Genomic DNA, 288,358 nt, shown 5'->3' with positions numbered 1-288,358 from the left:
CCTCGAGATGAGTAATAATTTGTTCATGGCTAGCAATTTAAAGGCTCGGTTGTTTAAAACAATATTCGATCTTTACTTTACCCCGGCCAAACTCTTTGCGTGGGGTAAAAGAGAGACCGATCGATGCCCACGATGTTCACAGGGTCCAGCGACCTTAATTCATATGTTTAGCAACTGCTCTGAACTTCTTGTCATAAAAAGTATGATTGCCTCATTTTGGGAGAAAATCTTTTTCCACAAACTTCTAGAGTCCGACACCCTATTTGTCTTAGGCTTCGATGATTCTTTGAAATGATCTAATTCTGAACAAAGATTATTATTCATTGGTACAGCTGTATTGAGATTAATTTTGTCTGCCCGTTGGAAGGAAGACTCACCTCCTAGTTTTCAAATGTGGCTAGCTCGCTTTCTTGCTGTTTATAGTTATGAATCAGCAATATTTGCCACTAGAGGAACTAAAGCAAAGCTTCGAGGCGAAGTGATATGGCGCCCAGTCTCTACTTGGAAAGCAGGTTTAATTCCTAGTGGAATTGGCTGAGACTAATGAAACTATTTGATTGAATTTATTGTTGTCATTTTTTCTCCACAACTATATAATGTATTTATAAGGTATCTTATTCATTTTGGTGTTAACTTGCTTTTAGTGTCTTTTACCTTATCTTGTGTTATCCATTTTTTCACATTACTGCTTCTAAGTTTCTTTCACCATATCATTTGTTCCCCTTGTACATACTTTACTTAATGTGTCAAATTTTAATTGGATTGTCTTATGCTGATACTGGTTCTTTAATAAAAAATAATAATAAAAAAAAAAGGAATAGACCATCCGGAGACTCATCGGCTAAAAGGTCAAACACCTCAGCGTGATGTTTCGCAAGTGAGCGACAATTCAAACTGAGGAACCTATACTCCGTATGGCCTTGTCATATAGCTAATTCTTTTCTATATACTGTGTTAAGTTAGCATGAGCTTATTAAATGTTTAAACACCATTTTTCCTTTTGCTTTATTTTGAACACGACACAAAATTGTTGTCTTAGCTTTCAACCCAGAAGAGCTTCGTGATTTACTTGAGAAATAATATGTTATTACTCTGATATCAGTTTTGCTTGGTACACTGTCTGCACAGTGAGTGCTGACGGCTCCAAGGATAACTCGACACAGTGTTGTTGTGAGGTCTGATCTCCGCACCTCCATAGACATAACACATATGCTGCTGCCAAAATCTGGCTCTAAGCGGGTTTTATATTGTTGTGCTGAACACACACGTAACACACTTGATGGTGCTTCGCATGCAGAGAGCTGGTGGAAGATGATGTGATCCTCTGCCACTGAGATTTTGAAGTATGGGCCTGCCTTGCTAAAAACCCAAATGAGACCTTCATAGATATAAAATACTATGCTAAATAGGGAGGGTGAGAATTAGGTGTTTTAAATTCCTATTCATTTCAGCATCTTAGTATGCTGTCACCATTCGCCTTTTATGGACTAGTAACTATGCTGTTACTTTGTTGCTTATAATATGTTTGCTAGTATTGTATAAGATACTGCGTTTGAGAACCCTGCATTAGTAAATAAATATTTCAAATATGCACGTGTCCTCATTTACTCCACGTTCTGGTTTGAAATGATTATATAGCGAAAGAGTGTTCATGTGTTCCACGATACCTGAGGTAATCTAAGTTCATGTTCTGGTTTGTCTAAACATTGGGAGTTTGTTATGACCAATGAGACACTGTAGCTAGCTCGGTAAGGGGATTTTGGGTACTGAGGTGAGTTTTGGGCCATCCTAATTCACTGAGGTTCCCGGTCTCTATGCACAGTTCTGTAGGAGAACGGAATTCCCGCTACAGCCTGATGGACATAGGATCCGCTCCTCTGGTGACAGCTTGAATGCACAGAGTTCACAATTAAAAGAGCAATCCTGTGGGGCCCAAGGTAAAGAAGGGCAATTGGTTTCCAAGGCCAGAAGCTCTTCACGTGAATACCTGATAGGATCCGCGGTATTCCTTCACTCCCCACAAGATGGCGGAATTGCTCCTGCCGCCCCGGGAGAGCTATAGCCTTTTACCTCGCCCACCATCCAGTAGCAGCTCAATTCCTCCCCGCAATCAACAGAAATGCAGAGACAAGTAAGTTTTTAATAGCCTGACGAATGCGGTGCAAGTGATAAAAACTAATTTAAAAGATGCCAAAATGCGCAACAACCACGTTAAAGCTCCCGGCTCACACCTCAGGAGTCTGGGGCATCATCGTCGACAGCGAACTGACTATGAAACGACAAGTCAACATAGTCCCCTCCTCCTGCTTTCACACCCTCTGCAAAATCCTCAGATGGGTCCCAGTCAACACCAGAAAGACCATCATTCAGGCCCTCGTCTTCAGCCACCTTGACTACGGCAACACACTCTGCGCCGGCATCTCCACCCAGCTCCTCAGAAGAGTTAACACCATACAGAATGCTGGGTCCAGAGTCATCCTGGTCCTCCCCAAATGGACCCACATCCCCCAACCCCACCTCAGAAACCTCTACTGGCTCACAATCCAGAAGAGATTCCATTTCAAGATCCTCATGCATGCCTACAAATCTCTACATGATCAAGGACGGAGCTACATTACCCACCGACTCTACTTCCATTTATCTGCAAAACACCTGCTCTCCTGCTCACTAGCTCCCTGCACACACCCCAGCATCCGTCTCAGCAGGGGTCCCTCCTTCTCCTACATCACTGCCAAGACATGAAAAGACTTGCCCCTCCACCCTCGAACAACACCCTCCCTGGTGGAATTCCTAAAGAAACTCAATATTTGGCTTTTCAACACAGATCTTGCAACCCCAGCGGCCAGATACCCCATAGGGGTGCCAGTTCTGGGCTCTATAAATGCTGATTGATTGATTAAGTTATGGGTTATCTGGAGCCTCTATTCACATACAACTGGGGGGGGGGGCATCATTTTTCGTTACGCCACTGGTGCAATAAATTGTGTAATGAAATTCTGGAAATACGTATTACCAGTACTACACCAAAAATATAGATGGCTGTTGTCACTGTGTTATAATAATAATAAAAAAGGTTTTGGTGAGAAATATTCTTCCTCGTATGGTTTTTCAACGTCTATAGTCACTGACAGTATTTTGCTTCTGCATAAAAGCTGGAGCTGTGGTGGTTTGGAATCTTATTAATCATAGTAGGAGTTAAATGTGTGAGTGATTCTTAATGATAGTTTGTTTTTATTGTTGCATTTTTAGATTAATTTGGATTGTTCTTTTGTTTAATGAATTTAGTGCCACATGGTATATTTCTTTTATGCTATTTGTTTTAAGATGCTGTAGCTGCTGGGATTTATCAAGCACTGACAAAGCCAATAGGTCTCACCTATGCAGAGCTATTCACTTTATCAATTACATTTAACCATGTTGTACAGCAGTGTGGCTGCTGAGCAGCATGGTTGGAAGTTAGAAAAAAATCACTATGATGCAGTCACTGCTGACAATTCGGGGTAGTGATCTGTTTTCTTATTATGGGATTGTTCTCTTATATCACCACAAAAAAACGTTTTCAGGAACAAATGACAGTAACACCTTGTTAGCACATGTGAATCAACACAAAATGGAAATATATATGTTCATTCATCAATCTTTTTTTAATGGGAGTAGGAAATGTTAGCCAAATGATGAGGGTGCTGGGCAAAACACAAATTAAGCAAAGAACATAAATATTAGCTGCCATTCATAAACCTGTGGAAGGGATGCAATCTACATAAAGCAGTCTGAAGTTGTCGAAAGCAAGAAGGATCATGGCATACCTACGATGTCTGAAATTCTTAAATGCATAAAAGGCATTCAAGGAAAAAAATCACTTGTTTAATTATCTTGTCTCTGAGCTGAAAGTCACTGTGTTGGCCCCACATGAAGACAGTGCCAAAAAGGTCATGCAGAAAGAACAATTGATGGACAGAATGTTGAACAATGTCAAAACATTCGCCCCAGTACAGAGATTTAGGCCTAAATCCATTGTTTTATTGCTCCTCATGGCATTGCAGTTTAAATATAGCCATATGCAAATCAGTCTTTACCCTACTTCTCAAAGTCAAAGTCAAAGATTTGCTTTATTCAGTTAAAATTTAAAACCATCAAAGCACAGGACAATATTTCATGATGTAAACAATCACATTACAAACAACATATAATATTAATAACATATTACAAGTACAAAAGTACTGTCAATAAAACATAAGCCAAATAAATAGCATAGCACCATCAAAAAGAAACATTTGGCATACAAATATGCAAGGTAAAAAGTTTGTCACCTTTTGGGAACGCCATTTAAAATCCAATAATTCATCAAGTAAATCGCAACACCACAAGTTTCCATTTAAAAATCACAACGATTAAAAAGGTAGAAGACGGTTACAATTATAGCTGTACTTTGTTTCTTCCCTAATGGCCCCTGTAATATAACTGGCTACCCCAAAGCACACCACTGAGGACCCAAGCTTTTGCAGGTAGGCCATCGCTGGTCTAACTTGCTCTAAATTACAGCCCCTTAACAATGGCAAAATAAATTTCTTACGTAAGGAAACATAAAAGTCACAGAAAAAGACCATATGTAAAGTATTCTGCTCAGAAAAGTTATCACAGGGGCAGGGCCCCAAAGCCCTTCTTTAGAAAAACCTTTCGGGAGTGATAATAACCATGGGAGCATGTTATACTTGAACCTCAATAAAACAAACAGATGGAATGGTTTGTTTATATAGGTCAGGTATGGCTGGATTTCTCTCCCTATACTCAGCATTACAAAACTCCTAACCGAGGGTTTTACCAATTCCCCTTCCTCCCTCATTAACATTACCATGTTCAGGAACTGAGACTTTACGGCCTTAATAGTCGTCTTACCTAATGCACTGGGGTTCGTGAACAGATCAGGGTTACCTAGTGAATCCATTTGAGTCTTAATATAACGGATCCACGGGATAGCAAGGGCACTGTCTAAGGACATACAATCTTGAATAATTAATTGGTTTAGATGTGGTGGCTGCTGTGCCCAGATTCTCAACCAACCTATTAAAGGGGCAATAGCGATCTGATCTGAAATATAGCCAGTCCCAAGGTCCTCATGAATATTAAAAGTAACAGCAGAAGAAGGGAGCGACAACACTTTTCTTAAGAAAACATTTTCTGCTGTTTGGATTTCACTGGTGTCTGTGTAACCCCATACCTCGCTCCCATATAGCATCATTGGGACACACTTTGCATTATAAATTTTCATGAGTGGTTTCCAACCTAAATGCTTTGCAAACCCTAACAAAGCCCCTGACGCCCTAGCAAGAGTATTCTTTTTATGGGCGCACAGCATGACCCATGACCTTCTATCATCACAAAGAATCCCTAAGTATAGGAAGGCTGGGACTTTAATGAGCTACTGCCCTTTGCAGATAAATTTTGCCTTTTTTGCCCGCCCCCCTCCTATTGACATACAGTGTGACTTTTTAAAACTAGTTACAAATTCTAGAGAATCCATAAAATTAATAAAACAATCTAAAAGCAATTGTAACCCTCTTGCCGTTCGTGCCACTAAAACTGCATCGTCTGCATATAACAATGCGGGGATCATTTTTGAGCCAGCTCTTGGGATATCTTTACAGGATGAAATTAATTGATCTCCCAAGTTATTAATGTAAAGCGTAAACAACACGGGTGCAAGGATACATCCTTGCCTTACTCCTCGCTTAACTGGCCAGGCATCTGTCAGACTCCCGTTCTCATTATATCGGACCGCTGCCGTAGTATTCTTATGAAGATCAGCCAGAATAGATATCAATACAGGGTCCAGCCCCATGCCATATAGGGAAACCCAGAGCTTATCCCTGTTCACAAGGTCGAAAGCAGTGGACAAATCCATAAAAGCTAGATGTATAACCCCCTGCTTTGCGACCGTGTACTTCCCTATAACCAGATGTAAATTAAGGCATTGGCCCGTTGTACCCCTTCCCTGTCTGAACCCATACTGTAGGTCCGAGACAATGGAGTTTTTGTCCAGCCAATCTGTCAAGCGGGCTAATCTGGCTTTTCCCATAATCTTCGCAGCTGAATCCAAGAGCGAGATGGGCCTATAACAGGCCGGATCTTCCCTTGAGCCCTTTTTAAATATTGGGACTATACCTGCTTTACCCCAGGATGTTGGTAGGCCGGCTTTAGAGGCTGTATTAAAAACAGAAGTTAAAATCTTTGCTCATAAACTAGGGTCAGCCCTATATAAATCAGCAGGTAACCCATCTGGGCCCGGTGCTTTCCCCTTTGACGTGCACACAATTGCCTCCAATACTTCTTCCTCAGTAAAAATAATTTTTCGGACCTGTAAACATTCCCCGTGAGGACTGATCGGTGATTGACTGGACTCAGAGTACAGGCCGATAAAGTGTTCCACCCACCTTTCTGGGAGGATGAGACAGTCTTTATTTGTGTTATCTGTCTCATTATCTGTAACATCCCCCGCTGGCAGTCAGCTAAGAAAGCTCTAAAGGAACTTCACTGGCTCCCAGTAGCGGCCAGAGTGCAGTTCAAGGCCATGTGCATTTTGCACAAATCTTTTCACCGCACTGGCCCGGCAATCCTACACCCCATAGCTACGCCCAACGCCCCGTCCAGAGCCCTCCGTTCTAGCTCTTTACAGCTAGCAACTACAACTAAAATCAACAAAGCTCGTTGGGGCGGTCGCTCCTTTTCCCACACTGCGGCCAAGCTCTGGAACTCCCTCCCGCTCTCCCTTCGAGAGAACAATAACCGTTTGTCCTTCAGAAAGGCCTTGAAAACTCACTTGTTCGCAAAAACTTGTTGATATACCTTGAGCTCGCCACAAGCATTCAGTCAAAAGCGCTGCGAGGCCTCCGGGTAGTTATGCGCTATACAAGTGTAATTTTTCATTTCATTTCATTTCATCAAATAGAGGGGTATTGATCACTTTCCAGAAATGGGTACTACTTGTCAGAACACTCGCTTGGCTCAATTCATCCCAAGACATTTCTTTTAACTGTGTTTTTCTTACTTTTGTTGCTTTTTTATAATCCCTTCTCGCCTCTACAATCTTCCTTGTGCCCCTGCCAGACTCTTTGAACGCCTCCAAAAGTGCCTTGTGTGCAGTAATACAAGCTTGGTCAAACACATTTTTAAATATCCTGGGCCTTGGTTTACCTTGCCGAGTCAAATTTACCGCTACCTGTTTTGTAATACGGTCAAAAGCACCAAGGATTACCAATGGCTCAGAGTCCGCGTTGAGACATAAGCTCAAATCCTCATAATTACTATTATACAGGTTATCTAAGAAGTCAGCTGGGGTAATTGCCTCCCAGCTCACCCTACGCCCCAGACATATGGTGGCAATGTTAGAATTTGAAATAAGCGCCAATGGCGTCTCATATTTAAGGGCCTTAATTTTAATGTCCATCCTGAGGGGATTATGGTCGCTCCGACCATTCTGTGAGACACAAAAAGAGCCTATTAAATCCATCAAAGGGCATGATACTAAGATGTAATCAATAATACTTTGGTGACCTTGGCCTATATAAGTTGGGACAGGACACAGGATTTCTACTTGTGATGGGCAAAACAAATTATGAGCAGATAAAAGACTCTCCAGACATGTCCCGCACTTCGTATGCTCAAAATGGGTAACCCCCTGCGGTCCATATTCGTGCTCAATACCTTGTAAGCAATTAAGATGACAAACATGAATATTAAAATCGCCAAGAATTAAAAGATGGTAGGACATTTCAATATTTACATCATAATCATCCAAAAAACAGATAATGCTCTTATATGGTCCAGTTCATCTCTCCTGGTAAAAGAATTATAAAAATTTACCACCAACATTACAGGTAGGTTTTCACCAACAAGTTGAACAGCTAATATATTTGGGAACTGGTCGCTACCAGCTCAGGTCTGTACAATAATTTGAGGCAAAATAATAACAAAAGACCCCCCTCGACCTCCCCATTACAGATGGTTCAGCATTTTTGCTAAAAGAGTGGTACCCATCCAAATAGTAATGATCTCTGGCGTCCCAAGTTTCCTGTAAAGCAATAATATGGTGCTTTGATAGAAATGCCTCATAGTTTAAATCCCTTCTTTTCGACCGCAGCCCGGCAATATTCCATGATAGAATCTCTATCTTATTCTCAATGTTCTATTTCCAAGGCTACTATATACACCAGGTTTGGTGGTCCTAACTGGCATACGACCTCTTCTTCATTTTCAGGCACCATGTCCAGGGACTTCCCCTCTATCAACAGCCGCTGGCCGCCGTGCCACAAAGAGGTCCCTATCCTGCAGTCAACCCTGATCATCTAAATTTGACAGAGCCTCAAAACTGTTAAAAAGTGGGATAGAGGGAATAATCCCCCCTGGTAGTCTCGCAGCGGGCCTGTAAAAGTAGCCCAAAGGTAAAGTTGCGATACAGGTAGTAATTGAGGAATAATGTTGTGCTTCAAGGGTTGTTTGGGCAAATTCTGGTCTTCTAAAATTAACAATAACACAGTCCCCTCTTATCGTTTTCTGAGAATTGCCAAGCCATGCCACTCTATGTACCATCAGAATATTATTCAATAGAAATGGACTAAAGCCTTTATGTTTAGTGAGCCAATCCACAGATGTATCTTTTAGCTGAGACCAAGTTTCAACTTGGTCTGGTCTCAATGGAGGAACACCTGCCAGGACTACAACCAGGGGACCTGCAGCTGGTGGTAGATCGATAATGTCATGGGCTGGCTTCAAACTAGTCTTGTGGGCTTGTCTGACCTGTAAAATACCTTGCCCTAATGTGGGGACATTCACCGTCCCAGGCAGGCTGCTTGGGGTTTGCAGAAGTTGTACACTCGGAGGATATTGGTGAGTTTGCTGTACTAGGTCTTGCTGTAATTTACCGGCTAGCAGTGTCTGACCACCAGAGTGTGAGCTCCCATCCACCTCTGGATGATTGGGAGCAGATTTTCTTGCGATCAGATTGTTAGTAGCTATGATAGTTTTTTGCTTACCCCGAATCTCACCTGTCACTATACTCCCTGGCTGGATAATGGGTACATTGGCTCCCCCTACAACCTGTTGGTCAGTGCTATTTCTTACTTTAATTTCCCTTGCCAAACTCGTGTCTTTATCATCAATGGCCTCAAGCTTGACCCAAAATGGGGCGATGATAGATGATATCAATGACTCCATGCGCTTCCAGAAGGCCTGGTTATCCCCTGGGTTACATGAATCATTAGCATCGACATTTGCGACCTGGTCCTGGTCCCGGTCCTCCCCAACATCGGCAGTACCTGAAGTTTTAGCCTTCTCAATTTTACTTTTCCCTTTGGGATTATTCTCAGAACGTGTTGCTAGGCCACCCCTTGTCCGCTTTTTTATTTATTTAATTTGTATAGCGCTACAGCTACCCACCAAGGGGTTTCCCGGCGCTAGTAGTTCAGAAATGCGTATTTTGCCAGTCAATATCAGATGTTAAAAAGCCACGTTTTTAATGCTTTCCTAAACTTCACATGGCTGACTTCCGAACGTAAGGAATGAGGCATCTTGTTCCAGAGGGATGGGCCTAAGAAGGCAAAGGATCTTCCCCCCATCCGTGATAATTTGATTTTAGGAATAATGAAATTGTTAGCGGTTGCTGATCTAAGGACTCTCGAAGGTAAGTAAGGATGCACAAGGTTCCGCAGATATTTAGGAGCAGTTCCAGTTGAAATTTTGTGCATAAAGCATAAGGATTTGAACCTAATCCTATTTTCAATTTTCAACCAATGGAGGTCACGGATGTATTTAGTAGTGGGGCAGGACATAGGGATTTTGAAAAGAAGTCTCGCCGCTGCATTTTGTACTAATTGCAGCCTTCTGATTGTAGCTTTCTTTGCCCCTAGGTACAGCACATTACTATAATCTAGCCTTGAAGTAATCAAGGCATTGATGACAGTTTTTTTGGTGCCATCAGGGAGCATCCAGCAGATCTTCTGTAGCCATTTTAAGACTGCAAAACATGTAGCAGAAGTCTTAACGGCTTGCTGGTGCATATCTAAAGATTCGTCAATGATGACTCCCAAGTTACGTGCCTGTGAAACAGGTATAGGAAGAGGGCCCATTTCAGATGGCCAGTGTTGTGGTCCCCAGGCCTCTCTATTTTTTCCAAGAATAATTAGCTCAGTTTTCTCGCCGTTAAGTTTAAGAAAATTATCCTGCATCCATCAGCGATCTTACCTAACCCTAATTTTAGCATGGAAGGATGGTTACTTTCGGCTGAAGAAAGAGAGAAAAGGAGCTGTGAGTCGTCAGCATATGAAAACATATTCAAACCTGTCTCCTCAACTAATCTCGCAAGAGGACTCATATACAAATTAAAAAGCAGTGGACTTAAAATTGAGCCCTGTGGTACTCCATGTTTAAGAAGTAAAGTCTCAGAGCAGGCAGACTGAGAAAAAACTTGAAACGTACGATTGCTTAACAGTGACTCAATCCAATTTATGGCTGCGCCATGAATACCTATGGAGGAGAGTGTTCGTAACAGCACCACATGTGAAACAGTGTCGAACGCGGCACTCAGGTCTAATAATATGAGTGCCACAGTTTCTCCTCTATCTATCATGGCGCAGATGTTTTCTGTCACTCCAAGCAACGTCGTTTCCGTAGAAAAACCTACACGGAATCCAGATTGTTGTAAAGGAAGGAGATCGTGTGTTTTTATGAATTCCGACAGCACCTGATGCACGTGCTTTTCCAAGATTTTTGAAAAGATAGGCAGAAGAGATATTGGTCTAAAGTTGGAGGGCATATTTGGATCTGCTCCAGCCTTCTTCAACAATGGGTGGACCATAGCATGCTTCCATTCTGCTGGAACGTATGCTTCCTGAAGAGAGGCATTAAGTAGATCTGTAATGGACGTCAATACATTTCTATTCAATTGTTTTAGGACAGAGCAGGGTAAGGGGTCCTTTGGTGAGCCGGATTTGATCGTATTTAGTAAATTGACAACCATGTCGGCATTTAGCGGTGGCCAACATTCTAAGGTTGCATGTCTTTTGTCAATGGCACAAGAGTCCAACTCTTTGGAAGCATCGCCAACTTCCATAATTGGATCACCAGGAATGATCGTATTAAGCTGGTGTTGATCTTTTTGTGCGAGCTCTATGCCCTTATGAATTTTGTCCACTTTGTTGACAAAGAAGCAAGCTAACTGATCACACTGTTTTTTGTTTAAATCGGGTGGTTTTTGAACAGTGTTAGATCCTGCAAGCTCTTTTACAACATTAAACAATGTTTTTGATTTGTTTAACGCCTCCGTAATTGTCATACAGACATAGTTTGTTTTTGCTCTTCTATATAACATCTGATAGTGCGTCAATTTAGATTTATAAGTTTGTTTGGCTTCCAGGGAATAGGTTTTCCGCCAATTGCGCTCCGCACTTTTGCATTTAGTTTTTTCTTCCTTTAGAGTGTCATTAAACCAAGGGGCAGGAGGATGACGGGTATGGCCTCTTAATTTTGTTTTAGGTAGGCAAGAATCAATGGCTGTCATGAGCCAATTCTGTACTGAAAAAGAAAGGCTTTTAATGTCTGATTTTGTACATGGGCCATTAGTTTCAAGAAAGGCATTTAAAGTATTAATGTCCAGCTTTTTCCACTTCCTAATATATTGAGCAATAGTTGATATATTTTCGTTTTTACCTAAATTAGTTCGAATGGAAAATTTTACTAGGAAGTGATCAGACCATGGGATGGGAAGGGCAGGGAATGTAATCATATCCAGGATATTGGAGAAAATGGGATCCAATAAGTGCCCTGCACTATGCGTGGGTCCAGTATTTTTCAAGATTAAATTGAGGGCTTTGCTAAGGGCTCACCCAATCCTCCACTGCCAAAATACCTTTTCGGCCTGGTTGACCTGGTATCACAAGCTTCCCCTTTATCTGTGAGGGGAAGGATTTTGGCAATGGCTGATGTTGAGGTTTGAACCTGGGGGCTAACCAGATTCTGTAGGGTAGAGGGTACTAAATTCCTATCTTCTAATTTGTCGGTTACAATACCTTCCTAGGGAGTGGGTGACTCCGGTGACCGAGAGTTATGACCAAATCTTGAGTCCATTATTGGACTTGGGCTACTTCCCCCATATCCCCCTGTAAATGCTCAGTGGGATCGGTACTTAAGAGGCTTATGAGTTGAGCCGCTATCACTGGTGATTTGGCTAATTGAATGCTACCCATTGAAGATCTTTTCTGTGCTGCGTAGACTCCTAGCGACAGCCTTTTTTCTGTTAGCATTATTTCATGCTGAAGCACCAAACCAGCTCCAACTAAAAAGGCGTCCAAGGTGCCTACCACACTCCCTCCCCTCCCTGCCTTCTGCCCTACACTGCTCAGGTTGAACGTCATAGCCCTGATACAATATTGCAGATAATAAGACAATAGCTGACACAAACACTCCCATCAATTGTAATATACCCTCTAAGCAATCTAGGGGTATCCCCCTCAGAACTTAAAAGTGACGCGGCCAACAAGGTCTATAGTTCAAAGTCATATGTGAAACACTCAGCATACTTTATGTCCGAGTTTGTGGATTAGAGGGGTAGCCCAGCCCAGCATCCTCTGGCCTCTGACTGCCACAGACGGTCCCGCCCTTGTCCCGGGCTTAACCCGGCCCAACCCGCCCGCGATCCCGCGACGCGGGGGCTCTCCTCGTTTTTAAGCGCCTCCGGGTGCAATGTAGGCAGCGGCGGCTTCTGCCGCAAAGGCTCACAGGAATTGCAGTCCCCCTGGGCGAGCGCGCTGCGCTGATGTCCAAGTGCAGCCGCGGTGATGGCACCAAACAGCAGGATACACTATGCGCCAAATACTGTGTCCAGGTAATGCCCCCAATATCTTTTGGTACAGAGCCCGCTCCACCGGACCTCTCCTCGTTTTTAAGCGCCTCCGGGCGCGATGTAGGAGGGGGTGGCTTCTGCCGCAAGTTCTCGCGGGAATTGCAATCCCCCTGGGCGAGCGCGTTGCGCTGATGTCCAAGTGCAGCCGCGGTGATGGGACCAAACAGCGGGATACTCTATGCGCCAAATACTGTGTCCAGGAAATGCCCCAAATATCTTTTGGTACAGAGCCCCGCTCCACCGGGGCTCTACTCGTTTTTAAGCGCCTCCGGGCGCGATGTAGGCGGCGGCGGCTTCCCGCACAAAGGCTCACGGGAATTGCAGTCCCCCTGGGCGAGCGTGGTGCGCTGATGTCCAAGTGCAGCCGCGGTGATGGGACCAAACAGCGGGATACACTATGCGCCAATTCCTGTTTCCAGGTAATGCCCCCAATATCTTTTGGTACAGAGCCCCGCTCCACCGGGGCTCTCCTTGTTTTTAAGCGCCTCCGGGCGCATTGTAGGCGGCGGCGGCTTCCGCCGCAAAGGCTCACGGGAATTGCAGTCCCCCTTGGGCGAGCGCGCTGCGCTGATGTCTAAGTGCAGCCGCGGTGATGGGACCAAACAGCGGGATACACTATGCGCCAAATCCTGTGTCCAGGTAATGCCTCCAATATCTTTTGGTACAGAGCCCCTACTTCTCCACGGGAACAGTCCAGCCTGCACTGCCAAGCCAGGTCCTCCTGGACCGGAAACAAGCATCCTGGAACCGGTTTCAGGGTATCACCTCGCATCAGCCAGGCTAGTTTGACTAAAGTGACACGGAGAGCACGGGACCCGCATCTGGGCCTACCATTCCCACTTAGGGTGACAAATGCAAAAAGAACAATTGATGGACAGAATTTTGAACAATGTCAAGCATTCACCCCAGTACAGAGATCTGGGCCCAAATCTACAATGTTTTGCTTCCCATCTCATTCCAGTTTAAACCCAGCCATATGCAAATAAGTCTTCACTCTGCTCCACATGGGAACAGTCCAGCCCGAACTGCCAAGCCAGGTCCTCCCTGGACCGGAAACAAACATCATGGGATTGGTTTCGGGGAATCTGCCCTCATCAGCCAGGCTAGCTTGACTCCAGTGGCAGGGAGTGCAGCACCATTTACATCATTGTAGTGTTTTGAAACCCATTGGCATGACTTCTGGGAGATTCGTTTTTGGCAGGACAGGATGGGCAAGCAACGAAGGAGAGGGGCTGTGACTAACAGGGCATGCAGCAACGTTGGAGGGGCAGAGGGTCGACTAGGCACACAACAACGTAGGAGGGCGTTGGGAGGAAAGGGGGGAAAGTAAATGGAAAAAAGTATCTCTAAAAGCAGCCAGCAGTTAGAGAACACTGGACAAGAGTAGCAGTATTCCACCATGCTCAAACTTAGGAAATAGGAGTGACTATGAAGCCAATAAATGGTAAGCAATGGGTGGGCTCTAAGCCTCCTGTAAGTAAACAAAATGTCTCACAAAGAACAGCACAGGCAAGACCTAAAGTCCACATGCGTCATAGAAATAGCAGGATCCTGTGTCATGGCTTTGATCGACACTGGCACGTCTGTCAATGTGCTGGGCAGCCAACAATAAAAACAATTACACCCCCGGCCCCAGCTAGCCTCGACCAACGTCAAGATATTCACATACGGAAGACAAACACCGCTACCTCTGAAAGGCAAACTTACTGTGCAGGTGAAAGCAGAGGACTAAGAGATCACAACAATGTTCCATGTAGTCGATAGGGAGGCTGACATCCTGGTATCGAGCCACACCATGGAAGACCTCGGCCTGGGCACTTTCGCCGGCTCGGTCAAGGCACTCCAGACAGATTAAGAACTTGAACTATTCCTGCACCTCTTCACTTGGCTAGGGTTTATGACGAGAACGCCCGTTAAGCTCCACAATGACAAATCGATTAAACCAGTGACGCTCTGCCATAGGCACATGCTGTTCCATCAACGGCCCCATGTCAAATAAGAGCTTCGTGACCTGGAACGAGAAAATGTGATTGAAAAGGTCACTGGCCCGACACCCTGGGTCTCGCACCCATGGTGATCGGGAAAAGCCAAAACAACCAGGAAAAATACGGTTGTGCATAGATACGCGCCTACCCAATCAGGCAATCAAAAGAGAGAGACAGATAACGCCCATGATGGGCGATATTTTAGCCGACATAAACAGCTCCCAATGGTTCTCCAAGCTAGACCTTAATGGGGGGTACCATCAGCTAAGGCTATCAGAAGAGAGACGTCCATAACAACCCTTTTGACACAGACAGGGCTGCGCTGTTACAAACGGCTGAACTTTGGCATTTCATCTGCCGCTGAAATTTTCCAAGAAGCAGTTCGAGTGACTCTTCCCGGCATACAAGTGGTGCTGAATGTCAGTGACAACATCCTAATCCACTCTTCACCATCGAGGTGCACCACAAACACCTCAGAGCAGCACTGCAACGACTTTAAGACCACAGCATAACACTTCACAAAGACAAGTGTTCTTTTTTTCAGAACTACATTGACTTTGATGATAACGTCTTTAACCAGGAGGGGGTACAGGTAGGCCCACTGAAGTCCCATGCCATACGACAAGCATCAGCACCAACCACGGTATAAAAAGTGCAGAGCTGCTTGGGGAATGCCACGTATTGTGGCCGGTTCATCCCCAACCTGGCCACAATAGTCGAACCCCTCCGGGCATTAACCAAGAAAGGAGCATGAAAGTGGGGCCACAAAGAAAAAGATGCATTTCGGGACATCAAAGAAGCATTGCTTAGCAAGACTACCATGGCACACTTCAGAGCTCATTCCAGTTTAAACCCAGCCATATGCAAATCAGTCTTCACTCGGCTCCACATGGGAACAGTCCAGCCCAAAATGCTAAAACAGGTCCTACCTGGACCGGAAACAAACATCATGGGATTGGTTTCGGGGTATCAGCCCTCATCAGCCAGGCTAGCTTGACTTCAGTGGCAGGGAGCGCAGCACCATTTACATCATTGTAGTGTTTTGAAACCCATTGGCATGACTTCTGGGAGATTCGTTTTTGGCAGGACAGGATGGGCAAGCAACGAAGGGGAGGGGCTGTGACTAACAGGGCACGCAGCAACGTTGGAGGGGCAGGGGGTCGACTAGACACACAACAACGTAGGAGGGCGTTGGGAGGAAAGGGGTGAAAGTAAATGGAAAAAAGTATCTCTAAAAGCAGCGAGCAGTTAGAGGACACTGGACAAGAGTAGCAGTATTCCACCACACTCAAACTTAGCAAGGAAATAAGAGTGACTATGAAGCCAATAAATGGTAAGCAATGGGTGGGCTCTAAGCCTCCTGTAAGTAAACAAAATGTCTCACAAACAAAAGCACAGGCAAGACCTAAAGTATAGGGTATCAGGGGAGCAGGAAACTGTCAAAGAGGCATACAAAGGTACCTGCCAAGTATATTGAAGATCAAAAAACAACTGACGCATTTAGAGGCGCTAGGTTGATGGCATGAGAGTTTCCAATAAGGGGGCAGGGTGAGTCTTGCCTGAGGAGAAACAGCTTTTACCACGCAGTCGTTACCATACAGGTATGTACCACACAGGTATTTGTGCCTTTTCCACACAGTACTTTACCATGCAGGTAAGTATTTGTTTTTAAATAATATACCTTTCATGTTAGTTTAAAAAAGGGATTTTAGGGTTTAGGGATGGGTAGTGTAATGACCTTAGTCCAGCGAGAGCAGGACCAGGGGCTTGACCGGAAGGGTCTGCAAACATTGTATCACACTTTGGCCAGGTGTGGCCAGAGGATATAAATAAAGGGGTGAGGACCAATCAGGGTCTTCCTCGTACCAGCATACCAGTGTGAGAATCTCATTCATTTGGGCCCATAGGCCTCCATCATTGCCTATGTAGCCCCTCACTATGCTGGCGACGAGGGTGCTAGCCTCCCCGCAGCACCTCCCCCTGTGTCTTTCATGACTGCCATCTCAGACCTACCCTCAGCGCATAGATTGCTGCATGATAGGCCCACCAGAAACGCGGCAATCGGATGCTGCCTGCCTCCACCACGGGTACCTAATGTTGCCTCCTTGCCTGCAAACACGTGAGAAGAATCTCGGCCAAAGTACCTGCCCCACTGCTGGTGCCAGACGCTGCCTCCTCACCTGAGGCCGCCTGACGAGAACAGACTGCTGTGGTGCAGCTGCCCAGAAGACCAATGAGTACTGTGGCCCGATCAAGCCGACACGTGACCAAGCATGCTCCTCCAGGCCCCGAGCACAGGGTGCTCCCAGGCGGACAACGCCCATTCGCTATGCCAGGGCTGAATATATCACGTGTGGAGCCCGGAGAATTAAACATTGGCTGCAAGACCCCGCAAGAAGAAAACAGGAAAAAAAGGAAAACTAAACCATTTCACCCCCAAGACCTAAGCAGGCCAACCAAAAGAAAGCAAATGGAGGAAGAGAAAGGGGGACACCGAAGAGGAAAGGCAGGAAGTGTGGCACAGAAGGGAGCAAGGTGCAGCGCCGCTGTGTTCGCAAAACAACACACAGCCCTGTGCTACCAAAACCTAAAAGACTTGCACCACTGTAAGACAGCTCAGTGGCAATGACAGACAATGCTGAGCACGCTGGCCCACAACAGGCACAACCGTTGGGGCAACCCCCTGTCGTACTAGCCGTACAGCACGCACAAGTCAGCGCGCTACCACTGTTCAGCGAGCTGGCTGACCCCGCCAATGCCTTTCCCATGTGGAAAATATGAATAAGCCACCTAAACAATTATTTCATCGCAACAAGGGAGACGGACAACACCATCAAGAGGTCACTGCTGCTACACTTCGCAGGGGAAGAAATATATAAACTCTTCGCGCACCTGCCGAACACGAGAGCTGCCAAGAACTTCGATGCAGTGGTCAGAGCTCTGGATGCACACTTTGACCCACTACTTAATCCGGACTATGAACGATTCAAGCTCCGCCATGCCCACCAAAGAGAAGGAGAATCCATGGATGCCTTCCACGCATGCCTGAGAGAACTAGCCAACACATGCACGGCTGATGACCAGGCCAAAGAAGTGAGAGCAGAGGTGATTCAAGAGTGCGGAAACAAAACCCTTAGGAGTCAAGTCAAGAAATACTTTATTCGGTTCAAGTTACAAAAACCATAAAAGTACAAAACACATGAAAAATGGTCCATGAGTCACCAGGCAGCATAACAAATGATGAAATACAATGTAAAAAGGGAGGGAGTGCCCATTAAAATATGCAATACATGGTGGCAAGGTTTAAAAACAGCAATATATACATCAAAAAAAGACAACATGAGAAAATAGCAGAATAAAAAACTTGATTCAAGTTACAGTAGTCAATATTTATGGTAAACCATCTAGGACCAGTTAATCTTTTTGCTGAGTCTCACTGCTATAGTTAGAAATTTAGCCACGTTATACATTTCCCATATTTCTGCTAATAATTGAAGATGCAGTAAAGCTGGCTTAACTTGCCTAAACCCTTTCCCCTTTAACAAGGGTATAATAAACTTTTTCCTGATGTCTTTAAAGTAGTTACAAAAAAACAAGAAGTGGGCAGTGTCCATGATCGAGCAACCATCACATTTGCACAGATCTAGATCCAAAGCCTTGGTCCAGCCAGGGCGGCCTGAAATTAATAAATGAATTTTGTTCAGTCGGAACTTGGTTAAAAGATGCCTATGATTTACGTTGTTAACAACCTTTAGGTAAAGTTCCAAATCAAGGCCAGGGGAAACAATCAATTGATGAGTCCTAACAGAGGGCTTTAACAACTCCCTGCTTTCTCTGTCCATTCCTTTGTTCAACAAAAAAGTGATTTTGGCCCACTTCAGATCGCCTTTCACTAGGTTAGATGGTTTGTTGAACAATTCAGGCCGACCCAACATTACACACAATTGTTGTACGTACTTCAACCAAGGGATTTTGTCCCAGTGATCTAGCATTAGGCAATCCTTCAAAATTTCATGGTTGACTTCAAGCTCTTGATTAAGCCAGACTGATATCCATTTTAAAAGGGGGGCCATGGCGATTCGATCCTCCAAATAGTCCACACCGCATTCCTGATGGACTATGAAGCTGGCCGTGGATTTTGGCAAGGAAAGAATCGTTTTTAGGAAGTTGTCTTCCGTTACCTGGAGCGTTTTGGTTGGCCTAAAGCCCCACAGGTCTGCGCCATACATAGCGATGGCAATACATTTAGCAGTATATACTTTTAAAACTGCCTCGATAGGCTTCACCCCTAATTTACGTGAAAAGGCCAGCACCGCAGAAATAGAGCGTGCCAGGACTTTTTTTTTCTCCTGCATTTGAGGGTGCCACGTGGAACAATCATCAAAAACAACCCCCAGATAGGGAAATCTAGAGACTCTTATCAACTTGTGTCCATTACAGTGCAGCGTCATTACATTTTTTTTAACTTTCGCTTTATGGCCCACCACCATAACATGAGATTTACCAAAATTAATACTTAAGTCAAGATTTGTCATAAAAACATAAAAAGAATTCAACAGGCTTTGAAGACCCACTGCAGTTCTGGCCAGGAGGGCGGCATCATCCGCATATAGTAATGCGGGCAATAGATATTTCCCTGCCCTCGGGATGTCCTTACATGCTGCACCCAGAACTCCACCCAATTCATTTATATATAGTGTAAAGAGCAGGGGAGCAAGAATGCATCCCTGCCTTACACCATTGGAGATGCTGATCTTTCCCGTACAATTCCCTTTTCTATCAAAGCGTACCGTGGCTGTAAGGTCCCTGTGGAGGTCTGCTAGAAAGTACACGATGTTTGGATCTAGTCCAATACTAAGAATCTGGCCCCACAACTTGGATCTGTTTACTCGGTCAAATGCCGAGGACAGATCCATGAAGGCGATGTACAGGGATCCTTGCTTCGCTAGTGTGTACTTCCCTATGAGCAGTTGTAAATTTAAGCTTTGGTCAATGGTGCTACGCCCCTTTCTAAAACCGTACTGTAAGGGGGAAAGAGTGTTAGTCTCCTCTAGCCATTCGGTAAGTTTGCAAAGGACCACTCTCCCTAGGACCTTGACTGCGGAATCGATAAGGGATATGGGGCGATAATTGCCAGGGTCACCCCTATCCCCTTTTTTATAGACAGGGACAATTACTGACTGGGTCCATGATTCTGGGATTCCTGTTTTAGAGATTCTGTTAAAAACATTAGCTAAGACTTTGGACCAAAATAAAATATCAACTTTAAAAAGGTCGGAGGGGACACCATCCGGCCCGGGAGCCTTGTTACCAGTCATTTTGCCAATGGCCACGGCCACCTCTTCCTCATCCACAGTCAGGGTATAAGGCAGTTGGGAAAAGATGGTCGTGCCCTCAACCCCCAGGGTCTCCTGCTCGTAAACAGACTTAAAGTGCGAGTGCCATTTATCTTCTTGGATTCCACAATCCAGTTCATTGTTGCTAGAATCAGTAAAATAGGGCTGATTGACCACGGCCCAGAACTTGGTGCTACTTTTCAATACATCAGTTGAGGTCAAGTCAGCCCAGGCATCTTCTCTGATCTCGCGCCGCCTTCTTTCAATGGCTGTCTTATATTCTTTCCTGAGGGTGGCCACAAGCATTCTATCTACTGGTTTGGATTTAAGTGCTACTTTAAGTTTATGGTTGGCAGCAGAGCATTTCTTATCAAACCAGCCTGTCTTCCCTTGTGTTTTACCTTTACCCTGTCGCGTCAGGTTGGAGAGAATATCGAGGCAAACCTTTTTATATGCCTCTGCTACTTCACTATCCCCCGCCTGATCGTCCATACAGAGTTTTAAGTCCCCCCGGCTACTATTGCGGAGGTTACAAAAAAACTCCTCTGGAATGATCTTGCACCACTTAATTCTACAGGCTTGGTCAGTCGGCCGCAAATCACATTTATCTACCAGATTTAGGCTACTTTCCTTGGTAACAATTACGTTCTTGATTTTTAATACAACTGGGTTGTGGTCACTAAAATGGGACCGCACAACTGTATAACTGGTAATTTGGTTTCCACAACTACTACTTAAAAAAATGTAATCGATTACAGACCCTCTACCATGACCTATAAAGGTGGGAATGTCCTCATCGCACCCATTTGGTAGTATTAACCCATTTTCAGCCAACAGGGATTCCAGGAAGATGCCCTGTTCTGAGTGTTCAAAATGAGTATTTTCCTCATCCGGGGGACCAAATAAGACGTTAGGGGGGCATTTATCCGGACAGCCATGGACATTAAAATCTCCCATTAGAAAGATGGTACATTCAGACTCGATAGAATCTTTGAAGTCAGACAGAAAGGAGTTCAACATCATCAGATTACCAACTGGCTGATCCCTGTCAAAAGAATTATAAAAGTTCACTACCAGTACGGTGTGAAAACCTCTGTGGGTGATTAGAACCACAAGAGAGTAAGGGCAATCAGTTGCTATTTCCGTGTATATACCCGGGATTTTAGCGGATATCAGGGTGACCAGGCCCCCTCTAGCCCTCCCCCGCGTTGAGCTCACAGCAGGTAGGGAGAAAGTGTGAAACCATCAACTGTGAGTGTATTTCGAGTATCCCAGGTCTCCTGCATAGCTATTATGTCCATGGTGCCTATGAAATCCCTCCAGAAGGGGTCATCCACTTTACTCTTGAGACCCGCAATATTCCATGTAGCCAAGATTATCTCCCGCCTTCCTGATACTTTATCCGTTTTTTTGCCCAGTGAGGCCCCGCCTTCAGCACCCAGGTCAGTGGTTAAGATTGGGTTAGTATTTAACTCCTGCGTAGCCTGGATACTTTGTTCATTTTGCGAAATGATGGGAGAGGTATTTTGTATTTGTCCGGGTGGTGCACTCTGTTTTTGTCAATCGACCCAGTCCATGCTTGGCAGACACTCATATCGGTTAACAATTGGAATGTTGAAATGGTTTTCATACCCATTCGCAATCTGATGGTGGTAATATGGATGACCATTTTGTGGCCCTATGGGGAACCCTCCTTGAAAAGGTCTGCCTCTTCTTCTTCTAACCAGGTTCCATCCATCATCACTGCCCTCCTCCCACCCGTAGGGTTGCACCTCCCATGGGGAATGTGGTCTCTGTCTGGGTTTTTGTTCGTGTGGTCCTCTTAGCCAGCTCCATCTTTTGTCCACTTGATTCCCAGGTAAGTAGAAATAAGATAGAGGCCTGGCAGTGACAGTACTTGCATGATAACGGGAGGTACCTCTACAGATGTGCTCTACCACCTGTGGGTTATCAAAAGTGACCACAATGCAATCCCCTTTCAAGCTTTTCCAGTTCCCGCCCACCCATGGGGTTCTCTCCACCATTAAGATGTTGCTAGGGGTGTTCGGCGGTAAGGGGTGGTTTTTGGACAGCCAGTGGCATACTTTATTTTTCAAAGCCTGGTAAGATTCTACTTCAGATGGTAAAATTTCCGTAACCCCAGTCAGGATCACAACATATGGGCATGCATCAGGAGGGAGATGGATATTTCTTCGGACCTCTGCCTTGTCACTTGGGGCCGAGTCCAGATTTGGAGTCAAGGGTGTGAGATCTTTAAATTTAACTTGGGGAGTTATCTTAGGCTTGGCTGGGTTCGGTGTTTGTTTGGGGTCAGGGGTCTTTGTTTTAACACCTCCTGGGTTTGGAGTATTACTAGGGTTCTTTGGCGCATTATTTTTAACCACAGTGACGTTTTTATCAGCCAAGGGTGGCTTGTTTACTGTAATTGCCACATGGGGAGCCTTGTTGTTCAAGTTAAAACTAGGGGCACTTATGTCCTTATGGATATTTTTCAATACTTTTTCTAAACAACGTAGCCTGACCTCTATGGGTTCAAAGAGGGCTTTTAACATTTCAAAGATATTATTTACCATACTTAACCCGCTTCCCTCCTGGCCACTCTTGACTGAAATATTGGCCTCACCACTTAGTTCCAAGATTTCCTCCAAACTACTGTCTACAATAGTATCATCCGGGAGGCTAAGTGGTAGGCCAACATTCGCCGAGTGCGCCCCCCCAGTGTCATTAGCACAGACTGCCAAGTTGCTGTTCACAATCACCGGGTCTAAGATGGTTGTGTCCCGGTTATGGGTAGTGTGTGCTTTCTTCCCTTTATGAGTAGTGGGTTTGTTGGTCTTTTGTTTAGGAATTGCCCCCTCTTTCAAACCCCTTTGATTTGTGGCGCTAGCCATGGAAGGGTTATCTAACTCATCGCTAACTGAACCACCGTCCATCAACAAATTGAGGTTAGGGGTAGCCTCCAGTCCCTCTTGGGAACTTATGTCGTCGTGATCCACAGCATTGTGTACCATGGCAAGAGTATTGGAGCCGGTCACAGTGTTAGGCGTGCATGCCTGGGCAATAAGGCCTAAGGAGGATCTCTTAGCCATATCTAAGTCTTGAGACACCCTTCTATCCATTAAAACAATCCCCTCATCGTTTAAAGCATGAGTGCGAACAATGAAATCGTCAAGGGTGCCAGTCAGCTTTTTCGCACCCGCAGCAGCCATGCTTCTAGTCTCTCGGTGGTTCATAACGGACCTTGCTACTACTCACTGGTTAAACAATTAGAAAATAGAAACAAGAACCAATTATTAACAAGCCCTGAAGATTAGAGAGCCTATGCAGCAATAACGGGGATAATCAAAGTGCAACCCCAATGGTTAAAGTAACAATATATATAGGGGCTTACAGTTTAGGTGTCCAATAGTCAGTGGGCAGGTGATGATCGAGCAGGATGTGTGGCCCAGGCCAGGCTCTGCAGGCCTCTGAGGGCCACAGAGGGCCCGCCCTTTGCCCGGGCTTAGCCCCGCGCTTGGTCCCGCTCGCGTCCCGCTACGCTGAGGGGTTGTTGTTGTTGTTTTAAGCGCCTCCGGGCGCCTTTCCAGTCGTCACAGGGAGCGCCCCCGCTAAGGCACTTGGGGGTTGTAGTCCCCCCGCTCAGCGGCCGCTCTGGTGTAGGAAGGCGGCGGCGGGGGGGACTCGGCTCCAAGCTCCCACGTCTCCCGGTCCTCGTTCCTGGTCCCGGCTGCACAGGCACGGCAGCAAACTCCTCTGGCAGGTCAGTTAAGGTCTGTTTAGGGCTCCCGCAGTGCTCCGGGGCCGCTGTTGTTTTAAGCGCCTCCGGGCGCCTTTCCAGTCGTCACAGGGAGCGCCCCCGCTAAGGCTCTTGGGGGTTGTAGTCCCCCCGCTCAGCGGCCGCTCTGGTGTAGGAAGGCGGCGGCGGGGGGGACTCGGCCCCTTAGGAGTCTCATCTTCTGCCAGCCTGGGATTTCACTGGAAGATATCCTCATCATGGCGCAGTCCCATGACCTGTCGGATGCCAGGGTGACGGAGATGGACATAGCCATCACTCAGCAACCAGAAAGGCCTGCCACAATAAAAGTAGAGCAAGCAGACTCGATTTGAACTCAAGGAAGAGGCAGCAGAGGAAGGTAACCAGAGAAGGCTGCACCTGGTTCTCGGTGTGGGTACTGTGGATGAGAAGAGCACCCCCTGGAGGAATACCCCGCACAAGGCCAAACCTGCTGAAATTACGGCACCCAGACCCATTTTGCCACTGCGTGCAGAGGTGGATGCAGGAACAGAGGCGCTCTAGGAAGGAGGCCACCATCAAAGTCCATGAGGCAGTTATACCTCGAGGACCCAGATAACCCAAAAGCAGCCAAAGGTCAACAGCGGCAGTGATACCGCCTGGAAGACTCATTCACCGAAGATGAGGACGAATGCTTCCTCATATCATTTGCTAACGACTTGAAGCACAGGAGGCGCCCGCAGCCCACATGCGTCATAGAAATAGCAGGATACTGTGTCATGGCTTTGATCGGCACTGGCACAAATGTGATGGGCAGCCAACAATAAAAACTATTACACCCACGGCCCCAGCTAGCCTCAACCAACGTCAAGATATTCACATACGGAAGCCAAACACTGCTACCTCTGAAAGGCAAAATTACTGTGCAGGTGGAAGCAGAGGACTAAGAGATCACAACAATGTTCCATGTAGTCGATAGGGAAGCTGACATCCTGGTAACGGGCCACACCGTGGGAGACCTCGGCCTTGTCACTTTCGCCAGCTCGGTGAAGGCACTCCAGACAGATTAAGTACTTGAACTATTCCTGAACCGCTTCACTTGGCTAGGGTGTATGACGAGAACGCCCTTCAAGCTCCACAATGACAAATCGATTAAACCAGTGACGCTCTGCCATAGGCACATGCTGTTCCATCTACGGCCCCATGTCAAATAAGAGCTATGTGACCTTAAACGAGAAGATGTGATTGAAAGGGTCACTGGCCCGACACCCTGGGTCTTGCACCCATGGTGATCGGGAAAAGCCAAAACAACCAGGAAAAATACTGTTGTGCATAGATATGCGCCTGCCCAATCAGGCAATCAAAAGAAAGAGACAGATAACGCCCATGATGGGCTATATTATAGCCGACATAAACAGCTCCCGATGGTTCTCTAAGCTAGACCTTAATGCGGGGTACCATCAGCTAAGGCTAGGAGAAGAGAGACGTCCATAACAACCCTTTTGACACACACAGGGCTGCGCCGTTACAAACGGCTGAAATTTGGCATTTCATCTGCCGCTGAAATTTTCCGAGAAGCAGTTCGAGAGACTCTTTCCGGCATACAAGTGGTGCTGAATGTCAGTGACAACATCCTAATCCACTCTTCATCCATCGATGTGCACCACAAACACCTCAGCGCAGCCCTGCAACGACTATAAGACCACAGCATAACACTTCACAAAAACAAGTGTTCTATTTTTCAGAACTACATTGACATTGATGATAACGTCTTTAACCAGGAGGGGGTACAGGTAGACCCACTGAAGTCCCACGCCATACGACAAGCATCAGCACCAACCACGGTATCAAAAGTGCAGAGCTGCCTGGGGATGGCCACGCATTGCGGGCTGTTTATCCCCAACCTGGCCACAATAGCTGAACCCCTCCGGCATTAACCAAGAAAGGCGCATGAAAGTGGGGCCACAAAGAAAAAGATGCATTTCGGGACATCAAAGAAGCATTGCTTAGTAAGACTACCATGGCATACTTCAGAGCTGCTAGTGGATGCCAGTTCCATGGGCTTAAGGCTGTGATCACGCAAGAATTAGAACCTGGCAAATGGGTGACCCTTGCTTTTGTGAGTGTGAGAAGTTAGCCTGGCATATGATGTTCACTAGTTCTAGTGGACACCTTGCACCAGTCTAATCGACCCTTATTGATGGTGGTTGTAAAGTCAACCTTATAGAAAGCTATCCTAGGCGTAGCAGTGGCAATCAGTCTTCAGGCTAAGACTTCAGAGAGCGAATTAAGCCAGTTGTTTTACAAATTATAATCCCTTGAGTACCAAATGAAAGCACACCACATAAGGTATATATCAAATATGTATGTATTTATTCTAAACACTACCCCTCTGCACTCTTTATGAGGTCGGAGGTAAAAGTACAATACAAGTTACTTAATTAGCATACGATAAGTTGCACAGTATACGTTTTGCCCTAGGGGCCTCACAAACCATATACTAAAATAGTGGTATAAGAACCACATGAGAATTAGAAAGCAGGCCTGGGGCCTGTGGATTTGCTGGGGCTACTCTAAACAACCAAAGGTTAGGATGTAGGAGGCCCACGGGAGACGCATGCAGTGTCTAAACACAGCCGCAGGTTACCATTGACTGTCTATTGGAAACGAACAAGTTACAAATTTACAATTTAAGGACACTTCTAAATGAACTTCGATGGAACACTTTTAGACTTAGACACTAAGAGGGCCAATACCCTCGAGACTACCAGAGTACTCGTGTTACCTCACCCACGGAAGACGGGTGCATAGGTCTCTTTTGGTGTTTCGTCGTCGATTTCAATGGAGATCTGCAAAGAAGTGCTGCAGGCGACCAGAGGAAAAGTGTCCTGGTGGATCCAAGGGTGGATCGAAGATCTGTAGAACCTGAAAGCGGAAGGGACAGAGTCTGGGCCACTTGCCAGTGACCAGGGCGGCGATAGGAAGATGCCACCAGATGTCGGGTGATTTCAGGAGAAAAGGTGAAGTTTTTCTCTTCAGCCACGAGGCCTAGGAGGCATCGACGACAACCAGGAGCTGGATTCAAGCTGTTCCACAAAGGATCTAGTTGACTGCGGTGTCGGTATCCAGATTGGACCCAATAAGCCTTGGCAAATGCAACCCACGCAGGATGGCAAGATCTGTGGAACTTCTCCTTTGCAGGGAAGTTGGAGCAAGCCTGGAGCAACCAGGAAAGCAAGATAGATTAAAGGATTGACTTCTTGGGGGCTCACTAGCCAACGGACTAGGAACCGCGAAGACGTGTCAAGCAGAAATGCACAAAGCGAGCCCACGGGCCACTTCTGGAGTGTGGAGCTCTGTGCTTTGTGCAAAAGGTGCTTGGGTCTGGGGCTTCAAGCACCCCAATGCACAACTTCGGGATACCTCGAGAAGTTGATGCAGGTAGCAAAATGCAGGATGTCCAGGAGTTCTGGTCCCGGCCCGCCACGGGTCTTAGCTTTGCTGTGAGCGAAGGTCGGTCAGAGATGTCTGGAAGTCTGTTTCTTGTGTCGCAGAGTCTTCGGGATCTGGAAGGAGCCTCGAAAATGCAGACTGGAAAAGATGCTTTTGGTGCCTGTTTGAACAGGGTGGTCACTCCTTGACCACAAGGGAGATATCTTCCGTCTTCCAGTCGAAATGGAATGTCGAAGGTCCAGGATATATGTTTCAGAGTTTCGTCCATGGTAATCTAAAGTCCTAGGGACTGGGATCCTATACTTACTAAGTTTTGTGGTTGGACTAACTTTAAGGTCCCTCCTATGGGTGGACCTGGGGTGGGGGTGGTTACACCCCTTCCCCTTTGTCCAGTTTTGCGCCAGTGCTGGGGCTGAGTGCCCCAGCAACTGGTTTGAACTGGGAAATGCATGGAGCACCTAGTGTGCCCCATGAGTGTCTGGAAAGCGTTCACTGAATGCAGCCCTCCCTGCCCCAATACACAAAGAGCCTGTCTGGGGAGGTGCCAGCACCTCCCTGGGCAGAAAACCTATTGTCCAGGCCTCCCCTGCTGGAGTTTCGTCCAGTAGCAGGAGGGCAGACTCATGTCTGTGGCAGCAGCATCCATTTTGTGATGCTGAGGCTCTGTTTAACTTTAACTGGGTAAACCAGTAACTACATGTCTTCTCCCTCTAGAAGGGTGGAATGCTACCCCCGTATTACAAAGTGTTTGACATCTTTCACGACATGTTTTGATAATGCCAAAGACTGGCGGGGGGGTAGTATTCCAAAGTGTTTGACACCTTTCACAACATGTTTTGATAATGCCAAACCAAAGTTAGCATTAACCTCGAGGATTATAATGCACTTAAGAGTATATGGTTTGGCTATATCATAGAACAGCTATAAGGAGATGGTTCCGAAAGCTGCAGAGGTGCTCAGCTCATGCTAGGGCACCCTCTCACATAAAGCCAAACACTCTGCCTCCAGGATTGTTAAGGCCTGCCATAGGAGTGACTTATAGGTATATATGTGTCTATATGTATATATAGCTATAGGTATACTATATTTAAGTCAGGGGTGATTACACCACCTTACCCAGGCTATGTGAACAGACCTGTAGTGTCAGTTTGGAAGGCAAACCAGGGGTGGCACAATACATGCTGCAGCCCCTGGTAGGCCTAGGGTGCACCTATGCCCTGGGTACCTATACAGGGGCTCACAAGTGTGACCCAGTAACCAATCTGGTATGTACCTAAAGTACATGGTATCAATTTAGAGAGAGAACAGCTGGGCTGTGGGCCTCATTAGCAGGTCCACAGCCACACTAAAGTCGAAAAACCAGAGAATCACAGCAAAAAGTGGGGGTAACCATAGGAAGCAGACCCTACCCTCCTACAGTGAGCAAGGACCTCACGCCCACAGAAGCATGGTACTCCCAAATCAAAAGGGATGCGCTAGCAAGCATGTGGGCATGTGGCCACTTTCACCTCTATATCAGCGGACACCCCTTCCGAGTAGTCACCGACCACCAGCCACTTGTTACACTTTTCCCAGGCACAGCCCCACACCCGCTACCATGAATCGAACGGTGGGCAATTCAGCTGCAGCACTACCAGATGGATGTAGTGTATTGCCCCCGTTCGAAGAACCCGGCAGATTTTCTCTACCACAACCCGCCAGACCCAAGGAAAGAAGACAAGGACAATGACGCAAGGACAGAAGAGTATGTAGACATGGTGTCCCAAGGATCATACCCCCGTGCCCTCACCATCGAGGAGATCAGCTCAGCAACCAAGAACGACCCAGTCCTAGCCAAAGTCGTAGATTCACTACTCCGAGGATCATGGGAGAACCTTTTGCGCGATGCAAACAACTGGTGCGGGCCAGACAAAGACCGACCTCCAAGACTACGGAGGATGCCGGACGATTTGAGCACATCAGTACAAGGCCTGGTATTAAGAGGATCTCGTATCGTGATCCTGGAGAGCCTCCAAGAGAGAGTGGCACCCCTTGCATATGGAGGCAACCAAGGAACCGTTTGAATGAACTCACGGATGAGGGAGAAGATCTGGTTCCCAGAGTTAGAGGCTGTGGTTGAGAACCTGGTACAAAATTGCCATTCCTGCCAGATCACCAGCAGCCAGGAACCCCCGGCTTCAGTGATCACTGAGGAACCCGCCTCAGCTCCGTGGTCACGAATTAGCCTCGACTTTGGGAGCTTCCCAGATGGAAGGATGACAGCAGTACTGATCGACCGCTACTTCAGATACCCAATATATATATTTTTTTTAATCTGCTTTTCAAAAACAAACATCGCATGGCTTGTAGTGCATATTTCCAGCCCATCCTCCTCATGCACAGATAAGGCTTTAGGCTTTACACTGGAATAGTATATTGTGGACTGGTGATTAGTCCGAGCCACCAGCCTGGTCATGCTGGTCTTTTTGTCTTAGGTAGTCCATAAGTGACGCCCATATGTCCTTGAGGCGTGAAGTCGCCAGAAGTTCTTCCGCGTATGTTGCCAAGTTCTCTTTGCAGTACACTAGGTCTTGGATCATAAGGTCTGGACAAGGAGGCAAGATGGTGTCAGTGTGATCCATGTCGTAGGGCCGCGCACGCCAGGCATTTCGACGATCTGCTACGTTGACTGACCTGATGGTGAATTTGCGAGGGAGAGGGACGCAAGGGCAGCAGCTCCGCTCTCAAGCCTGGGGAGACCACGCAATAGATTGGAAATGTGCCACGCCAGATCGAGCGCTACATTTCCCTTTCTTCTGTAGGACAGGGTGCAACATTGTATCATCAGCTCTGAATCTGGGACCGTCAAAGACAGCAATAAAATTGAGTGGAAGAAGCAGGACGCGACGCATCTACTTTGCCTACAACCTCGAAGAAGCCAGAGAGTTAATCTTCCTGCTGTAAGACACACTACACGAGGAATAGGAAGACGTTTCTTTGCCTACCTCTGGACAGTGTGCTGCGGTGTTTCTGTGGAGCTTCTGTGTATTCTGGATTTTCTGGTGGCAACACTGAGCCCAAGAAAGTGCTGACCACGGAGGCAATCTTTCTGCTCTCAAGTCCTGGAAGACACAAGGGTCGCCGTTGCTGTGGGAAGTGTTTCGCGCTGGAGAGCGCGCAAGGAAAATCGCTGCATCTCCTCTCCTATCTTTTTATACTGTGCCATTTTGACCCCTTGGTGCTCGTGCTCACTCAGGGACCCTTTCCTTCAACACAAGAACAGTGTCTGCATTTGAGGATGTCGACCAGGGGCTCAAGGACTGGGAAAATCAACAAACCAAATGCTGCCCAGCCAACGCCAAGTAATGTCTCTTCAGGGGAAACAGATATGCCGGACGAGGTAAGCATGAGTCCAATTGTCTTAAACGTAGCAAGGGGGAAATTGAAGGGGGGGGCACAGGGGGAGCTAAGGAGGGCTCTCAACCAACTATTGTAGAATTGCTTACTGGCCCAAAGGCACTGTCTTGCAATCCTGACACTGCTATGGGTAGTATTCCAAGCCTCACCCCTCCGGTTGTGCCAGAACTAGCTCATTTGCCTGGAGAGTCCCGGGAGAGTCTGAACCCTGAATCTGAACTTAACCCGGGTGGGCCCCAAGAAAATGGCACAATTACAGAAAAGGAGAATCCTCATCCACTCAGTGAGTAGTCAGCAGATCAATGTAGCACAGAGGCACTAGCGGCCTAGGCAAGTTAATTTAACAATCTGACCACTACCACTCCTCTTCCTGAAGAGGCTGCCAGACATACATTAGGCTCAGGCACAATGTCCCTTTTGGACTCTGCCTCATCGACCATCCCACACCTAAGCTCCACCAAGTTGCCGGGTAAAAGTGTGATTGAACCAAAACATCTGGTAACAGGCATCATGGATTACATACTCAGAGCTGAACCCAATCCCGGGCTTAGAGCCCCCTGGACCCCAGAGATCAGTGGGGAACATTTCTACTCTGTTTCAGACGGCTCTCTATCATCCTCTGATGGAGATCAAACCAGCTCTAGCGAAGATTTGAGCAATGATCTCTCTAAAAATACAGGGACGTACAACGCCAGAAGAAAAATAGAAACCCTCCTAAAAGACGCAGCCAACCAATCAATCAATCAATGACACTTATAGAGCGCGCTACAAACCCAAGGGGTCTCAAGGCGCACAGCCAGCTAAAATGTGACTATTCAGACTCACAAATCTCCTTTCCTCATTGCGACGAAGATGAGCAGGCGTCTATCTGGGAAAATGCCAAATCAACAATGTTAGAAATGGGATCTCTGGCTGGCCAAGGCTTGCGCCAAAGTCAGTCAGAGACCACCACTCTAAGTCAGGGCAAGGGAGTTACATGTCAAGATAACCCCATCTCACCCCCTTGGTACGTGACACGAGCAGTAAGGCTAAACTCGGAGGCTATGTAATTTAAACGTTTGCGCGCGCACCGAGCAAAAACACCCAAGGCCCACCACAAAGGAAACTCCACACAAGGTTATGTATAAAAATAGCCTTTGTATTACACCAAACACATTAGATAAAAACACACACTTTACAATGTGCCAACAGGCACGGGCAGAATTTACAGGGGATATATGTACAGGACAGGGCCACATGGACCACTGTCAGGAATATGCACTTGTAGATTTAGAATACTTGTTAGAACAATGAATAATAATCACTTTAGCACAAAATAGAAAATAGAGCACACAACCAGTAACTACTGGTAACAGGTAAGTACCACCTACGCAACCCTAACCACCTTAGGAGAATATTACGCAGGGAACCAGGACCTCACTAGCAACACCTGTACTAGGAAAAACAACTACCTAAGTATCACCATACATTTAAGGGTATAAGCATGAACACATTACACATGATGCATCACAACATTCAGAGGTGTAGGGAAAAGCACATGACGCATAAAAACACATTCAGAGGTGCAGGGAAAACACAATTGCGCAGAAATCACATTAGGCAGGAACACATTCATGCACAAATCACATAAGCCACAACCTGTGACTGTCCCAAATGTCAGGGGGGCCACTCATTGGAGCCTCGTGGGCTCAAGAACCAACACTGGGGCCTTAAGAGCGGCTGGGGCTCTAGAAACAAATTAGCGCCTTCAGGGGAGACCCTCTTGGGGGACTCAACATAGACAAAATGCCCCCTTGGATGGCGGAGTCCCTCTCGTGGGACTAGAAAACAAAGATATGCCCCCGGGGGCCCTCGTGGGCCGACTCACCCACGCACCTGTTGGTGGAGTCCTGCTCGGGGGACTCTAAATCATGAAATGCACCCTGACCCCTCGGGGGCTCGAGAAGAAGGCTGCCCAACTCCGTTGGAGTCCCGCTCGGGGGACTCGAAATGCCGAAATGCCCTCAAGAGCTTTGAGGCTCAAAAACAAAGCAATGCCATGCGATAGATGCACAGGCACAGGGGGGCGCGACCTCACTCCACCCACCCAGCCGACTTCCACTGACCGGCTCTCCTTGTAATGCGGCTGGCAGCAGGGCTCTCCCTCACGCTGGGGATCTCCGCTTCTCTACAGACACGGCCCCTGCCCGGGTGCCTCCCGCCCGGGCGGGACTGGCTCCCAAGGAGCTTCCTGGTTGTTACGGCCCGCCCACGTCACGCCACAGTTTGCCTGGCTTCCGGGGTCGCGGCTGCGGTCAATAGCAGCACGGCCCTTGGGTGGGGAGGCGGGACAGCGCCTCACAGAGGATCCCCGGGCCGGCGGCGCTGATTTTGAGGGGTGGGCTCCCTCGGTACTTTAGCACCAGGTTCCTGGCATGGTGGGTACCTGCCAGGGGCCTACAGACACAGCCAAATCATGGCAATGAGCGGGGTGGGCACCTGCGTCGATCCTTAGCGCAAAAGGCTGGCAAAATGCAGGGTGGGCACCTGTGCCAACAAACAAGGACAAGGGGATCCCCATGCAGGGGAATCCCTCGTGAGAGGCGGGAGCAGCTCCGGGCTGCATACACAAGTAGGAGTGCTCCCAGCACTCAGCAAATAGCTAAGCACTTTTTAGAGGCAGAGTCCCAGCCAAAGGCCTTCAGGATGTGGGGGGGGCAAGGCCGGGCCCAGAGCCAGCTCACAGGGTCCTCCTATGCAGGGAGGCAATCCCGAGTGGCGGTCCTCCTGGCGCCCAGCAGCAGCCCCCTTCAGGAAAAAGGATCCAGGAAGAGAACAACTTGTAAGGGGACACAGCCCCTTTTTAGGTCTCGCCTTTTCCATTCCGAAGGAATGGGAAATGGCGAGAATTCAAGTGCTCAAAATACTCGTGAAACCACGGGTTTTTTCGTGCGGTTTTCTTCGAGTTCACGTGGCCACAGGCACGCGCTTTTGGGCCATAAACTTTCACGGCCATCTGTTCCCCAGCTCCAGCACCTCCCCTCTCTCTCCCCGCACACAGCCTTACTTGCATTTCTCCTCCCCCTCCCCAGCCAGCTTCCCCCAGGCCGTGTTCTCTCCCACCTTTCCTCCTTTCTGTCCCTTCTTTTTTCGTGATGTTCTCCACTAGCATTTTACCTCTTTGCTCCATTTCTTGCTACCTTTGCCCGTTTTCTTTCTCTTCTCTTTTTCCTTTCCCTTCTAATAAAATGTAATCTTTTTATGTATTATTTTTACTCACTGTATAATATCCTTTTAAACCCAAAAAACGCTGAAAACGTCAAATTAAAATATATCTTTAGCCTATTGTTCATTTTCTTACTTTTATTCTGCTGATTTTAAAATATCTTTAAAAGACCTTCCAAAATGTCCGCTTTTAACACTCACTGTACAGTTACGTTTCCCTGTGGCTAAAACACTCGTCCTTCTTCTGTGTCCATGGCTTGCATGGTGAATGACAGTGGCCAGTGTCAGTATCCGGAAGGAGCCGGCACCGGGGCACGAGGATAGAGCAGGGTTCGGAGGTTGCTCTGTCAGCTGTAGTAGCACCTGCAGGCGAAGATGTGGTGCCTGAAGCTACTGCTCCTCACGGCAGTCTTCTGTTCTTTTTATTGGCATCCTGTCCTGGGCGCAGATGACATCGTAGTGGGCTACGGAGGATTTGTTAAGTCTGACGTGGAGATCAATTATTCTCTGATAGAGGTGAGTGCTGCCTGTATAGAGCATTATGCAAGTCAGCTGTCGTGCTGACGGTGTAGACGAGCTACACCACATCTCAACACATTCCATGCTAGGTCAGAAGGCAGCCTTCCGCCTACCACCACTGTACACTTACTATCATAAACACTTCTACGAGTCGTGTGCACAGCCAGCAATGCAGCTGACAGTGCCATATGCTAGTATCGGCCCCCTGCTAACCCTGGTTACTATTGGCAGAGAAGGGAGCCTTACACTGCCACACAAAAGCTAAATTCTGGAATATAGAAAACCCTACGCCATTTAAGTAGAAATTAGAAGAAGAGATGGCGTGCCCTTAATCTGTCTTTAGGGGAAAGATAGTAAGTACATAGGAAGATTCTTATTATGCCACTGCTGAGGGTGTCTGAGAAGAATTGGTGTTATTACAAAATGAGGAGAGGGTAGCCTCACATCACTCAGGGACACCACTACATCACTCAGGGACACCACCACATCATCACTCAGGGACACCACCACAGCACTCAGGGACACCATCACAGCCCTCAGGGACACCAACACGGCACTCAGGGACACCACCACAGCCCTTAGGGACACCAACACAGCACTCAGGGACATCACCACATCACTGATGTACACCACAAAATCAATCAGGGACACCACCACATCACTCAGGGACACCACCACACCACTCAGGGACACCCCCACACCACTCAGGGACACCACCACATCACTCTGGGACACCACCACATCACTCTGGGACACCACCACATCACCCTGGAACACCACCACATCACTCTGGGACTCCACCACATCACTCTAATACACCACCACATCACTCAGCACCATAACAGCATCACTCAGCACCACAACAGCACTGTCCTTGCTGGCTAACAACAAGCATTCCCATAGCCAATAGGACTCGCATTAGGAAAGTGTAAGCTATTGGCTTTGTAAATAACAATGCTATTAATTTATATATTTTCAGTGCCAACACATATTAAAAAAATAATTGTCATTTACAATACCAATAGCCCACACTTTCCTAATGCGAGACCTATTGGCAACGCCAGTGCTTGTTATACAGTGAAAACCTTTGTCCTGGGTGTAGGGTGGGGGAGAAACCAGTCGCACCTGGTTTTGGAGCACTCTTGATGTGCTCAGCCACCCTTCCTATTCACTAGGGAGGCTAGGGTCATCAGTAGCACCACAGGGGGCGGAGCCAGCATTGTGTGGGGAAAGCCCAGCCCTATTCAGGTCCCAGGTGCACCCCTCCCTCACATCAGAATGCTAACCTCTCCACTCACCACCGGGGCAGACCCATCCAGACTCCTGGAGCCAGGCTCACCAGCCAGCTCCAGCCAATCACACGCCAGCACCCTTACTGCACACGCACACCAATGTCTAGAAGTGGCACTTCCACACTAGACACAATCACGCCACATACATAATTGCGTAGCATTTAATCACACGAGTCCGCACATACCAAACTCGCACCTGCACACCTTACGCATCAGGAACTACCAGGGACACGGACATTCCCCATGCATTCCTATGGGAGGGCAGGCCAATGTCACCTCACACACTCAGAGTGCGCACGCACTTTCCACTGGGACACAGTTAAAGTGCGCCAAAGCCAAAAATCACTATCACCAGGTCACATACCAAAAGCAAAAAGTTCAGGGGTGAGCCTGCCAGAAGGGCCAAGTCCAACAAACAACAACAATAGATCCCATGACAGAACCCTCCTTATTCTCAATCCTGGCCTCGATCAAAGGACTCCAAGAAGAGGTTCACTTCGACAACCGGCCTGCAAAGGGAGCTGCTAAAAAGCTACAAGGGAGTCTGCGAAAACTAAATTAGATATGCACTGACATCTACGACTGGGTCAGCATAGTGGAAGGTCATACAGAGAGTCTTGAAACAGAGGTAACCACCTTAAAGAGCCAGTGGTATTCTCACGAAGCATGCCTAGGAGACGTCAGGATGAAAATGGAGGAACAAGAAAATTTAACAGCGCAGGAACAACCTACGACTTCTAGGTATTCCGTTTGGAGTTGAAGGTGATGACTCAAGGCGCTACATTGTACCACTACTATGTAAAGCTTTCCCGACTCCAACGAATTGGAACTGGGACTATGAAATCCAGCGAGCACACCGATTCCCCTTCAATATTAACCCAAATCGAAGTGGCAGCAACCCTTCCGATGGAAAGCCTAGGGCTTTTATAGTGTTCCAAGGACATCTTGGGTGAGGGCTAAGGATTGGTGCGGTCTAGTCGTCAGAAGGACGCTAGACCGGTACTTAAGGCAGCCATGCTGACGCGCAGCGGGCACGAGCGGCGGGCTCGCCAGAGCATCGCCGGAGTCACGCCAGAGTCCAGCCCGTCTGCGCCCGTCCGAGCACGGACGGGCCCGGGGGCGGGGACCTCTGGCCAACGGCGTACTTACTCCTCGGAGGAGTTGCGCTGGCTGGATAAAGGTGAGGCACGCTTGGATTGCGTAACCCTGCTGAAACTTAGAAAGTACGCGATATCTGTCCCCCATAATGTGACCCCCTCAGGGCCGTACTCTTCACTGAAAATAGCTAGCTTAAACACCCGCTCACTCCACTGTCACCATGCAGAAGTCTATAATCTGTTGCAGGACAACGAGATAGATATACTGACCCTATCAGAGACCTGGATGGGCGATAGTTCGATGCCGGACATCATTGCCGCTCTCCCTAGCGGCTATGATGCTATATGGCATAACCGCCCAGGAAATGCAAGGGGGAGGGGTTGCGGTTCTTTTTAAAAAGGCTTTGTCAGTGGAAAGACTGCTGTCAGAGACAGTCGATCTGGCTGATTTGCTTGGGGTGAAAGTCACCGTGAATAACTCATGTTGGGTGGTGCTAGCTATCTATCGCCCACCCAATGCAACCCCACTGTTCCATGATTTATTTGGTCCCATTATGTCGGACTTATGTACCCGTTATACGAAAATCCTAGTAACAGGAGATTTTAACTTACATTGGGATAAGCCCCATTGGGATCTGTCTATGCGCCAATTGGACACCATGATGTCAGCTCTAAGTTTCAAACAACTTGTGAAGGCTCCCACACACATTAAAGGTCATGTTCTTGACCTGGTGTGGACCACAGACCCAAATGTGGCACTTAAAGATGTTGCCCCATGTATATGGTCTGACCATCATCTAGTATCCTGTGAGATACGCATTAATGGCCAAATAAATAACTTGCCACCGGAAGTCAGGAGAATCCGTAAATGGGCAGAGGTTGATTTGATAACCCTGACCAAGGTGCTCTTGCCAAGGGATCGGTCTCCGAGCCCAGGTCATAGCCTGGACCGGGAATACGCGGATTTAACGCGGAGCCTGATTCTAGCTATTGACCAGATAGCACCTAGAAGAACGAAGCTAATAAAAGGACCCGGTAAAGAGGCTCCATGGTTTACGCCATCGTTGAGGGACCATAAAAGGAAGCTTAGAGCGTTGGAAAGAGGATTGAGGAAAACTAAACAGGACTCAGCTAGGAACCTCTACCGAACCTCTCTTAACTTATACAAAAAGTCTATTGCTCTAGCTAAAGCCGACTACTATGAGTCCCGCCTAAGTAAGGCAGCTAATGTTCAGAAAGAGACCTTTAAGATCCTGTCGGAGCTGAGTAAAAAACCCGATAGCTTTCAGTCTCCCATAAATTGCAATGCCTTTCAGAGATACTTCTTGGAGAAAGTGAGAACTATTATCCAGGAGATAAAAAGTGGCATGGCAAATGGGATGGCTATGCCTACAGCCCCTCATAAACCGGTTGACTGCACTATCACACTGTTTCCAGAGATTGACACACTGAGTCTGGAGCAGCTGATGGGTACAATCAAATCCGGATCTCCAGCGGACCCGTGTCCACCTAGAGTCTTTCAGGTAGCCCGTCCCTTATTGGAGGAACGTATTATCTCCCTCCTAAATAGATCTTTGGAGACAGGGCATATATACCAGCTGAACTTAAGGAAGCACGTGTAAGACCCCTGCTGAAGAAACCAGGCGCAGACCCCGCTGTGCTAAAGAACTACAGGCCTATCTCTCAGTTACCATTCCTCTCAAAAATACTGGAACAACATGTATTAAAATCCTTGTCCATGTACCTGAAGTCTCACCACCTACTTCATGAACGACAGGCAGGGTTCCGAGCTCATCACAGCACCGAGTTGGTGATGCTCTCGGTGCTGGATGAATTGAGAGGCCTGGCTGACGGTAAGAAACCGAGCGCCCTGATTTTGCTAGACCTTTCAGCGGCGTTCGATACCGTCAGCCATGCTCTGCTTCTGGAAAGAGTGAGTGATTTCGGTATCAAAGGCCTGGCCCTCAGATGGTTGCAATCCTTCCTCTTGGGAAGGACCCAAAGGATACAACTTGGGGACGAAATCTCCGAGGTGGGGACGCTAGAATGTGCCTCAGGGCTCGGCCCTGTCCCCACTTCTATTTAATCTCTACCTGCAACCTCTGATTGCTTCTTTGGCATGCATGGGCTGTACAGTATTTAACTATGCGGACGACACGCAGCTGTTGCTGAGTGTCGATAACACAAGTGCCGCACAACTCCAAACCCAGAACATCTTGAGGTACACGGTCCAATGGATGACGGAAAATCTCTTGAAAATCAACCCAGACAAGACCGAGGTATTGGTGATTCCATTTGCCACCTCACCATGGTGTGACCGCTATTGGCCCGCGGAGTTAGGCCCGGCTCCAAAACCTAGCCTGATTGTAAAGAGCCTGGGGATCAAACTGGATTGCGATCTATCAATGGTCAGTCAGATCTCTTCCGTGGTGGGAAGCTGCACCAACATCATCCGACAGCTACGGAAGCTAGTCCCCGTTCTTTCCAAATCCATGATGCGCTCAATCGTCGCAGCCACCGTGATCTCGAGGATAGATTACGGAAATGCCCTCTACCTTGGCCTGCCGAAAACCCTGACAAATAGGTTACAGGTTGTCATGAACGATGCTGCACGTCTCATCTTTAGGCTACCAAGACGATCCAAAGCATCTCCCCTGTTACAGAGCCTGCACTGGCTCCCTATCAAAGAGCGAGTGGATTTTAAGAATCTGTGTATAGCTCATAAGGCAATCTACGGTCTGGCACCCGCCTACATCAAAGATCGCTTGGTGGTGTACAGTCCAATGAGAACTCTTAGATCTTCAGATTCTCAATTATTGGTCTGTCCCCGGTACAAACTTGTAACCAAGGGAGGTAGAGCCTTCTCTGTGTTAGTTCCTCAGTTATGGAACACACTACCTGAGTCGCTGCGCAGGGAAGAGAATCTCCTACGCTTTAGAAAGGTGCTAAAAACATTGCTGTTTAGAAGGTCCATGAGTGCTATATAGGCAAGTGGATGCCTCTTCTGTGATTGCTAAGTTATTGTTCGTACCATTGATTTCCGAGCGCCTAGAGACCTGCAGGTGATTGGGAGCGTTACAAATCAAAAATAACAATAACAATAACAATAACAATCTTTGGGAACTTCGGGGCATATTATCAAGGAGGGCGATAAGAGATTATCGCCGCTTTAGCGGCCGTTTTCGGCCGCTAAGCGGCCATAATTCTATCGCCCTATTAGCAAGCAGTCGCTAACAGTAGTTAGCGACAGCCTGTAGGCGATAGCGAGCGGTGTGGGGGCCCGCTTTGCATGTCAGCGATATTTATCGCTAATGACATGCAAAGTAGGTGTACCCAACCTGTTAGCGACTAAAAGCAGTCGCTAACATCAATATCGCCTATTATCAACGCAGGCGTAGCAATGGAAACGCCTGCTCAGACCAGTTCTTAGCCATTATATCCAATGGGAGGTGGATATTATGGCTAAGACCCTAATGGCGTTAATGCATGAATATCGCTGTATTCTCAGCGATATTCACCCATTTCGCCGCTATCGCAGGATATTTTATCGCTTTAGAGATAAACGTTGCTAATAGCACGGTATCTCTGCGATAATATCCGGCGATGCTTGGCGATAAAAAAAAAATTGCTAAGCCCATTTAGCGATAAATATCGCTAGTTGTTGGTAATATGCCCCCTCCTCCTCAGACAATTTGTGTATGATCAGGCCCATCTGAACTCTCTAAAGGGGGCTAATGGGGTGATGTTTTTTGCCAAATCTGATTTTTGCCATTCAACGGTAGAGCGCAGGTGGCACCTGCGCCAGTAAATCACCCTATTTCAACATTTAGGTGCCCAAGTGTTTTTAATGAATCCTGCCAGACTGAAAGTTATTCTGAATGGGTCCACACAGTTGTTCATCTCTCAGGGCAAGGCAGGGGAATTCGCGGGAGAGATTAAGTAAAAAAAAGGATAATAAGTAAAAGTCTAGAGGAGAAAAACTATCAGGAAAAGTGTAATTTTATAAGTCAGGAAAATAACTCTAGTTATATGGTGGTGGAATTTGATTGTTTTTTTTAACTTGGGTGGTCGTCCCTTGGGGCTCAGAAATTTGAAGTACAAGGCTGATAATACCTTCTGTTTAATTCAAGGCGTAGCCTAGCTGTGATGCATCTGCCAACCATCATTGAGGGTCACCCTGATTGCTCTAATTGTGGGGGGGTGGAGGAGGATGGGGGTTATGAATTGGTGGTGATGGGGTTGACGACACTGGCAAGTTTGATTTTGGCTAGCGAAATTAAAATACAAAAAAAGAAGGGTAAGACACAAAACAAAACAAAAGAAAATATGAAAGGAGAAAAAAACGCACAGACAAGTAAAATATTAGTATATTGTGGGATACACCAAATGCATGACGGCACAAGATATACACCTAGGAGAAAAACAGTAAACAAATGTCAAACAATATGAATAATCAATGTTCCTTAAAAATTGGGTCCGTTAACATTTGTGGGTTAAACAATGCCTTGAAAAGGCAGAGAGTAGCTCAGGGTCTACGTTTTTTAGGAGCTGAACTTATCACCCTGCAAGAAACACATGTGGAGGCATCCCAGAAGCACCTATTAAACTCACTGGGATATAGGGTCATCGGGGGAACCTCCCAGGGGGCAAAGACGAGAGGGGTTGGAGTAGTGGCTCAAAATAGACATCCATTGACTTCCAACAGGGGAAAATCTGATCCTCTGGTAGATGGGTTATAGCAGAATGTCATCTCCCCCCTAACTCAGTCTTTATATTCTGCTCCCTATATGGGAGCAATACTGATGACCCTGGGGTCCTAAAATGGATTTTGGGAGAGCTCGCTCACTGGCCTTTACCACTGGTAATCTCTGGGGACCTAAAAATCAATTTACCCATTAACTGGAAAGCAACCGATCATTGGGCTTATACAGGCAGGAAGCCTAAAGTATATCAGGCCCTACTTAACCTAATACAAACACATGGGCTCAGTGATTTCTGGGCCACTTTAAAATCAACTCAACCGGGGTACACTTACTTTCAGCTCCACACCTCTCACTTGATTATATTCTTGTGTCTTCATCAATAATTAAAAACTGTTCTATCGAGATAGCCCCACAATTTATGTCCGATCACAATCCCCTCATTTTAAATATCAGTTGGTTAGGGCTTAGGAGGGTACCTCGAATTGGAGCTTTGAAAAAGCCTTATTGTATGATGAGGGTTACCGATTACATATGCTGGGGTGGATCATAGAGTTTTTGGAAATCAATATAGGATCAGCAGCAGTGAGAACCATATGGGACGCAATGAAGGCGGGCATTCGAGGTGGGACCTTGCGGTATTCCATAAAAAAGAAAAAAAAAGACAAAGTACAGCTAGCAAGGGCACACGACAAGATGAAAAAAGCAGAGGAAAAACTAATCCTAGCAGTCAATCTGGGGACTGAAATCGAAAACGTTCAGGTAAAACTGATAGCTAGTAAGGCAGAAATATGGTCCATATTTGCTGAGAAAACTGCCAAGAAATGGGCTTCTGCTAGAGAAAAAATATATGAATGTGGTGATAACATTGGCCATCAGCTTGCTCTCCGAAATAGACAACAGGTGTCTGCTAGCAAAATTCAGTCAATTCTGCTTAGTTCTGGTGAGATCACAAAGGATACAATTAAGATCCGCACTGCATTTTGCGAGTTTTACCAGAATCTCTATTCTGAAGACAACATAGGGTCATTAAAACAGAGAGGATGAAAGTCTGGAATATCTAGACCAGATCACCCTGGCAGTACTTAGTCCCGATGATCATGACCGACTTGAGGAATCTCCCGGATGGGATGAGATAGCCAAAGCCCTAGGAAGTCTTCTGGATGGGAAAGCAACAAGTGCAGACTACATACCGGTGGAGTTCTATAAAATATTTGCCCCTCAGATAAAAAACATCCTTACTATACTTGTAGATTCTATCTTTAGTGGTGCACCCCCCCGTACTCTTGGTCGAATGCCAAGATAGTAATATTTCCAAAAAAAGATAAATCTCCTCTAGAAATGGAATTGTATCGACCAATAACCCTAATTAACTGTGACTCTAAGATATATGCCAAAATATTCGCATCAAGATTATCTTTGAGAATAGAGTCTCTGGTTTCGCAGTGGCAGCACAAATTTATCCCTAAAAAAAGTATGAAGGAGCATATCTGCAGAGCTATCACCCTACTAGACGCAGCTCAAGGAACGGGAGACACAATCTCATTCATTCTACTCAATGCTGAGAAAGCGTTTGATCGGGTCTCCTGGTCATTTCTTTGGGCTGGCAAAATTCAGATAATTAATAATAACCAAATTGACTGGGCAAATGCTCGGGTGGTACAGTCTGAGAAACATCTGGGGGTCACTCTAACTGCTGATACCGACCTAATGGTAGAGAGGAATATGACCCTGCTAGCTACTAAAACCAAACTGGCACTGAAATGGCTAAACAACTTGCATCTTATCTTTGTAGGGAGATGCAGTGTCATTAAAATGACTTAATTTCCTAAACTGCTGTAGTTCTTTAGAGCCATCCCCTTGGAGATAAGCAAAGCAATGCTACAGAAATTCGATCATATTTTTTTCCCAATTTATCTGGGCATATTCTCGGCCAAGGTGAGCTTTTAAACTGCTTTCTCTTCCCCGAGAGACGGGCGGCTGGGCGCTACCTAATTTGTGATTTTATTACTGGGCTGGGGCTTTGCAATATAGCGCAGAGCTGCTACAAGAACATTTACACACCCCAAATACAGGCCTACCATCACCCTATCAATTGCTTCTGAGGGAAGAGACCTGTGGGTGCCTCTGGAGGCAGCTCTCCTTTAGCTACAACAAACGGGTAAAATATAAGACCTTAATGAACGCCTACAAAATCTTTTCCAACATACGGAAAACTTTTGGGTTGGGTAGCCTAAATTATTACACCCCTCGTAATAACAACCCCAATTTACCATCGATATTCAGCGCTCCCTATATACCTGAATGGCATCAAGCAGGTATACTGAAAATGGGAGACTTGATTACCACTGATGGTATTAAATCCTTTTGTGCTTTAAAAACTAAATTTCATTTGGGGGAACATCATTATTTTAAATATATGGCTATAAGAGACTTTCTGACCCGCAAGACCGGGGGGACAACTGGCTTCTCTAGAGTAGCCCTTATTGATAAATTAAAAAACTCCACCCTGCCCAGGATCAGATATATATATATACTAAATTAGTTAGTTTGATGCCTGATGATATGCTTGTCACTGCAAATAAGTGGCAAATGAAACTAAATATCTCTTTTAACACATTTAACCAGACTGTATAATCTGCCAGGAGTGATCTGCTATCAGCTAAACTACAGGCACAATTTTTTAGAACCGCCTTCTTCCTATATGTTACACCGGGCAGAGTTGCGTAAAGGGGAACAGGGGCAGGAACGTTCTGACCCGGGTGCGCAGAGATCAGTGCAGAATCGATTCATATGTTCGCCACTTGTCCACAACTTACACCTCTATTGGGTCAGATACAAGACTTTTTTAGTAAAGTCCTATCGCAGGAACTCCAACTACCCCCGACTGTTTTATTAAGCACGCAAGACAAGTTCAGTAGAAAGAACGGAGGTGCACTTATCTTTGTGGCTATGACCATTCTATGTCTCTGTATAACTTCATCATGAAAGGACCCCAACCCTCCATTATTCTCTCACGGGCTAGCTCGATTGATCGCTATTTGTAATATGGAAAAGGCTATATTCTCCAGAATGGGCAACAGGGGAAAAAAAGGACCTTGCTATTTGGTAACCCTTATCCGCTTGGCTTAGATAGATGGACTCAACAGGGGCTTTAGCCATATAAGAAATAGATCTTGCTTTTCTTTTTAGACAGGATAGGTCTATCCGTTGAAATTAGAAATACAGGAGATATTCAAATCTAGGAAAGCCTTGGCAGGGGAAACTTCAGGGTAGCAACAATAATGTCTGATCTTGTCTGATCCTAGATGAGACATCCTCATATACATACTGTTGATGCCATAAACAAGCTTTAACATTATAAGCCATATTGTACTGTTATGTCTACTTTTATCCGTTATTCTTCCCTTCCTTCATCCACTGTTTTATCAATTCCTGAAACATTAGACATTGAATACCTGTAATAGGTCACTCATCACCCAATGCCTATTCTGATGTTTTAAGAGTCGGGGAGTGGGGGTTGAGGGAGGGCAGGGGGAAGGCACGTATTTGAAATGGTTTCTTATCTTTGTATTTGTCTTTTGTACTTTCAATAAAAAAAGTTTTTAAAAAAGCAATACACTAGGGGCCAGATGTAGGTGGCCAAATAGCGAGCACTTACTTTTTTAATTTGCAGAATTTGAGTGTTTGCGATCGCTAATAAACCATGTGAAATGTAGAGGCAGAAACACCAAATCGCTAAATAAGGAATCGCTAAAAACAACGGAAAACAACTAGCATTTCCTTATGTAGTGAAAATTCCACACAGACTCACTAGTTAGCGATTAGCAAAATAAGGAATCGCTAAAAAAATTTGCTACGCAATGTACATAAACTCGCTATTATCGAATCCTTTAAAAATCGCAAATTAAGAGTAGCAAATCACCACGAACTCAAAGCAGGTGGTAACTAGGTGCACAGTATATAAACAGCCCCAGAATGCATCTGCCTGAACACAATGGCAGCCCTCTATGTCATTGCAAGGCGGTTACGGATACGAGCTGCAGCACAAAGGATCTGGAGACGACAGGAATGCGTATACAGATTGCGCATCACCTTATTCCAACTCACAGAGGCTGAAATCCATGAGAGGTACAGGCTTCACCCAAACACCATCCTGGACCTGATACTGGACCTGCATCCAATCCTGGAGCACCAGACACCAAGGCCGCACGCAATACCTCCAAATGTACAGGTACTCTGTTGCCTGCACCTACTGGCATCCGGCAGTTACCAGTGGGTAATAGCTGTGGCAGGTGGAGTCTCACAGAGTTGCCTGTCACGTTTCTTCAATACATTCCTGGATGCCGTGTTGCAAAGGATGCCACACTATATCCAATTCCCCAGCACACAGGCAGAACTGCATAAGACAAAGATGGACTTTTATCAGAAGGCCCAGTTCCCACATGTCAAAGGGTGCCTTGACGGGACACATATACCAATCTGCCCCCTCTGCGACTGAGTATATCTACCGCAACCGCAAATCCACACACTCAATCAATGTACAGGTTATATGTGATGCGTCTCACATCATCACTGACATAGTTGCAAAATTCCCAGGGAGCACGCATGATTTCTACATCTTCATCTTCAGATTTTTACACTTAGGTGATAGCGCATATGCGGTGCGTACTTTCATCCTGACTCCATACCTCAACCCATCTACCCCAAGTGAAAGGAGATATAATGCGGCACAGAAATCTACAATGTGGTGGAGCGTACATTTGGGCTCCTCAAAAGTAGGTTCCGCTGCCTCCCCAAAAGTGGAGATGCACGGCAGTACCGGCCCCTGATCTCCTGCAAGATAATAGCTACATGTGCCATGCTGCATAACCTTGCCACAAAGAGGGGGACACGCGTGGAAATCAGTGAATCAGAGGATGAGGATGAGGAATGTCCCCAGCCACAGCACAGCGCTGCAGGTGTCGCAGCTGCACCAGATGGGAGACAGAGACGGGCAGAGATTACACGAAACTATTTCTGAGTAAGTAATGAGACAAAGCTAGTAACTGCAATTGTGTGATGGTGTTTAATTGACCTTCAGTCAGGCAATTGGACTGCAACACTATGATGGCCTCACAGTGCCTGGTCAAGCCAAACATGGCATAGTCACTCCACCATGCAACATCCCTAGTCCCATCATTGTGACAATGGAATGTGATGGCAGTGCTTATTTTCTGTGCCCACATGCAGCACTGCTGCGTTCAGCAGGAACACTGTCTTCCCCAGTGCTGTGTCCTGCGGCTGATCCGTGCCTACCACTGCGCCTACTGGTCTCCTGTAATGGGGGCTGCGACTTGTTGCCTCCTCACTCTCAGCCCCATCCCCCGATCCTGTGGCAGCAATTTGGTTTGTCTGAAGCACCTCCAAAGCACTGGTGACTGTTACCAACCCCTGAGTGACATCACAGCTGCACTTGGCCATCTCCAAATACATGGCCACCGAGCGCCTGCTGAGGACATGGGTTGCATTGCACAGCCTGTTAACTGCCTTAGTGTAACCTTCCTGTCTCTGTCCCTACAACGCCCATGATGCATTGCTGATTTTAGGCAAAACATGGTCTGGAGTGGTATTCAATACAGGGGGATTGGGGTTAGGGAGGGGGGCACAGCATGCTGTGCATGCATCTTACCCTGTCTGTTGGACCCTGTGGCTCAACTGTCCATGTCTCCAATGCCAATGACGCTCTCCGGCTGGAGGGTGAACTCCACCGTTTGTTCCAATGCATTTGGTGCAGGCGCTGCTGATGTCCCCCACCTGTCTTTCTGGCTTGTTTGAGCCATTCGGCCACCCTCTCCTTGACACGTTTCCGGAGATCGCACCAGCGCTTCTTGAGGTCCTCTGTTGAGCATTGGGTGACGCCAATGGCATTGATTTTCTGCTGGATCACTAACCAAATCTTCTGTTTTTGTGACTCAGGGACATGCAGGGATTTTTTTTACCAACGAGCAGGTCGTGATCATTCACCACCTCCTCTATTAGGACCTCCAACTCCCTCTCACTGAACTTGTGTTTACGCTTTCTTTCTCCAGCATCCTTCCCCTTCTCCTGTGAGTCCATGATTCTGTTTTGGTGTATCATATAGATGGTAGCTGTGCAGCTCCTGTGCTTTTGCTCCTCCTCCCTGCCTCTCCAACAGCTTCAGGATCAGTGTAGCTGCATGGGTGTGGCCACTTCCTGATTGTGAGGTCATCAGAAAGCACAGGATTGGCTGATTCACAGCTTTGCGATTTTTTGAAATACAGGATTCGCTAATTACCGATTCTGTCATATTGAATCGGTAATACTGATTCAGTAATGAGAATTCGTTTTTTTAATTGCGGATTTTACCGAAACGCTAACTTTTAGTGATTTTTTATCTACATCGCTTTTAATGAGTTCTTAATAGCAAATCGGTAAAATTCGCTATTAAGAACTCGCTATTTCGGTTTTACCTACATCGGGCCCTAGGTCTTTGATTCAGTGCTCCAGCAGCGGAGAAGTCCTAACCCCCAAGTGCATTGACACTTCGTTTCGCAAGCAGCAACTCAATTTTTACAAATGTACTCACTGTACCTTTCAAATGGGGAGTCAGGCCCAACAGACATACATGGGGTATGCATTGTACAGTGACAGCAGTCATTTCCTGCAGAAGTTATATAATCTGAGTCCAGAACTTGTAAATGCGTGGGCAGTCCCATGCTAAATGTATGAAGTCTGCCCCTCGTGCCCTACATCTTTTACAAGAATCAGGGTCCCTGATTCCATATTTGTGTAGCCAAGCAGGTGTGTGATAGACCTAGTGCAGGGATTTAATGTGGATAATGCGTAGGTTGCTGTTTGAGGTGATCGGCAGCAATGTTCTCAGTCTACTTCAGTAAGGAGAGTGTCAATCCTGTCATTCTAGCGATCAAGTCTTTTATTAGTGTCCAAAAGGATTTCAACCTGGGCCGCACTGTATACTTTAGTAATGAGCTTATGGCGAGTGGGGCTGGTTAAGAGCAGTTGTAGTGTGTGCAGTGATGGTGGTTCATCAGGGAAGGTGTGATACCAGGCCTGGACCGCCATCAGTAGCCTGTAATATAAACATGAACAGTGGGGTTTTGTTTTGTATATTCAATACATCCTCTGTGGTTATACATTTACTATTGGGGGTTAAATCTTGCATTTTGGTGAGACCAGCATGCTTTAGTGTGGACACAGCACCTGTTTCTTGCGTGACAGATAAGGCTGCATGATGCACTAGTGGGAGCAGCAGAGGGTATAGGGGAGCTTAGCTGCTTTGCGGCCTAGAGTCTGCCAAGCGGTGATCATCAATTGGGTTTATTTCGGCTCTGGGCGTTCCACGTCTAGAGTGAGTCAGGATGCTGTGTAGTGGAATTGGGTGCGCATCCTCATCTTCTACCTCTATATGCGGGATACATTTGTGATGGCCATACCAGTAGTGTGCATATTATGCCTGGGCACGTAGATAATATAGATGCAGATCTGGCACACTAAACCCTCTCCTCTTATAGTCCAGAGTGAGTGTATCCCACGCTAATCTGGGTTGCCTGCCACCCCACACAAGTCGTACCAATTGAGAGTGGATATCTTTAAAGAACTGGTTGGACAGAGTTATGGGAACATTGCAGAACAAGTATTAAAAAACGCGGCAGTATAATCATTTTGATCAGAGCAATTCGATCAGCAGGGGACAATGGCAGTTTTATCCACCTCATTACTAAATGTTCCAGTTTCATATAAGCTTTACCATAGTTTTCTGTCATTACCAGCTCTGGATCCCTGTGTACTCATATTCCCAGATATTTCACTGGGTGCGTGGACCAGATGAGGGGGAATTCCAAGTCATGCGGGTCGTGCGCTCAGTTAAGGATATTATGAGAGATTTACCCCAATTTATTGTGAGCCCAGAAAAACACCTGAACCTGGTGTGTTCGCAGATTAATGGTGCCAGGTGGCACTGAGGTTCTCTGACGAATAGCACCATATCATCGGCATACAGAGAAATGCCTATGGGTCGCAATGCGAAACGCAGTGCCAACTCTCTATGTCACTGTCTAATGATGCAAGCCAATGGTTAGAGTACCAGGGAGAACAAAAAGGGGAGAGGGGGCAGCCCTGTCTCGTCCCACTACAGATCCGTATAGGCTCGAGTGTCAAGCCGTTTACACGTGGCCTCGCCGTTGGGTCTGTATACAGCAGCCAAATCCATCAGCAAAAGAACTCAGGTATCCCCATTCTCCGTAATATACTGAACATGTAGCCCCACTCAATAGAATCAAATGCTTTGGCAGCATCCATCATGACAGCAACAGCCTGGAGGTCTGGGTACAGAAGATGGTACATGGCAAATATTGAGCGCAGGTTATGCGACGTGGGCCTGTTTTGCATAAACCCAGATTGGTCTGGGAGAACCATTTTAGTCAGCAAGGGTTGAAGTCTGGTAGCCAGAATCTTGGCCAGTATTTTGGCGTCAATATTTATTAGGGAGAGCGGTCAATATGACTTGCAGCGTGATGGCGGTTTGTCTTTTTTTAGAAGGGTGATTATTCAGGCTTCCCTGAGCGTGGGTGGCAGTCTGCCCTTTTCATAGGCTTCCTCATACATGTCCAGTTGGTATGATATGAGCTCATCGACATATTCTTTGTAGAACTCGCACATGAGCCCATCCGGACCCAGGGATTTCCTATTCGGGAGGGTGCGAATCGCTTCGCGTAGATCTGCTGCAGTGATTGGTTGGCATAAGTATTCGCGCTGTCCGTTCGACAACCAAGTGATTGCGATGTCGTCCAGGTAGTCATCGAGCTCCCCGTGGTCTGTCTCACCTTTTTGAGGCATACAGGTCCGCATAGAACACCTGAACTTGTGTGGCTACGTCTTGCGGATCTACTCCTGTGTTGTCAGTAATTTTTAATATGGACTGTTGATATCGTTCCTACCCCTAATTTTTGTAGCTAGATTGTGACTGGGTCTCCCGCCTTTGCTATATGCCCCGGCGGTATGTCTTTTAGAAAAATATTGCACCTCATCTGCAGCCAGTTCGTTATGCTCCAGCAGCAATTCTTCAATCCTCGTTGAGGAACCTCCTTGTGAATTTGCCTCCTGTTCTTTCTCGAGGCGTTTCAATTCCAGCTCCACCCTAGTGATCAGCCCCCTAATGTCCTACAGTATGCCTGCTGCTGTACTTATGTAAGTTCCTCTTATGGTGGCCTTGAAGGTCTCCAATAGTGTGGCCGCTTCACTGACTGAGCCTTTGTTGGTAGTGAAGTATTGCGAGATGACGTCCCTGACCGTTTCTTCATAAATCGGGTCCAGTAGGGCCTCTGATTTGAATCTCAAGGTGAACTGGTGAGGGATACTCCCCGGTATCTGTAATGTGAGCTTGACTGGGTTGTGATCTGATAGCATTCTAGGTAATCTGCCAATGTTTGTCACCCAGGAGTTCGCCCCTCTTCCTAATAATCTAGACTTGACTAGCTATGTATGCGGTGGATGTGTGTGTACCTTCTAGGCCATCTATATTGCGCACTCTCTATGCATCCATAGGGTCAAATTCAAGAATCCCACCTTTTATAACATGTGCCACCTTAGGGGAGTGTCCGTCTTTTTAACTAGATTTGTCTTTGCAGAGGTCTAGATGTGTGTTTAGGTCTCCACCCTGTATGATTTCTGAGTCCGGCCAATCTCTCAGCACCTTGAGTATGCCTGCGAAGAACCCAGTTTCGTCTGTATTAGGACCATATACATTGACTAGAGTGACAAGTGTCCCATGCAATTTCCCAGGACCAGGGTGTAGCGGCCATTTTCATCAACAGTGGATTGTATCTCTGTAAACAGGATGCCGCTTTTTATCAGTGTGAGTACCCCTATTGCATTTGAGGAGTAGGAGGATGCAAGTCTGAACCCTGCCGAGTGGGAGCCCACCCTGGAGTCAGTGTGGTGTGTCAAGTGGGTTTGCGACTGCAATATTGTGCCTATCTAAGTGAGCAATTACCAGCCTGATTTTCTTGGGGGAGTTCAGCCCACGCACATTCCAGGTCAGAAATGAAAGCTTCACGTTCAGATGCCCTCCCATGTCACCTAGCTAAACATCCCAGTGCAGCATCATGAGGTGGATTCGGATGACAACAAAAAAGGAGAAACATGAGCCAATCCAACCGTCCCAGTACCCAGCCCCACCCCATCCCTTCCCACCCACAAAAGCATCCCAAACATGCTGAGGACATAAACCCCAAAACCCCACAATCCCAATAGTCAACGGTACTCATCGAGGCAGATCGGGCTCTCCCGTTGGGGGGTCGTCAAGAGCCCGGACATCCTCCTAACGGAGGTGGCCAGGCAAGTCAAACAGCAGTGTCCATGTATTTTACTTTATTCCTTCAAGTTCATGCTGACGAGGAGTTCAAACAGCTCCCTTGTAGCACAGATTGACATTGCCAAAGTGTTGGCGCAGATTCCATAAAACTGGTTAGTCCAAGTCCCCTGCATTCTGGGACCACTGTGCACGCTTTGCCTTTGCAATCCTTTTTAGAAATTCCTGTGCTGCTTTCGGGATGTTATATATTTCCTTGCGTCCTTTACAGTCGATGCGAAGTTTGGCCGGATATAGCATGGCTCCGGTGATGTTCACTTTTGCAGCTGCTTCTTCACCGTCGCATATTCCCTCCTGGCCGCCTGTACTATCCCCGTGAAATCAGGGTAAAAGACGAGCTGAAAGCCCTGCTAGTTGAGCTCTGGTTTGTCACGGACCATGCGAAGCATCGCGTCGCAGTAATAGTTTGGCAATGACGGTACGTGGCGGCGCACCCGGGGAGGCCTCGCCACCAGTGACCGATGGGCGCGCTCCACCACCAGAAGGGAAGATAGATTTTTCTGTCCAAAGAGGTCAGCGAGCATCTATTCTACATATATCTCCATTCTACCACTATTTGTAGTTTCTGTGATGCCCATTATTCGCACGTTACTGTGCAGTGAACGCGCTACCAAGTCCTCCTTCTTGACTTGGATAATGTTGAGTAGATTTTCCATCTCAGAGAACTTACTTGATGTGGCTTGAATGTCATCTTCTGCCGCAGAAATACGCTGCTCCACTTCATAGATTCTAGAGGCTTGCTTATCTAATCTCGCCGCCATCATGTCCACGCGCTGATTTATGGTGCCTATTTTACAGTCAATGGAGTTCAGACTCTGCTGCATGGCCTGTAGCGTTGCCGTGAGCTGCGAGGAGCCCCTGGGTTCAGGCTCAGGTTCGGAATCACGTTGGTCCTTCTGCGTCGATCTCAACGCTTTCTTGGATTCAAATGTGAGGCGTGGTGCCAAGGTATTATGTGTTATTGTCAGAGAATTCACTGAGGCCGGTCCACAATGATTACGTACTCCTCAGCTCAAAGGACTGCGGGGTAACAGCAAGGGAAAGGCCGAGGTGGGCATGTACACAATCCTCAGCTTCACCAGTGACAGTTATGGCTGTTCACACTGTTGGGCCTGCACACTTAAGCGCGCAGTCGCTGCACACTACCAGTCTCGGCAGCACTCGAGTATTCTGTACAGCTGGGGCTATGCCGTGAGCAAGATGTTTATTGGGGGGAGGTGTTTCAGACTGGTTCTTTGAAGTTATTCTTGCGGGCCAAGTGAGCAGGCCCCCACTCCCTGGTCGCAGCATGTGGTCCGTTATAGCCCCGCTATCGTATATGCAGCTCTAAGCCGGAGTCCTCACCTCTCAGCTGCCACATTGTACATGCCCACGCGAAATGTCACCAGGCCCTGCAGGACACTGTCAGCAGTTTGGCGCCCCCGTTCGTGCCTCTATCCAGAATACCGCACCCGGCGAGGTAAGCCAGGCGCTGTGTTTGGTACCCGGCGAGGTAAGCCAGGCGCTGTGTTTGTACCCGGCAATGGTATGCAAGGCAGCAGGCCCACTCGTGCTCGTTGTGGCAGCATCCACAGGTGCACAGCACCGCCAGAAGCCGGCCACCAGGCCGCATGGCCCAGCGGCCCGCACATCGGCCTCACTCCAATCCAGGCCCTGCAGAACGCAGTCAGCAGTCAGGCACCCATTAGCACCTCTATCCAAATCCCAGCTCCCGGCAAGGTAAGGCAGGTGCCGCGCTTGTGTCAGATAGTAATATGGGGAGCAGGAGGCCCGCTTGTTTACATTGCAACAGCATCTTCAGTCGCGCAGCCCCGCCATCAGCCAGCACCAGCGACCTGCACTGCGTACCCGATCTACACCAGAGCCGGGATTCACCACAAGCCAGGTGTCTACGGCGTCCGCGCCGCCAGGATCACACCATGGGCAGGACCCCCCGGATCGCTCACCTCAAGGGGGACGTGCAGCCACATCAGCACTCCCACAGCTCCACAGTGATATTTCAGCCAGAGGCCCAGCGCCGCACGGCCTTCTCCGGAGCCGCTGCGGGTTAAATTTCTCATGAAGGAACAGCCAAATCTCCAAACTTCACAGCAGGAGAGTCAGTATAGCGATTCAAAGCATCATCAAAGGCTCAGTATAAATGTTTGGACACTGGATGGGCAGATTTAAGGTGGATATTGCACGACTGACCTGCGGAGCTGCACTAATATGCAGCCATCTTACTTCGGGCTCACTAGCCCCTCAGATACCAAATTGTAGAAGTGGTGGACTCCAAAGAATATGCCCACATTACGCCAGTCCTAGAGAAGACATTGCTTAGTTCAGTCTGCCCCAAGAACTGAAAACCGATAAGGTCCTCCATTCCAAGGAGGAGAATTTAAAGACCTACTCACATCACTGGGCATACAAAACCACCGCATCACCCTTCAATGGCCGCAGGCCAATGGCAAGGAAGAACAATTCATGCGCACGCTGAATAAAGTCCTTTGCATCGCCGTGGCTGAACAGACCAACCCGGAAGTAGCACTACAGTGGTTCCTATAGGAATACCGCAGCACACCACATTGCATGACACAAAGATCTCCTCGGTCCTTTTTTTCTTTTTTTAAATTTGTTTTTATTGCAGAATTAGAAACCACAGAATTCAAAGGCTCAACCAGTCCACTCGTAATGTTCCCCCGGTCCAGCACCAAAACGTATTACATACACAGCCATTCAGCCCGCATCCCGGAGGCCGGGCGGCGTAGTACCTTAAATAGCAGGAAGGCATCACGGTGGGTGTCCCTGAGGGACAATGGTCGAAAGGTCATTTTACGTATCCGCATTTTACCCCCCCGCCCACAACAAAGAAGACCGTCAGCCATCCCACATATGCAGGTCAATGCTACCAGCCGCTTCCTGACCCGCCCCGTGCACTGCAGGGCCCCCCATAACTGGCCCGTTCTCCCGCACCACCTCCCTCTCATCACCCACGTTCCGCAGGTCCTCTCAGCTCAGTGTCATCATCTCAATCAACCAATCTCCTGGCTTCCGATCCACCCCGAACTCCCACTAAACAACCCCCCAGTGTCCCCCCCCCCGGCAACTGCTAATGGTGTGTGTCCCGTCCGTAAGTGTAGTATGGATCCCGCTACAGTGTCAATGACGACTCCGAGTTAGTACGCCTCGCGGTGTCCACAGGTCTCTTTCACTCAGTCCTCATCCTCCACTAAAGAATCACGCAAGGCTTGCACCACCAATTCCCACGTGCGCGCTGCATCCAAGGCTTTCTCATTACCAAGCTTGACAGCCTGTTTCATTCGGAGCACACTCTCACAATCAGACCACCGCAACAATTCATTCTTCCACCTCCTCACCGACGGCCCGCTCCTGGACTTCCAATGCCATGAGATCTCCCTTTGCGCCAGTATCAGGCCCAAATCAATAAATTTGCTCGTCACCTTAGTGTGTTTGGTATGCGGGAACCAGAGTAGCAGACACGCCGCCATGTCGAAGTCCACCTCCCTGTCGGTTACTTCGTTTAAAAGATCCCCCACCTCTGCCCAGTAGGCCTCCAAATGCGGACAACCCCAGAACAAATGATCCATGTCCGCTTCCGGAGACGAACACCTCGGGCACCGTGCGTCCTGCACCTGAAAGTACCGCCGTATTTTCTCCGGAGTCAGATAGGCTCTATGTAGCACAAAGAAATGCACTTGTTGGAAACGCGCATTCCTCGTGCCTTTCCATGTGCACCGTAGAATGTGGCTCCACACCGTGTCTGGAATGGGTCTGCCCACACTCTCCTCCCATTTAGCTTTGAGCCCCTGGAGCGGTTCAAGTCCCTCGTTCAGCATCCTGTTATGGAGGCAGGTGACAGCCTTAAAGGTGCCCGCTGCCATCACCACATACTGGCAAGCCATAGTGGTATCCGGTTCTATGAGCCCTCCCTTCCAGTGCTTCTGTATAGCCGCTACCACCGCCGCATGCAACAGAAACCCCCCGTCTGACAGCCCGAACTGCTCCTGAAGCACTCCGAAGGGCACCAAGGTACCGTCGACATACAGGTCTCCCACCACCTGAAGTCCAGCCTCCTCCCATTCCAACAATGGGGACCAATCGCCCCCATGTGGCAGGGCCGTTAGCATGCCTATCGGAATTTCCGGCGCATAAGGTCGACTTGCCCTCGCTCTCCTGAGACTCCTCTGCCAGCATAGCCTGAGCGTCCTTTCCTCCATAGTGAGGCCCCGCAGCTCCAGCTTTTGCTGCATGACAATATAAGACAGTACATGGCGTTGTATCCCCAGCTCTCGGTCACCTTCCGGTCCCCTAAACACCCGGGCCACATGTTGCGTGAGGATCTGAAGCTGCGCCGCCAAGTAATATAGTTCAAAATCAGGAACAGCCATCCCCCCCTCAATCTTGGGGCGCAGCAACGTGGTCAGAGCCACTCTTCGGCGGCCATGTCCCCACAAGAAACCAATAATCATCGTCCTCAGATCCCTAAAGATCCTCTGAGAAATCCAGATGGGTAACGTCCGGAAGTAGTACAGGAGGCGGGGGAGTGCCACCATTTTCAAGAGAGCAATCCTGCCCAGTACCGTCAGCGGGAGGGTCGACCAAAAGGACATACTGCCCCTCAGCGCCCGAATGCACCGACCAATGTTGCCTTCCAATAGGTCCGCAGTCACGTGGTAGATGTGGACTCCCAGATAAGTAAAACAAGATGGCTCCCAGATTACCCCTAAGTCACGAGCAGGGCTGGGCGTCTCCGCTCTCAGCGGGAACACGCAGGTCTTCGCCCAGTTGACCCTGAGGCCCGACAACCGGCCGAATTCTGATAACAAATCCATCGCTCCTTCCAGGGCCCGCTTCGTGTCGTCTAGGTATAGCAACAGGTCGTCCGCATATAGCGAGATGTGATGTAGCCGCCCACCGCTATTTATCCCCGCGTATCTGTCACCCGACCTAGCGTGGACCGCCAAGGGTTCCATCGCCAGGGCGAACAGGAGGGGGGAAAGGGAGCACCCCTGTCTCGTGCCCCTACCCACCGGGTATGCCGCCAACACCAAACCACCCAAACGTACTCGCGCCGTCGCTGAGGAGTACAAGACCTTCGTCCAGCGGCGGAACCCGTCACCTATGCCAAACCTCTCCAGCACTCCATCCAGAAAAACCCATTCCAAACTATCAAACGCCTTCTCTATGTCCACGGACAAGACCGCTTGGGTCCCATCCTCGTCCAAAATGGCGTCCATAATCCCAACCAGACGACGGATATTCATCGCTGTGCTCCTCGTGGGGATAAACCCCGCCTGATCTCTATGTACCAGGCCCGTCATATGTGGGGCCAGCCTGGCGGCCAGAATCCGGCTTAGGATTTTGTAGTCCACCGTCAGCATGGACAACGGGCGATAGGACCTCACATCTGTTGCATCCCTGACGGGCTTTAAGAGCGGCACAATCAAAGCTTCCCTCATGGACCCAGGCAAACCCCCTGACTCATAAGCCTCCGTGTAAACCACCAGCAGTCTGGGCGCCAAGCTGTCTACAAACTGCTGGTAGAATTCTACTGGCAACCCGTCCACCCCTGGCGTTTTGTTCCTAGCCATATTTTTAATGGCCACCCGTATTTCCGTAAGCGTGATCGGGCCGCCCAACTCTTTCGCGTCCTCCTCATCAAGGACCGGAAGCTGCCTCGCCTCTAGGTACTCCGCAATTTCCTGAGCCTCCACTCCCAACTGACTCTGGTACAATTCCTCGTAATACACCCGAAAGCACTCCAACACCGCCGCCTGAGAATACACCGTCTCCCCCAGTGCGTTGTTAATGCTGAGGACCGGGCAGCCCCTAAGTTCGGGGTTAGCGAGTCTGGCCAAGAGCGTGCCTACCTTATCCCGTTCAGCATGCGCTCTGATGGCGTATTGCCTGTAATCGTAACACCTCAACCGTTCCGTCTCGGTGGCAACCACCTCCTTCGCTTCCAACAACCGGGCCTGTAAGTCTGGCCTGGCTGGCCTGCGCCGCTCCAAGTCTCTCAGAGTCTCCTCCGCTTTCGCAAGAGCATTCAACACAGTCGTACGAACATTCGAAAACCGACCCAGACATACCCCTCTCACCACCACTTTCATCGCATCCCATTCAGTGGACCTGCACGTGGCCGTACCCTCGTTCTCGCCAAAGTAATTATCAACTCCCTGCTGTATAGCGTCACTAAACACTGAGTCCTCCAGCGTGTCTGGCCGGAGCCGCCATGTTGGAATGTTCCCGCTGCCACTGGATATGTACCAATAGGGGATTATGATCCGAGATGGTCCTAGCCAAGTACTCTGTGTGTGAAATCAATGGGGCCAGGGATCCGCCACAGAGCATTGAGTCTATCCTCACATGTAGTGCATGGAGAGCTGAGTAAAAGGAATAGTCCCTGGTGTCCCTGTGCTGTTCCCGCCACACATCCAGCAACCCCCACCTGTCCTGCCAGTCCTTCCTGTGCAAGGCCAACTTACGTACCAGAGAATCGACAAGGGGGGGTGAGACCTATCCAATACCACATCCGTAATCGAGTTAAAATCCCCCCCAGTACCACCGGGCCCGCTAGGAAAGAGGCCAAGGACCCAGAAAGGCCATCGAAGAATCGGGCCTGGTCAGTATTCGGCGCATACACACAACAGAGAACCACATCTCTACCATACAGCCTCCCCTCCACCGCCACAAACCTGCCATCAGGGTCCACCACTTGGTTCAGCACCTGGAACGGTATCCCTGCTCTCACCCAAATCAATACCCCCCTGGCATACGCTGAGTAAGTGGTGCCGAACACCTGGCCCCGCCATCTTTTCTGCAACGCCGCACATTCCTTTTTTGTCAGATGGGTCTCTTGTAGCATAGCAATCTGCACCCCCCTCACCAGATATGCGTGCACCTTGTGGCGCTTGACCATGGTACGAAGCCCCCGGACATTCCACGTTAGGCATTTTAAGCTAGGTAACGTCCCCATACCAGCTGCAATTAGTCCAGATCAAGCCACGCCAGTTCACATCCCCCCAGAAGCAGTTGCCCCCCCAAAACAAACTCTGGAAAGAAAAACACCCCAAACCCCACTCCCCAGGACAGAGCCCACAAACCCAGTGTCAGCCCCAATCCAAACCTCAGTCCAACCACACATTCCCCTAACCTGTGGTCTCCACCACAGAAGGCCTTAAGGACCCAGGGGGGTGAGTTATCGCCGACCCCAGCTAGCGGAGCCCACGCCCCGCGCTCCCATCCCATCCTGCCGACGTGGCACCCTACCCGGCAACCCACCCATCGCTAACAGGATACCGCCCTACCATCAGTTCTTGTCTAAGTCCCAGCACAGTCTCAACCATGAAATATCCCATCAGAAGTCTGGGGGGTCACCACCGGCCCCTTCGAGCTTTCCGCTTCCGAAAGATCCTCTCCTGTCCTGCTGCCTTCTCCGCCGGAGTCCGTCTCCACCAGTTCACTGCCCTGCTGCGACCCCGTGATGGCCGCCGTCGCTGCAAGCGCATCTCTCTTTTCCGCGGCCATTTGAGCCTCCCGTTTCTCCCGCTGGCGCCTATTACGGGACCGGATGCGTTGCGATTTTCTGACCTGAGGCTGTGTGGACCGATCTCGCCTACTTTTGTGGGACCGATCCGTCCCCGCTCTATACGACTCCAGCCACTGCCAGGCCTCGTCCGGGGTCTGAAAGAAGTGCGTAGTCTCATCCATGATAACCCGCAGCTTGGCCGGGAAGAGCAGGGAGTATTGAATGCCCTCCTCTCGCAGTTCCTTCTTCACCACCAGGAACGATGCTCTGCTTTTCTGGACCGCTTGGGTGTAGTCCGGAAAGATTGTAGCCCTACTGTTCTCCACCTCAAATGGGCCCGACATCCGAGCCTTCTGAATGAGGAGGTCCCGGTCCTTATAATGGAGGAGCCGCACCACCATCGGTCGGGGGGGGGCGGCCAAGCCCTGGCGGGCGAGCAGGCACCCTGTGGGCTCGTTCCAACGTAAAGAAAGGAGTAAGCCCCTCCGACGCCACCACAGTTCGAAACCAGTCCTCCATGTAGGCCACCGCATCCTCCCCCTCAATTCGTTCCGGCAGGCCTACGACCCGCACGTTGTTCCTCCTATTGCGGCCTTCGGCATCCTCCGCACGCCGTTCCAGCGAATCCAGCCGGGCCAGGATGTCCGTGATTTTATGCTCCGCGGTCACTACCGACGGTTTCAGGTCCAATAGCATCTGATCATGGTCCTTGACCTTATCCGCCAGCTTCGCATGGTCCGCTCGCAAGAGCCCCAGCCCCGTGGCTACTTGCGCAATGTCCTGCTGCAACGCCTCCTTGGTCGAGGTAATTGCATCTAGTATGGCATCCAGGCGCCGATTCAGTCGCTGCTCCTGGTCCAACTCCTTCGGGGGGGTCTCGCCCATCTGGGACGGCGCCGCCAGGTCCCCCTGTCCGCGCTCTCCGGCCACCAGTCCTCCCTTGGCCGCCATCTTAGGGTACTGCGTCACAGGCCAGAAAACCCGTCCGGTCCCGGCACTCGTGAGCCGGTGCAATCCTCCCAATATTGAACAGGATCAAATGCCACCGCCGGTGCCCGTAGTCCCAAGGGCCAAGCGGGTGAGCTCCGTCAGACCCGCCCCTCGTGAGCCCGGAGGGGAAGGGGAAAGGGAAGGGTAGCGGCCGGCAAGCGTCCTCGAAGCCCGAGCTGGGTCGGGTCCTTGTCCCCCGATCTTCAGGACTGTCGCCGCAGTCCCTACCGCCTCGATTTCTCAGCCACAAAGCCTTCCACCAGTGGGCACCAAGTCAGCTCAATGTCGATGTCCGGAGTTGCCCGGCCGCTCCGCCGCCATTTTCTTCTCACTCTCGGCGACACCTCAGCCGTCGCCCAACTGGGTCTCCACGGGGCCAGCAGTCCCCCGACCACTCTCTATCAACGCCCAGTGGGCCCCCTACACTTCGTAGGGAAGGAGCGTCAACCACGGGTCGCCCAGGGTGCTGAAATCAGGAGAATTAGCGGGATTCCGCGCGGAGCTGCGAGCTCACGCCGCCATCCCGATCGGCGTCCAAGCCACGCCCCCCATCTCCTCGGTCCTTGATGCTCGCCGGACACAGACAGGAAGGACACCATCCCCGTATCTGACTGCTGGACTTCGCCACCCTATGAGCCAGCCAACACTCAATCAATCAATCAATCAAGAGTATTTGTAAAGCGCGCTACTCACCCGCTAGGGTCTCAAGGCGCTGGGGAGGCTGCTACTGCTCGAAAAGCCAGGTCTTGAGTTGCTTCCTAAAGGAGAGACGGTCCTGGGTGAGTCATAGGTGGGTGAGGAGGGTGTTCCAGGTCTTGGCCGCCAGGTAGGTGAAGGATCTTCCTCCGGTGGTGGTTCTGCGGATCGGTGGGACGGTGGCGAGGGCGAGGCTGGCGGAGCGGAGCTGGCGGGTTGGCATGTAGAACGTGAGGCGGTTGTTGAGGTATTCAGGGCCCAAGTCGTGGAGAGCATTGTATGCGTGGGTGAGGAGTCTGAACGTGATCCTTTTGCTGACAGGGAGCCAGTGCAGGTCCCTCAGGTGGGCGGAGATGTGGCTGTTTCGGGTGATGTCCAAGACGAGTCGTGCTGAGGCGTTCTGGATGCACTGGAGTCTTTTCATTAGTTTGGCAGTGGTCCCAGCGTAGAGGGCGTTCCCGTAGTCCAGACGGCTGGTGACGAGGGCCTGGGTGACCGTTTTCCTGGTTCCAGTGGGGATCCAGCGGAAGATCTTATGGAGCATGCGGAGTGTGTTGAAGCAGGAGGAGGTAACGGCGTTAACTTGCCTGGCCATCGTGAGGGAGGAGTCAAGGATGAAGCCCAGGTTGCGTGCATGGTCCGTGGGCTTGGGTGGGGGGGCCAGAGCAGGGGGCCACCAGGAGTCGTCCCAGGCGGAGATGGATGAGCAGAGGATGAGGACTTCTGTCTTGTCTGAGTTCAGTTTCAGGTGGCTGAGCTTCATCCAGTCTGCGATGTCTTTCATTCCGTCCTGGAAGCAGGCTCTGGCGGAGGTGGGGTCGTTGGTGAGGGAGAGGATCAGTTGGGTATTGTCAGCGTAGGAGATGACTCAAACTAGACGAGCCCAAACCAACGAGCAGGCCAGCAAGAGACAAGCCTCGGCTCCTCATGCCAGGGAGGTAATTTGAAACCACCCAGGGGGATGGAAATTCAAGACGCCTTACGAACTAGGGACCTGGACCGTACTGCGGGGGAACGGAACAGCCATCACCACCAAGCATGAGGACAAAGTAGTCGCCAGCAACATGTCATGGTGAGTAGAACGCCCGAATCAAGGAAGCGTCAATCTGGGAAAACACAGAAGCGGGAACCGACTGGGTCGAAGGAAACTCACAGCCCAGCCCTGGAGGGGCAGACTTGGCCAGTCCTCCTAGCCCTCTGACAGTCCCACCTACGGAGAGCGAAGAGTTGAATGTTGACTTCCAGCCAGATCTAAACACCCAGAGTGCAGGCTATCAGTCCAACTTGCAGCGCTACAACCTAAGACCGAATCCACCGCCCAGTAAGAGACAGTTTAATACCAAGTTGGAAAGGGATGTAATGAGCTAAGTCCCGCAAGAGCGGGGCCAGGGGCTTGACCCTGAAGGGTCTGCTTACCTAGTCCTCTCTCTCTTTTTTGATTTGGCAATATTTGGCAGAGCACAGCTGCGAGAGATATACATACCCACTATCAAACATGGCAGAAAACCCTGGCCTTACATTCACTGAAGATGACGTCAGCGAAATCCTAGCTGACCCCACTCTCTTGGCAGATTTTAATATCTCCACCACCATAGCGCAAACCACAGACTGAGACACACTCTCCGAGAAGAAACGGATCAGAATACGGACTATCTTACATGGGGTAATCCTCGCACAGTACCTATGTACCAACACAGCACCCAAGGGACTTCTAGTTACGAATGCGCCCAGAATCTTCATAGACGATGCCACCTTCCGCAAAGACTGGGCCCAGATTGCTTGGCACTGTACCAGGGACTGGCTCATACTGATCATAAAAACTGCCAAACGGCTCTCTGAGGCCGTATTGATTGAGATCCAAGCATCGGAAACCCACTTCAAAACAACAATAACGGGTTTCAAGACAAAACTAGATGACCAAAACCATGAAATGGCTGAATATAAGGATTACTTAACCCAAGCCAAAATTAAGAAATTTGAGAAGGATCTAAAAAGATTCAGCTATTCTCAAACTTACCCCTACGCAGATGATAACTACACTGCCCCCACCAAAGGCTCAGACAGCTCAGAAGACAGCAGCTCCGTCTCTAGCAACTCCAGCACAGGCTCCAATAAACCAAGGGGAAGAGGACGTAGAGGCCAACATTGGCACCAACCATGGCATGGACACCCACAAAACCACACCTTCGAGCCACCACAGTTTGGCCCAATGTCACCACCATATTTCGGATATCCACCACTATATGGGCCAGGACAATTACCTTTCTTCCAAGGCAACCAGAACCAGAGGTACCCTTTTTTAGGGCAAGGCCACAGACCACGCGGCAAGAGATGAAACGCCCAACATGTACCAGTGGCGTCACTAGGGGGGTGCGGGGGGTGCGGACCGCACCGGGTGACACCAGCACTAGGGATGACACCAATGAGCGGTGACCGACGCAGACCGCAGTGAAGCTCTAATTGTTTTATTTACCGATGCAGACTGTAACGCATAGTTTACTTTCAATAATTCTTCCTGCTGGCAATCATTTTATAGTTAAAAACGGGTTCTGTCATTAATATCATTATAGCAGACTCTGACTGCCCCTTGTGAACGCTGGAGTGACGCCTTGAGTGCATGCATGGTCTGATTGGCCAGAGGCAGACACAGGCGGGCGGCAATTTTGTTTCTCCTTTCCACGCTCGCAGGAGTCAAAACGGCGCCATTCTTCCATGTCTGATCGTATGCGCGCAGGCCGGGGCCTGTGGATGTCCCTCCCTGTTTGGAGCCAGTGCTTGACCCGGCCACCTCCTCCTTCCACGCACCGATCACCAGGTCACTAGGCATCGGAAGATTCATGCCGTGTGTGTGTGTGTTGCTAACATGGACTCCTATCGCTGATTCAAGGCAGTGATTCATCACGGAACATGCTGTGTGGTAAGTACAGTGCTGTTGCTACTAGAAAAGTTAAAGTTTCATGTGCTGATAAAAAGAGCACAAGTACGAGTTAATGTTTGTGCAAATAAATCTGCTGAATGTGCTCCTTCTTTTGGAAGCACTAATCTGTTAACACTTCTCCGGACACAGGGACCTTCCGTGACGAGTCTGCTGCTTTGATTCCCATACTGAGTGTGTAAAATGTGTCAGAAACTTATAAGGCGCACGTGTGCGTTGCTCTGTCTGACGCCACTTGGACTGAGACATCTGCTCTACTGTATCATGAGCATCTAACACAGAAGTTAATGGCTAGCTGCGCCTTTCGATTTGTATAGCTGGCAAGATGATTCAGAGTTAACACACATTGCTGACATCAGATTACTGGTTCCAGTTGTCGGTCTCATCCCATATTATTTAAAGTGCTTACAGACCACTGTATGATGCACTATGCAAAATGTTATAATGAGGAGCCACACATTGGATGGGCGAGACACTGGCCTGAAATGAAATACAAGGTATGTGTAGGCAGGTCAAAGTTGGGAAAACAAAGGGTGAGAGCGACAGGAAGAGGAGACAAGCTCTGAAGAGATGCAACACAACTTTACCACAGGGTTAGGGAATAAGCCAGGGACAGCAGGGTATATAGGGCAGGTAAAATAAGCTCCTCTTTCTGCGTCAAACACTGACAGGGGATATGCTTAATTTGTGCTGCTGGTGGGCACCGGCGCTCATTTTTAGCGACTGGAACTTATTTTTCAATATTAGACTTTAAGCAAGAGAGAGAAAGGTAGAAACAAGCGAAATAATGGGAAGATAAAGATGGGAAAAAGTAACAAAGGGAGAAAAGACATGAAAAGGAACCAGCGAGAGATAAGATAAAGGAAGGCAGGGTGTGGTGGGAAAAGGGTAAAGGCTTTGGTATTTGAAAACACCAGCATTCGGCCACCCCAGCCGTCAGGGTTGCCAGCAGCAGGCTCCCAAAGAAAACTTTGAACCCCTGCACTTTTTTTTATATAATGTAATCTGTAAACCGGACTTTAGCCACAAAACATTTGTGATCTTCGTGAGGAGGTTGTGTACCTTCATCTCCAGGTTCCCTGACAATGACTGTTCATCACCAGCTTCTTCCTAGTGTTTATACCCACCAGTCCCACATCATGTTTGGTGCATCTGTAACCTCCCAAAACATGCAAAAAGTGTTATGTTTTGTGTGCTGAACTATTTGGTTGGTTTTGTTTCTTAAAAATCAAGACTTGGATAATACAAAATGTAGTATGTATGTGGACTCGCAATGCTAAAATAAGCATTGGTCCTGTACTCTTGTCAATTTCATTTTCTCTAAAGAAAAGCTCTAGGTGAGTGTCTTCTAGCAATGCGAAACTTTCATTCCTTAAATAAATTGCGTGGTAATCTTTGACAATATTCTTTTTCAATATAATTTGTGATGTATGGTGTCTATTCCAATATTTTTAAATGAGGCCTGAATAAAGTTGTGTATTGTGGTAGCATGATTCCTCTTAACATACATTGTATATAGCATTTAAAACCAGGGTTTAATTTGAGCTGGTGGTTTCCGGTGCTCGGCACTGGCACTTAATTGTCAGCACCAGCACTTGAAACTGTATTCCACAAGTTAGCACTGTCTGGCTAATTTAGAGATGACAACAACAACAGTTAATTATTTATTCAATATACATTAAATTAACTGCTATCCCCCCTTACCCTCCCACCAAGCCATTCTTATAACTTAGGGGGCCTGGAATATTCGAAATTGTCACACTTGTAGGGTTGTGGGGTGATGGCTAGTAAGTGTGTTGTCACTATCATTGGTAGCACTGGCATGGGCAATGTGTGGTGCAAGCTGAAGTGGCCTCCTGATGAGAGCCCTGGCACCAGGCGCGTAGCTAGGCGCTCTGCCTGCCACCCTTGGCGGACCCTGCCTTTTGCCACCACACGCCGCGTTGAGGAGCTGGGGGGGGGTGCTAGAGAATATTTTTGCCGCTGCCCCCAAAACTCGTGCCGCCGGGTTACGCGTCTTTGTTCTTTCTCGCCTCGAGGAATAGGAAGCACAGCCAGGCCCCACTGACCAATGTTGTGATTGGTTGGCACACAGGCACCCCAGACCAATCGCAACACTACAATGCAGCATTGTGATTGGTTTTCAGCATCCTGGTTCGACTCTCAAACAGGGAATGGGGGCCTGAGAATGTTCTCCATGCAGGCTGTAATGCAGCCTGCATGAAGCACAGGGAAAGAGTGCATGACTTGTGTGGGCGGCCCGACAGTCATGACCAAACAGTCATTGTGCACTTAGGAGTGGACAGACCACTCCTCCCTTGCTCCAAGAGCAGAGCAGCAACCTGTAAAGCAGCAGGAATCATCAAATGATAATAACTGAAAGTCTGTTTTTACCATGTTATGTTTCTATTTCTTGCACTGCTTGAAAGCAATGGGGCGATGCTCTGGAGAAGACGCCAGTTCACCAACTGCAACTCGACAAATCTGGTATACCATATTACATGCAGATGCGGCCTGAGGTACATAGGCATGACCACCAGAAAGGTCAAAACCAGAATGAACGAACATAGGAGCACTATCCGCTGTGGCAAGAATATAAGTAGATTAACTGAACATTTCCTGTCGCACAACCACACCCCAAACGACTTCACCTGGACTGTCATTGAACTGTATGACGTGACTCAGTCCAATGAGTAGACCCTCCTCATGAAGGAACAACGTTGGATACACCGCCTATCCACACACACAGAGGGCCTAAACAACTATATTCCGTGGAACTCACTTAGTACCTGAGCCATGGCCCCCTTAAAACAATTCCCGATGTGTTCTCTGTCCTACCCAGACCTCTCCAGAACTGTGTTCCCATCTGTCATAGCGCTATCCCTGTCAATTTCAGGCTACCTTTGGTACCATGCGCGATATCTGCGCATGCGTCTGCACCCCACACCTCTTGGAGTGCCCCCTGCGCATGCGCACTAATACCGCATTCCCTCGCTCAGACAGCGCCTGAACGGCAGCAATGCTACTCCCACGCGCATGCGCGGATGAATGACTCAGCTCCTCGAGCGAGTCGGCACCTACTTCTATTTCCACTGATGCTCCAGGTGCAGATCATTAACCGGGCTATTTAAACCCTGAGAACGGCCTCGTCCAGTCACTCGGGGCACCGCAGAAGGACGATAGGTCCAAGGAAGATCCAGACCGGCAAATCCGTGAGTAGAAAGCGATCGACCGCCACGATTCTGGTAAGCAGAAATCTTTCTCTCCTAACAGGTTGAATCCTAACCCATCCCTCTCTCAAACCACCATAGGGTCTTTTTCTCTGCCAAGTGACCCAAGGAGGCTTTAACAGCAAGTAGCAAGTGTGAGGATAAAATCACATTACTTATCTGAAACTCACCATGCTATGTACAGCTGTTTTAGCCCACCACCAAACAACTGGCTTCTCATTAAGATAATTTACGCCACTCAAGCAGTTGGCGCAACCACTCTCTAGCCATCCCTAGGCCGTGCACACACCTTAGCAGCCGGCAATATGTTGTGCATAACTAGCAAATTATGCTAACTGACTCTACCTTGTACGTCTGTCTATGTCTTTAAATGTTATTTGTACAGTAAAGCAAGAGGGAATCCCCCTCTGTCACATAAATGCACCTTAGCGAGTGCAACACATTGAACAAAACACAATCACTTAAAAATTAAGTATTTATTTGCACCGTTCACATACTCTTTGGTCCTGAGGAAAGCCAGTTTAAATTTAAAGGCCTGGATGAAACATGTAGACCACACAGGACGCAGGAGGTCATAATCCGCACTCCAACACGTCCGTCTGCCTTTTAGCTGCTAACAGGGGCCTGGTGATTAAAGTCTATCCATTTACCCTTGGGTACCAGGCACCTCTGTATAGCTTTTTAATCTTCACAAACTCACTCACTACACTGCACACTCAGAAAATATACCAGCTCCACAGTAATCTGGTGTTGAAGCACACCCGGGACACATTCGGTGTCACTGTGGTGGGCCCGATGATGAAGCATGCCACCAACTAGGTTGGTGGGTGAGGGCTTCATGACCAAACCCAATGGTTTACAGGCACGCGTACACATTCTTTGAGTCCCTGAAAACATAGCTAGTCCTTACTGATTATGATCTGCAAACATTGTATCACCCTCTTGCCAGGCGTGGGCAGAGGATATAAATAAAGGGGCGAGGACCGCTCAGGGTCTTCCGCCCGTATCATTATACCAGTGTTTGTGTGTCTCATTCATTAGGACTCATAGGCCTCCGTCATTGCCTTCATAGCCCCTCACTACAGGTAGCGGTAATGAGAGGCAAGTGTGATTGTTTAGGGATGGGTAAAGGTAAATGGAGATAAGGGTGATTTTCAGATTCAGGGGTGGTAAGAGGTAAAGGTGATTTTAGGGTTTAGGGATAGGTAGAAGTAAAGGGCGGTAAGGGTGACTTTAGAGTTTTGGGATGGATAGAGGTAAGGGGGTTCAGAGATGAGTTGAGGTGAAGGGATGGAAGGGTGACTTTGGGATACAGAGGTGTGTATAGGTAAAGGGGGGTAAGGGTGATTTTAGTGTTCTTGGGGGAGCTGAAGGATGGTAAGGGTGATTTTTAGGTTGAGTGATCGATAGAGGTAAGGGAGGAAAGGGTGACTTTAGGGTTTAGGGGTGGGTACAGGTAAATGGAGTTAAGGGTAATTTTAGTGTGCAGAAATGGGTAGGAGTAAAGGGAGGTAAGGTGATTTTAGGGTTCAGAGGTGGGCAGTGGTATAGAAAGGTAAGGGTGCTTTTAGGGTTCAGGGGTGAGCAGAGCTAACCGCTTCGCCTGCGGCGGAATTTAACACATGTGCAGATCGAATGGTCCCCCAGCCGTCTGACGCACACGCCCACCGTGACGTCGGATGGCCAGGGGCCGTCCGACGCATGGAAGGGGTTAAAGAGAGGTAAGGGTGATATTAGGGTTCAGGGGTGGGCAGAGGTAAAGGGAGGGAAAGGTAAATTTGGGGTTTAGTGATGGGTAGTGGTAAAGTGAGGTGAGGTGAGGGTGATTTTCAGGTTTAGGGATAGTATAGGAAGAGGCAGGTAACCGTCAATTTGGGTTTCAGGGATGGGCAGACATAAAGGGATATAAGGGTGATTTAAGAATTTGGGGCTGGTTCTAGATTCACAAACATAAATGTGATTTTAGGGATTACTGTGGATGGAGGTAAAGGGGTTAGGGTGATTTTAGGATTTGGGCTGGGTAGCGGTAAAGGGGTAAGGTTGATTTTAGGTTTTAGGGGTGGGTGGAGGTAAAGGGAGGTAACAGTGATTTTAGGGTTTAGGGGTGGGTAGAAGTAAAGGGAGGTAAGGGTGAATTTAGGGTTTAGTGCTAGCTAGAGGTAAAGGGAGGTGAGGGGAATTTAGGGTTCAGAGATGCTAGATGCAAATAGAAGTAAAGGTAATTATAGGGTTTAGAGTGGGAAGAAGTGACAAGAGGTAAGGGTACATTTAGGGTTTCATGGGTGGTGTAGAAGGAAGGTAGGGGTGAATTGGGGTTCAAGGATTGGTAAGGGTAAAGGGTGTTTTTTGGGGTGGGTCGAGGTAACGGGAGCAATAGTGGTTTTAGGGTTCAGGATGAATGGAGCTGAAGAGAGGTAACCCTGATTTTAGCATTGAGGGGTGGGTATGGATAAAAGGAGGCAAGGATTATTTAGAGGTGCAGGGATGGGGAGAGGTAAAGGGGGTAAGGGAATTTTAGTGTTCAGGGATGGGTTGAGGTAAGGGGAGATAAGGGTAACTTCAGGCTTTAACATTGGGTAGGAGTTAAGGGAAGCAAGGATGGTTTCAGGGTTCGGGAATTGGAAGAGGTAGCGGGGTAAGGGTGATTTGGGGGTTCAGAAGTGGGAAGTGGTATAGAAAGGTAAGGGTTATTTTAGGGTTCAGGAGTGGCTAGAGGTAAAGAAAAGTAAGGGTTATTTTAGGGTTTTGGGTGGGTATAGGTAAAGGGAGATAACGGTAGGTCTACAAAGTTCTCACCAACCCATAATCAGGAGAAGTGTGGCTCAAGTGGTTGGAGCGGCAGACCCTGATGCAGAGGTCTGGCCCGGACCAGGGTTCAATTCCCCGCCTCGGCGGGTCTTGGGCTCAAATTTCCCCGGACCTGACAATTCTCGCCTCGGTGCCTATTCCAATCATGGAGTCCCACTTTGTAACTCTGGGCAATAGCTTGCTTAATCTCCACAACGGCCCGTCGCAGCGGGATGCCTGGCTTTCACCTTGGGGATGCCCAGTAATGGGTTATCTTGCAGGGGAATACCAGGACGGGTTCCCTAAGCAAGCGCTGGGACGCTTTCGGGCAGCCATGCGCTCTACAAATCAAATTTCATTTCATCAAGTGTGCGGAGTTATATTGGAATGTAGAAGGGCTATTATCATCTATGTACACCTGATGATGTTTATGGAATGGAAATGGAGGGAATGTTCCAAACACAGCAGTTGTCTTTTGCATCTCTGTTGAGAGTTACCTACTTGTCAACTTCTTATGAGAAATAAATATTTTTTCAGAAATTGCGTGGATTACTACATATATTTGGTGACGAGTGTGCAGGGGGGTAGACAGTATATAGCGGTTGTTTTTTTTTATATCAACAAGAGAGGTAGGGCTCGAGTCAACACTCCTGTGCCCCCTAGGTTTATTGAAAACAACAAAGGAGTGCTTTTGTGTAACTAAAAACCCAAATACCAAAGAAAAATGAAAAATAAAGTGACAGTTTATTCCCGGACCTCTAACTTGGTCAGGTAGTTCTGTGTTTTAGCATGTCTGCTCCTAATAGTCAGGAGGCGTCCACCCTGTGGACAGGGATGACTATGTCCAACAAGGCTAAGCAAGCAGCCTTTTGTTTAGAAGGACCCTCACTCACCACTAGTTGGTGACATGCTTCATCATTGGGTCCCCGCTGGGGTGACCGAATGCCGCCCCAGCGTGCTACAACGCCTGAGTTACAGCGGAGCGGGTTTTGTGGTGAGTGTACTAGTGATTAAACTCAAATATGTGTGCAAAATAAGTGAGTGCAAAGTTAAAAAATACAGGGTTAGAGCCCAAACAAAATATTTAATGCAGGCCAACCCGTATTAAGGTTAAAAACGTGAAGGTCGGACAACCAATGGTACTATATTAGGAGACCTGTGTCCTTAATTACAACAACTGGTCAACATGTTTCTGCTGTCAAAAAAGCGGGATCGCGCAGCATTCGTCAGGACCACACCTAAATGGCGCGTCCTGGCTCTCTTGGGGATATCCGGATACACGAGCAGCTGGTTGGGAAAACCACCCTCTTCAGTGTTGCTCCTCTGTCATCGGGACTCCGCGGGGTCTCTTCATTGGACGCTTCCTCCGGTTGTTCTCCTCTTGCGTTCTGCACTCCTCCCGTTGTTGGTCCTCCTCCTTGGCATCCTTCTCGCTCGTCCTTGTGGTCCTTCTCGCTCTTTGTTTTCCGGTTCTCCCCTTTCACGTTGCTCTCGCTCGTCCAGCCTTTTTTCCCCTCTGCCGATTTCTCCGGGGACATCATCACCGGGGCGGCAGCCGCTTCTAGACCACTGACCTTATCCCCTGGCTGCAAAAACCTGGGCGCCATCTTGCAATTCCCTGATGTCCCGGCCATCCAGCGGTCTATATCACACTGCGTTTCTTCCCAGGATGGAAGATTGGCCATTCGATACCGGAAAACGGGAGAGGTAATCAACGTTTCCTTGCAGCTTTCCTGGGACATGCATAGTCTGAAAGGAAAAGGGCTGGAAGGCTAAGAGCCATCCAAGTACTTTGGCATTGGTATCCTTGTGTGTGGCTAGCCACGTCAGGGGAGCATGATCCGTTAACAGAAAGAAGGGACGCCCCAGTGATTAATACTGTAATGACTTCATGGCCCATTTTATGGCAGAATAATACCGGGCGAAGCAGACCCTGTGAATCTGGTTGGGACAAAACTTCTCCTAACCCTCTATCGGTGGCATCCGTTTGTAACACAAACGACTTTCTGTAGTCTGGACAGGTCAGAACAGGGGCATTACACAGTAAGTGTTTTAAGAACAAAAGCTCTTTTCCTGGATGGCACTCCAGTCTATCCTTGCCCTAGTGTGTTTTGGTCTAAGTAAATCCGTGAGAAGACTAGCTACCTTGGAAAATTGAGGGATGAATCTGCGGTATCCAAGAAAGGCTTGTACCTCCTTCCAGGTGGTGGGTTGGGGAATGGTCTGAATGGCCTCTAGTTTATTGTGTTGTGGTTGTATGCTCCCTTTGCTTATGGTGTACCCCAGATGTTCTATCTGGTGTGTGCCTAGGGTGGTTTTCTTCGGGTTCAGGGTAAGACCAGCTTGTGTCAAGGTGTCAAAAATGTTCCTACGGTGATCTTAATGAGTCTCCTAGACCGGGCTATACACCACTATATCATCTAAGTATACTTGCATTTTTTTGTTGGGCTCATAATATGACATCCATAAGCCTCTGAAATGTTGTCGTGGCTCCGTGAAGGCCAAATGGCATCTCCTTGAATTGATATAACCCTGAGGGCGTGAAAAAGGCAGTCTTTTCTCAGGCTGACTAAGTCAGTGGGATTTGCCAATAACCTTTGGTTAGATCAATGGTGGACATGACCTTGGCTTCACCTAGTCTTTTGATCAGTTCGTCCACTTGGGGCATGGGATAGTTGTTGAATTTGGAGTGGGCATTTACCTGGCGGAAATCTATGCAAAAACGGAGACTTCCATCCGGCTTGGGTACCAACACAATTGGAGAGTGGCAATTACTTTGAGATGCTTTGATTATGTCTGCTCTAGGCATGGCCTCTATCTCCTGTTCTTCTGCTGCCCTTCTAGCTTCTGGTATCCTATAGGGTTTCAGGTTCACCACTTGTCTTTCTTGGGTGATAATATCGTGAGCCACTAAGGTTGTATGCCCCGGGTTGCCTGAACTTAGTCCTGGGTATTGGTCCAATAGCTTACCCAATTGCTGTTGTTGATCTAGAGAGAGCTTGATCCCATTTGGGGTCGCTCTTTTTTGCCCTTTTCCCCTAAGTCTACAGGGATGTCCAAGGTTTTATTGAGAGTGAACTGGCACACAGCTTGTACTTTGTTCCTGTCTTCGGATGGTGTAGCAGACTCCTCCCATTTCTTAAGGAGGATGATGTAATAGGTTTGCCCTATTTTCTTAGTATGAGGAACAGTGACTCTGTAGGTAACAGGAGTCACTTTCTGAGTAACAGCATATGGTCCTTACCAAGTGGCCAACAACTTCTTTTCTTTAGAAGGTAGGAAGATCAGTACTTTATCCCTATTGCTAGTTCCCTCATTTGACTGGTATGGTCATATTGTTCCTTCTGTTTAGCTTGGACTTTGTCCATATTCTTGTGGACTGTGTCCCATAGTGTGGCTAACGTTTCTTTCAAAATTTGCATATATCCTAGGAGGGGTTTGTCCATTGCTCGGCGGCCATTTCTAACAGAGTACGAGGATTACGTCCAAACAAGAGTTCAAAGGGACTAAACCCCGTTGTCTTTTGCTTGTGCATTCTAATAGCAAAGAGGACAAGAGGTCGTTTTTGATCCCAATCTGTGCCTGTGTCCCCTATTAGTTTCCTAAGTATGGTTTTGATGGCCCTATTGTACCTTTCAACCAGACCGTCCATCTGGGGGTGGTTCACAGCCAGCCAAATCTGGTGTACCCCGAGGAGTTTACAAATCTCCTTCATTAGTTTGGCCATGAAAGGAGTCCCCTGGTGGGTTAGGATTTCTAAGGGAAAACCCACCCGGGAGAAAAAGGAAATCATAGCTTGAGCTACTTCCACCGTAGTCATGCTAGTGAGGAGTATTGCCTCTGGGTATCGGGTGGCATAATCTACTAAGACCAATATGTATTGATGTCCCCTGGCTGAAGGCATTAGGAGCCCTACTAGATTCATACCCACGCGTTGGAAGGGGATATCAATAATCGGTAGGAGTTGTAGAGGTACCTTTCTGTCTTTTGAGGGATTCACTAAATGGCACTTAAAACAGGCCGCACAGAATCTGGTGGTCTCTTGATGCACTCCTGGCCAATAAAACCTCTCCAATAGGTTCTTAAAGTGAGTTCTTGTCCATAATGACCCCCTCCGGCTTGGTTGTGGGCTATCTGTAAGGCCTGTTCTCTGAAGGCCATCGGAACTAGTAACTGTTCAGTTTTATTACCGGGATCTCCACTAGCTCTATATACAGCCCCGTTTTATGAAGAAATATGAGTCTACCTTGTCTGGGTCGACTTCCTGCTCTTGGTTCCAGGCATTCATGCGGGTGCTGTTGTCTTTCTGGGCAGCTCGGAAGCTCCGGGCGGGAGTGTTTCCTGTTCTGGGGAAGAGAACAAACACGAGGAAATAGCTTGGCATGCATCTGTGTATTTCTCTTTTTCTTTTCTTTTCTCATTCCGGGTTTTCTTTTCCCTGTCTCTGGGACTCGGTATGGTTTCACTGCAGAAGGGCACCTCTTGCAGCCGCTTAACATCAGGGCAGTGTTTTTTCAATTCGGATACTCATGAAAGTGAGGTAGATCTGTGCACAACAGAACATTTTCTGGAAGTTCCGGGACCACTCCCACCTTTCTGACTTGGGGGTATCCATCTATTTCTACCAGCACCTCAGCTAGGGGATAGGACCTAACATCCCCATGGACACAAGAAGCTAGTAATGTTTCCACTTTACACAATGTCGCTAACGGAATCTGTTCCTTTGACACTACTGTATGGTGGCACCCAGTATCCAACAGGGGGTCAACGGGTCTGCCATTTAGATTGATGGCTTTCTTATACCTCTGTCTAGTTGCTCCGGTGACTAACACCCTTCCTCAGGACCAACCCACCTCCATGGGTTCAGAACTATCTGTGTTTAAGGGACAGTTTTGTGCTATGTGTCCCCACTCTGCAGACCGAAAGCATTGTGGCCATATATGGACCGGGGAAGGCGTAGGAAGCGGTTTAGAGGCGGGCCTAGAGCTGGAAAAGGGTCGTTTATCAGCCCCTTCTGTTAGGGTTTTCAGAGTCGGTTTAGGAAAAAGGATAGGAGCTCACCCTGACTGTACTTTGAAGTCTGGGGATCGATGATAGGCACAGGTTAACTCTATTGCGGATTGTGCGGTTAGACCTGGATGTTGTTTTACCCATGCTCTAGTGTTACTGGGTAGGGCCTCTAGGTATTTGTTCCAGATACATTTTCTCAGTAAGATTCTCAACCGAGGAAGAATGGGGCTGAAGCCAACGGTTCCACAAATCCCTGATCCGGTAAAAGAGAGCCCTGGGGTTGTCTCCAGTTCCCCTTTATAATACTCTTGGTCAAAGCCCAATCTTTCTAGTATGGCCCTCTTTAGGTCCTGATTGGGAGTCACTCCAGCAGGGTTGGCGGCTTGATACGCAGCCTGTAGTTCTCCAGATAGTAATTGGGCTATGTACTGACGCCATCTCTCAAGAGGCCAATTGGCTGTGGTAGCTACCCTCTCAAACTTTGTAAAGAAATAATCGGGGTCGCTACCCTCCTAGAACTTCTGAAGGATGCTTCCAGGGACATTTGGATGAACCCTAGTGCTGGAATTGGCAACTGTGAGGCGTAGAATAGCTGTGTCCTGCACCTTCTGATTAGTGGTCAGTAGAACCGCTTGCTCTTTCAGGGCAGCTTGGAAAGATTCCCTTTGTTTCTGCGGGTTCTCGTTCTGTTGCTCCAGAACCAATTGGAGATGCCTCTTCCCTTCAGCTAGTTGGGTTATCATTTTCTGTAGGGTCACAGGTTGCGTCATCTTCTATCCTCAGATGACTATCCCACTTCTGACACCCCTGTGATATAACTCGCCGGCTAGTACAGGACTGTTCAGGTAAGTATAGTCTCTACACACGCATAAGACTGGACAACACGGGGTTATCAAACACCGAGGTGGTATTTTATTCAAATGGCTATCCGATAAGTCTGTAAATAAACATGAAGTATAACCAAACATAAAACAGGGGAGGGGACAGGAAGAACGTCTCCGCTATACATTCTTCCCTTGAGGTGAACCTTCTTCAGGTCAGCACTTCTTTCGTCTTTCGCCACAATGGGGCCCGGCGTCCCCAAAAAGATAAACAGCAAAAACAATCACTTGTCAGTCCTTCTATCAAGATAACATTAGGCTGCTGTCCCTCCACCAGTACAGGTTTATCACTGAGTTAAGTGAGGGAAAAGGAGGTGGGAGATAAGTTGTGAGGGAGCGGTTCTACGCTGTGCCCTTATACATGCAGGATCCCCTTTAATCCCCTCCCAGCCAACCTCCTCCAATAATTCAGAAAGGGAACTTGCCTAGAGCGATGGTATAGCAGTAGCGTGGGGTATTGCGCCGACCTGGCTCTCTTGGGGACGTCCGGATACACGAGCAGCTGGCGTTGGGGAGACCTCCCTCTTTGGTGTTGCTCCTCCGTCCTCGAGACTCCGCGGGGTCTCTTCAGTGGATCCTCCCTCCGGTTGCCCTCCTCTTGCGTTCTGCACTCCTCCCATTGTTGGTCCTCCTCCTTGGCGTCCTCCTCGCTCGTCCTTGTGGTCCTTCTTGCTCTTTGGTTTCCGGTTCTCCCCTTTCACGTTGCTCTCACTCGTCCAGCCTTTTCTACCCTCTCCCGATTCCTCCAGTGACATTATCACCAGGAGACAGCCGCTTCTAGACTGCAAACCTCATCCTCTGGCTGCAAAAACCTGGGCGCCATCTTGCACTTACCGGATGTCCCGGCCATTGAGCGGTCTATCTATATCACAGGTTCATAATAAAACCACAGAGAACAGTTTGCTCTTGTACAGCAGTTTCCATCCTATGTGAGAACCTTTCAGTGGGAGAGTTCCTGCAAGTAAGGCGCAATTGTTCCTCCCCGGAAAGCTTTTGAGACACAGGCCATGGCACTAGAAGAAAAACTTCTGGCATGCCATTGTCCTAGGAAAACCGTGAGGAAGGCAAGAAAAAGGGCGTAGAATAACAACAGAGAGACATTGTTGGAGACCCACCAAAAACTAGACACTGATGGAATTGCTTATGTCACCACACACACACCCATTTCAAATAAAGTATAGCATATCATCCAAAAACATTGGAGAATTCCAAATGGTAGAAACAGGCAGACGTCCCGCCACTGCTTCCATTTAAACGGAATACAAATGTATGTGATCTTCAGGTAGACACCAAAACTCAAGCAACCCATCACAGACAACCCTCTGGAACAACCAACCTACAGTGGGTCACTACCCCTGTGTCAGCTGTGTAGCCTGCCAGTTTACAAAACCTACAAAGGAGGTAGACATTAAGACATTGAACCCATGGGTCTTGAAGGACCTCACAAAGTGCAATAGTAAGAATGTGGTGTATTCGATCACCTGTCCATGAGGCCTGTTCTATGTTGGGATGGCGACCCGCAAGATAAAGGTATGCATAAATGAACATTGGAGCACTATACGCTGTAAAAAAAACAACAAGTTGTCAGGGGGGAATTTATTGCAATATCAGCCTCACATAACAAAGCATGTAAGGAAAGATAGAGCTTTTAACACGGCAGACACAAGAGCTAGAGAGGATACCTCAACGGACAGTAGCACCTCGAGTCTGGAAACAATTAGAAGCAGCGTGATCCCAGCTAGCAGCGCTTGACTTAGACAGGGCAGAGTACGCGGCAATCAGGCTCGGTCATCATTTTTATACTGGAGGCGATAGGGCAAGGTGACTACTGGCCCATAAGCTACAGATCTTCCGTCAATTCTATGCTGATTTGTATACAGCTCAAGATCTCGCTGTACAAGCTCAGACTAAATATCTCCGGGGAGTCCCCACCTCCACTATAATTCCCAACCAGGAGGAAGAGCTAGAGGCTCCGATTTGAGTTGAGGAGGTGATCTCTGTAATTGCCAAATTTAAACCCCTAAAATCCCCGGGTCCGGATGGATTCACAGGAGCGTTTTACAAAACGTACTGCCCCATTCTGGCTCCCATCCTGACCAGGGTATATAACGCGGTGTGGAATTCAGCTAGGTTCCCTGATTCCATGCTTTGAGCTTCAGTGATTGTGATACCTAAGAGTGGAAAGGATCCCAAACAATATGCCTCTTACAGGCCAATATCCCTATTAAATATTGACTTTAAGGTATTCACTGGGGTCTTGGCGGCTAGATTATCACCACTGTTACCTGGTCTGATCGACCCGCACCAGGCCGGCTTTGTGCCTGGACACCAATGTGCCGACAATTCCAAACGTGTACTACATGTCATCGATAAAGCCCAACGCTTCGATACAGAACATTCGCTCCTGTCCATGGATGCTGAATAAGCGTTCAATAGAGTAAAGTGGAAGTATCTAGAAGCAACACTGCAGCATTTTGGTCTCTCAGAAAGGTTAATAGTGTGGGTCTTCAGCGGCTACAATAACCCAACAGCCACTGTCCGAGTGAATGGGTTTATATCCTCATCCATCCCCATACGGGGAGGGACTCGACAGGGCTGCCCCCTTTCCCCTTTACTTTTCACTTTTTACATGGAACCAATGGCTCACCATATTAGGGACAATCCGCTGATCTCTGACATCCGCTTAGGGGGAGATCTGCATACATTGAGCTTGTATGCGGACGACGTAATAGTGTCCTTAGAACACCCCATGACGTCTGTTCCAGCTGTCCTGTCGGAGCTTGATTGCTTCTCCCGAGTGGCAGGCTTTAAAATAAACATACACAAATCTTAGGCCCTAAACCTCACTCTCAAACAATCCACACTAGCCTCCCTAAAGACCGACTTTCCCATTCAATGGGCTGACAAGGCAATCCCCTACTTAGGGATTCAACTCTCTGCGTCTACCAACGACACGGTATCTCTGAATTACATTGCTCTGCTACGTCAGGTGCGGGAGGACTTGCGCAGAAGGAAGCCACATGCGTTATCTTGGCTTGATCGCATTGCCTCAATGAAAATGACCATACTACCCAAGATATTATTGATCTTCCAAACCCTACCCTTAGAGACACCCTTGGCATGCTATGCATGCTTCAGCACGAGATAGATTCCTTTATCTGGGCAGGCAAGAGACCTAAATTGAGGCAAGACCTGAGCTACTGACTGCCGGTTAGGGAGACTGGGGGTCCCAAACCTACAGGACTACTACTAGGCGACCCAGATTCGGACATTCGTCGAGTGGTTGCGCCCAGAATCAGAAAAACACTGGCTTTTCATAGATGGGGCACTGGCTGGACGAGCGTTATGGCAGATATCCTTCCTGACAAAACCAGCGAAACCCAAGAACCTATACCTCTCGTGCATTATGAGGGTTCCCCTTAAGACATGGGACAGGATAGCGGCCGCAAGAGACCTTACCACTTTTCCATTCCCTTTGACACCCATTGTTGGAAACCCCTCTTTCTACCCAGGGCTGGACGAGAAATCCTTTGCATGCTGGACGAGGGACGGCAGCAGATCTATAGGGCATCTGTTGTACAAGACGGGCCCCCTGGCTTTCAAGGATCTTCGCAGTCAGCACAACCTCCCTGAGGGGGGAACGTTTCCACTACCAGCAAATTAGACACTGGGTCATGCATCCTGAGGTTCGCCCACTAGTGCAGCGCCGTCTCACTGCTTCTGAAAGGTGGATACTTTCCAAATTAGACAACACTCACCTCATATTGCAACTCTACAGTTTGGTTGGAAAAGCCCCCACCCCTCACAAGACACCAAGCCAAAAGCGATGGGAGGTAGAACTGGAGTTCACTGTTTCTCAGCGGGACTGGGAGACTGTCTACTACAGGGCAAAGCACTCTGTGCCCAGTGTAGCTAGCATAGAAACGGCTAAAAAAAATAGCCCTGTATTGGTATTATACCCCAGCTAGACTCCACAAGTGCAGCCCATCCAAAGATCTGTGGTGTTGGCGAGGGTGTGGATCATCGGGCACGCTGAATCATATTTTGTGGGACTGCCCATGCCTGCAATCCTACTGGAAAGAAGTGTTACAAGGCATAGATACCCACTTTGCCACAGAGCTGTCCCGGCTGCCAGTGTACATTCTTTCGGGTCTGCCGAATGCCCTCATGTTTACCCTTAAATCCCGCAGAGGCCGGCAAATTGCACTGGCCCTATGGGCAGCACTTCAGAACATACTTACCCACTGGGGCTCAGAACGCATACCTACACACACGGGATGGTACGTCTTGGGAATGGAGAGGATCTCATTTTCACTGGCGAACAAAGGCAGTTCCTTTTCTAAACTGTGGGGTCCCTTCTTGGCACTGTAGTCCTCAAAATTCAACGAACGTACCTGTCCTAAATATCTCAAATTGCTCCGCTTTACTGATCCTGAGCAAGAGGCCTCTTAACTACCCCGGAATGGATGGGCAAGATATGGGTGGGGGTGCGGGAGGAGGAGGGAATAGGGGAGAGTTCAGTGGGAGGGGGTGGGATGTTGTTGTCGTTCCTTTTTGTATTTTGTAACTTGGAGCCTCGCACACGATGTGGTTGGTCATTGCACAATGTTCGGCTGAGCTATGTGTATTATGTGAAAATCAGAAAGAGTTCCCAAACAATAGGACTGCAGGGTTGCTGAATAAAAAACCCTGCAGCAGCCTCTCCCTTGTTCACTGGGAGGAAGGAGCAGATGGCAGCAGGTTTTTACGGAGGGGAATGCACCTTGACAAGGTAAGAGGGTGTGTGTGGGGAGGATTAGATTCCCACTCTGCATTACTAGTACCCGAGAAAGGGGATAAGCAGATGTTTTAACCTGAGTCCTCCCATATCTACTTAGTGTGTTACTACAGGGGTTCCAGAGCCCCTCCTCCATGGGGCCCAGATGACCCTAAATTGGGGTAAGAGATTGTGAGCTAGCCTCACGATATGATGTATGTTTATATAATTTACACAAGTGCAGTGTCACTTACTCATGGCATACACATGCTGCATGCTGTTGTTTGCTGTGTATTCTTTGCTCACCTAAATAGTACTAAAGGATTATTATTGTAGTTCAGATACCTAGGGGCCTAATATTTGAGAGGGTTGATAACGGTCAGCCCTACATCGTTAGTGGCGTGCATAAGTGTGTGTGCCATGCACGGACCCCTTGGTTCTGTCCTGAAGAATGCCAGGGACTTGCATGAGCCATCATGCAGAAGCATGTTGAGAATGTAAGTGGTGATGGTGTACTAGTTTTCCTTTTTCCACATTGACTTTAAATACCAAATGTTATTCCGTGTAAATATAAAGATCAGTCTGGCATATCACATTGGTTTTTAATGTATCTATATCAGGGGCCCACTCCTAGTTAGAAGTGCATCCTTGACCTTAACGTGTAGGCCCTCTCTTCATCAAACCGGGATTTTGAAGAGTGTGGGGAGTCCTAAAATGAAGCATGACACCTGGTGGTATTTGAGGAAACCCTGCCAAATTTTTGTGTATGTCCAGAAATAGGCTGCTGTGAGATGCAGCATTGATTGAAATAAATGCTCGGGTGGCTCAGTTATTTTTGAAACAAACTCACTACAAGCAATCAACACGTCCCAGTCTATCAGAAAGTTTCAAAGTGGCTGAGGACATGGCTGATGCTGCGGTCTGCAAAGCTGATTTAACTGAATTTATCATTTTGTTTATTTGGTGCAGACTTAAGGATGAAGAAAAGTCAGTTCCTCCGTGGGATGGACTTCATGCTCTGATCTCCCATATTTCGTCCCACTGAAGAAGGTTGGGCTTTTAACAGTAATACCATCTCCAGCCACCAAACTACACAACAGTATACAGTTCTAAATAATTTCCGAAATGTGCGTGCTCAGCTAGACTAGCCTATACTGCCAATTTACTGAAATCAAATCAAATAAGCTTTATTCGATTTTAAATTACAAAATCATAAAAGCACATGTTAAGACAATGTTGAAAGATCTGTGCAAAGTTAAAATACACAACAGTATTAAAATGCTAATATACAGTTCATACAAAGCCCATGGATTGTTAAAATCATCGCTCTAAACAGTTCATTTCGTTTGGCCAGTGTCAAGGTAAGGACGGAGAAGTATTGTATATACATGTTCAGTTCAGAGTTTTACAGTTTAGATATACACTATATACATTTGATCAAGTAGCATTCTAGTTGAAGAAGAAAGACATGCACATACATCATATGGTATTCCGGAAGCTAATAAGTATCTTTAAAAAGGAAGATACTGCCTTAATAACATATTCGGTCTCTGGTTGTTTTAATTTAAAGAGTGCCGCTCTGCAGCTCCTTATCCCCCAATTCTTTAATATAGGTTTCAGAAACCTTTTCCTCGGAATCGGATAGAATTTACAGAACAAAATACAGTGAATATTAGATTGGTGGGAGGTATCGTCACATGGGCACATTACGAGGTCCTTTGACCAATCATTACATTCTGGAAAGGTTACCAGTCTGAAAAATGAATCCGTGCAAAAGCGGGTCAGCAACATGCGAGAGTAACAACTTAGTTCTAATAGCAAGTAAGGTTGGATCCCTACATGGGTAATGAGTAGCTGGTTTTCCATAACGGTACATTTACCCTTTTCCGAGATCCACCTTATGTTTTCTAGATGTTCCAAGACCAGCTTTTTAAGTGCACTTCTTGGCACTGCTTCCATACTTATTGGAGTATCAAAGAATTCTGGGTGCCCAATCTCATACACCATAGCTTTTACATACTTTAACCATTTTATATTAGCCACTCTATCTAATTTGAGGCAGTCTATAACGATGTCTCTGTTTAAACTTGTTTCGGGCGTTACCCAGATTTTATGCCATAAGAGTAAAGGAGAGGTTTTGATGATATCGGAAATATATGGTAAACCCGCTTCACTACGGCAGATGTAAGTAGCCGTAGATTTGGGAACTGCTAATAAGTAGTGGATGAAGTTGTTTTCACCGCGTTGGATCTGCTCCACCTGTTCGATCCCCCAAATACCTGCCCCATAGGTACCGGTAGAAACACATTTAGATTGATAGATTTGTAAAAGTTCTCGTACCGGTCTGCCACCCAGTTTTTTTGCAAAATTTATCAAGGCTCCATTTGCCCTAGAGAAAGCTAATATCCTTGCAGTCACCGCTGCCTGCCATGTTCCCTTTCTATCAAAGTTGATTCCTAGGTAGGAGAATCTGTTGGTGCTCTCAATCTTATTCTTGTCCAGAAAGGTTGCTCTGCTGGTCTTTGTCGTATTTCCACAGATCATAGAATACGTTTTTGAAACGTTGACTTTTAACCTTCTAGCATTCATGTATTCTGCAAATTTGGTTACCGCCCGTTGGAGACTAATCGTAGTCCATGACATGATTACAGCGTCATCCACATACAAAGGGATTGGGGCGGGGGCACCTCTCGCGGTTGGGTAGTCAAGCTGAAATTCGCTTAGATATTGTCCTATACTATTGATGTGCAGTGTGAAGAGAAGGGGTGCTAAAATGCACCCGTCTCAAACCTCTTCTTATTTTGAATTTAGCGGAACACTCTCCCCTCCTGCCATACCGTACCCTAGCACCCACCCCCTATACAGTTCCTTGATGAATGAGAGGATCTGCCGATCTACGCCTATGTCACCAAGTATCTTCCATAGTTTATGGTGGTCCAAGCAATCAAAAGCGGAGCTTAAATCTACAAACGTCACAAAGACATTTCCTTTCTTAGCCTGCATATATTTGGCTATTAGCAACGCTAGATTGAGGCCCTGTTCAATTGTACCTCTCCCTGTCCGAAACCTATACTGTAAATTAGAAATAACATCCTTCTCCTCCACCCACTCTTGTAGCCTATTTAAAATTATCCTACCTGCCACCTTCATTAAGGCGTCTAGTAGGGATCTGGGGCGATAACAGGTTGGGTTGTTCCTGTCCCCCTTTTTAAAAATCGGAATCACGATGGCTTCTGGCCAAGTTGAAAAGAATCCAGAACTGTTAAAACAATTTGACACATTAGTTAACATGGGTGCCCATAAGTCTAATTCAAATTTATAGACGTCAATCGGGACGCCGTCCGGGCCTGGTGCTTTTCCTGGGGCACTTTCCCTGATCGCTCTTATGACCTCTTCGCAGTCAAATTCAATCCTCAAGGAGAACATACTAGCTGTGCCACTGTCATCAGATATTCCAATTAAATTATCAAGTTCTTTTTCACGGTCATCTGTATTGGCTTTATCATAAAGGCCAGTAAAGTGAGTAACCCAGGTGTCACCTGGAATGACTAGATCAATAACATCTGTATCCTTGTCTGGTAGGAAAGATGTGTTAACCGCTTTCCAGAAAGCTATATTTTCATTCTTTTGACATGCTTCATGTAACGTCTGCCAGACTTCCCTTTTTAGCTGTTTTTTCCTGCTAACTATGGTAGCACAGTAGGATCTTCTAGCAAGCCGTACTGACTTGGTTGATCTGGGGTCTTCATCTAGGACACGTTTCAAGTTAATATGTGCCTTAGTACAATTCTTGTCAAACCATCCATGGGCTTTATTAGTACTATGGCTGTATTCCCTTGCTAATAGTTTTCTTATTTCCTCTGTAATTTTGTTAAAAGAGTCAAGAACAATGTGGTTTCCTTCCGATCGCGAAAGGCATATTTCCATGTGGTCGTGGGTATTAGTAACTAGCTTTTGAAGGAAAGCCTCGGGTTCAATTTTATCCCATTTACTGGAGTACCCGTTTGAACTTGCGAGGCTAATGGGGAGATTATGAAGGACTTTCCATCAGAATTGTCTTCCACCCCTTTAATTTTCAAACCAAAAGAAATAGGGTAGTGATCGCTCAGTAGCGTGTCAAGTATTCCCCAATGAGGACACAAGTGCTGAATACCTCGATGATAAAAGGGTGAAATTGATAATCGAATTACACCCTCTCCCATTGAAGGTGGGCTGAAAAGATATCAATGGTGAGCATAATTCATTTACATGAGAAATCAAAATGAAATATCAGATTATTCAACAAATCCCCTAGTTTTGAGTGGATGAAGTGGGTGGGAGTATCCTCCTTATTGTCCCCCAAACCGCAGGTACCAGAGGCACTGCGTGGGCACAGAATGCAATTAAAGTCGCCCACCCATAGTAAGGCCATGTCTCCATTCCCCTGTTCCTCTAGGCTAAGCAGGTTACACATGAGATTGTTTATAACATTTTCCCATAAGGATGTGTGAATAAGATTGTAAAAATGTATTATCACCATGTTTTTTACTCCGCCCCAACGGACTAATAGAATCTGGTAATACTCCATTGTGATAAATTTAGCAACTGTAATCCCTCCTGAGGTTGAAACGTAGGTGCACAGACCCCCCTTTATTTCTACCCTGCGTGCTGATGGTAGCTGGTGTATTAAAAGTTTGATATCCGTTTAGGTGGATTACTTGGACAGACCACGTTTCTTGAAAACATAGTATGCTGTGATTATTTGCTATGTCCAACCATTGTGGGAGGGCTACTTTATCCGTGAGTCCCGCAATATTCCAACATAAAACTTTTAGCCACCTAAGTGTTGTCCCCACGGGGGACACCCTTTCTGGATCCCCTACTTTCGTACCATTATTCCCTCCCTTCGTGAATATTGGTCCTGCCCTTATAGGAGGGTGTATTATTAGATTGTGTATTTTAGGATTTTTTAAATGGCTCATCTTTTGGGCATTATTATCTTCTGTATCTGGGGTATCTAAATCCTCCTTTTCAATCTCATTGCTTTCCGCCCCTCCCAGCTCATAATTCCCGGTTGGTTGATCAATGAAAAGGTGGACACCTCAGAGGGTTGTCCCCCCTCCTGTTCCTCCCTTGTCAATCTTGATCATCCATATATGATAACACTTCATAATGATTGTTCAAGGGTATGCTCCACCTTGGTATATGTCTGGCCTGCTGCATTCTATCATGAAAATTTGTAGGGGGCCTACGTGTGGATGGACTCAGAGGATAGAATGTCCCCAGTGTATTAATACTTATGGAATTATACTGTTTAGGATTGTGCCTAGTTCTCAATAAGATGTCATGTACAAGTCCGGGTCGCTGAAATTCAGGACAATACAGTCTACAGGCAGCCTCTTGTTTTCCCTACCCACCCACGCTAAACTTCTTGTCATTTTGAAACAATTGAACAAACCGGTTTGATTCCCCAGCCAGTGGAGTGAATTATTCCTCAATTCCCTCCAGGTTTCACGTTTCGCCAGCGGTAATGTGGGAGCGTTAGTCAAAACCACCATATACGGCGTGGCGGCGGGAGGTAAATCGAGATAGTCCACCATTTGGGGATTGTTTGGGTTGTTGGTCTTTTTGGGATAGTAGTGGGACTACAATTCTCATTCAGGGCAATGACCTTAGTTGGAGGATTCATTCGATCAGGGTGCGCTAATGGTATACTTCTGATTGTTGTGGGTGTAAGATCTAATTGCGTAGTATCAGCTTGTGAGGTGATTGCCATTACAGTGGGTAAATCAGTTATGATCTGTGAATTAATAGTAGCTATATTTTGAAAACCGTCCTGTGTCAGCCTGTTGCTGCTCCCTCTAATAGTGGGATATTTCTCGTTGAATGCCACCTCCAGGTTGGTCATTCTGTTAGAAAGGGACTCTAGTGCCTCGACCAAGGTACAACGGAGAGTGTCAATGCCCATTGTGAGGTTTTCGATGGCAGTTATGTTACGTTCTGATTGTGTGGCCAAATTCACTTTACATGAGTTTTTACTTGTCTTGCGGATTTGTGTTTTAGTTGAATGTTGTTTTCCTTTTGACTTTTTCCTAGTGGAATGCTCCTTAATTGGACTTATATGAATAATACTCTGATTTGTAATAGAGTTAATACCCTCCTCCTTTGTATCTGGATACTTAGGACGTTTATTCGGGGGTTGGGCCTCTTCTTCTAAGACGCTCACTTCTATAGCCTCCACTGGATTTTGTATGCATCCATTACGTGCATTATCCTGCAAATGGATCTGTTTTATAGGGCTGACCAGAAGTGGTATAGGTGCGCTAGCCTCTGGGTCCAAATTATATATCCCTTTCCCTAGGGTCTCTACTACTGTATTAATCTGTTTTTCTATGACCCCCATGGCCCCCACAAGATACGAAAGCAGTGATGATTGGCCCCCTGATTGTGTTTGTGGGAAGCCCTTTACGTCAGCATTTGTCTTCTTTATTTTACTCATTGTACCTCCCTTCTGTTATCCCCCCAATATCACCAATATGCCGCTTACTTGGCCAGATAAAGCGAAAATACAAAAAAGTGTACGATGAATATACCAGTTCTGATGTGGATGTTAGGGAGTGGGCCCAGTCCAGCCTCCTTCAGGCTCCGATGGGCGCCGATGGGCCCGCCCTTGGCCCGGGCTTGGCCCGGGTACGCCTTGCACTGCGTCGGGCCTCGCTAGTTTAAATGCGCCTCCTGGCGCTGGGCGATGACACGCTCAGCTAGCGCCACCACAGGCCTCTGGGTAATGCAGTTCGTTCCTGCGTGAGGCTGGCAAGTCAGGTATTGAGTGCGGCGGCGGCCACAGGCTAGCAGCGTTTCCCCCTCCAAGAACAGAAGGAACCGGTAGGAAATCAGGCAACAAGATTAGCAGCGTCCCGCGCAGCGTGGGGCCTCGCTGGTTTAAATGCGCCTCCTGGCGCTGGGCGATAACGCGCTCAGCTAGCGCCACCACAGGCCTCTGGGTAATGCAGTTCCTTCCTGCGTGAGGCTGGCAAGTCAGGGATTGAGTGCGGCAGCGGCCACAGGCTAGCAGCGTTTCCCCATCCAAGAACAGAAGGAATGGGTAGGAAATCAGGTAACAAGGATAGCAGCAGCCAATTTACTGCAAAGAAGGTGTTTTCAATATTGTAGCTGACATTCTTATGAGCAATCCATTAGATAGATCTTTATCCAAAGATAGGTGATTTCCACATTACAAAAGTTACGTTTCTGTATGCAGGAAGGTATCTCAGTGGATGTTGCATATGCGATGCACCTATTGAGGCTTAGCTCTTTGGATGCAACACTGTCCAGGCGGTATTGAGCGGACCTCATTATGTTCATTTGTTACAAGGTATGTTCATCATATCTGAGGCTATAAAAACATTGCATTGGAATGCTTTCTGGAACAAGAATGGCAAATTATGTTTTGCATATCTTATCTCAGAAGTAATCAAGGAACAGGGTGCACTTCATTCGACAGACATATTGCAAAGCCAGGTATTGTTTAATACAGTTAGTCTGCATTCAGAAAACCAAGTTGATAGAGTTTGTCAAAGAATGTGAAGAAAAATCAGAATTTTTGCAAGTACTGGGGAAATGTTTTACACAATAGCTCTAGTGAAAACTTGGTACATGCTGATTGAGAAGATAATTGGGAGCTGCACCTGAAGGCTGTAGAGTCACTGATTAACTGTGTTTCACAAATTTGATTACATAAACTACCTGAGATATGAGTCTGTTATGTACCCCAACCTAGGTCTAAGTAGTAAACAACCTTTCACCTACATTTGTCGTACCTTGCTCTGCATAACGGTTCTAGCACTGACCTTTTACCCAGTTATATGCTGAAATAATGTCGATTGGTTTCCTTGAAACTAGTCTAATTTATTATACACGAGGCATTCTTAGAAAGTCCCCTGCACATGACGTACATAACAAGATTAACATACTTTGTATAAAAGCCATGGTCATATTCATCCTAGGGTGATAGAGCTACTTTACAAAATTGCAGGTATTGATTTAGGCTCATTTACATAACCGTACTCACAACATAGCCTCAGGTTATTGCCACAATCAATATCTTTTTGGTATAAAAGAGCCATACCTTCACTAGATAGACAGAGGAGACGCTTCCATGGTGAAACTGGGGTCCTGCATGCAGATGCTTTGACAAGCAGCAGTCTGACATCCCTTGAGGGGGGTGTCCAACTCGAGACCAAGACGGGGTCCTTCATTCTCTCCCAACAGGTAATGGCTCTTTCCTAGTGGATTCTTGGCTTTACACCCACAGACATGCTAATTACATTTAGGTACACTTGGGGGCCGCATCGTAGGAGTAGACTTGATTACTGTCATGTATATATGTCTGCATATATTCGCTGTTTAGCACCATGGTAGAATTCTACCTTCTATTTATTCTGTTGGTGCTTGTAACCTCTTACGTTAGCTTCTGTCTATTGATTGTTGCAACACATATGTTTTATACTAGAATGATGCTGGTTCAATAAATGCTTACTGAAAACATCCCCACGGTTTATTCTGTGCATCTCTCTGATACTATGTGAGCACGACTGACCGAGCGAAAAGTACTGTACTGCTTCCACGATCCCTGAAGGATCAATGGTTATCATGTTCAATGGTTGCCAGAAACTATTAGGTCATTGGTAGCTTTAAGAGGCTTATAGTGGCACTGTGAGCTAGCTGGTCTAAAGGCTAACATATCCTTTGGTGTCTAGACTGATTCCGGACACCCACCAAAGGATATGTTAGCCTTTAGACTAGCTAGCTCACAGTGCCACTATAAGCCCCCTAACCTTACCAAGGAGCAAATAGTGTCTGGCAACCATTGAACAGGACAATCCTTGATCCTTCAGGGATTGTGGAAACAGTACAGTTCATTTCGCTCAGTCAACTGTGCTCACGTAGTCTCAGAGAGATACACAAAATTAATAGTGGGGACATTTTCAGTAAGCATTTATTAAACCAGCGTCATTCTAGTATAAAACGTGTTGCAGCAATCAATAGACAAAAGGTAACGTAAGAGATTAAAAGCACCAACAGAGTAAACAGAAGTTAGAATTCTACCATGGTGCTAAACAGCAAATACATGCAGTCATATTTACATGACGGAAATCAAGGGTACTCCTACGAAGTGAACCATATCTAAGTGTCCCTAAATATACTTAGAATGTATGTGGGTGTAAAGCCAAGAATCCCCTAGGAAAGAGCCAACCCCATTATCTGATAGGAGCGAATGAAGGGCTCCGACTTGGTCTCGAGCTGGACACCCTGCAAGGGATGTCAGACCGCGATGTGTGAAAGCATCTGCATGCAAGGCCTCAGTGTCACAGTTGAAGCGTCCCCTCTGTCTTTCTTGTGAAGGTATGGTTCTTTTATACCATAAAGATAGCCTCGGGGGTCCTACCACAATCAATATTGTGAGTACAATTATGTAAATGAGCCTAAAACAATACCTGCAATTATGCAAAGTAGTTCTATCTCCCTAAGATGAAGATGACCATGACTTTTATACAGAGTATGTTAATCCTGTTATGTACGTCATGTGCAGGGGGGGCTTTTCTAGGAATCTGCATGTTTAATTAAAGAGGCTAGTTTCAAGAAAACTAATCAACATTTTTTCAACACATAAATGGGTAAAAGGTCAGTGCTAGACCGTTATGTAGAGCAAGGTAGGACAAATGTAGGTGAATGGTCGTTTGCTACTTAGGCCTAGGTTGGGGTACATAACACCTACTCCTCATCCGAAGTTCGATAAGGTCAACTAATGCCAAACCTGTGATACCTGTGAGCCTGTTGTTGAGCCGTTGTTTGGTCCGACAGGAGCTGAAGGATCCCATGGAGGCTTTAAGCATGGCGTCATCAACATGGGAATACACTGAAGACACTGATACACATGGTCCTTTAAGGGGTCCAGTAGTATGGATATGTCGAGTGGGGCAACCGATACAAGGGTCAGACACAGGTCCAACACACATTCTTATCCGCAGAATAGGTAGCAGAAGACAGGCAAGATGCAGTCACTCCAGACTGGTCTGAATGATAGGAAGGAGTAGTTTCTTACCTGTAACTCCAGATCTGTAGTAGGGGTATCTCTGTTATAGTCATGATCTAGTGAATAGTCCCGCCCATGTGCTGGGACCCCGGAGCAATCAAAAATAATCTCTTAAGCTGTCTTTTTGTGCAGACCTGCATAGACACTTAAGAGAGAATTTAAAGACAGATAATGCAGCCACGGCTACACTGTCCAGAACATCAACTAGATATTCCACCAATTTTTACATCAGCACAGCCTGCCAAGTTTCTTACACAGAAAAAACTTCCCCTTTTACCAAGAAAGCCTCTGGAATGATAGAGAGTAAGGGGTGGACAGACAAGCCCCTTAGACTGCCATTATGTGGCTCAAAAAGGAATACTGTGCCTTTAAGGAAACTTTCTAGAACTCTCAGTATCCCAGAATACACAGCAGGTCCCCTCCACTTTCAGTTCTTTTTGGAGGCGGATACAGCTAGACCTGTAGCATTCAGTACATAAACATCTTTCTCCACCGGGAAGGAGGGCAGGCGCTTATAACTATAACAGAGATACCCCTACTACAGAACTGGAATTACAGGTAAGAAACTACACCGTCTTTAGTAAGGGATCTCTGTGTATAGTCATAATCTAGTGAATAGAATGGCAAGCCCATCCCCACACCAAAGCGGCGGTGGAGAAGAAGAAACAACACAGCACGACTACTTTGCGAACAGATTTCGCAGCGAAGCCTGCCCAACCTGAGCATCTGCCTTGGCATCAGAGTCCAGACAGTAATGCTTAGCAAAGGTATGGACGGACTTCAAAGTGGCAGCCCTGCATATTTCTGCAATGGGAACATCACGGAGCAAAGCTGTCGTGGCTGCTTTGCCCCTGGTGGAATGAGCCTTAGGCTTACCCCCTACGGTCTTACCAGCCTTTTGGTAACACAATTGTATACAGGACACAATCCACCTCGAGATGGACTGTTTAGAGGTAGCAAGACCAGTCCTGACTGACCCATAATTGATAAACAATTGGTCTGACCTACGAATATCTTTGGTTTTATCTAGATAGAATTTCAACACCCTCCTGACATCCAGGGAATGAAGAGATCTCTCCGCTGGACTGGAAGGATTCTGAAAAAACGTAGGCAACGTTATAGTCTGGTTAACATGGAAATCAGAAATAACCTTAGGTAGACATTTAGGGTGAGTACGCATCACAACCTTAGCAGCATGAAATACAGTATAAGGTTTTTGACAACACAACGCCGGAATTTCACTCACCCTGCGGGCCGATGTAATGGCCATGAAGAATGCCGCCTTCCAGGACAGGTGCTGTAGCGAAGCCTTATGAATCGGTTCAAAAGGTTCCTTCATCAGTCTGGACAGCACCACATTCAATTCCCATGAAGGTGAAGGAAGACGAACAGAAGGAAACACTTTCTTCAAGCCTTCCAAAAAATCCTTTATCACTGGAATCTGGAAAAAGGAAGTCTGTGAAGGGCATTTCCTGTAGGCAATCAGAGCAGCTAGATGAACCTTAATGGACTGAAAGTTAAGGCCAGACTGCGCCAAATGCAAAAAGTATGGAAGGATGACATTTTCCTTACATGTCGTCGGATCATAGCTCTTGGACTTGCACCAGATACAGAATCTCTTCCACTTGTAAGCATAAGAAGTCCTAGTGGAAGGTCTCTTGGCTTCCTTCAGTATGTCCATACAATCTGCAGGGAGATTCAAATTGCCATATTGCACTATCTCAGGACCCATGCCGCCAAACTCAAAGACGAGAGGTTGGGGTGTACCATCTGACCCCCGAACTTCGTGAGAAGGTCCGGCTTGCACAGCAGCCGTATGTGAGGAAGAAGAGACCGGTGAAGCAGGTCCTTGAACCACCACTGTCTGGGCCATTCCGGGGCAATAAGGATCATCCGTGCCCTGGACTGGGACAGCTTGATGAGCACCGCCGGAATCAGGGGAATGGGTGGAAAAGCGTACAGAAAGCTGTTCGACCAGTTGATTCATAGTGCATTCCCCAGCGTCCCTTGCTGGTAGTACCTGGATGCGAAGTCTCTGCATTTGCTGTTTTCGGCGGTGGCGAACAGATCCACGTCTGGAGTGCCCCACCTGGAAGGGCCACATGACCAAGAGAGCAAATTTCCCTTACCTACCACATGATAGTGGTACAACAATACTTCAATTGCTTAATCAAATTTTTGTGACAAAGGCTCAAAAATTACTTGCATTCTTTCAAAAAATATATATGATGGTAGGTAAGGGAAATTTGTTCTCTTTGTCATGTTGTCCTATTCCCCTCCTTCCCTGGCTTGATCAAGTCTTGAGGGGGTCCCATCATTTCTGCTATTCCACCTGGAAGGGCCTCCTCTAGAACTGCTGCTGTTGTTGCTGTCCAGTCTGCTGTCCTCGCCCTCTTCCCTGCGCCCCGTACCATCTCTGGAACGAGCGGTAGGTCTTTTTCTGATCCTTGGGCTTCTCCAACCCGACCTCCGTCAGGGTTTCAGCCTCAGCTTTCATCCGGGCCATCTCATCGTCTGCGTGCTTACCAAAGAGGGGCTCGCCCGAAAATTGTAAGTTGGCCACCCTCTGTTGAGCCTCCGGTTTCAATGACGTAAGCCTCAGCCAGGCATGACTTCTCTGGTTATCCCCATGGCAGTACCTGTGGGTTGCCAGGAGTGACGAATCCGCTGCTGCGCTGATCAGTTGGTTAGAGACCAGCAGCCCCACAGTCAAGATTTCCATGAAATCCTCCTTCTTCTCCATGGGAAGGAGGTCAGCAAACTGTTGGAGGGACTCCCAGAGTGCTCAATTGTACCTCCCCAACAACGCAGAGGCACTTGCGGCCTTCATAGAGGTGGCGGCCGTCCCGCAGACCTTCCTGCCTGCCGAGTCCATCCAGCGGCTCTCCTTGTCTGGAGGCACTGTAGATGACGGGGTGGTGGCATGTTGTTTTCGTGCCGCCGTCACTATCACTGAATCCGGTGCAGGATCCACCCTCAGAAATGCCGGGTCCGAATCAGGATCCCTGTATTTCTTTTGTAGTCTGGAGGGGGCTGATTCGGTAGCCGCCGGAGTGAGGAATAGTTCCATGGTGGGCTCCAACAATCCCGGTACTAACGGTAACAGAGGCCGAGACAATTGCTTTTTGTGAAGCGTCTCAAAGATGACTGAGGTCGTAGGCGTGGGCACTGTCAGCGTGATGGCCAGCTTGTTTGCCCCTCTCAGCAGCACATCCTGAAAGGATATGATTTCGTCCACAGGCGACACCCTTGTCCGAGGGGACTCTGACAGAGTCAGAGAGTAATTCCTGGCGCTGGAGGAGTCCGTACGGGACCTAGACCTGTCCCTCCTGTGGCGCCATCTAGATCTTGTCGATGAAAGACGGCGACTCCTTGATCTCCCTCTCCGTCCAGAGTGAGATCGAGACCTCCTAGGTCTTGGGCGTTCCGCAGGTCTTTGCGGCGGAAGTTGCGGCGGCCTGACTGGGATCCTCGGACGAGGCGGTCCTGCGGTGGCGCAGGTGGAAGCCCATGAGGCGGTGTAGGAGGAGCCAGAGGCAGACCATGAGGTGGAGGAGACGGAGGATAATGAGGAGGAGGAGGTGGCGTCGGAATCCGAGGGGGCGGATCCTTGGGCAACGGAGGCGGCGGTGAAGACGACCTCGGTTTGGGTGGCGAGTATACTACAGAGTACACCGAGCCCGGAGACTCTACCCTCTTCTTCTTCCTCGCCTGACCTGACTGGGGAGACCGGGAAGCCCTGCCCCCTGTAGGTGAGCGACGTCGCCGTCGTGCGCCCGATGATCTGGAAGAGCTTCTGGTGCCAGAACGTCTCCTGTAGGACGATGCCTTTCTCTTAGGTTTCGAACGCCTCTTCGGCGTTGAAGAGCGTCTTCTCGACGCGGAACGGCGTATCGATGTCGATGATCTGTCTCGACGTCGAAATCCTTCTCCTCGACGTCGACGATCGCTTTCTTGACGTCAAAGTTCTTTGCCTTTGTCTCGACGTCGATGATCTTTTTGATGCCGTCGACTTCCTCGACGCCGAGCGCCGAGTCGACGTCGAAGGCGAACGGCGGTGTCGCCTCGACGGCAAGCGCCGGCGCCGTTGACGATGACACTGTCCTCGACGTCAACCTCGACAGAGGTTTCGACGTCAGCCCCCTCGACGCCGCTTCGACCCAGAGCCCTGGGGAGAGGGGGAACAGACTGTGGTCATCCCTCTCGACGCCGAGGGTATCGACATCGACGGAGAGCGGTGGCGTTTTCTGGCCTTCTTCTCACTGGGGAGCCCCCCAGAGGCCTCAGCAAGGGCAGATGAAGGAGTTCCAGCATGCCCAGACCCACCTTGCTGCTTCCTTTGCTCCAGTCCTTGGAGCCTGATCTTCTGACTGTCCTTCAGGGTGCTGGATGAGGAGTTTGGCAGATCTCACACTCCTCAGGAACATGACTAGAAGGAAGACATAGGATGCACACCCTGTGTGGATCGGATTTGGGCTTCTTCCTCGAGCAGTCCGGGCATTTATCAAATAAGGCTGGCATATTTGATAGATGAGGGCTCATAATTACTAGAAAACCCCCAGTAATAACAGAAGGCACAAAAACACGTTGAGTAAACACACTCTGACACTTTAAAAGTGCAAAACAATTTAAATAAACCCTACAAAGGGAGAGCTCAATGCCCCAGGGTCCTGCTAGCAGGAGCCGGAAAAAAGAACTGAAAGTGGAGGGGACCTGCGGTGCATTCTGGGATACTGAGAGTTCTAGAAAGTTTCCTTAAAGGCACAGTATTCCTTTTTGAGCCACATAATGGCAGCCTATGGGGCTTGTCTGTCCACCCCTTCCTCTCTATCATTCCAGAGGCTTTCTTGGTAAAAGGGGAAGTTTTTTCTGTGTAAGAAACTTGGAAGGCTTTGCTGATGTAAAAACTGGTGGAATATCCAGTTGTAGTACTGGACAGTGTATCATTGGCTGCATTATCTGTCTTTAAATTCTCTCTTAAGTGTCTATGCAGGTCTGCACAAAAAGACAGTTTAAGAGATTATTTTTTATTGCTCCGGGGTCCCCGTACATGGGCGGGACTATTCACTAGATTATGACTATACACAGAGGTCCCCTACTACAGAACCAATGCTCTCTTAGCTCCCGAAGTCGAGGTGTGCCCAGATGAAGCACTAATCGTTCACAACAACATCGCCCGAGTAGTGCTTTTTCCATCTCTTTATGAACTGGGCCGTCCATTGCGAAGCAGGAAAATTAAAACCAGGAAACTCACTACAAGTAGTAGGACCAGTGGAAGCCCTCCAAAAACTCTTCACAATACGGAGTGTATGAATGCTGGAATAACTCCGAAGATTGTCTGAAAGGAGCTTTATGGTTCAGAACCTATACGTTTAAATAGGTGCACAATCCCCCCGTATCAGACATGTTAAATATATATTATTATTATTATAGGGACTTGTAAAGCGCATGGCTACCCAGAGGCTTCCCAGTGCTAGCGGTCAGATACTAAGTAAGGGCAGGTCATGCCTTAAAGATATTGCTTGAACAGTCTGGTCTTAATCTCTTTATGGAACTGAAGATCCCTGTCTATCCGTCTGAATTCCACTGGGAGCTCGATCCTTTTTTTTGGAGCTAAGTGGGAGAAAGATCGTCCTCCCCATTTCTACCTCCTAACCTTTGTCTGAATTAGGCGTTCTTCCGTGCTAGACCACAGCTGCCTCTTGTGGGTGTAGGGGGAGACTAAGTTCTTGATTTTTTTGGGGCCTTTATTATGCTGTATTCTATGAGTAATGACAAGTGTCTTAAATTTTATTCTGGCCTCTACCGGGAGCCAGTGGAGTGTAAGCAGATGCTTTTTCACTGATTTCCGTACCGGAATGTTGCACGGAAATCTTGCGGCCGCATTCTGGACCACCTGCAGTTTCTTAATAACATATTCGGGTGCTCCCAAAAACAGTGAGTTTCCGTAATCCAATCGCGAGGTGACGAGAGAGTGCACCACTGTTTTTCTTAATTGTGTTAGAATGCTATCTAAGATTTTGCGCAGACTTCTAAGAAGTCCGAAACACGTTGCTGCGACCTTCTTGGCCTGTGTCGCCATAGAAAGATCTGGTTCTAACCAGAATCCTAGGTTCTTTCTGTTTTTCCGGGGATCGGTGGTTTGCCTAGACATGGAGGCTATTCTATGATTGGTCTGGGTATAGCTTCATTTCCAAGGATCAGAAGCTCCGTTTTATCGCCGTTTAACTTTAAACAGCTTGCTGTCATCCAATCTTTAACTTTTATCAGGCAAGAGGATAGTCTCTCCTCTTCCTTACAGTTATTTGGGTCAAGGGAGATGATCAGCTGCGTATCATCAGCGGATGAAGTCATGGGTATATCAAATTCCAGTCCAATTTTAGCAAGTGGCTCCACATAAATATTCAAAAGTGTAGGGCTTAATGACGAGCCCTGCGGGACGACACACACAGCAGGGACAAGGTTTTGGAAAAAGTGGCATTTTCCTGAACTTGAAATATTCGATCACTAAGAAATGAGGTCACCCACTTAAGGATGTACCCCTAATCCCAATGTCTGCAAGTCTTCTGCATAATATAACATGATCCACCGTATCGAAAGCCGCGCTCAGATCTAATAAGAGCAATGCGGCTGGTTTCCCCTGATCTTATGATTGTCTTAACTCCTCTACTACTAACAGGGCAGTTTCTGTACTGTGTTGTGCCCTGAATCCCATCTGTGTGGGATGCAAGCATTGATTAATCTCTAGGAATTCTGATAGGAGTCTATTAACGTGTTTCTCTAATAGCTTGCCTACAAATGGTAGGAGGGAGATGGGCCGAAAGTTCCCAGGTTGTGACTGATCCGCATTGGCTATTTTCAATAGAGGTTTTATCACTGCATGTTTCCCGGCAATTACTACTATGCCTGTTTCCAGTGACAAATTCATGACCTCCGTTAAGGTAGATGCAATAATGGGCGCTACTTTCTTAAGAATAAGCGGACGTGCTGGGTCCAGGGGCGAGCCAGATTTCACTGTCTCTAATAAGGTGTTTAGATCCTTCTGTTCAATACTCGGGAAGTTAGAGACTACCTGTTGCAAAGGGGCTGGTTCAGGGTACTTTTCCCATTCTTTTGCATGGTCTCCATCTGTTTTGAAACAGCTATAGAAATCTGTAACTTTTGTGAGGAAATATGAGGCCAACTTATTGCACCTCTCTGAAGTTTCGGAAGGACCGGTATTAATGGGTGAGTTAGTCAAGGTTTTAATAACTACAAATAGTTCCCTTGCGGAGTTCTGTGCACTACTAATCTTTTCCACCAGTTCTCCGAAACGGTGCGGGAAGTTTGTATGGACCAGTGCCTGTATCTCAGATAAAGACCTTGCAATCTGGAGATCATAAGTTTCTCCGGCTGAGGTTAAGGCCACATATTTCTGAAAAGCATGGCTTTCAGTCTGCCCAGAGAATCAAACTGTATAAAGGATATATTCAATGAAGGCTACAGCGTTGCCTCCCTAACTGGGTCGGTGGAAATAATACTTGCATACAACAAGTAACCCTGGAACTCATTGTGACTAGATTTGCGATGCCTGGTACCTTCCAACAGCCTTGATCATTCAGCATCAAATAGCCCCTATTTGAGAGCAACTCAAACACCGGATTAATCACTGCAGCTGGGGAACCCTTAAAATGACAGGACAAGTTAGCAACCAAATCATTACAGGCTACGTGAAGCGAAATGTCTTTGCAAACTAGAGACCCACTTAAAGCACTTTCACAGTTTGAACCGCTGAGAAAAACGTCGATGTACCCATTCGTGCATCAATTCTGTAAATAATTCCCAGTACTCATTTATGTATCCCTCTCCTAGTGCTTCGTATATGCCTACCTGGTGATTCTGGAGATAGTATTGAAATTGTTAAGTCGTGACTGGAAGTGTAATATAGCCATGGATTTACCATTCTGTGGAAAATGCATGTCGTTACATCGCGTACCAATACCACGCGTGCCATTACAACGCGGGTATTACTACGCTCCTTGTCCTGACCCGACGCCATGGGGGTAGTTGTAGAAGGCGTAGTCCGCTCATCGGACAGGTACCTACTTCAAGGTGCCATTTCCATGGGAGCAGACCGTTGAGGCACCATAGGGACTATATTAGGGTCGAATCATAGAGGGCAGGACCGATTGGCCTGCGCATATACGGACTTCTAAATTAAGGTTGTATAGCTCTATCCTCTATGTGTAGTACAGTTTTTTCACCATCTAGGTCCTGACGAATTGCAACATATGCATGAAACATGTCGACCTTAGGGTAGCGGATACACTACTGGATCATAGCACCAGCACGTATCTCTCCCCTACTTGATTTTTATTAAGGTAGTTAACCACAATATTAAAGTACTTAGTGGATTACCTAACCTTTTTTAAACTCCACATACCACTCACGACTACACCACCACACTTTTTTGTTAAAACCCTCATACCCACATGCAAAAAGTGGCAGGAACAAAAGATCTCCGATAAAGAGCCCTACGCGGGTACCCGTCAGACATTGCAGCGCCAGTCTGACGAGGAGCAAAACCCATTTGATGAAGCATGACACCTAGCTTGCTGGGTGTGTGAGGGTTTTAGTTCCGAAAAGGGGATTCCTCCTTTCTCCTTTCCCTCTTAGTTTTACACGCTAGAATTCCCCCTTATCCTTACCCTCTCTATCTTACAGGGGAACTTTGCACCTTTCTTTGTGTAACAGTTGTCTGGGCTTGTACACTGGACCCCATTGAAAAAGCCCCATGGGGTTCCTCTACTTGTTGATATAAATGACATCGACATGCCATTACATTGCAAACGTTTACCACGACTATGCCTTTACCACGCATGCCATTACAACGTAAAGGCATGCGTGGTGAAGGTATAGTCATGGTAAAAGTTTGCAAGGTAAGTGACTTTAGCCTGCCCTACACTAAACGTTAATGCAGTACCCCTGCACGACCCACCCCAATCCTCTCCCTACATTTACACCACCCCCAGCACGACCCCCAGTCCTCTCCCTACATTTACACTACCCCCTGCCCGACCCCCTACATTACCCCAGCACGATCCCCTACATTACACAAACACCACTGCACTACCCTAAATCCTAAATCTTTACCCCCAGCACGACCACCTACACTACCCAAACACCACTACACTACCCTAATCACTATAACACTATGACACTACAACACTACCCTAAATCACTACCAACACTACTCCCACCCCAAGCACAATCACCCTTACCTCTCTTTCCTTGTGGTTCCTCTCCAGCGTCGCCATCCCTGCTCCCGGTTCCTGCTTCACGTCGAAGGGCAGTGCACGTTGTTGTGAGGAAATGGAAGAGCCTCTGTTTCTTCACAATGAGGTGGATCGGCATTGCATTGCATGCGTAGTAACAGCGCATCCGTTATAAAAACACGCGTAGAACTGGCTACGCGTTGTTACATTACATACGTTGTAAAGCATGCGATGTAATGGCAATGCAGGGAAACAGCCGCGTTGTAATGGCCGTTTTCCTTCGCTGGAAGGTGACTCGGCCACAGTGAAAGGTAATTGGTCCAATTTTTCAATGCGCAATATGGTATATTTTGCATCTCTTCGTGCCATCACTATCTGTTTTTCCGTTAGATTGTATGCCTAAATCAGAGTCGTACTGTTGATGTAACGCCAGCACCCGTGGCCAGAACGCAATGATTGTAGCGTCCAGCTTAGTAATAGACAATCCTGTTCTATTATATTTATCGTAAAAGACAATGTTACCCAATGAATAAATCCTTGATGTCAGTTTGGTCATACCATTGTCAACCACTGACAAAGCCTTTTCTAGGTTAACCCTGTCAATCTCATGCATTCTCTCAGCAGCCTCCTGTTGAGCGATTTTCCATGCTTTGTTGTAAAAAGCATATGTGAAGCGCTTTTGACGTGGCTTCTGGGGACCTAACAAAAAAATCTCTAAGATCCATGTCATCCGAAAGAAGAGATAAGTGTTGTTTCACTTGGGAGTGTCAAGGTTTTTAGCCACTCTGGGCACAACTTTCCAACACTGTAAGATGTCACCACTCCTGAGTGTTCTGATTGTACATAGCGTGGGTCAGGCCTATTGATACTAAACCCTTTGGTGATACCCATAAATCTTGACAGACACCTATGTGTCTTGATAGGCCAAACCAGCCATCCCTTCCAATTGGGGTCTGATGAATTGTAAGAACCTTATGCCTCAGGGCATATAACATATCCTCACTGTGTGTTGTATAATTTTGTGTTTGTGAGGGAATATGAGGTTTGTTCAAGTCCTTAATCTTGGCTAACACAAGACAGGAAGTCTGTTGCACAGTTTTGTTCAGGACAATTATCTGATGAGGTATGAGGCATGCTCTAAATAAGGCCTCAGTTCCCTGAACTGGCCAATCTGGCCACAGATTTTGTGTCAATAGTGTCCCTTCGATAGTCGAAACCCTGTAGAAACAGCTGGGCAATAAAGGAAACCAAGTATATCAGCTTAGTGTTAGTGAGCATATTTTTCTTTGCAGGTGTAGGTGGAACCTTATAATAATAAGAGGATGGCTCTGAAGTGTTAAGCCCAGAAAAATAAACAAACTTCTGTGCAAATTATTTTGAACTACCTTTCGGTGGTGTTGGGCAATGTTCCCATTGATATTAAGTGAAAACATTACATGAGATACCTGCTTTGTGCAAACAATCGTGACAATAGTGTTGGTATAAAAAAAAACGTGTCAATTTTAGATGTATCATCATACAATTCATCATTTAAAAATACAGCAGATTGTTCTAGCATACTATTTACAGTTTCAAAGCCCCAATCATCAGAGAAAGTACAGGAGATGATGATATCACTAAGAGAAATTTTAAATAAATGTGGTATTTTTAAAAGTACAGTAGGACCATATACATCATAGAAAGCTCTGTCCCACACTATTCATTCAGGAACTAAAAGTGCTGTAATGTTTACTAAGGACAGGTCAATCTGTTCACAGTGTGATGATGCATGCAGTTTCAGTACCAAGTTCACAAGTTGTACTGCTGAGCGTTCTGAGAGATAATGTCCATTCAGAGCAAGAAAAAGCCAGTCACTATACCAATCCAAAGGAATAGGTACAGTAGACAAATTTCAATCCAGAGCTGTAGCCAGGGATGCTGAGTCTTTTTCAGCCAAAGGTTGAAATCACAAATGTGTTTGTGGAAAACAGGCGGTGGTGGTAACTCTGGTTCACTTGGATTCAATGAGAAATTGTCAAAATCGATGAAGTCGCCAGACACAGTCCGATCTTTCTTTGGTAGCTTAGCAAGTTTTGTGGAACTGACAGATGCCTCCGGTCGAGATATATTTACATAGACATCGGTATTAGGCCGAATTAAAACCTGTGTCTCATTTGTAGTTTGATGTTGTTCCCATTCAGCAAGTACAAGTTGCATTCCGTTGTTGGTAACTCCTTCACTTTGCCGAGTGGAGTCTTCAAAAGGTATTAATCTTTCCATCTGAACTTCCTGTCTGGTAGCGAGTGGAGATCAGTGGCTATCCAGGAGCCCATGCGGCCTACTGTTGTGTATCGGCCACATAATGTAGTTTGATAAGATTAATTGAGACAAATCTCTTGTGTTTTCAGTCGGCAAGAGGCGGAAGAAGTACTGTTGTTGTTCCTTTCAACAGCCAGGACAGGTACAGGTGCTCTGTAAGATGGCCTACATTCTTTTTTGTCCACTAATTTTTTTCTGACCAGGTGCCCAATCTTCGGGACCCAGGCAGATCTTGCCAGAACAGCTTTCACTTCTCCAGTGGTGGTGCGTTTTACCTGGACTATGCTTTGTAATGCCGGTAATTAATTGAGTTCTTGTAAAACAGCCAAACAATCATTGATGTAAAATGGTATTCCATCTGACACTGTGTTGCCACAATCGAGGTCAAGGTATCAAGCCCATGAGCTAAAAGTAGGGCCACGGTCGGGTTGTAATTTGCCTATTGGGTATATCCCTATGAAGACTTGCAAATTCTTTATAACAGTTCGGGCATTAGCAGAACGCTGAGGCCAAACCCACAGGAATCTAGAGCATGAATCCACTGCCACCAAGATGTACCTGTAAGCCCCAATGAGATTGTAAGGGGTCGCAGTGGTCCAACTAGACAAATGCATGGTGTCTATCTGATATCAGCAGTGGTGTTTGAGGTTTGCGTGCTCCAGTGAAACCTTTTATCTGCCGACAGATGTCACACTTGAGAAAACAATCCTTGGTTTGTTTACAAGACCTAGTCACCAATAACGTTGCTTTAGTAGTGAAACAGTTGCATGCGTGTGCTGAACCCAGATCATCGTGTGCAGCTAGAATTATTTAATTCTAATCTGCGACCCATATTTGGTATCATTCTGTCCCCCACTCCTGGAATTTGAGCATACAGAATTGTTTGTGCATCAAACTTGTAGGAGTTCTTGAGTGGAAAACCTTTTGGCAAGGCTGAGCTGTTTGGCATGGCATTTACAGCTATTATTATTTGCCTGTCCATCCTCGCGTTGGAACGAGTGATTGCAGCAACTGCAGCAGTTTGCACTGTCGCCTTGAGAACTTCTTTCAACTTCCATGCCAACATGCTGATAATTCAATGTGTGAATTACATGGCAAGCATTTTTTCAGCTTTGCCACACGTTCCTAAAGTAGCTTGAGTTTTATTGTGCAAACTTTGGAATCTCCAAACCCAGGGTTGATTATACCCTTGGGTCAGTCTACAGAATTGGTGTTTAAAGGCAAGGACCGAGAACGCTGATAAATATCGGCTTCCAGTCTCTATATTCTGGCAGAAGAATCTATTTGAGATATCTAGCGTTGTTTTGTATTTCTTTCAGTGTTAACCTGCGATCATCCAACCTCGCACTGGGCGAAACACCGCGGATCCACAGAGCAAGATCAGGCGGGAGAACGTTCTCTCGCATTGCAGCCAAGACCTGGAATGAGCTACCGGCAGACATCAGACACGCCCCCTCCCTGAAAACTTTCAGGAGGACCCTCAAAACCTGCCACTTTGGCTGAACGGAGCGGCATACCCCCCCCCCCAAGTGCCTTGAGACCCTCACGGGTGAGTAGTGTGCTTACAATCCCCTGATTTATTGTTATTCATTAATGGGGCATTGTGCGCATACTGTACGGCAAATGTTCGTGTGCATATGTTCAAATGCCTGTAGTCTAAAACTAGACGGGATGATTTGTTGGGATTCATTACGGGAAACAAATGATTATTCATGGAGGAGGTGCAATCACACCTTGGTCCACAAGTTGATCCAAGGTCTCCCTGATGTTTTTTTGCGTCATGTTTTATTGGGTACTGCCTCTGTGGAGAAGTAGATTTCAATGCGATTTCATGGTGAAGTGACTCAGACTCCCATCATACATGATTGTGGTAAAGTGCGGGAGCTATCACTAACGAGCACTCCTGCGAGTTTGAATGTTTTAGTGACTCTGAAAAGAGTCTAGAGAAAGCTTGTAAAATTAAGTCTTCCCCCTTATGGCCCTCCATAACGAACTAAGGCAGCCAATCTTTTTCAGCCAAAAGGATGTTGTATCAAAATGGGGAGGAGGCAAGCAGTAACCATGATGAGAGATGGAAAGATGCAGGAAAGGGGGGAAGAGGTGGTAGAAGTGGGGGAGGAGTGAGTGGGAAAAGAGCAGGTACCATTTGTAATTTAAGAGTATTTGTAGAGCGCATCAATCAGAGTGAGAAGTGGTTGATCATTGGTTTGGTCAGTCTCTAGGGAACAGTTGGGTTTTCAATGTTTTACTTAACAGTAGATAATCGTCTTAACTGAAGATCAAAAGGTAGGTTATTCCAGAGGACCGCACTTATTTTGAGAAGGACCGGTCGCCCATTCTGGCCTTGGAAGTGCGCTTGCTAGAGGCTAGAGCTAGGTGGCGTGATCTCAGGTTACGTGAAGGGATGTGGAATTGCAATTTATCATGCAGAATTTGTGGGCCCTTTTTATGTATGGTTTTATGCGCAAAGCAGAGAAGCTTGAAACTGGCTCTCTGGCGAACTGGGAACCAGTGTAGTTCCTTCAGGCAGAGGGATGCTGAACTAAATAAAAAAAAATTATTACATATTATTTTGGCAGCAGTTTTTTGAACAACCTGAAGTCTGGCGAAAAGATAGTCGGCCATGACCACATACAGGGCGAGGATTGTGAACGTCGGGGAAATGTTGAAACACACTGAACAAGACACTACACTAACGATATACAAGGGCAACACAGCATGTTGGAACTGTAATAATTGCAACAACTTAATAAAGGGAAAAGTAATTACCCATCCCATGAAAGGATATCAAATTAAACTAAGAATCAATGCAACATGCAACACTTCCAATGTGATATATATGCTCAAATGTCAATGTGGCAAGCCATATGTAGGACAAACAGAAAGAAAAATTAAAACCAGGATAAATGAACACAAAAGCAACATAAGAACTAAGCAACCAAAATCCACAGTTGCTCAACATTTCATTGAGGCCGGACATAACATCAGTCAGTTAAAATGTTGTGTACTTGAGGTCATCGATAAACAAGAAGGAAGAGAGAATCACAATTATCTATTGAGAAGGGAGAACTATTGGATCGATCGTTTGAATGCTTTGAAACCTCATGGATTGGGCAATCAGACTCACACAGAGTCTGAATGATGTAGTCACAGCATAGTGTCTGAGCAACCGCTTAAAGAGAGTATTAACTAAGAAGAAAAGAAAAGGAAAAAAAGATTGAAAGAGGAAAGTCGAAAGGAAGCGGAGCGTTTACACAATATCAGTGCAATACAAAAAGTGAGAAACCCCCATAGTAATACATAAATTAACACATATGAAGCATCATCTAAGAGTGTGTAAAAATGTATAAGCCATTAATTAAATTATAGAAGATAAGCGGCCTATATATAATATATTTTATATATATATATATTTTTTTTTTTAAGCAATTACTTCATATCTTCAAAAAAAAAGACAGTTTACGATTTCATTCGTATTCTGGAAATATTAGATCTGATCTAGGTAAGCCTTTGCTTTGATCTCTCAATAGAAAAATTTAGTGAGGCCGCCATGTACAATTTTTAGCTTTGCAGGGTTATTGAGATATGCTTGTGCACCTTTGTCTTGAAATGGTTTGATCAAAGAACGAAGCCGCCAGCGTCCTTCCACCGTTACATGGCAAAAATCTGGTCTTGAAAAATATGCGAAGTCATTATATTGCACTTTATGATCTAGCCTAGCTTTATCGGCAACAATCTGTCTTACCAAAAAATTCCCAAAATAAACCAAAATGGCTCTGGGATATATGCCTGGTTTTGTGGAAATATTAAATGGCATCCGGTGGGCCCGTTGAACCTCTACATTCAAATTCCAATCTTTGAGGGCGGGGAGAGAATCTTCGAACAATTTAACCATGAAAGCTCGGGTATCGCCCCCTTCAAGTTTCTCCGGAACACTTAAAATACGAAGATTGTTCCGACGTTGATGGTTTTCAAACTCCTCCAGCTTCCACTTGATATCTACTAGCTCAGCATCTTGGAGCTTAGCACGCTCAGCGTTCAACATAGTTTCTTTTTCATTAGACACAACCCTGGCCTCCATCTCAGTGACTCTTTCACCTATCAGGTTACATGATTTAGATTTTCTGACTACTCCTTGCATTTTTCGGAGTGCAGCTCGGGATCTTTTACTATCTTGTGCAGTCTCTTCTCTATGAGCCGCTATGGCTTGTACAATAGTCTCTACAGCTGAATGAGAAAGCCCCGAATTTGCTGGAGTATTTGATGTTGCTGCTAGTTGCGGAGGTAAGTTGGAAGCCGCCTGTATATCCTTAGAGACCTTTTCCAATATCCTAGTGGTGGCTTTGGGTCTAGCTCTGATCGTGTTAATATTAGAGTCTTGCTCATCTGTACTTTCATCATATGAACTGAGCTGTAGTTCAGAGTCCTCAAGGCCCTCCAGCGAGTCAGTTTCATCTGACCACTCCTCCGGAGCATTTAAACCATTTTCATCAGAGAAAGAATAAAATTCGCTAGGTTCTTTCTCCTTCTCCTCAGGTACCTGATCCTTTAATGTGCTTTCCCCTGCTGTTTTTTTACTCAATAAGTGGCCCCATCTAACAGATCTGGATCTGCATGGTCAGCAGTCTGTTGTATAGTCTGTTGTGTAGGGGGTGTAATTGTATTTGAGAACTCAGTAAGAGTAGTTAAGAGTCTGTTAGGAGACAATTGACTAGATTGAACCGTCCCTGGTGGGGTTGAATCTATTTGCACCCCCAAAACATTTCCCCCTGCCTCTGAAAAAGACATCGGCCCACATGCATCAAGCTATTTAGGAATCGCAAACGGTGCGATTCGGTAAAATCGGCCGTTTGCGATTCCTAAATAGGTTTCTGGGATGCATCAAGCATTTTTGGTGAAATCGCTATTTTTAGAGAATTCCAAAAATACGATTGCTTTTAAGGAATCGCAAAATTGCGATTCCTTAAAAGCAATGCATGATTAATTTTAAAATTGCGAATTCGCAAATCTGGGGTGCAAATTACCACGAGGTTGAACCTCGTGATAATTTGCGAAAAAGTGTTGAAATGCTCTAATTTGCATTTTAAAACACTGTCATGTTACAGACACACATGTCCTTAGGACATGTGTGTTTGAAACATGCACTTCAAAATAAATTTCAGGGGACCCATGGACCCATGGAATGCATCAACATTTTGCGAATTCTAATTTGCGGATTAGCAATTCCCATTGATTCCTATGGGCCTTTTGGCCCACAGGAATCAATGGGAATTGCGAAATCGCAAATTGGAATTCGCATATTTGCGATTCGGTAAAAATCGCAAATTAGGAATTGCAAAAACGGACTTTGATGCATGTGGCCGATAGATTGTCGTGCAGGCTCTGAAACCTGAATTGCACTAGTCGGGACCTGCAATATATGAAAGACAGGGGTCTGAGCAGACTCATTGACATTACTTACAGTTTCGATGCTCAGTGTAGAATGTTGTAATTCAGGAGTAGCACAAGTTTCTGTAGGTGAATGTCCTAATTCTGCGGCGGTGATGGTGGTGGAGGTAGGAGATAGAGTGGAAGTCTCGTTTGATGTGTTTTGTTTGTTGGAGCCACTAAGAAAACCTTTCTTAAGAAACAAATCCAGTACTGTGCCCCCAGTTGAGTTTAGTTTCCTACAGGCGGCATGGAGCTCCTGTCTTGCTGTGGAATCCAGTATAGCCTGCTGGCTTCATGTCTTGGACTTATCAGAGTTGGATGGTAAGCGTGTTCCTTCATTTCCGTCAAGTTCCTCCAGTTGCTCATGCTGTTGGCGCTCAGCCTCCTTGCGTAGAATCCTAGCCGCCTTAGCGACCCGCGCTCTAGTTGCCGCAGCTGACGCAGAAGACTTTACCGGCATTTTTTTAATCGAGCGTGGATCTATAACGAGTATTTCCTTCCCACTCCGTAGTTCGGCGGTTTGTATTGCGAAGAACTAACCAAATTCCGTATTCACTATCATTCACTTTTCATTTATGAAACAACGCATCAATTTGACATCAATAGACAGGATGGATTGTCACTACACGCAGTCTGTCTTCACTTCGTTTACTGGGCACTAGTCTGTCTACACCTTCAATAGAGCGTGCACTGACGCAATATTTAGATGAAGTAACTTTAATGTAAACACTGAACGCTTCACCGGATAAACGCTGAGAGACAGATACGCTGACTAAACGACAACTCACTCAAACGGTAAGCACACCACCGGCGCAACGCATTAATGAGTACAGCTAAGTACATTGTAGCATTAACTATGCACACCAAACGCGATTTGCTACATAAGCACAACACAATCATGGCATGACATGACAATGAAAACACTTTGAGTGCAGGAAGCACGTCGTTGAACAGATCTTAGACACGAACAGCATGCAACTAATGATCGGTAAGCCAGCAGTAAAAAAAATCCTAATCCACCCAGAGTTTAGTTACAAAATACCGTCGATATACGGCACAGTTAGCCCCGATAAAACACGGTCACCAAGCACTTCACCCCACGTTTTTTTAAATAACACAATATTTCTTTTATAAATAACATGACATCTGTTTACTTTTTTGATTAATACATGGTCTCCGATTGAATTGGAAACTATAGCACAATATATTTATCCACAGATAAACCCCTGAAGAAGGCTAACAGCCGAAATGCATTGGGACAAAAAAGTAGTAGAGAGATATGTACCAACCGTAATGCATTGTGGGAATTGAAGTTTATCAACGCAAAAACTCTTTCTGTGATTGACAACACAAGATTAAACAGAATTTGATCTAACAAGCATGTTCACTTGAGATTATATTTGAAACCTATATACAAGGATTTATCCAGTGCCCGGGGGACATCACCCACATCAGTGGGGGATGCTATAAGGAGCACATACAGGGCGTTGCCATAATCAAGTCTGCTCCTAAGCAGAGCCTGTGTGACCGTTTGTCTGCATTTTTGTGGAATCCAGGGAAAGAGTTGTCTGAAAAGTTTCAGTATAGCATAGATTTTACCGCACGGTGTGCGTACTTGGTCCAACTTAGATAGGGTATCATAGAAGATAATGCCCAGATTTTTTGCTGATCGCTTGGGTTCTGGGGCGGTACCTTGTGCCTGGGTCCACTAGTAATTCTGATAAAATGCAACAACCTGGCCAAACAATTCAAGAAGCACTATTTGACTGTTGGAAAGTGCCTTCATTTTATCACAGAAGTGCAATGTTTTAAATGGGTAGGTACTATATGCCTTCTGTTGTTTGTTACACCCTCCCAGCCCCTGCCCTTTTACTGCTTTCTATTTTATCCCACAACAACGTTCTCATGCATGAGCCATGGTGGCTGATTGCCAGCGGCTGCTGAACTTAAGATCATTTGCTTGGTTTTGAGAGTTTGTACTTTAAATGGAATCTCTCTGTATTTTACTTTATTTTGTTCTTGCACAGCAGTAGTTTGTATGTTTTTTGCACAACTACAAATGCATGCTACCCCCTATCCTGCTCTTTATCGTGTTTCATACCCTCCTCCCTCTTGTCCAAACCCCTGCGCTGATTTTCTACATGTTGCACAGCAGCGCTATGACTGGGTCAGTGCTGGCTGTGTCAAAGTGCTTTTATTTATTTTTCTGTTAGCCATGTTGCACAGCAGATCGCGCTGCTGTGCAACATGTAAAAAAATTGACCAAGCTAATGGATTTTGCATAGGCGACACCTTTTGGCTTTTTGGCTTTGCCAGCACTTGTTGGATGAGTGGGTTTTGCACTCTGATCTTGTAGCGGGTGTGCGCATGCATCTGTTGTGATGTTTGACAAGAAATATGGTTATTAAAGTCAGTGTCCATTTAGGGAGGTTCTTACACTGCTTTTGTTACTGATTATGTTTGTGTGGCCTGAATTATTTATTTATCTTACTTATTAGCAGGGCTTTAAGTCGGATGAAAAAACTGGAGGATCTCTCAAAGGGGAATGACCAATGTAATTATTGGCGTGGCTTAAAAGCACCTAACCTATTGGGAGCCCCGAAATACAGAGGACACGCAACATTCCCAGATAGAATTACACTGGCCACGAGTGTGTGTGTGTTATAGTGCCTTACTACGCAAGCGCTGTAATTGCGTCTAGGGCTCCAAAAGACACTAGAACCCTTGACAACACATCTCTCCAATCTTGGTTTTAAAATAAAATAATTTTAGAAAGGCGCAGCTTTTATTGGGCGTTGAGTTTGTCATATGTAAACACGTGTCATCCTGTTTCTGAGTCTAAAACCCTTATGGGATGCGAAAGTGCAGTTCTGCATCTGTTTTGTTAGGCAAAAGGTTCTGTTTGTGCGAGGGAAGCTTGCACTGGCAGCCAGTGCCATGTGAAGGAAACCTGTACTGTCGATACCAGTGCCATACTTGTTCTCTATGTTAGGGAAGCTTGCATTGCTGTTGCCCGATCTACCGCTTGTGTGTCCTGTTTATGTATGCAACACGTCTTTTCATATGAATAACATTAGCACTGCTATCAATGCTACACCCAGTGCCCATGGAAAAACACGTTTCTGTGGCCATAGCTTCTACAATGTACTTCTTTACTTTTCTTGCTCAGTTATTCTTTTATTTTCTATTCTTTTCTCTTCCTTTCCTTTGCTTCTCATGGTTTTTGTAAAACACAGAGTGAAACAGTTATCAATATGGACTGTGGGCAGGTGTTTTGCCTATAGTTGAAAACAATCGCCCTAAACATGATTTAAATGCAATTAAAAAAGGAAGACAGCAATGATTCTTCTATCTCGTGATCAGACTTTGTTTCACTCTTCATGCAGGTTCATGTTTACACCCCAGTGTTGTCAAAGCAGGGGTCGTTTCCAAGAGGGTGCAACAATCCTAAATGAGTTGTACCTCTTTTCAAACTCGGATGTCATTAATCTTAAAGTAGATCCTAGGGAGACGTGTATGTAATGACATTCTGTCCGACGGTTTCTAGTTCGAAAGTCATTCTTCTAAAGTGCCTGCATGGTAAACATCAAGTAAACCCGAAACTGAACAAAAGTTAGGAATACAGCTGCTATGCACATAATAAAGTAGGCAGTACTAACTAAACCACACTATGAAGCGTAGTAGTGTGAATTAATTCCTAATGAAAACCTACAAAGAAAACAGTCCCTTGCATCCCGCTATAGAAGGATTTCACCATAGTAGGAAGGTATAGGCAAAAGGTAATTGCTGTGATTATGTTATTTCACAATGGGGAACAACTACTTTTATTTCCAGATAATTTCTTGTTTGAAACATTAGAGGTTTCATCGTCTAGTAGCAAAGTTCAGAAGAATTAGGGCACCTCAACATATTTATTAACCAACATACATAAGACCAGATGAAATTAAGAGGCAGGACCACTGTAAGTATAAAAGCGGGATCACAGAAAACATGTTTATTTATCTCAATAGATTTCTCATGCCTTATGTCACTTCACTAGCCTCATATTTAAAAAGATGAAATTATGGTATTAGGAGGTTAGAAGGTTCAGTACTGCTCACTTTGGATGTTTGTGTTTTGTATACATGCAAAGAACAGAATTGTCTAAAAGCCCTCAAATAGTTTTTTTTTTATAACAGATCAGTGACATATGAACAATTGCTACTTACCTGTAAACAGGTGGTTCTCCAGTATTGGTGTCTTTCATAGATTCACATGCTTGAATATTCCCCGTCGTCGAAGTGGGAGTCCCACGGTAAATAAAATAGCAATAACATACTAATAACATATGTATGTAAATACATAACACATAATATATACTAGAAAAATATAGTAAATACCCAAACACAATTCCTACATAGGAATACATGGTAGAGAGAGAAAACACTTGTAACACATTCCTGTCATTATGTTAGTCCAAACTACAGCCAATCAGGCGCCAGCACCCCTCCAGAACCTTCTCCTCAGAGCTCAGTCCCTCAGATTTTCGTAGCACAAGAGTGACAAAAGAGTCAATGAGGAGAAGCGAGCCTCTGAGGGGAGGTGGGTGGGTCGCATGTAAATCTATGAAAGGCACCAATACTGGAGAACCACCTGTTTACAGATAAGTAACAATTGTTCTTCTCCAGTATTAGGGTGTCTTTCATAGATTCACATGCTTGAATAGAATAGAGAGCAGTAACAGCCGAAGAGGCCCGAATTGCCATGCAACAGCATGGAAGAAAGTCAATGAGACAATAATACAGTCATGCAAGTACTGATAGCAATCATATAAAACCATAATGGAGGAGGGAAGACAGAGGCTCACCTTAGTTAAAAAGAGGGCGAAGCACTGCCTGTCCCACTGCTGTATCCGCCTCGTTGATGGCATCCAGGCAGTAGTGTTTTCGTGAACATGTGCCTGTTGGACCACGTGGCTGCTCGGCAGATCTGATGAAGCGGCACACCGGCAAACAGGGCGGTAGAGGATGACATCGCCCTGGTGGAATGAGCCCTCACTAAAGATTGTAGAGGCTTGCCGGCTTGCTGATGGCAGAAGATAATGGCTGAAGAAATCCAACGTGCAATAGTTGGCTTGGTAACAGGGCGCCCTTTACGCATGCGTCCATAGGCAATAAACAGTTGATCGGACCTGCGAAAGGGGGCTGTCCTGTTGATGTAAAATTTAAGGCATCTTTTAATGTCCAAAGAGTGCAATCGTTGCTCTGCCGGAGATTAAGGATCGGCAAAGAAGTTTTTTTTAAGAAAATAGGTTCATTAAGATGGAAATCCTTAGGCACCTTTAGTAAAAAGGTTGGGTTGGTGCAAAGCACCATAGTCAGATTTGAATTGGAGAAAAGGAGGTTTAATAGTGAAAGCGTGAAGATCACTCACACGACGCTATGATGTCAGAGCAAGGAGATGGGCTACCTTTTAGGTCAGAAACTTTAAGTCCGCCCTATGGATAGGCTCGAATGGCGCCTTCATCAGTTGGGCCAAGACAACATTGAGATGCCAATTAGGAGGAGGATGCCGAATAGGTGGGAACTTCCGGAAGTCCTTTGAAAAACTGACGAATAACTCTGGAAGAGTAGAGAGAGGAGGAGCCATCCTGCCGGAAACGAGAGATTGCCGCCAAGAAAACTCTCAAAGTAGAATGGGAAAGCCCTGATTGAGCCAGTTGCAAAAAGAACGGAAGTAGCTGGTCCGGAGTGGAATGAATAGGATGGATATTAGCAGCCGCGCACCAATGACAGAACCTCTTCCATTTGAGCTTGTAGGTCTTAATGGTAGACGGAGCTCTGGCCTGAGCGAGAATGTCTCTGCATTCCGGTGAAATATTTAAATGCGCAATTTCAAGGTGCTCAGGTTCCAGGCCTGGCACGGCTGTCTCCGCATCTTCCACAGCACGCAAGGCACCAGCGGAATCGGAGGAAAAGCGTAGGCGAATAGATCTCACCAATTCATCAAAATGGCATTCCCGCACGACCCGTGGTGGGGATGCCAACTTGCGTAAGATGGGCATTTCCGGTTCTCCGGGGTTGCAAAGAGATCCAGAGACGGACGACCCCACAGTTGAAAAACGAGGTCGAGAGTTGGTTGATGCAACTCCCACTCGTGGGTCGACGACGTGGATCTGCTGAGGGAATCCGCTAGGATGTTGGCGATGCCTGGTAGATGTACTGCAGTCAGGGTAACTTGATGACGGATTGCCCAATCCCAGTTTGAATGAGCCAGCCGAGACAAGAGTTGAGACCTGGTTCCGCCCTGCTTGTTGACATAGTACATACTGGTTGTATTGTCCGTCTGAATGAGCTCCACTTTCCTTGAATCACAGGATGGAACGACTTGAGTGCCAGAAAAAATGGCAATCAACTCCAGCTTGTTGATGTGCCAAGAACGCTGAAGGAGAGTCCATTTGCCTTTTATGGAGAGGCCTTGAAGGTGAGCACCCCAGCCTTCTAAGGAGGCGTCCATCGTTAGCGTGAGTTCTGGAGTGGTGGAGAGGAAAGAAGTCTCTGTTGCAAGGTTGGATGGTTGCGCCCACCACTGGAGAGCTGCTCTCATGCAAGCTGTGACACTGACGAGGTTGTTGAAAGAACCGGTGACCTGACACCACTGTACATCCAATTCCTCTTGAATGGGGCGAGTCCGCAGCCTGCAATTTAGGATCAGTGCAATGCAAGACAATGCCATCCCCAGATGACTTTAAGATACAGACTGTTTTGCCCGAATCAGAGACACCAAGTGGAGTATTTTTTGTTGACGCTCTTGTGACACGAATGCCTTTGCAAGCATTGTGTCTAAAGTGGCTCCCAGAAAATTCCTGCGGGGAGCCGGGTCGACCTGGGACTTATCGGTATTGGAGAGGCCGAGAGAGCGAAACACGTCCAGACAAAGGCGAGTGTCTTGAAGCAGCTGGTTGCGAGACTGTGACTTGAGGAGGCAGTCGTCCAGGTATGGAAAGATTTGGACGCCCTGGAGACGCAGGTAAGCCAACACTGGAGCCAATACTTTCGTGAAGACACGAGGGGCGGATCGGAGGCCGAAAGGCAACACCTTGAACTGGAAATCTCTCTGTCCCACCCGGAAGCGTAAGTACTTCCGATGCCGTGGAAGAATTGGAACATGGAAGTAAGCATCCTGGAGGTTGATGGTGGTCATGAAGTCGCCCATGGAGAGAAGGCGCAAGATCTCTACTAGTGTAAGCATGCAGAAGGATTGGCTCTTGAGATACCTGTTGAGTGCTCGCCAGTCTCCTGTCTTCTTGAGTATTAGGAAAAAACGGGAACAGAATCTCTTTCCCCTCTGAGACTTGGGAACCACTTCGATTGCACCTTTTTGGATTAGAAGACGAACTTGATGAAAAAGCTCCTTGAGGTGGGGAGGAGGCGGGCCAGATGGTGGAGTGGGAGGAGGAATCTTGACGAACTCTAGAGCATGGCCCTTCGCTACAATGTCCAGAACCCAGCGGTCCGAGGTGATGAGGACCACTGAGAAAAGAACAGGGAGATTCGACCTCCAACACTTGGGGGGGATAAACAAGTCATTGTCGTTTGGGAGTGGATCCTCTATATGAAGATTTTCCCCTGTAGGATTTCGAAGACTGACGCCGCGTGGACTGCTGTTGGTTGGAGGAGTAACGGTGATTACCCTGGTGGTAGGAGCGATATTGAATGTTTCCTCCACGAAAAGTTGAGGAGGTGCCGCGTCCGCGTGCACCATGAAAATGTTGCTTTCAAAACTGTAAAGTCCCCAATGAGCGAGCAGTATCAGTGTCCTTCTTAATGGACTGTAATGCCTCATCGACATGCGCCCCAAAAAGCGACTCGCCGTCATACGGCATATCAAGGATTTTTGCCTGTACCGGAAAGAGGTGGACCGTAACCAACCCTGCCTCCGCAAGACCGCTGCCCCAGCAAGCTCACGAAAGCAAGTGCAATCAAAGTCAACTGCGCAGTCAATATTTTCCTCCGACGTTCTCTCTCCGTCCTGAAGAATTTTTAAGGCTTCCGCCTTGGAAGCGCCCGGGATGAGGGCCACCAGGGCAGACAATTCCGACCACATCTGGCGGTCGTAGCGGCCTAAGATGGCTAAAGCATTAGCCACCCTCACTGTAGTGGAGGCCATTGTGGAAAACTTGCGTCCAATAGCATCCAGGCGACGACCCTCCCGATCCGGAGGAGCCGTAATTGGAGAAGTCGGATTACATGAACAACGTTGTGCAGCTTGGGTGACCACTGAGTCAGGCTTTGGTTGAGCAAGAAGGCACGCTGGAGATCCGAAGGGCGCCTTATATTTTTTCTCAAGGCGAGGCAGCTGTGCTGGTAATCAATTTGGAGTTTGCATTAATTTCACTCCTTCAGTCCAAATGAAATCTATGATGGGTATGGTGTGGACTTGCTTGAAAGGTTGATTTTTAAAATCATAGAGGAAACAGTCCTCCACCCTCTGGACTCTGGGCAGTTTAAAGCGCTGGACCGCTCTATCTATCAGCTGATGGAAACTTGCAATGTCAACTGGAGGAGAATCTCCGGGCGCCACCGGAGGAGGGGAAGGCGTCTGGATTTGATAGTCGTCCGCCTCAGCCATGTGGGTGGTGTTGTCATCATCGTGAACATCTCCATCTTCACGTTCTGGAAGGACGTCGTCATCGTCATCAGCATACACCGTAGTGTGTATTTTAACTGACGTCTGAACCTGAGGAGAAGGCGTTGGTGGCTGTGGTAGTGGAACAGCGACAGGAGCTGCAGCAGCCGCATGAGGCATAGGCGAACCCTGTTGAGAAGGCGGGAAATGCCGGTTGTAGTCATCCAACATATGTTGGAGATTTGAGATGAGCGACAGAGGCAGTGTCGCAGTTGGAACCTGCACAGAATGTTCCTCTGCCTGAGAATATTGGTCGTCATCATCATCACCATAGTCCTGGCATTTGATAATTAAATCTGAAGGAATCATCCACATCATTGTCAGAGTCAGAGTCCTGCTCAGAGCCCGTGGCAAACAAGGGCGAGGAAGGCTGTGGATCTGGGATGGACAGCTGGTCAACTGGCCGCTTATGACGTTGGTGCAAGGGGTCGACGGTGGAGGAGCCAGACCCGGTGGAAGAAAACGGCACCAAAGGTAAGGAAGCAAAAGAAGATGGAACCGTCGTCGACGATGTCGTCGACCGTGCCGACGACGATGATGGCATAGGCATTGACGTTGACGCTGCCGAAGGATCCACCGTCAACGGGGCCGCCGCCGACGGAACCATCGGAGACGGTAAGGTCGTTGACGAAGTCGTCGTCGTTGATGAAGCCGCCGTCGACGACGAAGATTTCTTCAGAACTTTCGTAGACGATGATTTTGCTGACGACGAAGAAGATTTCTTCGTCGACGATGAAGCAATAGGGACAGGCTTAAAGCTAAGTGATACCTTCGTCGACATGGAAGACGTCGATGTTGCCGTTGTCGACGATCCGGAGGCTGATGTCGTCGTCACTGTCGCCGTCGACGATCCGGAGACGGCAGACCTAGTCGTCGGGACGATCGTCGATGCTCCCGTTGACGAAGAAACATGTTTCGGAGCAGAAACATGATGGGAAGCAGCAGAAGACGCCTGAGAGCCAGGTCTCGTGGGCGTAGACGTAGTAGGAGGTGGTGAGGACACCGCAGGAGCCACAGACAGTGAAAGTTTCTTCTTTTTCAGAAATGGAGAGGTCGACGATCCGGAGACGGCAGATCTAGTCGTCGGGACGATCGTCGATGCTCCCGTCGACGAAGAAACATGTTTCGGAACAGAAACATGATGGGAAGCTGCAGAAGACGCCTGAGAGCCAGGTCTCGTGGGCGTAGACGTAGTAGGAAGTGGTGAGGACACCGCAGGAGCCACAGACAGTGAAAGTTTCTTCTTTTTCTGAAATGGAGAGGGCATATCCTGCACACTACTACGTTTAGAGGCTGCTTTTGAAGGTCCAGATAGCAGGCTTTCTGCATCAGACAGTGCCGAATCCTTATCCTTAAGTCTCTGAAGTCATAGGAGGAGACGGCCTTCTCTGTCCTTAAGGGTCTTTGTAGAGAAGGTTCTGCAAAACTTGCATTTACCAACCTCATGGTCGGGATAAAGACAATAAATGCACTTCCTGTGGGGGTCCTCAGAGTAAAGACGTAATTTCCCACAAGAAGAACCAGGTCTAAATAAAGACTTCTTACTTGAAGACATGCCGAATTCACAGGAAACTTGAAGTTGAGAAAACTGAGAAGAGCTAAGGGAGACTCCCTTCACACGACGTGCGGTAGAAAATCTGAGGGACTGAGCTATGAGGAGAAGGTTCTGGAGGGGTGCTGGCGCCTGATTGACTGTAGTTTGGACTAAGATAATGACAGGAATGTGTTACAAGTGTTTTCTCTCTCTACCATGTATTCCTATGTAGGAATTATGTTTGGGTATTTACTATATTTTTCTAGCATATATTTTATGTGTTATGTATTTACATACATATGTTATTAGTATGTTATTGCTATTTTATTTACCGTGGGACTCCCACTTCGACAACGGGGTATATTCAAGCATGTGAATCTATGAAAGACACCCTAATACTGGAGAAGTTGAGCATACATCTTAGCTGAATGAAGTAGGGAGGATTATTTCATACCACAATGATTTTCTATTTATTGGGGAATACTTTTTAGGTTGTGCCTATTCGACAGTACATGCACTGTCTGTTGCGAGACAAATTGTGGGCTTACCAAGCACATATTGGGCTTGGAGCACACCCATTGCTATCCATTGGTTGGCTCACCTGCCACTCATTTTCTTGCTTAAAATGCGATGGCTTGCTTCGTCCATCTTTGTCATTGTCCGGGAACATTGTCTCTTTACTTGTGTCGTTCCGCTGTCCATTGCACACTTTTAAGGGCTTATGTTTTCTTTTGTGTTAAGCGCTATACAAAGGAGCATGTGTTTTCCAGCGGTCTTCCTAGTGTGCGTTTCTTCCCTCCTCGATACTCCATTTTATCTCTCTCTCTCACCCATGTACTTCTCCCCGCTCACCCCAAATTGCTCTTGCAAGTGGCTTCTCCTCTTCACCCTGCTGTCTGTAACTTTCCCATCCTCTCCCTCCTCTCTCACCCACTGCTTCTCCTCCCGATCCCCATAGTTCCGCCCATGTGCTTCTCCCTACCAGCTCCACTTTGCTCTATTGCATCTCCACCCCACCCATTGCCTGGCTTCAGTGTTGTTTCCTCACCTACGCTTCACTCCCTTGCCATATGCTGCCCTTCCCCACCCCAACCTACATGCAATAGGTCTTGCCTTTGATTAAGGTAAAGCCATTTGCTTTGCTAATGGTATTGTATAGCAAAACAAATGGCTTTAACTTGATAACTAGACCTTTTGCATTTTTAATGCTTGTTATTTGTGTGACTGTATTCGTATTTTGTGAAAGCATTTGTGATTGAGGGCTTCAACAGTCAACCCATGTGTGATTATCTCGGTCTACATCGAGTTTTCCAGGGCACCCAAAGTTTCTTTTTTTATGCAGATTGTACTAAGAAGCGAAAACTACATACTTGCAAAAGCACAGGAAATAGCGAAAACTAACAATAGGTTAAGGTTTTATGGGAAGTTTAAAATGCCATTTTGGTTTAACAAAAATAGATTTTAAAAAAGATAACTGAAAGAAAAGATGGAAGAATGGACAAGGTAGAGCGACTTCCCTGTCTGAACATAGATAAGAAACAAAAAGAGAGTAACCGGATTGAGATTGTGTTTGGATAACTTTCGCTCAGGTATCGAGCACACGTTATGGACGAGAACATCTTGTGGCCAGGGATGAATAGTTATTTCAAATTATCTCCATTATAAAGTTCAAAGGTGAACAGTTGATAGCCCTTTTCAAGAAGGAATTAATTTGAGATACAACATTTCAGGGGGCATTATTTTGTGCAGAATAGCAAAATAAAGTGCTGCAAAAAAAATCCCAAATTTGTGCTGCAAAATGTCCACATTTTAGGCCACAAAATTTGCTAATTCATGCCGCAATATACTGGGGGCTCTCCGTAACATAGAGATACCTTCCCATGAAAACCCAATGGCTTGTTCTGGGCCCCTGGCTACTAGAGGGTACACTAAGGCTAGATATCTCAAGCCTAAGTGTTGTCAAACCCTGTTCTGCACTCAAAAGCAATGTAGTCGCTGGACCTGTACACTGTGAAGGCAAGAGATGAAAGATATTAGACACAGTTTCCACTGTTCCCAGTTTAAGCACGTGTGGAGGCACAAACAGCTCTATAGGCAGATGTGAAGAGGAATGTTGTGGCTGTTATTTTAACTATTCTCTTATGTGTTGCATGTCTGCCAGGTCCAATCAGCAAATGCAATCCACTGTAAAGCAATACTTCTGGATGGGTTACAGGAATTTATTTGAATGCTACCTTCCACAGCGCATATGTGGAGGGGGCCCGGAAGATTGCTGGGGGGGGGGGGGGGAAGATGTAGTAATAGGTACCCATCATGTGGCAACCCCATGGGACTTGCCAGAGGCAGCCCCAACCTCGCACCACCTCACCCTCTTGACAGGAACACACTGCGTCCAGGTCAGGTCACAGCACTGCAGCCCTACCTCAAACCTGTCAACCATCTCAGGCCCCTGCATAGCGCGAGCCTTGCCAACATGGTCAATGTTGCACTCATGAAAGTGCAGGTAGGTCCAAGCTGCGAACAACTAACACATAGTGTGGCACAACGTCTTGATTCAAGACACTATCAGACCCCCGTCAAGATCTCCTCAGTGCAGTCACTGTACAGGTCAACTCTGGCGCCTCCCCTTCCCCTCATCTAAGCTTTTACTCAAGTGAACATTTCAGATGTTTCCAAGTAGTGTTATTTGCTTTCAGTTTAATCCACACACTTTTATGCAAAAGTATTTTTCTACAATCTGAACTATGAAAGTCACCACAACCAATATAAAAAAAGTCACAAAACAGCTTGTTTTTTTCCCAAGACAATGACATTTTATTGCAAACAATACATTCGTTTTCAAAAACAACTCCTGAAGAACACTTTACACATTGTTCCATGGCCCTTTGCCTTACGGATAAAACAGAATCTGAGTGTATAACAATATTGGACACCAGTCATATATTGCACTGCAACAGTACAAGACTGCCTAATCGCATAAATTCAGCACTGGACATAGTTCTACACAGCACTTTTGTAAACTAGCAGTGTGAGAAAACTGAAGATAAAATAAAAACCACGCACGTATGAAAACTATCAAATAATTTTTCAGGGAATGATAAATGTAACAACCCAACATTATGACCGCGTGTGAGGATGAAACTTGAAAAATGCTAGTTAAAATGAACAAAACATGCTCCAAATTTACAGATGGGGCTGTGTGCTTCCATTGTTATTTAATGTACAAAAATATACAAAACACACCTTTTAGCTCTAGATCTACATATCATATCAATCTTTGAGACGGATCAAGCAACAGATATGGGTTCAGTGCAATGGGCAGGGAAACGCAATGAGGCTTAGCATACAACATTTTGACTTGTGAATCTTAACACTAGCATGAAATGCTATTTCCTCTCTTAACTGTTAGTAGAAGGAAGTGGGGCTCATTATGAGTTGTTGGGTACTGGGGGCTTAGCAAAATCGCATTTCACAATTAGGCGCAATAAATCCGTCCCAGTACCATGCAGTTATAAGTTAAACACCCCAGAAAGGGAATCACGATGCGAGACATTTTTCCGGTTGTAAAACCAGAGAAGTCACAATTCCTGAGGGCTTAGCACATACATTTACCACTTGCCCTGTGAAGGTAGTAAATGTACTTTGGAATACCTGTTCTGGTGGACAGAGAAAAGGGAAAGGGGAATAAGAGAGGGACGGGCATGTTTTTCTGCTCCCTGCCATAAGCCAGAATTACCAGATGGAAAAACTGGGTCGTGTTTTCCCACACCTCGAAAAAATAGGTGTGGAAACACTTAGCCACTTGGAATCAAGTACAGCAGAAATGCTCATTCAATTGCACTCCACTTGACTCCTAATCAGCCCCACTATAGTGTTTTAATATATTCGTCATTATCAAGGATGTAAAGAATTCACTAAAGGTCCTTGAAAAATGTAAAACGAGCACACTGCAGAAATAGATGCAGTACTTTGTCAAAAGACATGATGGGTAATTCTTTAGTATATTCCTTTGTTGCTGCCTAGACAAATGCACTCATTTAATCTCCTACATCCACTTGGGAATTCTCTCGGGCCAGATGTAGGTAAAAGCAGTTTAGCGAGTCCTTAATATCGATTTTTAGGGAATCGCAATTAAGGACTCACAAAATGCCATGTAGGTAAGAATCACAATATTTTTTGTGATTCCTTAATTGCGAATTGCAAATTGCGATTCGTACTCAAGGAATACCTTCCCATTCATTCCTATGGGGCTTGAGAATTTCGCACGCATGCGTGTGCAATTTCAAGGGTGCAAGGGACACCCTATTGCACCCCTGAAATGTGCATGTGTGCACGCGTGGCGCACATACAGGCCCTACGGGCATGAATGTGTGCCACATGTCACTTTAAAAAAAGCAAAAAAGTGCTTTTTTAAAGGAATTCACTAATTACCACCAACTTGAAGTTGGTGGTAATTTGCGATTCCTTAACGCCAAATCGCACTTTCTTTTGTGCTTCTTACATTGCATTGAAGGAATCGCAATTTGCGATTCCTTAAATGCAATCGCAAAATAGGGAATCGCAAATTTTGCGATTCCTTATTTTGTGGGGGCGTTTCTGTGCTACATTACAAACTGCTAATCTGCTAGCGCAAACGCTGAAATTATGCAAATGTAAGCCTTTACGATCGCAATTTGGTTTCCTACATCTGGCCCTCAGTCTATTAAAGGCTTCTTTATGCAATATTCAAGATTGAAGAGTAGAGTTTCCTGATTTGCACGTGATGCTCAAGGGAGAAAGCCAAGAACTCAGTGAAAACAAAATAAAGAAATCGTTGACAACTTTATTTGTGCCACATACAGCCCTCGGAGTATTGTTGTGAAAACACTGATTCTTTCTACTACCATTGATAGAAACAAGTTTGTCGGTATAGCTTTAGATTCCCTAAAGGCAAGATTTATTAATGTAAAAGTTTTAAGTGCGAACTTGACCGTAGATGGGTATCATAGAGTGCTTTACAAATGATTCTGAAGTAGAAAGCAAGACAACCAAGAAACATAAATGCTGACAATACCCGTTAGAAATCAGGAGGACAGTGAGTTAGAATCTAGGATGTGGTAAGTGAGTGCAAACCCTGAATGGAGAACTGTGTCAAACCAGTACCTAGATAAATTAGTCAGTGGGTTCAGGGTAGAGTTGTGTTCATTAAAAGCAGTTTGACATCTTTTTTGAAGGATGTGATTGAAGGGTTCAATCTGAGTTCAGGGGGCAGAGAGTTCCAGATTCTAGGGGCCAATCGGGAGAAAGCTCAGTTGTAGCTTTTCATTTCCCGAAATTTTAGAGGCTTCAACAGTAGGGTTCTGGTGCTTCTAGATGATCTGCCCCTGGCAGACAGTTCCAGTTTATTAGCTAGGTACCTCAGTGTGTTGAAGTGTAGAGCTTTATGGGTCATGCAAGCAATTTCCAGCTGTATCCTTGCATCATAAGGGAGCCAGTTTAGTGCCTTTGGATCTGGAGTGATGTGGTTGTTCCTTTCGGATCCAGTGATGAGCCTTGCAGCAAAGATGAAGGATGCCCTTAGTGGAGCGAACTTTGATCGCTCTGCAAGATCAGCCAATTCCAAGATACCATTTTTAAAACCTCAAGTGCAGTACTAAGACATGATTTAAGTAGGGCAGAGCAACCAAATATTTTATTTTATAGAAACAAACTAACAATGTTCGAATACATTACAGATATGCCACTCTATCAACCAAGAGAAGTGGAATTTTTCTGCTGTGAATTGCAAATCGCCTTTAACAAATGAATTATTTTGTAAGAATGTGTTTCTTGTAATGAACAGGTGTGTGTTCATTGTGAATCAGCGTTTCCACCATTAAAAGCAATTTGTTAGAACAACAATGTTTTGCTCTTACAATTTAGTGCAAGTACATTTCTTTGGCTTTTCAACAGATACAACTTCCATGTCATACAGTGGGCATGTTCAGACTACTGGCCGAGTAGTTGGGGCAAAAAGACAGATCGGAAACTCTAGAGTGGGGCACATTCAGGATTTGTGTTCAATATAAAGTACCTGAATTCACAACTATCATTTTTTCTGGACGAAATAACCTAAGGGATGGTGGCTGGACTGATACACAACAAATCGCTAAGGGGCAATAATAAATGACCTGAAAGAAACGTAGTACTGGGTTGAGCTATGGATGTAATAGTACTGTGGTGGGCACAGCCTAAAGCATAATGTATACAACTAGGGGGAGCAGTGAACTCAAAGACTACCCAGAGGAGCCTCGGTCTGAATCTTAAAGGTAAAGCTAAACTGGGCCGAATAGGCATCTTTGGAAACACAGTTCTTATTCCTACTGGGGAATGCAACAGCAAAAATATACAAATCCTGTCTACACAGACCAAACCAGCTTTCATTCAGACCTGAAGAGGGTTAGGAGGGACCCAGAAGTAAACCAGTTCCACTTACAATGCCGTTTGGAAAAGAGACAGGACCCATGCAGACCAAACTGTCATCTTCAGATAAGTTACTACAATGATGACTGAAATTCACACCAAAACCAGGCATAGTACCATTCATTTCCCTTTCAATTAGGTCTTGTGAACTGCTGTCTGTATCTTGTTAGGAATAAGGCTGGAAATCAAACCTAATACGATAGATTATGGCTCACAAGAAACCCTTAAATACAGCTGCTGTGCAGTAAGCGAGGATCTCCCTGACAGGAGGGCTGAAAGCAGATTTTAAAAACATTTTATCATCCAAGAACCCCTCATTGTAATAGAAGCTAATTAAATGGAACAGTAACCTACACATTTCGCCTTATTTTAGCTGTTTTTTTATTCTTTCTATAAACTGACAGATATTATTTGAAAATTGTAAGGATGCTGGGAAAAATATAAAATACATTCCATTAGGTACACATTATGTAATTTACAAAAGCAATTAGTAAGCAAAGTAGGGACAGCTAATCCAATTACTTGAGATTTCCTTACACCAGTTTATAAGTGTTACCTTCCAGCCCAACAATGCCATTAAACGAAAGCCAATTACTAGTATCATGTTAACACTTCTAGATAAAACCCAACAGAGTTAGCTTTATAATTGCAAAATGTGCTTAAGATTTAATGACTTGAAGAAACGACTGTGCACTGAAACACTTGAGTAATACAAAAATATTTCGCAACAACTGCCAAAATAAGGTTTTCAGAATGCAGTTAGGCACTGAAGCTATGTGTATCTGTGCTTACTCTAAAAAAATGAGCACCTTTGTATGTCCTTTGTTATATCCTAAACTACATGCAACAAACTGTAAGACAAGAGCGATGGATACAATTATAGTAACAGAACACGTTCTGCAAAACTACACTTTTAAACTCAGCATACATTCTAGAGCTAAAATGTGACAACAGTACTCAAAGATCACGAGGTCTGACTTTCCATACACTGCCTATAATAAAGGAAAATAGTTTTTAAAGAATTAACTTTTTTTACACAGTCTAGTTATGGCAGTGCAGTTTCGTCTATTATAAAATAAACGAAAGCGAGTACTGTGTATCATCTGAGAAACGTGGAACCAAAAATTAATGACATTGAACTCCAGTTCAGTACTGAAGCATATACTACAGATAAATCATATTAAACAAATGAGAAGGCTTTACACTTGAGAAAGAAAAAATCTCAGGTCTTAAAAATCAGTAGTGATGTAGAAATAAAGACAACAAACAAATGCTGACGCTCTAGATGCAGCACTTTACGTCTTAAACGGTGAGCCATTTGACTTTTTAAAAGCAAATGGTGATGTTAGAGAAATAAGATTATTTTCTGTTAATTACTAGGGCAAAAAACTAAAGCTGAAATGGAACCTCCAAACCAGACAGAGCACATTGGGTTTCCCTCTAGAGACAGATAAAAAACAAAACCAGATTCCATGCACAACAAATGCTGCGTTTTTTTAATCAGTCCCTTCAAAAAGTTTTTTTGGTCTGGATCAGGGGGGCCAACAGATTATTATTTTGCTTTGACTGGATGACTGACTCTGGGGAGAATGACATTCCTCAACTGAAATGAGATGGAAAGAGAAAAGGAAAGAGGTGGAAATTGTTTTGTCAAAGGATAACACCTTCACTCTTTCCTAAAGTTGCATAAAATTAGGTGACACTTTGTAGGCTTAGCGTAGCTACTCTTTCATAGGACACTTACAATTTAACAGGTGAGGTGTAAAATTGTAAGCAGAAACAAAGTTATTGAAAAACATTAGTTTCCCTCTTACTTTCACTCAAAGGTCAGTTTAGTTTTGATGAGGCAAAATTCAACTTGTAGGAAGCATGTATTAACACGACCTGGAGGTAAACCCACCAACGAACGCTATTCCCAGATCTCACGATTACAATCGGATCTGAAAACACTATTTCTAGTGGCCTTTCCTTGTTAGTGGAACTGTTTGAACTTCACTGGCACAGACAAGCATTTTTAAATGCATTGTACATTTTCCTTTCTTAAGTTTCAGGATGATTAATTATCTGGATTTCCTTCTATCATTATAAAAGACCTATATCCCTATGAAAGACCTCTATGATCTTCAAGGCACAAACTATGGGAAAGACTTCTATGGTCACGATTACAGAGATGAAAATACTAATAGCCGTTTTACAAGTGCAGGGTCAATAACACTGAGCATCGTTTTTTCTTCTTATTGTTCTAAATTACCCATTCAATTTCTCAAAACACCCTAAAAGCATAGCATTTTAAAATTGTACATATCTAAATCTTGAAAAAGACCCTTTCTCTACTCTGAATTTCCTTTCAAAAAAATTATTTGTTTATCAAGTTCAAACGAATTAAGGTACCAAGAGCAAACTGCACCAGATTGATGCTGGCTTGTACAGGAATTGATAGTTGAGAAAAGGGCATCGCTCAAGGTATATATGTATGTTTGATCCATGGTCCCTTTGGTACGGATCACTCTCTAATACACATTAAAAAAAGTATACATATTTATATTGCTTCAACTTTAAATAATACAGAGAAGTAAGTGCTTCTCACCTAATGTAATGTGTTTTATCTGATAAGCCTTGGTTCCTCCAAAGTACCCTTTATTTATCCACTATCTTCTGCAGGCAACTGCCCTTTTCTCCCTATGGAGAAAAAGGATGACTTGCCCAATTGTATAGTACAGAAATAATACGGAGTCTACAATTATGAGAGTGAGTCAAGATAACTATTAAGAAAATCTCAATCTCACAGGGTATAGGTGCAAAGCCCGGATACTATTCCATATGAAGATGCAATGTAAGGTCAGATGATATCACTAACAAACGTAACATATTGATTGCCCTTCTGTTTGCATAAACTTGTCTAGAAAATGCATGGACCACAGAACAGTGAAAGCCAATGTCTTAAACACAATTCCTGCACACAGTGGCATGCCAATGGAGATGCTCTGACTCTGGCATTGCAGTAATAGGCATAAGAGGGCCATCTATGGCGTTGGTCACGGTGCTCATCATTTGAAGTCTGGATTTTGGTCTAAACAGTCTTTCTGAACAACTGTGACAGTGCTACGCCGAAGGTGCCTAGAAAGAAAACACACCTAGGGTTCCGTCTTGTAGCTCCAGACAGCATAAGGGAAGAGAATGTACGAGACTGACCAAACTAAGAAGTACACGTATGGCAAAACGGAGGAGGAACAGAGGGTCACCAGGATACCTGGAAAACATAAATAAATAGGTGATGAGAATTAAAATGGCTGAAATGACAACAGATTTTACGTTAGGACAGGAAGCTCGTCACGTGCATAAATTCCCACTTCTCAGCTAAGATGCAGAATGAAACATCACATTGAAACTAACATTCAAGCTCAAAACCCCCAGCATTACAAATCTGTTGCTCCTTTAAAAAATATTTCGCAAGCGTATTTTAATTATTGCTATAAAAGTATCTGTTTAAATAGCATTTTATTTGAGATTTCATACTTTGATGTTTTCTGAATTGACAACTTTCACTTAGTTGATGATTTAGATTTACCTTAGTTCACACTCCAGAACCCTACAGTAATTTTATTATAATATTGACATTCTAGTTTACTATTTTTATGGTGGATTGAACTCATATTTTCATTACTTTTGCTTCTATTGCTCTGTGTGTTTCACGCAGATGTTGAATAACGGAGAGCCCACGCAAGACAGCACTGGTCCTTCCCTCTAAACTTCACAATGATAGTCTGCAGGGGAACTTTGTATGCTCCAGTGAGAATGTGTTGCTCAGGTAAGTGAAAAAATGGTATCTCCCAAATGTACACTGTCCACAAATACAAGCAGCAGTGCCATTAATAATAAGCAATTTTACAGAACAGGGGACCCTAGACATTGAGAATCAGAGTAAAAAATAGACATATACTGAATAGTATATATGACCTCCGCCCAGCCGGGCAGGTTTCTTTAATTATCCAAAAATTTTTTATGTTACTCAGTGTAAACGACAATTGTACAAAAGTGGGCACAGCCTGTGACCCACAAGAAACAAGAACAAAACAAGTGACACAAACAATTATGTAGAAGTGCACAAAGGCGGTCTGTACTCATTCCATTGGTAATACAGACTAGTATACAATCTCAGCAACCCATTGTTGTTCAGAATTTATGTAGTCAAATCAACATATGGTGCATTTAGGTCGACGACGTTTCGATGCAATTACACAATACTTGCATCATCATCAGGACAGAAAAATATATGTCATGTTTGTCTTGGAATTTTTTTTAAAAAGCCTCGTAATTTATCAGAGTGGCTCCATGGTAGGCTTTCCTCGGAGCGTTAAAAAGATAGTGTCATTTCCGTGAGAAGAATTGGGAGGATGTTCAAGCCGAAGGTCGCGCTTGGTCCTGGTTAGTGTTTCTGAGGGATAGTTAGGTGCAGCATGATGGCTGAAGGAGGGGGTTCTGGCGCGCCAGAACCCCCTCCTTCAGCCATCATGCTGCACCTAACTATCCCTCAGAAACACTAACCAGGACCAAGCGCGACCTTCGGCTTGAACATCCTCCCAATTCTTCTCACGGAAATGACACTATCTTTTTAACGCTCCGAGGAAAGCCTACCATGGAGCCACTCTGATAAATTACGAGGCTTTTTAAAAAAAATTCCAAGACAAACATGACATATATTTTTCTGTCCTGATGATGATGCAAGTATTGTGTAATTGCATCGAAACGTCGTCGACCTAAATGCACCATATGTTGATTTGACTACATAAATTCTGAACAACAATGGGTTGCTGAGATTGTATACTAGTCTGTATTACCAATGGAATGAGTACAGACCGCCTTTGTGCACTTCTACATAACTGTTTGTGTCACTTGTTTTGTTCTTGTTTCTTGTGGGTCACAGGCTGTGCCCACTTTTGTACAATTGTCGTTTACACTGAGTAACATAAAAATTTTTTGGATAATTAAAGAAACCTGCCCGGCTGGGCGGAGGTCATATATACTATTCAGTATATGTCTATTTTTTACTCTGATTCTCAATGTCTAGGGTCCCCTGTTCTGTAAAATAGCCTATTGCCCAAGGACCCTAGTGTGATTCCTTTTGGGTTTCCCTTGTCGTGTCAAAACATTAATAATAAGCAGTCTTGCCACTAAGAGTTAACAGTGCTCTGAGTTTTACAGTAGCACCCTAGTGTGTACCTTAGCTGCCATGAAGTTTGATTTCTTTTAAGGCTATCATTGCTGTAACAGAGATCATTTTGGATTGGTGTAACTCACGTTGGGCCATATTATCAAGAACGGCGCAAACATTATTGCCGCTTTAGCGGCATGAAACTACTGCTAAAGCAGCGATAAGGGGCTTGATAATATGCCCTAGAGAATTCCAATAGAAGCCCAGGTTTGATGTCCTTGACACCAGAACCTGGGCTTCTATTGGATTTCTCTAGAGCATATTATCAAGCCCCTTTTCGCCACTTTAGCATCAGTTTCCTGGCGCTAAAGCGGCGATAATATTTGCGCCATTCTTAATAATATGGCCCCCTATTGCTCACCTGAAATCTAAAGGACTCTCAAGAAATAAAGGGCCAGTGTCTGATTCTAGTTCATTTTTTATATAGCATTTCCACAAGGGAGTAAAACAGGGCAAACGCTAACTGTTCTACCCTGTTCAATTAGATAGGCACAATACACAGGATGATGGCTTAGAGAGCTCACGTGATTTGTGAGAAGCTGGCCTGGTATATGATGTCCACTAATGTGAGTGGGCACCTTGCACCAGTCCAGACAACCCCTTATGGTGATTAAGAGGTCTTAGACAACCTTAGAAACTCTCTAAGTGGTAGCTGTGGAGAGCAGGCTTCAGGCTTAGGCCAGAAGGAGTGTAAAGCAGCTTGTTTTACCCGAATGCAATCGTATAGTATATATCAAGTGAAAAAGAACCACACGAGGTATTTATAAAAATATGTATTTATTATATAATACTCTAACACGTTTAGATATCTCCTATCCATAGATAAGCACAATGCACAGAATACTTTGCAGTGAAACACAATAAATTAGCACAGAATACACAGGGGGCCCCAGAAGGTGCCCATCCATACACTAAGAAAGTGGTATAAGAACCACGACTCAGGTCAAGACAAGGTCTAGAGGATGTAGAAGTGCTGGGAACACAAGGAACCACCCAATGTGAGTAGATAGGGACCCCACGGAGAGTGTGTGCAGTGTGGGAAATGACCGCGTGATCAGTACAATTCTATGTGTAAGTCACTGTTGGATTTTTAAAGATTAAGGACCCTTGCCAGTGGACCCTGAAGAAAACCCATGGAAGACAGAAGGTTGGAGAACCACCCCACCCGTGGATACCCTGGCACCCACATTACCTACACCAGGGAAGCCGGGTGTATAGTCGTTAAATGGTGTCGGAAACCACAGTCGAACCCAATGGGGGACATCAGGAAGGTGCCGCTGCTGGAAAAAGAAAATGTGTCTGGTGGAATCCGAAGGTGGATTCTAGTTGAGAGGTACCTGCAATAAGAGGGTACAGTCTATATCACTCAGGAGTGACCAGGAGATCAGGAAGAAGTATGCCCACAAGTGTCAGGAGTTGCAGGAGAGTTGACAGGGACCTTGAGTCCGCAGCAGTGAGGAACAGGCGTCTCTGAGGAAGGCCAGGAGCCGTGCACAAGCTGTCCCACGTCAGATGTCGATTGCTGAGCGGTCAGTATCCGATGGGAGCACAAACACCGTTGGCAAATGCAACCTGCAGAAGTCAAAGAAGGAGCAATGTCCGGACCAGCAAAGTCCAGGGGACTCACCACTAGCAGGGGAGTCAGGGCAGGCCATAAGTAACAAAGGTGGCCCTCAAATGTAACCACAGGCAGGAGGCACTGAAGTAGTGAGAGGACCTAAAGCAGCTCTCTAAAAGATGCAGTCCACAATGCACAAATATGCTTTGGGGTCGAAGTTTCTGGTCACTGGAGGTGCTTGAGGTTGGGCCTACTTGGAGCCCGAAGTTCTTCTTGAAAGGAAGCCATCTAGCCTTCGCAACTGCAAGTTGCCACTGTGCACAGGGGTTCGGTTATTGCAACCCCCATGAGGGATACTGGCCTCAAACTTGGTGAGCTCAGGATCAACAGACCAGTTGACTTAGTTGCGGTGCTTGCGAAAGCTGGGAAGTGACTCCTTCACTTCAAGGGAGATTCCTTCAGGTGTCTTTGATGTCCACAGGCCTTGGAAGGTTTCTGTATGGTGCACAGGTGATGCAGCAGACTGGAAAGGAAACAAAGTGGAGCCCAAATGAAGTCCAGAGTGCCCAGACAGTAGAAGAAGTGGTGTCTGATCTGAATCTTGTCCCACGACGAAGTTAGGGACCCACCTACAGGTAAGCCCTTAAGTACCCTAAGGAATGAGTTGGGATGATTCAGAGGACCCTCCCAGGGGAGGGTCTGGACAGTGGGGAGGTTACTCATGTCCTTCATCCAGTTTTGCGCCAGAGCGGGAGCCAACGGCTCCCAGAACTGGTTTGAGCTGGACTATGCATGGCGACACCAAATGCGCCCCTCATGAAGACTGGGTGGCGCTGGCAAGCGCACTCACCCTGCCCCAATACTCGAAATCCTGTCTGGGAGGTGGTCACACCTCCCTGGGACAGGGTGCCTATTGTTCTGCCTTCCCCTGCTCGAGCTTGGCTCAGCAGCAGGAGGGCAGAATTGGGTCTCTTGTCAGCAGCAACCATTTTGTGCACTCCGGGTCTAGAAGGTAGGTAATGGGGACACTGAGAGCCTAACAGAGGGCTCTTCCAGTACTTGGAATCATACCTCCCACACCGTTTGCAGAGTGGGAGGTATGATTCCAACATGTATGACAACAAACATGATAGGAATCATTGCAGACAGTTTTGAGATGGTCATCTTGCTTCACCTACAACCCGGGAGAATGGACTCCGTAGGCTGTAGGGGTGTCCTGCTCATGCAGGGGCACACTCACACTTAGAACCAAGCACTCTGCTCTCAGGATAGCAAAGGCCTACTATAGGGGTGACATAGGTTTTAAGTGTAGTGACCCTAGATATAGGAAACCTACATCTTTAGTAAGTGGAGCTAACACTAGCTTACACAGGCAACAATGGCAGGCCTGTAGTTTCATTTTGAATGGTCTCCCATGTGTGGCATAATGCATTTTCCAACCTATGGAGGACCGCTGGGATACCTACGCCCTGGGTATCTTAGTACCATATACTGAGGACTGATAAGGGCACCCCAGTATCCAATCTCAAGTACTGAACATACCAATTTAAGGGAGAAAAAAGATAGACTGGGGTCCTGATTAGCAGGATCTTAGTCAGACCAGTCAAAAACAGTTTAGCACCAGGCAGAAAGTGAAGGTAACTATGCAGAAGGATCCTACCTTCCTCCATGATTCAAATGGCAAGAGCCACATTTCTATGGCAAGTACAGAATCTGGAAAAGTAGATAATGTATTTTGGGTGTAAAGTCTCTAGGGGTGTAAAGCCTGACCCTTACAAAAAGAGAAAAAAGCCATTCACAGATTATGTATCTCTCAGAACAAAGAAGATGCTAACAAACAGCTAGACATGTGTTAACTGAGAAATACAAAAAAAAGAGTTTAAAGAGAAGGTGGGTTCTTCTAATAGGTATGGCTGTCCTAAATACGAAAATTGCCCACAAGCACATGAGTCCCAGGCAATTTAGAAGAAACCCAAGAGTGAATACACTCATACTGTTGTTGAGGAGGATTTGGTTTATGATGTGAGCAGGATTATTGGTAAGATTATGAAAACAATAACTTTCACACTGAAAAACCTGCGTCAGAGAATACTGAGGTGGTGAAGACCTCTCAGGAGTTGAGCCCATTTCACCCTGTGGATACTCGCCACCTTGGCTCAAAATATGGACAATCATGGAAAATGTGGCGACATACCGTCAAGTAGAAGTATAAAAAAGCACTAGAGCCACGTTGGAGAAACTCAAAGCAAGTACAATTCTCCCATCGAATAATAACAGAAAGGCATGTCTCACAATGGATTTTAATGTAAACATTAAATACATATGTTCTCGACAATGGGACCTTTTTCTTACAAGAGCCGTAAAAGGATCTTCAATTGTATCCAGGTAATTACTAGATACTGGTGGTCCTTTAACAAGACTCCTAGACATGACACGAAAAGCATCATGCCTGGGGAATCAAGCTGCTGGTGTGGATAGAGGACACATTTATTTAAGGGAATACTAACACAACCACAATATCTTTAAAGGTAAACAGGAGGAAATCTATCTTCAAGAAAATAAGCTGTCAATAGATGTGGTTGTTAATGAGCAAGGTCCAAGGATGAGAGATAGTATGAGCTCCCACACCAAACTTTGTCATAGAATCAAATGCGAGTGGTGTGCTTGGGGGTACAAGAATTGGAGTATTAGGCACAGGTGACATGGTTTACTGAGGAAATACACACACATATATATATTACATCATTTGCTTGAAACATATGGCAGGCACTTTTGTGATCAGTTTACCTAAGGTCTGGAGCGAATATTTGAGAACAGATATTTTATAACTCTTAAGGTGCAAAAAATAAACTAGGGGGAATCAGACTGAAGAAATTAGCTAAATTAACCAAAGTAACAGATTATGGTTTATATTATGGAAATTTAAAAGTGACATCACATTAGAATTCAAAGAAATCTCAGCTGTTTTAGCTAATGGAAATTAAAACCACAAGTATTTCGAAAGACTGTTAGTCTGCCCGGCCATTTTTTATTTTAGCTTTGCCTAGAACGTTTATGTGGGATCCTAGCTCAGTCAGAGATTACTGGGCCTCTACTATCATAACTGAGGTAATTCACCATTGGTGTCCCTGGCTATTATATGGTTGAATTTAAAAATAATGACCAAGTACTTAACATTAAGCCTAGAATTGAATCCCAATTTTACCTTTAGCGATTCAAGTGCTAACTGAATTAATTGAGTTTTAGACTCTTGCAACCCAGTTGACACAGTTTTGCTATTTAGACAGTTTCTACTCATTTCAGTGGTATACTTTGCAAAACAAAATTACTTTATTATGCAAAAGGAAATATACTATGCACGAATTGAAAGATGGCATAGAAAAACAGAAATCTCCAGCACCACCCCTATTCGAGATAAGACCTCAAACACTAGTATAGTGTTTTATAGCTTTATAGCCCGCTGTAGTGGGCTATACTGGCCATTAAAGGCCTGCTCTAGCATTAAAGGTTTGCGCCGAAGGCGAGCGCCTTCAACAAGGGAGTGGGCCTTTAATGGCCAGTATAAGCTATTAGAACATTCTGCCCTGAGGGCAGAATGCTCTAATTAGTCAAACAAAGGTCTCTCAGAGCCTGAGGCAGTTGAAATCCCCTCTGCTCCGAAGCCTTTGTTCACAGCTCCTGCTGTGAATGTTCTACAGCTACCACAGACATGGGCATAGAAGGGTGGAGCCCGGATGGAGGGGAGAAATGCGAGGCGGACGCCTGCAGTCATATCCCTAGGCGCTGAGTTTACAAACGCCTTAGGGTTTAACAGCACCTGCTGCAGAGTTTCTTGTTTGTCCAACAGTTTGCAATCAACCATACAAATGTCAAGATCGCTCTGGTGATTAATGTTAATGTCATTTTTTATTATTTTAGTTACTAAAAACTATAACAATGTATATCCGTACAATAATAATAAAAGTATATCCATACAATAAAATGAGCAACCATAATCATCGATCACATTAAAATTATTGTTAAGAAAACAAGTTCCATTGCAAGGAAAGAAGAAATAAAAACGTATTTTTATGCTAGCTCAGATTCCTCAATAGAGACCCTTCTGCTCACTGCACCCCACTTATACAAATGGGACCACTTGGGCTGAAATGCGTACATGGCAAAAGGAGCAAAGACTTGGGGCCCGATTCACAGAATGAACTTAAGACTAAATCCTAAACTTACTACTATTTGGTATTCACAGAATGCACTTACTACTTTCGGGATTCACAGAGTGAATTTACTACTTTCGGGATTCACAGAATGAACGTACTACTTTCGGTATTCACAGAATAGATTTAAGACTACTAACTTTACACCCGCACTCGGGCCGGAAATTCCGGCCCGGAGGCGGAGCTTCTGGCTTGAGGGTGGAGCTTTCGGCCCAGAGGCGGGGCTTCCGGCCTAGAGGCGGAGCTTGCGGCTTGGAGGCGGAGCTTCCGGCTCAGAGGTGGGGATTTAGCCATGGCTGAAATCTCCATCTCTAGGCCGCAAGCTCCGCCTCCGGCCGCAAGCCCTGCCTCCGGCCCGCAAGATCCGCCTCCGGGCCGCAAGCTCCGCCCCCGGGCCGGAAATTCCGCCTCCGGGCCGGAAATTCCGTCCCGAGTGCGGACGTAAAGTTAGTGGTCTTAAATCTATTCAGTGAATACCGAAAGTAGTAAGTTCATTCTGTGAATCTCGAAAGTAGTAAGTTCACTCTGTGAATCCTGAAAGTAGTAAGTGCATTCTGTGAATACCAAATAGTAGTAAGTTTAGGATTTAGTCGTAAGTTCATTCTGTGAATAGGGCCCCAAGTGCTTCATATAGTGCAGGAAGATGATTTGCACGAAAGCTGACAACTTAGCATCTTCGCAGAAGACTGCGTAACTGCTGGGTCTAAAAATCCTTTCTCAAATACAAATGCTGATAAGGGGAGTTGGCATGCAAAGGAGGTGCAAGGGGGAGTAGTGGTTTAAAAAGAAAAGAAAAATACAAAAAACAATGAACCATGCCAAACAGTGTCTTTTAGGAGGATCAAAGAAGAGTAGGGGCATGGTTAATAATGGTGGGATAAAAAGACTATTGTCTTACAAAACTGGCCCCTTGAGTGAGCATCGTGATAGTATTTGCCTCTGTCCCGACTACATTGCCTTTATTAGTCAGAGAGCCCCTTGGCTGCACAACTGAAACAATTTAGGTTTTCTATGTGCAGTAATCCGTATCAGCTTTTGTGCAGTAGTGATGTGACGAGGCTTAGAAATTTGTGTTTGAAGTGGAGCCCTTAGTACCTTGACAAATTTCTCGCACCTCGATAAGGTTCTTGCATCGGACTGAGTGAAAGATAGAGATGATGCCTCCAGACTCTTGCGAACCGCCTGGGTCAGGAAGATTGGCCTCAGCAAAGACCTTTTAGAGGCATCTTGCTTTGGACAAGATGCAGCCATGATTTACGTCTCTATCTGCATAGCCTGCATGTCCCTCCCTCAACCTGATGGGCCCATGCCAGATTGAAGTCAGCCTCTGGTAATCTTTGCAAGTACATACACAAGATTTCTCTGCGTGTCTGTCCGTTAATGGCTTCTGAAAAAATTTATTGTGGCTTCCCTACCAGGGTAAGAGTTATTTAAGGGAAGTAAGATGGCAGACTTTATTAATGTTCCTGCTGGAGAGAGATGGAGATTTGTCTAGTGGCAGTTATCGACTCATCATAAAGTAGCGCTGAGGATTAGGAAAATGCTACTTAACAGTATGCATCTGTTCTTGGCATGTAGAGCTACACACTGTGCATAGATGGCCACCTAGTGTTGGGCCCGGATGTTTGCAGTTTGTTTTTGTTGTAGAAAAGTCTTTGGAAGTCACGGGATAGGTGACTCCTCCTTTGGATGATACTGCGCATGGGCATCAGCTCCATCCCCAGATTGTTTTTCGCCATTAGGGAAGTGATGGAGCTGTACAAGAAGTAGTGATGTCCATGTGGTTTGTATCTAATTAAGATAATACTGGAACAGATAAAGGTAGGGCGTGGCAGGTGGGCGTGTGTAACTCTGCAGCTCTACATGCCAAGAACTGATGCATACTGGTAAGTAGCATTTTCCGTTCGAGGCATATGAGCTGCAGATTACACACTGTGCATAGATTGTATAGCAGTACCCACCTTACCGGCGACCACCCGTATCTGTTGCAGTTGTTTGAAGTAGAGTTTTTAGTGCAGCCGGGCCCACAGTGGCTTGCTGCTTAGTTTGCACATCTACACAATAGTGTTTTGTGAATGTGTGCGGTGTAGACCATGTAGCTGCTTTGCATATGTCATCTAAGGGAATGGAATGTTCCCTAAGAATGCCATGGAAGCCCCTAACTTTCTTGTAGAATGGGCTTTTGGAGGAATTGTTAACGTACGTTTAGCTTTCTGGTAACAAATTTGTATGCATTTGACAATCCACCTAGCAATTCCAGATTTTGATATGGGGTTGCCTTTATATGGTGGTGAAAAAGACACAAAAAGCTGTTTTGTTTTGCGAAAACTTTGTGTTCTTTCTATGTAATAAAGTAGCGCTCTTTTGACATCTAAAGTGTGTTGAGCTCTTTCAGCCGCTGTTTGTGGCTGCGAGAAGGATACGGGCAGCTCCACAGATTGGTTTAGATGGAATGGTGAAATTACTTTTTGAAGGAATTTAGGAGTAGTACGAAGAACCACTTTGTTATGATGCATTTGCAGGAAAGGTTCTTGAATGGTAAATGCTTGCAGTTCGCTTACTCTTCTAAGAGAAGTAATGGCTACTAGGAAAGCTACTTTCGAAGTTAGGAATTGCAATTCATATTTGTGTACAGGTTCAGAGGGAGGCCCCATGAGACGTGTGAGAACGATGTTTAAGTTCCACACTGGTGAAGGTGGTGTTCTGGGAGGGATTATTCTTTTCAGCCCTTCCATGAAAGCTGTTATAGCTGGTACTCTAAAAAGAGATAGGCGTTGTCTATTTTGTAAGTATGCTGCTATAGCAGCAAGGTGTAGTCTGATAGACGTGTATGCTAAGTTACACTTTTGAAGGTGTAGGAGGTAGCCTATGATGTGTTGAATAGACACATCCAGGGGGTTTATGTGATTGTTTTGACAGTATATCACAAACCTTTTCCACTTAGCAGCATAACATTCTCTGGTAGTGGGACATCTAGCTTCTTTGATGACGTTCATACATTCTTGAGGAAGGTTAAGGTAACCAAACTCTATGACTTCAGGAGCCAGATCGATAGGTTGAGCTCAGCTGGGTCCGGGTGTCTGATCTCTCCATGGTTCTGCGTTAATAAGCGTGGAGATGGGCTTAGTTTTTGGTGTGGCACCACAGATAGTTGCAGTAGTGTGGTGTACCAAGGTTGTCTGGCCCAAGTTGGAGCAACTAGAATGAGTGTTAGGGAATGTTGCTGTAGTTTGCTTACCACTAATGGAAGTAGTGGGAGAGGAGGAAAAGCGTACGCAAATTGGGTGTGGGTATCTGCCGGCGAAGTTTGGGCATTTTGCATTTTCGTGGGTGGCGAAGAGGTCTATCTGAGGTTGTCCACACGTTTGGAAAAACGGTTGAAGAACTTGCGGATGAAGTTCCCACTCGTGGATCTGCTGTGTCTGTTGACTTAGTAGATCTGCCATGGTGTTTTGTACTCCTGGGACATGTTGGGCTAAGAGGAAGATCTTTAGAGGTATAGCCCATCTCCATATCTGCTGTGCTAACTGAGAGAGCTGCAGAGAGTGTATCCCGCCTTGTTTGTTTATGTAGTACATCGCTGTCATATTGTTTGTGCGGACTAAGGCAGCTTTCCCTTAGAATTGAGTTTGAAATGCTTTTAGGGCTAGAAACGCAGCTAGCAACTCTGAGTGGCTGATGTGGAGTAGCTTTGGTTGCGGTGTCCACCTGCCTTGCATGGTGTGATGCAGTAGGTGAGCTCCCCAGCTGGAAAGCGACGCGTCCGCTGTCATGATTATTCAGGGAACTGGCTCTAGGAATGGTCAGCCCTTTGAAATGTTTTTTGTGCTCCACCATTGCAGAGAGCGATGAGTCCAACTATCTACCAACACTAGGTCTGTTAATTGACCAGGAGCCTGGTTCCACTGTCGTGCTAGGCACTCTTGAAGTGGATGCATTTGCAGTCTTGTGTGAGGTACTCTAAATATGCAATATGCCATCATTCCAATGAGTTGCATGAACACTCGAGCTGGAAGCGAGTGTTGTGGTTTGAATTTTGTTAGGAGCGTTTGTACACTTGTTATCCTGGCTGGAGAGGGATAAGCTAGTGTTAATTGGGTGTTTATTGTAGCGCCGAGGTATTGTTGTGTGTGCGAGGGTAGCAGATGTGACTTCGTGTGATTTACTGTGAATCCCAATTTGTGGAGTAATAGAATTGTGGCGTGAGTGTGTTGTACACACTGGCCGTATGAGTTTGCTTTTATGAGCCAGTCGTCCAGATATGGGAAGACGTGAATCTGCTGTCTTCTTAAGTGTGCTGCCACGACTGCTAGGCATTTGGTAAACACTCTTGGTGCTGTTGTGACTCCGAATGGGAGCACTTTGAACTGGTAGTGCTGCCCGTCTAGCACAAATCTGAGATATTTTCTGTGCACTGTGTGGATGGGAATGTGGAAGTAGGTGTCCTTGAGATCTAGAGTGACAAGGAAGTCGTTTTGTAACAGGAGCAGAAGGACTTGTTGAAGTGTGACCATATGAAAATGGTCTGACTGTATGTAAATGTTTAGAGATCTGAGGTCTAGAATAGGTCTCAGAGTTCCGCCCTTCTTTGGAATTAAGAAATATAGGGCGTATACTCCCTTGTTGTGCTGATGCTTTGGAACTATTTCTATTGCATTTTTCTGCAGGAAGATACCACTTTTCCTGTCTGAGCAGTGTCAAATGTTCTTGTGACATTGGACGCTGTCTGGGTGGTATGTTTGAGGGGTGGATGTTAGTTCTAGACAGTAACCTGACTGGATTATTTGAAGCCCCTTCCTCTCTGATGTGATGTTTTCCCAGGCTGGTAGATATTGCTGTAGTCTTCCCCCGACCGGAGTGGAATGGGGCGGGGGAAGGGAAGGGGAGTCATTGGTTAGGGGTGGAGGCAGAGCGGGAATTGTTGGTCTTGCCTCTATCCTTGTTCTTTAACCTCTGTAACTACCCCTTTGGTAGCCCTTACTATATGTAGATAGTGTGGGGCTTTGTAGGACGTGAAAGGTGTGTTTGAAGCGTATCCTCTGTTGGTACCTCTATAGGATGAGCATCGAAATGAACGTCTGGGAGCCTGCGACTGCAAGGGTTCCATAGATTTTGCTGTGTCTGTATCCTTCATTTTTTCGATGGATACATCTACGTTGGGTCCAAATAAGTATTGCTCATCAAAGGGTTGGTTGAGTATAGCACTTTGTACTTCAGGTTTAAAACCTGATATGCATAGCCACGCATGTCTACGCAGCAAAACACTTGTGTTAACTGCTCTGGAGGCAGTGTCTGCTGCGTCAAGTGCACAACGAATTGAGGTGCTGGTATTATTTTTTCCTTTTTGGATAAGCTAATTAGCTCTATCTTTGTACTTATCCGGGAGGTGCTGCATCGGTGACTCTAGTTCATCATAGTGTGCTCTGCCGTAACATGCCAATAATGCTTATGTATTGGCGATACGCCACATGTTTGCTGCTTGGGAGGCAGTTCTCTTTCCTGACGCATCAAGGAGTTTAGACTCTTTGTCAGGTAGGGGAGCCTCACCTGACGTTTGTGATTTAGCCCTTTTGAGTGCGTTTGAAACTACAAGCGAGTCTAGGGGAACTGGGCCTTTAATATATGCTGGATCGGAAGGTGCAGCCTTATATTTCTTCTCTATTCGTGGGTTAATGACCCGAGTTGTAACTGGTTCTTTGAAAACCTCAGCGGCGTGTTTAATAACTCCTTTGAGCATGGGTAAAATGGATGAAGATCTTTGTGCATTGTCAAATGTTTCTAGTAGGAAGTCTTCCTCTACTGTGTCGTGTTGCATATCCACCCCATGATACTGCGCAGCTCTGTGTACCAACTGATTAAAGCCCATAGTGTCTTCTGGCGGGGAAGGCCTAGAGGGGTATATGTCATTTTGAGGGACATTTGGAACGTCTGGCGTGTTATAATCGTTCCATGGGTCAGGCGAGCCTGGGGGAATAGATGGATCATCTGCGTTACCCCCTATGTCATCAGAGCTCTCATCCCCATTATCATCATGTTGTATGATAGAGTGTGTAGGGGAATGTTGTGGCAGCGGAACAGTTGGTTATGGCATAGGTGGAGGAGAAGGGGAAGGCACTCTTAGCGGGGAAGTAGCCATGTCCTTCTTCTTTGGAGGAGGAGCTGGTGTTTCTATTGGTCGTTTCTTTGAACTTAAAGTTAGTCGACCAGTAGTTAGATCTTTCACCAAAGTCTTTTGTGCAGGGTCTGGGTGAAATAAGTCCTCTGCAGAAGTGTGATCTTTCGGTGCGGAGGAAGGTTTTGGCACCGAAGTAGCTTCTTTTGTTTTTTTGGTAATGTCTTTTACAGGAGAAGCCGGGATCTTTTTCGGCTCAGAATGTTTTTTCGGCTCCGATGATTTTTTCGGTGCAGATGAAGGTTTCGGAACGGGTTGTTTCTTCGGATCCGAAGCTTTCCTTGGCTCCGACCTTGGTTTTGGTGCCGAGGTAGTAACTGTCTGTTTCGGTGCCGATGGTTTCGATGTGGGAGTGGCAACCGATGGTGTCTTTTTCGGTGCCGGTAGGTTGCGTTGGCACCGTGTAGAGGTCGACTCGAGCCCGAGTCGCCTGAAGGCTTTGTTAGCTTCTTAGCCGGGCCCGAAGGTGGGGCAGTAGAAGCAGTGTCTTGGTGTGTACCTGAAAGCGAGGGTGTGACCGGAGCCTTTTTGGGGTGTGTCGAGGAAGGGTCGGGGTCGACGGTCTTACTTACGACCCGCTGTGTTGGATTGCCTTCCTCTACATCGGAATCTTCTGCCTCGGAGTTGCTGTCGACGCCATGTTGTTCTGGGACATCGACGCCTTCCTCGAAGATGTAGTCTGGAATCGGAGCTGAAGAGCGCTTAGACATTGTTCTCCGAGCTCTTTGGTCCCGGATCGTCTTCTTGGAGCGGAAGGAGGCACAAGCAGAACAGTCTCTGGCCTCGTGCTCCGGGGAGAGGCAAAGGATACACACCAAAGAAGGTCGGTGTGGGGAAACTTCGACCCACATTGAGGACACTTTTTAAATGGCGTCCTTTCCATGAGCTGGAGTCGAGGCCTAGTTGGGCCCAAAGGCCTTCGACGACGACCGGAATCGAAGTCCTCGATGTTGATAGAGTAGCGTCGGCTGAAAACGCGTTCTAAACGAAATTCTCAAAGCTGGTGAGGATTGCGTGTCGACGGAAATCGGTTCCAACACGGAGCGCTGGAAACACATCTGAGCCCGGTGCCTGAAAAAAACAATCTGGGGATGGAGCCGATGCCCATGCGCAGTATCATCCAAAGGAGGAGTCACCTATCCCGTGACTTCCAAAGACTTTTCTACAACAAAAAAAAACTGCAAACATCTGGGCCCATGCACAGTGTGTAATCTGCAGCTCATATGCCTCGAACATATGCTTTCGGCAAAGAATGTGTACCATGCAGATCACAAAACTGTGTTTTATGTGGATAGCTCAGCGGGTAACTGCCTTTGTCACAGATATATTTTTTCTGCTTGCAGTTCATATGTTACAATCCCAATATAGCGCAGTGACCCATGAACTGTCAAAGAGTGGCATGCCAACTGCATGATATAGGTGAGACCCTGCCCTCGTGCACCAGGGGAGAAGAATGCCCAGAGTAATGTACTAGACCCCCTGTGCGCGTTAGCAATAGTGAAAACAACTCTCTCTCCAGTCCTTTGAAACCACCCTTCCCCAATAGGACATAAAACCAGGCCAATAAAGTGCAATAAGAAGCAAGGTGCTGGACTGGAAGACCAGGATAAACAAAAGAGAAAACCTTCAAAGTGACAAAAGACAGAACACAAAAGTGTCTGAGGGAGACTAAGGCCTTGGGATGCATATTTATCCAATATTTATTTATCTTATCAACACCAACACAGCGGGAGATAGTAATGCCAAGCCAATAGGCAAGCCAAGGAGATGCTCCCCACCCGCAAAGCGTTCTAGAGCAGAGGCCGCCTTCTCTCAGAAAAGACGGGAGCCAACAAAGAGCATGCCGCATGCAATGCTTGGACATCTCCAGAAAAGTCAGTAGTCCTCGCCAGATGTGGTGCTGGAGAGGGCCATCAACAAAGAAATCACTCTTCCCATTGAATCTGTTATGCTCAGGCCACAACGAAAGGTGAACTTTGCCACATCTCTCTCGTTGGCAACAGCCCGAGAAAGTGTGGCTCGGGCCTCCTCCGAGACCATTGGCTGCACTTGTGCAACAGAGTCCCAGATTACGTAGGAACAACGACCAGAGAGGCATGCAGTGTTTACTGACCTCAGTGCTAGGCTAGCGGAAGAGAGCATTCTTTTGCCAAAGGGATCCAGTCTCCTGGATTCTCCACCCCGTAGAGTGGAAGAGAAAGTGCCAAGGTTGATTCTGAAAGTGGAAGCCTGTACCACCAAGCTCTCAGAAGTGGAGTTCGGGGTGAGGAAGTTCAGGGTGTCGTGGAGCAGGCATGTTTGGTGGCGGGCAAACATCCTGTGCACAGGAAACCCTGTGTAGGGCTTGAACCCTGCCCCGAAGAGGACGTCGGTGACAACTTCATTACAGGGAGCAGGGGTTCAGAAGAGGTAGTCTCAGTTTGAAGCATCTCCATCAAGATATTATTCTTGACTACCACTGAGGAAAGCGGAAGGTCCAAGACCTATGCACCACCATAACAAAGAGGCTGACTCCTCCGTAGTCACAGTAGGAGGGGAGAAAAAGTAATTTTCTGGAGAGGTGTCTAATAACTGGCAACCGCCAGATCCTCATATCAGGTGTCCTCGGTATCATCCAATGGATGCTTCATCCAAACGGTGGCAGTATTCATCAGGGTCTTCTCTTATTTATCCATTATACCAGGCCTGTCACAGACAAAAGGCACTGGCTGTGACCCAGAAGGCATGGCTCTGTACTGGATGACCCTGGAACCAGTGTCATGTGACGCTTGTCCTGCGCCGTGTCAAAGTCAAGGACAAAAGGGATGGGGTAAACTATGCCGGGGCGTTAGAATGCGAGTGGGTGCAGTACAAGGTCTCGGTCTCTCTGGGGCACTGCACCAGATCCAGCACGGGATCCATGGGGCCAACTCGCGCCCAGGTTGTACCCACCAGCTTTTTCATGCTGGGTGCAGGAGCCCCTCCCCACCTAGATTTGACAGGATACACCTATTAGGGATTTAAGATCCCTAGGAGGAGAAAATCTCTCTACGCAGATATGCTCCTGTACCTGGCAGACTTCTCTACTTCTAGCAGCTATCTACATTTTCTTGCAGTCTACAAAGCATTGTGCAATTTACATACAATGCTAGACTAACAGTTCCTTAATTTGTAATCAACAGTTTAACGATTTTAGTTGAAAAAAAAACATTTTAAATTAAATTCTGGTTCAAGTTTTAAATCAGTCTACTTACCCACTAGAAACACTATCTTTTTCCACGGCTGTGACTCCAGAACTTTATCATGAGGGTAGAAACCTTGGTCTACCATAAACAGTATCATCACAACAGCGACAATTCGCAAGACCACCAAATGTCCTCCAGTTAACACAGAAGTAGAAACCAAGATTGCTGAGGCATAAGTACAAGGGAGACCACGGTACATAAAAGGAATACCTACATGGGGAAAAAATAAAAAATAAAAAGTCAAAAAAACAACAACAAGAAGTTGGATATTTAAAGCCAATGGCAACATCATAATGACTCATGTACGACCACACTAGATGCTATAGACAGGCATACTTTACTTTAGGAAAAGAAGTAAAACAGATTCAGCCTTTCCTATGCTCAAGAAGCACCATAAGACGTTTGCTAGATGTAACGCTGGATACGTGAGCCAGCAATCAATTACAACATTTTGTTTTCTAAGTGCATTCCACACAACTTATAAGTCATTGAAGTTTGTTTTTGAGTAGTTTCACTATTTTTATGTATAAAGTTTTATATAGGGCAAACTAGACCCACCTCCCTTTTATTTTATAAATATTTTCTTTCAAAACAGTTTTAGGTGATTGCAATAACAGTTTTCTTTTTTTATATCTCAACTACAGACTATAGTAAGACATATCCCATAAAATAACAATACTTAAGAGTGTGCTAAGGGTCTGACCACTGCTCGAGTCGCCTCAACTATCTCATTTGCTCACTTCTTACTCAATTACTATCCTCAATTCTTATTGCATGTCCCCCTCCCTTGGAGGACACCTCGTTTACTGTCATTAGAACTTATTGTATTTGGCCTCTCCATGGGTGACATTTCGGGAACTAATTTTTTTCTTTCAGCACTATATGGTAGTGTGTGTGTGTGTTACTGCTCTCTCCCTTGGGTGTTGATTTCCCCCTCACATCTTGACCCTTGCACTCCTCACCACGTCAGTTTGTCCGTTGCTTCACCTGCCCACCCACCCCTAATCCCACCTGACTTTTTATTTATTTATTATTCTAACCGACCCCTCCTCTGGCCGCTTTTCTACCTCTCTTTGAACATCACTTTTGCCTTCACCACCAAACCCTAACTCCTTTGTAGTTTTGTGGTCTTCGCTGATCTTGTGCATTTGTGGAGATTTATTTGGTGGTATGCATGCAAAAGCAATGATGTAGTCGTTCTGCCTTATTGATGATACCCAATTGTTACAGTCCTCCAGTTCCTCATTCTTCCTAAGAAAAATATAACGGAATGGAGGGGAATACACATGGTCACTGCTTAAAAGTAGTATTGGCTCATCAAAAATTTGAGCATCTGTCACAGCCTTTGTAACTCCATAAACCTCCTCTCTGAATGGTCAGATTGTTGATGGATAAGACTGTCTTAAAGGAACTGGTCCATATGTAGTAGTTTGCATTGCTGGAAAGAGTAAGGCTGCTGACGGACACTCGTAGATTTGGGTGCATTCGTTTTCTCAAGTGCCTTAGGCACGTGTGGACCAAGTAAATTAGGAACCAAAAAACGGTAAATCCAACCAGTATTGTACTGCATGAGAAAACCTGGAATATGTAATGATCCAAGTCAACATAAAATTACGCTGGTGTTAATGGGACCGCCCACCAAATCTACCACATCTACAGTGCTGTGTATGCCGGCGTTGAAAATGATCTTCCCTCTGTGATAACTTTCTCTCTTCTCCTCTCTTCTGATATTTAGCTGGAAGGAGTTGGAGATACTCTTAAATTTTTTCCCACTGGAAGTCGTTATATCGGCGAAGTTTACGATACACCACAAGGTTGCAGAGCCCATTGAAACTATAGCCCACTTCCACAAGACATTGTTCTTTTAAAAACAAATTATCAGCAGGTGGCCCTCTGCTGTTCACTTGGTTACCTGGTAGTGTCCGAGGAGATACAGCACTTCTAAACTAAAGCGGATCTCGTGGTGTAGGTTTGCATTTACACTTTACTCCTGGCATTATGCTGCATGTCTTTACTGGATTATTTAAACATTCTGCCAATTTCTTTAAGACTAACTTAAGATTCAGTAAAGCTATAGACTGTTCTCTCTCCCGATGAGCACTATATAAAATCAAATACAACTCTGACTTACCGCTGTGGAAAAAACACAGTCGTGTGAAGACTGCCAACACATAGACTATGACAAGCAAGCCATCAAGAATGCCATCAGATTTGAGAAGCAGAGCTGTAGCCATGCCAAAAGTTGTGAAATCGGCATAATCATCCAACTTGGCACCTGTACAAACAAAGAGAAAAACATTTCAACATGTAGAAAGAACTATATTTTGCCTCTACTCTACCCACACACTTCTGCATCTTTTAAATAATGCTTTCCAATTCCAGAATATCAGCACAACAAACTCTGGCATGTCATGGGTGACTGGAAATTTTACAAAAATTGTAAGATTAAACTATTACCACACAATTCTCATTCTTAGATCATAGGGGCCTATTCACAAATGTAACTTAGGTCACAAACGTATGTTTATGACTGAATTTACTTTTTTACATCTAGCAGAAATTGACAAAACATTTTTAGGCAGTGCTAAATTCACATAATGATGGGTAGGTAGGTATTTGCAGCCATCCGACTCGGGGGGTGGGAATGTGGGTGCCATTTTGTGGGCATTTCAAAACTACCCCAGTGACATCCTGAAAAGAATCGTATTTTCTAACAGAGTATAGTCAATGATTGTCTGGCCTGTGATAAGGGCCTATCTATCCCCTGGCTAGGATGTATGACGTTACAACGCAGGCTATTAGAACGCCTGCCTTTACAACACAGTTTTTACATCGCATACCTTTCCAACGCATAGCGCTTAGAGGTGCTGGATAGTGAAAAGTTTTGAAAAGTTTAATTTTCTATTCCAACTCCAGTCCCCGTGGACACTAGGGAAGGTGTTGGATAGAAAATTAAACTTATTCCCTATCCTAGAGCGCCCCCTAGCGCAATGCGTTGTAATGGTTTGCGTTGTAAAGACCGCGTTGTAATGGTAGTGCGTTGTAAACGTTTCGTTGTAAAGGCTGTTTACCCCCTGGTTAGCCTATGTCAAAAAATCCTTGGAAAGTGTGGGCCAAATAGATATGTTTTTGGTAAGAGAGCCATAGACTGCCACTTGTAGGAAGCAAGAGAAGCATTGATTACTGGAGAAGGCTGAAATAGACAGATTGCGGGCCGAGAGTAAGCAAAGCAGTGTATTAGATTATCTGCAATTTAATTTAGGGGAGCTTAGCCAAGATTACTTATGGAACACGAAAAGCAGCTGGACACGGTCCCTTTTATTCAGCTTGAGGGCTGGACCGATAAAATATCTTTTATGCTTTCCAAGTGGGTAGCAGCAGGGGCTTGAATTGAGGACATGCCCATGCAACAACTATTTTAAGCAAAAAATGCTGCATTTTCTTTTTTTTTATACGTTATATACTTGGAAATTTCTTATACCATTTATGAGAGTCAGAAAGATACGAACTTTTATGCAGGCATATTACTTCTTGCTTACTGTGTCCGATGATCAAATATGTTGCAGCATAACTATGTTCCATCAAGCTGCTGTATCCTCTAGGAAAATAATGTTAGATTATTGATTTCACTCTCTCACTTCAATGTTTTAAGCATTTAATGACTTATGAAGCATGACGTTTCTTATACGTATAATTATTGTATTTTACCACATGCTTTTATGATTATTTCATAGCCGAATAAAGATGGATTGAATTGAAATTGAATCGCATTTTATCGCCATTGCATGGCTGGCTTAAATCTGTTTCCAAGGTGGCAAGTGGAATTACCCCCAGATCCCTCCTGTCCTCGTCCCCTTCATACTGAAAAGTGAGATTAACCATCTTTCAGACAGAAAAAAGAAAGCAGGAATGCTGGTACGCCCCTCCCTCTCCCTATAGGGAGTACATAAGGGTACAGTACCCAGCATGCCTCCTGAACCACCTGTTCTTTTTTCTGTCTCCCAACAGTTTTTCTGCGTGGATCCGGGATCCTGATGGCTCCTGGGGCTTACCTGTTGCTGGGCTTCGGGTAGGGCTGGTCTTCCAGGGTTTCTCCTCCTGCCGGGCTTGGGGAGGTTTCCTGTGGGCACTTCCTGGCTGCTCCTGTTCTTTTCGTGTGGATTTTGCAGCTGATTCCTGTGTTGGCACTGGGAGTGTCCGGTCCGCGTCTCCGTTCTGCCGGGCTTTTCGGAGACGCGGCAGTGCTTTGCTGTTGCTCCGGTGGTGCGGCGGCCCCTGTGTGGCTGGGGCGCTTCCTTCCGGAGTGTGCCTGACTTCCTTTGTTTGGGGCAGGAAGTCAGGCTTCTGAGGGGATCGGCTGGCGGCTGTTTCGTGGCGGAGTTGCCAGCCCTTCCCGTGAGTACCGCGTAGCGTTTTTTCCCCCCTTTAAATGCTGATGTTCTTTGAAGTTCCCTGCATTCTATTCTTGCTGTGACTGGGTGCAAGGTGCTGCTGCTTTGGCTCGTGCTGTGTTGCTTGCTGTTCCTGGGTCCCTCGTTGCCAGGCTTGCTTGCTGGCTTGCCTAGGGTTCGACTCCTGGGGGTGTCCTGCTGGGCTTGTTTATTCTTCATCCCTGTGTTTGAGGTGGTTTCCTGCTGGTTTCCGACATCGAGAAGCATACTAAGAAGAGCAGGCATCTTGCTGAGTCCTCCTCTTCTTCTGCTTCGTATTCCTCTTCTCCTTCTCCCACCCGTTCGAGGCATCGTTCCAGGGGTGGTGATGCCAGGTTAAAGGCGCTGATTAAGGAGTCATTGTTGGAGATGGGGGGTCCCAGTTCTAAGGGGTCCAAGTCCAAATCGAAGTTGCGGTCCGGTGGTGCTCCGCCTCCGTCTTCTTCGTCTTCTTCCTCTGGATCGGAGGATGGAGGGTTGGACAATGATATGGTTAAGGGCAAATATGTCGATAAGGATATGTTGCCGGACTTGTTGAGCCATGTGAAGGCGAATATGGGGTTCCCTGCTGATGATGTCCCGGGTACTTCTGGGGGTTCCTTACTTCGCCAGTTCCAGTACGCTGCTCTTGTGGTATGCCTGTCCATCCTTGTGTGAAGGAGGTTTTGGATCGGGAGTGGAAGGATCCGGATCGCATTCTGCTTCCTCGCTTCATGGCTAAGCTCTATCCTCTTCAGGATATGGCGAAGGATTTGCCGGACTCTGTTCCTTTGGATTCTTTTGTGGCGAGTCTGATGGGGCGCACTTCTTTGGCCGAGGATGATGTTGTGCGTGATCCTGTGGACAAGAGAGTGGACGCTTCCCTGCGTAAGGTTTATTCTGGCTCTCAACTGGCTCTGCGGGCTGGCATCTACGGGACTTTTGTTGCTCAGTCTCTGCTTTCGGACTTGAAGACTTTGTATGGTTCCATGGATAATGCCACTGACTGTTCTGATATTTTGGCTCACGTTGAGCGTCAGGTGAAGTTTTTGTCTGACGTTTCCTTCAACGTAGTGCATGCTTCTGCCCTCTCGGGGGGTGCTTGCATTGCTGCTCGTAGGAACTTGGTCCTCAAGGACTGGAAGACGGATTCGGCCCAGAAGTCTGCTGCGCTGCGTTTGCCCTTTCAAGGTTCCATGTTGTTTGGGGCAGAGTTGGAGGGCAGGTTACATCGGCTTTTCATGGAGAAGAAACATTCCTCCTCTTTCAAGCAGTCCTTGGCTGCTCCTGCTTCTTCGAAGCTTAAGCCTTTTTTTCGGCCCTCATCTCACAGGCAGTTTTCCAGGGGTTGTGGTCGTTTTCAGCCTGGTCGGGACAAGAAGGCGAAGTCCCCTCCTGCTAAGCCTCGTTCCTGACTATCTGGGGTCCGAGGACGGATCCTTGGTAGGAGGTCGGCTTCGGTTCTTTCTTCCGGCCTGTATGTCCTCCTGTTCAGACTTGTGGGTCCTGGACGTGATCCGTTTGGGGTGCCTTGTGGAGTTTTCCAGCCCGCCTCCGGACTCAGGGGTCCGTCCGACTCCTTGGCCGTCCTGCCCATCCAAACGAGCGGAGCAGTCTCTGGGGGTCCGGTCTCTGTTGGACAAGGGGGCGGTTCAGGTGGTTCCTCCGGGTAGGGGTTTTACTCCATCATTTTTCTGGTGCCCAAGGTGACTGGGGGGTTTCGTCTTGTTCTGGATCTCAAAGCCCTGAACAAATATGTGTTGCGGATTCCATTCAAGATGGAGACCCTTCAGCGGGTGATTCCCCTGGTTCTCCAGGGTCATTTCATGTTCACTCTGGACCTCCAGGATGCCTATTATCACGTGCCTGTCCATCCGCTTTCTCGTCCTTTCCTGCGGTTTTGTCTTCTGGGGGTGCATTACCAGTTCTTGGTTCTTCCCTTTGGCCTGAGGTCGGCTCCGAGGGTGTTTACCAAGGTGGTGGCCCCCTTGGTGGCTTTCTTGCACCTCCAGGGGATGATGGTTTATCCATATCTGGACGATTGGCTCCTGCATGCTCCCTCCGCGGATCGGTTGTTGAGGGATCAGAGGTTGGTGTGTGCGGCCTTGCGGGACCATGGGTTCCTGTTGAATCTCCCCAAATGCGAGCTTCTGCCGTCTCAGGACTTGCAGTTCATAGGGGCGCGTTTCCGCACGGATTTGAATCGGGTCTTCCTGCCAGTGGCTTGTGCTGTGACCCTGTGTTCAGTGGCACATCGGTTTCTGGTGGGTCGTTCCTTCCGGGTCCGTCTTTGGTTGCGCCTTCTGGGTCTGATGGCGGCCACTGTGTTCACGGTGCCTTGGGTGCGTTTCCATCTTCGTCCTCTGTGGTCCTACCTGCTGGCTCGGTGGAATCCCTTGTCGGGGGATTTGTCCCTTTTGGTTCCTGTGTCTCTATCGATCCTTCCTGCCCTGCGTTGGTGGTCTCCGTCATCCAATCTGGACAGGGGATTGCCTCTGCAGTGTCCTCCTCCGCTGGTCCTTACGACGGATGCCGGCGCTCTGGGCTGGGGGGCGACTTTGGGGTCGGAGTGCCTTCAAGGTCGGTGGTCCCTCCTGGAGGGTCGCCGGTCTTCGAACTGGCGGGAGTTGTCTGCTGTGTGTCGGGCTGTCCGGGGGTTTCGGCTCCTTCTGGTGAGCCAGCATGTGTTGGTTCGGTCGGACAATTCGGTGACGGTGGCCTATTTGAATCCCCAGTGCGGTATCCATTCTCGGTCCCTGAACTCGGTGGTGTCCCCCTTGTTTTGCTGGGCGGAGTGCCATCTTTTGTCCCTGGTGGCTGTACATGTCCGGGGGGAGGACAATGGGGTGGCGGATGCCCTCAGTCGTTTTTTTCCTGCCTCCCTGGAGTTGGCCTTGACTCCGGTGGCCTTTCGTCAGGTGTGCGTGAGGTTTGGTCTTCCATTTATGGACCTCTTTGCTTCCCGGCTCAATGCGCAGCTTCCCCGGTTCTTCTCCCGGATTCCTCAGGAGGGGTCTTGGGGGGTGGATGCCCTGTCCCTTCCTTGGCCTTCCCGCCTGCTTTACGCCTTTCCCCCTCTGGTTCTGATTTCTCGCTTTCTGTCTCGGCTACTGATGGAGGAACGGGAGGTGGTGGTGGTGGTACCTTTCTGGCCCCGCCGGTCTTGGTTTCCCACTCTGATGCTATTGGCTGTTTGGGGTCCATGGTTCTTCCCCTTCCCTCCGTCTCAGTTACGGTCCTCTCCGATGTTGCCCCTGCGACGGTTTCGGCTGTCGGTTTGGTGGTTGAGAGGCAGGGGTGGCGGAATAGGGGTCTCCCGGAGCATTTAGCCTTAGCTATTCAGCGGTCTCGGAAGCCTTCTACCCTTCAGTCCTATGGTAGACATTGGGGTAACTTTGAGCGTTGGTGTCTTGGCCTGGCTTTGTCGCCCTTGGTTTGTCCTTTGCCGGATGTTCTTCAGTTCCTTTGGGATAGGTTCGAGAAGCGTTTATCTGTCTCTACTCTCCGGGCTCAGTGGGCTGCTATCAGGGCTTTTCGGGCTCCTTGGGGGAACCTGCCTGATGTTGATGGTTTGGTTTCTTGTTTATTGCGCAGTTTTGGGAATTCCCACCCTGTGGTGCGTCCTTCTTTTCCTCTCTGGGATCTTCCCTTGGTTTTGAGGGTTTTGGTTGCTGCTCCCTTTGAACCTTTGGAGGAGGTTGATATGAAGTTTGTCACCCTGAAGGTTGTTTTTTTGGTGGCTATCACTTCTGCTCATCGCCTGGGGGATCTGGGTGCTTTGATGGCTCGGGAGCCTTTTCTGTCTTTCTCTGCTGATGGGGTGGTTCTTCGTCTGGATTCCTCCTTCGTTCCTAAGGTTTCCTCCCAATTTCATCGCTCTCAGGAGCTGGTCCTGCCGGCTTTGGATTCGGCTCAGGTGGACGAGGATGACCTTCCTTGGTCCTTGCTGGATGTTTGCTGGGCTTTGCGGGTCTATGTTGACCGGACCCGTGCCTTTCGCCTTCCTGACTCCCTGTTTGTTTCTTTTTGTGCTGTCTCCAGGGGTTGCCGTGCTTCTTTTTCTTCCATTGGGCGTTGGTTGAAGCAGGTTATTGTTCTGGCCTATTCTCTTTCTGGTTCTCCTCCCCCGGCTGGGGTTCAGGGTCGTTCTACTCGGGGGATGGCTGCTTCCTGTGCGGAGGCTCGTGGTGTGTCCCTTTCTGAGATTTGTCGGGCCGCCACTTGGGCTTCGGCTAATATTTTTGTTAGACATTACCGTATCCAGAATGTTCTGGGGGATGACACTAACTTTGGTTTGGGGTTTTTTAGGGCTGTGTGTTCCTGATTCCCCTTGGTTTCCTTCTACTGTGCTGTTGTTTTCAATAAATTGCTGGATTTGCTGTACTGCTGTGTCCTGGTGGTTTGCTGTTTGATGATGGACGATTGCTGCTTGGGTATTCTCACTTTTCAGTATGAAGGGGACGAGGACAGGAGGGACCTGGGGGTAATGTCCTATTACTTACCGGTAATCTTCATTACTCCGGGTCCCGTTGTCCTCGTCCCCTTCATACCATCCCTCCCACCCTCATCTTGGGCTTGGTGGTTCAGGAGGCATGCTGGGTACTGTACCCTTATGTACTCCCTATAGGGAGAGGGAGGGGTGTACCAGCATTCCTGCTTTCTTTTTTCTGTCTGAGAGATGGTTAATCTCACTTTTCTGTATGAAGGGGACGAGGACAACGGGACCCGGAGTAATGAAGATTACTGGTAAGTAATAGGACATAATGGCTCCAGATTTGAAGGGGATGCAGAGGAAGGGCTCTCTTCATGTGGAAAAGATTTCGCTCAATGTAGACAAAAAGTGAATTTGCAAAAGGAGTATAATTCCTGCAGTGCAGCGTTCTCCACTATGGCCTGCAGGGAAAGTCGCACAACGTTTCCAGCAGTACGCCTGGAAACCTGAACTTGGACCAGCCTTCTAGCTATACTCTTGGACGTTTGTGAATCGGAAAAAAAAGTTGGAAAAATACGTTTAAAGAGAGACAGATCTTGCTCATATTTTTTGCACTTTGTTGTTTTATCAATTGGGTCTTATAAGGGTTATACTGAAAGGAACAGACAGATAGTGCACTTTGAAAACTACTCTCGGTTAAATTCCCGTATACATCTATAGATTACAGCTTAACTGCGTAATGACTTTGGGCCACAGGTGATAGAGAATTGAAGAATGCTGCTTCTTCCTAGGCACAAATTCTTAACAGCAGTATTAATCCCTCACCAAGATCAATACGGAGAATAGTTTATCAAAATAACTATAACGATGTGATTATCAAAAAAATGATTAAATAATTAAAACCACCTGGCTTAAACCTGCGACCACAAGAGAAATAACGTCTTAATGCGCACTCCATGGAAAAGCTATAACCATTAAGTTAAGGAAAGGCTGAAATAGTGGAGTTACGAATTTTATCCTTCCCTATTTGTTTTGTAAAAACTCATCACACACATTAAATTCTAGCAGTCAACAAATCTTTAGTCACTGCACAGATTGAGCCACTGCAGTGCACAATTGGTAAAACAAAGCCCAAATTCAACAGTGAAGGTTCATAGATTTTCAAATCTATAGGAAACATGTACAATCTATATTGCTAAAAATGGATGACGCTATTGGGCCCTATCTCAAACAAGGTTGCACCAGCTTGTCTTCACAGGATGTCTTCGTTCCTGATCACCATAAGGAGTCCACTGTTGGAATTAAAAAGAGCTCTGCAGTGGAAAAAATATATTTTAAGACAAATTACAACACTTAAGTAGGAGCCCAGTTATCGAGAAGGATGTGCCAGCCATCTTACCACTGTCAAACATACATTTTAAGACTCTTTCATCTGACCAGTCATAAGAGGCACTAAGCCATGTCCTCTCATCAATCCTTTCCCTTCTAAAGAAATCATTGTCTAACTCAGATCACACACGGAAAATGGTGAAAGATATATTGACGGTTTAACAGTGAGGGGCAGCGATCCATATTTTTAATATATGATTATTCTCTGCCTGCACAAAAAAACTCTTTTAATTATCTTATGCCTGAGCCGAAGTTCGGCGTTTTAGCCCTGCATGACGACAGTAACAAACAAGCATTTGCAATGCAATCGGACTCGCCGTTTGAAACTTATATGTATTTAGCTATGCAACACATTAGCCTGGGTGCTGAAACATCTACTGTTCTTACAATGGAGGGAAAGTAAGCACCAAGCTGCGTAACACGCCAGGTATGGGAACACATGGAGATAAATATTGCTTTTCATCTGGAACTGGTATAGTCCAAAGCTCTATTTTCAATATGAAAGCAGGGCCTTCGGTGGTCATATCACTGAAAATACAAGATTTGAAAAAAATATTATCTATGGGTGCTTGTGGAAGAAAATTTCTATGGACTAGAATCTAGAGAATGCTAAAGTGATTCTGGTATTTTACTGGCCTATGCTGGTCGTTTTCTATCAAGAAAGTTAAATAGAGGCAGTTGCCAGAAAAATTAAAAAACAAAGTCCCTCAGCAGAAAGCAGTTCTGGTATTTTACTGTCCTCTGCTGGACAATTAAATAGAGGCAGTTGAACAGAATAAAAGTCCCTAAGGGGAAGCAGACAAGTCCTAGGGGTGATCTCCAGAGCCCACAAAGTACATACACATATAAGTATATACTAAAGTATACATACTATAGTATATACTAAAGTATATTCAAGAGGTCTTGACCTACCTAAAAAGCCAGGTGCTTCCTGCCCTGGAGTTCTGGAAGCGGGCGAAGAGGACCGAGAAGCGGCGGTACACAGGTTAAAAAAAAATTCCCATTCCCTCCCCCTGCCCCCCAATATCCCCCCTGCCGTTAAATTACAGAATCCAAGATTTTACAGCAGACAGAGGCGAAGGCAGACTGGACAGCAGAGGCAAGCCTTATCGGCCATTAATATCTGCCTATCTACAGCAGTGGCAGCGTGTGCTCAAAGAATTGCTTTGACCTTTTATCAGCTTTTACAAGGATAATTTGTAGTGCTAGGAACTTCACAGACTTGAGGGGTACTTGAATGGGCCGTTCTGCTTCCTCCTTTCTTATACATTTTCCAAGGGGAGGTCTAAGGAGATATTGTACCAGTTTGAAAGGCGAGGGGGCTACGGGAGCCCAGTGGGCTTCCCTCGCATACATTTTTTTTTTTAAAGAGCAATCAAAAAAATTATGTTAATCACCTCTACGTTTTGGGTAGAACAAAGTATTTTTAGGTCTCGCCTGAGCCAGCGCATGCACTGCTCTGGTGAGACATTTAGTAGCTGCTTTTAAAAGTGCGACCTTGCCGGCCACCAGCTTGTTCTGTATGTTATGCAACGTATTGTTTTGTATAATACTATAGCACTTACTACCCCTGACTAGGCTGTGAAGCGTTTTACGCTGGGCAGCACTCTCAAGGTTAGGGGTTAGTCCAGTGTTTACTGGTTACGGACTGGTTATTGGAATTAATATTGTGGTTTCATGGAAACCTTTTCATGCATTTTGCACCGTTCTTGTGGGAGTTTAACTGATTAGGAGTTAGCTTTGATCATTAGTAGGGGGCATGTGAGTTCACGCAGATGATTGGTGGTGTTGTACAGACACTGAACTGTTCAACATGTCATTTGGCAAAGAACACGAAGCCCTGATTGCCTGCTCTCACCAAGGTGAGAACTTTGAATAGGGAACATACCATGCAACTGGTTTGTCTTTAAGTGCCCTCGTTTAAGTGTGGTTGTAAAGTGATTATCAGGATTCCCTTTCTGAGCAGCGCACACATTAATCTTCTCCCAAAGTTTGCCCACACAAGTAACTCCACGCATGACTTGGCACCTGAAGGACCCCAGGCAACCAAAACATTGCGCTATGTGGAATATCATAATGCCTTCACATTAATGTGCGGTAAACGTGTTTGCTCCCAATCTGCAGTGCTTAATGAGTCCATATGTACTGAGGTGCTATACACCTTTCTGGACTGGTGGCATGAAAAGGGAAGAGGTTATTAATGAGAAGTACTGATGTTGAGGGATATGCTCATTTATTAGGTAATGAAGAGGGGTCGAACATAGGTCCAGGATGTCAAATCCACATCAGAATTTCAAAATAATGATACAAATGTTGCACGAGTGCACAGAGATTCTACTAAAATTGGACTATAAGAATGTAGCTATATTCATTCGTCTATGCTTAAAGCACAAGTTACTACTTGTGTAACGATATATCTGTAAGAGACATTAGTTAGTGATAGATTCCTTACCTTAGAATATCCCCAGGCGTCAGACTGGATCAGGAAATTTTTGCGTAGCACTACCCCTGCGCGTCGGTGGCGTCGTCCGCGTCAGTCGTCGTTAGCGCCGGAATGACGTCGTCGGAGTACTTAGACGCCGCTCATGCGCGCTGACGTCAGTTCTGATACACAGCTTTTCCGCGCCAGATCCGCAGAGCCATGATAGAACCAACACTGGTGCCATGAAACTAGGTCCCTGAAAAGGGATGACCTTAACCCTAGATATCTGTTCGCAGAACGGGGAGGATGGGTTGGTCGGTAAGGAATCTATCACTAACTAATGTCTCTTACAGATATATTGTTACACAAGTAGAAACTTGTGCATCTGAAAGAGACACTTTAGTGATAGATTCCTTACCTTAGAATAGATACCCCAGCAATACCTACCCCGGTGGTGGGTCTGCAAACCAATAATCACACCAGAAAGTCCTGGAGGACGGAACGGCTAAAGAAGCCATCCCTCCGAGACTTGGCTGTCCAGGCAGTAGTGTCTTGCAAACATGTGCAGCGAGGCCCACGTAGCTGCCTGGCAAATGTCCTGCAAAGGCACTCCTCGGCCCAGGGCAGTTGTAGTCGCCGTGGCCCGAGTAGAATGAGCCCGCAATCCAACAGGGGTCTCCTTTTTGGCCAAGGAGTAACATGCCTGGATACACAAGATGATCCACCGCGAGATGGTCCGCTTGTGCACCGCCTTTCCCTTCTTAGCGCCAATGTAACCAACAAAGAGTTGGTCATCCACCCGGAACTGGCGTGTGCGATCCAGATAATGAGAGCGCATGTTTTGGGTCCAGACGGTGGAGCCTCTCTTCCTCTTTCGAGGGATGCGGAGGCGGAAAGAAGGTGGGCAAGGTAATGGACTCCTCGATGTGGAAGGCCGTGACAACCTTGGGCAGGAAAGAGGGTCTCGTCCGCAACACAACCTTGTCCGGATGGACAGAGAGGAAAGGAGGTGTAGAAGAAAGAGCCTGGAGCTCACTCACTCTCCTGGCAGAGGTGATGGCCACCAGGAAAGCAGTCTTCAGAGTAAGAAGACGGAGAGGACAGTTATGGAGCGGCTCAAAGGGAGTACACATTAGGTAAGTAAGTACAAGATTCAAGTCCCACTGGGGCATCACGAAGGGAACAGGAGGGAACATGTGTGTGATGCCCTTCAAAAATGTATTTACAATGGGGGACTTGAACAAGGAAGGCTGATCAGGTAGCCGTAAGACAGCGGAAAGGGCAGAAAGGTACCCCTTGATAGTGCCCAGAGCAGAGCCCTGCTGGGCAAGAGAAAGAAGAAAGAGGAGAACCTCAGAAAGGGGTGCAGAGAGTGGGTCCACCGCCTTTGCTGTGCACCATGCCACAAATCTGTTCCACCTGCAGGCGTATAGCGACTTTGTGGAGGGACGCCTGGCTGCCAGAATGACATCACAGACTTCGGGAGGCAAGTCAAATGGCCTCAACTGCTGCCGCTCAATCTCCAAGCTTGTGGGTGGAGACTGGACAGGTTCGGGTGCAGAACCGTCCCCTGCTGCTGCGACAGAAGGTCCTCCCGAAGAGGCAGACGAATCGGGGGATCGACTGACATGCTGAGTAGCTAGGGATACCAGTATCCTCGTGCCCAGTCCGGAGCCACAAGAATAACCTGGGCCTGGTCGCGCCTGATCTTCAGCACTCTGGGCAGAAGTGGTATAGGCGGGAAGGCCTACAATAGACCGCAACTCCACTCGCGACGAAAAGCGTCTCCGAGCGAGTGCCGCCTTGGAAATTCCAACGCGCAGAACTGATGACATTGCGTGTTCTCTTCTGTGGCGAATAGATCTAACCAAGGCTCTCCCCAACGTTGAAAGAGGCCTTGCGCCACGTCCGAGTACATTCGTGATCCATCATGCACCGACGGCTGAGTTCGTCCGCCCTGGCATTCAGAGAACCTGCCAGGTGTTGAACCACCAGGGCCACGCCCTGATGTTCCAGCCACTACCAGAGGTGGAGAGCCTCCTGGCATAGGGTCCATGACCCCACCCGCCCTGTTTGTTGCAGTACCACATGGCAGTGGTGTTGTCCGTGAACTCCTGCACTACACTCCCCCGGACAGAGGAGAGGAATGCCTTCAGTGCTAGTCGGATCGCCCGCAGCTCCAAAAGGTTGATATGGAGCCGGGACTCCGCCGGAGACCAGAGGCCTCTGATCTCCGCCTCTCCCATGTGGCCTCCCCAGCCCTGGAGGGATGCGTCCGTCACAACCACGTGCTCCGGGTGGGGTAGGGAGAGGGATCTGCCACTGACCCAATCGCGGTCCGTGAGCCACCACTGCAACTGTCGTGCAGTGCCCTCCGAGATCAAGACATGATCGGACAAGTTGCCCTGATGCTGGGCCCACTGAAACTTCAGGTCCCACTGCAGAGCCCGCATACGCCACCGGGCGTGATGCACCAGAAGGATGCAGGAGGCCATCAGCCCCAGGAGCCGCAGCATCAACCTGACCGAGACTCGGGATAAAGGCTGAAAGATCGGAATCAGAGCCTGAATATCCCGAACCCGCTGTTCGGGGGGATAAACCCGAAACTGCTCCGAGTCTAGAACTGCTCCGATGAAGAGGAGCTTCTGAGAGGGACACAGGTGCGACTTAGGCACGTTGATGGTGAACCCCAGCAAGTGCAGGAGGTCGGCCGTAGTCTGGAGGTGGTCGACGACTGTCTGGGGCGAGCCCGCCTTCAACAACTAGTCGTCGAGTTAGGGGAAAACTGACACCCCTAACCTGCGCAGATGAGCTGCGACCACCGCCATCACCTTCGTGAACACCCGTGGGGCGCTGGTAAGGCCGAAGGGGAGCACGGTAAACTGAAAGTGCTCGTGGCCTACCGTGAACCCTAGGTAACGCTGGTGGGCCGGCAGGACGGGGATGTGAAAATAAGCGTCCTGCAAGTCCAACGCTACCAGCCAGTCTCCAGGGTCCAGGGCAGCTAAGACCTGAGCCAAAGTCAGCATCTTGAACTTCTCCTTCCGGAGGAAGCTGTTGACGTTCCGTAGGTCCAAGATAGGTCCAAGATAGGGCGTAGGCCCCCTTTGCCCTTCTTGGGTACCAGAAAGTAGTGGGAGTAACAACCACACCCTACTTCTGGCCCAGGAACGCGCTCGATGGCCCCCTTGGCCAAGAGGGCCGTGACTTCCTCTTGCAGAAGTTGCAAGTGAACCCCCGACATGCGGTTGAATTGCGGTGGCATGGCTGGAGGGGTCGCCTCGAAGGGGAGGGAGTAGCCTCTTCGGACGATCTGCAGCACCCACCTGTCCGACGTGACAGTGCGCCAGTGGGAGAGGTGATGGCGAACCCTGCCTCCCACTGGCATCACATGGGCCTGTAAACTCGGACTAGGAAGGTTTTGAGGTAGGTGCTGCAGAGGGAGGTGTGGACTGGCCTCGCCGTTGTCCCCGACCGCCGCCACGGCGGTCGGGGTCGCAACAGTCTGCGGTGCGTGGCTGGCAGCACATGTGGGGGCGCCCCTTCCGTGGCCACGAAAGGAACGAAAGGCACCCGATTGCTGGCGTGTGGCCGAGAGGCCCAAGGACTTGGCCGTAGCCCTGGAGTCCTTAAAACACTCAAGCGCATGCTCTGCCTTGTCGCCAAAGAGGCGACGGCCGTCGAACGGCATGTCCAGAAGTGTGGCCTGGACATCGGCCGAAAAGTTGGCGGACCTTAAACAGGCGTGACGTCGAACCGCCACTGTCCTTGCCATCGCCCTGCCCAGTGAGTCTGTGGTATCAAGCCCACACCGGATTGAATATCGCGCTGCATCTCGGCCCTCCACAAGGGTTTGGGCAAGTTTAGCCCGGACCTCCTCCGGACATTGTGGCAGCACGTCCGCGACCGCGTCCCACAGGGTGTGGGTGTAGCGGCCCAAGAGACAGGCGGTATTGACAGACCGCAGCCCCAAACTCAGGGACGAGGACAGTTTCTTCCCGAATTGTTCATATCTCTTGGATTCCCGATTGGGAGGAGCCGTCGGGAATGCGGTCTGGGAAGTGGAGGCCTGGATAACCAGGCTCTCGGGGGTGGGATGGGTGGACAAAAAGCAAGGATCGCATGGGGCCGGGCCATAGCGTCTGGCCACGTTCCTATCCACAGGCGGACTTGTGGCGGGCTTGGACCAAGTGCCCACAAGAACGTCACACAAGGCCTCATTGAACGGCAGCAGAGGCTCGCTGGAGCTTGACTGCGGTTTGAGTACCTCAGTGAGGAGATTAGTCCTCACGGCCGTGACGGGAAGCTCAAGGTGTAAGGCCTTGGCTGCCTTCGTCAACACTAAACTATATGTAGACCCCTCCTCCGAAGCCACAGTCGGAGGGGAGACAAATCCAGTGTCTGGCGAAGTGTCAATACCACTGGCCTCCCCAAGCTCATATGTCCAGTCCTGTTGTGACTGGCATTCCAGTGCCAGAGGGTCCTCAGACCCCTCCCAATCTTCCTCGTCACCCGTTTCCTGTAAAACAGGATCAACAGACGGGGCCTCCTCATGGAAATAAAAATCTCCAAAGGCCGTCGGATGCGGTGCCCAGCGGCGCCGTTCCGGCGCCAGAGTCGGACCGAAGGGAACATTGGGGACGGCGTCCACAGCGGGCGACACCCGTGGGGTCGGCGCCGGCGACGTCGTAAGGTCGACCGGCGACGACCCGGATCCGGAGAGGCCCTGCGGCGCCGGTGCCGAAGCACCCGACCTGCTAGGGCCTCCAGCCGGAACCGATGGGCCCGTAGGCGCCACAGAACCCAGCTGAGGAGGGAGGGACCTCACGGCCATGAGGTACCGCTCGATCTCCTCCGGGGTCGCGCCTTGCCCAGGGACCCGAAGGTGTGGGGCAGGTGGCGACACTTGCGACTCCCGCGGAGCCGCGTGGGCGGTGTCGCCCGAGCCCCCAGCCGCATCGCGCGAGCGTCGGGGTGGGTCGGAGGAACTATGAAGTCGCTCCGACCTCTCATGCCTCTTACCTGAGGACTTGGAGCCTGACGACCGGTGTCCACTACCGGAGCTTCGATGACTCCGACCTCTCAACCTGTCCCTCGACCTCCCGTGGGACCGGGACCAGGACCTGGAGTGGCGCGGGCCGACTGCCGCAGCTCGAGCCGCTTGCAGGACCGCTCCCGCCTAGCCTTCGACGTCAGGGCCCGGCAATCGGAGCAGGTTCGATCGTCATGGTCGAGGCCTAGGCACTTCAGGCACCGGCGATGGGGGTCCGTGACCGACATCAGTCGGTCGCACTTCGATCAGGGCTTGAAACCGGGCATCCCTACCGGCACCGATAGAGTCGAAGACTCGAAGAACAAGAGTGATCAAAAAGATCAAAAGTTTAGTCAAAAAATTACTAGGGGTAGAGCTTCTCTGGATCTGTGCTAGCTGGCACGGAAAAAAGAAGAACTGACGTCAGCGCGCATGGGCGGCGTCTAAGTACTCCGACGACGTCATTCCGGCGCTAACGACAGACGTGGAGCCGCAGACGACGCCTACCGACGCGCAGGGGTATTGCTACGCAAAAATTTCCAGATCCAGTCTGACGCCTGGGGGTATTCTAAGGTAAGGAATCTATCACTAACGTGTCTCTTTCAGATCATTTGATGCTTGCAGCCGGTTTCCTGGTTACATGACTAGGTGTAGTTGGCCTTTGTGTATTCATCCCATACAGTATCACATTAGGAGGTCGGAGTGTTGGCAGGATGGGAAATCTCTGGGAGAATGGGTGGAGAGGCTGTCCTGTACCACACTTGCACTTCAATAGCACTGGCTCACTAAAGACTTCACACAAGCCTATTGTGTCTACAGACTGGGACTAGGGCAGGGAGGCAGGGAATTCTCCACACCTCTGTAGGGGGAAAACAGAAACGTCTTCCACTTCTAAGTGGGCACCAGGTATAAAAGGGGACTCTCAGACCCACTATTCAGTACTCTCCTGGGCCTGTGGATACTACAGAAGGACACCCTGTTGCCCTGCTGCTTGAGACTTACCCTGCTTGCTGAGAAGGAAGACTGGACCTGCTCCCTTCATCCCAAGCTGAACTGACTCAAAGGGTCAGCTGGCTGACCTCCTGTTCTTAGCTACAGGGGCACATAAAGCCCCAGAAGCCTCTCTGCAACTGGCCACCTGTCCTACTGCAAATGGACCTACCAGAGCCTTGCTGGATGAATTCCTGATTCCCAAGAGGTGCGGCCTAGCTCCTGGACTCTTGGTGTGGCATCAATTGAGCTCTTCCTTGTAGAAACTGAGAAATCCTGAATTTTTGGGGCCTTTGCGACCAGTAATGGGCCTGTTTGCGCCAAGATCTTGCCACCACACAGACCATCAGCGACGACCAGCATCGCAAGATCTCCACTTCACACTACAGCATTGACCGCCCCTGGTGACCACCAACTTGAATCTTCAGCAGCGACCAGTCACAATGCCCGAAAGAATCTTCGCTACAGCAACAGCCACCTGCGATGCTCTCCTTGCTCTTCACAACCTCATCCATCGTGAACTAAACTTCTGTGCTGGTCTTTAGACTGTAACTTTTTCAGCAGGCCTAACCTGGTTCTTGTGTCTGCCCCACGCTTCATTGTGGTGGGCCTGAATTTGTGGCTGTCAGCTAGTCTTACAGGACCAGAAAACAGCGAGTGGTATGCTGTCCTTTTTGGCGCAATACTTATCTTAAATCTTTGAAATTGCATATCTCTGCTTCTACTGATTGCAGTTTTTTTTAACTTTTGGTGTCAAACCATTTATTAAATTATACTCTTTTTCTAAATTTGTTTGTGTACTGCCTAAATACTTTATGCATTGCCTATATGTTAAGTGTTGTAACTTAATTACCCCAAATGCATCCTCTCCTTAGCTACTCAGCCAGGATGAATGTGGTGTCTGCGTGGAATGTTGGAATGCCTGATGAGAGAGAGTGGAATGTTGGTGTCCCTGCTTGTGTGGAGAATGACAGTTGGAGAGAGTGGGCTGAGTAGCAAAGATGCTGCTCCTGGTGGGATTCCCTTTGGACCTTCATGATACCTTCTTGAAACCTGTAACGTCTTATCAATAAACCCTCTACTTGAAAATATATCTCCTGGCTACCTTTGGTCATCTGTACAAGTTTACTTACAACATTTTGGCGACGGTCTTGAAGCAACCCTACGTGTTTTGGCCACAAGATTATAGGAGGTGAGTAAACTTACAATTTTAATGAACTTTATTCATACAAGGAAAAAGGCAAAGCAAGTTTGGAAATAAATACAAGGAAAAGAACGCCCTCCTGAGTCCCACCAGTGTCCTCCACCACCTAGACAGCCTGGCCAGGGCGATTCACGGTCCTTTATAACCTAACATTATCCTGCTTGCCGTGAAAATTTACATATCTGTTTGGTACCAACCCAGCATTGACTGCTACTATGAAGGCTAGCAAACTACCGATCTATCTGGACCTGGATTTCGTTTCATTGGAGAGTAACTGTGTTCACTGTGCAGCTAGCACCAACTGCATTAGTATTGGAGACAGCGCTTTAACGGAGCAAGTGATCAAACAACAGTGTTATCTTTATTTACCACTAATACTGTTTGCCACCCGCCTATTTCCTCATGAGTGTACAGTATGGAGATTTCAACCTGCAGTGTACGTTGGTCCTGTGAGGAAAAAATAAGCGCCTACTTGACTTATTTCCTACTGTGTGTTTCGATCGCTTTTGGTTGGTTGTCTATGCTCAGTACCGATGGACAGGTGAGGCATGTTTTTATTGATTCAAGATTGGACTTAATCCTTGTCCCGTCGTGTACATTTATTAGCAACTGCCAGTTTCGAACTTTGAAAATGCGCCACGAGCTCAAGCACGCACTTACCTACATCTCGAGGACGCGGTCGTAGCCTCCTTAGTGACGTTCTGAGTGCTGCTGATGAGACGTCTTGCAGCCCTGGCGTGCAGTGAACCACCCGGCATGCCGTCAACAAGCGTGCCGCCATCTTGGATTTGTACGTGGACTCCTCAGCAGCTGTTGCGCACCAAAGTACTGTTTACTGTTGATCTTCAAGTCTCCGGGGACACCGCATCTCGAGAGGCATGGCTTGGCATTGGCATGGCATCGCTTGGCATTCCTGTCGGATATCATCCCGCAGTAGATCGTCTTCACCTGCTTGGGATCGTAGTAACGAGCCTCTTCACAAGTACTGGTTTACCTTGAGTTTCCGTTGGCAAATTGGGCTTTACATCAACATTGCTCCGTGTTTACACATCAACATTGCTCTGTGTTTACACTGAATGAAAGTGTACATAAGATGTGCTTCCTTAATTCTCAGTCTTCATTTTCGGATCGGGTGAGATACCGCTCACCAGCACCTCTTTGCTTTTATGTGGAACAGTTACTTCACATTACTTCGACATTTTGTTATTTTACTGTCAGATTACAATGAGTACTTATTTCTCATTTACTGTACCATGTAAAATGCACTTATGCCTTTATTTATTTTATAACATTGTTACCTTCCTAAACAATGTTTAATCTATTGCATACAGCTTACTTATTATTTTGTTGTCTGGCACATTAGTTAGTTCTTATTTGACTTTGCAGTCATGAGTGTCATGCATATTTATTTAAGCTTATTGCCTTGTGGTTATTTCATTAGGTACATTGTGTGTTAGGTCAAACGTACTGTGTTAGTATATACATGTGTTGAGCATCTTCCCATACTGTGGTGCCTTAGTGAGAGCTTAAGTTATTATGTGTTTGTTTCTAATGGCAAGTATTTTCTTGGCGCTAGGACTTCTCTTTAGGGGATTTGTTTTATAAGAGCTGGTCTCTTTATAATTATTATATTCTTTCAGTGTGGGTAGTACACACCCTTTCCACTGATTTTATTCTCCCTAGACTTGTGTGCCTAGCAGCTTAAGCCTTACAAACTCCGCACTCTCACATTACTCTTTATATATGACCATGTAACAGTACGAGTTGTTTTGTTTCTTGCAGTGTGCAATAGTCTGTTTACCCATCTTTGGTTTTATTGCGCTATGGGCAGTGTACCCATCTTTGGTTTTATTGCGCTATGGGCAATGCACCCATCTTTGGTTTTATTGCGCTATGGGCAGTGTACCCATCTTTGGTTTTATTGCGCTATGGGCAGTGTACCCATCTTTGGTTTTATTACGCTATGGGCAATGTACCCATCTTTGGTTTTGGTCGCGCTATGGGCATTGTACCTATCTTTGGTTTTGGTTGCGCTATGGGCAGTGTACCCATCTTTAGTTTTGTTGCGCCATGGCCAATGTACCCATCTTCAAGTGTTATGCGCTATGGTTTCTAATTCTTACTTTATTTTGGAAATGTAATGTGCAATGAGCAACTTTATTTGTTCATGCGCGATGGGGTCTGTACCCTACACCTGTTTGGTTAGTTAACCCCATATATTCAAGTATCTGTAGTGTTTACACTACTGTCTTGCTTCTTTCTCTTAATCATATTTTTCTCCTTTTTATTCTCTTTTCTCTTTTCTCTGTACTGTTATTTAGCTTTATTCGAATGTTGTACTTGCAATGTTTTACATGCAACGTTTTACTTGCAATGTGTAATTATTTCTATTAATTGTTTTTCCCCAAGGGAAGGGGATGTGCTATCTTGAAGTTTCTTTTTGCACTGTTTCACTCTCCCTTCATTCTTGTCTCTTTCTACTACTTATTCATTTCTTTCTTCCCTGTCACAGTACTTTCATTTTTCTTTTCTTGCTGCAAAGTTGTAGATTATTGTTGTTTATTGTTTGCCAAGGGAAGGGGATGTGTTTTAACTTAATTACCCCAAATGACACCCTGTTGCACCCCTGATTTAGGCTTGTGTGCCATACATACATGCCCTTAGGGCATGTATGTGTGCCACATGGCATAGGTGTACATGCACAGATTTGCATATACACAGGTATTCGTTATTTACCGATATCTAATAGTTGGTGGTAAATAACGAATCCTTAAGGCCCTGTGGCACTGTTTTCAAATTACCGATTCGGTAAATTTTGAGGCCCCCTACATCTAAAACTCCAAATACCGGTCGGTAACGGCCGAAATCGGCTGTTACCGACCGGTATTTGGCCACCTACATATGGCCCAAGATGTTTTACAATCTTAAAAAGTACAACATTTAAACTTACCCAGAGCTGAACAGGCATTAAGTCGCCTTGCAACTGCACCATCGGCCAAGTCCAGCATGTTTCCAACTAGAAGTAACCAGCAGGCAGATTGGTAGTGTCTAGAAGAGTAAGGAAAAAAGATGAAACACCTTGAATCATATAGATAGGACAAGCAAAGACCAATTAATGGAAACTTTCTCAATGAGCTGATACCCTACTTCTAGTGGCAATACCAGAGGACAAACATTTACTATTGCTAGACAAAACACGCAGCTGTAACTATTTCCTAGGGACAGGACTTTATGGAGTAATGTTCATTGGCCTTTGGTTCTCGGTGCTATACAGAAGTCAAAGTAAAATTTTAGCACCACTATTCTCCTTCTCTAACTTCTTAGATTTCTTCAGTGAATGTTTCTTCACCATCTTCTCTTTCCTCCTGGTCATCGACTGAATAAAAGGTGGCAGAAGTTCACCACTCAAAAGAGCAAATGTATTCAGAAAACGGACATTTCTTCCCCATTTAGGTAAGCAGACAATTATCTCCAGATTCCAAAGAAATGCCAAGCACTACCTCTGGTCTGGTTAAACATTTACAATTCAACCCTCATCCTTGTTTGGCAATTAACAATGATATTAAGTATTTCATTCATATGGAATGGAGGAATTCATAGAAGGCAGATATTCAGAAGTTTTTCGACTCGTTTATAACCCTTAGACTAAGATGATTTGGAAAATCCTGTAGCGATCAAAATGTATCTGATGTTGGCTTACTTAACAGATGGTCCCAAAAAGAACACGTTCAAGATTATATGTTTTAGAACCCGTCATAGCTAATGGGGTCCTAGTGGCGGATTTTGTGGATTGTAAAGTGGAAGGATACTTGAAAGGGGTTATTTAAGTTTAAAGGTCGATTTGTGGGTGGCAGTATTTGCTATTTATGCTTCCCAGTCTCTAGTAAAGCATGTCCAGGCTTTGACTTCTGTCATTCAGGAAGCAGTGGAGTGCTCCGACTTGTTTGTGAATATGTAAATGCAAGCAAAGTTAAATTCTGATTTTTCTTGTGATATTTTAACAGCACCTGCTTTTTCTATGGTTTATAACTTGGCAATCCAGCGACATACTCATGTGAGAGACTGGAAAGCATAAAGAAGATGATATGTTATACAGGACTTTCAAGAACCATGTGGACAAATTATTCCAGAACCTTCACAAAGAGCATTAAGAAGACAGAATGGTTTTCAATTTCAGTTCCAGTCTTGAAGGGAGAAGTCTAATTAGTTATTATCTGTCAGGGGCCAGAACGCTAACCCCGTTGCCCCATCTTCTCTGCCAAAGCCCAGGAACTGGTTCCATCTACGCTGAGCTTCCTGTCCAAAGGCACCTTTTTCTTTTTGCAGGTGTGGAAAGAAAATGTTTCAGGGACATGGGTTCTTCAAATATCGGAAATAAGTTATTCATTGGAATTTAGATTACTCCCTCAAGGCCCTGGTCTAGTCCAACACACATACTCAAGAGATCCAGTAAAATGCTTAGCTCTGACTCAAGAAATATCTTAACTATTGATGAAGAAAGCAGTTCGTCCAGTTCCAGAGAGCCAGAAAAGGAAAGTGTTCAATTCTAGTGGTTTGCTAGCCCAAAACATCATTGGTGCGCAGTCAAAAAAATCGTTTTTTTTATATCGGCCTGCATTAATATCAAGTTTTTAATATCGTAGGGACAGAATATCAATGTCAAGAATATCGGTGACCAGAATATCGACCTTGAGGTAAGTAATATTGTTCTTTTTATAGCGAAGTAAGTAATATCGAAGTAATTCATATTGTTAGAAAAAATACTGTTGTTAATATTAATATTTATATTAGTGTTATGTATTTTAGTATGTACTTTATATGTATGTTTAACATTTTTTGCAATGTATTTTTATTATTTTTAAATATATGTATTAAATGTTTAGAAATTAGTCATTTATTTAAAGTGAATTTTGCGTTTTAGTATCAGAGTTGGTTGTGGGTTTATAGGGGAATAGGGCGGGAAGTAATTTAATTATAATTAATTTATTAATATATTTGTATTTATTGTTATTGATAATTAATTTGACAATTGATTATTAATTGGTAATTAATTTGTATTAATTGATTAATGTATCATTATATTCATGATGATTAATGTATTCATATTTTATATTAATTGATTAATTGATAATTACAATCGTTATGTTAATTTTTATGTGTAGCAGTTTGTGGGTTTATAGGGGAATAGGGTGGTAAGTAATTTAATTATATTTAATATTTGTATTTATTGTTATTGATAATAAAGTTATTGATAAATAATTATTCATTGGAAATTCATCTTTATTAATTGATTAATTTATATTTATATTAATTATTATTTTTTTCCCTACTGTTGCACTCCCTGGAGTGGGAATAGTAATTTTTACCCCTACGCTATGCTACACTTTCCCTAATGTTGCACTCCCTAGAGTGGGAATAGTAATTTTAACCCCTACGCTATCCAACACTTTCCCTACTGTTGCATTCACTGGAGTAGGAATTGTAATTTTTACCGCTACGCTATCCAACACTTTCCCTTCTGTTGCACTCACTGGAGTGGCAATAGTAATTTTGACTCCTACCCTATCCAACACTTTCACTACTGTTGCTACCTGGTCAATACAGCTAAGGAAGACTTCTGCCATTTGTAAACAAGATTGAATAGTGGGGTTTGGGTGGAAAAGGTGACCTACACCCCCAGATATGGTCACTTCAGGGGCGATTAGCCGCTGGGGCTAGTAGCTCATTGACCACTTGCACCCACACCTCTTTACTCAACACTGCATCTCGAGGGAACGCCGCAAAACCTACATCCAACGTTAGCAGTGGCTTCTTTGTTGACTTTTTGCACCCTACTCCCCACCTGCACCGTATAAGTAGTGAAACCAGCTCTCCCGCAGCTCCTGCTTCAGCACCAAGTCCAGCAAGGACAACTCTGCACCCGGGCTTCTCGAGTCAGGTAAAACTGAACTGACTATCATGGCTTGGTTCTAGGACCCACAGCACCTTTACACTCCTTGAGTTTCATGCAACTCAACCTCCAAGTGCCTGATTCCCACTACCACTTTTTCCCATTGTCCGCAATGCAAGTGTTCTGTAGTAGTGAATTACTGTGATTTATATTTTCTTCTAAAATCCATAACTTTGTTTGGATGCATCTGATCCTGTTCGTTGTGGTGCCTACATTAAGATAAAGAGCTACTTTATTTTTATGAATTGGTGTCGGAATTCTTTCAAGTCGTGTAATTTTCTTTTTGTCCAGGTTGGTACTCCTAAATGCTTAAAACCTGATCCTCTAGTAAAACCGGACTACTCTTTGCCACTCTACCAAGACTGAGAGAAGGATTTATTATTGTGAATCCAAGGACCATCTTTTTTCCCTTGATACCCAGAATGTTAGCTAGGTTAAAGAAGGTGGCTGTGGATCTCATTCTGGTAGCCCCCTTTTGGCAGAGGATGGCGTGGTTTCCATTCCTGAGGATGATGGCAAGTGGGTCGGAATGGGCACTTCCGACAGATCAGTCTTCCCCTCTGGACACATGCAAGAGAATGCAATCAATGTTATGGCAGCTGAGGAAGGGTTTGAAAGTGTTGTTTATTTTATCCAGTAGTCTTTTCAGTTCAGGAATCTAGACGGCTATCTACCTTAAAGTCCTATGATCATCACTGGTCATCCTTTTCTACGTGGTGTATGGACAGATCTTTAAATCCTGCTAGTTGTGAGTCTAAATGGATCTTGCAATTTTTTCAAGATGGTTTCGACAAAGATCTAGCCATTGCTACCATGAAGGTTCAATGGGCAGTAATAAAGGCAGTTAGAGCACCTCGGGGTATTCCCTAGATGGATTCCTTAAGTATCAGACTATTGAAGGGCTTTTCTTTGATGAGGCCAAATATTAAACTGACTGGACCTTCTGGAGTCCTTCCTTTGCTCCTTAAGGCACTACCGCCCTCCTTTTGAGCCATTGGAGAGAGACCTAAAACACTTATCCTTGAAAGTATTCTTTTCGATGGCTAGAACATAAGCCGGTAGACTTGGGGAATCAGGTTCCTTGTTAGGACCCCTTATTTAAGAATGTTAACAGGCTGGTGCTTAGGTTAGGATCAGGTTTCTTTCCTAAAGTATTGTATTAATTCCATCAGAAACAAGACACAATTTTACCTTTTTTTTCAGCTTCTACTATTCCTGAAGAGAAACCTTCACACAGACTGGATGTGTTAATGGCAGTGAAGATCTGTGTGTCAAGGTCACAAGACTATAGACAATGTGAATATGTATTTATTAATTTTGAGGTCATTCATCATTTGGAAAAAGCTTGTAATCAGACATTAAACAAACGGATTAGAACATTAATTTGTATTGCTGATGCTTCACAGGACGCAGTTTTACCAGGCAGAGTACAGGGTAGGTCCACACAAGGAACGTCTGCTCATTGGGCTGAGGCTTGCGTGGCTTCTATTTTAGATAAACAGCCACTTAAGCAATTGTATTATAGATTGGATATGTGGAATCTCAAATCTATGGAATTTGGTTCCAGAGTATTAACAGCCACAAAAAACCCTGAAGATTGGAACACCTGATATTTACATTAAAATGGTATGTTTGCATTACCTGGAAGATTTTGATGTCATATCTGGGGGGATCCCGTTGTTAATTTCTCTGGTACATCCACTTGAATTAAGTGGGGGTATGAGAAAATGGGTTTAAAAGGTAAAGATTCCATTACCTACCGGTATGCTTCATTCCTCTGAATAACCTCTTCCGTGTATCAATAGTTACTACCCTCCTGCCTGGTTCCCATTCACAACCTGAATTTCTTTATAGCTTGGCGATACACAGAATCTGTGGTGGGTTCCAGTCCTCGTTAATGCTAGTATGGTAGTAGAGGCACTTATAAGGGAAGAAGTGTGTCTTCTGTTTTTGGCTTCAATTAGCACCAGCTGGGTCACGTGCTTGGGTAGGGGTTAAACACCTCATGAATTGAACCAAGGAAAAAGGGTATTTGGATTAATGAAGATTACCGGTAACTAGCAAATCATTATATAAGATTAGCGGAATGTCTAGACAAAACTGGACATGCATATGCAATGAACACAATAACTGATGATGCAACAAGGATTATCATTAGTACATGCCTACTCCCTTTGACACATAAATCACTCTCATTTCATGGAGTGTGAAAGAGCTGAATAGCCTGAGAAAGGCACGAATGAGGCCCAACTCGACCACCAATAAACTCGACATTGAGTTTTTACAGGTGTTGCATATTTTCCGTTTTCTTATTGCTGAATGGGGTTTCTTTTCGTTACTTTGCTGGTCACAGCACTAACTCATGGGTCATGGCAATTCTCTACTATTAAAACTGCCCTTTATCCCCAGGGTGTACATGCTAACACTCAAGGGAAGGCTTCTACTGATCACAGATCAGCTTCACAATAATCCTGTTACATTGGCAAAGATATGGACTCATAATTTGGTTTCTCAGGATGTTTAGCTAATATTCTGGAACTCTGTGGCTGAACAGGGTGGTGCACAACTTAGGGGTAGAGACTTCAACCTAGTGATATCTTCTAGCCTGGATAGGTCTTAATCACAAAGTGGGGACAGCCTGTGCCAAATCAAGGATATGGCATATTACATTGATATATGGAAAGCTAGGAATGCATGCTTTAGAGCAAGCATACTCATTCTATATAACATGATTTCTACTCTTGGATTGACTAATGGCTTCTGTCCTTTACCAAAAATGGTTTGAATGACTCCCCTGTAGTCCTGCTTACACATATCGCAGTTGGGCTGACAGTGTTGCAGATGAAGGTTTCCATGAGGGGTGTTGCTGGATGTGGTGTTTCGTGAGTAAATATGCTCCATCAGCAATAATTATTTTATTTATTTATTTTTTTTAAAACCCAGGCTCTGTTCCCCATTATTACACAATAAATTAGTTACTTACCTGTAACTGTAGTTCTCCAGTATTGGAATCTTTCATAGATTCACATGCTTGAATCATCTCCTGTCATCGAGATGGGGGTCTCTCTGTACTTTTAGAAAGCAATGTAATGATGGGTATAGACTAGAAAAGGCCTAGGCCCCTTAGTTTAGTAATGTATCATAGTCATTTTCTTTAAAGAGACCAAACGAACAAGTTACTTACTTTCGGTAACAATATATCTGTAAGAAACAGTATAGTTAGTATTAGATTCCTTACCTTAGAATATCCCTAGGCGTCAGAGTGGATCCGGAAACTTTTGCGTAGCAATACCCCTGCCCGTAAGGTAGGCGTCCGCGTCCGTCGTCGTTAGCGCCGGAATGACGTCGCCGGAGTACTTAGACACCACCCTCGCGTGCTGACGTCAGTTCTTATACACAGCTTTTCAGCGCCAGATACGCAGAGCCATGATAGAACCAATACTGGTGCCATGAAACTAGGCCCCTGAAAGGGGATGACCTTAACCCTAGATATCGGTTCGCAAAACGGGGAGGATGGGTGGGTCGGTAAGGAATCTAATACTAACTACTGTTTCTTACATATATATTGTTACCGAAGGTAAGTAACTTGTTCATCTGAAAGAAACAGGTTAGTATTAGATTCCTTACCTTAGAATAGATACCCCAGCAATACCAACCCCGGTGGTGGGTCTGCGAACCAATAATCACACCAGAAAATCCTGGAAGACGGAACGGCCAAAGAAGCCATCCCTCCGGACTTGGCTGTCCAGGCAGTAGTGTCTTACGAACGTGTGCAGCGAGGCCCACGTAGCTGCCTGACAGATGTTCTGCAGTAGTAGCCGTCGTGGCCCGAGTGGAATGGGCCCTCAGCCCAACAGGAGGTTCCTTTTTAGCCAAGGAGTAGCATGCCTTGATGCACAAAACGGCCCACTGAGAGATGGTCCGTTTCTGCACCACCCGTCCCTTCTTAGCTCCCACGTAACCAACAAAGAGTTGGTCATCCACACGGAACTGGCGTGTGCGATCCAGATAGAAGGAAAACGCACGTTTTGGGTACAGACGGTGGAGTCGCTCTTCCTCTTTAGAGGGATGCAGAGGCGGAAAGAAGGTGGGCAAGGTGATGGACTGCCCAATATGGAAGGCAATGACTACCTAGGGCAGGAAAGAGGGTCTTGTCCGCAACACACCCTTGTCCGGATGGACAGAGAGGAAAGGAGGTTTGGAAGAAAAAGCCTGGAGCTCATTCACTCTCCTGGCAGAGGTGATGGCAACCAGGAAAGCAGTCTTAAGGGTAAGAAGATGGATAGGACAGTTGTGAAGTGGCTCGAAAGGAGCACACATCAAATAAGTTAGTACAAGGTTCAAGTCCCACTGAGGCATCACAAAAGGAACAGGGGGGAAGGAGTAGTTTCTTTTCTGTAACTCCAGTTCTGTAGTAGGGGTATCTCTGTTATAGTCATAATCTAGTGAATAGTCCCGCCCATGTGCGTGGACCCCGGAGCAATCAAAAATAATCTCTTACAGTGTCAAAAAATGCAGAAATGCATAGACACTTAAGAGAGAATTTAAAGACATATAATGCAGCCCATAACAGGCTACACTGTCCAGTACTTCAGCTAGAAATTCCACCAAAAAAATCCACAAAACAGCAAAGCCTGTCCAGATTTTCATTGTCTTCAGTACAAACCCCTCTGGGAGATAGAGAGGAAGACCTGGACAGACAAGCCCCATAGGCTGCCATTATGTGTCTCAGAATAGGGTACTGTGCCTTTAAGAGAACTTTCCAGAACTTCACAGTATCCCAGAATGCCTTGCAGGTCTCTCTTACTTTCAGTTCTTTTTGAAGGCGTAACACGCCAGACCTGTAGCATTCCTCACATGAATATCTCTCTCTCTCCACCGGGGAGGAGGGCGGGCGCTTATGACTATAACAGAGATACCCCTACTACAGAACTGGAGTTACAGAAAAGAAACTACTCCTTCTGTAGCAGGGGGTCTCTGTGTATAGTCATAATCTAGTGAATAGAATGGCAAGCCCATCCCCACACCAAAGCGGCGGTGGAGAAAGAGAACCAACACCACTATTGTGCGAACAAATTCTGCAGCGAAGCCTGTCCCACCTGAGCATCTGCTCTGGCATCAGCGTCCAGACAGTAATGCTTAGCAAAGGTATGAACTGACTTCCAAGTGGCGGCCTTGCAAATTTCTGCAATCGGCACATTACGGAGCAAGGCTGTCGTGGCAGCTTTGCCCCTGGTGGAATGAGCCTTAGGCTTACCTCCTAAGGTCTTATTAGCTTTCTGGTAACACGGTTGTATGCAGGACACAATCCACCTAGAGATGGATTGCTTAGAGGTCGCAAGACCCGTCCTGACCGATCCATAATTGATAAACAATTGGTCTGACCTACGAATACCTTTAGTCTTATCCAGGTAAAATTTCAACACCCTCCTAACATCCAGGGAATGTAAAGACCTTTCCGCTGGAGATGAAGGATTCTGAAAAAACGTAGGTAAAGTTATGGTCTGATTGACATGAAAGTCAGAAATAACCTTGGGAAGAAATTTAGGGTGAGTACGCATAACAACCTTAGCAGCATGAAATACAGTATAAGGTTCATTACAACACAACGCCTGAATTTCACTCACCCTGCGGGCCGATGTAATGGCCACGAGGAACGCCGCCTTCCAGGACAGGTGCTGCAACGAAGCCTTATGAATGGGTTCAAAAGGCTCCTTCATCAAACTGGACAGCACCACATTCAATTCCCATGAAGGCGATGGAAGCCTGACAGGAGGGAACACTTTCTTCAAGCCTTCCAAAAAGTCTTTGATCACAGGGATCTGAAAGAAGGAAGTCTGTGAAGGGCTTTTCCTGTAGGCAGTCAATGCAGCGAGATGAACCCTAATAGAGTGAACATTAAGGCCAGATCGCGCCAAATGTAGAAGGTAGGGAAGGATGACATCTTCCTTGCACGTCGTAGGATCCAAGTTCCTGGACACACACCAGACACAAAACCTCTTCCACTTGTAAGCGTAGGACGTTCGAGTGGAGGGCCTCTTAGACTCCTTCAGTATGTCCATACAATCTTCAGGTAGATTCAAATGTCCATATTACACTACCTCAGGAGCCATGCCGCCAAACTCAAGGACGAGAGGTTGGGGTGCACCATCCGCCCCCCGAACTTCGTAAGAAGGTCCGGCCTGCACGGCAACCGAATGTGCGGAAGGAGGGACCGGTGTAGAAGGTCCGTGAACCACCACTGTCTGGGCCATTCCGGGGCAATCAGGATCATCCGTGCCCTGGACCGGGACAGCTTGATGAGCACCGCTGGAATCAGGGGAATGGGCGGAAAAGCGTAAACAAAGCTGTTCGACCAGTTGATCCAGAGTGCATTCCCCAGCGTCCCTTGCTGGTAGTACCTGGAGGCGAAGTCTCGGCATTTGCTGTTTTCGGCGGTGGCGAACAGATCTATGTCTGGAGTCCCCCACCTTGCGAAGACTTCTCCTAGTACGTCGTCGTTTATGACCCACTCGTGGTTTTCCTGAATCAGCCTGCTCAGTGTGTCCGCCTGAACATTCTGCACACCTGGCAGATGGGTAGCCGTTATCGTCAATCCTCTTGCCAGAAGCCAGTGCCAGATCGTCTGCGCGTCCCGAGACAGGGTGCGCGATCTCGACCCCCCCTGCTTGTTGAGGTAATACATCGTGGTCGTATTGTCCGTCTGTACAAGCAGAGAGTTGGTCCGGAAGGACGGATGAAAGGCCTTCAGTGCCAAGTGAACAGCTCTGAGTTCCAGGAAATTGATGTGATACGTGGACTCCGTCTGAGACCACGTGCCTTGGATCTGTAAGTCCCCCGAATGCGCTCCCCAGCCCTGGAGAGAAGCATCCGTCACGATCGTCTGAGTAGGAATGTCCTTGTGGAAGGGAACCCCTCTGAGGAGATTCTCCGCTGAACACCACCACTTCAGAGACTGAAGAGCATGCAGAGACAGTCGTATCTTGTCGTCTCCAGATCCTCTCCTCTGGTCCCACTGGTCCTCCAAGCACTCCTGCAGAGGTCTCATGTGTAGCCGTGCATGAGGAGTGAGGAAGATACAAGAGGCCATCGACCCCAGTAGAGAAGACACCGTCCTCACTGTTGTAGATGGAACAGTCATAAGAGCCTGAGCCTTCCGAAGGATCGATCTCCGTCGCTCCTGCGAAGGAGACACGCTTGCTGACAGCGTATTGATAGAGGCTCCCAAGTACTGAATGCACTGGACCGGGATCGGGACAGACTTGGACATGTTGATGTGCAACCCCAGCTTGTTCAAGAGAACGCACGTCTTCTGGAAGTCTGCCTGAGCTTCTGAGAAGGAGGAGGCCTTGATCAACCAATCGTCCAGGTACGGGTAGACAAACACCTTGCCTTTCCGTAGGTGTGCCGCTACCACTGCCATGCACTTCGAGAATGTCCTGGGTGCAGACTTCAGTCCGAAAGGCAGCACCGTGTATTGGTAATGATTGGTGCCGACTTGAAATCGCAGAAACTTCCTGTGCTTGTGCGCGATGGGCACGTGGAAGTACGCATCTTGTAGGTCTATGGCACAAAGCCAGTCCCCCTGTTGCAACTGAGGATAAATCTGATGCAACGAGAGCATGCGAAACTTATCTCTGCGAATCCACTTGTTTGCCTGCCGCAAGTCCAGAATGGGCCTGAACTCGTTCTTGTCCTTTTTGCGAACCAGAAAGAACCGGGAGTACAGACCTCTTCCTCTTTGAGACAGAGGTACGTCTTCTATCGCCCTTTTCCTCAACAGGATATCGGCCTCCGCCTGGAGCTCGCGCAGCTGATACTGCGAGCTGACCGGAGGGATCGCTGGAGGAGGGCTGATGAACCGAAGACTGTATCCATTGCAAACAATATTCAGCACCCACTTGTCCTGAGTAATTTTTCTCCACTCTGCCAGGAAAAATTGAACGCTTCCCCCCACCGGAGTGGGTAACGGATGACGGGGAAGTAACCGCTCAGGGTCGAGACCCGGCCGGGCCCTTGTTCGCGGTAGAGGGCTGTTGTCCACCTCTACCCCTCTGACGTTTTTGGAAAGGTCTTCAGAACTGCTGCTGTTGTTGCTGCTGCTGTTGTCCCGAAGACTGTCCTCTTCCTTTCCCTTGCGAACCGAACCGCCGTTGGAACTGGCGGTATGGCTTCTTGTCCTTGGGCTTTTCCAAGCCCACTGCCGTCAGGGTTTCTGCCTCGGCCTTCATCCGGGCCATCTCGTCATCCGCGTGTTTTCCGAAGAGCGTGTCCCCGGAAAACGGCAGGTTGGCCACTCGCTGTTGCGCCTCGGGCTTGAGAGACGTAAGCCTGAGCCATGCATGGCGGCGCTGGTTGATACCGTGGCAGTAGCCATGTGCCGCCAACAAGGAAATATCCGCCGCGGCACTGATGGCCTGGTTCGAAACCAGCATCCCCTCCTTGACGATTTCCATAAAGTCCTCCTTCCTGTCGCGCGGCACAAGGTCCGCGAACTGTTCCATGGAATCCCAAAGCGCCGGTCATATCGTCCCAGTAATGCCGAGTCGCTGGAAGCCTTCATCGTGGTGGAAGAAGTCCCGCATGCTTTCCTTCCCGCCGAATCAATCCAGCGGCTCTCCTTGTCCGGAGGCACGGTGGAGGACGGGGAGGTAGAGTGTTGTTTTCTGGCTGCCGTAACTATCACTGAGTCGGGGACTGGGTCCATCCTCAGGAAGGCAGGGTCAGAGTCCAGTGCCCTGTATTTCTTCAAAAGCCGAGAAGGAGCGGCCCTAACCACCGCAGGCGTAAGAAATAGTTCTTGTGCCGGTTCAACCAGTCCCGGAACCAAGGGCAACAGAGGGCGAGACAGGTGCTTCTTGTGCAAAGTCTCGAATATCACGGACGTCGTAGGTGTAGGAGCCGTCACCGTGATACCCAACTTCGCGGCCCCCCTCAGGAGAACATCCTGGAATGTACCGATGTCATCGATAGGAGACACCCTAGTGTCCGGGGAATCGGACAGAGTAGGGGAATAGGAGCAAGTCCTTGAAGATGTATCCGTCCTGGATCTATGCCTCCTATGGCGTTGCTGGAACGAGTGGAGGACCTGCGCCTGCTCCTCGATCGTTCTCTCCGTCTGGAGCAAGACTTCGACCTCCTGGGCTTCGGCCGGTCCACCGGCCTGTCCGGGGTGGCCGACTTGGGCTTACGCGGTTCTTTAGACTTAGGAGTCTTCTTGGGAGGGGTCGGAAGGTGAGGCAACGAGCCCGACCTTGGTGGAACCGGTGGAGGCTTCTCTGGTAGAGGAGGCAACGGAGGAGGTGTAGTCATCCTCGGACGCGGGCCTCTAGGCAATGGAGGAGGAGGTGGAACGGACTTCTTTGGAGTATAAACCTCCGAGTACACCGATCCCGGTGATCCACCATCCTTCCTGGGCTGAGGGGAGCCCCCCACAGCCTCAGGCCGCTTAGTACTGGCATCCGGCACCGTTGACCGGTGTTCAGGAGTCGACCGCCGGTCCCTCGACGTCGAGCGGCCCTTCGGCGTCGACCGTCTCTTTCTCTTCGGCGTCGAGCGACTCGCGTGTCTCGACCCGGACCATCTCGACGACGATCTCCTGTGTCTTGACGGCGACCGCTTGCGCCTCGACGGCGACCGCCTCCTCGACGTCGACCTTGACGACGATCTCCTTCGCCTCGACGGGGCACGCCTCCGTCTCGCCGGCGAGTGCTTCTGCGTCGACGGCAGGCTCGACGACGAGGATCCCCTCGACGACGATGAAGCCTTGTGTCTTGAAGGCAATCGACGGTATTGCCTCGGCGGCGTGCGTCGACGCCGATCCTGTCGACGCCGTTCCTGTCGACGCCATTCCTGTCGACGCTGATCGCTCGACGTCGACACCGAAGACAGCAACGATGACACCGTCTCCGCGTTCGACGGCGGCCTATGTAGGTCCCTCGACGTCGACGTTTTCTCGACCCAGAGCCCTGGGGAGAAGGGGAGCTGGCCTTGGACTTCCCTCTCGACGTCTTGGAGGGTGCCACCGACCCAGACGGAGAATGGGGACGTGTGCTGGGCTTCCTGCCCCCGGGGAGCCCCCCAGGGGCCTCAGCATGGGCAGTAGAAGCCCCTCCAGACCCACCTTGCGTCTTCTGTCTCCTTTCCTCCAGTCCCTGAAGCCTGATTTTCTTTCTGTCTTTCAGGGTCCTGCCAGAGAAACCCTGGCAGATCTCACACTCCTCAGGGATGTGGGAAGAGGGAAGGCAGAGGATACAGACCTCATGGGGGTCTGTCTTGGCCTTCTTCCTGGAGCACTCCGGGCATTTATCAAATAATGCAGGCATTATTTCGACCAAGGGGTGCAACAAGCCAAGAAGAAAGCTTTAAGGTACAAATAAAGTACACAAAAGACGATTTTAGTGCAAAAACACCAACAAAAACCCTTGAACAGGGAGAGCTCAATGCTCCAGGGTCCTGCTTGCAGGAGCCGGAAAAAAGAACTGAAAGTAAGAGAGACCTGCAAGGCATTCTGGGATACTGTGAAGTTCTGGAAAGTTCTCTTAAAGGCACAGTACCCTATTCTGAGACACATAATGGCAGCCTATGGGGCTTGTCTGTCCAGGCCTTCCTCTCTATCTCCCAGAGGGGTTTGTACTGAAGACAATGAAAATCTGGACAGGCTTTGCTGATGGCTGATCAGGTAGCCTTAAGAAGGCTGAAAGGGCAGAAAGGTAGCCCTTGATAGTGCCCAGAGCAGAGCCCTGCTGGTCAAGAGAAAGAAGGAAGAGGAGAACCTCAGAAAGAGGGGCATTGAGAGGATCCACAGCCTTTGCTGTGCAACATGTCACAAATCTGTTCCACCTGCAGGCGTATACCGACTTTGTGGAGGGACGTCTGGCTGCCAGAATCACAGTACAGACTTCAGGATTCAAGTCAAATGGCCTCAACTGTCGCCGCTCAATCTCCAAGCATGGAGGTGGAGACTGGACTGGTTCGGGTGGAGGACCGTCCCCTGCTGCTGCGACAGAAGGTCCTCCAGAAGAGGCAGACGAATCGGGGGATCGACTGACATACTGAGTAGCTTGGGATACCAGTACCTTCACGCCCAGTCCGGAGCCACAAGGATGACTTGGGCCCGGTCGCTCTTGATTTTCTTCAGCACTTTGGGCAGTGGTATAGGCGGAAAGGCGTACAACAGACCGCAACTCCACTCACGACGAAAAGCGTCCCCGAGCGAGTGCCACCTTGGAAATTCCAACGCGCAGAACTGATGACATTGCGCGTTCTCTTCGGTGGCGAATAGATCTAACCAAGGCTCTCCCCACTGCAGAAAGAGCCCTTGCGCCACGTCCGAGTTCAGACGCCATTCGTGATCCATCATGCACCTTCGGCTGAGCTTGTCCGCCCTGGCATTCAGAGAACCTGCCAGGTGTTGAACCACCAGGGTCACCCCCTGATGTGCCAGCCACTGCCAGAGGCGCAGAGCCTCCTGGCAGAGGGTCCACGACCCCACCCCGCCCTGTTTGTTGCAGTACCAAATGGCGGTGGTGTTGTCCGTGAACACCTGCACTACACTCCCCCAGACAGAGGGGAGAAATGCCTTCAGTGCTAGACAAATCGCCCGCAGCTCCAGAAGGTTGATATGGAGCCGGGACTCCGCCGGAGGCCAGAGGCCTCTGATCTCCGCCTCTCCCATGTGGCCTCCCCAGCCCTGGAGGGACGCGTCCGTCACAACTACGTGCTCTGGTTGGGGAAGGGAGAGGGATCTGCCGCTGACCCAATCGCGGTCAGTGATCCACCACTGCAGCTGTCTCGCAGTGCCCTCCGAGATCAGGACATGGTCAGACAGGTTGCCCTGATGCTGGGCCCACTGAAACCTCAGGTCCCACTGCAGAGCCCGCATCCGCCACCGGGCGTGATGCACCAGAAGGATGCAGGAGGCCATCAGCCCCAGAAGCCACAGCGTCAACCTGACCGAGACCCGGGATAAAGGCTGAAATATTGAAATCAGAGCCTGAATATCCCGGACCCGCTGTTCGAGAGGATAAACCCGAAACAGCGCCGAGTCGAGGACCGCTCCGATGAAGAGGAGCTTCTGAGAGGGGCACAGGTGTGACTTTGGCACTTTGATGGAAAACCCTAGCTGGTGCAGGAGGTCCGCCGTTGTCTGGAGGTGGCTGACGATTGTCTGGGGCGAGCCCGTCTTCAACAACCAGTCGTCGAGGTAGGGGAAGACTGAAACCCCTAACCTGCGCAGATGAGCTGCGATCACCGCCATCACTTTCGTGAACACCCATGGGGCGCTGGTAAGGCCGAAGGGGAGTACGGTAAACTGAAAGTGCTCGGGCCTACCGTGAACCGCAGGTAGCGCCGGTGGGCCAGCAGGACGGGGATGTGGAAATAAGCGTCCTGCAAGTCCAACGCTACCATCCAGTCTCCTGGGTCCAGGGCAGCTAAGACCTGAGCCAATGTCAGCATTTTGAACTTCTCCTTCCGAAAGGAAGCCGTTGACGTTCCGTAGGTCCAAGATAGGGCGCAGGCCCCCTTTACCCTTCTTGGGTACCAGAAAGTAGTGGGAGTAACAACCACACCCTACTTCTGGCCCAGGATCGCGCTCGATGGCCCCCTTGGCCAAGAGGGCCGTAACTTCCTCTTGCAGAAGTTGCAAGTGATCCCCCGACACGCATTGGTATTGCGGTGGCATGGCTGGAGGGGTCGCCTCGAAGGGGAGAGAGTAGCGACGACACCTACCCGACCTCTCATGCCTCTTACCTAAGGATTTTGAGCCCGAAGACTGATGCCGACTCTCGGAGCTACGACGACTCGGACCCCGCGACCGGTCCTTCGACCTCCTCCTGGACCGGGACCTTGAACGGCGCGGGCCGACTGCCAGAGCTCAAGTCTCTTGCGGGACCGCTCCCGCCTAGCCTTGGCCGTCAGAGCCCGACAATCGGAGCAGGCTCGGTCATTGTGGTCGAGGCCCAGACAATGAAGACACCGGCGATGGGGGTCGGTAACCGACATCAGTCGGCTGCAATCGACGCAGGGTTTAAACCCGGGCATCCCTACCGGCACCATAGGAGTCGAATGACTCGAGAAAAACAGATCAAAAGATCTAAAGTTTAGTCAAAATTAGAGCTTCTCCGGATCTGCGCTAGCTCGCGTGGAAAAAAGAAGAACTGACGTCAGAGCGCGAGGGTGGCGTCTAAGTACTACGGCGAAGTCATTCCGGCGCTAACGACGCCAACAACGGACGTGAAGCCGCAGACAACGCCTACCGACGCGCAGGGGTATTGCTACGCAAAAGTTTCCGGATCCAGTCTGACGCCTGGGGATATTCTAAGGTAAGGAATCTAATACTAACCTGTTTCTTTCAGATTTAGGTTTTAACCAGTCAGGTTGTAACGCCCTCTACAACACTCCTGTGAGAAGCTCCAGTCCCTCAGATTTTAGAGCACGAGTGTACAAAATACATATCCACTGAGAGAGAGAGAGAGAGAGAGAGAGAGAGAGAGAGAGAGAGAGAGAGAAACATTAGCTTCACAGGGGAGGAGAGTGGGCTGCATGTGAATCTATGAAAGATTCCAATACTGCAGAGCTACAGTGACATGTAATTTCTTATTCCATATTGGACCTTTCAAAGATTCACATGCTTGAATCAGATTTACAGTTTGTGGACTGTTCAATGTATAGCACATACAAGAAATATATTTGCATATACGTATGTATGAACTAGAAGAAAACAGCAGTATATGAAGTGAAGCATACATACAGACACACACACACTAAAATGGTGCGTAAAGAATATGCCGATTGAGGGCAGGCAGGAATAGCTCACCATTAGTGAAAAAGATGTCGAACCATTTCCTTGCTCACTGCTGCATCACTCTGAACTGCCAGTTCCAAGCAGTGGTGCTGACTAAAGTTGTGTCTGTTCTTCCAGGTCGCTGCTTTACAAATTTCAGGAAGAGAGACACCAGCAAATAACGCCATAGATGTAGACATAGCCCTTGTGGAATGGGTCCAAACTGAAGAGGTCAACTGCCTTCCAGCCTTCTGGTGACAGAATTGAATGGTGTTGGGATATCCATATGGAAATGCTTTGCTTTGAGAGAGTAAAGCCTTTCCTTGGAGTGCTGCAAGCACCAAACAGTTGACAGGATTTGAGAAAAGATTTAGTCTTTTCCAAGTAAAATTTTGGGCATCGAAAGCAGTAATCTTGTCCAAGTAGAATTATGGGCATCGCTTGTTGCCTAGAAAGTTAAGTCCTCTTTCTGCTCAGGTTGTAGGATTTGGAAAGAAAGAGTTGAGAACCACGGGTCCATTAATGTGAAAGTTTGCAGGGACCTACAACATTAATTTTGGGTTTGTGCGGAGAATAACCCTGTTGTCCCTGTATCGGAGGAAAGGTTTTGGTATGGTGAATGCCTGAATCTCACTAACCCATCTGGCGGAGGTTAAGGCGAGTAGGGGGACCAGCTTCCGGGAGAAATATGATATCCACTTTGTGGATGGGCTCAAAGGGATCTTTTATAAGCTGAGATGGCACAGTGTTCAGTTGCCAAATGGAGTAGGAGGCCTTACAGGAAGAAAGGTTCGAAATAAGTCTTTGAGAAATAGTTTAATGGTGTTGGAAGACCATAGCGGTTGAGATGTGGAAGATCGCATGAAACTGGAAATGGGTGCCTAGTGGACTTTGATGGGAGCATGAGCTTGACTTAGGCAGGTAATGAAGATATGGGAGAATTTCTTCCAGAGAGGAGGAGAAAGGATGCATCTTAACCTGATGACACCAGATGCAAAATCTTTTCAATTTGAGGTAATACATTTTATTGCTACTATCGCACGGGCCCTAGCTAGGATTTCTCTACATTCCGATGGTACAGTCATGGGGCGGAATTCATGGTCCCAGAAGCCATTCTGATAGATGAAGAGACTTGGGATCCAAATGAGGCACTTTGCCCTGATTCATTGTCAGAAGAGTGGGAAACGTCTTCAATTGAATGTGACGCTCTTGAGATAGGAGAAGCAACTCCGTGAGCCAGTGGTGGCACACCCAAGATGGACCAATGAGAATTAGCTTGCAGGGTTCTGCTTTTCCTAAGACTCTTTGAGAAGAATCGGAGGGAAAGCGTAGGCAAAGGTGCCGGACCATGCTATTGAAAATGCATTCCACCACGATCCCTGTTGGTAATGACAGCTTGCATAAAACCATCATTTGCGTTTCTGGGGAGTAGCAAGGAGGTCCAGATTTGGATTGGCCCTTAGGAGAAAGATGTTGTCTAGGGTCCTCTGGTGCAGCTCCCACTCGTGACATGAAGATGGAAGCCAGCTTAGAGTGTCCACTATAGGTTCTGCTTCCCAGGAACATGTTCCGCTCGCAGACGCACCTTGTGATGGATGGACCATTTCCATATTGTTTGTGCTTCCTGGGATAGCAGGTGGGATCTTGTGCCACCCTGCTTGTTAATGTAGTGCACTGTTGTTGTATTGTCTGTGCAGGCGAGCACTACATAATTATGAATTCTTGGGCAAAAAGCCTGCAAGGCGAGATGCACTGATTTGAACTCTAGCAAGTTGATATGTAAAGGACATCGAGCTTGTTGCTAAATTCCACTGACTTCGAGATAAGCTTCCCATCCTTTAAGGGAAGCTACGGTAATGACTAGACGGGAAGTTAGAGTGCGAAAACGGTAATGACTAGACAGGAAGTTAGAGTGCGAAAAGAGTCAGACTGACAGATGTTCCGGCTTCGTCCACCAGGATAAGACGCTGACCATTGTTAGAGGGACCTGGATGAGGTTGAACAAATCTGTCACCTGCACCCATTGTTCGTCCAATTTCTCCTGAAGTAGACCCATGCGTAGATGAAAAAATGGGATGAGAACAATGCAAGAGAACATCATTCCTAGAAGGGACTCGTAGAGGCAAACAGAAAGAAACTTTTTCTTTGGATGGCTTGTGCCAGCATCACAAGTTTTAGTTCTCTCCTGTGTAGGATATGCGTTGGAGAATGTGTCCAGCGCGGCCCCAAAAAATGCTATGGTCTGTGACTGATGAAGATTGGATTTCTCTAGATTAAACTTGAGACCTAGCTGTTTGAAGACATTCGTGCAGGCTATTGTGGAAGCATGTGCAGTGTGTTTGGAAGGAGCCTTGACCAACCAGTTGTATAGCTAAGGAAAGACTTCATGGTTGTGTTGCCTGAGAAAAGCTACTATAGGTGTGAGGCACTTTGTGAAGATGCGAGGAGTGGATTTGAGGCTAAAGGGAAACACCTTGAACTGGAACCATAGAAATTTCTTTTGTTTTGAATGGAGGGGTAGGTGAAAATAGGCATCTTGGAGGTCGAGGGTTGCCATAAAGTCCCCTGGTTCACGAGCAGCAGCGCCTCTTGTAGTGTTACCATACAGAATGACTGCTTCCTGAAGAAGACGTTGAGGCTCCCGAGGTCTAATAATCAGTATGCACTACCTTGAGTTCTTGCATATTAAGAAGAAACAGGAGTAGAAATCTTTCCCTATGTGGACCATAGGAACTCTCTCTATAGCTCCCTTTTTTAGCATTTTTTTATCTGCAATTTGAGAAGTTGCAGATACTTGTGAATGGAAGGTGGAGGTCTTTGGAGGATTTCCAATGTGTAGTCAAATTGTATCAGGTTTAGAACCCACTGATTGTTGGTAATTTTCTGCCATTGATGGACAAAGTTGGTAACTCTGCCATCGAGGCAGAAGGCAGGAATGAAGGAAGTAGCTGGAGCCTGAGGTACATCATTGATGTCGGTGGTGCCCTTTCCCTGACGTCCCGATTTTCCCCTCTGAATTGGTCTGACATATGAGGATTGCGGTGGGTTCCTCCGCTGGTATTGGGGACGAGATTGTTGAGCGGATGAGGAGTAGAAGGGGTAATGCTATTGTTGGTAGCCCCCTCTGTATGAAGGTTGTCTTCTTCCAATTGAGCCACGAAAAGGCACTTTCTTAAATTGCAAGTTTCCCAAAGACTTCGCTGTGTCTATATCAGACTAGATAGCCGGGAGGGCCTCAACTATGTGTTTCTCAAAGACGACTGGCTTCTCCGTCATAGGGGATGTCTAATATTTTGGTCTGAACCTCCGGTCGGAAAGATGTAGCCTTTGCCAACAAGGATGCCTGCGCGCTGCAGCACCGGCTAATTGCCGGAAACCAGTAATGATGATAACCGTGGCGCAATCTATTACTTCACAGAATGTGAGCTCACCTTCATCCGAAACTTTCTTGGCTTCTGCTCTGACATACTCTAATAACTGGTCGATGTCCAGAGCAATATCCAACCACATCTGTCGGTCATACCTTCACGGAAGTGCTAAGAGTTGGCTGCTCTGAACGTTATAGCCGACTGTTAGACCATACATCATTGGCGTGAGTCTCCCTTCCATTTTTGACGGATTGCCTCCTCTGTTTTGGTATGTTTTTGCTGTTTATATCCTTTGGGCACTGTGCCACTGCTAATCAGTGCCACAGTGCAAGTGCTCCCTATGTTAAAATTGATATACTAATTGGATTCCATGATTGGGTCATTTGATTTATCTGTTAGCCCCTAGTACAGTGCACCATGTGTGCCCAGGGCTTGTAAATCAAATGCTGCTGGTGGGCTTGCAGCACTGGTTGTGCCACCCACAGAAGCAGTTTGTAAAATGTGTCTCATGCCTGACATTGCAAGGCCTATGTGCAGTCTAGCACTGCCATGTCAACCTGGCCAAGTGCACCCACTTGCCAGTCCCTACACCTTGCCTTTGCTTCATATTAGACACCCCTATGGTAGGCCCAAGTGCAGGGTGCATTGGAAGTATAAGGTAGGACCTGCTCTAATGTGCGTTGCATGTTTTAATAGTGAATTACAGCCATTTTCGTTTTTCACTATTGAAGGCTACGTGTTCTCCTTAGGCCAGAATGGGCAGTTAAGATTATTACATTCTTATAATCCTAACTGACTCAGGGAACATGGTAGAAATTCGAATTTAGTATACCTGAACTCAGAATAATAAAATACATCTTTTAGTAAAGTTGATTTTAATATTCTGTGTTTGAAAATACCACTTTTAGAAAGTAGGTATTTTCTTGCCTAACTATCCAGGCCTGCCTCTGCTGGGTTGTGTATTCCTTGTCTGGGTTTGTGAGTGACATGGCTGGGGGATTCCATGAGACAGGCTGGGACAGCCCAGTGGTGAATAGAGAGATCTGTATCTAGATGGGAGGGAGGAGTTGCACCTGGGACCTGAATAGGGCTTGGCCTTCCCTCTACAATGCTGGCTCCACCCCCTGTGGCTTGTCTGATGTCTCTGCCCTGCACTGTGAAAGGAGAGGAGGAATCATGTCAACAGATTGCTCCAGAGCTGTATCTTCCCTCCCCTGTGCCGGCTCCACCTCCCGTGGGGCGGCTGATGTCTCTGCCCTGCACAGTGAAAGGAAGAAGAGAGTCATGTAAACAAAGTGCTCAGGAACTGGTTTGGACTAGGCAGAGGCCTCTCTGCCTTCAGAGAACAAAGGATTTTGGAGTATATTAAATATTGGGACCCTGATCCCAAGAAATTACATCACTTCTGGAACAAAAAACCTTTCTGCCAAGGAGAAGAACCAAGGAAGCTGCAGGAGTTTGGACTGCCCCTCTGCCAGTGTGCTGTTTGCTGGGTTTGCCTGCAGTGGTTGCTCCACAGCCAAGGGAAAGGAGAAGGACCTTTTTAAGGACTTTCATCATCTACAGAATATTCTCCAAGGGCTTGAACTGTGCTTGCTTCCTGCTGAAGTCTCAAAGACAAAAAACTTCACCTCCAGCTACTCCTGAATTTCCTTACTGGGAAGTCTGACTTCAGACACTTGCATGCCGCTGGAAGCGCGACGCATTGAGAAAAAGCGTGTCACCGCCGCAGCTGAAATCGTCGCATCGCCGGAGAAGCGAGCCTTCGCCGTATTTCCCTGGAAGCGTGTGTTCATCGAAGCTGCCTGCTGTTGCATCACCGGAGAAGTGGGACGCCATTGTGCCATTGTGAGAGTCGCCATCGCATCACCGTAGAAGCTTGTCGCAGGGCCTGTCGTGGCTCCAAAGTACAGAGTTGTCGCAAGGCTGCCAGGGCACCATCGCATCGCCGCGTCAAGGGCGCCATCTTCTCGCATCGCAACCGGATCATCGCATCGCATCAAGGCGCCATCTTGCGCACAGCAACGGGCCCGCAGGCCGAGAATCTACACATCATCTCTGCACCGGTAAGGCTCACAACGAGTCCCCTACTATGCGCAAGCATTGAGGCAAGACGCAACCATTTCCCGGATCCCGGAACCGACGCATCTCCCCTTTTGCAAGCTTTTTGTTTACTTTGCGTTACGCATCCAGGTACTTTGTTGAGAACTTTGTCGTATGTACCATCAACTTGAACTAAGCAACTTTAATCATCTTTTAAGCAATCTTGAGTGTAGTATTGAGAATTGTTGTTGTTTGTGGTCTTGTGGCAAGTCTATATAAAGAATACTTATTTTTATAAAACCTGTGTTGTGTCCACCTGTAGTGTTTTCACTGTATTACTGTGTATATTCACAAATGCTTAACACACTGCCTCTGAGATAAGCCTGTCTGCTCGTGCCAAGCTACCAAGGGGGTGAGCAGGGGTTATTAAGGACTGTAATCCCCTTATGCTGACTTATAAGTAAGGGTCCCTATTTGGACAAAGGTGAATACCATTGCCAACTAGAGACCCCAAGATCTAACATTGGTGGTCAGCGGATTTGGACTTTACATTTGTGTTTCATTTACAGTGATTGGTTTACACTACAAGTGAGTGCAGACCAAACGCGACCGTATACTTATTCCTTGGAACTGTTATTTTTCCTGAAAGCTCCCAATTCTTACTACCATGAGTAAACCAGCATCTGTTGCATCTATGGATCTTGATTTTGAGGAAGAGAGGTTGGAAACCTACACTGTAAAACAGCTCAAGTATCTCTGCAGGAAATTGAAAGTTGCTACACCAGGCATTTCTAAAAAGAAAGACTACCAAAAGGCGCTGAGGGCCTGGGTAGAAGCCAGAAATGTCCCTGATCTTGTGGTGGAGCCAGTTGGGAATGCAGATGGGCAAATTGATAGGCCAGTGTTTCCAGCCAGGGGAGGGGTTCCGTCCCCACCTGGCAGCAGCATCTCTTCCAAAGACCTGTCCCCCAGAGAGTTGGAAGACAGGGAGAGAAATAGGGCACACAAGCTGGAGATGGCTAAGCTTAAGATGGAGAGTCAGAGGGAAACAGAATAACAGGTTGTCTTTGGAAAGAGAGAAAATGAGAATGGAGCATGAGAGGATGTTGAGGAAGTTAGAGATCAAGGCCAAGGGCTTAGAAATCAATCCCTCTGGTGGCAGCACACCATCTGTGCCTTCAGAAGGCAGGGTACATATTCCCAAGGATGTCATCAAAGATTTCCACAACGGTGAAGATATTGGGCAGTGGTTTGCAGCCTATGAAATAGCAATGTTGGCCCACCGGGTCCCTGAGAAGGATTGGGGAGCGGGGTTGTGGGGCCGCTTTCTGACTGAGGGGAGGGATACTTTGTTAGCCCTACCCAGTGAGCATAGGATGTCTTATCACCACATGAAAGGAGCACTGATGACAAGGTATGGTTTCATTCCAGAACTCTATAGACAGAGGTTCAGGAATTGTAAGAAGTTGGAGGGAGCCACTTGAGTAGAATATGTGTCTTTCTTTTGCAGAGCTATGGATGGTTGGGTGAGGGGTAGCAATGTGGATAATTTTCAAGCTCTCTATGATTTTATTGCCAGGGAGCACTTGTTTGATAATTGTTTTCCAGAGCTACGCCAGCACCTTATTGATAGCAAGTTGACTAACCCTAGAAAGCTTGCTGAGGAGGCGGACCGTTGGGTCAGTACCAGGGTCCACAAGGGTCTTGTGGGAGTGCAGGGTCCCAAGCAGAAGAGTGGGGGGGGGGGGCGGGGGACACGGGTAAACAGAGGGAGTTCCAAAAAGGTCCCCAAAGTAATTCCCAAGGGAACCAAGGTATGGGTTCCCAGCCTCCCCCTGAGAAAAAGTCAGGACCCCGACAGGTAAACCTGTTCATAGGAGGCCTGTTACCTGCTTTCAGTGTAAGCAGGTGGGACACCGTTGGTATGATCACCAGTGTCTCCAAAAGGGTCAGCATGTGCCACCCCGTGCACCACCCCGTCAGATGGCCAGTGTAGCCCTGGGTGGGGAGGAGATGGGTGCCCAATGTGGGTGGGGTCCCGCAGAAATGTCCCTTGTCTCATTAGGAGACTTTGAGATGGTCCCTAAAACTCAGTTGCCTGATAACACTAAGAAATACAGGCAGTGGGTGACCATCAATGGCAATAGAGTGGAGGCTCTGAGAGACACCGGAGCAAGTGTGATAGCTGTCAAGTGTCACCTGGTGTCTGAAGAGCAGGTGGTCCCCAATGCATTCTTCCCAGTTGTTGCAGCTGACAACACAGAGAGCCATTGCAAAGTGGCTCAAGTTCCATTTGAGTGGGGGGGTACTCTTCAAGTAGCTGTGAGGCCATCCATGTCTGTTAGGCAATGATTTAGAAAGCTCCCCTTGGGCTAAGGTGGAGAGGAAGGCACATTTAGAGATGTTTGGTCTGCCTGAGTGGGCGTGTGTGACCACTCGGTCTTCAGCTGCTAAGGGTGTTCAAGAGACCCTGGAGCCTGAAGTATGGCCCAGGGACCAGCCTTAAAGAGAAGAGGTAGGAGCGCGGGAAAACAGCCCCCACGGTCCAGGAGGAGGCAGACCTTCAGGGGGATGCCCTGGAACTCACTGGTGAGAAAGTGTCTCAACTGGGGAACCTACCTGAGCTGACCCATTGGCAGCAAGAAAGGGGTCCCTCCAGGGAGGAATTTTGTGAAGAGCAGCAGAGGTGCCCTTCTCTTGTGGGTTTGAGGCAACAGGCCACAAACCAGGCAGCAGGTGATCAGTCTGGATCACATTGGATCTACTGGGAGAATGGTCTCCTGTATAGCGAGCCTAAGGTTGCTGAGCCTGGGTCAGCCCGTGTGCTGGTGGTACCCCAGCTCTTCATAGCTTTCCTACTGGGTATGGCTCATGATGTTCCTTTAGCTGGTAATCTGGGGCAGAACAAGGCCTTTGAAAGGCGTGTCTCCCACTTTTATTGGCCCCAGATGCGGAAGAGTTCAGATACTCATTGTAGGACCTGTCAAACTTGCCAAGCAAGTGGGAAAAGTGGAAGAAGACACAAGACCCCTCTCCAACCTTTTCCTGTAGTCAGTACCCCCTTTGAACGGGTGGGCATTGTGGGGCCACTGGACCCCAAGGCAGCCATGGGCAACAGGTTCATCCTGGTCTTGGTGGACCATGCTACCCGGTACCCGGAAGCCATTCCGCTCAGGACAGTGACGGCCCCCGTGGTGGGACGTGCACTGATGGGGATCTTCTCCGGTGTGGGGTTCCCCAGAGAGGTTGTGTCTGACCGAGGTACAAACTTCATTTCCAATTATATGAAGTCTCTGTGGAAGGAGTGTGGTGTTACCTACAAGTTCACCACTCCTTACCACCCACAAGGTAATGGGCTGGTTGAAAGATTTACCCGGACCTTCAAAGGCATGATCATGGGTCTTGAAGAACCAATGAGGCGTAACTAGAGACCACCAGATCTAACACCGACATTGAGGAAAAACGTTCCCAATATTGTCAAAGCACCTACCCTCTTTATCTAGAAGCGCTGAGATGGGTTCTTGGATCTGCACTGGGTGGTTTGGTTGACAATGAATCCGGTTTACGGTGCCTAGTGCGTCATGCAGGAGCATCTTCATGAGCCTTGTATTTTGTGTGAAGGCGCAGTAAGACTGCCGCCAATGAAGCTGGGGTCATCATGACCTTAATGCCTTCCTCCCAAGTATAGTCGATAATAGGTAAAGGGCTGGTAGATTTAAAGAACAGCTCCTTAAAGTAATATAGAAAACAATGTTTGCTCTCTAGGTACTAGGAATACAAACCTTTTTGCAGCTGTCTCGGGCAGGTCGAGATGAAATCCTCCAGTATGGAGGAGGCTGCGTTGGAGATGAGGGAAGTGGAATCATGTAATAATCCCATTCGGAATTACTGTCCAGTAGCTCACCCTCTTCCCTGTCATCTTCTGATGATGTGGGATCCTGGAGGGTAGCTACTTGCGGGGTAAGCTGATTTGGCGCAGACAAGTTGTGGTAGAGGCAGTGATAGTGAAACCTGCCTAGGTGGCATTGTTGCTGGCGGAGTTGGCGGTCTGGTGGGATGCACTGATGGAGTGAAGCACCAGCAATAATCACTGAGCATGAGCTGCAGGTCAGATACCATAAGGTAGAGAGACCATTTCTTCTTGACACTCTTGATGGTAAGGCTCTGCAGGAGCGTAATAAGTTTGTTCATAATACTCCTCCTCATCATCCTCTGGCTGACACTTGATATGCAATTCGGAAGGGCTGAGTGCCACTCCAAAGGGACCCTCTTCAGCTCTAGAGAGGAATAAGGATGGGAAGAGTCCCTCTTTCTCTTTTATGACTTTCTGAAAGATGACAATGAGTCCTCACTTTGAGTCTCTGACAGGGGCTCCTTTCTTGCTTTAAGATTTTGGAGCCATAAAAGTAGCCTCCTTAATAGTTTTACCAGAAAAAGTATGACATACTTTACAGTCTGTAGCTTTATGCGATGGGTATTTTTTTGTTCAGAGTCGCGCACCCAATGCATTAGAGTCGTGCACTCAACGCATAGAAGTCGTGCACAAACACTCCCACCCTCTCGTAGCAAACAACAGTGTCCTGGGGGTGGGCACCCCAGGACACTCCAGGAGCCGCCTTAAGGGGTTGCGGTCCCCAGGACTCTCGAGGACCCCAGGAGGGAGGCCATGCAGACCCCCTCACACAATACAGAAAGCCCCGGGGGTGGTAGTCCCCGGGGCTTGAGGGGTCGTTAAGCCCCCCCCCCCACAAATTATACTGGGAGTGGCTTTTTAGCCCCTCCCAACAATTTATTTTGTAGCCCCGGGGGTGGCGGTCTCCGGGGCCCCTCGAAATTTATGAATTTTTCCCCCGGGATTTGGCCCCCCCGGGGGCTTATTATAAAAGAAGCTTTATTTTTTTACGGCAGAGTCCGCGCACCCTACACGCACCTGCCGGGTTTAAAAAATAAAATAAACTTGTGGGCCCTAGGGGTCCTTCTGGGACCCCCTAAGCAGGTCTAGAGGGTTAAATTATTTCTACCCTGCCCCCTTTCTACGGTTTGCACACATATTCCACTGACTTCCTCAGCCTCGCTTCTACAGAGGCACAAAATGGCTGCCAACAGTTCCTGGTTTCGAATGTTGACAACCACTTGACAGCCAATTAGCATTCAGCGTGTGATCGGAAGGGTGCGCTTATGGTACGATGACGATCCTCGCACACTCCGCGGAACCACAGCGCCCATAGATATATAAATGACTTTAACTGTAATTTTCTCAGCAACTGCTGAATAGATTGACACCATTTAAGCAAAAGGCACAAGTCTAAACTGAGGACTACCTCTTTGCCAAATTTGGTGTAATTCCGTTCAACCGTTCGGGCTTAAGGTCCTATGGAAAATTGCATGGGGAAAACACGTTTTGGGACTCTCCTTTTTTCACGGCCCCCACTTGACAAATCACCCCGAAACTTTCAGGATAGGAGCGGACCAGAGCTGGCCAAAAGTTTGGAATATTTTGCAAAGATTCATCAATCAGCACAACCCCTTGCAGTACCCAAACACCACTGTACTACCCTAAATGAGTATCCCCAGCACGACCCCCTACACTACACAAACACCACTGCACTACCCTAAACCCTAAATCTACCCCAGCATGACCCCCTATACTACAGAAACACCACTGCACTACCCTGAACTCTAAATCTACCCCTAGCACGACCCCCTACAGTACCCATTCAACACTGCACTACCCTAAACTTTAAAACACTACCCCAGCGCGACCCCTACACTTCCCAAACACTATTGCACTACCCTAAACCTTAAATCGACCCCAGCATGACACCCAACACTACTCAAACACTACTGCACTAGCTTGAAACACTATCACAGCACAAACCCCTACACTACACAAACACCACTGCATTACCCTAAACCCTAAAACAGTACCCCATCACGACCCTCTACACTACCCAAACACCACTGTACTACCCTAAAAGAGTAATTCAGCACGATCTCCTGCACTACATAACACCAGTGCACATCTCTAAATTCTAAATATACTTCCAGCACGACCCGCTAGAGTACCCATTCATCTCTGCAATACCGTAAACTCTAAAATACTACTCCAGCACGACCCCCTACACTACCCAAATACCATTGCACTACCCTAAACCTTAAACTTACCCCAGCACGACCCCTTACACTACCCAAACACCACTGTACTACCCTAAGAGTACTTCAGCACTATCTCCTACACTACATAAACACCACTGCACTACCCTAAATCTACCCCAGCACGACTCCCTACACTACCCGTTCACCACTGCACTACCCTAAACAGTAAAACACTACCTGAGCACGACCCCCTACACTACCTAAACACCATTGCAGTACTGGAAACCTTAAATCTACTTCAGCACAACCTCCTATACTACACAAACTCCACTGCACTATCCTAAACTCTAAATCTACTCCCAGCACTACCCACTACACTACCCATTCACCACTGCAGTACACTAAACCCTAAAACACTACCCCAGCTCAACCCCTACACTACCCGAACACCATTGCACTACCCTAAACCTTAAATCTACCCCAGCATGACACCCTACAATACATAAACACTACTGCACTACCTTAAAACAGTATCACAGCATGACCCCCTACACGACACAAATACCACTGCACTATCCTAAACACTAAAACATTACCCCAGCACGACCCTCTACACTATCCAAATACCATTGCACTACCCTAAACCTTAAACTTACCCCAGGACGACCTCCTACACTACCCAAACACCACCACTGCCCAAGAACACTACCCAGCACGACCCCCTACACTACACAAACTCCTCTGCACTACCTTAAACCCTAAAACACTATCCCTAGCATGACCTCTTACACTACATAAACACCACTGCACTACCCTAGAACACTACCCCAGCACGACAACGTACACTAACCAAACACCATTGCACTACCCTAAACCTTAAATCTACCTCAGCACGACTTCTTACACTACCCAAACACGACTGTACTACCCTAGAACACTATCCTAGCACGACCTTCGTCACTACCCAAACACCACTGTACTACTCTACTACTCCATTTATAAAAAATATTGTTATTTGTCTAGAATCACACTGTGAGTCAGTGTCCATTTGGGAAAATTAAGATAGAATAATTTGGTTGGTTGATATGTTTGCAGACATATAAGTACATGTACTCTTGCAGTGACACTACCTCCAGCATGACCTCTTGCACTACCCAAATACCACTGCACTACCTTAAACCCTAAAACACTACCCCAATACGATCCCCTACACTACGCAAATACTATTGCACTACCCTAAACCATAAACCTACCCTAGCATGACACCTTGAGTTCCCAAACACCACTTTACTACCCTAAAAGAGTACCTTAGTACGACCCCCTACACTACACAAACACCAGTGGACTACCCTAACCTCTAAATCTACCCCGGTACGACCCACTACACTACATAAACACAACTGCACTACTCTAAACCATAAACCAGTACCCAAACACGACCCCCTACACTACTCAAACACCATTGCACTACCCTAAACCTTAAACTTTAAATCTACCCCAGCATGACACCCTACACTACTCAAACACTACTGTCACTACACAAACACCACTGCACTACCCTAAACCCTAAAACAGTACCCCAGCACGACCTTCTACACTACCCAAACACCACTGTACTACCCTAAAAGAGTAATTCAGCACGATCCCCTGCACTACATAAACACCAGTGCACAACCCTAAATTCTAAATATACTTCCAACACGACCCCCTACAGTACCCATTCATCCCTGCACTACCATAAACCATAAAACACTACCTCAGCACGACCCCCTACACTACCCAAACACCATTGCAGTACTCTAAACCTTAAAACTACTCCAGCACGACCTCCTACACTACCCATTCACCACTGTACTACCCTAAACCCTAAAACACTACCACAACATGACCCCTACACTACCCAAACACCATTTCAGTATCCTAAACCTTAAATCTACCCCAGCATAACAGCCTACACTACTCAAACACTACTGCACTACCATAAAACACTAGGACAGCACGACCCCCTCACTACACAAACACCACTGCACTACCTTAAACCCTAAACACTATCCCTAGCATGACCCCCTACACTACATAAGAACAATTGTTACTTACCTGTAAACAGGTGGTTCTCCAGTACTGGTGTCTTTCATAGATTCACATGCTAGAATATTCCCCGTCGTCGAAGTGGGAGTCCCACGGTAAATAAAATAGCAATAACATACCAATAACATATGTATGTAAATACAAAACACATGAAATAATACTAGAAAATACATAATGAATGCTCAAAAACAATTCCTACATAGGAATACATGGTAGAGAGAGAAAACACTTGTAACATATTCCTGTCATTATGTTAGTCCAAACTACAGCCAATCAGGCGCCAGCACCCTTCCAGAACCTTCTCCTCAGAGCTCAGACCCTCAGATTTTCGTAGCACAAGAGTGACAAAAGAGTCAATGAGGAGAAGCGAGCCTCTGAGGGGAGGTGGGTGGGTCGCATGTGAATCTATGAAAGACACCAATACTAGAGAACCACCTGTTTACAGGTAAGTAACAATTGATCTTCTCCAGTATTAGGGTGTCTTTCATAGCTTCACATGCTTGAATAGAATAGAGAGCAGTAACAGTTTCATAGCTTCACATGCTTGAATAGAATAGAGAGCAGTAACAGCCGAAGAGGCCCGATTGCTATGTAACAGCATGGAGAAACCAATGAGACAAGAATCATACAGTCTAAGTACTAAGTACTTAGTAATCTAAGTACTGATAGCAATCATATAAAACCATAGTGGAGGAGAAAAGACAGAGGCTCACCTTAGTTAAAAAGATGATGAAGTACTGCCTGTCCCACTGCTGTATCCGCCTAGTTGATGGCATCCAGGCAGTAGTGCTTTGTGAATGTGTGCCTGTTGGACCACGTGGCTGCTCGGCAGATCTGATGAAGCGGCACACCAGCAAACAGGTCGGTAGAGGATGACATCGCCTTGGTGGAATGAGCCCTCACTGCAGATTTTAGAGGCTTGCTGGCCTGCTGATGGCAGAAGACAATGGCTGAAGAAATCCAACATGCAATAGTTGGCTTGGTAACATGGCGCCCTTTACGCATGCGTCTGTAGGCAATGAACAGTTGATCGGACCTGCGAAAAGGGGCTGTCCTGCTGATATAAAATTTAAGGCATCGTTTGATGTCCAAAGAGTGTAATCGTTGCTCTGCCGGAGATTGAGGATCGGCAAAGAAAGTCTTTAAGAAAACATGTTCATTTAGATGGAAATCCGTAGGCACCTTCGGCAGGAAAGTTGGGTTGGTGCGAAGCACCACACAGTCAGGTTTGAATTAGAGAAAAGGAGGTTTAACAGTGAAAGCGTGAAGATCGCTCACGCGACGAGATGATGTCAGAGCAAGGAGAAGCGCTACCTTCCAGGTCAGAAACTTTAAGTCCGCCCTATGTATAGGCTGGAATGGCGCTTTCATTATTTGTGCTAAGACAACATTGAGATGCCAAGTGGGAGGAGGATGCCGAAGAGGTGGGAACTTTCGGAACAGTCCTTTGAAAAACTGACAAATAACTCTGGAAGAGCAGAGAGAGGAGGAGCCATCCTGCCGGAAACAAGAGTTTGCCGCCAAGAAAACTCTTAAAGTAGCAAGGGAAAGCCCGGATTGAGCCAGGTGCAAAAAGAACGGAAGAAGCTGCTCCGGAGTGGAATGGATAGGATGGATATTTGTAGCCACGCACCAATGGCAGAGCCTCTTCAATTTGAGCTTGTAAGTCTTAATGGTAGACGGAGCTCTGGCCTGAGCGAGAATGTCTCTGCATTCCGGCAAGATATTTAAATGTGCAATTCAAGGTGCTCAGGTTCCAGGCCGACAATTGTAGAGAGGAGGGGTTCGATGGCAAATCTGACCCTTGTCCATCGTGAGGAGGCCTGTTCGAGGATGAAGGAGGATGGGCTCGCACTGGGACAGAAGGAGCAACTCTGAGAACCACGCCTGTCGGGCCATCTGGGGGCGATCAGGAGAATGTGGCAGGGCTGCCTCCGCATCTTCCACAGCACACGAGGCACCAATGGAATCGGAGGAAAAGTGTAGGCGAATAGATCGCACCAATTCATCAAAAGGGCATTCCCGCACGACCCTTGGTGGGGATGCCAACTTGCATAAGATGGGCATTTCCAGTTCTCCAGGGTTGCAAAGAGATCCAGAGACGGACGACCCCATCGTTGAAAAACGAGGTCGAGAGTTGGTTGATGCAACTCGCACTCGTGGGTCGATGAAGTGGACCTGCTGAGGGAGTCCGCCAGGATGTTGGAGTCGCCCGGCAGATGCACAGCCGCCAGGGTAACTTGATGACGGATTGCCCAATCCCAGATCGACTGAGCCAGCCGAGACAAGAGTGGAGACCTGGTTCCGCCATCCTTGTTGACATAGTGCATACTGGTGGTACTGTCTGTCTGAATGAGCACCGATTCCCCTTGAATCACAGGAAGGAACGACTTGAGTGCCAGAAAATTTGCCATCAACTCCAGCCTGTTGATGTGCCAGGAACGTTGAAGCAAAGACCATTTGCCCTTGATGGAGAGGCCCTGAAGGTGAGCACCCCAGCCTTATAATGAGGCATCTGTTGTGAGCGTGAGTTCTGGAGTGGTGGAGAGGAAAGAAGTTCCTGTCGAAGGTTGGACAGTTGCGCCCACCATTGGAGAGCTGTTCTCATGCGAGCAGTGACACCCACGAGGTCGTTGAAAGAACTGGTGACCTGACGCCACTGTACGTCCAATTCCTCCTGAATGGGGAGAGTCCGCAGTCTGCAATTTGGGATCAGTGCAATACAAGACGATGCCATCCCCAGAAATGACTTTAAGATCCGGACTGAAACGGACAGTCTTGCCCGAATCAGAGACACCAAGCGGAGGATCTTTTGTTGACGCTCCTGGAACACGAATGTTTTTGAAAGCATTGTGTCTAAAGTGGCTCCCAGAAAATTCCTGCGGGGAGCCGGTTCGACTTGAGACTTGTCGGCATTGATGGCTAGGCCGAGAGATCGAAACACGTCCTGACAAAGACGAGTGTGTTGAAGCAGCTGTCTGCGAGATTGTGACTTGAGGAGGCAGTCGTCCAGATATGGAAAGATATGGACGCTTGGAGACGCAGGTAAGCCACCACTGGAGCCAATAGTTTTGTGAAGACACAAGGGGCGGACCGAAGGCCGAAGGGCAACACCTTGAACAGGAAGTCTCTCCGTCCCACCCGGAAGCGCAAGAACTTCCGATGCTTTTGAAGAATTTGGAACATAGAAGTAAGCATCCTGAAGGTCGATGGTGGTCATGAAGTCGCCCATGGAGAGAAGACACAGGATCTCTACTAGTGTAAACATGCGGAAGGATTGGCTCTTGAGGTACCTGTTGAGCGCTCGTAAATCCAGAATCGGTCGCCAATGTCCCGTCTTCTTGAGTATTAGGAAGAAACAGGAATAGAAACCCTTTCCTTTTCCTCTCTGAGACTTGGGAACCACTTCGACAGCACCTTTCTGAATTAGAAGACAAACTTGATGGAAAAGCTCCTTGAGGTGGGGAGAAGGAGGGCCATACGGTGGAGTGGGAGGAGGAATCTTGAGGAACTCTAGAGCATGGCCCTTTGCCACAATGTCCAGAACCCAGCGGTCTGAGGTGATGGAGGACCACTGAGAAAAGAACAGAGAGATTCGACCTCCAACACTGGGGGGGATACACAAGTCATTGATGTTTGGGAGTAGATCCTCTATATGAGGATTTTCCCCTGTAGGATTTGGACGACTGCTATCGGGTGGACTGCTGTTGGTTGGATGAGTAACGTTGGTTACCCTGGTGGTAGGAGCGATATTGAGTGTTTCCTCCACGAAAAGTTGAGGAGGTGCCGTGTCCGCGTGCCCCCCGAAATGGCTGTTTCCGAAACTGTAAAGTCCCCCATGAGCGAGCAGTATCAGTGTCCTTTTTAATGGACTGCAAAGCCTCATCTATGTGCACTCCAAAGAGCGACTCACCGTCGTACGGCATATCCAGGATCTTGGTTTGTACTTCCTGGCGAAAAGAGGTGGAAACCAACCTTGCCTACGCAAACCGCTGCATCAGCAAGCTGACGAAAGCCAGTGCACGCAATGTCAACTGCGCAATCAATAATTTCCTTCGATGTCCTTTCTCCAACCTGCAGAATCTTTAAAGCTTCAGCCTTGGAAGCGTCAGGGATGAGGTTCACCAGGGCAGACAAGTCCGACCACATCTGGCGGTCGTAGCGTCCTAAGATGGCTAAAGCATTAGCCGCCATCACCGTAGTGGATGCCATAGTGGAGAATTTGCGTCCAATAGCGTCCAGGCGACGACCCTCCCGATCCAGAGGAGCTGAAATTGGAGATGCCGGTTTACGGGAAAGACGTTGGGCAGCTTGAGTGACCACTGAGTCAGGCTTTGGTTGAGCGACAAGGCACGCTGGAGAACCTATGGGCGCCTTGTATTTTTTCTCAAGGCGAGGCAGTTGAGCTAGCAGCGGATTTGGAGTTTGCATGAGTTTCACCCCTTCAGTCCATATAAAGTCTATGATGGGTATAGTGTGGACTTGCTTGAATGGTTGATTTTTAAAATCATACAGGAAACAGTCCTCCTCCCTCTGGACTCTGGGCAACTTGAAGCGCTATGCCGCTCTATCCATCAGTTGATGGAAACTTGCAATGTCCACTGGAGGCGAATCCCCGGAGGAGGGGAAGGTGTCTGTATTTGTTAGTCGTCACACTCAGCCATGTGGGTGGCGGCGTCATCATCATCATTGTGGACTTCTCCATCTTCCCGTTCTGGAATGACGTCGTCATCATCAACCGGGTACACCGTAGTGTGTATCTTCACTGACGTCTGAACCTGTGGTGAAGGCAATGGTGGCGGAACAGGGACAGGAGCCACAGCAGCCGCAGGCACATGAGGCATAGGTGAAACCTGTGAAGAAGGCGGGAAACGCCGGTTGTAGTCGTCCAACAGTGTCGCAGTTGGAACTTGTACAGATTGTTCTTCTGCCTGAGAATACTGGTCGTCGTCATCATATTCACCGTAATCCTGGCACTTAATAATCAAGTCTGAAGGACTGCGTGCCACTCTGAAGGAATCACCCACATCATTGTCAGAGTCAGAATCCTGCTCAGAGCCCATGGCGAACATGGGCGAGGGAGGCTGCGGATCTGGGATGGATAGCTGGTCAACTGGCCGTAGACGATGGTGCAAGGGGTCGGCGGTGGAAGAGTCAGACCCGGTGGAAGACAAGGGTACCAAAGGCAACGAAGCAAACAATGAAGGAACCACCGTCGACGGTGTCATCGACGGTGCCGCCGACGACGCTGGCAGAGGCGTCGACGAAGTTGTTGCAGAAAGATCCACCGTCGACGGAGCCGCCGTCGACGGAACCATCGTAGACAGGAAGGTCGTCGACAAAGTCGTTGGCGTTGATGAAGGTCGTCAATGGGACCGACGACGAACAAGATTTACTGTGAGCTTTCGTCGACGATGACTTTGCTGACGACGAAGCGGATTTCTTCGTCGACGACGAGGCAATAGGTATCGTCAATGAGACAGTCTTCAAGCTAAGAGATACCTTAGTCGACATGGAAGACGTCGACGTAGCTGTCGACGACGATTCGGAGGCTGTTGCCGTCGACGATCCGGAGACGGCTGATCTCATCGTCGGGACGATCGTCGATGCTCCCGTCGACGACGAAGCATGTTTTGGAGCAGAAACATGATGAGAGGCAGCAGAAGACGCCTGAGAGCCAGGTATCGTGAGCGTAGACGTAGTAGGAGGTGGTGAAGACACCGCAGGAGCCACAGACAGGAAAAGTTTCTTCCCCTTTAGAAAAGGTGAAGGGATGTCCTGCACACTACTACGTTTGGAAGCTGCTTTAGAAGGTCCAGATTGCAAACTTTCTGCATCTGACGGTGCCGAATCCTTATCCTTAAGTCATTGAAGCCAAATGAGGAGACGGCCTTCTCTGTCCTTAAGGGTCTTTGTAGAGAAAGTCCTGCAAAACTTGCATTTACCAACCTCATGGTCGGGATAAAGACAATAAATGCACTTCTTGTGGGGGTCCTCAGAATAAAGACGCAATTTCCCACAAGAAGAGCAATGTCTAAATAAAGACTTCTTACTTGAAGACATGCTGAGAAGACCGGAAAACTTGAAGAAGTTGAGAAAAACTGAGCAGAGCCCAGGGAGACTCCCTTCACACGACGTGCGGTAGAAAATCTGAGGGTCTGAGCTCTTAGGAGAAGGTTCTGGAAGGGTGCTGGTGCCTGATTGGCTGTAGTTTGGACTAGCATAATGACAGGAATATGTTACAAGTATTTTCTCTCTCTACCATGTATTCCTATGTAGGAATTGTTTTTGAGTAGTTATTATGTATTTTCTAGTATTATTTCATGTGTTATGTATTTACATACATATGTTATTGGTATGTTATTGCTATTTTATTTACTGTGGGACTCCCACTTCGACGACGGGGAAACCTTAAACCTACCCTAGTACGACCCCTTGCTTGAGATTAAGTGCTACTTGCCCTCTTGTGTTTTTATATATATATATATATATATATATATATATATATATATATATATATATATATAGATATATATATATAATATGTATTTTGCAAAAGCAGTTTGTGTTTTATTACATTGTTTAGCCTCCTAGATGGTAGCTGCATTGTTATGAGAAAAAAAAACAAACAGAGAGACAGACTCTTACGGTGATTTCAATCACTGTAGGCTGCAGTATTGATTTATTCTTCCATCAAAGTGCAAATAATACGGACAAATGACGCGTTTCGGCTAACACAGTAGCCTTGCTCACATACCGTCGTTGCTCAAAGGTCTGACTTAAATTCCTAAAGTGTCAAAATCACGTGATTTTACAAAACTACCAATTGGATGGACAGAAAAGAAATACTTTCACAAATGTAAAACTACACAAATGTAAAAAACTGTTGGTGAAGGACTCATTGAAGTAAGTAATATACATAGAATGGATACATGTACATTGTTCTAATAACATATGAAATGCAAAATACACAATACATAAGTAAGCGCCCGAAATGAAGTGATAATAAAATGACAAAATAATGAAAAAGTAACAGCCCTCATTGATGAGAGCAGGCACACTGACAGGAAAACATGAATAATAATGGAATATGTAAGGCGCTTATTAAATACGCTCTTACAATATATTGGTGACAAATTAGAAAACATGACTGCACAAATGCAAGAAAAACCCATGTGCTTGATAGCATTGGAGCATGCCTAAACATCACTATTCCTAATAAAGTTCTCTCTGTCAACTGGACATTGGTCATGTTATGTAGACTTCGCAGGCATACCAAAGAAAAAACAAATATACTGTTGACCTATATTGCCCCTAATCAAATAGGTGGAGAGTCATTCTCCACAATTGTGCATCCAAATCTGTAGTACTAAACTAAATGTGCTGTGAAGTGACAAGTGCTAAAAAAATGATATAAAGAACAACCTAGAGAAAATGGGGGAAGAGCCGAGATGTCAGAGCTGGTTCAGAATAAATCGGAGAGTCCCCCACCAAGTGTAGCATTAACGGAAGGGGGTCACTGAGCAGCGGGAAAATCCCGCAAGCCAAAAGTTAGGAAACAGGTACAGAATAAGACCAAACTCAATCCCAGACATATGTACAAAGCAGAAAACATGCACTAGAACAGAGGAGGATGGACGTCACAGCGAGTTGGTTGGATGTGCTCGGGCTCCCATACAGGGTGATTTAAAGATAATGATGTAGATCTTCACAGATCTTCAACCCTTTGGGAGCCTTGGTGTCAAGTTCGATAATGTACTTTGTCTCAAGCTGTCTAAGAAGCTTTTCTCGGTTTCCTCTCTTATTGAGCGGAACACGGTCAATGACAAAGTATTTGAGCACATTGAGGTTGTTGTCATGCTCCATTTTGACGTGTCGGGCAACTGGATATGTTGGATCAGAATTCACAGTTGCCCTGAGGTGTTGTAAAATATGCTGATAAGCCGGCAGCTTAGTGCTGCCGACGTAACGTAGACCACATTGCAGAATGTATACCACATGATCAGTGCGGCACGTGTAGTGGCCCTTCAAACTGACCGGGGCATCTGAGAAAGCAGTTTTGAAAGTTTTAACAATAATGGCAAATTTGCACGCACGACATGTGCTACATTTATAGAAGCCTTTGCTACGTCCAAGCCAATCTATTTTGTGGTTGAGTTCAGGGCAGGTTTTGACCAGATCGCTGCGCATAGAGCGAGCATTCCTGTACGTAAAGTTGGGCTTAATGGGTAACACCTGTGACAGGACAGTGTCAGTCATGACTATAGGCCACTTGGCATTGATGATGCTCTTAATCCTATTGGGCTGTCTACTATACGTAGAGATGAACCTGCATGGAACCATTTCAGGAGTGGTTAGACTATTTCTATGGCTCACGTTAGGGAGCGTTTGTGTGGCTAACGTGGCCGATATGGACTGGGGTTGTAGCAAGGCTTGTCTGTCGTGTGCATTGGCTTTTTTGAGAGCAGAGTCGAGCAGTTTCGCTCTATAGCCTCTTTGCAGAAACCTATTTCTAGCTGCTTCCTGTGCTGCAATTAATGCTTCAGAGGTACTACACGCTCTGTGTATCCTCAGAAACTCACCATATGGTAGACTAGAGATGGTGTGCTGAGGATGAAAGCTTGTGGCGTCTAGGAATGTATTCCCTGCCGTAGGTTTACGAAACAAACGTGTTTCTAACCTTCCATTTTCCTCATACACTGTGATGTCAAGAAAGTTTACTGTGCATCGGTCAATATGTGCTGTGAATTGCAGATTGAGCTGATTGATGTTGATGGCTTCAACAAATTGTAAGGCCTGATTCTTAGTGCCTTTCCACACGACAAAAATGTCGTCCATGTACCTCCATATGTGTACTACATGTTCGTCTACCAATGCTTTGTGTTGCACCATGTGCACATTCTTCTCCCACCAACCAACGTGCTGTATATATATATATATATGTTTTCCATATATATTTTTTATTATTTCCAGGGTCCGCGCACATGCGTGGGAATATTTAGTGCTTATGACTATTAATGAGGATCCCCTGGAAGAGAATTACACTATTACAGAATGGCATTATATCATTAATTGCTCTAGAATATAGAGTGTAAACTTTCAGGAATATGTTTTTGTCACAAAAATAAACTTTCACAGTTCCTGCATCAATACTATATGACCAATAGCCACATAACTGTATATAATGACCACAATCAATCAGCCGCGGTCGGTGCAGGTAAGAGCGGTGGGGTGGGGGGTTTCGACAGATGACAAGGGAAAATTAATTACTTAATTTGACCTCGTAGTCGTCAAGTCTAGCAATATGTGCTATGGTAAAATGGGAATGTAGACAAGTAAGTGTGACAATAGCTGAACATGGCCTCACGTTAACTGGAGTGGGGTACACCGACGGTTACAATTGAATGAGGTACTATAAGACAACCCTGTCTTTGACAAATGTGACACTGCCAAAAGCTTGACATGCAAGTGTGCCTGTGACCACTGTCTTGATATACTGTGGTTGACCTACCACACCTGTACCACTTCTACCATAATATGTAAGAAAGGAAATAAAATTACTATATGCATCTCTTCTTTGTAGTAGACTTAAATGTCCTACCATTTAGATTAGTGCCCTATAGGAAAATACAATACAAACTAGGGGTTTCCTATAACATTATTGCTTTCCTAAATAGGAATACTATAAGTTGATGCATTTAGAAAGGTTATGCAAGGCAGTCTGATTAAAGCTAGTAAGGATACTAGCTCTGCTGATCTATTATGCCGATTCTCATATCGCAGAATGATCGTGAACAGCAGCAAAAGAAGAACGGAAGCTAAAACAATCAGTTCCAAGCTTTCAACTGTAAGGGGCGATACGGAAATTCAAAGCCAGAACATCGTTTTTACGCTATGCTAAGGGAAATGAAACATTCCTTCATCAAAATACAAATTTCGTACGGTTTCAGTTTCCTACAGTGAAAAACGAATTCAGATTTCATCTAATTATATCTGTGTCATACTAAAACTTTTATTCTCTCATTATGTTCTCTCACGGGTCTTCATAGCTACCATCATTTGCACTCACCCATGTAAACTGCATAGAATCGATGAAAGGCCCACAACCATATTAGCCAGGGATAAGGCGTTGGCAGCATTCTTACGGGCAAAATCAGCGATTTCGGTACATCCTAGCTGCTCGCTCAGGAACAGCTTCTTGGTGCTTTGAAACACGCCTAAAGACCAGACAAAAAGTAGTTATAACAAGAAAGTAGTAAGAACCTCCTTAAATTTAGGGCATGAATAGAAACTAGTACCCCGCAGGTTTTAGGCAAAAGAGCACCAAAGCTCTGGCTGGGGGAAACTGAATCTCTTACACAAGTGAGAAACCTTTCACTGGTCTTCCCTATATTTTTCGGGAGAACCGAGTTTTAGGCATCTATTCTGGAACTCATGCCCTCGCAGTTGTCTTTAAGTCTCAAAATCTCATTCTCAGCCGATGCTAATGTAACTAACATGGAACCGTGTTTTAACAAGACTAAATGTTAATGTTTTATTTTTTTGTTCCTTTATTTTGTGCACCGTGAGTGCAGATGGTCATAAATTCAACATATCCTTCATCAAATTTAGATACTGTATATAGATCCCTAACAAGTGGCTATAGCCAACGATTATTCTTATTAGTTTATACTAGCAGAACACATAAGCCTTCACTGGTTCGTAGCAAACAGGAAATATGTATTGAAAGCCAGTGAGACTTAAATGTGTCCTCCCTAATATAATATCGAATGCCTTCATAGACAAGGCCATTTTACTTGCACTTAGCTGCTAAATATACCCTCTCTAGTCGTGTCAGCTGAGTTGAATTGCTGTTATTCACAAGTCATGTACCCTACACAAAGTAGTGTGTAACCCCAGAGGGGGACGTTTGTATTGTCCCACAGAAGCTTTAGCAGCTGTTAAAGTTAATACGATGAAAAGTGAAAATGATTAAACAAAAATCACTATTGATTTTTCTTTTACCATCATTCATATTCAGTGACCTATATCTGTCAATACAAAAGGCACATGACATTTTCCCAAATAACTGAGTCCCCCATGACGGTACATAAATATATATAAATGGCTCAAATGTAGGTGTAGTGCAGTAACTGAAACACAGTTAATCGCATACTGTTCTGTGCATCATATCATCCAGGTGGAACTGATAAATATTGCTGTTTTCCTCCTTAGAGGCAGTCATTCCGCCTTGTCTTGTGATCTAAAAAAGAATTAGGGCAAGAGTTGGGAAAGTAAAACATAGCTTAAAAAGCTTGCTTTAACATTAAAATTCCAAATCCTCCAGGGCAAACAGTTATTCTTTCAAAATTATCACACGACATGAGGAAAGACAAATACATGCATGCATGTATGTATGGATGTATATATTTATTTTCTTAGGATTGGGACATCAGTCAGGGACCCCTCCCAACACATATTTGATTATAGCCACACGACACCATCTGCCATTTCTCAACTGCACTTTGACATTAACAATAAGTATTTAACCATCTCGTATGAGACTCACTTTATTATGCAAATAGTCCCTAAATGATCTACAAATGTGATTTGTTTTGTTTAAAAAAATGAATCAACGGCAGACCGAAGTATAAATACGGTATTAGGGTGTTGACAAATGTATGTATGAAAACCATGAAAGCCCACAGAATAGCAATAGAGCGAGCGCCTTTAGAGAAAAGTTTAACCCTCCTCAAATCCATTTTGCTAGGGCCAACAAACAAAAAATGTTGACTGAAAACAGGTCTCTTAGCACACGCAATCTTATATAAACACAAATAAAAGTCCTCCAATGACCTTTATGTTATTCAATCGTTTCAGTTTTTTTAACTGAATTCTGATTATTCTGCCAGCCAACGTGTGTTTCGTCAATGGCTGTGTCACCCTAAGACTTCCTCTGGGCTTAATTCCGTAGTCTGGTTCTCGTAGTAGCCAGATGAACCATATGTATAGAGAATCCCCAATGTGTTAGTACGATATGGTACTCGATCCCCGCATAAGAAGTGTAATCAAATTATAATCTGCACCCGTGTATGGGCCGAAGAAATCACTGCCCGTCTTCAGGCGTGCGCGCCTGCAAAACACGAGTGCAGACACGCACACCGAAAGACAGGCAGTGATTTCTTCTGAGAAGGATATTATGAATTTTGTTAAAGATTTGCCTAGAATAAAACAGAGCCAATAGCCAGATAACAGTTTGACATGGATATCAGAGTGCATGAGGCAGATGCTGCACTATTTGAATTACAAATCTGGAAAAAGGCTGGGTGGACTTCTTCTAGAACCATTTAAGAAAATTACGGAGGTGGTGATCCCATACATGCTCAATAAGGTTTTATGTCACATAGAGCCACGATGATGAACCTCAGGAGATAACATTCCTCTCGACATGGCGAGTTACATGTTGAAATCAATTACAAAACAGAGAAAACCTTCATGTTTGCAATTTCAAGAAAAAGGGAGGAATGGATTAAAGATGTTGGGCTCGATTCAACTGCTCTACAACTCCCCAATAGCTAGAATTTCTAGGTCTATTGAGTTAAGAGGCACAAGACCGTCTGCACTTTATTCTTAATATTGCATGCATTAGTATATTAGCCTCTTTCATATTGGGCACGCAAAAATGCATTAATGCAGGGGATGAAATGGTGCTCAGATTTAGAAGACATGCCTCTTCTGCATTGAGATGTTTCTGCTCTACATAGCAAATCCTAGAGAAACTATAAACAGAATAGTTGGGCCTTTCCACAAATGACTTATACAGTCAGACCTTTGCCCAATGTGTGATTCAGACCTTAGCCCAATCTGTGATTGGCAGCCAATCAATGCTATCGCATCACAATTTAAGACAGCGATACCTTGGGGGTGGGGGTTGTGACCAGAGATATTGGGATCTGATATAAAAGTACCAAAGCTCTACAGCTTGACCATTTTAGGAAAGATTGTGTATATTACAATATATTTCTGCTGTCCCAACTGGGAAGAGCAGCACTTGGTTGAGCTTCCAAGCTTCTTATGCATACTACCCTCTTTAGTTGCTTGAGAGATGTCTTTTTCTGTTTTACAACCCTAAATGATATCCTAAGGTAGTTCCTATAGGTTCTGAGCGGTTGCGCAGAGCTTCCACAATTTTACTGATTACCCTGCATAAAGGATACAAATCGCTTCTGTAAGTACACAACTAGTACCTGGCTGCACTTTTAACAGTGGTGAATGAATGTGTCTGGGTGTTTATAAACCTTCCCAGAGAACGGATAGATACAACGTAGGTAGCAGAATGTTTAGACGTTACTTAAACAGTGATAACGTGGGGTATGCCTTTAGCCTCACCAACAGTGGTAGTGATGAAAGCATGGAAAAGAGAGTCTAAAAAGAAAGGGTGGAAAGAAAAAGTGAATTCGGGGACAGTTGTGAATTGGTGAATGTGACTATCAAGAGTAAAAAAATGGGACCTAATTATAACAAGGTTAGGAGACCTATGGGGGTCGAGGTCCATGCCCTTTGTCTCTCAGATCATTGTAAATATAAAAGTACTAAGTCACTTTAAAAAAAAGTTTGCAATGCATTCAGGAGGTACTTTGTAAGTGGAGGCAACATATTAGATCACATGCCCTAGAAAATAATCTCTAAGTGGGAGAAAAGAAGTCGAAAGCGTTCATTAAAAACACGCATGAATAACACTTCACATACACTTAAAAAGGGCAAACGGGATAAAGTTGTGGGAATATTTGAGCAGGACTGGCAAGAGGTATTAATGCGCCCGCAAGATGTGGAGAATAAGGCTAGCTTTAGACTTAGCTCCGAGCCCTACATAGGACGTAGGACTCTAGACCCATCTATGTGGTCCGATACACGAAATCAGGGCGGTGCCTGCAGTGAAAGGAACATTATATCTTAAACTGTAGCTAAGCCATAAAATGGAGGCCTATTGGGGGTAGTGAAGGGTCAACCCTCCAGAATTCTTGTGGCGGCTGATGCTATTGGGGTTGTGAGGCCATTTGGCTATTCCCAGTCAGCACAAAATAGTAGTTACTTTAGCGTGGATGACAGCATGATGATATAATGCTCAGCAATATGGCAGTCTTATTTTTCAGAGCCAGTCGAAGGTGGTGAAACCGGAGACGAGAAGACACGGCACTTTCTTAGTTTTATAATGACATGAATTTGTGAACGCAATTCAGAAATTAAATAAACGATCCGAAATAAAATACTGAATACACAATCGTGTTCAGCAGAGGCCTCCTTAAATATTTCTACTCGCATTATAAGGGAGATGGTTGACAAACATGTCACTCTGCGGTGATAATAAAATTTCAGTTTCCGAAACTGCTAAAAAGTGGTCTCTTTTACTCTGTCAAGAAAGTCTTCGACTTCAAGGCGTTCTTCTTGGTTTTAGGTCTGAGAAAGAGGTTTTGTTATTCGATAGCAGTATTAATTAAAGAACCCTAAGAAGGAAGATTGGCAGGGGTACCTCGATGGGATTCACAAGATGAAAGGCCGAAAACCTGCTTAACTTTAAAATGGCCCGACGTCCCGCCAGAGCCAATAGAAGCCGCCATTACCATTCCTAGAGTGACAACATTTCGGCGGAGACCGCACAAAAAGAACATGCTCGGGCTTTTTTATTTGTTCTCAGGTTCAGTTTTCTGAATGTGAAACAACTTGATGTCATCCTGACAGCACAGAGTAACTAAATACGTGGACGTAGACTTTTTGATTATCCGTATGATTGAAATGAGCGCAGATATTGTGTTAGTTTTTCGATATTTCTTAGTACAGCCACTAGGGTGCATTAGAGTCACAGAATTAAAGACAAATGTTTAAGAAAGCCAATAACTATGTTTACAGGGGCCCTGTAACAAACCAGCGACCAACACAGACTTCAAAACCCATAAATTGTCAAAACCATAAAAATGGGCGATCTGTAAAAATCTACAGTTTCTAATGGATGTAAAGACAGTTGGAAATGGCAGATAGTAGAGTCCTGAAAATTCAGCATGTGACACCGCTTAACTTCGAATTAAAAATAAAAGTTTCACTGTAACCCCAATAATCTCCGAAGGTTCTACAGGTTAAGTTGTCTATGATGCGAACTAAAAAAAGATTCTTGCTTTCACAATTACCAAACTGCCAAGCGGCAGTGCTTTTCAAGTACAGAACATTAAGATAAACCTTTAAGGGGGCCCAGATACCTGGTCAAATGCATTCCCTTGCATGATGATAATCTAAATAGTGAGGACTTTTAAGACTAGATAGTACTTGAAGAGGTTGTCTGCACTTGCCATTTTTTAAGCCTACTTGACATGTCAAACCTAAAATGTGTGCCTAAACGGGAGAGGCTGCTGAAGGGGTATTCAACGGCACCAGGTAATGATATTCCCAAGAAAACACTACTTACCTTAAAGATTAGGTATCCAGCATGGGTATCCTCGGCAGATTAATGTGCTGTACATTGGTGTTCCATAATCAAGCTGAGAAGGCCACAATAATACTACCAAAACACTTGCAGCTTTTTTTTTTAACCAAAACATTTTCATTGTAAAAACCTGCACTCATGGGTCCCCTGGCCTCTAAAGCACACTGCCGGTTTAACGGCAGAAATAACACGTGTAGTTCACCCTAGGAGGCCCTGCACCAACAATGCGTGCCTCAGTTTTACTGCTGTAGCGTTCAAGTGCTCCACATTTCTCTACCAACACGAGTTAGGTCTTGGGCGTGTGTTTATGCGAAATGCACATTTGAACGCGTGTGATTCCTACCGCCGACGAGAAATTTAAGAATCCAAGCAGCAAAAGCCTGCCGCAGGTTTGAATAGAGGTTTAGGTGACTGGCGTGCAAAAGGCAGTGAGAAGGGGGCTAATTCACGATATGTGCTTTTTGACTGCGTTTAGAGGTTCGGATCCATTAACGTTTCCTTAGTTCTTGTTGAGTGCACTTGGACATCACACAACTAAGGCAGATTTACTAATACTCTTTGCTAGATTTGCATCAGAAAAGTGGCACAAACTAGCCAAGAGTGCTGGAAAGTAGGCCTAGAGTAATAGAAAGGATCACTATACTCTACTTTGCTTCAAGGCGGTGTAACACGGGTGATAAATGGGCGTTCCCATACAACATGTGGGTCCTGACTAAGTCTCTTCTACAAAAAAAGGTAGACAGGGTTTTGCACCCAAAAAATCTACATCTTGAGGCAGGTAGAACGTTCGAAAAAAAAAATTCTTCAAACTTTCCTAACTTCGCATGTGGCTGTACTGTAGAGCACACAAACTTGGAAAAGTTTAAAATTATGGCCTGGAATAGAATGTTGTACTTTAAGGGCACCCTTCCAGTACAAAGCTAGTGCTAGAACACACCCTTGCATGGTGGTGCAAGGGGGACTGAAAGGTGCAAGCCCTTCTAAAGTTCACCAGCTCAGAGGGTGAGAGACACAGCGCCGTATCTTCAAAGACATATATCTTCATAGACATGGCGCTGTCCTGCTGATACCGGTAAACTTCATCTTATGGCTAAGATGATTTCAAGGAATGGGTTTGAGAAATCCTTTTTTCACAGCCAATGACACCTATTGCCACGTAACTAATTGCTTTTATAAAATGAACTCTGATAACTTGCATGATGCTCTTGGGTGGGCCATTCGAGGCATATCCTAAGAGTGGTTGTAGAGTTCCCTTTCCAAAAGGATGCTCCTCTGCTACACGACAACCACCTACCCCCACATGCGCTCCAGCTGAAGCTATAATGTCATTCACACGGACGGCTCCTTTAAGCGGTTGAGTAGACCCTCTGGGGCACGCATTCATTGTATGAAGAATGTTCCAGTGCTCAGCACCAATACTAATCAACACTGGCGCTTGAGCACCAGTTAAGGACACATTAATTTTGTGGAGGCACATGGAGATTAAGTGATTGGCCCAGGATCACAAGCTGTTGAGCTGAAGCGGAGACTCGAACCTGGTTCCCCAGCTCCGAAGGCGGCAGCTCTGGCCATTACGCTAAATCCTTCCACTATTTGTATGGTTTGTTTGTTCTGCGTTAGGCAGCACTAACAAGAGAAAAGGGCTGATTGAAGCAGCCTTTTGACAGATCCCCAGCACCTCCTTTTTTTTTTTTTTTTTACAAATGAACCTCTGGGCCTGTTCTCAGAAGTTGTTGCTGGACCACATCTTGGGAAGCACCAGGAGAAAAGACTACCTGTTTGACGACTGCAGATTTCTATGGGTTGTTTCTGTCGATTTTGGATGGACTCAGAGCAGACATTAAAGCTGATGGTAAGCATGTTTATTAGCATAAAGAGGATAAAGGAATTCGCATTTACTTTCCAATGGGTTGTAGCTATGCCATTCATAGGCACAGTCACTAAATCACATGCTGCAACTGGTTCTGGAATTCCCATTTCTATCTGCTGTTCCTCTGCCATAACAAGGAAGAACCCAGAGCATAATCTACAGACATCTGCATTACACTTATTCCAATGGGTTATTCAGCTGCTGCTTCTCAGTGGAAACCGGAGTCCATTGACTGGGTACTTAATACCCATTTCCAAAGGTTGTTCCTCTGATGCTCCTGGATAGACCTTAACAGTATATACTTCTGTTCTTGTATTAGGCCCAATCCTATGTGGTTCTTCTCTGCTTCTCTCACGAGGACCACCGAGTAAACATCATTGGTTACTGTATAATGTAGTTTCCAATGGATTGCTCCTGTGCCACTCGTGGGCGGACCTCAGAATATGCTGCTTACAAATGCCCATTCCTATTAGTTTCTGAACTGACATTCCTCAATTGGCCCCTAAAGCAGACGCAACAACTGGCTGTGCAATGTTTATTTCAAAGGGTTGAACCATTACCACTCCTGAAAGGAAGTTTCGTAATGCTCCTATGTCACTGTCGCGTGGACTAGAGTTTATATCATAGTCAATGACAGAATGCACCATGAAGGGAAGCCTTGTTTGACCTATGGGTTCTTTCTAGGTTCAAACTCAAATGGTTTAAACTGTATGATACAGACCACTCTAAAGACGTAAGCTATCTGCTTGACTCATTACTTCGTCTGTGCTCTCGCTTTTCCCACACTTTTACTTGTTATGTTCGTGCAGAATGGGTGGATTAGAGCAAATCTCCAGTACATCCAGTGAACACAGCAATTCTTAACCGGTTCGATGCTGATGACGGAACCGCTCCGTCATCAGCTGCGGGTGCGCTGTGCTGATGACGGAGCGGTTCCGTCATGGCCCGGCCGCCGCGCCTGCGCGGCGCTGATTTCGCGCCTGCGCGGCGCGTTCTATTAGGCGGGCGGGGCCATTACGGAACTGCTCCATCACGAGCACAGCGCAACCGCGGCTGGTGACGGAGCGGTTCTGTCACCAGCATGCGGCTGCCGTGCGGCCGCCCCGCCCGTTTAGCGCTGCGGCGGAATAGCCGCCGCAGCGATGTGGTTAATTCTGGATTGCTCCCAGGACCTCATCTCAAATCAGCATCTTGAGAAGGTTAAGCGCAATCATTTCTTTACAGCACTCAGTATGCTTTAGATCTCTGGTCATTTTCGTAGGGTGAGACAAGTTCCACTGCTCCAAAAGGGCAAGCTTCGTAACATGAAGATTATCCAGATATTAAGTATGCTAGGTCTGGCCTGGACTGAAGCCTCTGGTGAAGCAGTGGAGCTCCGGGGAAATCAGCCAGATGTCTAAGCTTTTGTTGCTGTTTGGGGCGTGACTTCAGCTTCAACTACAGCACCTCCATTTGGACTGAGAAGCTGAGCATGACTGAAAAACCGTCTGCCAGTTCATGTTGAAGTAGATCATGAAAACAAGACTGAAAAGCCGGTCGTGTGAAAAATTATCCATTTTCCAGCCAGTACCACCATTTGATCCCTCCATCAATGAAGTCCTCCAGAAGTGTACGGTCAAGGTCAACTCCCTGACAGCTCAAATATGTTTTTCCCTTTGATGACTGGATTCTGCTTTGCAGCAATGCTTGGTATCCCCACACCGAGACGGGAGTGGGACTCGACCAGACAACAAAACAAAGTGCAGACTGTGCAGAAGGTAGTGCAGTCTATCAATGATGCTCAGCTCCTGGATGCTTCATGGCCCTTGATAACTGGATATAACTTTTAAAAAAGAGGCCATGAGGGAAACCAGGTATTCTACGCGGTACTTTTGCCCAACAAGTGGTCTCAGAACGGTTGAACAGGGCCTATATTTTAAACCTACATTTTCACTCCATTGCATGCTTTACACTGCATGGCAATAAAATCAACTACATTGACATTACCATTTTGTTGAGAAAGAAATCAAAGTCTCCCTTTGGACGGTGTTGGGTCATATGCCAAATTTGGCATGTACCACTTGTGCCTTCCTGCCTCCAGTTTGTGATTTCTTACTTGTTATTGTTCCTGCTTATGGAATTCAACTGGTGCCTCAAGTCAATTTGAACACAGCATAACATTAGACTTTGCTGAAGAAGTGCACCATGTGACAAAAGTGCTCATAAAGGATGACTGCTGTCCTCTCAAACTCGGCTACAGAGACTTATAGTTGGTAGCAGTGATTAGTGGGTATTACTGTATGAGACACCTTGCATGCCCCCCACTTGTGTTGTCCATACCATTCTCATGCTTACCTGACTTGTTGTTTTACTCTAGTCTGGGTTTTGCATTTTAGACACAGCCAGTAACTCTGAGCAGACCCTTCGTTTCAGGTAGAAATAGTTAACGTGGTTTAATAAAACTGCCAAAACCCTTGCTTACATGGCACCTTGCACAGAAGAAGAACCAGCTGCCATCCCTCCCAACACTCTTCTTGTAAAGTGATAAGTTGACATAAGGCTGTCTCTGTGAAACTCACACTTACCTAGGTGGGACGGGGAGAGACTTCCTTCTTCAAGTTTCTGTATTGAAAGGCCTGGATGAATGCAAATATGCATTTCAAAATGTCTTGAAGGCCATACTGAACTTATCAAAATATGCCTGATCATCCAGCGGGAACATCTGGAAGGTAACTCAAACTCATCTGAGAGTGAACATCTTCAGTTTTCCACTACCAATAGTGGTTTCCTCTCTAAAGGGAATATTTCCATCGTATACTATGCATAACACTGGGGGGGGTGGGATGTGGTTATTGGGCTGGAGTTTAAGCTGTACTTTCGTGGCCCAGCTGGTGCAGCCCATAAAATCTGTTCACACGTGGAAGCAGTAAATGTTACCCCCACCAAGGGTATGGCAGACACAACAGATGTGGTGACCTCCAGTCGATCAATTTTCTGGAGGTCTCCAGGAGTCTGTTCACTGTAAAGTCTTTGGCGAGATACCAGACGTAACCCTTCAATGTCATACAGGTGCGTGCCACCTTTCCTTTCTGTGATGCAAACGCAATCAACAATTCCCTCAGAGATCAAGGTGTGTAGAAAGGGTTTCAATTATTAAATGTCGAGAAAAAGATTACATGTGTGACATTACACACAGAATTTAAATTTAAAACGTTATTACCCTCTTTCAATGTAACCAACCTCTAAAGACTTGCATAGGACAGGGAAGACTTTTCCATGACAGGAAAAATACAAGTGAAGGAAATAAATATGCACATGTGAAGAAAAATTCTAAAAACAGGTCGGGAGCCGGAGATCTTTAGGGTAAATCATACTGAGGAAAGCACCATTGAGATAGGGTGCAGTGGGAGTGGTCTTCCTCATCAGTTGGACTCTGTTCCTATAGGGCTATAGACCCACAAATATTACACTGAAAATATTCAGAATTAAAATGCTGACAAGTCGTACAGGATTGTCCTTTTTGTAAAGAAGATTTATACAGCATAATATTCTCAGGAGGATCCCATGCTGGAGATTTAAATCATCCCTCAATGAGCCATCACGATAATTACCAATACAAAGGATTTTTCTTCCTCCACCCCCATAACTACACCCTCATTTACCCAAAACTGCCATTTCAGACCCTTCAGCGACCTGCATGTGTATTGTATGGGCTTGCCTTTAATTTCATATTTCTGGCCATGCTACAAAACAAAACGCTTTATAGAAAGGTACTTTTTTATCAAAGATATCAAAACAGAATTGCTTTTGTATGTTGCCTAGATGTCCATTTACTCTGAAAAACTAAAGAGATGGACAAGCGACAAACATTACTTAATTGAATAATAACGTTACAAAATGTTTTAAAGTTGAACTAAGCATTTTGAGTTTAACATTCTCATCAACATCCTTCTGTGGTAATATACTGTACCTTAGTTTGAAAAACCCCTAGACTTGTAACTGTATTTCACTCTTACGTTTTCCTTATGTAGGTCGCATCACCGTCTCTGGGGGGCTTCAAAAACATACATTTTTCGTCGTCACAATTAGAATTCAAGAACTATGTTATTAGAACAGCTTTTGCTTACATAAGAACCTATTGCTGACTCAATTTTCGTGTTCTCAGAGGTCCACTCTACGTCTTTATAAAAGGCTTGTGCCAATGGGAATTGACAAAACAAATTAATCGTAATTATGCTTTAAAAATGTCTTTTATGTCGATATGAGATAGTGACGTGCATTTTTCAAATCTATGAGCTTTCCAAATACAATACAAAGGAATGAACCATTACATTGATTTGAAGCCAAAGGTTGGCCCTTATCCAGTTGGGGAGCGGCTGTGGCCTCCATCAGCTCTGCCGGAGTGCCAGACATTGTTAAGTCATGAGTTTGGAAGTTTTGGAGACGACACATCAAAGAAGGGCCAGTGGAGCTCCCAACGCAATGCCTGTGGTGCACTATCACTCGCACAAACACAACTGAGAAGGTATCATATCAGCAGCCCGGTTTACAATGAAGATAGCATCACTTTTTCTGGGCCTCTACCTAGGGCGGATGTGATCAGAAAACATATCTGTGGTATTTACCCTAGGTGTCGGAACACGAACCGTAATCTCAGAATGATAAGGTGGTTGAAATATCTGCTAGATGTGTGATTTATGGCTGAGGTTTTGGCTGATTTGAGTATCTGCCCATGAGATTAGGATCAGTCATTGTATTTGGAATTTAATTAACACATTACGAAATAACAGTATTTGAAGCAAGGGCTACACCTCCACTCAGGCCTGCTGTCACAACTTACTATGTTATACAGACACTCAGTTTTGCCGTTAATGAGACCCAAGTCAAAGGCATACAGAGAGCCATGTAGATTCTCACTCCAGCAACTGAGATCAAGAGGATTAAAAAAAAAACACTTAAAATGGCATCTCCAAGGACATTTTTTTTAAAGAAAACTAATGCAAAACAGTGCAATATAAAGGAGTTGGGTGTTATATTGCATCATGGTAATGACCCAGGGTGTTTCAATGTTAATGTTCATCTCATTTATTAGAATTTCTGTATGATGATCTCTGTCAGTCCACTTCAGTCACTACCTTAGCTGGCTGACTAACGGCATACTGTTCTTGCACAAGATTTTCAGAACAAGTACAGTAGCAAAACAAGTGTGGTTCACGGTCAACTTTAACAAAAAAAAAATATATGCGCTTTTAGAGAATGCTTGTAATCGTAAAAAGTGAACTTTCTTAGAAAAATAAAAAGCACAAACCAGCACTGGCAAAACCAAAATGTGAACAGCCAATACCAGACCTAGCATCCTTGCCAATGCTAGTTTATTTAGTTTAGTTGGGGAAGAACGGCCATCTCAAGTACTAACTTCTTATGGAAGACACAACACAGCTCTTTAGAAGTTGATGTCTTAGAGTTAGCAAATAAATTGAACAACGGTCATTATAACCTTAAAGGTTGACTTCCAAGTCTGCAGGTCTGACAAAAAGACGTAGGATAATTTTTTTAAAAAAAAGACCATTGCAGAATCCAGTATTTGATGAAACGCTACAAATTAAATAAACATTGCCAACATCCTGTGAGGTCAGATCGACAGTCTGGGAAGTCTGAAGAATCATGTATGGCAGAGAATGCAGCTTTTAATATATCCCCAAAAACAATCTACTAACTTCCAGAAGATGCATGCATTTGGGGAAACTGGATTTTATCCAGGCTGTAAAGATGTCGAGAAACCCCAAGGTGTCGGACACTGACAGTTTCTTTCTCTGGTTCACCAGAAATGTGTGTAAAGCATGTAAAAGCCTACTCACAATACCTACTTTCACATTTACCCCTGAAATATAACGTAACAGGCAAATATTGTTTTGAAGAGACCTTAAATTGTTTTGAAGAGACCTTAAGCATAGCTGTAATGCTAGGTGGCAAAGCAAATAAGAACACGTTTCCCTCTGTCTGCTCAGAAAGACTGTAGCTGCTGTGTGTCTCTTTCTATATGAGCAAACCTTCTCCGGATTAGAGAAAGAAATATGGCCTTTTTGTTGAGAGGTCCAATTCTGGATGAAGGCTGGATGGCCACATGCAGCAATAGAAGGAGAAATGGTTCAGGCAATCCTGACAACAAGCTCTTAAACCCCAACGAAAATAATTAGCTGACACTAATTTGAAGTCAGGAACATGAAAGAAAGAACCATAAAAACGTTTGATTACCGAGTCCATCATGTTGAGCAACTTGGCTTGTGAAATAACAGCAGAGGTTATTGCAGAACTTTTATTTTGATACATGCAAACGAAAAACATGTGAATATAAGAAGCTATGAGGGCTGCAGCCTTTGGAACTGCCAAGCAGAAGTTACTGCCTGTGGATTGTAATCAGTCACTCTGGTTCAGAAAATAGGCTTGGGCATCAAAATAAAAGTGCCCCACATTTGTAAATTGGGGGGAGTTTTCTACTTTTAAACACACGCTGTATACTTGTTTTGCGAGAATGCATGGATTTGAGCTTGCTGCAGGCAACGTTTGGTTTTATTTAAGGGAAAGCAGCAGTAAAGTAAAACCAGCCACCTACCCCCCTTGCTATCCCTCCCCTTAATACCATTAAACAGGCCCACAAAAAGCCAACAAAATGTCCCACACACTTGCCAGTCGGTCGAAAAAGCCCATTGAGCAGTGCCTGGATGACTTGTAGGCTAGTCTATCCCTGGTTGTGACGGTTGCCTGTTTAACCTCATCAGCGCGGCGCAGATTCCTGCGCTGTGCTGAACGTTCTAATGAGCAAACGGGCTCATGACGGAACGGTTCCGTCATGAGCACAGGCCAACCGACGCTCACGACTGAACCGTTCCGTCAATAGCATCGAAAGGGTTAATGAATTTGTTTGGGACGGATGGGGTAATAACATAACTAACAAGGAGTTAATCAGTGTTCCTATGACCAGTCTCTGCAGAGGTACCAGCTATCACTTCCTCCGATTATAGAAACAAGTAAGGGGGGGAGAGTGTTGAAAAGCTGAAGTCCTCACAGCTTTTGGCGTGGGGGCAAGAATTCAGTCGCAGCCAGTGCAGGTAAGAGGGCGGGGTGGAGAGTCGACAGACGCCGCAATAGGTTTTATTTATACCAATTCCGTCGTCAGTAGACTTCAACCCTGCCCACTGCGCTTACCTGCGCAGGATGCCGATAAGGGAATCGAGCTCTGGCAAACTAGTGATCCAGATATGGGGACTCTATTGTAGAAGAGGGAAGTGTATTTTACTCAGAGCACTATTGTGAACTCTTGGGCTGTGTTGGGCCTGAAAGCAAATAGTTTATTTTAGGATTTAGGACGATGTGCAAGTAAACATGCATAAAACACAGACAAGGCAAAAGTCTTCTCCTGGGATGCACTCCCTCTGCATGGAACAATACCTGCTGGCCATATGCGCTAGGGACTCCCCCATCCCAACAGACCATGCACAAAACCTCGGCATCATACTAGATGTATCGCTCACCATGGACTGACAGATCAACTCAGTATCCTTGGCCTGTTTCAATACCCTCTGCCTGCTGAGAAAGACCCTCAGATGGATCTCCACCCAATCCAGAAAGACCGTCACTTACGCGCTCATCAACATCAGACTTGACTACGACAACTCTACGCCTGTGTTACCCAGAAAAACCTCTTCAAACTCCAGAATGACCAGACCACCGCACACAGACGGGTCCTCGACCTCCCCCGGCACAGCCACACACTCAACACCTCTGTGAACTCCACTGGCTCCCAGCAGACAGAAGAATAGCTTTCTAACTCCTCACCCACAACGCCAGACCAGCAAACCTGCACAGCCACCTCTCCTTCCACGCTCCCAACAGGCACGTCTGCTCCACTCAGCTCGCCCTGGCCACTGTCCAACAGATCTGCAAGACCAGAACTGGAGGAAAGTTCTCCTTCCTCGCTGCCAAGACCTGGAACAACCTACCCCTCCACCCCAGACTATATCCCATGCTGCCCCAGTTCAGGTAGGACTTAAAGACTTGGCTCTTCAAATGACCCAAGCACTTAGACGGTTCTGCTCCCCACCTCCCCCCAGCGCCTTGATACCATCACGGGTGAGAAGTCACGCTTTACCAACCCTTGATTGATGTCCTCTAGAACTTCCTCTTAAATGAGATGGAAAAAATCACCATGTGGAAGAAACCTATCAACAGGACTGGTTCACATCATAATGCTATATATTGCATCTTGGTTAATATCCCAGTCCTCTTCTCAGAAACTAGTTTATGATACCTACGAGAAAAAGCCTTGGATATGTCAGAATGTACCAGTCACCAAAAAATCTTTATAAGCACCCAGTTATGTTCCTTTGCAGATGTTAAATCCTCCACCTTAGTCCCTACTTTTAGCTCGCTAGGAGGGGCCCCCTCCAGTTCATGCTTAAATCATGCCTATAACCAACCTGCACTTCATGACCTATTACCATACGATTCACAGGGTGAGCCTTTTCTCCAAATCCTAATAAACTCAGTACTGAAACAGATCCACGTCTACAATTCCCAATACCCTTAAGTGACCTATCTCCACCTTCCCCAATAGGCTAAATGTATTCCTACTCAAATCTGACATACACTGATACCAAAATAATTATCTCCAACTGTACCCAAAAAAAACCACCCCTTTTTCTTTGTTCTCATCAAATCGGCATGTAGAAGTAGGCCTCACCACAACCCCACGTCTACTGCCAACTTCTATTCTGCCCAGCCCGTTAATCTCCCCCCGTTGAATGAGCACAGGTCTCGGTGGTCATGGTCTCGGTGGTGCATGTCATCTTCCCCATTTCTCTCCAACCTACATCCTCCCATATTGTCCCTATGACAGGGTCCCCACAACTAGGGTGTCCAGGCGTCCCAGATTTGCCAGGACGGTCCCGGGTTTTCACCAGCTGTCCCAGGAGATTTTTGGAAATTTAGTTCATGTCCCAGTTTTTAGAGAGGGTCGACTGAAAACGGCGGGAGGTGCTTTTTATGTTTACCAACATGGGTTCAGAACCGGTTATAGTACAGAGTCGGCTTTGATAGAAATGGCCGACTCTGTGAGATGGAGACTGGATGAGGGGTCCAGAGCGGTGTTGTTGCTGCTCGACTTGTCGGCAGCATTCAACACCGTCTCCCATCCAGTCCTCCTTGACCGTCTCCGATCTAAGGGCATTCAAGGTAAGGCATTGGAATGGCTTGCTTCCTTTGTAAAAAACCTGACTCAGGCAGTATTCACCCCTCCCTACACCTCGGACAACCGCCCGCTCAAGTGGGGAGTCCCGCAGGGCTCCTCACTAAGCCCCCTCTTATTCAATGTTTACTTCTCTCCTTTAGCGGAGATCATTGCCCAATCAGGTATAAAAGCTGCTTCTTATGCTGACGACATTCAGCTTTTGTTCGCTTATAATAACCCTTCTCAGTCCACCTTCGACCCCCTAAAGAACTGCCTCAATAACATAGCCCGCTGGATGGACGACAACTTCCTCCGGCTCAATGCCGGAAAAACTGAGGTCCTCTTCTTCCACCAGCCTTCCCCTCTTGACTCCAATCTTTGGTGGCCCCGTGAAATAAGCATACCCCCTTACCCAAAGAATCAGTGAAAAGCCTTGGGGTTAGATGGGACACCAGCCTCTCATTTCATAAACAAGTCCAGACGGTGTCCGCTGCATGTTTCTCCAAAATCAGGATGGTCAAAAAATTCATTAATTTTGTACCCAATAACACCAGAAGAACAATTATCCAGGCACTGATTAAGTCCCACCTGGATTACGCTAACGGCCTCTATATTGGACTTGCTTCTGGCCTCTGCCATCGACTTCAGATGGTTCAAAATGCTGCAGTCCGGCTGGTCTGTGGCATCTCCTTGCGTGAACACATTTCCTCTCATAGACGACGTCTTCACTGGCTTCCAATCCAACAAAGAGCAGAATTCAAGGCCTTAACTCTGGCCCATGGGGCAGTTAAGGGTAAGGGTTCTGCATACCTTTCCTCCTGCCTTCGTCCCTACAGTAACACCAGACTTCTCCACTCCAGTTCAAAAAAACTTCTCGTCATCCCCAGATTTAAAAAAGTACACTCCGGAGGTAAAACGTTCCAAGTATGTGCTACCTCCATCTGGAACTAACTCCCTCCCTCCATCCATCCATCCATCCATCCATCCATCCGAATGATCCAAGAAGAGCTTCCATTCCGAAAAGCCCTGAAATCATTTCTATTCTGCTAATTCCATCTGAGTCAGAACCAGTACACATTCACACAGGAGCGCCGGGACACCCCTTTGGGGTAGCCGTGCGCTATAAAAAATACGCTAAATAAAATAAAAAATAAATAATACCAATCAGGGATAGCTAGCAGTTATTTCAAGAAAGCAATTTAATTAACAGGCATACTGAGTTTAAATATTGCATTTTATGTATGTTCTGACTGCCTCTTCTGTAATTCTCTGCTGTGGAGAGCTGTCATTCTATGCCCAAACTTGAAGTAAAATGATAGTCCTATTTTTGTGAAATGTCCCGGTTTTTCCTTTAAAATTCTGGTCACCCTACCCACAGCTGTGGGTAGGGTGACCAGGGTGACCTGTTCCACGTTTACAGCTACGTAGCCCATTAACCCCTTCGATGCTGATGACGAGCTCAGCTCGTCATCAGCCACGGGGGCGTGTGCGGATGACGAGCTGAGCTCGTCATCTAACGCAGCTTTTACAAAAAAGCTGCGTAGCGGAAAAATAACCGCCGCAGCGATGCGGTTAACCCAGAAGTTCCCTCTGCTCCATTCGAATCCCAACACAGTGGACTACTCCAGGTAGGATTCAATTTTCGTCACATACTCCGCACTTGATCAAAGAGACTCACAGAAAATGCAAATCACCTTAACATCCACAGGACGCAGAAAGCTGAACATCACAAATCTCAGAATTAACAATATAGTCACTTACTGTGGAGGAACTAGAAAGCAAGCACCACATCTCCTACCAAAATGCTTCAAACAACACACCAACATACCTAGAGCACTCTGGGACCCCCCCGCCCCTAAGTTGTGAATGACAAAGAACTATCACCATGGCAATAGACTCGAACTTAACTTCACCCTCATCAACAACCAAAAGCATAGAAGTCGAACTCCCACTTGCCAGTGTAACAGGGCCCGCCAAATCACTCCCACTGAGTTGAGACCTCAAAAAAAATAGGTTGTCTACCCACGTCAAGACGAACACTCCCAAAAACGTGTTCTCCCTCCGATTCACTACCCCTAAAAACTGGCCGCATCAAAGAGAGAGAACCAAATCTCAAAGAAACTTTTATTTTCCTTTCCAAACTTTTATGTTTGTTGGAACTTTTAGCACTTCAAGACATCATCCCTTCACCAGGGGTGAACACCTTCTGAAGAAAATTCCTGAAACAAACAAGCAATGGTCATTAACTCAGCCTTTTCCGACAGTGGCTATCAAATATATACAGTGCTCAGACTGCAACTCACCAGACCGAACACGCTTATTTCACGTTCACATAACAGTAGCATAAACAAGAACATTATTCAAGGCAACTATTGCATCACAGGGAGTAGCATTCTACGTCGACACTGAACTGTGTCCCTTGTACTCGGGGCCTGCCTTTAGCATGTGCGTGCTGGGCCCACGAGGGTCCTGCAGCTGCTTGCAGTATGCTTCTTCCGATGTGGCTCTAATTTGCGCATTTAAACAATTTCTGAAAGCTCCTGGTGCCAATTTCTGCATTTTGCCTGAATCCCTTCCCATGTCTTGCATTTCCCACCATAAAGGATGCGGGTAATGTAATGTAAATTGGTACTTGTATAGTGCACTACTCACCCGCAAGGGTCTCAAGGGACTTGTACGAATACCGCTGTGGAACCCGTCCTGGCTTTCCCTGTGAGGCGTCCACTCCTGGGCACCCCCAGGGTGGGGGCCAGGCATCCTTAGCGTTGTGGGGGCCATTGTGGAGATTAAGCAAGCTATTGCCCAGAGTTGCAGAGTGGGACTCCATGATTGGAATAGGCACCGAGGAGAGGATTATCAGGTCCGTGGAATTTTGAGCTCAAGACCCGCCGAGGCGGGGAATTGAACCCTGGTGCCAGGTTAAACCTCTGCATCAGGGCCTGCTGCTCTAACCATTGAGCCACACTTGTCCACCGGGAAGTGCTGTTGTTTAAGAAAAACCCTATGACCTATGCGCGGTTGCTCATAAAAACACCCTATGACCTATTTCTTGACTCAGAAGTCTAAGTGCGTAGCGCTTTTCGTCTAACACGTCCCACTACCTCTCTAGTCAATCTGTAGTAATAGAGTTATTGACGCTTCATGCTTAACTTCAGCCCGTCTGACTTACTCTGCCACACCCATGCACCCAAAACTATTCGAGTGGAGTGTAAGCGGCACCGGACCACTAAGGTGTCAGAACAGCCTATCTTTCGGTCTCATAGCGCTATTTATGCACCTCTTAGAGCCTGAGCATAAGTGCTGTTTGAGAGGCCAAGAAAAACAGATCCAGGAAATGTACGAGGAGCTGTGGATGGATATGACAGGGTCTAGCTGTGGAGTGCCAAAGCAAAGGTTTTATGCTTGGGGAGTAAAAGGCCGTTTACACGAATTGGGCCGGGGCTACAAATTCTGACCCTGCAGGTGGTGGTCTTTATTTTAATTGTTTAAATTCAAAATAAAAACAGTAACATACATTGCATGTTGACTGGCTGGTAAATGTTCATAGACAGGCCAGCATACGCCTGTCCAGGCAGGCATCATTGTGTATCACCACGTTAGTGATGATGTAATCTCACCGATCACAAATCCAAGACGTCATCGACAAATTATGTGTTGCGTTCTATTCCAGAGTCTGATGCACCCTGCCTCTGCCTGAGCCTCCCATTGGATAATTGTAGCTGGGGGCTGGCTCAAGACGGAGTTTAGGCAAGGAAGCTGCTAGAGCGCATTTGGAACTTGGGAGCGAGGCTCTTGAGGAAGAATAAACTAAAGTGTAGACTTTCCACTTGCTGTGTAGCCAGAGTAGCATATCCTGCAGCCCTGCATTGCTGCTATCCTTAAAGTGCTCGATGCGGCTGTGGCCCAACTCAACTTTTGTGCGCCATGGCGTCACCTGTAGAATCTGTGCGTTGCACCCCAGCATGGTATTTGCTGAGCGTGCCTGAGTCCAGTAGGCACCACAGCCATACTTCCCAGCATTGGCAGCATTACGGCTGGGGACAAAGCCTGTGCTGTAGCAGGTAGGGTCACAGCAAGCTATTAATTACAGGCAGCACTAGTAGTGACGTCACATGCTGTGCTCTAGCAGCTACCTGTACTGCAAATAACCCAGTTATACTGCACTGATTAATATATACAAACAAAGCATTTTCATTTGGTGTGCATTTTGTTTTTGCACTCGGTGTAGGTAAGAAAGTAAAACACATGTCATCTTCCTCTTCCTTAGGAAAGACAACAGGAAAACGCAGAGTTCAAAATAGCAGGGACATGTACAGGCTGACGACAGGGGTCACAGGAAGCAGCAAAGTTATAGATGAGAGAGAGCAGGAGTAAAGAGGAGAAAGAAACAACAGGAGAGTAGAGAGATAAAACTGAGCTAAGTAGTAAAAAAGGAGAACAAATCAGATACAAAGAGAAAGCAGCCATGATGTGAAGAAGAGAGCATTAAGAAGAGAGAAGATAGAATAACAGGATGTAGAGGACAGGACAGAGGAAAAAAAAGCAGACAAATGATAAAATAGAGACACAGCTAATCACTGCTAGAAGAGTGATTGTAAAGAGCCAAGATTGAGGGGAGGGAGAGCAGAGCACGGATATAAGTGAAGAGGAAAAAGGTCAGGTGTAGAATGAATAGAGGGCAAATCAGAAATGCAGGGAAAAAGGTAACACATCAGGTGTGACAAAGATGATAGAAAACAATTTGAGAAGTGAGAGTATAGACTCTTAGAGCAAAGACGTAGGGGACAGACAACAGATCAAGGTTAGAAGATAGAGACTGAGGCAGTGAGAGTGTTGAAAGTGGGGACACCAGAGGAAGTGAGCTGTGGCCTCCTTGGCAAAATTTTCAGCACCTGCATTTCTTTTTTTACAAATTAGCCACTGACCATGCGTAGTCTGGCTTTGTATATTCACGGAGAAGAGGGGAGAGTTTGCAGTGCCCAAACTACTGAACGTGAAAGAAAGAAAATGCCATGTGCAGGGATTCATCCCCCTCACTGGCCACCAAACCCAGGGCAGTAGCAAGCACATATGTAGGACCCTCTAGGTTCGTTTAGGCTTATAGGACAATCTGGCAGTACCACAAGAGATGGTATTTCGGGTCGGTGTGTGGAGCTTTTTTTGCTGTTTATGTCTCTGACAAACTTTGCCTGCAGCAAGCACAAATCGCCCTTTCCCATCCTCATTGCTTTGCCAAAAGGCACGACGGTCATTCCGCCGGGATGCAGGTCTAAGCCAATCCTCCCTTTGGAGAGGAACGAGAGTAAAGACAGGGCAACAGGTGAGCACAGTACGAAGGAAAGGAAGGAGAGAGGGAAGGGCAAGAGAAGAAAGCAGCGTTGCGGTTACGGCAAAGAACTGAGAGAAATACAGATGGAGAAGGCTATCGAAATGAGAAAATGGGTAAAGGGTCTGAGGTGCACCGAAGGAGAAGGAAACAGTTGAAGAGGACGAGCGAAATTTGTGTAGGGGAATAAGTAACGAGAGTTAATTAAGGAAGGTCAGGGAAGAGTAGAGACAAAGGAAAAGTAACAAAGGCAAAACAGAGAACTTTGAAGGAGAGGGAAAAGAAGCAAGGAGAAAGGTACAAAAAAGAAAGTGGCTAGAGCAAAGACGGAAAACGATGGAGAAAAGGAATGGACAGTAATGAGATGGGGAGGGGAGACCAAGAAGGAAAATGAAAAAATATAGACCTGGGAGATAAAGGAGTGGCTAAAGGGAAAGACAGAAGGGCTGAGGGAACAGGCAGCATTTATTTGATTAAAAAGCGTTGTGAAGAAGAGGACTGAGAAAGAAGCTTCATTAAATGCTTGTCTCCTCGCTCTGTCCGTAAATCTGCGGACCCCACCTCCAGTCCACAGCTCAGTACCTGCACTTATTTTACTCCAAATAAAGTATTTTTGTAAAATACACAATGAAACGAATACAAAATAAAAGTCAACACCGCAGATCTGCCAACTCTCACAGAACCACAGCGTGTCAGGATATTGTTTCCCTTTACACCATCTCTCTGTGAATAGCCAATATCACAATGAGCGAGGAACCCCAGGACAAACGGTTTATAGCCTATTCCTTTCTTTGGCCCTGCCCTTTTAAAGCCCTGTTTAGGTCGAGCCTTGGGAGCACATGCTCTGCGAGGCATGCTGTTATAAGTACGAACTTGAAACTCTGCCAACTCTTTACATATTTTTTTTCATTGGCTTGGGTTATTTTTTTTTTTGTAAATGCTGGGTTCTGATTCGTGAATAGGCTTGTTAGCCCCTCCTTAGCACCACCTCATCTTCATTGGTAATTTCCCATAAGGACTGGCCCTTTAACTTCTGTTGTTACAAGGCATGTCTTAAATTTAGTCTGTAGGCACTATTTTTTTTAATGAGTTTCTCCGACATGCTTTCCTGCAACAATCAGCGCACCATGCGCGCTTTCACTTTCCAAGCAGCCCAGGACAATGGAGGCCGCTTCTTTGAAATTAAATCGGCCTCACGTTTACAAGAGTTTGAGCTATTGGCATTGTAAATGCCAATTCCTTTTATTTATGTGTTATCAAAACAAATAAAAGGCATTGCCATTTACAATGCCAATAGCTTAAATTCTCCCAAATGCAAGAACTATTGCATTGCAAATGCTTGTGACTAGAATGTCAGAAAGGGTCTTAAAGCCTACCTATCTCAGCTCCAGACCCTTTCCCATCTCACACAGAGAAAAAAAAACATTTTCAGGATTGGTAGGTCTGACAGATCCGGGGCCTCAAATTTCTTCAGGAGCCAAATTGGATTAAAGAAACAACGCGTTGATACCTTTCAAGGCTGTACCATCTTTGGATTATCAGGGTTACAGCAGCACACACTTACCTTTCAGCCACGGGCACTGTCAGAAAAGAATATTCCTCTCTCCACTATTATGTGCTCAAGACAAACTCCCTTGTAAAGGGTCTTAACAGAACAGGCCACTGTCACTCAGAGCAAAATGAGGCTCAAAACAGACTGGGAAAGATAAAAAGTAAATGTTCACATTTCACAGCCTAAAAGCTGAAAGAGGTTCGGGCACCAAGTGAGACTGAATGTGATCCGTAGCCAAGAGTAAGTAGATGTTTTGAGGAGCTGAACTACAAGCAATAAAAACATAAGAGGTCTCGGGGTGGGACGTGGAAAGGCTTTCACCAGGAATAACAAACAAGCATTGAATAGGTTTCGCATTACAGAAAGTTTGAGCTATTGACATTGCTAATAATAATGCAACGCCAATAGCTCAAACTTTCAGTAATGCAAGACCTATTGCATAACAAATCAATCGCAGCACTCCCACTTTATCTTAAAACATCTTAAGCTAAAGTGTGGCTGCCGCAATTGCTTCAAAAATAAAGAACAAAAGACTTTTTTCAATGTTTTTACTTTTTGAAGCAATCACTGCACCCATTTTTTTCTCTTTCTTTACTTTTGAAGCAATCACAGCACCCAACATCTTAAGCTAAAGCACGGGTGCGCGATTACTTCAAAAGTAAAGAAATAAAAAAAAATTCTGTTTCTTTACTATTGAAGCAATAGGGGCACACCCACACTTTAGCTTAAGATGTTTAATAAAGCACAGGTGCTGCGATTGTATCAAAAGTAAATAAACAGAAGCAAAGGCCTAGCTGTGGTCAGTGCCACAAATAACAAAAGAAAGGCGCCACCCTCCATTATGTTAGCAGGGGCGGGATGCGCTGGATACACAATATAAAAATAAAAAAGTGTGCCCTGCATGCAACAGCAGGCAGGAGAAAGCCATGTAAGAAAATAGTGCTCAGAGGCTGTAATTAAAACGTACTGGGTAACAGGGGTATCATCCTCATGGGAGGTTACAAGAAGAGAAAAAGCGGTACAAAGGAGGGACTTCTTAGCCTATTTACCAATGAAAAGCCACAATTTACAAAGGACAGTAACAATAGCCAATTAAAATGAGGGGCAGAGCTTCCTGCTCTTATCCTGAATATAGCAGGTCTTGGAGACAGCACAAGCACTACCTAGGCGAGACCCAAAAACACAATGGAGTGGATATGGAACATAATGTATTTATGGCTCTTTTTTAAAGCTTATTATTGTACTTCAAATAACTGGGATAATTAAGAAATGAAACCTATTCAAGTAAAACAGGACGATAAGCTTTGGTCAGAATAGGGTGAAAAGTTAGAGGGATGGTGGGGTTCTCTCCGTTGGATTTTGGGAGATAATTAGTAAAGAATATTATTTGTTGGGGGGGGCACATTATACCAGTTACACAGCTAATACCTTGATCGAATATAAATAAATTCATATAAAGCGTCCTGAAGTCCTCCTTTCTTGGGAATTATGTGCACTATAAATCACATTGGGTCAGCAACATCGGTCAAAGTGGAAAGAAATATGAGAATAATTTTGTACAGAGATGTGGAGTAGTATCCCAGGCATCTTTTGTGGACATGCGTGACAAACACTTCATTTTTGGCCAGTTATAACAAAAATCCATTAAAAAATTGCCTATGTATTAGTGGCTTTAGACACAGAACACACATAAGCACACTTATCAAAAGAAAATCGCCAAATGCCATAGAAACAAAAGGTCTAATATGAAGGCTCCCTCTATATCCGACCTTCATTACACACAGGAAAAAGAAAGCACAAGTTTAACTTTGGCCTACATTGCTATCTACCCGTTAGATCACTTGGCCTGCTACTACACCACTCTATAGCCACCTGGTTGCCCAGCCCTACTGACCTAGACTGCACCCTCTTTATAAAAAACTTCGAATTTTTGTTGTGCTTTTCGCATTTTTGACCATCCAAGCTCGACCCTCCTGCTTGCTGGTTTGTATTTGTTTTACAAATCTTTACACTCCATGCATCTCAGCTCAAGACAATTCTTTTGTGCTAAAACCTTGCTAACCCTCGTCACTTTCCAGCAAAGCTGGGAGGGTGCATTCACCTTTTTTTCTGAATGGTGGGGGGGCGGGTGTTAGCTATCCCAATTCGTTTATGGGGAGTTGCTCAGTCAATGTCGAGCTAGGGAGCATCTTTGATGAGTTAAACACAAACCCACAGTCTTGAGGTCAGAAGCAGCCATAAAAGAAAACCAGTCATTGTCAAAGCTAACAGGTCTGGCTCCTATGTGATGAACATGCAAACAACCATGCGCAAGTGCTGTTTGCATTTACTACTACTTTAAAGCCAGACATATTTGCTCTGCCAAGACTTCATAGGTGTTGTTAGAACTCAGGGACCACCACACAGAATTGCATTAGGGAAATCAGAATGAGTGATTCAGGTCTCTATCACTGGGCATCACAACCTATTCGATGCAGAATGGGGACTTGCAGGTCCTTTTCCAGAGGCCATTCCTTCTTCCATGCAAAATAATGTGCAGCCATTTGGATGTCTGGATACAACTCAAAAGATGTCTGGGATATTACTCAAAATCTCCTTATAAATGTATTCTCAGATTCCTTTCCATTTTGACCGATTTTGCCGACCCAATGTGATTTATTGTGCACATAATTCCCCCTTACCTAAGAAGGGTGGGTTAAGAAAGGAGGAATTTCAGCCGCAATATATAAATGTATTTAGATTCTATCAAGTTATTACCAGAGTAACTGGCATAATGTGCCACATCCACCAAAAAAAAAAACACTTTTGAAAATGAATCATAAATATCCAGCCTGCTTTGTGCAGTTGCCAAATGGCAGCAGGAAGGTACTGCAGGTCGAGACCCAAAAAAGAAGGCTCGGCACAGCAGGACAGTGCTCTGGTTGGGGGGACAAGGATAGTGGGAGTCTGCTACTTCCGAGATGCTGCAGTTTCACGGAGTGTGAATCCGAAACTAATAAACCAGACTAAGGGGCCGATTATGATGGCGGACGGACCTGAGTCCGTCCGCCACCATAGAGTAGGAGGGAACCTCCGCAGGTGGCCTGCGGAGTTCCCTCCTGTGCAATTAGGATGTGACCGCCACCCTGGCGGTCACATCCTCTAATTTTACCATTACGGCGGGTGCAGCTTTAAGCTGCATCCGCCGCAATGGTAAAAATGCATACATTGCATTTGTATGCAGAAAGCAGCAGGCACCGTGCGGTGCCTGACGATTTCTGCATACAAATGCAGGGGGGTACCATAGGTACTCCCCCATGTGCACCTCCCACCCCCCCTTCACCCAGGGGGCCCGCAACGGGCCCCCGCAGTGAAGTTACACATGCTTTTCCACGGCGGAAAACCCGCCGCGGAAAAGCATTTTTAACAGCCCATCCTAATATGGCTGACGGTGTCTGAGAGACACCGTCACCATATTAGAGCTTTTCCGCCGCAGTTGTAAGCCAACCACGGCGGAAAAGCTGCGGACGGAAACCAGGACCCACCAGCCATCCTAATGTGGCGGTGGGTCTTTGGTGGGTCCGCTGCGGATTTTCCGCATCCGCCGGCCCGCAGGATGCGGAAAAACCGCAATCGTAATAGGCCCCTTGGTGTTTCTGTACCCTTGATCTTCAGAACTGGTAATCTCAGGCCCAGAAACAAGTTGCTTGTAGCAATATCTCCCGTGCGCTATGATTAGCTTACTGGGTCACTAATCGTTGCTGTCCTAAAATGTATTGCTCTAACTTGGTTTCATCTTTCCTCGTCGAGCAGAAGACACAGAAACCTAACTTCTGAAAAATGTTTACTTCAATGAAGAACAATTTCCGGATACATTACATGACATTTCTTTCAGCGGTTTGTAACCTCTTACTTCTGATCGCCAAGATCTAGTTCTGCTAACACTTATTGGAAATACCTTGTGTTAAAGGGCACTAGCCGGAAGGCGCAGGTGTAAAGTAGCCACCCTTCCCAGCTCTGTGGGAAGATTTTGACCAAACTCCATCAAGTAATGTTGGCAAAAGCTAAAAACCATGCTTAATGTGCACGTTGTGTAACTTACAGGTTTGATTTAAACTGCATCCTTTTTCTTCCAGTGATGAAAGCAGGCTCTGAAAAAAGCAAAAATGACCTCCAGCTAAAAGGAAAGGATGCAGTTAGCCCCCCAAAAAGCAGATAGAATGCTTAGTTCAACTTTAAAACCATTTATTCGAGCATGGATTTCACATGCCAAACCGACATGGCCAGGTAAATCAAGGCAGCTTAAGTTCCATACAATAAACAAAGAGATTCGAACCCTGGAAACATCTGAATAATTACGAGCAATGGTTTTCTGGTAACCAAGTTCCACTGGTTAATAATGTAGTCACAAAAACGAATGGAAATTTTTTTAACCACACTTGCAGCTATACAAGATTAAATGGCATCAGTGGTTTACAAACGTTCAGAATTTAATCTATTATCCTAGCCAATAAATCAAACAATGGTTAAAGCAACGATAGTCTCTGATGCTGTCAATTTTGTGAATAAATGAGGTCTCTAAAAATAAAGCAACAGAAGTGATTAGGATGGTCAAAATAAGCAACATGTTCTTGGCAAATTCATTCATCATACAGTGCCCACCGAGTTTTGTTTAAAAAAAGAAGAAATTAGCTTTTGTATGTGGGAACTTGGTATAATAAGCAACCTTGCCATAGGAACACATCGGACTAGAAATAAATAACATCTCTATAAATTTTATCATGTCACTTAATCTCTAACCAAAACTGTCCATAACATTAACGAATAAAAAACCATGCTCTTAAGTCTTAATCCCTGTAATATTTAAAAAAAAATGTATTTCTAATATAATTAGACGCCTACTCTTTATAAGAAAGTGTTACGGATCAAGTCCTACTAGCGCGTTTTGCACCCTGCCCATGAGGGGTTTCCAATGCCAGCCAAGTTCATGAGATTCTTGATCTGAAAGAAAACAGTAGGTCAGAGCAAACAAAGCCAGCAACACAAAATGGAAACCAGTCAGTTTGGTTTAGAGTTTGTTTTGTTACCGCTCAACACCCCACTCACTATCTTAAGATATTTCAACCAATCCTCTATGTTCACCATCAAACGATGAAGTGCCATAGTTCTCCAAGAAAATAACTGGCATCATCTCGAAGTCACTGCTGAAGCTGTTAATTGTGACATTTTCACTTTATTTTGGAGAAATACAAATGCATACGTTGACAATACATCACAGAGCTTTGTGAAAGAAAAACATGAGGAACATGCACATATTTAAGATTAAATTGACTAAATTACTTTCATGAAGGTTAGCTTTCACAGTAGTTACCACTTGGACAGAAAAGGAGATAAGCAAAAGGCATTTCATTATAATCAACCTTGTGCCTACACACAATGTGTCATGTGCACACCTCATCAGCAGATGGTTAGCAAAAATCAAGTGGCTATATTTTGAGTATTACATTTGCGATCCAACTAAATAGATATGGAGTATTTGGTATTAATATATATATGTGTTGTGATGGACCTGTAACCTTTAATGTGCATATCACAAGGCAGGTACTATGCACTATATCTTGCTTAAAGTACTCTAGTTCTGTTTGGACGAGGACATCTCAATTATTGGCCTTTCTTCGTAAACTGCCCCATAGTGTTTGTAACCCAAACGATATTCCTGCTCAGACTGTTCTTATGGAACAAAAATAACTATAATGTAATCCCATGAAGGGGGAGAGGGTCTATAATCCAGAGGTGTACTGAAAGGTTTGAGTCCAACCTCGGTTCCCAATGGATGCAAAAAATGATACTGCAATTACAAGTGCAATTTATTTTAGACAGGTGTGGTGTAACCAGCTATGTCACTTTTAGAAAGAGTAGGCATTTATGAGGCAGACTAACAGTTTTTTATATTCCTTCTGGCTACAAAATTCCTGCAAAAATTCATTACACATTGTAAATTTTCACTGCAACATTCAAATGACCGCTGCAAAGCTACATCAGAACATTGAGCAAACCTCAGCACAAAAGGGTTACTTGCCTGCACAGTAGTGGTGATCCATCACTGATGTCAACTGCAGATTTAAATGCTATGGATGCCTCCAAAATCAGGACGAAGAGCGAACAAGATTTGAAAATAATCCTACTTGTGACACTCAATCACTTTTGCAAGGACTAGTGCCCCTTGACAGTCAATAAATGTAAACTACTAGGAAGCATCTTCATTCTATCTTATAAACAAACAAGGAAATGATTTCATCTCACCAAGGAAGACCATCCAGAAGGTGTGGGGGGCAGAGCCAGGTATGAGGGGCAGGGAAGGTGAGAGCTCAGGCCTAGGGTAGGCAGGCAAGCTGAAAAACGACTAATACTGATGTGTAAAAATATATTCGCTATGATAGGATCATAAAAATAAATCTACAACGGAGTGTTCTAGGGGTCTGTCAATCTCACCATTATGTTTTAACTCTCACCAACTGATTCAATCTTTTTAAGAGTGCAAATGCTACCCAAACCCTTGTTTAGAAAACACATTTAACTCATAATTCATCTCAGTTTACCGACTGCCTATTGTGACAGCTTAGAGACATGTGGGAATGCACGTAGTTGATAAATTACTTCGAAATATGGAACCTTAATGGTTATTACACACACTACCACTTTAAGACGGTGGGAACAGAGTGCTACAAAACTGGGTCTATATCAATGTTTTGCCTAGTTTAAAAAGTCTGCGGTACCTAATGGCCATCACGTGTGATTACAGTAGCACTGCTGCAAGTCCAAAATATCCAACCTGGCACACCCACATAGAAGCAAGCCCATCTACTGGTTTACACTTCCCTCTCTGGAGCCATTACTTTCCATAACCCAACATGTCCGTCTCACTTATTCGCACAGTGGCTGCCCACTTATAGGATATAATTTAGAGAGTGCACTAAAACCCGCAGTTGCCAAAGCACTATAGCAGGACAGATAGATCATCAAGAACAGCTAAGCCAAGAATAAAAGATTCGGAGATGAAAAGAGAGGTTATCAGATGTTTTTTGAAGGACATAAAAAAAATCTGCTTCAGAAATATAGGGAGGCAAAGTGTTCCATAGTTTGGCAGCTGCCACCGAGAAGGAACACCCACCCATCTAGTCTTTCGAAATCTGGGGATCCTACTTGTTTTTACAGCATGAAGATCTAAGTGGTCTCCCAGGATGTACCAATGTAAAAGAGCATTCATTTGGCTAGGGCGCCTCTAGTGAAGAGCGCCAAAGACTAAGCACAAAGCCTTGAAAAAAAAATTGCCTTCTGACTGAGCCAATGAAGAGAAGAGATCCCATGTGTGAGTGCTGTTTAGGAATGTTCAAAATAAGGCGTGCTGCCGCATTCCATACAACCTAAAGTTTGTTCACAGAAGAGCTGTTGATATTCAAGTTTAGTTCATAATAGTAATCCAACCGTGACAAGGACAATAGTGACTGCCTTGTGCAGATCCAATGGAATATACTGTGTAGAAAACACTGGCTGTGAAGGTGTCTTGATCTTTAACTTTAGAACAGACAGCTATGCAGCATTTACTTGGAATTGTAAGTTTAAAAAAAAAAACCTACTCGTGTGATCACTAGGTCTTCCCTACCAGGAGACACATAGGCCCACGCGACCGTAATTCGTGTTAACTGCTTTAACAGTAATATTTGACCTGTAGCAATCAACATAAGAATAATAAGACTTCTCAAAAAAGCAAGAATTGCTTCCTGGCGTGTCCTCGGGCTTGAGTGAAAGCGGAAATCATAAACTTGTCTTTGGAAGACAGAACAAAGGTAAGTAACATCAGACCGGGAATGGTAGAAGAAAAACAAATTAGTGTCCTTAGGACCTCGCATTTCTTCCTCATTTGGCCGAAGGGTTCAATGTTTATAGCAGAACTTCGGAACGTCGTGAACTCTAAATAAGTTTCTGAAAAAGCAACACAAAGCAGCTAAAAAGATAAGTCTTGATCACGGGCCATATATGGAAAAACTGTGTGGCATCCATCCCCGTAGAAGATGGTCCTCATGTTTAACACAAGTAAGTTACAGTACGCACTTCACAGGAGGCGTTATAAAATAGGTTAACCTTAAGAAAAACGATACCCTTAACAAAAAAGTACTTATAAGTGTGGAAAATACCAGGCATTTGTCCAACGAGACTTTTTGATCCTGAAACCAAACCAGGCAGATATCCACCACCCAAAAAAGCCTTGTTGAGTTCCATAACGGAGGATGGGAAATTAATCTCAGTAACCTAGCAGCGTATAGGACGTCTAGCATCTGTCAACAAAAACAAAAGCATCCCAGGACTGCAGTGATGATGTCCTTGGTCTAATTTCCAAGTTCATAAAAAGCAAATTAATTTCCGTCCTCCAAGAAGAGATGAGAAACTACTGAGTCGACACTCGGGCACACCGGGACATTAGACTGGCATCTTCTGAGTCCCATTGTTGGTACAGACAAATTCACTCACTGACGCAATGGGCTCAGAAACCTGGGGTGTGTTCGACACAAATCACGGACCTAGTACTAAGGCTGTACAGCTTTAGAGGGCAACCGTTCTCAGGTGTTTTTAATATCTTCTAGTACTCAAATATGTGGTCTTAGACGTGGCAATGCTTCCAATTGTAGTGACGGACTTGCACAGTTTAGTTTAAAAAATCAAGACTGACAATTACTTACCATTACCAAAGTTGCGCCATTACATAGCGTAGAACCGTAAACACTTGACACATTAAATAGTTAATGAAGGTACATATATACTCAAATCCCACTCAGATTAGGAGTAATGGAAAACATCAAGATGTCTCACAGGACTATAGTCTGTTACAGTATAGTGCTCACTGTTTGCTTGTTCAAAGTACATCAGAGCGGTCATGTAACTTTAAATCACTATTATTTTTTAGGGCTTAAAAGATGGATGTCTGCTTAAGCAAGTATATATGCAACGTTTTGCCCAATTTCCAGGGGCATAAGTTGTGAGAAAGAATTCAAGGGGTATCCAGCCCAATTCTTCAGCACTTGTTGAAATGGAAACTTTGCCTTTGGGGACCAAGAAAAAAAAAATCTTTCTGACCAGCTCTGATTTTCTCCTGATTTAGGACGCAAGGAACGGTTCAGGATAATTTGAACTGAGCGCCTCTTCTTGAATCACACATTATAAAACCCAAGACAGGGCACACTGATGTATCTCTGTTGCAATACATTCCTAACAAAGGAATTAGACTGAAATGGGATCAGGTAGACACTTTAAAATGTGAGCAAGATATAGTCTTAAGAAATTATTATTTAATAGATAGGTTAGACTCTACCTCGGTTGGTACAGGATTTTTAGCTGCTCTATACCAATATGATTCAGAGGCTGGTTAGGAATACCCCTCAGAAAACATTGCCTAGAGGCATGCTGGTTTAACAATGAATGCATAAAGAATTATAAAGTGCTGTATGCGCCACTCCTCGTGATAGAGAGCTAATCAAAATCACTAGGTGTAAATACCAAAAGGTAATAGAAGGCAGGAAGATCGAATTGAGGAGGTTGGCATGGGAGGACTTGGAAAGAGCAGGTTCTCTGAGATTCGAAAAAATTTGGGAAATTATTAATTGCCCAATGTTCACTGAAGATGTGAGACATATAGACTCTTTGATCATGGGTGAGGTATGGGAAGACCATTTTTCTAGCATCTTTAACCCTTCACATATGAAGTCTGTGGAGGCTTCGTAGAAACAGAACTACCCTCTGATCTAATTGCAGCCACACAACTTAGTTTGTCCATTACAGTCGTAGAGGTGGCTTTAGCTCAGGACATTTGCTTGAAAGCCCCCGGCCCAGATGTTGTGCCCCTTGATCTTTTTAAGAGAAACCCCTGCCTGTGGGCACCACTTTTACTGGCCCTCTGCCTGGGTTACCGAAAGAGGAGACTGTGGTCCCAGTTTTTAAAAAAGGTGATAGGAGCGATCAGGTGTGTGATAGGCCTATATCACCGATTGATGCAACAGCAAAGGTATTGGGTAGGGCCCTTCCCGCACAATTGAAAAAGTGGGTATCCTCCAAAGGTCGTTTTGTCAAATACACAATATTACTTTAGGAGGGGGCTGGGCACAACTGACTAATGTCTAAACTTGTCCCTAATTGTTAGCAAGTACGTGAGGTCAAGGAAGAGCTCCATCCACTTGGCCTTTATGGACTTATCTAGTGCCCTTGATACTGTTAATTGGAACAAATTGTGGGCGATGATGGAAGACATGGGTGTGCAAAAAAGACTAGTAACCCTTCTGCATAGGCTCCATACAAATACAACAGTCACTATAAGATGTGGCAGTAAGGGGGGAAAGCCCACCCAATTATCTCCACGGAGGGGTTTTGTCAAGGATGTATTGTAGCACCATTCCAGTGTTTAATTTATAGAAATTAGCTGGAGGCTTTTTTATTAAAATGGGAGCTTAACTACTACAACATTGGTAATAAACCTGTACCCCTGCTTTCATACGCAGACACAGCATCATTGGCAAGGAAAGCCATGAGTCTACTGCAATCCTTGATGCTTTTACTGATTTTATGACATCTTGATATGAAAGTTAATGTTATCAAATCGTGCATAATGGTGTGTGGCCTTAAGACCACAAAAAGCAAAACCCTTATTGTCCAAGGAAATAAGACAGAAAAGGTTAATTTCTCGTATTTGGGTAACCTATTCATTAACAAGATGAAGTGGGAACCACTTTTAACCACTAGAGCACAGCAGACAAGGAGGGCTGTGGATGGGTTGATTCAGTTTGCCTGTAAACTGGGGCACAAACCTGTGAAGGAAATTTTAACTCTTTACAGAGGTAAATGCATCCCTATTGCTAAATATTGGTCTGGGTTTGGGGTACAATAGAAGCCAACAGTTCCAACTGGTAGAGAATAAATACATCAAAAGACTACTGATGGTACCAAAAAGTGAACCCCCTTTATTATGCCACGCAGAATTGAGCCAAGAGTTTATAGAAGAATGCACTGGCTGTGCCCCTTTGTATTTATGGGGTAAGATTTGGCTCTCAGAATAGATAAGAGTTTAACCCATTGCATGCGTCGGACGGCCGTCACGGTGGGCGTCGTACAGCAGGGGCCGTCCGATTTGCACACGTGTGGACTTCGCCCACAAGGCAGGGGGATTCCAGCCGCGCCTAAAGGGTTAAGAGAAGTTATTAAGGATACCCTTAACACGTATAATGCTGTAAAGTACCCCTGGCTCTGCTTTGTGAGAGAAAACTTTCAAGAAATGTGTCTAGAACACTTATTTGAAAACCCTGAGAGAATACCTCCAAATGCTAAGATCACTATTGAAGAGGCATTTTTCACTCAGGGTAATGTGAGCAGCCGTCAACTGCAAGGTGACATAGGAGCGCTCCATTTGCGTTTTACCCCCTCACAATTTTATTTATCTTTTACTACTAATTCCCACATTAGGTTTGACCTAACTAGGAACAGACTATGCACTGTGCACTTTTTGTGAGTGTTTTCTCGTCAAGGATGGGCGGGCAAACTTATACCTTGCCCATGTGATAATTCTAGGCAAAGCATGTTGCACTATCTTCTATTTTGCACATTATATAAGTTGCTGAGAATCAGATTTCGGCTTCCATTAAGGAATATTCGTCCTTGCTCATATATTGATGGTTTTAATTACTTCCATACATTGGCCTCTTCTGATATGTGTGTCTCTGTAGCAAACTTTATAAGGGGCTCCATCAGGATTCGAAAGCGCAATGAGTGAAATAGGTAAAGGATCATCAGGATGTGACTTTGTTATTCCAAATATTCTTCTAAAATGAAACTTTTTAATTGTCTTTGCTGAAACCTTATGAATTATTGTTTAACTTGTTGATGTTTAATGGATTGTGAATATTAAAAACTTTGTTAAGAAATACATCTAAAATACCTCATGTCCTACGGTGAAAAACTTTTTTATATATTTTTAAAAGCTTTATATTTCAACAACCTTTCTGGATGCTAAATATTTTTAAGGCTCGGCTTGTGTACCGGCTGAGAGCCAGGGCTGACACTTGGCTCGGCTAGGACTCTGCTCTTCCTATTTAATTTCCTGATTTTCCCTCGACTACGGTTACACTCCAATACGTGTGTGTGTTGACTGAGCAGACATCTGATCTCAAAGCTTTCACACAACCTTCTTAAGCCATACTCTGTCGTGGAGCCCATCTTTAAATGTGTGCACAAAAATCACTGAAATCCGATTGTGTTTATTTCTACGTGCTGGCCACAATGACATTGACGGTACAACTTTTATTGTAAGTAGACCGCAAGGAGATGTAGGTCAGTCCACGTCAACTATTGGCTAACTTAACAAAGTGATGGCATTCGGCCTTTCACAAAGAGCACATCAACACAAAGTTGTTCTTTTAAGTGCAAGGGCACTACGATGGCAATGTGTGCTTTTTGATACAAAACACAATTTTAGCATTTAGACTGTTTTTTTTAGACTGGCTAGGACCCAGAAGCTTCTCCCAACAATTACGATTTGCAAAAACTATGACAAAATAAAACAAGTACTGATAAAGACAAAGTACTGTCAGCCACTGCCAGACCAATTGATTTGTCAATGCTTGTTTAAACAGCATGTTCACTGCAAGCTGTATTTCTTTAGTAGATAATAGTGACTAGTTTCTCTTTCGGATTTATCATTTCCTCCACAACTCTAAATTAGGCAATGTCCAACTGTCTTGTCAGCTTGGAAAAAGAGAAACTCTTGTTCTGCTTTATCTATTTGCACCTTTAGCTTGTCTAGGGAGGAGTAGGTCAACATACATTAAATATGACTTTATGTTAGAAGAACCCATCCAATTCAGCAATGGGAAAATGTAAAGTAGAACCATAATAAAACAGTATCTTTAGGCTGCATCAAATATGCCCTTGAGTACTGAGATTCCAATGCTGGAGTGGGAGGGAAGCCTCCTACCCCTGCTCCGGCCGGAAACGCCAGCCTGTACACCTTGCAGTTGCAGGGTTGATTTGGAACTGACAGTAGTTAGCTTTTTTCTCTTGGGTGCTACTCTTACTATACTAAAAAGCCTCAACCACGACAGTCCTGAAAAAAAAATCTGGAACGAACGGGGGGGGCGGGCCTGAACCCTTGCCCGGGTTGAGGATCTTATGCGATCACTCAGTTCAGCATCATCTACTCTTAATCTTAAGTGTAGATCAAATGTTGAGGTTTTTGTTGGCTACATTAATAAAAATACCTCAAACTGTGAAGGGGCTAGCTTAGAAATGCATTCACTATTACAGCAGATGCTTAAAGGGTGCCAAATGTACATGAAGAAAAAATTCCACAAATTTGACATGCCCAGTAGTGCTGGAAACAAATACCGTCAGAAAAATACTAAGACACTGGTTCCATTCCTCACCCTGACTGAGTGAGAAATCCGGCTTTAGTACGGAAGGTCCAGAGGCATGTGCAGTGCCTTTAACATGGTAGTTTCACGCTCCAAAGACTTAGGACTAGGGAAGACCCATCTAATATACGAACTTGCAGGAGCTCCAGTGCAGAACTGAGGAAGAAAAGTGTGAATACGCAATTTCTTCATTCTTTACATATATAAATACATCCTAAAAAGGATTTACTCTCATTTACAAATGAGGAGAGAAGGAAACAGCAATAACGTAGTAGGCTCACCTCACCTATTGGTGTGAAAAGCCAAGTAACCTGATGCAGTACATGAGATTAAAACATTACTTACCAATCAATCGGTGACTACGAATCTCCAAAAGCAGAGAAAGAGATACCTTCCTAACGTGTCCAGTCTGAAGAAAATGCTACAAGAACACATGTCAAAATATATTTTAACACTTTGTTAGGTCTCATTATTTACTGCTTGGTTCAGTAATATCCCTGATAAAATCATTCACAGTGCGCCCTTCCTGTCATCCTTTTCCTTTATAGCACCATACTAAATAGACGTGTAGAATGTAAAATTAAGGTGTTACTTCGATCGGTTTATTCAGAGCTACTCAAGTGTGCAATGAACATTTGTATGAAAATCTATTCTGGTCCACAGAGCAGCATCAATAACTCCAATATTAGGAATCCAGGCACAAATAGCATGCAAGATTGGAAAAGTTCTACTATTAAAGAGAATGGCACATTTCCAATGGACATTTCTCTCTAGAAATTAATCACTGGGCCGACAAAAGTGGCAGGATTAATAGTTTACGCAAATGCAGTGTGCTTGGAAGCTTCTAGATGAATATTCTAAACTTAACCTTAAACAGAAAAGGACATTTGAAAAAAATAATTGGATAAATAGTGTATCTAAGGAGACAAACTGGAGATCTGCTATGGAAAATGCAAATATAAGGTTTTTGTTAAACCTGATGTGAACATCTGTTCAAAGACAGCACTTAGTTTGTCATTCGAAAGCCTAATCTAGCCCGGATGTTAACATTATGGCATCGACTACAGTTGTAAAACAAATTCCTTACCTGTGACAATAGTTCTAGCACGGGCGTTTGCTGCAGTCACAGTCATGTTATACTATTCCAGTCGACCTGAAGAGGATCTTTGGACCTCTATAAAAAATTAGTGAAGCCTATCTGCACAATAACCCTCCCTTCCTGTTTCAGTCTGTTCAATATTGGAATAAACCGAAGTGTCTTTGACAATGCAGCTCTGATTTTGTTCTTTGGAATCTGGAACAAGATTGCCCTATGTCAATGCAAGACTAAGCAAAAAAAATTGTGGCAGCCGAGGAATGAAACGTTTATGCATCTTCGACACAGCTGCAGATGAAGTGTAGATACGTATGTGTCTACCACTGCATTATAGTCGTGAAAAGTTTTAAAAAGAACAATTATTCAGGTACTACTATAGATGCCATGTTTCTAACAAAATAAGTCAGAGAATGACCCATGAGGGACAATGGAGTAGATCTGATCTCAACGCATTTTCTTTTTTTAGAAACATGGCTCTCTTTATCGGAATGTTTGGGTCATGTGAAAATGTAAGATCAGAGGACTTGCAACTTAAGGATGCTGATGGCTTACAAGGAATAAAGGAAAACTGGAAGAATCCAACATAAGCTATTACGCAGAATATAACGTTTCATTTCTAAATAGAAGCCCCTAAACTAAGCAGTTTACTGTTACATGGTCCAGATTGTGGCACAACCTATGATTGTTACTCAGTCCACAACTGTGGCACACATTTGCTTCCTGCTCTCATATCTCCAGTAAGAGAACAAACATTGCTTAATTAAAAAAGTTTAATGAACTTTGGTTCACAGTTCCTCAGTGAGAATGTACGAACATAGGTTACAGTGCACCAATCTGACACCCTTGGCACCCACCTGCTGGGCTTCCAGCCTTGTGACGCCATTCTAAATAGGGATCTGATGTTTGGGCATCATTTTGAGTTCAGGAAGAAGCTTAAGAGAGTTATTAACAGTGATTATTAAAACCACCATACTAAAACATAAAATGTTTTCACAACGGCCAACTGAAAGCTTCCAACAGAAGGAACTCTGGCTCCTGAAACAGAATACACAAGGATTAAGGTTAGACATAAAGATCAACAAATTAAGTCAGTATGCGAAAATTTTCAAGGGAACGTATATAGTAAGTAGGGTTTGAAAGAATCTTACTTCTAACCTAAGATAGAGAGATGCTGAATTCTGAAGTTGAGACAGCACATTTTCAATGTGCAGACCTCTGTTGGGAAGTATAAAAGGCAGACAAAGGAGGCAAGAGGGCTCCAGTTTCAAGTTTTTTTGATGGAGGGGGTGGTCCTTAGAGCATGTTAATTTTAGAACTTCTGAACATAACAAATCCCCCAAATAACTCATTGAAGTGCCACATTTGTTCCGAAATTATACAAACCATGTCGACGAGAACAGGCAAGTTATCCTTTAGGATGATATATCAGTAGCATTAACAGTGCTTTCTTCGATTACCCTCAGTGGTAAACAGCAGAAATACTTTGACAGCAAAGTATACGTCATACCAAAACAGGGCAAAAGGGAGCATAATGGCAAAACAGGGGGCTTTAAAAACGATGAAAAATAAGTACCAATGAATCACAATTTCTCTGAGAACTGCACTTAATAAAATATCAATATTTATAAACACAGAACTGGACGAGGTCGGCCCTTTGATTCTAGGCTAACACAAATGAAGAGAAATCGCAGTCTTCCATGTGAATAATTAGTAGCCTATTGGTTCCATTAGGAGTCACCAGGCGTAACCAAAGGGCACAGCCGCTGCCATGGAAGCGTAATGAACAGGTGACATTCTATTAGGACACATCAGAACATGCTCCGGTTATAGGCCGCCGCAATACCTGCTGTTATGTTCTAAACGTGAGGTGTAAAAGATCCATAACTAGCCAGCATAGAGAAAATGCCTGTCAGACTTTAATTAGAATACTTTTAGTGCGGGGGGGGGGGGCATTCATTTCGAGAGGAACAGCGACTTTGAAACAAGGAATATCACTCTGTTCGACAAAAGGTATCATCACTTCGGTGCTACAACGGAAGAGTAAAGACGACGGTTTTCTTCAGACCAAAGCGGTTACGATTTTAAGTAGTCTTCATGTTCCATTCACAACATTAAGGCTCCATTTGAAAGGTGAGCCCAATACAGGTCATTTTAAGTGCGGGCGTAAGTGGATTTCCCCATGAGAAGTCGAAGCCTGCACCAAGCTCTTTTAGGGGTAGGGTGTTGGCTGAGGAACTTTGGGTCGCCTGGAGTCGGGCTATGGCAGCATGCAATTGTCCTGTTAACAGGAGCCCCTGTGCTAGACTTGGACCACGTGCATAGGAGGACACCAGTAAGTTCCTCATTAAAGGGAAATAGGGGTTCAAGTTGGAAGCCACAGGCTAAAGCACTTTAGTCAGAAGATTTGTCTTGACCTGCACAGAGGGCAACTCAACTCCAGTCCAGGGACCTCAGCTGCCCCCTTAACCACCATGACATAAGAAGCCCCCCTCCTGCGTAGCCACAGTTGGCAGAGAGCATGCCAGTTTCTGGGGATGTGTCCAGTCCACTGGCCTCTGTAAGTTCTTCATACCAGTCCATCTGCTCTAAAGACACATCCTGGTGTTTTAAAAGGGTCTGTAGATTCCTCCCAGTTCCCTCCCATGCCATAATAGTGCTGAAAATGACCAGGCACTAACATAGAACCTCTGGGTTCGACCAGCGCTGGGGTCGGCGTTGAGTGACGCAGAGTCATTGGGGATAAGGATGGGGCTGGCCCCGCCAGCAGCACCACCTTCAGGTCCTAAGACCGGGAAGGTCACGTAAGCACGATGAGTGTCATCCCAGATCAGATCAGTGAGGCCCCACCGGCGCCATAGCCGACGCCGTCAAATCCGACAGCGCCCCTTCCGACACGAAGGCTCACCAAGCGGGGGTCAGTCCGGCTCACAGAAACGGAGGGAGGTTCTGAGTCGACCCTGTATACAGATCCTCAGAACCATGCCTAGAGCATCAGTGTTCCATACCATGTTAAATCAACAGAAGATAGTCACGGTGTAGATTAAGTTTTCTTTAAATTATTTTTCTTGTGCCTCTTACAAGTGCCCCGAAGACCTCGAGTGGGAGGAAGAGGACTTAAGGCTCAGGGAGCGGCCCAGCGACCTATTCTTCAATCGACACTGGGATTTGAGTGAAGACTGGTCTCTTGATCCGACTGCATTAATAGTTGGAGTAATATTTTTCAGCTTAGTCTTGGCTACCGGACTACAGAAACACATCATAACAATGATTTACTAGAGAAATTACAAGGAAGTGGCTTTTAGGCTCATGAAACTGAAAGCATGCTCCTGGGTCTTGGATAGTTCCTGGAGTGGACTGCATTAATCTTCATTATATTGGCTATTTATCAAAGAACTTATCCTACGAGTCTTGAAGACTGGAGCGCAAATGTGCAATACCTGGGTTCTAGAGAATGGCAAGAAGTTATTTGTGCACGGTTACACCTAGATGTTCTGGTAACCCCTACCACCAACCGTCATCGTATACCTAAAAGACCAACTTTTGATGACCTATACAGATTGGATTGTGGAAGTTCACAATATTTAGACATCACAAATTGTTAGACGGAGGCTCACATCAGAACTACAGTATCCCTCCAGCTGATATTTAAATAGTAATAAAGGATGTATCGTGGACAGGTAGCATATCTTAGGTCTAATAAAGGATCTTGGATTGTCTCTGGCTTCCTAAAGATGCATGGCCATTTTTTCGACATAGCCATATCCTCCATAACCATAGACAATTTACTTTGTACACCTTATTTGTAGGGGATTTTAGCCAATTGAGCATATTGTGGCACAGTCTTCTTGTCACAACGCTTGTATCACTTCTTAAACTAACAGTATCCCTTCTCCCTACCTCCAGACAAATTCTATGTTAGTTTAACTAACTAAATCTGATGCCCTGTGCTTGCTGTGCCATGTGCTTGAAGGTGCACATCAAGTCATTCTGGTACATATTCTGCCAAAAGGCACAACGGTATTTGCAATCTCCATTTGAGAGATTTAGCATTGAGGCAGTCATGCACTGCCTCTTTTCAATAAAACTACTCGCTCCGATACCCCGATGAGGAAAAAATACATTACTTTTGGTTCATGTTCCCAATTTCTGGTAGAGCAAATTTTCATTATACTGGATTGTGCTGCTCTTACTTGCTTTTTCTTCATTAGATTTACTCTGTGACCATCTTTTAGCAGAGAAGGTACAAAAGGGTAATAGAGTGCTTAGCACACTTTCCAGAGAACCGTATCTATGCACAAAAGAATCCTTAAAATCATATTTAGGGCATATTGGATTTAATGTGTACTCCTCTCTCTGCAATGGAGGGCTTCCACCAAATTTGAAGTGTCATGAAGTGTAAATAAATTCCAAATGGCAACTGAGCTCACTGCAATTCTAATGCCCACAATTACGAGTTGCAGTAACCCCATTACTCACCAACCAACACCCACCTCCTTCGGAAACCAGACTTCGGATTATCACCCAACAGAACCATGGTATCTTCAGACCTGACAACTTCGAGATGGGGAAACACCCGACTCCGAATTCACACACACACTTATAAAAATAAAAAAAACAGCTTTTCGTGACAACATGCACTTCTATACCATTGTGTCCGTTTCATTCATTGAAACAAATAGAAACGTATTGAATTGATTACGACCTCGGAGTTTGATAATATAACCAGGAAAGACTAGTAGGTGCACTATGTTCCAGAAGTGGGGAAATAACTCCTTGGTTAACTCCGGAGTTATTGCATTTTACTATGTAGTTTTGATTACCTTGACTTTAGGCTTATTTGAACTTCAGGCAATCTACCTGCAAGTATCAATTGTATACACAATAATGTTTTTGCTACAGGTCAGTGGACAACATACAATGAACCAACAATGAAGCATGTTGCTTATTCCTACCATTGCTGTAAGTTGACGGTCCGAAGGTCCAAAATGGGCTTCAACCCTTTGTTCTTCAGAATCAGAAAGTAGTGGGAATAAAACCACTGCCTACTTCTGAAACCAGGACCCTCTATAGCACCCTTCACATGGATAGCTGTAACTTTCTTTTGGAGTAAAGTTAAATGATTCTCCGCCATCTGTTCTTGAAGTGGAGGAATAGGTGGAGGAAAAGATAGAAAAAGCAGAGAAAAGCCCTCCTGATTGGCCTGCAAGACCTACTTGTCCGATGTTATGACCTACAGTGGAGGAGATGATGATAGATTCTACCTCCAACTGGAGTAGCATGGTCTTGCAGAGTCAGAATATGAGTGCTTGGAGGCTACGGCTGCAAAGGGCTGGGCGGGAGACGACTGCGAGCTTACATTCCGGTGTCAGAACAAGCAGAGTCCACGTCCTTGCACAACTTGGGAAGTCTGCGTGGGGAAAGTGGCTGGGAATACGGATGGCCCGTCTGGAAACCTTTTCAGTTGCTACGAAAGGGGCGAAAGCTAGACTGGCCATGTGGTGTTACTGAGAGGCCCAAGGATCTGGCCGTAGCACGAGTGTCCTTGAAACGCTCCAAGGCAGTCTGTCTGCCTTCTCACCGAAGAAGCAAGATCTGTCAAAGGGCATACCCATTAAATTAGCCTGGAAGCCAGGTTTTCTTAGCTAGGCATGGCGCTGTGCGGCCACTGTCAACGAAACCGCTCTGCCCAGCGAGTCAGTTTTGTCAAGGCCCCACCTAATGGTGAATTCTGCTGCATCTCTCCCGTACTTCACTACCTGGAAGAGTACAGCCTGGGCCTCTTATAGGACCCGTGGCAATACTTGCGTAACCGTTTCTGAAAGGAAGTGGGAGAAACACCCCAATAACCGTTTCTGAAAGGAAGTGGGAGAAACACTCCAATAAGCATGCAGTATTCATCAACCGCAATGCCAGGTGGGCAGAAGAAAAAATCTTTAAGTGTTTCCAGCCTCTTGGATTTCCCCATGAGAAGTCGAAGCCTGCACCAAGCTCTTTTAGGGGTAGGGTGTTGGCTGAGGAACTTTGGGTCGCCTGGAGTCGGGCTATGGCAGCATGCAATTGTCCTGTTAACAGGAGCCCCTGTGCTAGACTTGGACCACGTGCATAGGAGGACACCAGTAAGTTCCTCATTAAAGGGAAATAGGGGTTCAAGTTGGAAGCCACAGGCTAAAGCACTTTAGTCAGAAGATTTGTCTTGACCTGCACAGAGGGCAACTCCAGTCCAGGGACCTCAGCTGCCCCCTTAACCACCATGACATAAGAAGCCCCCCTCCTGCGTAGCCACAGTTGGCAGAGAGCATGCCAGTTTCTGGGGATGTGTCCAGTCCACTGGCCTCTGTAAGTTCTTCATACCAGTCCATCTGCTCTAAAGACACATCCTGGTGTTTTAAAAGGGTCTGTAGATTCCTCCCAGTTCCCTCCCATGCCATAATAGTGCTGAAAATGACCAGGCACTAACATAGAACCTCTGGGTTCGACCAGCGCTGGGGTCGGCGTTGAGTGACGCAGAGTCATTGGGGATAAGGATGGGGCTGGCCCCGCCAGCAGCACCACCTTCAGGTCCTAAGACCGGGAAGGTCACGTAAGCACGATGAGTGTCATCCCAGATCAGATCAGTGAGGCCCCACCGGCGCCATAGCCGACGCCGTCAAATCCGACAGCGCCCCTTCCGACACGAAGGCTCACCAAGCGGGGGTCAGTCCGGCTCACAGAAACGGAGGGAGGTTCTGAGTCGACCCTGTATACAGATCCTCAGAACCATGCCTAGAGCATCAGTGTTCCATACCATGTTAAATCAACAGAAGATAGTCACGGTGTAGATTAAGTTTTCTTTAAATTATTTTTCTTGTGCCTCTTACAAGTGCCCCGAAGACCTCGAGTGGGAGGAAGAGGACTTAAGGCTCAGGGAGCGGCCCAGCGACCTATTCTTCAATCGACACTGGGATTTCTGCGGAGTCTTGCTGGCCGGTGTCGACTGCCAGGCTACATGGAGCTTCGTAGCACGCTCCCGAAGGCCTTAAGAGCCATGGCCCAACAGTCTGAGCACAACTTGGAGTCGTGGTCATGCTTGAGACACCAAAGACATACTAGGTGGGGGTCGGTTACCGACATGGTGCAGTGTCAGGTGCCACACAATTAACACCCTGTCTTTCTAGAAGACATCCCTCGACACACCAAAGGCTTTGGTCGACAAAAAGTCATAACCGGCGTGAACATCACGCTGAGCCGAATGGAGAAACCCGACAGCGTGCACAAGGGGTACTGCTCAAGCAAAAATTTCCAGATCCAGCCGGACGCCTGGAGAATTCAAAGGCAAGGAATCTGTAGCTATAAGTCTCTATTAGATGCATGTTGCTTATTCCTACCAATTGCTGAGAGCTGCTGGGATGTATTAAGGTTCCATTGGCTTAGTGAAGTCAAAACTAGCCAACATTGCTGCCAGCTGATATACAATGACAAAATAAACAAGAAACTTTAAAGGTAGAGGAACTGTATGTGAGCGAGACAGACAAAACAATAGTATGAGGGAAGGATAGAAAAGGAATTTGGTTTACATCTGCAGTTTTTTCACCATACAACATAACTAATACTGATACTGATAAATTTGCATCCTTGCATGCAAAGGTGAAGCCATTGCATTTTTACTTTTTGGGTTATTTAGTTCAACCTTTTTCAACTTAAAGTATAAACATGCAGAAAGCAGGTTGAAGTCTAGAGTCAATACTCACTCGAAGGAGGCAGCAACATCAACATTGTGGCTGAAATGTGGCAGTACTCTTCAACCAGAGATGACTAAAAATAAAAGTGAATAAACGTTAAAGGATTTTCCATAGAAAAATATTTCTCAAACTAAACAATCAAGTAGGGTGACCACCTCACTTCACATCACATAATTACCGGCGGCCGTTCTGAACTTCTCAACTACAAAGCATTGATTTCAGTAGAGTTAGTTTAATGGAAGCATAACAAGGCTACAATTAAAAAAAACAATGCATTAGGTTATCACAAAAGTGCAGGACGATTGTAAACACAGGTGGTCACCCTGGTCCTTTAACAACCAAGCTAAAGCACCAAATACCTACAATTGTTTTTTGTTTCACTCCATTTATTTCTCTCGTTTTTAAATTATGTAGGTCACACATTGTGTAGCAACTTCTATTATTACTATGCAGATACCTTGTGACCATCAACCAAAAAAGCTGGGGGGAAAATATGGTGCGTTTTACTCGAGTATAATGGAAATAAGTGGAAAAGAATCCAATATTGACGATAAAGTCAAAAACTAAATATTATGTCACATGTGCATCTCTAGTATACTTAAGTATTGGTAACTTGAAAATGCTTGATTCGAAAACAGGTCATTTTGTATAGGGAGCAAGCTGAAATATTCAAATTACCTGCAGGTAAATCAATCACTTTATCCCACTGCTTACATATTGAGATACTAATGTGGTCCTGACAATGAATGGGGATGGAATTTCACCATGCAAACTTTATCAGCTCAGGATCAGTTGTAAACCCCAAGACGCTTATATGTTGTCAAGCTGGAGGAATATATATATATATATATATATATATATATATATATATATATATATATATATATATATATTAGCGCTCCAAAACTCCCAGGAAATAACTCCAAAAGGAAAGTAGCACACGCAGGGGAGGTTTCCACAGATGATTTATTGAGGAAACCAAACAGCAACGACGCGTTTCGCCTTGGGGCTTCGTCAAGTTGTGCAGAGAGCCGAGGCGTGCGTCGGATTTAAAAAGACACCTGGTGAGTACATGAAACAAAGGTAGGACTATGCAGTACATTACATTCATGGTCGCCATGTTAGAATGGTGATGAAATTGAGGTAAACAAATGTGAAAGATTCACGACGTGATCGTCACGAATACCATTATGCAGCAAAACCAAATAAATGTACACAATTAAAAGCCTGTGTATCAGGCCCTATAATATCGAGTTATCGAACGATAGCCATACCTTCTTTAGAAAGAAAGAATTCAGCCCATGATGGGCAACGTGACACCTCTACAAACTTTGCAAAATACACATGTACATCATAAATAGGCAAAGTCAACAAAATGACGCATGTGGCGAAAATACACCAGAATTCAAGCGCCTCAACCTTCATGACAGAGGATCAAATTGCATATGTGGTATGTGAGTTGAAGTGGAGTAATGTCACGTTTTTATAACGCCCTGGATGGGCAACAATCAATGTCTCAAGTATATACCATGGAGTCAGTTTCACAATATCTTACGGTAAAACCATTAAAAACAATTTAGATACGAAAAGGCACAGTAAAAGAAGAATCAAAGAAAATGAGGAATTGCAGCGATATATGAGCTAACAGTCACAAGAAATCATACAGTTACCCTAAGTGGACTGCTAGTTCTTCGTGCATGTTGAGGCCATTCGGGTACTTGCTCTGTAAGTCTATAATATACCTGGATTCAAGTCGTCTAAGTTTAAGTAGACGATCCCCACCTCTAATGCTAAATGGCACACTGTCAATGCAAGTATAAGATAACAGGTCCCTGTTACTTTTATGCATTTTGGCAAAATGCCTGGCTACCGGATAGGCCTCATCCTTCTTAGCAATGGCCCGCATGTGTTCTAACACACGCAACTTCACTGCATTAGTAGTGCTGCCAATATATTTTAGGCCGCAAGGGCATGTCAAACAGTAAATGGCGTAGGGCGTGGAACAGGTTAAAAATTTGCTGATTCTTTTCGGAATGGTAACACCCGGTATCTTATAAGTAAGCGTCCGCTTACTATATTTACAAGCCTTGCAGCGGCCACAAGGATAAAAGCCATTTAGGACAGGTAACTTAGGTGTTATTTCAGGAGCAGAGTAGTGACTCGAGACTAGGTGATCTCGTAGGGACCTAGCTTTTCTAAACGTGATAAGGGGATTAGTGGGTAAATCCGGTTTGATAACGCTGTCTGACAGTAAGATATTCCAATTTTTTCTTAGAATTTGTTTGATCTGCCCAGCATTATTAGAGAAAGTGGTAATGAGTCGGAAGCTCCCGTTGCAAGATCTATTTTTCTTCTTGGTCTTCAGAAGCTCTTTCCGTTTCATTTTCTTAACTCTCTCGTAAGCTTTATGAAGCACCTTATCACCATAACCCCTTACTCGAAATCTCAACATACTGGCAAGGGCTGCTTTTTCAAAATCATCATCATTGGAGTTGTTTCTCCGTAATCTTAGTAGTTCCCCATAGGGGATACTATCCACTAATTGGCGGGGGTGACTGCTGGTAGCAAATAGCGTGGAATTACCCGCTGTCTCTTTCCTAAATAGTTTCGTCTGTATAGAACCCTGACTGTCAATATAGACAGTAAGGTCCAAATAATTCACAGAAGTTTGACTAATAGTACCTGAGAACTTAAGGTTGATATCATTATCATTGAGGGCCTCTACGAAGTTGTTGGCAATATCCACAGGACAGTCAAGAATGATAAACAAATCGTCAATATAACGATACCATCTGACGATTTTACTGTCCCATTCGGGGTGTAGCTCACTCCAGGCACCCTGCTCCTCCCACCACCCCACGAAAAGATTCGCGAAGCTGGGGGCGGAGCAGGCGCCCATAGCGACTCCAGCCATTTGTCTATACAGTTGCTTGCCAAACAAAAATATATTGTTGTAGAGACTGAACCTCATAAATTCCTCCAACATCTTATTGTGCTCGTAAAATTTCACTGTGCGTTTTTCCAAAAAGCTAGACATAGCTGTTAGACCATCACCATGTGCAATACATGTGTACAGACTGGTGATGTCAAGTACCAGCATACAATAAGTGTTCTTCCAGGCAATTTCATCAATACAATTTAGAAAATGTTTGGTGTCTCTAAGGTAGGATTTAAGGGACATCACCAAAGGGGACAAAAAAGAGTCAACATAAATGGAAAGGTTTTCAGTTAAACTTCCATTTGAGGCCACTATGGGCCTGCCCGGAGGATTTACCAAATCTTTATCTTTACTACAAAGCATTGATTTCAGTAGAGTTAGTTTAATGGAAGCATAACAAGGCTACAATTAAAAAAAACAATGCATTAGGTTATCACAAAAGTGCAGGACGATTGTAAACACAGGTGGTCACCCTGGTCCTTTAACAACCAAGCTAAAGCACCAAATACCTACAATTGTTTTTTGTTTCACTCCATTTATTTCTCTCGTTTTTAAATTATGTAGGTCACACATTGTGTAGCAACTTCTATTATTACTATGCAGATACCTTGTGACCATCAACCAAAAAAGCTGGGGGGAAAATATGGTGCGTTTTACTCGAGTATAATGGAAATAAGTGGAAAAGAATCCAATATTGACGATAAAGTCAAAAACTAAATATTATGTCACATGTGCATCTCTAGTATACTTAAGTATTGGTAACTTGAAAATGCTTGATTCGAAAACAGGTCATTTTGTATAGGGAGCAAGCTGAAATATTCAAATTACCTGCAGGTAAATCAATCACTTTATCCCACTGCTTACATATTGAGATACTAATGTGGTCCTGACAATGAATGGGGATGGAATTTCACCATGCAAACTTTATCAGCTCAGGATCAGTTGTAAACCCCAAGACGCTTATATGTTGTCAAGCTGGAGGAATATATATATATATATATATATATATATATATATATATATATATATATATATATATATATATATATATATATAATCATTCTTCCTGTGGCCTGGCTTTTTACAAACAATACAATAAGGTTTCTTTCTAGGGAAAGCAGGATTTTAGGAGCCCCCCCCCCCCCCCCCCCCCCCCCCCAAGGAGGACTTTTGGGGACCATCAGAGGACTTCTCTTTGGATTTATCCCCACTTTCTCTTGGGTCTTAGACGTATCTTTCTTCTGGTCACCATCACCTGGGTGCTACTGCTTAATCCTGGTTCTGACCCATTTAGATGCCTTCTTTTCCAATTCTTGGGGGAAAAGTCAGATCTGAGTCCACCAGGTACTGGTGCAAAAGCTGTTTTTGACAATTAAGAATCTGCTCCCTCATAATCAAATTGTACAATCCTAAATAGTCATGCTCTTTGCTGCCAAGCAAACATACTTCCAGAGCATTTGTAGCACTATCCAAAAAGTCTACCTAATCCCGAGTCTGTGTTCTGGATGTCTCTGAACTTAATCATGTACTGTTCAGTGGTTAAGCCAAACCCATCAATGAGAGCACTCTTCAAGATTGAATAGTTGTCAGCATCCTCTTCTCTGACAGTGAGGAGAATATCTCTACCTTTGTCAGCAAAGGAGAGCCACAAGATAGCTGCCCATTGCTCTTGAGGGAGCCTCTGAACTTTACAGGCCCACTGTAAAGCAGGTATCCATTTATGGATGTCAGCCCCAACATGGTGGGGGATAATCTAGCTCAGGTTCCTATTATCAAAGGACTGTTCCTTAACTCTACGGACACTGGCGCTGCTACCATGGGACTCTAGTTCCAAATTTTTTCTAGCTCTCTGGACTTCTAGTGACTCCTTATCAAGGGCCAACGGCTCTAGCCCAAGCCTAGCTTTCTCTAGCTCAAGAAGTTGGTTCTCCCTATCACAGGGGTGTGGAATTTATTAATGTATCTACTTGTCCATGGGGCAGGTTGCTTCATAAATCTACTTGTCCTGTAACAAAATCCACTTGTCCCTTTGGTGCCATTTTGTGCGGCGACAAATGATGGTAGCAATCTCATTATATAAGAGCTCTTATATAGCCTCTCTGATTATGCCAGGGCTCATATAGTAGTGTTTGAATACTAGCAATCCCTTTATTTTGCTACGTTTTCACAGATCTACATACTGGGACTGAAGGTAGGGGTAAACAATAGTTCCAGGGTTGGAATGTCCTTTTGAGTTTGTGCAAACCTACTAACTTGCATTTTTTAAGGGGTTTTAACAACTCTTCCCTAATCTTTTCTAATACTGAGAAATGTTGGAAATTTACTCCTGACAATGGCAGATGTAAACCTTCTTCCGGAGTTGGGAAAAAAATGGTTGGAGGGAAAATAAACTAGCAAACACTCAGGTTTTCGCATGAGCAAATCTACACATGCACATTTGCTCATGCTAAAATGCAGTTCACAAATATTTTCTAGGAGTACTATTTCTTTCCCTGCTGCTGTAAATTCTAATTAATTCACGAAAGCCATATAGCTGCCCTTAATGCAAGGAAATATACCAAGGGTGCACTTTTGAGATTCTTTAAAAATTGGGCCGCTATTTTTGGTCTTGCGTTAACCATGACAGTTTGTGTTTATTAAAACTCTCTCTTTTTCGCCTGGCTTCACGGTGAGTGACAGCATTCGGCTCTTTCACAAGGAGCATAGCGGCACACAAAGTAGTTTTGTCGAGTGCCAGTAACTGATGTGGCAGTGAGTGCTTTTTTGAGACCAAAAACAATTTTTGCTTTGGCCAATGCTTGTTATAATGGTGAGGGTCCGGCAGCTCTCACAATTATAAGGTTTTACGAGAACCATGGCAAAACAAGTCACACATTGCCAAAACTAAAAAGCTGACCACCATTTCAGACCTACTGGCTTCGCCAATGCTTGTTTATTTTTGTTTCCCAAAATCGTATTGAAACTGGTTACACTGATTTTCTACTGAATATTTTGGGGAAATACTAGCATGCATCAACACATTTTACTAAATGATGCTGCAAAGAAATGGGAACTGAAATTTTACAGTAGTTTGGCAAAAAAATGTTTTTCCTACTTTCATTTTTTAGGAACATTACATACTAAAAGCAAATAATCGTTCATCTTGCTTTCAAGCTTCTGCAAATATTTCGATCTAATGAGAGAGCATTCTGGGAGCATTATGCATAGCCTCATATTGCTAAACTTTGAAACCGAGTGTCCACATTTTTATACTGGAACCTCTGTCAGTAGTGCAGTCAGAACTTACATCTACTGAAAGCGCTCAGCCTAATAATAAAGGCTCTCAATTAATGAACCATAAATACAAGTTTGAACAGCGTTAACCTGCACACAAATATTAACTTAACTGCAGGTAGTGCCCTTCCCTGATCCTTAATGTGGTACTGCAAACTGGTAGCCAAAGGGTTTGTGCTGCAGGGTGTTGGGCCTGCTTGTCCAAAGGACAAAATGCACATTAAAACTTGTTGCCCTTGACCCCGAACAATATGTCCTGGGCGTTGGGCTATAGGAATTCCACATCCCTGTACTATCAAAAGAGTGGTCTCTCTTGCTAGATACAGAGGTCCTTGCAGACTGTCCGGAGTGATTTGACTCTGCAGAGGGAGATCTGGAGAGTAAAGAGAGGGCGCTTATGGCCTCTTCCATTCTCCTCTTGAAGATCCGAGTTAACCAGGTGGGAACCAATAGGTTCTCCCTGGTCAAGGTTAGAGTCTATCTAGGCCATAAAAGGTGTCCCCTCCTGACCTCTCTTCATTCCCTGTCCCACCCACTCTGTCCTGTTCATCTGACCCAGGAAACTTCCTTAGGTCATCTGATAGTAACACCTCTGCCAGGCGTTGAGTGTTGGCACTTCTCCGTATCTTTAACTTTCTAGAGGCACACAGGGCTTTCAATTTTTGGAATGAAAGCTCACTGGCATCTTCTTTAGTAGATTTACTAAGTGTGGTAATGTGTTGCACCTACCTTACCTAATGGGAACTAAACTCTGAGGATGGAGAAAGGGTGTGCTAGACCCTTGACTTACCCAACCCTAAGTTCAGTAGAAATTACTTATTCTAAGCTAGTATTATATGCACCTAGTACTAGAGAGTTAATCAATAAATGGCTTTATCTGGTTAAACATTGCAGGCTTGAATCCCAATCGCGATTCAGAAAAGGGGGTGGTGATGAACAGAGTGTCTGAATTAAGCAGACCACTCTTACCCAGTCCAAAGATCAGGGCTTGATCCATCACCGTTATTTATCTCACTGCACCATCCCAGCTCAGAACCTGGCTATATGCAAATCAGTCTGTCCCTGGCCCAGTGCATCATGGGAACAGGACAGACTAAACTACCAAGCCAATTCTTCACCAGAAAGGAGACAAGCTACCGGGGACCGGTTTCTGGCATTTCAGCCGTCTTCGGCCCGGCTTGCTTGAATCCTGATGGTGCAGTGAGAAAGGGACTCATGTCTGAGTATACCCTGCCACACCTATAGTGGCCAAAAACGATTCAGAAAAGGGGGTGGTGATGAACAGAGTGTCTGAATTAAGCAGACCACTCTTACCCAGTCCAAAGATCAGGGCTTGATCCATCACCGTTATTTATCTCACTGCACCATCCCAGCTCAGAACCTGGCTATATGCAAATCAGTCTGTCCCTGGCCCAGTGCATCATGGGAACAGGGCACACTAAACTACCAAGCCAATTCTTCACCAGAAAGGAGACAATAGCTGCAGATCAATGTGAGAAGTTGGCCTGGTATATGCTGTCCACTAATATAAATTGGCACCTTGTACTAGTACAAACAACCCTTATGGTGATTTACGAGGTCAAAGATAAGTGGAAGCTGTGGAGAGCAGCCTTCAGGCTTAATCTTAAAGGAATGTTAAGCAGCTTGTTTTACCAGAATGCAACCTTACAGTATTGGTTAAATGAAAAGAGAACCACAGTAGTTATAAAAATGTGTATTTATTAATATAACACTATCAAGTACGACACAGTATCTCCTACACGGAGATAATCACAATATTATAGCACAGAAATTACAGTAATGGCACTAATAAACAGTGGGCCCCGGGGGAGGGGGGTACCAAACCATATACTAAAATAGTGGTATAAGAACCACGACGAGTCAAGACAGTGTTGAGAGGTTGTAGAATTGCTGGGACCCCAAGGAACCACCCAAGGTAAGTGGGGACCCCATGGAGGACGGGTGCAGTGTGGGAACACGACTGCGTGCTCCGTGCAATTCTATGGGTACGTCGTGGTTGGAGTTTAAGGACTCTTCCCAGTGGAATCCCAAGAAAAACAGTGGAAGTTAGGAGATTGTAGAGCCACCCAATCCGTGGATACCGAGGTGCCAGAGTAACCTATCCCAGGGAAGCCGGGTGCATAGGTCTGAAGTGGCGTCGGAAACCACTGTTGAACCGAATGGAGGAATTCGAAGAAGAACCGCTGCTAGAAAGAAGGAAAGTGTCAGTTGGAATTCAAAGGTGGATTCTTGTCAAAGATTACCTGATAGCAGAGAGGACAGATCCTGGGTAACTCAGGTAGATGAATGCCTACCGAAGTCGGGTGCTTTAGGCGAGTTCTTGGCTCTGCAGTTACGGAGACCAGGAGACATTAAGGACGACCAGGAGCCTGATACGAGCTGTCTCACGAAGAATGTTGAGTGCTGAGGGGTCGGTGTCCGGTGGAAGCACCAACAAGCTTTGGCAACAGCAACACTCGCAGAAGGTCAAGGATGTACGGTTCGGACTAGCAATGGCCATGAAACTCACCACAGCAAGGTGTGTCAGGGGAGGCCTGGAACAATCAGGGGAGCCCAAAAAAAAAAAAGCAGAGTTGACCCTCAAGCCAGAGGTACAGGAGTCACAAGAGGACCTCAGCCGTTTTCACCAAACAGCAGCCCACGGAGCACTCGGTGCGAGGGGGCTGGAGTTTTTGGTAGGAAATGGTTCCAGACATTTGGGCTACTGAGCCCAATGCACTTGTTCAGGAAACACCAACAAGCATATGTACTTGCAAATGTACGCAGTGCACAGGGGTTCGGGTATTGCGGCCCCCACGAGGGATTCTGACCTCAAACTTGTTGAGGGGGCAGCTTGGACCTCGAGAGATGTAGAAACCCACCTCCTGTGTTGCTGAAGCCTACGGAGTCCGTAGGAGCTCAGGGTCAGCAGTGTTGCGGTGCCTGCGAATTAAGGGAAGTGACTCCTTCACTTCAAGTGAGATATCTTCGGTTGTCCTTGATGCTCCACTGGTCCTGCACAGATCCGGTATGGTGCACGGCCACAGACCATGCTTCAGATTGAGAGGGAGACAAAGTCGGGTCCAAACGAAGTCCAGAGTTCCTAGATGGTCAAAGTTCAGTGGTTTGTGATTCAGAATCTTGTCCACGTCGAATCTAAGGTCCTAAAGCCAGGTAAGCCCTTTTGAACCCACGGGAGAGGGTTGGACAGATTATGGGGACCCTCTCAGGGGAGGATCAGGACAGTGGGGAGGTTACTCTTATGTCCAGTTTTGTGCCAGAGCAGGAGCCAACGGTTCCTAGGACTGGTTTGAACTGGACTATGCACAGGGACACCACCAAATGTACCTCTCATGCCGACTTTTGGTCGGTGGCAATCACACCCATTCAGCCATAATACACTAAATACTGTCTGGGAGGGGGTCACAACTCCCTGGGACAGGATGCCTATTGTTCTGCCTTTCCCTCCTGGAGCTTGGCTCAGCAGCAGGAGGGCAGAAATGTGTTTCTGGTTGGCAGCAATCATTTTGTGCTGTCCGGGACTAGAAGGCTGGTACACGGGGGCCTCTGGAGTACCTATGCCTTAGGTATATGGGTACCATATACCAGGGACTGATAAGGGTACCCCAGTATCCATTCTGGAGTGTACCTAAGCACATAACATAACAATTTAAGGAGAAATCAGATAGACTGGGGTCCTGATTAGCAGGATCCTAGTCGAAAACGAGCTTAGCACCAGGCAAAAAGTGAGAGTACACATGCAGAAGGATCCTACCTTCCTACACGCTCTCTCAAGGGAATTTTTAGGGTGGGTAGGGATATTTGGGAGGAAATTGTATTTTAGGGTGAGTAGAGGTATTTGTGTGGCAAGGATGTTCTTATAGGGTGGGTAAGGGTATTTAGGTGGCAATTGTGTTTTAGGGTGCAAGGCTGGTAGTGGTATTTGTGTGGCAAGAGGAGTCTTAGGGTAGGATGGGGCATTTGGGTGGCAATGATCTTATAGGATGGGTAAGGGTATTTTGGTGGCAATGGTGTTATAGGGTTTCGGGTGAGTAGTGGCATTTGTGTGGCAAGGGCATTTTAAGGGTTTAAAGTAGGTTTGGGTATTTGGGTGGCAGTGGTATTTTTAGGACGACTTAGGTGGCAGTGGTATTTTTAGGACGGTTAGGTGTATTTGGGAGGCAAATGTATTTTTCTGGTAGGTTAGGGGTATTTGAGTGGCAAATGTATTTTTAAGGTTTAGAGTAGGTACTGGTGTTTGGGTAGCATGGGTATTTTTAGGGTTTAGTTGAGTAAGGGTATTTAAGGGTTGTAAAGGGGGTAGGGGTACTTGGGTGTTAAGGGTTTAAGGTGGGTATGGGTATTTGGGTGGCAAGGGTGTTTTTAGGGTTTAGGTTGGGTAGGGGTACCTGGGTGGCAAGGATATTTTTATGGTGGGTAAGTGTATTTGGGTGGCAGGGGTGTTTTAGGGTGCAAGGTGGGTAGTGGTATTTGTGTGACAAGGGAAGTTTTAGGGTGGGATGGGCCATTTGGGTGGCAATGATGTTCTTATATGGTGGGTAATGGTATTTAGGTGACAATTGTGTTATAGGGCTCAGGGTGAGTAGTGGTATTTGTGTGGCAAGGGCATTTTTAGGGTTTAGGGTAGGTATGTCTATTTGGGTGGCAGTGGTATTTTTAGGACGGCTAGGTATATTTGGGTGGCAAATGTATTTTTCGGGTAGGTAGGGGTATTTGAGTGGCAAGGGTATTTTTAAGGTTTAGGGTAGGTATGGGTGTTGGGTAGAAAGGGTATTGTAGGGTTTAGTTGAGTAAGGGTATTTAAGGGTTGTGTAGGGGTACTTGGGTGGCAAGGTTATTAAGGGTTAAAGGTGGGTAGGGGTATGTGGGTGGCAAGGGTGTTTTTAGGATTTAGGTTGGGTAGAGTTACCTGGGTGGCTAGGGTATTTTTATGGTGGGTTAGGGTATTTGGGTGGCAAGGGTCAATTAAGTAATATATATATATTTTTAGGCTTTATAGTTACCTGCAAAATACACTTGAGTTGTAAAGGCAGGCTTGGTAAACTTTTTCGTGGTAAAGACATGTGTTGTACAGATTAATGCGTTATGTCATGCGTGGCTGTCACACAACTATCTGAAGATACTAACAATGTGTAGCCCCCAATTTCAAATTCCTTCCAATTAACAGAAGGATGTAAAAATGTGCTTTACATTATTTAATTTTCACGGAGGACCGAGGGGGTGAAACAAATAGGTACAAATTGAAGTGGATTTAAGAATTTAAGAGGCAGCCTCTTCGGAACAAGCTAGTTCAGAATTGAATAAGCCCGAGTAGGAGCAGGCCCTGTTTGGTCTATTCTTAGCCGATCTCCAAGTAGCGCTAGAGTCTTATGTCATTCTCTCCCAAGACTGGAACGAGAACAGTGTTGCATCTACTATTGGCAGACAATTGGGTTCCCAAATTGGACTGCGGTTAAACATAATGTCCCATTAACACACTACCTCAAAAAATATATCCAGTTGGTCGTTGTTACTACAATTAGCTAGCTTGTTGCTAACATCCATTTGGGGAAAGGCGAGCTACTACTGCCTATGGGAGAACCCCCGTTACGTAAAACGAAGTAGGGTAAAATGTTTTTGTGATTTTTGAGATCTAGTAACCTTCAAAAATGGAGGTAACGTCAGAAAGAACTTTTGATCCATTTAAAAGTTGAACAAGCCTCAGCATGTTTTGCCCCGACATACTAATTCGAAGTGTAAATGAAAAGCATTTAAACTCTCACGACGTCAATAATTCGCTCTAAACAAAATGTCATTTTGCTGATCTTTAAGCTTTAGAAAGGGCTAGGATTAATTGCAACAGAAAAAAAAATCACTGAAACTAAAATGACTTGAAAGCTGCTGTGAGGTTCGGCAGTATACATTTCAACATTGTAAATTACAGGCTATATTCTTAATTTATATCATGAGTGCAGAGAGAAGCCTTTTTGCACATTTGTCGAAGTATTAGCAGCTTTTGAAGTACACAATGCATTTAACAAAATAAAAATTCGTGTCCACGAATATGGAACACTTAATAATTAATTTGGTATGTGCAAGACAATTTTTCGTCCAAACGCGACAAGGCGGAACGCTTTTCATCCTCCTTTTAGCGGCGTTGCTTTCAGCCTCCATTCCCGTAACGTAATGTACGGCATAAACGAGACACCTTAATCTCTCTAGTCGAGTGTTCCCGTCGGTCACTTGAGCAAAGAGGGTAGCGGACTGCGTCTACTAGTCGTTCGTGATACCCATAGGTACTTAGTAAGCGGCCTGATCTTAATAGACGATCGAAGAGCGAGTCTCAATGACATAGTTAAATGGACCATGCAGCAGGGTACGCCGCAGTCTGCTCCAGTATTTGCAGGTACACGGGCTTGCAAGCTTGAACGGAAGGATGCACGGCTGAGTGGAGCACATACGTTACATGACGCACATTTCATATCTTGCACGCCACGGGCTGTAGCTACACCTGTTGCATTACTGCCCATGCTGTGTTGCAGTGGCAAGATTAGGTCTGGTTCGAGAGATGTATCCGATTATGGATTCAGCGGCCAAGATACCAGCTCGACGGGATTGGACACCACTAGCCCGGTAGGATATCAAGGACGTTTGCTGATTTATTAAGTAAACCGTTGTTCGAAACTAATCTATCTAGAGAAGAGAAGTAATCCCCACATCCTCGCTTGTGCCCCGCCTGCATGTCGTTCTTCTGGTAGAACGCAAGTGCCAGGAGGCGAGCTGCTGCTGCTGCTCTCTGGTATCGCCCTGCCTGCCCCCACCCTCTGTACTGAGTCAGTGCCAGCATCCTGGGCAACAGAACAAGCTGTACCGTCCCACGCCACCACAAAAGGCTCTCACAACAGCGCACCTGGGAGGGGCGTGCGGTGGCACTGGTACGTGGGCGATGCCCTAGCTTTGTTCGCCCATTGCCGTTAAATCAAGGCAGACAATTTCGCAGTAAGAAGATAGCGACAGCCGTACTTGTGATGGGAGCGGGCATCAATCACCTTTGTGGTGCCAAGCTAGCCGCACACGGCTTTGGATGGCTTGGCACACACCTTTTTTTTAATCAATCATTAACCCTCGAAGGACCTAGTCCCCACTTCACACAGTCCAGTATATGATCGTCCGTATGCCCCATAAACCCCGCCTGGTCAGATTAAAGTTGTTCCCCTTCTCTACCCTTGTGGGTGTAAAGCTGTACAGTTAATGATGAACTAAAACGTCCCTCCACCCTGTCACAAGTACTGAAAAAAAACAGTCAACCATGACTTGTCCCCATCCACCCCGACACCCCTCGAAATTATCACCCAATTAACAGCGCCTCCTTTATGCGATGGAGGGGCGAGGAAGCGGTTTTGTGCCACTCGATGACTTACCTGTACGAACAGCACCACAAGCGTCGAGTTCTTTAAAACAAAAACTATTCACTATAATGTGGATGGTTCTTTATGTTCAACACGTGCAGGAGGGGTCTTCTAGTTGCACTGAAGGATCGCGGTCGCTCCTCGAAATAACAATTTCAGGAAAACCAACAGCGCTTCGACTACACTCGCTCTGCGCGGCCCCTCCTGTTTCCCTCCTTTTTATTATGAAGCGTCAGCCCCGCCCACGTCCAGTATCACACTGCGCACTCAAGTTCCCCGGGAAAATTCCACAGGAAGTGACAACACAGTTTCTAGACATTTCTATCAAACAGTCATTCCGTTCTCTCACTAGTGCTTGAACAGGGTGAACGTGCGTCTCAAGCCTCGTTCTCGCGCGCTCTTTTTATTGGCCTGTAAAACCCTATGTTGCAGAACAGCGTTGGCGCTGGCTGGATCATTGCTGCGATGTGGTTTCAGTGGTGTCTCTTGCGACGGTATCATTTAAGTGGAAATCTTATCTGTGAGTTCCGTTTGCATCTGCAGGCTGAACTGTACTTTCTTGTTATGTGTTTCTCAAAATGGAAACGAGTTCTACTTTATCCTGGACTTCGTTTAATGTGTTTTCAAAGTTAGTGGCGTTAGGGTTGAATATGTAATTGCTAGAGTCGATGTATGGTGCTTTTCTACATGTCTTTGAATTTGCAGTGTCAATTTCCGACTTTGAAAAATGTTTTTTTCAGTAGTTTATTTTTGTTCACCACCATAGCTCTCCCCAAATACTGATTCTTGGAGCCTAACAGCCAGAACCTCTTAACGAATGTCAGATTATATATATATATATATATATATATATATATATATATATATATATATCAATATAATGTATGCAGGTGGTTCACTTACTGCTTTCTTCAATTGCCAGTGATCAAGGGCGGTGGTTACGCCCGAAACGCGTTTGGCTCCGTATTTTGCTGGGAGTATTTGATGGACTATACCCTTGGATTAAATGGTGAAACTCATCTTGTGTGGCTTCTTCATTTTGGGCAAATCTGGTGTTTTTTGTGTAGCGGCCTGCCGAGCCGCGAAGAAGCCCCACCGCGCACTGAGCGGGTCTGCAGTGACGGAAACAAAGAGACACTGCAGGAAGGATGAGTCCGATCCAAGGATGCTAATGGAGTCTGCCCGATTACTCCTGACATGCCCACTGGGGTAAGATTGAACATTATATTGGACACGGCGGGACCCACAGGGGTTTGAATGTATAGTGGACTGCAATAACCAACATGCAACAGCGTACACGCCCACTGGGGCGGGACAATATAATGTATGCAGGTGGTTCACTTACTGCTTTCTCCAATTGCCAGTGATCAAGGGCGGTGGTTACGCCCGAAACGCGTTTGGCTCCGTATTTTGCTGGGAGTATTTGATGGACTGTACCCTTGGATTAAATGGTGAAACTCATCTTGTGTGGCTTCTTCATTTTGGGCAAATCTGGTGTTTTTTATATATATATATACATTTGATCTTGGAGCTCAAAGTTTGGAAATTCCGAGTAGTAACACCAAATTAGCATATTTTATGTCATCACAATAAGTGTAGTTACACAAACTTAGATATTAATGACAATTTAGGAATTTGTGGTAAATAAATTATTTACACTATCATAATTTCTATAAATACCAAAAGGGTCAAGCATAAATGAGGAGCAGAGTCCGTGGTGTTAGAGTCAATGGGCTTTATCTCATTAACTCGAGTTAAGGGAGAGCTCCTTCACCAAGCGGTTTCAGGAGTGGTCTGAACTTTATTCACAGAGTGCAATATTTATACATTCTTTGCATACATAGGGAGGAGCCTCCAAGCAGAAGAGAAAAAAAGATATGAGGATGTAGGAGTTCACTTTAATGAGTCATAGGTGGGTGGGTGCATAGTGGGGGTTGCGTGGTCAGCTAAAACCCGGACTGCCTGTTTGTGCAACTTATCTGAGCTTTCCTGCAGGGCTGCATTCTACCTATCTGTTAGGGAGGGTCTTGGGTGTCAGGGTGACCAGTATGTCTGGTTTTATCTCTAGCCTGGGGCATGGCTCTTATCTGTAGGAGAATGGTTGCTTCATACCAGTGGACTGGTGGGGCGGGTCGGTTAGGCCCTTCCTGTTCGTCCTTTGTGTAGCTGCCTTGGAGGTTTCCCTTGCCGTGAGCTCTGCTTATCTCTAAGTGGTGGCAGGAAGGCTGGGCCCTATCTCTGCAGGTGCATTTCTGTGGGCCTCCTGCTCGAGGCCCAACTGTAGTTTATTAGGTTAGCAGATAGCTCTTTTGCACACTGCTATCTTGTCACCCCAGGCTGGGCCTCTTCTTAGAATCGGCTCAACCACAAATATGCGAGGTCAGAGGACTGCAACTGCAGCCCCCAGGGTATCTGAAGGAGAGAAACTTACAGCAGAGGCTGGGCACTAAAATGGAGGAACAGGTTTACACAAAATGGCGAGGGTACATGCAGGGGACACGAAGGCCTTAGCGCCGTTAGATATTTCGTTTTCCTCAAATTGGCAGTTGTTAAAATTAAAAGTGGATGTAAAATTAGAATATAGCAACACAAAGGAAATAGACTCAATGTTAAACATTGTCAAACATTCACCCCAGTCACAGGTCTGTGTTAAATCCATCTTTTTTTGTCCCATGCCAACCCAATTTGGACCCAGCCATAGTCTAATCCGTCTTGACCCTGCTCCCCAGGGGAACAGTCAAGCCCTCACCTCCAGGGTCCTCCCTGGAATGAAAAACAAGCATTCTGGGACCTGGCTTGAATCCAGTGGCATAGCAAGCACTGGACTCACAGCTTGGCATACCCTTCCCACTTAGAGCGACTATAGCAACCAAAAAAGATGATGGGACAGAATGCTGAACATTGTCAAACATTCACCGCAGTCACAGATCTGGTTTAAATCCATCAATCTTTTGCTCACCATGCAACCCCAGTTTGGACCTAGCCGTATACGAAGCAGTCTTGACCCATCCCATCATGGAATCAAGCTATACCTGGCTGAGGAGCCCTTATCAGGGCGAAACCAGCCCTATTGTTGCTGGTATTCCGGTTCAGGTAGAACCTGGCTTGGCAGTTTGGGCTGGACTATTGAGGAGCAGGGTCAAGGCTGATTTGCATAAAGCTGGGTCCAAACTGAGGTGGCCTGCTAAGCAAAAGAACAATAGGTTGGGATGCTACCCAAGTGATTTTCAGTGAAAAATTGCAAGCATTCTGTGGCATTCTGCTTCACGGAATGTTAGGGGCTGTGAGCTATTGGATGGCAAGGAATGTCAAGTTTGAGTGTTGTGAGGCTTGTGAACGAGAATTTGTGCAGTTAAAAGAGAACATAGCGTCTGCCCCTCCGCTGAAACCCTTTGACACGTGTGACACAATTATAATTTGCTCTGATTCTGGTGTTGTGGGGTTGGGGACAGGGTTGATGCAGCATCGTGGGGAGAGAGAGGTGACAATAGCATATGCCTTCAGACCGTTGAGAGAGGCGGAATTGATGTATTCCCCCATTGAACAAGAGGCCCTGGCATATTGGTCGGGCATTTTAAGTGGTTTGTGAGTTTGTACTGCAAACTGATCATTGCCCATTAGTGGATGTCTTTACTACCAGAGAGGCAAGTAGAGCTTGAGCCAAGATTGCACATTATATTATGAGGATGATGGAGTACACATATGTGGTAGAATATCTGCAAGGAAAGAAAAATGTGGTAGCAGACTGAAGGTTGCTGTGCAGTTGTTTGGATGAACGAGATTTGAATCAAAAAGAATGAATGGTGGTTGGAGTAAGTGCTGTGGAAGGAGGTCGCATTTCGCACAGGGATTGGTGCAATCTTTGGTAAAGGATGTTGTGTTGCAGGAAGTGTTTAAATATGTGAGAGAGGGGTGGCTTTCTGTCCAATCTGAAGTGGGTGATGAACTATCATTAATTGATGGAATGCTGTTGAGAAATGGGGTGTTGGTGGTGTAGGGTGATCTAAAAAGTCATTTCGAACCACCACAGGAACAGAGAGTAGACAGCACGGATGAGGAATATTAAAGACGATAACACGGACTATGAAAGGTTTGGGGTTGCAAAATCCAGAGTACAATATGCCACTGTATTAATGATTAATGTATGGATGTTGTGGGAATATGTAATGATGATATACGGCGCACAAATGTACAGTTTGACAGTTTTTGGCTCTGCTGCTAATTAAACAATAAAATAAAAAGTCATGTCCTGGATCTGGTATACGAGGGACATTCAGGAATGAATTCAAGAAAGTGAAGGTTAAGATCTGAGTACTGGTAGCCTGGCAGGGACCGTGACGTGGATCACAGTATTCGCAACTGTTTGGCATGTGCATAGAGCGATGAGTCACAGAACACTGTGTCATAACCACCGGTAGCAATAGATAAGATGGATGCTCTGTGTAAAGAAATTAGATTGGATATTTATGTAGTTCCAGGTGCCAGATCTGTTTATGTTCTGGTGGCCAAGGATTACTATTCTAGGTGGCAAGAAGTGAAGTTTATCAATCAGGTCAATACACAAGAGTGATTGGGTTTCTGGAGAAGCTTTGGACTAGAGAAGGGGTCCCAGAGGTAATAGTGACCAATATTGGTGTGCAGTTTGTGTCATGTGGGATGAGAGATGTTTTGGAAAAAGGGTGTGTCAAGCAGGTCCGTTCATCGTTCTATTATCCCCAAGGTAATGGATTGGTGGAGCAGTGAAACAAAACATTGAAGGAAGTATTGCAACTGGCTTTGGGTCAGGGTTGTTAGTGGAAGTTGATAAGGGCGTATCGTACCACACCCAATAGCGCCACTGGGAAATCACCTTTTGAATTGATGAGGGGCAGGAAGGCTAAGATGTTGTTGTCTATTGGAGTGCAGAGGTGGAAGTCCCTAAGAGTGTCAGTGGAGTAGATGACGGGGATGGCACAAATTCCCTAAGCTTGGCGGTTGGTGATTGGGTGCAGGTGCTTTGTGGACGTACAGGGAAGAAGGGAATGTCTAAATTCTCTTGTCCGTTACAAATGAGAAAGGTTAATGCACATTACGTTTGCCTGAATTATGGAAATGTATAGAATGCGAAAGGTTGTTAAGCTGGCTGATTCCATTACCAATGGACTGTCGGGATCATGAATTCATAGACAGACCAATGTGTTCCTGAAGCAAGCCAAGCAAGTAAGATTCCAGAGGGCACCTGAATGGGTTAGGGATTACAAAATGTACTGAAGCTTAATTCAATGATAAGCAATTTTACATGTTTTACTGTTTGGCATGTACATTGTAGTAGAGCTAGCATGTGTTTCCCCCATGCTTTGTCATTCGAGATTTGCATGAGATTGTTATGTTATTTAAATTTTATTTAGTTGTTTTATGGAGGATTTATATTTTTGGTCATCCTTGTATGGTTTGTGGGAAGGGAGGTGTGTAGCACCCTGCGTCATAGAATGTGAAGGATTGTGACATATTGGATTTGAAGCATGCTGTTAGAGCAGGCTGGAGGTTGGCGTGTGGCGACAGCTTTCTCTTGTAATGATAAATCCTACCTTCCACAAGGTGATAGAGCGCGCAGGTCACCCGGGTCACTAGTTTACCAATTTCCACGCACTGGGCCCTGGCGTGCGTATGATGACAGTGTTTTGCATGAACCGGGTGAAGCCTTTGCCACGCTACTATGAGTAATCCGGGGGGTGTCACTTACACCACTTACTATTCATGTACCTGACTTACCACAGGCACATTACTCCTGATGGATCAGGAGCTAGCAGTGGACAGGTAACAAGATTTCCTACAAGTTGTAGAATACTTTCACGTTTAATATATTAATAGCATTTACGTTGTAAAATGACCACAGACACCTGATGGGGTTTAAAGTTTTATATAAGAAATTTCAGAATGAATATGCCAGTATAATGAGGCAGATACAAATTAGTACATCAATTATCAGTATTAAAACCACGATGTAACTATGAATTAGGGCAAGTACCATTAGAGAATTTAGGGAACACTACAGAGTATGAGTATCAGGGAACACGCTATTCAACATAGGCTTAAACTAAGGGACATGAGAAGGACCTAATATGTGCACTAATATTCTTTAACCTACTCCCTAGATCTTATGCTATTCTTACTAAGTTCACGGCAAACATACTAAAGGGAAGGAAAAATGGAACACACTAAAATAATATGACAGTTCAATAATATCCTATAGGTAGGGAGAGAAGTGGAACATCACTAATAAACAGTTGCATATAAATCACTTAAAAGGTGATAGGGCAATATCACGGGCAAGAGTGCTTTATTAAGAAGAGAAGAAAGAGTGATAGAAAGACGTACACCCACAGTTAATAATTACCTAGGCAAGAATGAGGACTAACCCTGGCCACGGGTCAGCTTTGGAAGGACGGGGACAAGGACCCTCAAGGATTGGAATACCAGAAAGCGAGCAGGTACAGCTCGTGGACAGTCAGGACAGGATACCCCTCAGGTTTGGGTCAGGACTGGGCTCACCAAGGTACGACCAACACCCACAGCTTCGGATGCAACGCCTGCGTTACCCCCTCTCTGCAAGTAATCCGCCAGTAACCCCGATTGGGTTTTCGAATCTCCCAGCAAAGTGCTCCGCCAGCACTTAAGACTATTTCCACCCCTTGGAGTTTTGTGGAAAATACGGACAGAGTACTCCGCAGCGCTCTGTATCAATCACCTATAGAGTTCGTAGGGTCAGTGACAGGTCTGCTACTCGGACAAGTCGGACAATTTCTCTAAGCTAAACTAGGCTAGTTATACCTTTTTGGGATCCCTGGACCACCCACAAATGTTGCAAGTGACAAGGTCCTAACTTATGATTGGTCAAGCGAGGAGGTTATGTCATTGTCACCTCCTAAAATTTTGTGTTCCCACCATGAATATTCAATTTTTCATACCCGCCCCTTGCGTTCACGTTCCCAGGCATAGGAATATGGAAAACAATGAGAGTGCACAGCATATAGAAACATTGTTGCATTAGCAAGGTGAATATCAGCATCTTCTCCCATGGCCTAGGTAGGTTCCCAGGCGCATCTTGCTTCAGGAGCCAGCTGTCTGAGTTTTGCTTCTGCGCAGTTGGGACTTTCCCTCATCACGTGTGCGGGGAGTTTACAGACTTCAAAATGGATTCCATCTCCCGACCCCAGCCCATGGATGCGTAATACATGAAAAGTAAGCAAAAACAAATTAGAATCATACATAAAAATGATTACACTGTACACCGTTAAAGAACTACACTGTACCCCTTACTTTATAATATCTATAGCATTAAGGTTTAGTGCGAAAAGACAGATCGGCATAAGCAGCGGTGGCAAGCAGATAGCATGGTTAGAGACAAGCGGCCATGTTTGCAATAATGCGCATGAGCAACAAAATCCCTCCAGAATGCGAGTGCGTCACATCACGTGAGTATGACCGACGCATGCACAGACTGGATTTCTGCGAAGCAGCCATTTCCGTAGTGCAAGCATGGTTAGGATGAAAAGGCACACAGGCAAGCCTCCTGGGGACACCCGCGTGTTGGGGAAAACGCTAAATAAATGACGGACAGGTTGAATTAATATGATTATAAGTTAGGCGAGGTTCTTGATTAAGGGCAAGTCGCTTTACGTGCGAATCCTTGCTCCATCAATCCCCTCTTTGATGATATTTACTATCATCACTACAAAGGAAACAGATGCCAACTTCATTCTTCCATATCATCCATCTCAATTTCAATAGACTTATTGTTAAGTTTTCTTTCGGCTTCTCTATGAGAGTGGTAATTCTTAGCTTTTTTATAGATCTTGTTTCTCAATTCTTCTAATTCTAGCTCATCAATATTTCGCTTCACTCCTCTCTTATTTACTGTGTACTTTTTGCATTTTTGACATTTACAGCAGATGAAGATGATCAATATAACCACACCTATTCCAGCTATTGGCATCAGTATTTTCCACAGAAGACTTTTACCTAAGTTAGAAAACCAACTACCTACAGAGGAGAGACCATCAGTCAGTCTCTTACAGGCACTGTCAACCTCTAATGGTTTGAGCTCTTTTTTCAAATTAGTTATGTTTCTTACATATTTCTTGAGTTCGATACTTTTGTCAGGTATGTAGGTGCAACAATGTTGAGCCTTCAGCATCCTGCAGACTCCGCCCTCTTTTGCCAATAAGGTGTCAAGAGCAAGGCGATTCTGTAAAACCATTGATCTGATCGCAACCATTTCAGTATTGACCAGCAGAAATCCGGCAGCAGTGTCAGTTGATAACCGATCCACTACTGTAGACAATTTGCAGATTCTGTGAGTATTCAGAACTACCCCCATTCCAGGTATCAGTGCACTAAAAATATCACCTACAATTTCTCCTACACTTTCTCTTTTTCTACGCGCTAAGCCATTAGTTTCTTCATTGCTTCCAGCAGCGTTGTTCACATGGTATACTTTCGGGAAAACAATGCCAAAGTAGCAGCTCCCATACCAGTGATCCAGCAATTTGTAATAAGCCTTGTTCCCACATATATAATAAATTCCGGGAAACACAGGTTCTGACCCATTTTTGAAACCCCAACCTCCAATTACCTTATAATTATGTTCACACTCGCTGGAACCGATGAATACATTGTTATAATAATCTGTCCTTTCTCTATGGAGACAAAGTTTCCCTTTCCGTTCAAAATCCAGCAACAATGCAGGAGTAGCTTCGCCTTGAGAGGTGTTGTCCATATGTTCTGCCCACCTAGGGATTCTATCCTTTTCGTCATTTGCCTTTTTCTGAAACTTTTCTCTCCTTCTATCTGCCATTTTTATAAACATCTTTTCCTGCTCTTGTAAGGAACAGGTCAGATTAGCTTGTCTTGCTTCATTTAAGTCTATTTCACCTACGGTCAGGAAATATTCTCCCATGTAGCGGGTCACCTCACTTCTAATATGTACACGGTTCAGGTTTCCTCGAATAGGGAGTTCTGAAAAGATTACGTCAGTGTTTGAGTAATAGTATTGTAAAGTGCTTTTATAAAACAAGCTAGCTAATATACTACAGGAAATTCCATAGGTTAGGGGTAAATGGTGATATGTCACACCTTCAGCTACAGAAGTGGGTAGCTTCATGCAGACATAACAATCTTCTATTTCCATAGCCTCTACATAATGCACTAAAAGGTTAGCGAAAACATTTAAATGTGTCCTGTTTCTCATCTTGTGAAAATGTAGTCCACCCTCATCTGATGCTTCTAGTTTAGGTCGGGTGTGTCTCAGGCTAACTGTATTGTCACGTTTTTCTAAACTTCGTGGTGTTTCTTCAGTCTGTACAACTTCTGTGTCTAACGTCTCTGGTTCAGTTGGGTACAAGTTAGGGTCTTTACTAACCATAAAAGGTATAAACACTGTTAGTCCTATCCATATCACTATCAACATGGCTACACTACATAAGCATATTTTACAGCAAGTTTTGCAACACCTAAATTTGGATCTTCCATTGACACTTGAATCAGACATTATAGCTTACAGGTGGCTTTTCAACCCCTCTTTGTTTCTTTACACCAGAGGCTCACTCGGGGGTGTTTCAGGGGGGGTCTTCGTCAGAGCTCCGATCAGCAATGGACTCTTCGTCACTTTTGCCACTGTGGTTGGGCTCGTCAATTTCTTCCAACACCAAGTAAGTCCATTCAGGGCTCCGATACAATCTGTTCTGTTTCTTTACTCTGTCGCCTTTTCTGAGAGACTTGCCTCGGGCTTCTTTCCTTTCACTTTCAGCCCTTTTTCGGTCTTTTAGTTTTTCTTCAACTGTCTTTATTCGGAGTCTCAGTCTTTTGATGTACCGGGGTTCACCCTTACTTTGGTGGCTTTCAGTGGTCGAGGAAACTTGGTCTTCCTCGTGCACTCTTTTGATTCTGCTTTGTTGTGGCACTTTTGTTTTGGCAGTGTCTATTTCCCTTCCTGTCTGACTAGTTCCAGGTCTTTCATCTATTTCTTCTGCCTGGCTTCTAAGCTGGCCTTGTTCAGGTTGGAGTGGTAGGTTTTCTTTACTTTCAGGCGATCTGGATTCTGTTTCCTGAACACGTTCGTCTATATCTATCTGCTCCTGTTCATGCACTTCGTTCTCTTGATTTTCTTCCGCATGAACTTCAACTTTAATCACTATCTGTCCCTTTTCAGATTCTGGAGTTTCCGGAGGGGTGTCGATGACTTGATCTGTCCCTACTTGGCCTACTTCCTGATCAGGTTTGATGTGAGTCTCGTTGACCTGACCTTTGTCCTCTAGTTCTGTCTCTCCTTCACTATCCCACTCACTATCTAGGTAGGAATATTTTCTGGTTCGTATTGGATCAAGAACCTGTTCGTCGGCAGGGAACCAATCAACGTCTTGACTTGTGCTCGGTAGTTCGATGTCAGCAAGATCCGGACCCTCTTCGGGAGTCTCCTCAGCTGGACTACCCTCAGCTTCAGTCGCGTTTTCTCCGGTTACCCGCTTCGTGTGGCTGGCATGGATCCACTTCGGTACGCCAGCACACTTTACAGCAGTTGTGGTGACAAGGATCACTTGTCTTGGCTTTCCCCACTTTGGTCCAAGGCAACTCTTCCGGGTGTGTTTCTTTAACACCACCCAATCGCCTGGTTGCAGTTTATGTGCTGGAGTCTTGGGCCAATCGTCAGCAGTCTCTCCAATCTGGTGAGAGATAGAACACACTTGGTCACCCAGCTGCTTGCAGTATTCTAGTACCAAATCATCAGAGATACTTAGCAGTTTGTGTCCAGGTACCCATGCCTGTCGCATCACTCTCCCCATTAGTACCTCATGGGGGCTCAGGCCTGTTTTTCGGTTTGGAATGCTTCTCAAACTCATCAGCAATAGGGGCAAAGCTTCTATCCAGTTCATTTTGGTGGAATCACACATCTTCGCCAGTCTGGACTTGATCGTACCATTTATCTGTTCAACTATTCCAGAAGCCTCTGGATGATATGCACAGTGCAGCCTTTGCTCCATTTTAAATGCTGTACAGAGTTCTTTTAGGATTTCGTTTGAGAAATGCCCACCTTGGTCTGTTTCAATAGTCTCTGGAATTCCATATCTAGGTATCAGTTCCCTGAGTAATAGTTTGGCCACGGTTATGGCATCATTTTTCTTTGTTGTGTAAGCCTCCACCCACCTGGAAAACAGGCAAACTATGACCAGGACATATCTATATCCCTTGCACTTGGGCAATGTTATAAAGTCCGCCTGCATCCTGACAAAGGGACCTTCTGCCTTTCCAATTGTACTTTGCTCGACTACTGTCCTCTTTCCTGCGTTGAATTGCTGGCACACTAGGCACCTCTGGCAAAGTCTTTCCGCTTGGTTCCTGAATTTTGAATTATAGAACACTTTGTCAAACACTCGACACATTGCATCCCTTCCCATATGTGTTGGTTCATGTATCATTCTGACCATGGGGTCTACCAGGCTGTCTGGCAGTACAGGCACACCAGTTGGGTTCACCACCACACCATCATTCCTGATTCTGCATTCGTTCGTCCTCCATCTGCCCTTTTCTTCCCTGTCTGTTGCCTGTTGTAAGTTTCTCAATTCCTCCCATGTAGATACACTTTCAAACAACATCAGTTGGCAGCTGTTTCCACCACCCCATAATCCAATTTGGAGGGACATTTTGTGTCGGGCACAAAACTGGGCAATTTGGTCAGCGTATCGATTTCCGGCTGTCACATCATCATTTCCAGATCTGTGAGCCGCACACTTGACCACAGCCAATTCTTTGGGCAATTGAATTGCTTCCAGTAAGTTCTGTACCACCTTTCCATTTCTGATAGGGGTACCTGAGGAAGTCATGAATTCTCTTTGTAACCATAGTTGGCCGAAGTCATGAACAACCCCATCACAGTACTGGCTGTCGGTATACACAGTTACTCTTTTGTTTTTCCCCCGCTTACAAGCTCTTGTCAATGCGATTAGTTCTGCTACTTGTGCAGATTTCACTTCGCATAGGTAAGATGCTTCCAGGGTTGTCGTCAATGTGACTACGGCATAGGCAGCACTCAGACCTCCATCCTCATGTCTTAAACATGAGCCATCCACAAACATCATAATATCCTCATCAAGTAAGGCTATTTCTCTGATATCAGGACGTGGCTTGGTGCTAAACTCTATTAAATCCATGCAGTTATGCTCCATTTCATCCTCGGCTTCTACATCCAGAGGAATAGGCAACAGGGTTGCAGGGTTCAGGACATTGCACCGGGAAATAATTACATTCTCGGCACCAACTAAAATTCTCTCATATTTAGTCAGCCGACCAGGGGTGAGATACTGGGTCTTTGTTCGGGTCAGTAAGATCACAACAGAATGAGGAACATATACAGTGACAGGATGTTCCATGACAATGTTCTCACTCTGTTCTAGACTTACACAAGTAGCAGCTACTGCTTTCAGACATCCTGGTAATCCAGCAGCCACTGGATCTAAAGTGGCCGAAAAATAGGCCACGGGACGCCTGATCAGCCCATGTTCCTGGGTTAGGACTGAGAGCGCACAATTGTCTCTTGTGTCACAGAACAATTCGAAGTTCTTGGAATAGTCAGGCATTCCTAATGCAGGAGCTGAGCACAGACAATTTCGCAATTTTACCCAAGCGGACATGCTTTCCTCATTCCACTTCACTGGATCTTCCACTCCCTTCTTGGTCATGTTTATCAAAGGTTTTGCTAGAGCTGCGAATCCTACAATCCATTGTCTGCAGTATCCTACAACTCCTAGGAACATTCTCACTTCTTTCTGGGTCATGGGTAGGCCCATATTTTGAATTATCTTGATCCTTTCTGTAGTGACTTTTCGAATTCCTTTCTCTATCTGGTGCCCCAGATATTTTACTGAGTTTCTGCAGAACTGCAATTTCTCAGGCGAGACCTTATGTCCTCCCTTTCCTAGGTGATTTAACAAGGCAATAGTATCAGTGACACAGTCAGTTTGACTTTTAGACGCCACTAGAAGGTCGTCTATGTACTGTACCAGAACAGACTCTCTTGGCAGTACTAACGACTCAAGGCATCTTTTTAGGATCTGGTTGAAAATCGATGGACTTTCGGTGTACCCCTGGGGGACACGATTCCAGACATAGACATGGCTGTCAAATTCAAAACTAAAAAGGAACTTGCTTTCTGGATGCAATGGGATGGAAAAGAATGCATGGCACAGGTCAATGACAGTAAACCATTCCGCATCCCAAGGAATTTGGTATAGTATCACTGCGGGGTTGGGCACAATGGGACAGCAAGGTACAACAATTTGGTTTACCTTGCGCAGATCCTGCACTACCCGGTACTTTCCGCTAGGCTTTTTAATTCCAATTATGGGTGAATTACAGGGACTGCTCATTACTTCCTGTATTATGTTTGCCTCGAGCAACCGTTTTACTTCAGTTGCGACTCCAGCCTTTACTTCTGCACTCATCTTGTACTGCCGAGTTTTTGGATAAACAGCATTTGTTTTTATTGCTATTTTAACTGGGTCTACATTTGCCATTAAGCCTACATCTCTTCCAGTGAAATCCCAAACTTCAGGTACCACCTTTGACTGTAGTTCTTCAGGAAGGTCTTCAATGGACAGGGGTCTAACTTCTGTATCTGGCCTTAGCAGCATCAATTTGTACAGGCCATCTTCATCAGGGGTCTGAATTTCGATGCCATTTGGTGTGCAAAATATGGTGCAATTCATTTTACACAGCAAATCTCGTCCTAACAGGTTCACGGGACTGGAGTCACAGACCACGAATCTGTGCATTTCCTTGAAGTTCCCTATGGAAACCTCCATTGGTTCAGTTACCGGAGTACTGATTATCTGATTTGAAACACCCACTACTTGGATTGCTTCTCCCGAGAGGGGTAGGTTAGGAACATCCACTGTTCTCACAGTAGAACGGGTAGCACCAGTGTCCAACAGAAAGGTGACGTCTTTTCCCTCAACCTTTCCTTCAATATATGGTCCAGTCTGGTCTACCGGTAAGGAGGCGCCAAGCACGCACTCCTTGTCCTCCCCCCTCAGGCCCCGTCAATCTTGATCATCACAGAGAAAGGAATCATTTAACAAAAACTGTGGAATCGCTGCATTTCTCTCATTCTCTCCTTCCCATACCTCGGCCCTTTCATTCTGCTGACCCTGATTCTTATAATTCGGTCTAGGAGCGCGAGGCACTGGAGGTAGCTTTACCTGTTGCTGGTTCTTTCGTATCCCCTCTTTCTGCACCTGTGGATTTAAACCATTTACAGGGGCATTACCAGCCTGCAGATGTGGACACTCGTCTCTCCAATGCCCTATCTGACCGCACCCGTGGCAGGGGAACTTCTTCATAGCCTCCTCCCTACTCATTTTTACCCGGGGTTTTCCTCCTCCCCCAGCATTGGGATTTTGGGCATTATTAGCATTATTCATTTTACTTAACTGTTTTTCTTGCTGTTCAGCCAATTTCACTTGTGCCCACATCACCTTCTCCTTTAGGGCTTTCTTCTTATTTTCTATCTCATCTTCACAGTACTTGGCGTACTTGAGGACATCATCTATGGGCTTGCCTTGCCAACTGATTTTATTATCTCGAATCCACTGGGATATTTCAGGCCTTAATCCTAACACGAATCTGTAACTGAAATGGGTCATGTCTTTCATGTCCACATTATCAATTCCACTGTAAGTTTTGAACACCTGCAGTAACCTTTCATAAAAGGAATGAACAGTTTCATCGCGCTCTTGGGTAGTTCTATCTATCCGGGTCCAATCAGTTTCCTTTGCGGGCACCTTTTTCTTCAGGTATTGTATGACTTGCTCATACTTCCTCATTACTTCAGGCGAGGGAGCTCCGGTTCTAGGGTCTCTCACATATTCATCATTGGGCCAATCAATTTCAATTTTGCAATCGGTCCACAAATCTACAGGCACCACAATGTCGAAAAACCCATCCAGGTCTTTCAGAAGGCATTTCTGAACCTTTATGAAGCGTTCAACCTGTCGGTACCAGTCGACTGGTTTTTCCCGCAATTTTGGAAAGTCATTAGTAAATGACACAATGTCTTGTCGGGACCAAGGGACATGGACATATTTTCCCCCCGGTACCTCTCTCATGGGACACAATTTTTCTGCTGGTTCTACCTCTTTTAGTAAGTATTCTGAACCCTTAGGATTAGCCTTACACTCTTCTTTCTTTTTCACCCACCGGGTTTTCCATTTTTCTACATTTCCCCAATTCTGTAGGATTTTCAGTAATTCTTTTATCTGGATCTGTTTTCCTACCATGTTCATGTTCTCTAGGTCTTTGTCGGAAAAATCTGCTCTGTAAGGTTTCTTAAGGACTTTGGATCGACTAATATCGATTCCCATGTCAGTGGCTGTGTCCATCAATCTCTCATGTAGCAATCTAGTGCTCCTGGTAAGGTTTTTGCTGATAAACAGTAACTCATCTTCACTAAAGGAGTTTAACCGGTCTAATCCTACATTACCAGCCACTAGTTCCTCTATTTCTATCCTTAGTCTATAGATTTCTAAAAATTTCGGTTGAGGTGTGGTCTCTTTCTCTAACTCTTTGGTCCATCTGTCCAATTCCTCTGGTGATACTACTGTGGCACTCCTAACCCCAGAGGTGCTTTCAATCATAACCTCTTTTGCCCTACTCTGACTTCTTGCTCTTGGCACACTTGTTCTAGGTTCCCTTACGGGCAGATCCATTAAGACCACGGACTCGCATTCGCTTTCTTGATCATCATCTATGAGCGTCTCTTTTCTCGGGGGTGGAATACTAGGAGTTGGCATATTTGGGGTTATAACAGGAGTCCGTGGACTGGCCAGTCTATCCCCGTAAAGAGAAATAGCTGGACCGATAGTTACTGGGATAGTCCGTGAATCTGGATGGGAATGTATCTGGGCTATGGTCCGAATTAAATCATCTCGCTGTCTGGCTAGGGCTTCCTTCTCTCGCTCACGCAAAGCCCTTTCTGCGGAATTGTCATGCAACACTTGGGGTACCAAGGGAGGGTAAATATTTGGGGCTGTTGGAGTAACCAACCGAGGTGGGTCTTCTCCAAACGGACGGTAATTCGGGACTGTAGAACTAGGTCTGCAAAACCCATCCCCATCACTGGTTTTACTATCCGTCTCCGTTCCATCTGTTTCACTATCCCTCCGACATCTAGGAGATTTAGAAAACAGGTTTGGTGAACCCAAAGGCTCTGACTCTGCAACATAGGGAGGGGGGTTTTTCATCAACAAATCTTCCACGTGCTCATCTTCTGAGTCCCCCACGGTCATTAAGTGGCGGGTTTTCTCAGTACATTTTCCTTTCCCTTGTTCCAGTACCCCCATCATTGGAAACAACCCCTCAACCATCATATTCTGCCTCCACTGTTTCATTTTCTGCTCTTTGGTTTCTTTCTGTAATTTTGGATACCATCTACTCAAACCCTTATCCATTCTGGGCCTGTCTCTTTCCAGAGCCTCAATCTCCCATTCTTCTAGTGCCTCGTACTGTGTTAATCTGGGTCTGGGATGCAATTCATTCATTCGGTTTCTTAGGTTAAACAGGATTCTGCCATTAAAGGAACCATTAATAGGAAATGCTAGGACTCCGTCATCTGCAGTATACTTTACCCAATTCTCTAACCACACGCAAGTGTGATACCCCTTATCAAACATCATGAAGGAGGCAGGAGTATCTGGTGGAGGAATGATCACACCTTCCCTAGTTCTAATGGGCTGGTCTTTCTTGAAATAATTCTTAATTTTGTCAGCAAGAGACATCTTCCTCTTAACTCCGTACATTTTGTTTGGTCTACCTCGTAAAATCTGTTCCTTATAGAAGCCTAAGTGCTGTGGATTAGGTATAAACTCAGGGTACCACATACACTTTTCCAAACTATCCTCAAGCTCCTGTTGATTAATTTTGTCTACTTTAGTGCTTCCAATGCTAGCGCGACTTTTATCTCGCAGCAACCAATTGAAACCAAGATTGCAAAACTTTTCAGCCAATGGGTGCGCGGCCTTTCACGAGCCACGGTCTCACGCTCCGGCACTCACCCCTCCCTTACAATCTCAGCTTCGCTACACACCCGCTGTTCTGACCAATACCAGCGCGGCACGGAGTGACGTCAGCGCAGCCCTGCGACCGACTCCCTCCTGTACAAGGTAACGGAAACTTTGAATTTTTCCTAAAGTACGAACGCTTATTTTAGTTAACAATGTACAACATTCGCCGCTGTGTCTGAGTGTTCTAAAGAGATAGAAAGTTTTCTTTTCACTGCAAGTAAACCACTTCTGTCTACTTTTCATTCACTTAGGGTAGACTTCTCTGCCTAACCTCACAAACGCGCAATATAGAACCTGCTATTCCCCTGACTCATCCACTTCTTTCCGGGATATATACTAAGTCAGGCTTTCACCAGCGGACTACCTTGCTTCTCATTCAAGCTTTGGAGACCCTATTACTCCTTTCGTATGTGACCCTTACAAGGTGATATCACAATGGAAGTTTTATACAAGAACTCGCTAGCTATCACTCACTCAGATACAACAAAAGATCCTAATTAGCGCTTCTGGTCTTCTCCTGACCCTGCACTAATAACTCACGACAAGCGACCTCATCAGCTAACCGGATTCTACTCACCGTTAGCTATAGACTTCCCCGGGGATTCGGACTACACTGAACACTTACAAACAATTTCTGTTAATGTAACATATAACACTTATAGCAGCAATGCAAAATCATATATATATATCAAACCCTTTAAAACATTTGCGCAATATTTGAAACAATACAGTCAATATAAAAATTTTAGCAGCACATTTTATTTTCACGGTTTATTTATTTAACTATCTTGTCTACCTATCTTAACTAGTCCTAACCATTTCCCCTGCTACCAGAAAATTACTGATAGAGCGCGCAGGTCACCCGGGTCACTAGTTTACCAATTTCCATGCACTGGGCCCTGGCGTGCGTATGATGACAGTGTTTTGCATGAACCGGGTGAAGCCTTTGCCACGCTACTATGAGTAATCCGGGGGGTGTCACTTACACCACTTACTATTCATGTACCTGACTTACCACAGGCACATTACTCCTGATGGATCAGGAGCTAGCAGTGGACAGGTAACAAGATTTCCTACAAGTTGTAGAATACTTTCACGTTTAATATATTAATAGCATTTACGTTGTAAAATGACCACAGACACCTGATGGGGTTTAAAGTTTTATATAAGAAATTTCAGAATGAATATGCCAGTATAATGAGGCAGATACAAATTAGTACATCAATTATCAGTATTAAAGCCACGATGTAACTATGAATTAGGGCAAGTACCATTAGAGAATTTAGGGAACACTACAGAGTATGAGTATCAGGGAACACGCTATTCAACATAGGCTTAAACTAAGGGACATGAGAAGGACCTAATATGTGCACTAATATTCTTTAACCTACGCCCTAGATCTTATGCTATTCTTACTAAGTTCACGGCAAACATGCTAAAGGGAAGGAAAAATGGAACACACTAAAATAATATGACAGTTCAATAATATCCTATAGGTAGGGAGAGAAGTGGAACATCACTAATAAACAGTTGCATATAAATCACTTAAAAGGTGATAGGGCAATATCACGGGCAAGAGTGCTTTATTAAGAAGAGAAGAAAGAGTGATAGAAAGACGTACACCCACAGTTAATAATTACCTAGGCAAGAATGAGGACTAACCCTGGCCACGGGTCAGCTTTGGAAGGACGGGGACAAGGACCCTCAAGGATTGGAATACCAGAAAGCGAGCAGGTACAGCTCGTGGACAGTCAGGACAGGATACCCCTCAGGTTTGGGTCAGGACTGGGCTCACCAAGGTACGACCAACACCCACAGCTTCGGATGCAACGCCTGCGTTACCCCCTCTCTGCAAGTAATCCGCCAGTAACCCCGATTGGGTTTTCGAATCTCCCAGCAAAGTGCTCCGCCAGCACTTAAGACTATTTCCACCCCTTGGAGTTTTGTGGAAAATACGGACAGAGTACTCCGCAGCGCTCTGTATCAATCACCTATAGAGTTCGTAGGGTCAGTGACAGGTCTGCTACTCGGACAAGTCGGACAATTTCTCTAAGCTAAACTAGGCTAGTTATACCTTTTTGGGACCCCTGGACCACCCACAAATGTTGCAAGTGACAAGGTCCTAACTTATGATTGGTCAAGCGAGGAGGTTATGTCATTGTCACCTCCTAAAATTTTGTGTCCCCACCATGAATATTCAATTTTTCATACCCGCCCCTTGCGTTCACGTTCCCAGGCATAGGAATATGGAAAACAATGAGAGTGCACAGCATATAGAAACATTGTTGCATTAGCAAGGTGAATATCAGCATCTTCTCCCATGGCCTAGGTAGGTTCCCAGGCGCATCTTGCTTCAGGAGCCAGCTGGCTGAGTTTTGCTTCTGCGCAGTTGGGACCTTCCCTCATCACGTGTGCGGGGAGTTTACAGACTTCAAAATGGATTCCATCTCCCGACCCCAGCCCATGGATGCGTAATACATGAAAAGTAAGCGAAAACAAATTAGAATCATACATAAAAATGATTACACTGTACACCGTTAAAGAACTACACTGTACCCCTTACTTTATAATATCTATAGCATTAAGGTTTAGTGCGAAAAGACAGATCTGCATAAGCAGCGGTGGCAAGCAGATAGCATGGTTAGAGACAAGCGGCCATGTTTGCAATAATGCGCATGAGCAACAAAATCCCTCCAGAATGCGAGTGCGTCACATCACGTGAGTATGACCGACGCATGCGCAGACTGGATTTCTGCGAAGCAGCCATTTCCGTAGTGCAAGCATGGTTAGGATGAAAAGGCACACAGGCAAGCCTCCTGGGGACACCCGCGTGTTGGGGAAAACGCTAAATAAATGACGGACAGGTTGAATTAATATGATTATAAGTTAGGCGAGGTTCTTGATTAAGAGCAAGTCGCTTTACGTGCGAATCCTTGCTCCATCAAAGGCACTTCCTTGTGAGGCCTCATTCTTTTAAAGTTGTTAAACATTTCTCCCATCACCTTAAATGTGAGTCTCACTCAATGCGTGAGAATCAGTATTGAGCAACTGTGTCTGCTGGGGAACTTTCAAGCTAATGAGGCATAGAGACTTCCCAGAAATTGAACAGGCCATATCAAACTTTTCCGTGTCGCTCCCAGTTTATCAAACACCACCTTTTTGAGAAAGTATTGTTAGGTTTCCAAAGAACATTTTTAAAGAACAGGGGCAAATAGTGCATTTGGAAAGAAAACGGCAAAAAAAAACAACAAATGTTACATGCTGATTTGGAGAATCCAAACTTTAAGGGTTATTGTTTCGTGGCCTACCTTTGGTGGCTCACGCTGTTTCTGGCGGGATACCACATTAGTGAAAAAGGCTATACACAAACCAGTTAAGTAGGAGGTGATCCAAACATCGATGTTCACTCCTTCAAATGCGAAGCGAGGCAATCCACTACTCATTGAACAGTATCTGAATTTCTAAAGTGACGTGTCGGTTATACAAGGCCGATAAACATATGCATTGGCAATCCCTTCAAGGGATTACCTGCTCAGAAGGGCCACATAATACACCGAGACGTACAGAGATGGAACGCAGTGGTGTTTGACACTATGGAGAAGCTTTTACTCAGTGGCATTCTAATGATAATAGGTGAATGGGACTTCCCTAGAGGGTAGGCCCTGCTCTGTAAAGGGGTACTGCATGCTCTTAAACGCCATTGGAATATAGAGGCTGCTGAGCCCCAAATACAATGATGCAGGTATTATACACGATTACTAGAGGCCGAAAGATGACATCTTGGCTCTACAAAGCACTAATTGAGATAACAGGGATCTATCTCAGTCAACTGAGGGATAAATGGGAAAGTGTAGTGGGTCTTGTAGTGACCCGTGCCTTTAAGAACAAGAAGTGTTAAACAG

The 288,358-nt window shown here is 45.9% G+C and overlaps 1 protein-coding gene across 3 annotated transcripts; it reads right to left on the bottom strand.

The window, feature by feature from the left end:
* Positions 1 to 120,861: 120,861 nt before the first annotated feature.
* Positions 120,862 to 267,560, bottom strand: TMEM269 (transmembrane protein 269). Of its 3 annotated transcripts, XM_086921615.1 has the most exons (9): positions 267,379 to 267,560; positions 253,756 to 253,819; positions 245,278 to 245,353; positions 236,387 to 236,485; positions 208,168 to 208,315; positions 167,718 to 167,815; positions 147,021 to 147,164; positions 144,899 to 145,099; positions 120,862 to 127,762 (listed from the first exon to the last, which is right to left on the bottom strand). In XM_086921615.1, exons 5-9 carry the CDS (start codon positions 208,206 to 208,208, stop codon positions 127,647 to 127,649), a joined length of 600 nt encoding a protein of 199 aa, XP_086777741.1. In that variant the 5' UTR covers positions 208,209 to 208,315; positions 236,387 to 236,485; positions 245,278 to 245,353; positions 253,756 to 253,819; positions 267,379 to 267,560; the 3' UTR covers positions 120,862 to 127,646. The 3 variants fall into 3 exon arrangements, with proteins under 3 accessions (XP_086777741.1, XP_086777740.1, XP_086777739.1); XM_086921614.1 differs by lacking the exon at positions 245,278 to 245,353; XM_086921613.1 differs by lacking the exons at positions 236,387 to 236,485; positions 245,278 to 245,353.
* Between the last annotated feature and the right edge of the window lie 20,798 nt (positions 267,561 to 288,358).

Source organism: Lissotriton vulgaris, chromosome 5 (genome assembly GCF_964263255.1).
Source record: "Lissotriton vulgaris chromosome 5, aLisVul1.2, whole genome shotgun sequence".
NCBI classification, from domain to species: Eukaryota; Metazoa; Chordata; class Amphibia; order Caudata; family Salamandridae; genus Lissotriton; species Lissotriton vulgaris.
The sequence above is the reverse complement of the archived record's forward strand: the minus strand, read 5'-3'. Positions and strand labels throughout refer to the sequence as shown.

Excerpts from the sequence above, each read along its gene's own strand:
- TMEM269 (XM_086921613.1), bottom strand. The coding sequence starts at position 253,780 with ATGTTGATGTTGCTGCCTCCTTCGA. Across the intron at positions 147,165-167,717 it reads TAATGCCTGTTCAGCTCTGG|GTGCCAAGTTGGATGATTAT; the intron begins GTAAGTTTAAAT and ends TTGTTTGTACAG. Across the intron at positions 127,763-144,898 it reads AAAGATAGTGTTTCTAGTGG|GTATCCTGGTGACCCTCTGT; the intron begins GTAAGTAGACTG and ends TATGTTTTCCAG.